Source organism: Apus apus, chromosome Z (genome assembly GCF_020740795.1).
Source record: "Apus apus isolate bApuApu2 chromosome Z, bApuApu2.pri.cur, whole genome shotgun sequence".
NCBI lineage: Eukaryota > Metazoa > Chordata > Aves > Apodiformes > Apodidae > Apus > Apus apus.
The window spans coordinates 577,366-862,878 of record NC_067312.1 but is presented as its reverse complement, the minus strand read 5'-3'; the positions used below and the strand labels follow the sequence as shown (position 1 = coordinate 862,878).

At 48.2% G+C, this 285,513-nt stretch overlaps 2 protein-coding genes and 1 long non-coding RNA gene across 8 annotated transcripts; 2 read left to right on the top strand and 1 right to left on the bottom strand.

Annotated features, from left to right (window-relative positions):
* Positions 1–161,340: 161,340 nt before the first annotated feature.
* Positions 161,341–175,468, bottom strand: TXNL1 (thioredoxin like 1). 3 transcript variants are annotated; one of them, XR_007891804.1, is made up of 9 exons: positions 175,265–175,467; positions 173,563–173,659; positions 172,296–172,469; positions 170,664–170,786; positions 170,223–170,292; positions 169,439–169,611; positions 167,604–167,708; positions 165,792–165,845; positions 161,341–161,517 (listed from the first exon to the last, which is right to left on the bottom strand). XR_007891804.1 is itself a non-coding variant. In XM_051642528.1 (9 exons), the coding sequence occupies exons 1-9, from the start codon at positions 175,360–175,362 to the stop codon at positions 161,514–161,516; spliced, it is 885 nt and encodes a 294-aa protein (XP_051498488.1). In that variant the 5' UTR covers positions 175,363–175,468; the 3' UTR covers positions 161,341–161,513. The 3 variants fall into 3 exon arrangements, 2 of the variants coding, with proteins under 2 accessions (XP_051498488.1, XP_051498489.1); XM_051642528.1 differs by lacking the exon at positions 165,792–165,845 and adding an exon at positions 163,180–163,220 and having other exon boundaries at positions 175,265–175,468; XM_051642529.1 differs by lacking the exon at positions 165,792–165,845 and having other exon boundaries at positions 175,265–175,466.
* Positions 175,469–175,636: 168 nt separating this feature from the next.
* Positions 175,637–177,234, top strand: LOC127395473 (uncharacterized). Its single transcript, XR_007891807.1, has 2 exons — positions 175,637–175,970; positions 176,435–177,234. It is a non-coding gene; the product is annotated as an uncharacterized LOC127395473 (long non-coding RNA).
* A 428-nt stretch (positions 177,235–177,662) lies between these two features.
* Positions 177,663–284,858, top strand: WDR7 (WD repeat domain 7). Of its 4 annotated transcripts, none has more exons than XM_051642443.1 (29): positions 177,663–177,745; positions 187,628–187,799; positions 188,950–189,056; positions 190,543–190,621; positions 191,152–191,326; positions 192,794–192,870; positions 194,192–194,311; positions 194,491–194,636; positions 195,675–195,777; positions 196,803–196,944; positions 197,415–197,663; positions 199,188–199,408; positions 200,249–200,444; positions 201,813–202,027; positions 206,188–206,957; positions 207,437–207,525; positions 211,121–211,210; positions 212,979–213,097; positions 215,301–215,424; positions 219,805–219,918; positions 236,473–236,694; positions 249,169–249,355; positions 256,623–256,740; positions 257,442–257,591; positions 258,198–258,280; positions 261,655–261,754; positions 279,319–279,423; positions 281,828–282,032; positions 282,711–284,858. In XM_051642443.1, the coding sequence occupies exons 2-28, from the start codon at positions 187,641–187,643 to the stop codon at positions 282,029–282,031; spliced, it is 4,464 nt and encodes a 1,487-aa protein (XP_051498403.1). In that variant the 5' UTR covers positions 177,663–177,745; positions 187,628–187,640; the 3' UTR covers position 282,032; positions 282,711–284,858. The 4 variants fall into 4 exon arrangements, with proteins under 4 accessions (XP_051498403.1, XP_051498402.1, XP_051498405.1 ...); XM_051642442.1 differs by having other exon boundaries at positions 197,412–197,663; XM_051642445.1 differs by lacking the exon at positions 211,121–211,210.
* The last annotated feature ends 655 nt before the right edge of the window (positions 284,859–285,513 follow it).

The window sequence follows — 285,513 nt, the reverse complement described above, 5'->3', positions numbered from 1 at the left end:
GGGCACAGCATGGGACAACTGGCTTCGGCAGTCAAATGACTCTGCGCACCTCCTGCTTGTCCTGGTAATAGTACAGGCAGACAATATACATTGATGACTTATAAAATCAATAGGCTGTGCAGTGCGGTGGAGGCACCGTGTCTTTCATCTTAGCAGCCCTCCAGTGGAGGGCCGAGGGCTTGGGGAGAGTTAAATTCCAGGGATCAAGAGGCCAGGCAACCCCAGTGCCTGGCTGCTCTCAGGCTTCGTCCTGTTCGTTGTGGTGCTCCAGAGCTGTTCTGCGCCTTCCAGTGCTGTTCTTCTACTCGTTTCAAAACATAACATTGTTCATTCTGTTCACAGTTATTCGTGTTTTCCTTTCTGTAATAAATCCCTGCTTACAGGATTAAACTGCTAATGGTAAAATCCAGTACCTAGCTGGGGAACGCCAGGCCAGATTCCCAGCTGCTAGAAATGGCAGTAGATCCACTGAAGCCAGTGGGGTTACTCTGATTTACAACAGCTGTTGGACTTGCCTGAGAGGTCCAGAAAGTGATATTTTGTTTTTATTCCATTCAGAAAGAATGTGATGTGCCTCATTCAGCAGAGCACTGCCCTACTTTTGTCCCGGAGTCATTCTGCTGCTGCCTGTGCCATTGCAGCAGTGCAAAGCTGTGGGAGCAGGGAGGTGAGGCAGGGCTGTTCCTTAGAATTATTAACTGGGTTTTACAAGTGGCCTGCAATTACTAGCTGCTAAATTGCATTTCTGGAGGCGTATTTGTATGTCTGCATTTAACTCTAGGAGCAAAACTCTGCTTCGGCACGGGCGGGAAGTCAGGTTGGGCTTAGAGAGGCACAGAGAAAAGCCAGGAGGTGACACCCACAGCAGAGGACTCCTTAGGCACCCCTACTCTGGACCCCTTTTTTGATGTTCTGACCACTAGAAAGAGGAACTGGATCTTCAGAGAGAAGAGGACCAACCAAAGCAATGTTCCTAACACGGGGAAGTGCCGGAGCAGCGTATCCCAAACAGCAGCCCTGGTGTGGGCTGGTGCAGGGTCAGGGTGCTGAGCTCAGTTACCTCCGTGGATATAACAGCAACTGGGTGGGAGGGCTGTGGGTTATGATGTGGGATTTAGGCATCTCTCCTGTTCAAAATCCTGTTTTGGCTCTATCATCTCCAGTTGGATCTGGGACCTTGCTTTCTAAAAATGGAAATTAATATTAGAAGTCATTCCTTAACACATGTTTATTTTCCAATTTATAGAATGTACCTATTACACTCTCCAGACACATGTGCTTGATTATAATGATTATCATATGTATTTCTAAGGCACTCATCACCATAATATCAAATGTCATCAAAGAAATTATGAAAGAGCAGCAGCATTTCTTCCAAGGAAGGAGCCAGTTTCCTCTTTTCCCACCACATTAGTGAAATCACAGAAATTAAGCTGACTTCATGCCACTTTTGTTTCAGCTCAAGACAAAACAACCGGTTCCCCAGTGAAATGTGCAATGTGCACCTGAAGACAAGCCCTCTGCAAAACCCTGTGTAGAAAGGGCTGTAGCTGTGCAGAGGAGCAGGCTCCAAAATCCAGGCTTTCTCCCCGGGTCACTTCAGGCAGGCTGAGCACCCACAGCTGATCCCAGTTGTTGGCAGCAGGGTGCCAGAGCTGGAGGGTCAGGAAAGCACAAGGAGAAAGAAATCCTGGGCTCAGCTCGGGTTACAAACCCTGACTTGAATCCTGGTTGCTGCTCCCAGGGGCATTTCTTTTTCTAGTGCCAATATTCCTCCATGAAAATCATACAGAATTTTAGAAACAAAACTCAAGTTAAAGACTTAGGGTAGGTCAGGAAGAAAGTAGGGTGCTGGTGTATTTTCTTACCTTTGCTCTAGGCATCTTCCTGGAGGTGGAGGATACAAATCTGGATTGTTTTAGAAGAGCCGAGATTTTTTCTATCATTGCTTATTTATTTTGTTCAAGCTCCAGCAAAGAGGGAAGCAGCTGTAAACGGCAGGGACATCTCCCTGTTCCAGGAGACCTGGCTGGTTGGTCTGGAAGACATGTGCAGCATTCCAAGCCTCTGTGTGTCCAGGAGCAGGGAGAAGGGGCTGCTCGGGGGGTGGGGGGAGGCTGAGGAGGAGCCGTGGGAGAACCCAGCACAATGTGCCCTCACCGGCAGGACACAGCCCCAGCTCCAGGTGGGACAGTGGTGGGGACAGGGTGACCCATGGGGGAAGGAGCACGGGCAGGTGCAGTGAGGCCCATGGGTGCCCTGGCAGGCTGCTGCCACCTGTATCCCCCAGCAGTGCCTGGTTTTGTCCTTCATGAAGCAGAAACCGCCTTGCGGATTTGGTTCTTTCTGAGCGGCATCACCTGCCTGCATCTCAAGGTTTGCATCCCAACTTCCCACATGTTGTAAGGATTGAAGGTGTTGGCTTTGGCCACCATGAAGCAGAAGAGCCCCTTGGAATCCAGACTTAGGTGTCATGTCCCTGTGAAGTGGGGGGGACTCAGCAGGGAGCCTGTGTCTGAATTGCTGACTTGGACTAAAACCCTTTTCTTTTCTCTTTGCACCATTTATGTGATTATTATTGTGCTTCATGTGCTCCAAAATCCCTGGGGAAAAAAAAAAAAAAAATACAGGTTTTTTTTTCATTTTTGCTTTGCAAGTCACTTTGTAAAGAGCCACTTTGGTGTCTTTAGAGAGCTTTAAACCCACCTGTTTCCTCTGTAAAGCCCAGCTGAGGAAACAGGCACGAGCGGCCAGCTCGGCACAGGCCTTCGGGTTCAGGAACTTGAAGCAAAACTGAATATATTGGCCCCACATCTGGGAAGGGTTTGTTTTGTTTTGAAGCAGGGCTTTCTCTCTCAAAGCAAAAGATGTCTTTTGCTGCTAGCAGGGCCCCAGAGAAGGCAGCGTGGCTCTGGCTGCGGCGCCCGGGGCCAGGCATCCAGGCCCTGCCTGCAGCACTCGGGAAGGACTTCCCTGGGAAAAGAAGGGACATAAAACCAGGAGGCAAATGAACCAACAGGGCTCCACGTCTGCACCCTCCTATCTCGACGTGCTAACGTGGACACTTGAAAGCTTCTAAGGTCACCCGGATAATCTGCTCCTCCTCAGGATGGTATCTAGCTCAGGCAGGAACTCTTACAAGGGTTTCGACAGCATCTGTCTTCATTATTTTACGCCCTCGTGTCGCGATGATTGATGCCCGCTGGGTTTTGTTTAATTGCTCGGAAGGTCTGAGGGACTGACACTCGGAGGGAGCCAAACGGGATGTCTGAGCTCCCCCTGCTGCTCCCGGCACGGCTGGGCTCGCCGCGCCGGCACCCGCAGCGCTGCCGCCCGCTCCCCCGGGGCCCGAGCACCGGGATGCCGAGGACCAGCTGTCTGCCAAGGAGAGGAGAACCGGGCTGGGGTTATTTGCTTTCCAGGAGGGCCTCACGGCGGCTGGCGAGCCACGGCTCGGGGAAGGGAGAGATGCAGGTGCAAGCTTTCAGCTCAGGTGCGCGCCAGGCTGCTCGGAAAGATGCTGCTCGGAAAGATGCTGCTCCAGCACGGAGGGACTGGCTCCCCAGTGGGCACCTCAGTCCCCTCGGGGGCACAGAGCTCCCGTGGGTGCAGCCCGAGCAGGGTGAGGCCTCGCAGCACCCCACGAAGAGCTCCTGCAAGACGGGCTTCGGCCGGGGCGCTGGTTGCGTCCTGGGAGCAGGGAGAGATGCTGAGCTTGCGTGGAGGTGCTTCAAGGCAAGACAGCAGGGAGCAGAACTTTGTCTTTCCTGCTCCAACCCCAAAAAAATGGTGGCAAACTTCTCATTCTGGGTTTAAGAGGCCCAAATCCCCCCTGCCAGGGGTCTCTAAAACCCAAAGCCAGGAGTCCTCCAGCTCTTCCTTGTCCTGCACATGTGCAGCGGGGCAGCTGGGGCTTCCCTGGCTGGCCAAGGTCAGCCAAGGTTGGTTTTGTGATCTGGGGTGCAGGCAGCACCCTGGCAAAGCTCCTGGCTGGCTGCTCACCCACCCAGTGCACCCAGGATGCTGGGCATTGCCAGTTTTATTGTATATATGCTTATGTTTCCCCAGTTGAAAGGGGGTCAAGGGCTATTATATTTCCCGGGCAGAATCTCAGCTTTCCAGTTCTTCACCCTCTGCACAAAACCATGTTTGTTTTTATTTTAATCCTGTGCATGCTGGAAAATGAGAGTTGCTGTTATTATTTTGAACTAGTACTGTGTTTCTTCCGAACAGATGTGCTCGAGCTATCTGGCAAGTGTTTCATGGATTTTTATTTTTGTTCTGTTTCATAGTTTAACTTTACTTGAAACATCTGGATGTTTTAACTGTGGATGGGCCCTGCTTATAATGCAAGAAATGCTAGTAAGAAAAATATTCAAATCATTTAAGCTTTTCTTCAAAACTTAAGTACATTCTAGGAGGTTTCATTTGAAATTTGAGTCCTATTAACCTATTACTAAAGGTAGCCTTGAGAAATTCACACGTGTTTGATTTGACAGGTAGTTTATTTTTCTTTTTATTGTTTACTCAGGCCCTGGTCCAGGAAAAGGTATAGGAGCACTTGACTTACTGCGAGCAGTGAAAGGTTTCATTAATTCTTAGGGAATGAATTTCACATTTAGAATAAGCACATCCTTGAGCAGGTCTGAGAAATGAGGGCTCTTTGTGCTGAGCAGCACCCAGAGCACAGCGTGCTGGAGCATGCCAGGCTGCACCCCTCCTTGCCACCTCCCCCCGTGCCTTTCCCTTGGAATTCACCTCTCCTGCAGGGAAAATGTGCCCTGATCAGGGCTGCCTCAGATCAGCAGGCCCTGCTAGGGCTGTCGTGGTGTCACACAGCACAGGACAGTGCAGATCAGTGGTGAGACTCCAGCTCCCAGGGCGCAGGGACGCTGGCCTTGGAGTTGTCACCAGGAACGTGCTTTTGAGGTGAGCCTCTGACTGTAGTGCAGGTGTGGTGCACTGTGGTTAGCACTGCTCAGTGGCCTGGGAGCCTGGAAACACCATGGGCTTGAAATAAAAGATGGGATCCAGGAGCAGTGCTACTGCAGGGCTGTCACTCCTGAGCATTTGGTCCGTGCTCCTGTGTCAGAGCTAACAGGGATAGCTGGAGTGTATCCACAAAGACAAACATGGACATAGATGTAGGGTGCACAGATCTAGGATCCCCAGCACCATTTTTTCTGGCTGTGGATCTGCCCCTGCATTACATTCCTGTCCCACACACTGTGTAGCTCTTGTCTTTAAATGCTAAAGCAGAATCACAGCTACCTTATCCTGCCATGAACCTTGGCAGCCCTTCCACAGGTCCCTTGCTGGAAGGGCCAGCCTGGCATGTCAGAGCAGCACAGCCCCAAGGAGGGCTGCAGAATCATCAGCATCAGCACCAACCAGGTGGCAAGTTCTGCTGTTGCTTCTTTTTTCTGCTTGGTGCCAATGGGCAAAGCTCTGGCCCAGCCTTGGTCCCACCTCTGTGGCTCCCCCTCATTGGGAATGTGACCAAGGATCCCTGGTGATATGCAGCAAATCAGGGCAGTCTCCTAGGGTGTGAGGTACCATGAAACACCCAGGCAAGGCCAACCAGCCCCTCCATCATTTGGAAGTGGATTGTAGCTCAAATCTGTGCAATTCTCAACCTGTTTCTTTGCTGCAGGGAGAGGCTGATGAGTCTCTCAGCTCTGGCAGCGCCCTGTGTGCACAGGGGCAGTGCCAGCCCTACTTTCCCTGGGTGTAAGTAGGGCAGCCCAGTGGGGCAGGGCCTGGCACTCCCGACAGCCCCAGAGGACACAGAAATGATTAGAAAACATTGGGCTACAGCAGGAAGGCAAAAGAGAGAGGAGTCTGGGAGGAGGACAGGAGGTTGCAAAGGCAGGGAAAAAGGATTGTTTTTTTTCTTTTGCTTCAGGGTCTGGAACAGCACTCAGCTGCTCTGGATGGAGGTGAGGAGAGAGGGAAGCAAAAGGTGGAAATAAGGACATCTTTGTGCCAAGGGATGAATAGACAGAGACACAGCAGAGAGCAGGATTGCAAGGCAAACCTGCTGCAGGCTCTCGACATTAACTAGTCGTTATTTACACGCTCAAATATCTGTGATCCAGTGCATGGACACAAAAGCCGTGGAAAATATCTCCATTTTCAAACAGAGTTTTAATTATTTGTAAAGACTTCAATTGTTCAACAGATAATGTCATGGATTGGTCCTCACAGTGTGAAGTGCAACCGTCCAGAACCCCCACAGTATTATAAATAGGCTTTGGAGCTGGGATTGATTGATGTTTGGCATAAAATCTATTCCTCTGAGCATGTATATTCCTTCTGTTCACCAGTTTCATACAAATATACTTGGGCTGATTTTTTATTCAAATCTCCAATTTATGTAGGGTTTAAACTGTTAAATATTTAAAGCCTTTTTCATCTTCTCTCCCCCCCCCCCCCCCCCTTTTCTGTTAGAGGTAACTAAATCTTTTGCCTAACACAAACAAGACTCGGAGATTTAGCACATTCCTGTGGGGGAGAGAAAGGGTTTATTAATTATATTGAGACTCAAATAATATGCTTCCTTGACACTAATGTTCCATCAGTTCCAACCGCAAGTATCCTATGGGATAGCTTTAAAGCCTTTATCAGGATCTAGATTACTGCATTTATGGCTCCATAGAAGAAAGAACTTAATGAACGGCACTCTGGGTTTGAAAAGAGAATCTGAGATGGAGCCATAGCAAGGTATAAAAACTCCAACAATGAGGAGTTATTTCAGGGGAGTCTCTGGGACTCCGTAAGGAAAGATCAAATACAAGCAAGTATAATGTGCCTTCTCAAGAACCTACATAAACATCCAAGACTCCTCGGATGGAGGATTTGTCCTTGTTGCACCTTGTCTGCCTCTGACAGCAGAGACCTCGGGGGAGTCGTGGCTCCCGGAACATTTCGCTTCCAAAGTCTTAATTTAAGTTTTCACTTATCAAATCAATACACTCAAATAATTTTCTTTTGGAATTTTTATGACATCAGTACCTTTGTTTCATCCGCCCTTTCCTTCCTCTCCTCAGCTAGTATCTTCCCATCCCATCACCCTGGTGGCTGTTATTAATTCATTTATGCAAGCCTTTGTATTGCAGCAGCACCTAAGAGTCGTAGGCATGAGGCAAGACCCCATTATGTCTTATTCCTGATGATTTGTGTTGCAGTAAAACCTGGAGATGCAGCTGAAGGAATGGCCATATCGTACAGATGATCTACACCTATGGCAACCTGACCCCCCCGAACACATCGGCATCAGAGGAGAAAATAACTTGAGAAATAAAAGAACTGCAACTTCTGGGAGTTTCAGAGGTGCTGGAGAAGTTCTCCCCTGTCCAGAGGAGCCCTCTGAACCAGGATGCTCTCCTTCCTCTGCCCCTCCCTTGCCTCCCAGCAGGAGTTTGGTGTGGAAATAAATCCCCCTGGGACTGAAACCAGAGCTGAAGAATGATGCAATGGGGAGGTCACATCAAGTTTTCCATACAGAAAAGGGCCAGGTCCCCCCCCCACCTCTCTTTGCAAAGCAGAAGAACATCAGAAATTTAAAACCAAGCAGTATTAGGGTTTCCAAAAATTAAAAATTTAAAGATTGTGTTGCTTAAAGCCAATTAGGCAAAGCAAAACTTCTCTCTGAATCAGTGAATAGAAGCTGTTTACAGCAAACAGAATTTCACTGGAAATCATAATTTCTGAACTTTTCACAGATAAAAAGCGTGCACAGCTTCTCAGTTACCCAAGCACCAGCATTACCCTTCGCTGAATCTGGGGTGCCTGTCCAGGCAGCTTTGTGACAGAAGAGAAACTCAAGAGATCAGACCTAGATGGTGGAGGAATGTTAGGGAGGAAATCAGTCTGAAGGTTTGGGAATCCTTGCCTAAAAAGCAGCTTCCAGGCTCCTACTTTGGCATTGAGTTAACGAGCCTGAATTTTAGAAGTGGTGAGAATTCAAGGGAACTGGAAAACCCTCCCCTTTGATGGATACCAGACCATCATCAGGTGCCTGGCTCTGGCTCCAAGCTTCTTACTTGCCATCAGTAAATTGTTGCATTATTTAGTGCCCAAAACACATGTAATTTTAATTGTACAAGTACAGATTTCTCCAGCCCAGTTTTTTCTCCATGTGCAGAATCTGTGCAAGGTCAGCAAACCGCTCAGTAACCAGCAACAGGGGGAAATGGATGTTCCAATGCTCAGTGGAAGCTTAAACTAGGAATTAATTTATATATTGTAGCATTTGACAAACCTCAGCTCCTGATGTCTCACGCTCAGCCTTACTTTATAGTCACATCTGTTAGTTTAAAGCATTTTTAGTTTATTGAAGAAGCCTTTACAAAGAACAAACAGATGATGAAAATCTCATCTGTCAAAACTGTTATTAAAACCGGTAACAGTGTGAGGTTTTGTTTAAATTGAAAGCATCATTTATTTTTTATCAAACATTTTATAAACAATAACATTTGAGAAGGATTTGGGGGACCTGGAGAGCCCTCAACAAAATGCAGCTCATTATGTTGCTTTGTTTAATGTGCTGCTCAGAGATAAGCAGTGGATGCTTCTCACACCTCAATGGGAGGTAGAGTAGCTGGTGTGACTAGGGAGGTGGAAAAATCACCTGTGCACCAATGCACGTTTATCAATCACAAACTGAGTGGGAATATCAGATGGCTGGGAAGCCTTCACACCAAGAGGAAAGGAAAATGGGTGGAGGCACATTCTCAGGCTGTCGAAGCTATTTTGGCCCAGTTGGGAGCCAAATCTGCAGTTTAATTATCCCAGTGAAAAGTGAGGATGAAGAAGGGAAGGTCTGACATCCCTCTCCAGAGCAGGGGTTGTGGTTATGGCTGGGGAATGCAGGGGGAGATGCATCCCAAGGTGTCAGGGTGCAGCTGTCCATCCAGACACTGCTGTGAACCTGACAGCTGGATCCTGCAGCTCGTCCCTCCAGTGGGAAGAAGGAGAAGGAGGAAGAGCAACCCCCTGCTCCATAGCTCCCAGCCCCGAGCTGCTTTGCATGACCAGAAACACCTTCAGCCAGTGTGGCCGGAGCCAGGGGCTGCTGGTGACAGCCATGGCAGGGAGGGGGTGACAAGTGTTGTCCAGAAAAGTCACCCCTGGCATGAAGATGTGGCAGTTTCCAACGAGCCCGAGCTGATCACTTCAATTGCACAGCCAAACCAAGAACAATCTCACCTGGACAGAGCTCTGCAGGTCGTCACAGCTTCTGAATAGCAGGTAAAATTAGTCTTGTTTTCATTGCAGTTAATTCTGGCATTTCCACCTGCTCATTATTTCTCCATGAGCCTCAGGGAATGAAAATATATGAGAGGTTTCTAGACTAAGTCAACTCTGAAATTCAAAAGCAGGCTGCTGTACCTTTCCAAAAAAACACCATGCCAGGCATTTCTAAAAGCTTCGGTGTCTTCATCTTCAGAAAACTCTGGAAAAAGAACAAAATTCTGGCATCGTTTTTTTTAACCTCTTTATTGAAAGACGAGCACTTCCCACTCCTGCAAAGCAGAAGTGTCTTTACCAGCCCAGCCTGGGAGGAGCTGCTCCAAGTTCCTAAGGGCAGAGGATGTTTTTGAGGCGGAAGATATCACACTAACATCCCAAATACTGTCTTTCCTGCAGGATTACTAAATGGGGTTTAAATGAGTCAAAACAAGGTTCATAGAACAACTTTTACATTGCAGAAAACTAAGCAAAAGAACATTTACAGACAAAGCAATTGACTTTGTTGATCATTTTAATCCCTTGGCTGCTGTTCCAAACATTTATGGTTGAATTAAACTAATGATGGGAAGATCTCAGAGGATTCAGGCTGGCAAGTGGGAATGGTGTTTTCCAAAACATTCAGCATTAACCTAACTCTGCTCCATTGAAGTAAAACTCCCATTGGCTCCAATGGGAGCCCAGTTGCACCATTGCAAAGCGCCCCGGCAGGAAGAGCCCAGATTCCCTTTGAAGCTCCTGTGAGCCCTCCCGTGGTGCTCGCTCTGCTCCGTGCTTGAAAAGCCACCAGCAGCCCCCCGAGCAGCACTCTGTGCATATCTTGGTGCCTATTTTCTGAAAACAGGGATGTTTGGGATCCAGCTGTTCCTGCGTGGTTTCCTTGGATTGTTTTGCTGTGAAAAGAATGAAAGAAAAGAAAAAAAAAAAAAAGAGTAAGAAAAAAACCCACCAAAAAAAACCTGCCCTAAAGGTTTAGATATTTATTGCAAACTATCTGGTCTTTTTCAACCCCTCCTTGATTTGAGATCAGCCCACCCCTGCCTCTGTGGGACATGGACTTTCCGTGCTTTATCTCCATTTATGGTTCCTGCATTGTAAACATGCAGCAAGCAGAAGTTATCATTTGCATATCTCTGAGAATTAGCCAGAAAGCTTCTCTCTCCATAAATGATTTATACTGCAACCATAACAATTGAGTGTCTGCTCTAGTCTGAAATACCCTTTTAAAATATATGCCCTGATCTTTGACCTGGAAGGCAGAGCTGATTAAGATATGCACAGAAAACATTCAGTTATGAAGTAGAGATTAGCTGGGGATCAAGTAGTGATAAAGAAAGAGCAGCAGAAAGATAAATACTGCAGGAGAGCTCTATCCATTAACTAGACATGGGCTTACATTAGAATATTTTATCTAATCCTACTCCAAACTTTGGAATTTATATTCAAAATACTTCTGGTTTTGGCAACAGCTTTACAAAACCAAAATCTGATTCGTGGGCTTTTGTGAGATCTGAGATACTTAGTTTGCCTCTTACTGCAACTGGAAATTTGATTTTTGCAGAATGAAAACCAAGGTCTTCAGACTCTTTGTTCCTGCCTGTTCCAATCCCTCTGAGCTGTTAGGAGGGCACTTCAGACCTGCAGAGGCGTGGGGGAGTCAGGATAGCTGGCTTTTCCTGATCCTGCCTGCACCCACCCACCCACCCATCTGGGGATTCACAGACCAAATCACAGGATAGTCACAGCTGGAAAGGACCTCTGAGATCACCAAGCTTAACCACCATTAAAAAATAAATAAATGCAGAACTAGCTACAGCGATGCAAGTTAGAGATACCCCTGGTGGCACACAAGGAGAGTTTTCTTTTGCCACAGGCTCTGCCCCGTGCAGGTACCTTGCTCAGAGCTCAGAGCTGCACCGTGGAGGAAAGTGCTGCCCCGGGACACTGTCCCCTTTGCTGCAAGGCTGAAAAGTAATGACAGGAGCAGGGAGTAGGAAGGTGGTGATTCACTTAAGCTGAGGTTTCCAAAGCTGGTCATTAAGGTCTTTCAGAGCTGGTCTTCAATCTCTTTCTGTCTGTTGTTTGAAAAAGCATGTGTGATACTAACTGATGCGAGAGGCCACGTCTGAGGGGCTGAGAGCTCACCTGGGACTCCCCTCACTGGGGTCTTGGCTGGGGACATGCAAAGTGCTCCAGGAAACAAAACATGGCCTTGGTCCTCCACTGGGGCGTCCTCACGAGGGCTGACACTTGTGATGGCTTTGGAGCAGGGCAGAGGCATCCAGATGGTGTGCTGAAGGCCTCTGTGCAGCCCCGGCCACGTGCTGCAGGAGGTGGCAGGTGCAGCACGTAGCCCAGGACGGGGCTCGGCTGCTCCGCTGTGCTCAGGCTTGCCAAGGGTAATGCTCCTCATCAGCAAGTGCTCCTTCCACAGAGTTTCTGCCTCATTAACTCATGAATCAGCTCAGCAGCTAAGTAGAGGTATCCTATTTGGTTATTCTGGAAAACACCCAAATGCCATTTGGGGGGTGAGCTGTTGCAGGAACGAGCCAGTTTTCCAGTTTAAGGAACTGCTCAGCTTTGGTCTTTGCCAGGTATTTCACAATCACCCTTATCACCAGCTAGAAAAAGTGAATGAAGATTACGTCTCTTCAAAGCCCAAACAGCACAGTAACTCTTGTTGTCAAAGCACCTGAGGAGCAACAGAACAGACCACAGGTCTGTCTCCAGTGATCTCACACAGTTGTGTGGTTGGGATCCCACCTCTCATCTCCTCCAGCTGCCCTCAGACAAAAAGGACTTGGGCTGAGGTCACTGTGTGCTTGTGCACCCAGGTTCTTTGCTGGGGCTCCCTCCAGCTCCACTAAGGTACATGTTTTCTTCACATGTCCTTTACCTTAGGGTACTTTCTTTCCCCATCTCAGTAGAAAGAAGACTAAAAGCTCTTCCCATTGCACCCCTGACCACTGTGGGGCTTAGCTGCTTCCAGACTGCTCATTTATTATAAACTTTGGGAGACCTATGCTCAAGTTCTGGGTGAAGCTTCTTTATACACAGAACCTTCTCTTTCTATAGAGTACATAACTTGGCAGCCGTGTGTCATGCACTGACAGAAATGATGCTGTTGCCAGAGGATCATTAGTGGCTCTGCTGGGAGCCAGCTGGGATGGCAGTCGCTTTGCCATGATAATGGTTTGGGATGATTGACTCCCAGACTACTCTTTGGGACACCATGGGGTATGTTCTGCCTAAGGAAGGTGGTATCAAAGTCTGGCTGATGTCCTCTTCTGGAGGGAAAAGCACAGGGCTGTCAAAATATGCAATGAATCTTCTGCTCTGTGCTCCTTGAGTGTGTGTTGAAGCCCCAGAGACCTTGTAGGGTGTCCTGCTCACCCCCATGAAGCCAGCTGAGAAAGAGTTTTCAGGGCTAATATTTCACTTGCCTGTCCAGGCAATGATGTGACTCACTTGAATGCATTTGTTCACACCAAGTTCAGATTTTTCATTTTCAAAAAGCAAAGGCAGTTTTCCCTTGCTTTCTCCCACCTGCCAAAGCACACTTCCTAATCCAGTGTCTGGTGCCTCAGTCAACAATTTAAACATCTTGTTAAAATTTCATCTAGCAAGGACAGAACTTGCCAACAAGGTTTCTCTTCCCAGCTCTAGACTGATTCACAAGCCTTTAACAAAATGACTTGGTGCGTTTACACCTTTGATGGAGCCCAATAAAAGGAGGAGCAACACACTGGAATTTTCTCTACAACTCACATAATAATTTGTGGATCTTTTCATAGCCAAGCTTGTCTTGTGAGCTGTGAAAAGACCTCTGGGCAGGAAAGGGTCTTCATCTTTAAAGATCTGCAGGGTGTTTTCCTCTTCCTTTTCCTACTACCGCACACTCGTCCACTCTCACGGCTCCTGTAATTAATCCCGGTTGCTCTGGCTTTACATTTTTGCACTTTAATGGTTAAAATTGCCACTTCTAGCCTTTACGATGCAAATCCACATGTTTCTTGGCTACTTTTCAGCTGCTACTGATCATGGCCATCCACAGCTTGGATGAAGTTGTGCAATCTTGCCAACACTTAATTGACCATGATCTGAAAAGCTGCTGCATTGTTCCGTTTCAGGAGTGTGGCCTCACCAGGAGCTGCTCTGAGTGCAGGTTGCTGCTGTGGAGACCCTTCCAGCAGGGGTGTGCCAGTTCCCCATGGAGACAGCCAGGGCAAGGAGGTATTTGGCCTCCTTAAGGTATCCAGGAGGCAGGGGCTGAGCACTGTTGTGGCAAGGAGCCTTCTCTCATCCCTCAGAGCTTCTTCCCACCTGTCTGTCTCAATGGGGGTAACCACTGGAGGTTTCTAGGTGTGCCAGCTCCAACCTGCCTCTCCTCTCCTTGCTGATCTGCTCTTCCAGCTCATCACTGACCTGCTGTACTTGACTGACACTTAGACCTTCAGCAGGCAGCAGAGAATCCCCCACCTCTCCCTCTTGTTGTTTTTTTTCAGTAAGAATTAATTTTTGAGCCCTTACTTCTATCCTGCTTCCTGTGGCTGAAATTTGTGGTGGGTTTTAAATAGCTACAAACTGTTCAGTAGTCTGAGAAATTATTTCCTCAGATTTGGTGAGATCCAGGAGACCTGGATTTTCATCCCAGATGATCTGTCGTTTCCCAGGCAAAGGTGCTTGTGTTTCATGTGATTAGGAAGGCGTTTGGATTCATTTTCCAATGGTGTGATGCACTGGGCTCCAGATGCTCTGGGGATGTACCTTGTGGCAGGTTGGAGGACTTGTGCAGGCTAGTGACACCTTTCAAGCAGGTTTAGAGGATGAGGCCAACTCCTGGAGTTCACTCCATGCTCCAGGAGAGGGGACAGCAATAGAGGTGCTACCTCACCTTTGCATCAGTCCTCAGCTGAGCCTGTTTCTAGTCTGGAGGCAGAGCTGTGCAGTGCAGATCTCCTGGCTGTGGAAGCCCAGCAGCAAGGAAGAGCATCTCTGAAGGCACAGGAACCTGGCTGCCTGCCCGAGCTGTCTGGAGCACCCTGGGGAGGCAGGACTTTCCCTGCGAGCTCTGGGCAAGGGAAAGGTCTTTGCTGCTTCTCTGCTCCTTTACGTGAGTGGCTCGTCCTACCAAAAGATGGGCTATAATCCCTATTTTGGGAAGCAGGCTATCAGATCCCAGCAGCGTGGCTTTGCAGAACATCCCTGGCTGCTAGGCACCACCTTGTCTCCAGAGCAGTAAGAGGCTGTGTTCTCTCCCTGTAAATCTCATCCAACTTTAGTGCTCAACTTCTGATTTCTCAGTATCGACTTTGGCTGCCTCCTACTTCTAACTTTCTATCCTTAGCAGAATTCACAGGCTTTCAGCTCCCTCACTCTTCTCGCTCTCTAATCTTAGTGCTGCTTCTAACTATAGAGTGGCTTCAAGCTTCAGGGTCTCTCACTTTTGTTCAGGCTCTTCCTGGTACGTGGCCATGTAGGTGAAAGACTCCAGAAGGGGGAAGGGGAGAGCTAGCCCTGCCCTCAGATGTTGCAGCTGAACCCATCCCAGTAGCCATCAGCATTTGTTACTCAAGCTTCCCTGAGATGTGCAAAGGGCTTTGGTCAGGAGGAGGTGTCTATTCCTGCCTTGCTGGTACCTGAACCAGCTGACATTGTGTCCCTGCAGGGAGCGTTCCCCATTCTCTGGGAATTTTCCCAAGATTGTGAAGTTATCATTTTCATAAAGATCCTCTTAAGCAGATTTCATCTGTGTTCTGGATCTGGCTCATCTTAGCCAGCTTGGCTGCTTTCATAAGCCACAAGCTGCTCCTCTGTCAAGTGTCTTCCTGGTTTATCTCTATTTGTACCAAAGGGTGTCTATAGAGGTTGTGTCAGCTTTCCTGAGGGAAACAGTTCTTCATCAAATAAAGGCTTCATCTGTGGCTTTTCTTCCATGTGATTCGTATGCAGACTTAGACTGAGCTTACTGAGGGGGAAAAAAAGGATAGATTGTCTTGGTTTTTCTGATATTCTCCAGTGTCCAGTTTTCAGATGGAAATAAAACAAAGAACCCTTTCCCCTAGTTCCTTCTCACCAATCACAAGCCTAAACCTCAGCTTCGTCTTTAAAACACTTCCACTTCAGGATGTGCTGTCAAGGACAAGCCATTACCCAAATTATCTTGCAAATCTGTGTAAATCCTGCTGGGTAGCTCATTCTATGGGATGTCCTGCTCTGGGCAGCACTGGCTTGCCTCTAAGGAGAGAGCTGAGATTCAAGGTGAGACTCTTTGGTATGAAGAACCTGAGCTGGAGGAAGCTGAAGGCACAACAATGGAAGAAGGATTTCCTTGCTGAACCTCCTGCTCTGAAACAGGGTAGATGAGTTGTGTGCTCTCTTTTCCTGGGCAAGAAAAGTCAGCTGAGGTCAAAATCCATGGGATCAGCCAAAATCACATCTTTCATCTCCAGTCTTGAGCCAGTGAAAGTGGGAAAGTCCCAGCAAGAGCCCCTGATGGGCTCAGGGACAGAACAGCCCCAGCTGGCAATGAGGCAAACCCAGCCTGGGGTGGCCAGGCAAGAGATGATGACACTGGTGATGGGGCCTGCCTGGTCAAAGGGACTGAGGAAGAGCTCTGGGATGACAAAAAGTACAGAACAAGGAGTACCTGTGTCTCCTAAGCATGAGGAACCTCAATCAAGGTTGCTTCACTTCCTAACATGGTTCTGCAAACTCAGTGGGGTTTTTGTTTGGTGGGGTTTTTTTGTTTGTTTGTTTTTGTTTGTTTGTTTTTTTCAGGTTATAAAAATATATATGAAGACATAATGCCTGGGGGAACCTCAGTTTTTAATTCTTCTGACTCTCTTGAGCACTTCAAGGAGCACAGAAGTAAGTCAAGTAGCTTAACTTAATGAATAAAATAAAGCAGTTGAGAAATACTGTCTCTCAAATAACCAGAAGGACCTCAAGACATCTTGGAGTCATTAAAAATGAAATAAACATCTTCCTGGTTTGCTTTTACTTACCTGGATTGTGATCCAAGAGGGGAGATGCATTTGGCACGTCATCATGAAGAGAAATGTGGACACAAGATGGATAATTCAACTGTATTTATGGGAATATTTGGTGAGGTGCTTCTCTCTCTCATAACGTGTCCATAAAATAAAGATTCATCAGCTCAGTTATATTTCTGGCCACCCAGTATTGATCAGAGTTTGAAAAGAATGACAGATATTTTGAGCTAACTGAAATGGGGGTAAAAGTGAAGATCTTTGTACAATCCCACGGGATCACATTTATCCCAGCTGTGAAAATGAGCTGGCTTAGTCTAAGAAAATCAGGGTTGCCTCTTGTAATTAACGGGGAGAGACTGGACTCCTGAGAGGTGATTTGTCCTGACCTAAGACCACTCCTGAAAATAGATGTGCTGAATCCCCCTCTTCCCGAGGCTCTCACCTCTCCCACTTCCAGCAAGAGGAGCTGGGCAGGGTGTCCCAGCCCAGGTGCCACCTCCCGTGTCACTGCAGGTAGGAGCAAGGGCTCCCATCTGCAGGCAGGTGCAGTGAGCAGGGGACACTGTCAGCTGGAGTGAGTGGCAATGAGCTCCTGGCATGACTGAAGGCCAAGGAAAGCTTTCTGGGGGTTGGCAGAGCCAGGATTCCTTTCCTTACTTCTGTAATGCAGTTATTTGCTACATTTATAATTTCCACAGGCATAAATCCATGTTCCAATCTCTGTGGTGACGTTTGCACCAGCATGATTCATGCTGTCAATTCCTGTCTCCAGTTTGATTCAAGTTTATTTTGGCAGCAGTGGGTGCATACCTACCAGGAGTATGGAGGTGCAGGAGAAAAGAGGATTCTGCCAACTGCAAAGACAGTAAAAGTTTGGGGTTTCACATCACTGGAGAGCCAAAGTGGTGGTCAGCCATAAACCAGAGGGATTCCTGCTCCGTGTGGAACAGCCTGCATCTGTGTTCTCTGCACACAGAGGTGGTGACGTGAGCCAAACCCACCCTGCAAGAGCTCTGCCCCTCCAGCTAGCTCAGGCTGCCTTGGTGGATAGTTGTAATTCCTCTCTTGAAAAGCCATGTCCCAAGGAACCTCAGTGGTGATTGCAGACTCTGACTGGAAGAGCTGTTCCCCTCTGCACGGGACAGATACTCAGGTATTCCCGGGAAGATACGGGAGGAATCAGTGCTGGGGAGGAAGAAAAAGCAAGAGGCTGCAGGATGGTCTGAGCTGCTGGTCAGAAACCGACCCAGGAGAAGATGATCCAGGTCCTGCTGCAGCAGCATCTCGTATTTTTATTCTGAACCGACACTTGTGTGAAATGAAGAAGAAATAAAGTGCCAGGTACCTACGGGAAACACGTGGATGGTCTTTGGGCCAGGAGCTGGGACACCCTCTGTGGTGGGGCTGAGCAGGAGCCCACAGCACAGGCTCACTCCAGCTCTTTTCCTCTAGTCCAGGGAGGTTTGTGTGTTCCTGGTAGAGCAAAAGAGCTTCAACAAGAGCGTGAGGACATTCCTCCCCCAGCCCAAGGTGCAACAGCTCCCAGCCTGCAGCAGGGCACCTGCTGGGCTGCAAGGGGGGGCTGAGTCTCCCTCAGGTGTGCTGGAAGGGACATTTGGCTCATGGGACACTCCAGGGTTGGTGCTTTGGTGCCCCAGCCTGTTGGAGCCACCTTAGTTTCGCACTTAGGGAACAAAATATTTTGGAAGGAACAAAATCGTTCTGCAGGTAAAAGGTTGCACAAAGCCCTCTGGGTGCTTGAGTTCTTCCTGTAAAGGGGCCCAGAGAAATGAGTTGAGCTTCCAAAATGTTAATCTGGGTTGGGGATTTTTTGGTTTATTTACCTATTTATTGTTTCTTTTAAATCTGATTCTGTGTGTCACTTTCAGGTTGTTACAATTGAGAGGGCTGCAAAACCAGCTGAGGAAGCAATAGGTAGTGGTGGGAATGTGGAGCTGGAAGCCACTAGTGGAATCTGTTACATCTTCTCTTTCCTTTTTCTCCTTGCCACTGTCCTCATTCTTTCTTTTTACCCTGTCTCTCCAGAACACAACTTGTCAAGGCAGGGATGTTCTCATCTCACCTAGCTGTAAAGCATGGAGCTTAGGCAGCGATTAATCACATCACTTCTTTACTTCTTCACAGTGCCATTCAAATGTCAACAACCCTCAGGAGGTTCCTATGGTGCAGGCAATCAGCTGTTATCCTGTTTTTTTTCCAGACAAGGAAGCTAAGACAGTGGTCACAGTTTTCCAAATGGAGTTCCTAAATCCGTGTCCTGTCATCCAAGTCGTTACTTGAAATTCCTAGAGGTGGGATGGCCCGTGGTGGAGGAAGTTTTCCTGCTGCACGAGGCATGAACTGCTCCCTGCTGAACATCAGGTGGGCACCTTCAGCCAGTTGCCTCATCTGAGGGACTGAACAGTCACACCGAGGAGTATAGAGCATTTTATCATCACGTTGCAAGGAGTAAATCTGAGCAAACACAGCTCACCATTATGAAATGTTTCCTTGTTCGTTTTCCCATTTCAATATGTGGTGGGAAATAGCAATAATAATAGTAATAGTAATAGTAATAGTAATAGTAATAATAATAATAATAATAATAATAATAATAATAATAATAATAATAATAGCAGCTCTTCTATATTCATTCAGTAGCTGAAGTGCTGTTAGACTACATGGCCTGAGAGGAAATGCCTTGTTCAGACTCATGTTCAGTAGAGCAGCTGGAGGACTCATGAAAACTACATCTAGTAGGTTTTTTTTTTATAATATAATATCCTCGTAATATTTATTAACGTGAAATGTGCAATTAAGTGTTTGATGAAAGAGCTATTGTATGCTTGGGTTTACAGTAAACAGTTAAAGCTCTTAAAGTGAAGTTGAAGCAAGTGGAATATTTGCTTAGATTTGGCAAGAAGAAATATTGTAAATAATTCAAAGAGTGTAATTTGATTCTAGATTTTTCTGGGCTATGTGGCATATGGCCCTCCTGGTTTTGTTTTATTTAGGTTTGCTGCCTCCCTTATGTAACTGTTCTTTTTAGCCTGTAATTAAACTTCAAGGTCAACCAGGAATTAAGCAGAGAGGAAGTTGGCGTAATGGAAAGGAGGGAGGCTGGACCCTGCTGCGTGGTAGCACTGCCCTTCTCCAGACTGACTCCTCTGCTGGTGAAGACAGGAGAGGGAAGGACCCGTGTCCTCCTGCAGGGCCAGGGCAGGAGCTGCTGTGCCAGCCCCGGAGCAGCCCTGCTCTGCTGGCACCTGGGTGGCCAGGGCTGGACCTGCTGGAAGCTGCTGCACCAAAGCCTTGAGGCAGAGGGTGCTGGGGGACTTGGTCTGGGTGTTTCAAAAAGTTGCTTGGTTTAATTATTTTTTTGCAGAGTTGTTTTCTTTACGCTTGGCTGATGGTGTGTCCCAGGGTAGCTGGGCTGGTGATGGGCACATGGGGCATGGGCAGCAGCTCCTCGTGCTGCCTAAAAACTGCTTTGGAGCTGCACCCTCCATTTCCCTGCTGAAGCAGAGGGAGGGAGTGTGGCCACCTGCTTGACAGAATCAATCCTTCTGCTTGGGAAAGACCTCTAAGATCACTGAGTCCAACCACAACCTCCGAGGAGGTGGCTGAGCCACCATCCCTGGAGACATCTAAGCAGACAGATGTGGTGCCAGGGGGCAGGGTTCAGTGGTGGACGTGGCAGAGTTAGGGGAGTGGTTGGGCTGGATGATCCTGAAGATCTTTTCCAACCAGAGTGATGCTGTGATACTGTGATAACCCAACCCTACCAACCATTAGCCCAACTGCACCAAGTCCAGTGCTCAACCTTCTCTGGAGACTTTCAAGACCTACCTGGGAGCCTTTAGGAGTAATCTGCCCTAGTTTTCATTTTGGTCCTGCTCTGGCAGGGGAGTTGGACTCGATGATCTTCAGAGGTCCCTTCCAACCCTTGATATTCTGTGATTCTGTGAAACCCTCAGCACCACATCTACACGTCTCTTAAACACCTCCAGGGATGGAGGTTCAACCAGCCCCTTGGGCAGCCTGTGCCAGTGTTAGGTGCACCTTGTGGCACTGACCTAACACCAGGACACACGTGGTGCCTGGGCTGCCCAGGAACTGCTCCAGCATCTCTCCTGAGGGGTCGCTGGAAACCTGGTTTGCACTTCAATTGCTCCTATTATTTTTGGAATTTTTTCATTCCGAGCTCCTCAGGTGAATAGTGCTGCCTAAGTGCTGAGTGTTATTATTTATTAGGCACATATATTCTGTAATTACTTTGCAAATATGATCATTATATTTGAAGTTACAGAGTACTTCAAACATTAATTGCCACATAACTTGCAGATTTCAGATCTGATACACAAACCTAATCATCAGTCATTAAGTATTAAAGAAAAGAGCACTGGAAATATATTAAATTACTTCAGATCTCTGATTAAACCTAATCCTTGGAAATTCCTAAAAGCCTGTTGAGGCACTGAGATTCACTTCCAAGTGACCATTGGGAATTGAAGCCTGAACCACAGCTGAACGCTCTGATTCTTAGGGATAGCATGATTCTCTGACCCTGCAAAATGCACCTTTCCTGGAGTCCTGCCCCAGCCATGGAGATGTCTCAGGTAGTTTCCTCTGTGGCTGATTTGATGGCTCTGCCTTCATACAGCTGTGCAACCCCAGACTGGTTGGGACAGTTGTGGCTGCCCCATCCCTGGCAGTGTTGAAGGGCAGGTTGGATGGGGCTTGGAGCAGCCTGGGCTGCTGGGAGGTGTCCCTGCCCATGGCCAGGGACTGGATGGTCTCTAAAAGCTTCCAAAGAGTTTTCCTTCCATCCTCTCCATGGCTCTTCCGGCTGCATTTCGGTGACAACTTTCTGATGCTGCAGGCTCCAGAGTGACACGGAGCAGGCTTCCTTGCCAGAGGAGATGCCAAGCAGGGAGACAAGCTGACACCCACAGGCCCCTGCCGAAGAGAAGTTGGCATCTGGGCCCTGCAGCTGCCAAACCCCCTCCCCGAGTGGCCCCGGCAATCAGCTCCAGCCACCCAGAGAAGCGAGGAGGAGGAGGAGGCGGCGAAGGGCATGTGGTGCACAATCAGTGCTGCAATCAGAGGCCGTGCCAGCTGGTCACTGTGCCACCCTCCCCCTGCCAACCGCAGAAAAACACCATTTGAAAGCAAAGCTCCCCAGCAGCTTGCGCGGGGGGCGAGGGGCTGCAGCAAGGGGGGCCCCGGGGCGCCCTTCCACCCCGTGGCAGCTCTGCCCAGGCTGGGGGGCTGCTCAGGGAGCTGCTGTTCCTTTGGCAAGTCCAGGTGGTGCCAGGGAAAAAGGGGAGAGCTGCCCGGGAGGGTGGCTGGGGGCAGGGGGTGCTGCAGCCATGGCCGGGGTGGTGGGGACGGCGGGTGGCAGAAGGCTGGTGATATAGTGCAGATGTCAGGAGACACTGGCTGCTTTGATGGGCAGGGCCATGCAGAAGGAACGTTGGAATGTGTCAAAATGGGGAGAGAAAAAAAGAAAATCAATCCCTATCATCCACCACATGGGTTGTTTTACTGCGCTGGCCGTTCCCTGTAGCTGTCTGGAAAATGCGGCTTTGGATGGGGAAAGGCAGCGTTGGAAGGGGTAGAAGAAAGCAACGTGTGCTCTGCAGTGATCACAGTGCAGGGAGCAGGCACCGACCACCACGCTCTGCAGCTCCCTCCAGCCCCTCCCCTTGCCAAACTCGGTGTCTGCTCTGCCCAAGTCAGAGAGAGCAGCCCGAAAGGAGCTGGGGAGGTCACCAAACGCACCCTCATCCCCAGCACAGCGTTGGTTCTTGCCTAAGTTGTGCTGTCAAGCAGCTGGGGACAGTGCAGGTGTTTCGTGGGTTATGGAAGAGGATGTGGAGCGCTTGTAAACATGGTAAAAATAGTAAATTGCCAGCCTTTTTGAAGAGATGTGCTCTCAGATGGCAGCTTTTAGAAGGGCTGCTTCACAAGGTGCTGTGAAAAGGACAGTGCCAAGATCCGCTTGGGAGGTCATCCTGGAATAAGAGCAGTTGACTTGTGGTTCTGCTGTGTGTAAGGAAGTAGCATGTGAAGTTGTAGTGTCTTAATTGGAAGTTCCACTCACGTCAGCCTGTGCTGTAGAGCCAGCATGGCCCATAAGTCTAACATTGGTACCTGGATTGGTATTTAATGAAAGATATTGTGTTGATGGACACATGGCAAACATGGGGAGCAACCCCATCAAAGAGGATTTAGGGGTGTATGTTTGATTTGTGTAGCTACACCCAGTAGCACCCACTGTGGGACCACTGACCCATGATGAGGTGAAACCAATGACCTCTGGAAGGGACGCAGATCCCTTCAGAGCCCAGCCCAGGCTCTACGCTCTTTTCTGGGACTTCTCCAAAAGGCACCTGCTGTGGGTGTCTTCTCTGACAGGAGCTACGGAAAAATCTTTGTGTGACAACACTTTCCACCTTCACTAATCTCAAAGAGTTTTCTGCTGGTGGACAGAAGGTGAAAACCTCTGTAGGCATCTCTCTGGGAAGGAATGCTGCCATCCACAGATCAGTTAACTCCCTGACAGCCCTTTAGTCCTGGGGAACCATCAGGACCACGTTATTAGCTCTCTTCTGCATCTCCTTTTTTGACATTCCCTGTATGCTTCTTGCCTGTTTTTCAGCAGTGCATGAGTACAATTTTTGGAAGCCTGATTTTAGGCAGCACAACCCGTAGCTGTCTGCCACTGTCAGCTGCCTGGTGCTTCCCCAGAAACCTTACACCAGCAGGGTGACTATGAAAAGGGAGTGTAAAAATAAAGGCAGTCTCCAATATCTTAGAAATGAGTAAGTACCATTCGATGAACCAACTAAAAAATTATCCTTATCAGATGAAAATGGACAAAATAAGTCTTCTTAGAACATGATTTTTAGCAGTGCTTGGGATTTGGACCAAAACTGAACCCTGTGGCTTGTGCTTATCTTGTACATCACTGGAACTGTCCTCCATGTTGTAAATAATAAGAATGAAGATAAGATGTTTTGCATACACATTTTGGGTTTGACTCTGGGTTTGCAGTTGCTAATTACCATTTGAGTTTCAGAAAATGTTTTTATATATATATATGTGTATATATATATATATACATATACATACTGTTATCAGATTATTTCCTCCCAATAAGCAACTCCAGCTGCTTCAGCTGATGCTTTGGAAGTTGTTGCCTCACTGCTGCTCTGTGAAGATGTTTCCAGCTTTGACAAACTGCCCAAACAAGCTGTGGGTTTTATGTGCTCCCCCTTCGGTGTTTCCAGTGTCACTTTTAACAGGCAAGCAGCCCATGACAAACAACTGCAAACGCTGTGCCAGCTGTAATGCAGATACTCTATATGCATATGCCTCTTATCCTTTATAGCATAAACTATATCTGCACCATTGCCTGAGATGGGAACACAAAGCCTGAGCTAAAAAGGAACCAACCCACCTGTCCAAGTGTTTCTGTTGCTTTTCCAGGGAGTTTACAGCAGCCTGCCAGCCTGGGAGCCCTGCTGCAGCCAGCTCTGCTCCCTGCAGACCTCTTCCCTTCCTACGTGCCTAGTAGGAAGCACAGGACATTTCCCCATTCTCAGAAGTACATATTGTGGGTGAGAGACCATCCCTCTTCCCCAAGAAACTAGCTTTGAGCAAATAGTTTGCTATTAGTTATTTTTTTTGCAGACTAATGAACTGCTTTGTTGTATCCTGGGTAGAGTCCCTCTGCAGAGAGCAGGGTAATAATCTGGCTGTGCACGTCTGGGTTGTCCTGCCATGCTGGGACTTCTCACTCTTCTTACAGGAAACATATCCTGCAGATTTTAATGCTACACATTTCGTTAAGAGAATTTTAGTATATCTTGTGGAAGGAAATGCATGGTTTCAAGAAAGGTTGAGATGTGCAATATTGTTAACATGACAATGCAACCGTAGATCTCAGGAGACTCATTCGTTTTTTGGTACCCACTCACTGATTATTTTCCTGCTAAAATAGTTTAGTCTCCCTTCTACACTCAGAAACTCAAGTGTCCCAGATCCTCAACACCAGGTGAACAACACCAGAAGCCCTGCTAGGCTGTGCCTCTCCCCTTGTGGGTCCTTTTTGTGTGCACCAGCCTCCCCTCCTGCCTTTTTGGGCTGTTTTGCCTTGAAGGCTGAAGGCAGGAGCAGGCTGGTGGGGAGCCCATGGCCCTTTCCCTCTGGGTGGAGGGAAGAGGAGCCAACCATCTGCTACTGAAGAATGGACAGGCACGGCCTGAAGTCCATTGTATCACATGGGAGAAACTGGCTTGAGGAAAGCAGTGGTCGGAAGCTCTGGCTGAATGAATACCTTTTAATTTCTAGATTCTTCCTTTTTCATCAGGTAAAAAAGCTGATTATTCACACCAAGTACCTCTTTGGTCCAGTCCCAGTCCTCTATAAGCAATGGGAAGTTCTGTTTCCTGGAGTACTGTTGAGGGGTGTCCCTCCTCTGGTCTGTGTTCAGTGATGGATTGTGCAGCCTGCTCTGAGGTCCTTTCCCCTGGCTCTTGGGCAGGCAGGGCTTTGGGCAGTGCAGGCAGAGCTTTGGGCAGTGCAGGCAGGTCAGTGCAGGCAGAGCTTTGCTGCTCCTGCCTTTCTGAGGTACATCAGGCATCTTGTCAGTGTCCAAAGTCCAAGATAGGGAGAAACAACCAATGTCTCCTCTTTGCCCAAGGGCACAGCCCAGTGAGACAAGCTGGGAGAGATGGCTTAAAGGATCTCAAGCAGGGTCATTCTCCTGCAGCCACTGCTGCCAGTGGCCTGCTGCCACCCCAGAGACCCCCAACATTTCTTTGGCCACCCAAGGACCATCACTACCTCTTCTTCCTACCTACAGCCCTTCTACAGCAATGACCCGGACCATCCTCCACCACCCTGCAGACGATGCCTTACAAAGCTGCACTGAAATCCAGGGCCAGGAGTGATGGCTGTGAGCCCACGGGGTGCTTTTGCTGGGAGAGGACTGATGTCCTCTGCTGCAGAACCTCTGCCAGCCCAGCCCTCCCCGCGGGCAGGGAGCCGGCTCCCGCAGGCAGCCACCTGTTAGTCCTGCCATCAAGAGCACGGGAGAAGTTGGGGAGCTGAGGAGCCTCTCATCACCACAAACAACACTGCAAAGCACTGATCAGCAGGGCGGGGAGTGAGCTGGAGGCTGCACCATAAAGCAGGGGATGCGAGAGCGGGCGCCCCAAGCAGCCCATCTCGGCTCCTGAATATTTCATGGCTCGCACCAGCCGGCTGGAGCAGAGTGATCTGCAGTGCTCCATTTTCCACAGCTCCTTCCCGAAGCCTGCTCTCCTCTCCTCTCCCACCAATGCTGCTTCTCATTTGTCAGGAATGATTACCCTTCCTTTCTGTTATTAACAGAGCTGCAATGCCCAGACCAGTGCTTGGGTTTATAAGCATCCTCGGCAACATCGTCAGTGATGTCAGCTCAGAGCATGCTAATTAATCTGTGGTCCCTCTTCTGGCTGTTTCTGCAGTAACAGAGCAAAAATAATTTCAAGTTATGTATCAAGACTGCCTGTTGTTTATTTTTTTATGGCTTTCTCTCTGTATGGCACCATTAAGGAAAAAAAAAAAAGATTTTGCTTTCAGAGTAGGGGCAGGACTCTGGTGTGGTGTAAGGCGGCCAGAGGTGTCTGCAGACCCAGCCTGGGATGGCTCCTTCTCTCCCTGGAGAGTCATGGGTGGCCCTGGGATCAGGCTGGGATGCGGGGGGGGTGGGATTTCAGGGTGCTCAGAGCCCCAGCTGCCCGGGAGCCCCCAGTGTCAGCAGGGACCTGGGGCTGTCCCACCAGCTGCTGCCCCGGGGCCAGCACGGGCTGTGTTTGCATCCCAAGCTCCACTCCAGCACCTGCAGTTTCCCACTTTGTTTTCCCTTCTGGCTGCTAAGTTTTTCCAGGCTTGGTGAGCTTTTCAAAGTCTTTCCTGCCCCCATTCCCATCTCCTGTTGGAGCACCATTCCCAGGTACTCTGTATCCACAGGGAAGCCTCGCCCATGCTGGGATTACCCAGATCCGTTTTGAATGGCTGGGATCTGCAACCTGGATAATGCCTGAGGTTCCTGCTGAGCTACCTACCAGTCTGTGACTTAGTACTGGTAATCTTTACTAGTATTTGCAATAGAAACTGCATTTTGCTGAGATTAGCAAACTTCACAGTGGCTTATTTGCAGGTTTTGAATTTGTAAATGAAAGAAAGGGTTGGGGAAAGAGGACTGGGGATGATATTCAGAGAGATGTAGTTATGAGAACTTATCCTCTTCATTAAAAGCTACAAGATCTTCGTCTCTGGCATTTAATGTACCAAATTCAATATTCTGGACATAGTTTGCATATAAAACCAGCAATTTCATATCTTTAAAAATGGAGAAGGGGAGGGAAAGTTTTAAACAAGCCACACACTTTAATAGCCTTTTTTTCCCCATAAATCCCAGCTCTGGGAAATATTTGCCAGGCAAGAATAAACTCTTTGCAATAACGAAAGGTTTTTCTCCCCATGAAAGTTGTGTTTTCCTTCTACACAAAGCAGAATGCCCTGAGAAGCAAAAATTACCAATCTTTAGGAAAAGATCTTTTGCCCTTGGTAGAGGGAGAGACTCAGCCTTGAAAGCCCTGGGTTTATAAATGAAGAAAATGCATGAATAATAAAAAACACACCACCCAAAATCTAATTAATTTGAGTGAGTCGATAAGTTTCTGTTTCTGGAGGCTGGTAACAGAGGAGGAGGGGGGGGAAAAAAAGCGGGATGTGAGACTTTCCATTTATCTTCTTCTCATTCAACTACTTTTAAAAAAATCTGGAAAAATTGTCTGTACAACTCATGATAAATAGAAATATGTTCTTCATTTATTTTGAGGTTCCTCTAACCTACTTCAGCTCCTAATCTCATTATGTGCGTCCATATATTTGCCCACCAGCAAATTTCAGGAATTGCTCTGCTTGGGGGAGGCAGCCGAGGGCCCTAATGGCCTCTGGCAGCCCCAGCTCTGGCTTCCCAGGGGGAAACCTTCTGCCATGGGTACAGGCTTGGGGACACAGAGAAATGCCAGCGTAGGTGGCAGCAGGGTGGGGGGTGTGGGGTGGGAGCAAGCACTGGGAGCAAACATGCTGTGGCACTGAGCTGCTCTGACCATCCTCTGCCCAGCGTAAATCCCAGGGGAGCGTGCTGGGGTCACAGTTTCCCCCAGCTTCGTGGGGCTGGGGCAAGCAGAGCACGGCCTGGCAAGTTTACAGATGCTCATTTGTCATTTATTTGTTTGCATGGAGCTCTGGAACAGGTTGTCCTGGGAGGTTGTGGCTGCCCCATCCCTGGCAGTGTTGAAGGGCAGGTTGGATGGGGCTTGGAGCAGCCTGGGCTGGTGGGAGGTGTCCCTGCCCATGGCAGGGGGTGGGACTGGATCATCTTGAAAGCCCCTTCCAGCCTAAATCATCCTATGATTCTTGAGCACTGCAGAATGACACCAATCCCACGTGAGACCTCAGCTGTCACCTGGACACGAGATTTTTAAAAACATTCCAAGGAAATTCCTTTTCATATCATCAAATTACAGGAAATGCCTCCCGGACCTCCTCTGCTAAGCGAGGGGCAGCCGCCCGCAGGAGCAGGGGCTGGGCTGTGCCTGAGGAGCTGTGGGGGTGGCAGGGGGCACGGGGGGGATGGGGACAGGGCCTGCCACCGGCCCCACCAGCCTCTGCCACCGTCCCCAGCAGCACCTGCCACCGGCCCCAGCAGCAGCACCCCTGCCTGGGCACCCCAGCAGCCGGGCGGGCGCGCAGGGCTGCGGCGAGGAGCGGGATGCTAAACAAGATATATACACCATGTCAAATATTGGCTGCACACATCTAAGCCAATCACTTCTAAATAAATTAACCATGGCATTGCCTAATACGATCCACCTGCTTTCTTCCTCATGTTGTTCCAGACCCTACCTGAACCCCCCTTTGATTAAATGTCAAAAGCTTGCCTTGTGCCTGCAGATTTCACTGAAGGCGGATAACAGAAAGGTTCCTCCTGTGACTCCATAAAACTGAAATAAATTCCACTGGCATCTTGTAAATTTTTATTTTCTACAATGACTGCAGGCCCCATCTGCGACCCAGCTGTTATTAGAAGGGAAAGCGTTGGCCCTTCTGCATTACAAAACAGCATAGAACAGTAATTGCCAGTGGAAGAGATTAAGTGTAGACACTAAAAATGTTTACTCGCAATGAATATGCATAACGATGGGTAGGAAACAGCACTGGAAGATTAAAAAGAGAGAAGGGTTTGTTTACAAGGCTGGGAAAAAAAAAAGAGGGGAATGTCAGTTGGCCCCAAGCCTGAAATAGGAACGAAAAACCTTTGGGCAAGGCATTAGGGAGAAAAACAGATGGTTTGTGAACCTTTTATTAGATAGAAAAATCATTAATCAAGCCCAGGCTGGAAATGGCAGGGTTTTTGGTAGTTCATATTTTAGTTTATTTTTTCTTAAAGTGACAGTGTGCTGTTTTGTTGACAGTCAGCGGCACGGAGCCCCTCTCCAGCCGAGAGGCAGCCGCCTTTGCATGCAGCGCTGGGAGCACGGCTGACTCGAGGTCCGGGCTCGCACCAAGCTGCTCTGCAGAGGAAATCCCTCAGTAGGGTTTCACATTTCAGCACCTGTTTTGCCCGTGCAGAAAAGCAATTAAAAAAAGGGGGGGGGGGAAAAAAATAAATTAAAAAAAAAAAAAAGGGGGTGGGAGGGAAGGGAAGAAGGAAAAAAGCAAAGAAGGAGGGAGACAAAATAATAATAATAAAAATATATATATATCGCAGCCTGGTTTATGTCTTCATGGTTGTTTCATTCCCGCTTCTGGGGGTGTGGGGAGGAGGGGGACGGGGGAGAAATGTAGGGCAGGAAAACTTCTGCAGCCAGGCTTGAGAATAAAGAGCCATTTAGCAGCCCCTGTCAGCGCGTGCACCCTCCATCATGGCTCCTGTTTCCCTTTCTTCTGCTGCTCGGAGCCTCCAAATAACCCAGTTTGCTGCCTTCAGATAAAGGTGGAGCCGAACGGCAAAGGGGTCTGGCAACCCGGGCACCCACGGTCCCGGCGGGGGGGTGTCCTGTGCCTGCCGAACGGTGCCAGCTCACGGTGCCTGCGTGTGGGGCTTTGTTCATCTCTGCCTCCCCTTCTCCCTCCCCGGCAGCCGCAGCCTCCGAGCCGGGCACGGCTCCTGCTGCAGCAGCTCCAGGCGCACCAGGGCCCCGCTGCCCCAGCCTCTCACCCCCCTCCCGTGCTGCCTTCTGCGGTCCCTGCCACTGGGGAAGCAGGCAGGTCATCTCCTGCTCACAGCCCCGCGGATCTGCCCCGCTCCTGCCCCCCGGCACCCCTCATCCGTGTGTCTGCACGCGCACGCGTGTGAGTACACGGGCACGAGCCCCTGCACACGCGTGTGCGTGTGCGAGCAGGCAGGAGATGCTCCCCAAGCAGCTGGCACAGGGCTCTGAGCCTGCTGCAGCGTAGAGGGAGCCACTGAGGGGTGGGTTTCGCCTCCGGGAACCCTCTGTGCCCGGGGTCCCCTGTGTGCCCGGGGTCCCCGGTGTGCCCGGGGTCCCCTGTGTGCCCGGGGCCTGGATCTCCTGTTCCCCGGGAGGCTGGGAACGCAGGGGGACAGGAGCAGCGTTTCTCTCTGCTGCCCCAACGTGGGGCTGAGGGCAGGGGGATGTGGGCTGAGGGGACACAGCCGCAGAACAGCTAAAGTCCACCCAGGACCTGCCCCTGAGCTGCCCCTCCTGTGCCCTCCTCCCCCTGAGTGTTTTGGGTGCCCCCAAACAAGCAGGTGCAGCAGGACAGCAGCACCCAACCCTGCACCAGGATCACCCCACACCTTCTGCCTCCTAGGGATGGACCCACCTCCAGCATGGCTTTCTGGGGTGAGCAATTGCTGTTCCCTGTATTTTTATACAGAAATTATTAGGAACAAGAGGAGGTAAATTTTTAAAAAATTAAAAATATTAAAAAATAAATAAAACAAAAGAATTGTCCAATCTCTTCATGATCATAGGATCACAGAATGGTTTAGGGTTGGAAGGGACCTTAGACAGTATGATGTGTATCCTCCTAAATGATGTAGATCCCTCTCTATGTTTACCCATGTTTGATGGCCACAAAAGCCAGTTTAAAAATGCACAAACCATCCAACATTTCTGATTTCCAACTGTGCTCTTGTCAGTAGACCTGGCCAGTTGGTGCAGACACACACACACGTGCACACACTGACAAAAGCCACCCACGAATGTCCCCCCAGCAAACTCACTTGCAAATGGCAGAGTGTGAACACAGCATGTCTGTTGGGAAGACCCCATGGAAGGGACATTCCGAGCATTCCTGAGTGAGCACCACAACACCCACTTCATGGGCTTGCTCCTGAGCAGTGGGATGGACACAGCATGGACCATTAGAGCTTCTAAACACGTTTTTAAGGCCAAATGATGTCTTTCCTTTGCCTTGAGCAGGTGCAAATAAGCTGCTTTTAGTTGAACTGGTTTTGAACACTTTGGAGCAGGAGCAACGTCAGATCCCTGGGTTTCAATTTCTGATTGCACTTGTCATCTTATAAATCTGGGGCAAATCCACAGACTCCTGTGGAGATACCTGGCATTTGCAGACACATAACTGAGATCATAATTTGGTCTGGTAGCATTTAAGAAATTAAAAAAACCAATAAGCTAGAAACCTCAGCTTTATCAAAACATAGACACAAATCAGGGTTACAAAGATGACATTAAGAATGAGCCATGAAATATTTAACAGTAAACTCAAGACCAAAAATAAAGCCAATATCCTTCTTTTGGGAATAAAGGGGAATGGTTTCTTTTTCCAATTTCTTTTATACCACAGAGGAGCTGCCCACACATTTCCTAATTCTTAGACTAATAACTCTGAGATGAACTTCCTAGAACATATGAGCTTCATCAGAGTGGGGGGAGGAAGGGGGGAGAGAACGAGGGGGAAGTACAAAATGATCTTTGTAAGAAATAGTAGCTGGGATTGCTAGCGTTGCATATGTTACAGCACATCATTAATAACAGTGATCAAAAGAAAAAGAACATCTTAGCAGCTGCATCAAATTATTATAGAAATTGGAATTTTCAAATGAGCTCAGAGTTGAAGAAAAAAGAGGGAGAAAAAAAAAAAAAGAAAGAAGAAAAAAAAAAGGGGGCACCATGCACTGAAGGTCAGGTCACTTTGCTGAGCCACAGGATAATCCCAAAGGGTATTGAATGGGCTGGGATGTAAAATAAATTCTTCTTTCTGTTATGGTCTTTGCAATATTACTAGTCAAAATGGAGGGGGGGAACCCGAATCTGCTTAAAGCAGCATGTAGGGCCATTTACTGGAGCTGCCCATGGGCACTGTGAGTGTGCCCAGGATGGCCTGGGAAAACTTCCCCCGGCCCTGCTGCGTCCCTGCAGTGCATCACGATGGCCTTTCCACTCCAACATGAAGCTCCAAAACCCTCATTCCAGAGGGCATGCTGTGGCAGCCTGGGGCTGGGACAAAGCCGGGAAGAAAAGCCACGTGCAGGCTCTGTCCCCAGAGGGCAACCCAGACCCTTGCCTTGCTCCGGGTCCCACAGCTCCAAGCAGGCAGCCGAGGGCCTCCAGGAGGCTGGAGAGAAAGGGCTGCTCATCTCCCCAAGGACACACCGCTCTTCCTCTGATAAAAATTGCTGTGCATCCATGGATTTTATATCCCCCCTGTGAGAAGGCAGTGGGAGGGATGCAGTAGTTCGCTCTAGGAACACATCCCAACCCCGTCCCTCACCACAAGGAGAGTTTTATAGCGACGTTGCGCAAAGGCGCCGAGCCCGGCCAAGCTCAGCCCTCCTGCCTCTGCAGCCTGCCTGAAAAAGTCACTTCATGAAGAGATAAAGATTTTCTGGGAAGCTGCAAATCCCAGGAGGGGCTCGACACTGCTGCGAGGCTGAGAACAGCCGTGCCTGCATCCTCTGTCTGCAGCATCCCCCAGGCATGGATCTGGCCACCACTGCTCCACCATCTCCTGCCTTTCCTTCCCTATGTCCAGCCATTCCTGGAAGCTGGAGATTGGGGCACAGTTGCCCAGCCCACAGCACCTGCCACGCCGTGTCCCAAGAACCTTCTGACGGTCCCCAGGACAGGGGGGTGGTACTGCAGTTTGCACAGAGGGGTTCCTTGGACAGCAGGTGGTTTTACCCAAACCACTCATGGAAAAGGGAGCCTTGGATCCATCCAGACGGGGAATGTTTTTGGGATCCCTGCCCCACACTGGCCAATGGGCAGGACCACAGAGGGGTTTGGGCTCAGCACTGCCCCATCAGTGGGTGCTTTAGAAGAAGTAAGTGTAGCCTGACCCACCGATGGCTACGTGACCCTGGGGGCTTCCACCAGCTTTCAGAAATTAATTGGGAGGTCTGCCAGTATCAGTGGGGCTCGCTGTAGAGAGAGCCAGTGCTCAGCAGGAGCAAAAGGTGATACGAAGAAACTCTTTAAAGATTCAGGTTTGATCTCGAAATAAAAGCCTTGCTTAAAAATGCATTCCCAAGGCCCCCCCCCCCCCCCTTTTCTTTTCGAGCAGTGTTTTTATAATTCGAACCAGTTATGAAGGCTCCGGTTACACATCTGCCTCCTGCCTGTGATGTTTGCAGTTCATCTTAGCCAGCAGTAAAAGTACAGGTGTTTCGGTTTTAAAGTAACCATTTTAAAAATAAACCCTGGAAGGGGCCTCAGATGATTATTTTTTATAGCTGGCCCCGTTCCCGCCGCAGCGCGGCCGCGCAAGGGTTAAGCGGCAGGCAGGGCCCGCCCGTGACTCCAGTGCTCTTCCATCTGGTGGGAACCCTGAAAACCATTTGTAAATTAATTTTTTACTTTGAATGCACGCTGCCTCATCCAGTCATGGCTGGATCCTGCACAGACAGCTTGCACTGCTGCTTCAACATGTCTCCAGCGACAAGCTCGGCTCCTTCTGGTAGCGGATGCGGGAGAGGAACATCATTAAGTATGTATGTCCATTCTGCCTGCCCGCTCTCTCCCCACACTTGATGCCGCCGTTATCATCACATTAGTTTGGTAAATAATGTTGACACATGATTCCAGAACAGCTGTAGAGTGTCCATCTGACACCCGCACCATCAGAAGTTCGGTTCCTCAAGAAAGAAGCAAAAAAAAAAAACAACAACAAAAAAGGAGGACAGACCGAGCCTCCAGTTTCTTCCTCTTCGCATCCTCCTTCCGCCTCGGAAGGCTCGGGCAAGAGATGCAGGATCCCAGCTCACCCTGGCACAGACGAGGAAATCTATTATTTCCTATTAAATCCCTTCAAATAATCCATTCATCTGATCGCGGAGGAATGCAAAGTGCTCATTAATCATACAACTGGTGAGCGCTGATTTGCAGATTAATCTAATTAGACCTCATTTGTTTCAGGTGAAAGCAGCGATATTAACAACCGCTGCCCGGCGCACAAAGCCCCGCGCACGTGGCTCCGTGTTGGAGTCACGATCAATTACAAGATTGGCCTTGCTGAGCTTGTGCTGCTCTAGTCGAGGGTCTGTCAACATTTTCATTACAAATTCAAACACTGCTTTTAAGGGATTTATTACTCAGCCATAACATCGGGTTGACTCTTGGCATCCAAGATCTAAGCCGGGGATCGCCGGGCATTTAGCAAAACCACTCAACCCATTTCCAGGCCTGGGAGGGGGCGGGGGAAGGGTGACTCAGTGGGGCTGTTTCATCTGGTTTTCAGCTTTGAAGACAGGCTTTGTTTTCTGAATGTAGATTTCGTTGAATTAATTTCTGAAGTGAAGACTTTGAGGTGGATGGAAAAAGCAGAATGACTAATTCCCACCATGGCCACTCCTCCTCTGCCACCCCTGATGCCCAGAGCTGTTGCCTCCAACCACCTTGGCAGGACTGCAGGGAATGGCTCTATGCTCCCCCTGCACCCCAAAATGGCCATTTGCACCCCAAAGCCCAGCTCCCCCCTGGACACCCTGCCTTCCCTGATGGCAGTGCTGGGGGCTGAGGACATCCCAGGGCACCCACTCGCTCTGCGGGCTGGCTTGCTGGGACACCCCAGCTGCCCCGCTTTCAGCCCCGAGCTCCCAGCACTCCCACGTGGCTCCCAGTGTTTAATTATGTCAGAGCTGGTAAATGCAAAGAGCCCCTTTAATCTCCCCTGTCAGCTTACCCCGCCGATGTGCTGGGCTCTCCTGGGGTGGGATATCGGGAATAACGGGGGAGCTGGCTCTGCTCCCTGCGGAATACCGCGGTCCGCAGGCGAGCGGAGCAGGGGCCTGAGCAAACTCAGGGATGAGCCTTTGATTATTTGTTCTGGGGAGGAAAAAGAAAAAAAAAAAAAAAAAGAGTGGTGGTATGAATGATGCTTCCAAATGAGCAATTTATATTTTGAGCCAGAAATTGCCCTTTCAGTTAAACAGATGCATGCCTTGGACGAACCACGGGATTAGAGTGGAAACCTGTGCATTTAACTGACAAGGCAAAAACTGTTAAGCCTGCTTGTGGGATGCAGAGAGAAAACCTGCTAGGAAAAACCCAACAGAAATGCTTCCTATTTATTTTCATCAGCATCTAGGTAAATACAATGTAATGGGAATATTTTAAGACCTATAATCTTATTTACATTCAAAGCATGAATGCAGTTCCCAGTACATTGCAGACATCTGTCAGACAAACAGACAAGACTCTGCAAAGATATTTAAAATGCTCTTCTCTTAAACAGCAAGGAAGCTGTTTGGGGATTTTGGCAGGATAACTGGGATATGACATGTCTTTTTTTCTTCTTCTTCTTCTTTTTTTTCATTTTCCCTTTTTTTTTTTTCCCCCGTAGCAAATTATTTCTTCAGCTTCTTACAAGCAAGCTTAAGAAATTCTGTTTGATAGGGTATTTACTATGAAAATTGAAATGGTAACTCACAGACTGATCAGATTTGTCAGGCATTTTCACCCCTCTGCCCGTGCCTACTTCAGGTGTATTTTAAGGATTCCTCTTCCCCCTCTCACTGCCGTTCAGAAATAGCACAGAGCGGGTCAGTCACGTCAAACAACGCACCAACAGATGAAAAGTGTTTCTGTTTTATGGAAGGCATCCTGAGGGGCAAATTGAGGGATAATCAAGTGTAGGGTGGAATCGCCTTTCCACGGCCTCTTTCACACCCCAGCTGTCCCTGACCCTTCGCAGGGCAGCGCCTCGGGTGCTGAGGGAGGTGTGAGGGCTGTTGGGGGACACAGCCCCGTGTGCTGGGCCTTGCTGGAGCAGCCACTGCCTCACGTGTGGGTGGGACCAAGACTAAATGCAGCCCTTTGCCCTTCTCCAACTGCACTTTCCTCCATCAGCACTGGTCCTTTGCTTCCTTTCTTTCAAAGCAGGCTTCCAAACCCTTCCCCAGCAGCTGCTGGCAGGGAACGCGGTGCCGCCTGGTCCCCAGCCCGGCAGCCAGGGACCCAGCTCCGTCTCCAGCCCTTCCCCAGCAGCTCCAGCTCCTCCTGGAACGCTGAGCCAAGCTGGAGATGGCTGCTGCTGGTCTTTTGCTTCCCAGAGAGGCCTCAGAAGCTGAGGGCCATCCCTTCAGCAGGGGCTGGTTTGGAGCTGCAGCGGCTGCGCAGGAGCTGGGGGAGCTGGGAGGGATCAGTCGCTGCCGGGGGACTTTAGTTCCCTCTGCATTCCCCTCCTGCAGGGCACACAAAAGCAGCCCTGTCCCCGGGAGGAGGGCGAGCCCCAGCTTGGACCCCATCCCTTCTCCCTGCCCTGTGTCCTTTCACTAGGACAGCCCGAGGGAACAACTCCTGTTTTGCCACCGCTGCTACGGTGGCCACGGGGCCGACCATGCTTCGGGTGAGCTGCAATTAAAGCAATTAAGTCCCAGCCAGGGAAGTGGGAACAAACCTCTTGTGGACGCGGGGTCCCCCCAGGGCGGGAAGCTCAGTCCTGGTGGGGCAGGCAGCACGGCCAGGCCAGGACCAGGGGACAGGACCTTTCCCTGTGACACAGACCCGCTGGCGTGGCTGCAGGCGCTCCCCAGTGGCTGGGGTGGCAGTGAGGGACAGCAGCCCTGCTGCCTGGTGCACACATGGCCTTTAAAGACGTCCTGCTGTTGGTCCCCCTGCCCTTTTGCTAAAGATAAGAATGATTTCCCTGCGTTCCTGAGAAGTTCTCCCAGCCTGTTTTCAGCTGCTCGGCACAATATTGCTGCATAATTTGGAGTGTCTCCTCATCCTTTTTTTTTTTTTTTTTTTTTTTTTTTTTGGATGCGAGACTTAGCAACAGAGAAAGGTGCTAAAGAGAGACAAAACTTGTGTGGGTGGCTGGAGATTAGCCATTTGGAAATCTCTCCCTTTCTTTGTGCCACAAGCTGTTTGCCTGTTTCCACTCCAAAGCGCCGCCCTCGGGTGCGGGCGCCGAGCGGTGCCGGTGCCTCTTGCCCAGCCAAGCCTGCCTGCTGCAGGTGGGACGGCTCCAAGGGGAGCTGGGCTCCCTGCAGGATGCCCAGGGGTTGGCCTGGCGTGGCCCTACCATCGCTACAGCAATGAGGGAACTCACGGCCACCCCAGCTCCTTAGGTGGCATCGTCCCCAGCGTGACATCCAGGATGGTGCTTCTTCCCCCCTTCCCCAGACCCCAGCTCAGGCTGGGACATGCAGGGTGGAAATTCCCATCTTCCACTCGCTGGACTCATTGGTATGAAACCCAGAACTCCTCTTACTAAACACCGTTAAATATTCCCTTCATTTCCAAAGACAAATATGAACAGAAACACAACCAAACATGTACTGTATGAAAATCATTGATTCACAATATTTAAATTTCCAGCTAGCCTCCAATTAGCAGGCTTTCCAATATTTGAACAGAAGACCATTTTAATGCAATTACAAACACATTTTAGGCATCTAAATTTTTTGCATAATTAGTTCCCTATTAAACTATTTATGTAGCCCTTTTTCCATCAGAAACAGAGAAAGCAGAACAATTTTATTCCTTACTGTTACAATAATTAACTATGCAAGTAGAACAGCATATTAATAGAGTATAATTTGTTTACATTTAAAAGAAAATTGTGTTAGATTAGCATAGCAAAAGACTATTTCCATATCCAGGCAGTAATATGCAGGCCTAATAGCAATTTACAGTGTAGTTAAAGAATATTATTAATAAAGTAATACAGTGTAATTCTGTTTGCCCCCACCATATTTCACAATGTCCTTAATTACAGCTAATTCCATCGAGACTAATTTGGGTGTTATTAAGCGGTAGACACTGGAATCTTAAATACAACCTTTGTTCATGATGAAGTTACAAAGTTACTGGAGAGCCCCTTCCCAGGGTGGGAAGTGCCAGGAAAAGGCTCTTCCCGGCTGGAAGGGCTGATACTGATGGCTGAGCACTGGGAGAGCCTTGGGAATCTGAGGCAGGAGCAGGAGCTGGAGCCAGGGGCTGGGTCCTGGCCTCTGTGACAAGCCCCAACACTGGGTTGTTTGACCCAAAGCTTCATGTTTTCCCAAGGGCATGGCACGACGACACGGATCCCTTAGTGGAGAGGCCAGGCAGGGATGGTGCCATGCAGGGATCACCTCACGTTCCATGGATTGCTGGGGCTTGTGGGGCCAGTTCTGAGCCTTTTTCTTTCTTTTATGCAAAGCAGTTCACTTCCTGAGGGGCTCCCCTGGGTGCTCCATCAGGTGAGCTGAGCTTGGGCACGGCAAGAGGCACCCACGCTGTTGGCAGTGAGCTGCCTCCTCCTCCCATCTAGGTCCCTCCAAGAGCTGGGGGAGGACAAAAGTCCCCTGATAGGCTACCCTGGTGTGATTGCAAGGTCTTTGGTTACTATTTTTGTGCTGTTTCTCTTTGTATGTTACCCCAGCCAGTGCTGTCCCATGCGCCTCTCCCAGGATGGCCCTGCCGGGGGTCTCTGCCCCTCTGCCAGGCCAGGATGAGCCATCCTTTCCCCTCCCTGTGGTCTCCATGTCACCAGTTCACCTATCCCAGCTTTCTCAAGAGTTCTCCCAAATTCCTTGTCCTAACATTTGTGATCATCTCAGTAGGGGAGGCAGTGACCAGTGACCAGTTTTTCTCCTCTCCCTCTACGTCCCCATGAAGTCAACACAGGGAGAACCATTTCCTTTGAGCATGATTTTTGCCCAGAGAAGGTTGTTCCTTCCATGGGCAATCAAGATGTTTTCTATTCCCACATTTAGATGCACATCAATGCACTGGATTAAATTTCTCCACATGCCAGCATGCACCAGCATATGTTTTCAAGGCACAGAATACACATCCCATCATGCTAAAATGATTTGTGGCAAAATCACACAAAGCCCAAGTAAGTGATTTTTTAATTGTGCTCTTGAAAGCAATTACATTCCTTCTCTTCTGTCACTGGCAAGCCTGCTGGGGATGTCCCCGCCTTTGGGCTGGGGACACCTGAGCCAGCAGCTCCTGCTGATGGTGGCCAGGGAAGGGTTAAGCCATGGGATGCCCTGATGGTCAAAGTAAAAGGGATTTTCCCCCTTTGGTAGGGCCTTTTCGACTGCCAGTTATCATTTCAAGGGGCTGATGCGATGCTGCTGGTTGGTCACAGTTTGGGGAGGCAGCTCCCAGCCATCTGATGCCCCCTCTGTGGCGATGGGCCACGGGCAAAACAAGCAGCTGGGAAACTCAAGCACTGGATGAAAAGCGCCTTCAAAATCTTGGGTGTAGCTGTGTCTTAAGGGACACAGCTTCTGGCTCAGTTCTGAGAGGTAAAAACATCCCCCTTCTGGTCACTGCTCCCCTGGGAAGGGCCCTGACGTGCTCCTCCAGGGACAACTGCACCAGGAGAGTCCTTCAGCTCGGGCTCTGGAGAGCAGCTGCAGGTACTGGGAGCTTGATCTGCACAAAAATGATTCATGTTACTAACCTAAAACGACAAGACTTATGCCCTGCGAGTCAGGCTGATTCTGCAGGTACGTTGAGTTCTCCAGACTGCCCAGATAAATTACTCTGTTTCAACACAAGTCTCGAACTCCCGTCCAAATGCCAAAGTCCAGATAAACTCTTCCTGTCAGAACTGCAGTTATCTACAGCCCATTTATCTCAACATAGCTTTTTCTTTTTTAAAAAAAAATTATTTTATTTGTTTATTTTGAAAGTATGATCATACTCTCAGCAGACTTTGCCAAACAGTGCTCAGAAGTGTCCATTCCAGGCCAGGACTGAAGGGACCGCTGGTAAACACGGTTCTGCAATTATTTGCTCCGTCAAAAATTAAAAAAAAGAGGGAAAAAAAACCAAAACAAACCAAAAAAACAAAAAAGAGGAGATAGAGAACGAGAGAACTGATGGCTGTGTCTTCATATCCTGCAGATGGCTAATATTCATATGTAACTGTCAGGCACATCACAATGCCAAGCTCCAAAGCAGAGTGCATCAGCTTGTTCCTGCATCTGAGCCATTAAAGCCGACGGGTCCCCGGCAGAAGGATCCCAGGCTGTACCCGGAGCTGGCAGCTCCAGCCGCTCCGAGCCGCCGGGAAACGGGAGCAGGCTGCTCCACCGGGAGCCGCAGCCAGCGGCTCCTGCGCCGGGCGCGGAGCTGCCGGGAGGATGTGCAAGGGGAAAACGAGGAGACTGGAAGAGCTTCACCCTCCCCTGCCTCCACCTTCAGGACCTCTGAAATGCTGCTGCGTTTTCCAGCCTCCTATCCCTGCAGCACACGACCCAGGGGATTCTGATGTGCCTCCGTGCTGCTTTCCTTCTGACCTCTGCTTCAGTCCCTGTTACAGTCAGTGACCTCCCTGCATTCCTGAGGAAAGGGCTGGGAAGTGGAGAGTGGGGCCTGAGAGCAGGAAGACAAAAGTAGGGGGCAAAAAATCAGGCAAAACTTCATTTATCCAGGGCAGGTGTGATCCCTCTTTATAAAGAGTGCTGGATCTGTGCATGCAGCTCAAATCCTGAGTAACTCTCCTTGTTGCACCCACCCCAGGCTGCAAAGCCACGTCTGATGCTGAGTTGCTTCCCACCCTCACCCCCTCCCCAGGGCTGAGCCTCCCCTGTCTGTCTCATGCTCATGGAGCAGCAAACAGAGCCAGGCCCGTGCTCAGGTGCTGATCTGCCTCCTCCAGCCCAGCAAGTGACACTCCTGAGTGTCCCTTGGCCACTCCTCCAGCCCTTCTAGACCTGCCCAAATAATCTTCATTCACTGTGCAAACCCTGCACTGAAGCACAAGGAGGTGTGAGGAGATGGGTCCTCACCTTCTGGGCAGAGGAGGCTTCTTCCCAGCCCTCGTTTCCTACCTATGTTTTTAAAAAGTCTTAATATGGGCTTTAGAGTCTGTTTCTAGACTCGTGCTTCACCAGACTCCACTGTAAGGAGAAAAAGCCCACGGTACCCCCAGTGCTGTCCCCCTCTGGGGACCCAGCACGGCCAATCCAGCCAGGGCAGCATCAGCACCTGGGGGTTCTGGTGCCACTGGGCATCGGGCAGCTTCTGGGTCAGGGCACCCCAGCACTACCAGAATGTGGCTCCTTTGCAGAGCCAGCATTTCTGGGGTTTGCAGTGCCTGGTTGCAGACCCAGCTCTCCCCCTCGCCGGGAGCTGCCAGCTTTGCAGGAGCCCAGCACCATCCCTCTCCAATCAATCCACCTCACAATGGAATCATAATAGCACTCCAAACAAGAGGCTCCATTGTCTTTTTTTTTTGCTTTTTTTGCTTTTAATAGCACCCTGTGTTGCAGGCACCCAGCACAAAAGCCCCCTTTGTGTGAGCTCTGGCAGGATCACCCTGCAGCCGGGAGCTGGGAGGGTGCCTGTGCCCACTGCCCAACCCACCTTTGCTCACCCAGACCACCCAGCACCCACAGGGGACCAGCACTGCCTGCTCCCCACGCCAGGAGCAGCAGCTCCTTGCCCAAATCCAAGGCAGGGTGCTGCCCTCACCCCTGCCCTGCCTGCACTCCCCAGGGTGCTCAGCTGGGGAGACCCAGCAAAAGGAAGAGCTGATGTCCAAGCCTTGGCTTTAGCAGAACTGCAATGATGTTCCTTGTGTGGATTAGAGAACAACTTCTTTGGATTAAAAAATGGAAACCAACCCCCCCAGTATGCCCACCTCTGCCCATTCTTTCTCTTAGCAGTACCAGATTCTTAGGCTATTTTATGGGGGGTTTTTTCTAGCTATATAGATATTTAGAATCTATCTCGAAAAAGCTGATTTTCCTTTTGTTTACTCTCACAGTTGACCCAGTATCCTCCAGCACATCCTGCTCTCACAACTCAACAACTATTTCTCCACCAGAATTTCTTGCTCAGTGTTTTTTTTTTTAACTTCCCATCTCTTTTGCAATGTGCCTGGTTTCTCTGACTGAGCAGGGTGTTCCTCACATGGAATTTTTCTGGAAGAGCTTGGCGAATCTGTCTGTCTGGCATGAGGCAGCACAGGCTGTTGGGAGCTTCTGGGGATGAGCCTGGGTGTGGGCTACACGAGGGTCTGCAGACCCAACCCCCTGCCCACCTAGAATAACACTCTTTTTTTTCTTAGTCAAAATGACTTCCATGTCTTGGGATTTCCTTTCATAGGGAGAGGAATGTTGGAAGGGCTGGGTAGATGCTGCCTTTTTACGTTCAGATGACATCCCTAAGGCATTCCTAAGCACTGTGTGCAGTGGGTGCAGCACTTCAGCAGGTGTTTTGCCACTGTCTTCTGGGCTAAAAAAAAATTGAATTACCTTTGAGTAATCTGATCCATCTTTAATTAGCATCCCTGTTTCATACAGCAGCACACTAATGTGGCAACGCCTCTTCTCTGGCGAGAGGAGATCTGAAGATGTATTTAGTCCACATCTTTCTCATTTATTTTTCTTGATGAATCACGCCATTTCTTGTCTGCACAAACACAGAGGTGGGACAAACCTTGCCTCAAAAGGCAGGACTGCAAATAGCCCCTGCTCCACTGGGTCCTAAAGCATATTATGAAAGCCACGGAATATGTCATGAAAGAGTAATTTGACATGAGCTTAGGACTCCTAAAGACCTTTCTGATGGCCACAGATAAAAAATCCAACACAAGTAATATTGGCGAGGGCTTAAAGACCCAATCCTGCAAAAAGCAGGTGCCCACAGATAAGGACACTGCCTGGAGGGCTGTGCTGAAGCAAAGCTCTGGCACCTCTATCAAAGCCAGGCAGGTTACAAATCCTTCCTGCTCCTCCTCTTGCCCACCCGACGTGATGCTGCTGCTACACCAAGTTGCTCTTTCCTTCCATGCTGCTCCAGAAATAGGAATAGAGCTGGACTGAGGCTGGACTCTGTGGAATTCAGAGAGGTGTCAGGCAGAGAAGAGCATCAAGGCACTTAGAGACAATCAGCTGTTGATACAAAGCATTTTATCTTGCTCTGCTTTTTGTGAGATGTGGACTATAGGTCCCACCTTACTCAAAATCACCTTTGGGAATATTATTTTGGCATTGTCTGCAGCAGAGGAATGAGGAGGGGTGGGGTGGCACTGTGAGCACTCAGAGGGAAGTTTGTTTCCCACTGCACAGTAACCAGAACAGCAGGTGATTCCCCAGGCACCGGATTGCTAAGAAGAATATTAATAATTAATGCTGCAGAATAATTAATGCTGCAGCAGCTAAAAGCACTTGTGCTGTGTACAGCACTGCAGCTATTGGGGGGTGTGCAGCTCCACACCAGGTCTGTGGCTTGGGATTCCCATGCAGAGCTGCAGCCCAGCTGACCTGTACCCTCAAAGCCACCTGCTTTCCCCCAAGGAAAATGGGGATCTGAGCGGGATCCACAAGGTCCCACTGCTTGGATCAGCATCCTGGTGGCCACAGGTGGGTATCTGCTGTGGAAGCCCAGTGCCCAGCACACAGGTCCCTCCCTGCTGCTGGCTGCCAGAAAGCCTCCCAGAAAGGTGAAAAAGAAGAAACTACCAGGGAAATTGATGCCATGCCAGTGGCACCCCAACGCCACCCCTGCCACCCCAGTCCCTCCACTGCATGCCCAGCAGCTTGATCAGCATCCCCCAGCATCTGCCCAGCATTCCATACAGCATCCCACCCACCATCCCTCCCAACATCCCACCCAGCATCCCAGACTCCCACTGTCCCAATCAGCCCCCGTACCCTGGCCCCAAGGCAGGGAGGGCCTGGGAAGGGCCCATCCTGCTGCTCCCAGGAAGGTGCTGTGCCCATGCCCCCTGGGCAGGCTGTGCCCGCAGAGCACAAAGCCTGTGTGCAGTGTTGCCTTCCCAGCACTTTCAAATCATTTCTCTGCCTCCTCCACCGCCTGTTGGAGACTTTTGTGGGTGCCGGCATTACGGGTCTCTTTTTTTTTCCCCTTAATGTTGTATTTTATTTCTCCAAGAGATGCTCTGAGATCGGCTGATTCCTCCCAGTGCCAGTTGAAATGTGCCTCTGGCAGCAGCACTTCCCCAGTGACATTTTCAAATGCCTCAGGAGGAGCAACTTGCTGACTGTCAGATGGCAGCGAGTGGACGGCATCAGGAGCACAGCAGAGCAGCTTTTATTCCCAAAAAAGATGTGCAAAATTATCAAGCCCAAGCTAATGTGCAGCTTGGAAATCCTTGTCCCAAATAACAGGATAGTTTACAACCCATCTTTACTTTTGACATGCTGATATCCTCAAATAGCAACAATAAAGCTTCTGTCTTCTTTCAAGATATTTGTCATCTTTTGATCTTAAGCCAGAAAAAAATTGAATTCTGGGAGATCAAGACTCCAAAACTGATAGCTTATATCCTCAGCAAGTGCTTATCAAGTGTAATCCAGAAAGATGGCACACTTCAAAAGTGACAGTGAATAAAGTTCAGCTCGCTGAAAAAAAAGTAAACAAACTTCAAACAAGTAGCATTCCCAGCCCGTGCATTCCATTCTAATACTGAGCTAAGCCACGGTCCTCGTCTCTTAGTCTGACTTGCAGGGATTTGAAATGAAATTCAGACCATAAAAGCTGACAAACATATCATTTCAAAGAGAAAACGCCCCAAGTTAAATATTTAATCAATATTTTCTAACCCCCATCCTGTTGTGCAGCCTCGGAAGAGGGTGCCCCCTGCCCCTGCTGCCCTGCCCCGCAATGCCAGTGGCCAAGTTCCCTGCTCCATGGCTGGGTTGGAAAAATCATTGTTTTTAAACCCACCCCTGTGGCTAAATCCGTGACTTCATGCTCCAAGGAAAGCTGTGTTCCCCCCAGCATGCCACCCCACCCGTCCTTGGAGGGGCAACCTGAGCAGCACCCAGCACGTGGAGAGTTGCTGCAGCTCTCGAGGTCTGGCAGCACAGACCGAATCCTGCCCCACTGGCTCCTGCCTCTGGCAGCTTCACCCCCTCTCCCCGGGGTCTGGTGCTTACCTGAGACCCAGCTCATTACAGAGCTTAAAGCTGAGCCAGAAATGGCCGAGTGCGTGGATGCCCCAGGTGGGGCAGGAATCACACCAGGGGGCAGGAATAACCTCCGCTCCTGCCTCAGCCGGTGTTGGAGCTGCCTGGGCTGCTGCTGGAAATCAGCCTGTCGGGTGCCCCTCGCCCTGGCACGGGGCTGGGACCCTGCTGGGGTCAGTGAGGACATCACCCCCATCCCTGGCAACACCTTCTGGCACCACCAGCAGGAGATAAAACTGCTGGTGATCATCAGCGTGTGTGTGTCCTACTGCTCCGTGCTGCTGGGAGCATCACGTCCCCAGGGCCTGGCCTGGACATTGCTGAGCCCCCCCGGAGCTCCCTGAGCTCCCCTGCTCCCCCCACTGCTGCCCTGGCCAGCCCCAGCCTCCTGGGATTTCCCTTGTGCTGCCCCGGGGGATTGGAACACAGCTCATCCCAGCCCAGCGTGGAAAATATAACCTGGGAAAACAAGATTTTAAAAATATCTAAGGATTCTTGTGAAGCCTTTCATCAGCACTAAGGCTACAAGGCAGGCAGAGGAAAACAAAGTCAGCAGTGGTTGTAAATTGTCTGGAAACCATAAATTAAAATTAAAGAGCTCAAATATGATATAAAATCATTTAATCTGGATGATTTATGCTGGTTCTCAGATGCAATTATTTACTAACGCTTGTGTTTATTGCTCTTTTGACTTTTTTAATTACTGTATTCCAAAAATTCAATTACCCAGTGTAGTATATATTTCAAGCAATAGTATTGTAAATAAAAAGAGAACCAATTAATAATGTGCTTAGTCTAGCAAAGCTAAACCAAGTGTAATACAAAACGCTGGGAAACTTGATTGAGGGTTGCAAACTCCTCCAGAAGATGGGATCTGGCACAGGGGGGCTGAGGTGATACTCTGGGGTCCCTGGGGTGAGTTCCAAAGGGATGCTCCATGTTCCTTGGGTGGTGCCCAAGGGGATGCTCTGGAGTGACATCCAAGGGGATGCTCCAAGGTCTCTGGGGTGATGCCCAAGAGGATGCTCTGGGGTCCCTGGGGTGATGCCCAAGGGGATGCTCTGGGGGTGAGTACCCCCAGCTCCGGGACCAAGGTCCATTCCTGGGGTGTCTGGTCTGGGTTTCCCCCCGGGCATTACATGTTGGTGTTCTCTGGTCAGGTCCCCTCCTTCTCTCTTTGCTCTTACCAACTGTCACAGGAGAGAGGGGCTGGGGAGAGGCAGCAGGTCTCTGCTTAAGTTCAGGCCTGTTTTTGTAATAAATATCTTGTACTTTTGTCTCCTTCTGTGGACAGACTTTGACATCACTAGAAAAATCAATTTCTAGTCACCTTCAGAAGATTGTTCAGCAAATATCTCAGCTGAGCCCTTTGCTTGTGAATGGTATTTACTTTCTCTCCCTATAAATATCTACAGGCCCTAGTGCAGCAGAGCTGCTGTGTGAGGGGCTGTAGAGGAGCACAAGCCGTGGGACATGAATGAATCTCACCCAAAAGCCTGACATAATATTTTCAAACAGGAAGAACGTATTTTTCCATAGTCACATTCTCAGGAAGAGGTGAATTTACTTTTGCAGGAAAAAAAAACCTAAACAAGCCAAACACAAAAGTCACCTGGAGATTGCCAGACAGTAAGAGATGGGGCAAACTCAGAAACAGCTGGAAAACGAGATTTTGGGGTTGGCAGTGCCAGGCAGGGCAGGGAGGGCTCTGCCCAGCCCCAGCTTTGCCATTTCCCTCAGCCACAGATGTTTTTCCCAGTGCTGTGCATGGAGCTAATTTCTCCTCCTGCATCTTGTGCCCAGTAAATCTCTCAGCTCCCAGGCTGGCAGCTCCAGTGTCCCACGTGTTGGGCAGTCCAGGAGGGAGTGATTTGTGAAACAGGATCACGGCTGTGCCTGTGGAGGCTGCAGCTCACATAAAACAGGGGAGTTTCAAAAGCAATAACTAAAACTTCAAGCGGAACAGAAGAAAGTGCTTTCTAAATCCTCTCCTGTCCTCAGGAAAAGAGGGAAAAAAGAAAAGGGGGGGGGGGGGGGGGGAAAGCAAGCCTTATAAACTGGAATTGGTTCTTGTACAACCTTTGTAAAAAATAAATCCAAGCAGTTAGAAACATCTGTTGTGAAGCACAAGCTCCTCCACTGAGCCCAGCCCCAAGCTCTGCACCTCGAGGGGCTGCAGCCCCTCATGGAGAGGTGCAAGGGGAGGGGTTTGCTGCCCACCTGCTTGTGCTGGAGGTGGGCAGAGCAGGTGGCTGCTCTCCTCCTCACTCAGCTCTTCACACCGGTTGGTATGTTATAAGGACCTGCCTGGACACCTTGGCAGCATGTGGAGCCTCCAAGGGTGATGTGGGACCTTCCCAGCTGGGGGATGCTGCAGCACCACGGGAGAAGGGACCAGATGCTGGGGGTAAAACCACCACATCCCTCTCACCTTCTTAAAAAACAAAAACAGCCCCCAAACCCAGAAAGAAAATCACTGAAAGCCTTCACTTTGCAGTCTCTTGGTCGGGTGCAGCCAGAGGCAGTGGGTGTTTCTGTTCCTGGTGAGCCTGGGCTGTGGGCAACCCAACACCCTCCTGCCCGGGCTGCATCCTGCAGTCACAGCCTTCCTGCTGGATCCCGGGCTCCAGCTCCTTTGGAATATTAATTAGGACTAGTTAGTACATTATAAATAATTGGAGTAATTTAACAGAGTAGCTGATCCACAAGGAACCTGTTGGTAGGTACCCAGGCGGATAAACCCAACTTTGAGCCTATTTTTGCTGCCAAATGACCAGAAGAAGGTTGGACAAATGTGCCAGGAGGGAGGGAAGGTCCCTGCTGTCCCTGGTGGGGTTCTGGTCCAGTGTAGCACTGGAAACCCCTTGGGATTTACCTGCAAAGCCAGAGAGCTCTGTGGGAACCCTGTGCTGGAAACAGCAAAGTTGGGGCTGGTGCAGGAGCCCCCAGCCCCCCTCATGTTGCTCCGGCAGCTTCTCCCCTCTGTCTCCACCCCAGGATGGGGTGCAGGGTGGCTCCCCAGGGCCCCAGCAGCTTCTGATGGCCTTGGCTCTGACACTCAGCCCTCTCAGGTGCCCAAATCCCTCCAGCCTCAGTCTGCAGGGTGGCAGAGCAGGGAGCAGGGCTGCGTTTCCCTACCTCCTGTTTACTAACCGGAGTCACGCGGCTAAATCCCGGTGTGCCGAGCTGCACGGTTCCCACCACATCCCCCTATGGTCCCGAGGACTCCAACACGCTCTGAAGATACCAAACAGCTTAATTAGAATACTAAAGTGATTTACAGTTCCTAAATAATAGGTATCATTAAGCTAACTCTGCTCAAAAAGGGGTTTGACACATGGACACTGCTAGAGGTAACATATGGAGCAAAATCCTCCGCCGTCAGCAAAGAGGCACAGCAGCAGCTTCCAGTTGGACATCAAAGCACTTGAAGATGTATGGATGGGGGAGAGCAGAGAGACCCAAGGTGAAGGGCACCCTGCAGAGCACAGAACCTCAGGTGCTTGCTGCTTGTGCAGTTTGTAAGGACGTGGGAAGGGCAACGGCCACTTTTGAGCGGTTGGGTTCTCCTGAGGATCAGCTGCCATGGTCTGCACGGAGCAGAAGACTTAGTCCTCATGGGCAGGTTTGGCACAGGACAGTGATGGGCACCAGGAGCAAAGCTGGGGCTGCCAGGGAGCCCTAACAAGAGTCCTTGCTGATTTTCCCTTTCCCTGCAGGTTCTCCCCCAATGTGCTCACTTCTGCTTGGAGCCCCACCACGCCTCAGATGTATTTTAAAATTGTTGACATCACGTTTTACATCAGAAGATGGGGAGGGTGGTTTTCTTTTAGCATTCCAGCATGAAATCCAGACCAAACTGTAAAGGTTTAGCTCCTCCTGCAGTAGAAGTCCCTGAGAGGTGGCTGCACCAAGGAGAAACTGCTGCGGGAAACCACGTTTCTCTCCTTCTGCACTTGGGGAAGTGAACCAGGCAGGGGGAAGAGGGGAGACGTGGTGCTATCCTGAGAAAAAGACTTTGATCCCCATCTTTGACTGGAACATTTAAAACCAGGGCACTTTATTTGCCTGCTGTGCCCTGTAAAACAAAGTGCTACTGAGGAGGAAAACAGAAAAAGCCCATTTTTTCACAAGAGTTTGAGGATGTCTGAGGGCAGGGAGGGGAGGGAGGTTCTGGTAGAATTTTCTTTGTGTTTATATGAAAACTGTTCCAGATGGTGGTTTAGAGGAATTTACACCCAGGCCAGATCCAGGCTGGTTAGTCTGGACTTGTTTCTGGTGTGGAATAGGCACGAAACCTTGTATGAAAACAGCCTCTGAATTAAGGATTTCATTACAAAAAGTTATTATCAGCTAAATAGTAAACGTGCTACCTGGCTAGAAAAAGGTATTAAAACATATTTACACTGGAAAAGAAGCAATTAGTAGTAGTTCAATCACTTTGGAATGTGCCAGGCCAAGATGGAGGAAGGAGTGTAAATAGATAGAGACAAGAGAGATTTATTATTAAATTAAAGTCACTTAATTACTGCAAATGTTAAATATGCAGTTTTCTGGCATTTAAATGATATTTTTCACCAAGAGTAAAATGAATTGTCCACTCTGAATTCCCACTTCTTAAGCAGCATGTAAATGTCAGTCCTAAATTAAAGCTAACTAGGATTGGTGTCTGCTATACCTTTTTGAGAAAGAAAAAAAAATACAAGATTTAATTAGAATCAATAAACCACTTTTTATTGAAGTTTCCAACGTGTTCTGTTATTCTAAACATACGGAGAGCTGCTAACCTGAAACCTTCAGAGATTTTAACAGGTTTGGGTCAAAGGGGAGCTGTGAGCAGCAGCACCTGGACCAGGAGCCCCTGGCAGCCCCCAGCACCCCAGCACCCCTGGAACCCCAATATCCCCCTGGCACCAGCATCCCCCCAGCCCCCTGGCATCACCCCAGTTTACCCCTGACACCCCAGCATCCCCACAGCACCCTGGTTTATCGCCAGCACCCTGCCATCCCCCCAGCATCCCAAGTATCCCCCTGGCACCCCAGCATCCACCAGCACCCTGCCAGGCTCACTCACCCTGCTGCTGCCACAGCCCCAGGCTGGTCTCCTGGGTTTGGGGGGAGGCTGCAAGTGGGGCCAGAGCCTGGGAGGGATGAAGCCCATAAAGCTGAGCTGATTTCCACCAGATGAGCATCCCATCCCTCTCCTTTTTTCTCACTGTGAGTTTTTGGATGGGCTCCATTCAAGCTGTGAGGTAAGCATGCTGCCTTTTTTTACTTTCAATTAAACCCACTATTTTTATCTTAAATGCATCCTCCCAACTCCTCAGAGTGTTTGCATAAAAAGAAATCAAAACATATCTACCAGGGCTTTCAGTTAATAATGATGAGAAGCCCCCTAATCTGCAAATGGATGTTTATTTATATATATATATATATGTTTGGATTAATCAACTCCCGGACAGTTTTGCTGATCCAAGGTGTGTTGTGTCCAGGGCAGCAGAGCTGCCACCCTCCTCCCTACCTCCCATTTAAGCATCAACCCACCTACTCACCCTGACATTTCAACTTAGCAGCTTTTCCATGTTGCCAGTTTAATTTTATTTATTTATTTTTAATCCTTTCTGCCAGCCACACAACTACCGGGCTCATAATCAGCGCCGCGTGGAAGTGATTATATTAGAGGCCTTTTTACAGTGCATGCACTCAGATCAAGATGTAATATGCATTTCATATCCCCTGACTCCCTGTCCTAAAATAGAGACAAAACATTCTGTAATGTCAGATTGCTTTGAATTAGTTTTAATTTGATTAGAAATATCCCACAAGGCTACCCGAGTACATAGAGATTATGTATAATTAATGCCGTGATCAATTAGATCTGAATTGTTAGTCCATCAAGAAGCAATAACACGGGCTCTGATTTTCAAAGAGTTTTCCCTTAATCCTCTTGTTCTAGGGCTCTTTATGATAAGATACAAAACCTCCTAAATTAGGACAACATGATATTGCACACACTTGGAAACAAAAACCCCTCTGCACGTAACTGATCAGCCCTTCAGGGAGATGTGGGTCCTAGTCCAGCCCCAGGGGAGCAGGGGAAGCCCCTGCACAGGGTGTTGCACCCCCTTCCCACCCCCTGAAAGGGCTCCTCCACATCACTGGTTGTCCCACTCCATCCCCTGGTGCCATTCCAGGCTGGTGGCACACTGGTCCAGACTGGTGACCCAGGTGGGTAACGTGGCCATGGGGATGCTGCTCATGCACAGCTTCACGTGTGTGCAAACAGTGGCATGACCAAGTGTCCTGCTGCCCCTATTGTGCCTGCAGCTCTCCAGAGCCCCCCTGGCCCCCACACAGCTGCTCACAGGTGACATTTGGTGCCTTGTTCCCTGCCAGGGACAGAGAAAAGCCCAGCACTAAGGTACCAAGGCACCCAGTTGAGCAAGGCAAGCCAAAGGTACCTGCACTGGATCAAATAACTTGGGAGACATGATTTATAAAGGGGAAAAGATTATTTATTTGAATCATACTTTGCATTACTCCCCAGAAGGGCTGTCAGGCTGCCCAGGGCAGGGCTGGAGTCCCCATCCCTGGAGGGGTTTCCAAGCCCTGGAGATGTGGTGCTGAGGAACATGGGGCAGGGATGGCCTGGGCAGGGCTGGGGGAATGGCTGGACCTGATGGTCTGAAAGATCTTCTCCAACCAAAATGATTTGATTTCCTGTGATTAATTCCATCAGCTGCTTTTGCAGCCCTTGCAGGAAACGCCCTGTGCTCTGTTGCACAGAGGTGCCATTCCTGGGCCCCTGCCCAGGAGCAGGACCAGGAGCAGGATTCCCCACCACCTTCCCTGCCTCCCGGAGCATCCCCAGCTGGGCAGGGCGCAGCCAGGCAGCCGGCACGAGGTGCCTGTGCTTTTCCAGCTCGGCAGGGATATTTCATCCCGGATTCACAGATGGTGAAGGAAACCCACACCTGGTCTCCAGCGGGATTTCAACCCCTGACCCCGGCGAGGTGCGAGGAGAAGCCGCCAGCGCTCGGCGGCTGCCGCGCGAGGGGCCGGGTCGCTTCCTGAGCCGTGGGGAAGTTGTGTGCTTAGAAATGCACCTCAAGGTGGGAATTGTCTTCCAGTGTATTACACGGAAAATCCATAAATAATTCATAGCAGCTCATTATTCAAGGAGTAATTCCCACAAAAGCTAAAATCCGCCGGCTGAAGCCCCGAGGAGCGTTCTCCTGCGAACCGCTACACGTGTCAGGCTGCAAGCCCAGGGATGAATATTTTAAGCACAACGACTTTCCTTTGCCTTTTTCACAGACTCTGTGTGTCACCCAAGGTCGGGACCAGAACTAGCCCCAGCTCTTGACTTACACTTTGTGGGAAAGGAAAACACCTCCACACTTGCTCCCCAGCTGGAAAAAAACCCATCCGGACGCACTCAGAAGGTCTCCAGGAGTGGGATTTCCCAGCCTCTGCCGATTTCTGGGCTTGCTGGTGTGGTTTTCAAGAGCTCACCTCCAGTTTTTTAAACCCTCTGTGCAGATACATGTGTGGCTGGCACTGGGTTATTGATCTGGGGGGTGTGTCACCCCTTCCTCTCCACCCATGAACCTGCAAAACAAGGATTTGGGGGGGGTTGGCGTTTTTGTGAAGAGCAAAGAAGGCTCCACAAGCTGGGGGGATCAACTGTGGAGTCGCAAATAAAGTCCTAAATCAGGCTTTTGAGTCATTTTGCAAGAATGCAGAGTGTTTCGTTCTTGAGAGGATAAAATGTTTCAATCAGTGCTTAATTGCAGGTTTCCTTAATGATTAGTAAACACTAACAAAGTATTTCAGCACTATGGTCTGAGACAGTAAGTGCCAACATGTCCGACTTGAGGGAACAGGAACAGAAAAGAGAAAAATTCTTTAAAAACCTTAACTTTAAAACAGCTACTGAAAACTCTGGATGCCCTTTTTCATTTCAAAACTTTTTTTTTTTTTTCTGTGTAATTTCTTTTGTGATGTGGTCTCTCCACGAAACTGGGGGTTTCAAGTTGTTTTTCCCAGTGAGGAACTGGTTCCCTAAACATTTTCCTGAGCAGCCCCAGCCCTGACTTGTCTTGCACTCAGAGCTCGCTTAAAATAGGAAATAAAATAATTCACTTGCAGTTTTTGAAGCTGGCAGCTGGTTTAAAACTCCATTTCTGTGGTGCAATGTTAGTCCCCATCAGCTGCACCTCCTGGAAGCCCCTTTTTCTTCACTTCTGGGGTACTGAGTGGTCAGGGAGGGCTCAAGCCCCTCTGCACAGCCCCAGTGCCCCTGGCTGCCCCTCCCCGAACCAGAACTGTCCCCCCAGACCCCAAACACCTTTTGCCTCCCTGGGGGGAGTGACCTGGGCTAGTGGAAGGTGTCCCTGCCCATCCAGGGGTGTTGGAGCTACAGAATCATGGAATCATAGAATGGTTTGGGTTGGAATGGACCTTAAAGATCATCTACTTCCAACCCCCTGCATGGGCAGGGACACCTCCCACCAGAGCAGGTCACTCCATCATGCCTTTGGATGTCTTCCCCAGCCACTTTTGTCTACTCCTTCCACCTTTTTTGGCTCCTGAGCATGTGCCCAAGTCCTGCAAATGCTGCAGGATGCACAAACCCAGCATGATTAATCTTCCTCCAAGGTTGGCTGCTCCCACCAGCCCCAGGTTGCCACCCCAGGGAGATGCCCACTCCTCAGCCTTCCTGCTCAAGCCCTTTGCCCTCATCCAGATGGGATGGAAAAGGGAATCACCTGGAGAAAGAACTGGCAATTAGTCCAAACAGAGCAATTAGTGGACAAGCCAGCTCCTGCTCCTACAAAGAGATGGCATCTCTGGCCAAAACGTTCCTTCAATTGCTAATGGCAAGACACCTTGGAATGAGTTTTGGGCAAACTCTACATGTGGGCACTGGCTGCGCAGGGACAGGAGCCTGAACCCCGTGTCAGTGCTCTGGGTAATTCCCTTCTAGGGGGGGGAAAAATCCCAGTCCCCTTCCAGGCACACACACAGAGCCACCCTTCATTATTTTGTGTCACTCATTTCTCATTTGTTGCTATGCATATTGTGCCATTATAACAGGAAATTACATTTGCATCTTGTGTGGCACAAGCATGTTGGGAATATCATAAAAACACATATGGTCATAAATGGTTTGGAAAAAAAGGCGATAAAACTGACATTTAGAAAACAGCTTTTGAAAAGAGAAAACATGTTCCTGGAGCTTTTGTATGTGAAAAATTCTGTGCTCTCATTTTAGAAGCTTTTTCGGCAAACGTCTTAATTTTTTTCCCACTTATTAGCTTCAATGTTTTAGGATTTCTGCTTGGTGTTTTGAGCTGGGACACCCTAAGATTTCACAGGAGAAGTGTGAGTGAGTCCACCTAGTCTTTCCGGATTGTGTGGTGGTCTGTCTTCTGTGTGCTTGCCTGGCCTGTGACTGGTTCTGCTCAGAGGGGCATAGTTTTCAGGGAAACTAATTTTTCATAATTTTGAGGTCCAGTTGGATGAAGCTTTAATATTCTTGTGTGCTTAGAAATGGGGTGTCAGCCATTTAGGCATTGGCAGGTGGAAGTTTGGTTTGGTCTGAATTTCCCTGAATTCAGCTTGGTACCTGGCTGTGGAGCCAGGGCAGGATGGGTTCACATCAGCCTCGCTTTATCCCAGGCTTGTGGCACAGCAGAAGCCTGTGGATTTCGTAAGATCTTAACTTTAATTAAAAAGAATAACTAACTAGGAAATTATTGTCATTACGGGTCCTGAATTAAAAAATTAGTCTTTTCAGCAAAGAAGAGTGTACAGAAAACCTGTCCCCTCCAAGTACATGCTCTTCTTTTTCAGCTCTCTCATGGGGCTCCCTGGCTCTGGTCAGGGTGAAGCCCGGGGCAGCAAAGCTGTGCCCCAGGGCTTGAGTTTCACAGTGTCCGGGTACAGAATCAATTTCTTGGAGTTGTTTTTGCCATCATTCAGCAGAGGCTCTTGGTCCAACTCAGTGTCTCAGGCAAGATTTCTGCTAGTCATTGCTCCGTGCTCACAGCAGGGAATTCATTCTCATTTTCCAGGGCTGTAAACTGCAACCCTTTTATCTGTAGCCTCTAACAGGATCGGTGACAAGCAGATCCGATGTTCACATGCTATGCTATAAATCCTCCTGAAATGTTCCTTTACACAGAAATTATGGGACTGATTCATGATCCAAATAGGGATTTGCAGAGGGGGCCTTTGCCAAGTCGCCATCGCTACCTTCTGCTTGGAAGGATCAGAACAGTCTACTAAGCAACCGAGCTCTGCCTGGGAGGAGGAGGAGGAGGAGGAGGAAGTCTTACAGGCAGCACCAAATCTCCTGGTTTTCTAACCAGTCATGCAAGAGGGTTTTGCTGCTGTGCAGCTGTGTCCCTTGCTGGCAAACCCTCCACGTGAAGATATCCCGGGACACTTGGACTTGCCTCCTGCTCAGGGCAGAGGGGTTAACTTGCTGGTTTTCTAGAGGGTTTGTGCAAGTTGGAAGCGGGCAGCTGTCCTTCCAGCCCTGTCTCCCTGCAGGACCCCTGTGCTCTGGTGGGCTTGGGTGCTGCCCAGCATTGTCCCCACCATGTCCCCACACTGACCCTGCTCAGGGATTCCCGTTCTGCTCCCAGGTTTCCCAGGGGTGGGCTGGGTAACGCTGGGCTTTGGCAGCAGAAGTGCAGTGGTGGGCCAGAGGAGATGGGAAGGGTTTCCATGATCTTCCCAGACTGAAAAAACAGAGCTGTGGAGCTGTGAACTCCCCAGCAGCCCACCTTAGCCCACCCCTGTCTTGGTTTTTATGACACCAGCAAACACTGGTTAACCTCCCCTCCATGGCTGGGCTGTGCCTGCCGGGCTCTTTCCCAAGGGCTGTGTGGTCCCATTGGATCACACCCCCATGGTTCTGACCTTGCTCCAGCCTCATGCCCTGTATCTCCACAAGCTCCTTGGCTGAAGCCAGGACTTCCTGCTCTTTCACTGTGGTTTGAACCTCAGCCAGTTCTAGTTCACAGTCAATGCCCCCCTTTTTGCCTGAAGGATTTCCAGGGAAAGGTGAATCCCTCTGCTGTTCCCTTTCCTGGTTTCCCCATCCATCACCAGAGGCAGCCAGGAAGAAGGACGCAATTCCCCCTTGGGAGGGGACTTGGAAGTCCCTCCCTGTTGAGCAGCTGTCCTGGTGGTGTGTGGCTGGCTAGGGTGGAAGCAGACAGGGAAGGAGAGGGAGGCTGTGGTTGGGTTTCTACCCCCACAGCCAGGCACTGCCTGGGAAAGTGCTGACCTGCAGGAGCAGAAGGTGATGGAAGGAAGAAATTCCCCTCCTTGTGCCAGCTGCCTGGCTATCCATGCTCCCATTCTTCCCTGCAGTTTTCAGTAGTGGAACAGTTGACACTACAGCAAGTCCCTTCTGTGGCTGCAGAGCCTCAGAGAAACCCCCTCGTGTTTGAGCTGATCAGGGGAGAAGGAGCTGGCGGGGGAGCTGGAGGGGAGGAGGAAGGCTGGAGGCTGGGGAGGGCCAACCAGCAGGGAGGCCAGGACATGGCACAGATGTCCTCCACAGCTCCGTGCAAACCATCGACTGCTCTGTGACTCATGTCTTCATCTGCTGAATGTTCTTCATCTGCTGCAATTGTTGCACTGCCACGAAGCAGAGAGAAGCAGCCGACACCCACTGATTGGCCTCTTCCCCATCACCCACACCGAGCATCCCCAGCCTCCCCTCCCTGTGCAGTACCGCTTCCATCCCTGTGACACTCCCAAAAACACAGTTCCAGGCTGCCAGACCCTTGGGCCGGGCTGCAGGGAGCAGGAAGAACAGGAAGAAGAGGAGGAGGAGGAAGAACTCAGAACTTGGGCAGGAGCTTCAGGGAGTAACGTGGGCTCACCACCGCTCAGGAAACAAAACCATGTTGCAGTGTGTGAGTTGGATGTAAGGCACGATTGTACCACTTTTATCTGTCCACGGGGTAAAAATAAAATAATCTATATAAATATTCTATACAATATTAGATATATTCTATATATATGTTCTAACAATTACAAGAGGTGCTGCCCAAAGCCTGCCAGGTCAGCCGGGCCTCCCTCTCTTCTGGCACAGCCTTTGCCACTGCATCATCTCCACTCTTCAGTCTGGTTTCTGATTCCACACTCTCTTTTAATACGACTATGAACATTTTGTACTTCCTGAATTTAGATAGGTGTCATATTTGTTGCTGAGCACCCGTAATTTTTGGAAGAGTGTTTGTACTGAAAATGGAAACCTGTCATTTCCCTGCAACTCCTTTCTACATTTAATTACATCAGCTATTGTATCTGAATGTTTCACATCTCCTCTGTTAAATTATGATAATGCTGCTCAGATTAAAACTAACATGCATATCACAAAGTCTATAACTGTACACAATTTTCCCCATTCTTGTTAAAATTTCAGCAGGCACTGATCTCTCAATGGAGTTGTACCTTCGATCATAATAAACCATCAAACATAGGTGAATGATACAGAAAGTTGAATATTAAGTCCCCATTTTAGCAAATCACCTTTATTCACCCTCTCCTGAGAACTGCAGGAACTAGAAGCAGAGATACTTTTAAGCCAAATGTGTAATAGTTGAAAATCAGCATAAATTAATGGGAGGCAGAAAGAGAGAGCAGTGGAAAGGACAGAAGTGTCCCACCAGCCCGAGGCAGGCACTGCCTTTGCCCTTCAGCCCTGATGCCACCAGGTTTGCCAGAGACACAAACAGGCTAAAAGCAAATAAACAGGCAAATTAAAACATTTTGGAGCCTCTCATGGAGGAGTTTATATCATGTAATTTATAGCACACCATTTATATCAATTTACCAAAGGTGAGATGCAGCCCTTGATATTTTTTCCTGAAGCACCTTTTATGAAGACCCAAACGTTGCTCACTCTGATGTGTGTGCTTTGAAAAGGAGGTCTTAAAAAAGTATCAGTCTTAATCATATGTTATCTCCAGTGAACACATCATCTCTATTTCCAGGGATCCAAAGTTTAACACAAATCATTTCAAGGCTCACAGAGAGCCTGTCCTTGCTGTTATTGCTCATTTGTCTTCCAATCATCCCCAAAAGGCTCTTCCTATACAAAGTGGTGTGTCTTCACCCAGCAGAAAGTGTCTGCAGTAAAAAAAGCTAATTATTCATCATGAAAATAAGAGGTTGGCTATTTGCCTGGGACCAGCAGCAGGGTAGGGGCCAGTCCCCCAGGCCTGGGGACTTGAGGTGGAGACAACCTGCTGGTAGCTGCAGCCGTGGTGCGGCTTTGGGCTCAGGCACCCAGCAGAGGGACTTGACTCCAGTTTCTCTGTTAGAATAAAAGCCTCCTTCAGAAGCACAATGGGGTCTGCAGGGAGCTGAGGGGAGGACCCTTCTGCTCTGCCTGTGCCCAGCAGGGACAGGGGCAGGGCTGCAGTGAGCACTCTGCGCCTTCTTCCATGGAAAAAAAAACCCACCAAGTGAAATACAGCCCTGCTTTCCCCATCCATCTTGTTGTCTCTCGTGATACTTCCTGACCACGTGAAGCTCTAGGAGAGGTGCCCGTGGGCTGGGGTGGTTGCAGTTTGCAAGGACTCTGCCCAAAAGCAACTGGCAGAAACCCAGAAAGAGCTTTGCTGAGCAAGCGGGTGCCAGCGCTTCACCTGCCGCCCTCCCCTCCAGCTGACCTGTCTCCCCCACACCAAGAGAGCAGAAACCTCCAGCCACTCTCCCCACTTCACCCTATGTATTTTTAAGAATTTAAAATTAACACTCTGCAACTAAACCCAGCCCTGGGCCTTAAGCCAAACCTGCAGCAAGACACTGGAGCATGGAGCCCTGAGAGGAAAGATGTGCCTGAAATCCCAGGGCAGCATCTTCCCGGAGAGCCTGGAGAATGCAGAGGTTACTGGAGAGGCAGCAGCACTGGCCAGAGGTGCATGGGGCACCAGCTAACCCAACAGCCCGGGCTGTGCTGAAGTGAGCTATGGGTCCATCTCCCCAGGAGGAGCTGGGGGGAATTCATTGCACTTGCCAGATGTCAGCAGGAGCCCTGCAGCCACGGGGAGATGCCTGAGGTGAAGCTGGGGAGATGCCCAGGGCAGGTGGTGGGTCAGGGAGACGCTCAGGGTGATGTGGTGGGTTGGGGAGATGCTCTGCTGGGAGACAAAGCCGTGGTCAGGGAGGAGCAAAGCAAGTGAAGGGAGAGGAGCAGGGGCTTGGGTTGAGCAGGAGAGCACAGCTGTGTTCCTTGGAAGGAGCAGAGGTGTTTGTCTGTCCTGTGTTACTAGAAGGTTTCTGCTTGAATAACAAACACAGTAATCAACTTCAATAACCAAACTGATTCTGTTTTGTTTTTCCAGTGCCCTGGCAATTGGATTTAAAACAAAGACCCAACAAGGAGGATGAATCATCTGATCACCAAAAGAGGCTGTAACCCACCCTTCAGCCTGCCTGAGGCTTGTGTCCCCCCAAAGCCTGCCACGGGGAGCCCACCCCCGTGCCCACAAACCCCATCCTGCTGCAGAGCTGCTCTTGGCTCCTGTATCTCAACCCCCTGAGGTAGAAAAAGATATCATCAAGGCTGGACTTTGGCAAAGAAACCCTCAGGAGGGACATCAAACCTGGGGCTTCTTCAGTTTTCCAAGCTTGGAACAAGGAGGAATTTAAATGATTTTTTTTTTACTATTATATTTTTTTGCCAGGAACTTCTAATATTAGCATAGCACAGCAGCTCGGTAGGTAATAAAAGCAGCATAAATGTTTATTAAAATACAAAATGATGAAAGAACTGTGTGCTTTTAAAAAAACCCCAGGGTGGCTCATAGCAGTGCTGGGTGCTACCGACACGGGGAGGAGAAGCAGAGCCCTGTCCCTGGAGCACAGACACATCCAGTTTCAAAAACAGGCCTTCTGTGCTCTTCTTTTTTTTTTTTTTTCTTTCTCCTTTTTCAGCTGTGTCTCTCCAAACGAAGCTAAAGATGTTCTCAGCTCAGTGGGATTAAAAACCAAAGCACAGCAGAAGGACCCTGGCAGTGGAGGCGGCGCTGGGCTGCCATTGCGGCCGCCGGCACCGCTGCGCCCAAGTGCCGGCTGGGGTGGCAAGCAAAACCAGAAGAAAAAAACAACCCACCCCGAACCCCATCGTTCTCCTGGTGCTGCAAAGGGATGGAGTGAGAAGCAGGTCCCCACGGCCACACGGGGGATGTGGCCACAGCATTCCCGTGTGTCCCCAGCAGAGCAGGACCTGGGACCCGCTGCTCCCAGGCTGCTGCTGAGCTCTTGGCACAGCAGCCCTGCCTCTGAAGGGACTTACCAGGAGCTTGTGCTGCTGCTCGTAAGCAAAAGTCTCTCAATTGCTGTTCCAGAATTGGAACTTGGAACCAGAGAAACAGGAATGGGATGAAAATGAGATGAGGGGGGGAAAAAAGAGAGAGAGCAAGAGAAATGGAGCTTTGGAAGCCTGTTCCAGCCTATAATCTCCTGTGATGTTTGTACTGAGAGAATAAATCCCTGCTGCATTCCAGGCTTGGGGAGATATCCCTGCCCTGCTCTGGTGGCACATGGTGCCTGCAGCCACCGTGTCCTGTGCCGGGGTGCTGGCAGTGCCCAGCCAGGCAGGAAGAGCACGCAGATGAGACCCTCAGGGAACAGCAGAGGTGCTGCTTCCTGGGGTGGCTGGTGGGTAGGAGCAGGACCTTTCCTTCCCAGAGAAGTCAGCAGCAACTGCTTAGTGTAAACCCATCTATAACTGCCCAGAAAGCTTGATCACATTCTGGAAACTGGCTGTCAATAACTGTCAGAGGGGAAAAAAATAAAAATAAAAATAAGAAGAGTAGACCATGGTTTAGTATTCATTCTCAAACCAAAGCTCGTTTTGCTGATTAACATGAGACAAATGTTGTGCATTGCTGGAAAACTGAAATCCTTTGCAGCTCAAGCCATGTGATGACAGAGGAGTGCAGGGACACGGGGAAGGAGGGACAGCAGGGATCTGCCCTCCCACCCCCACTTCCCAAGCTGCCAGAAGCTGTTGTCAGGGCCTGGCCCAGGCTGCCCAGGGCAGGGCTGGAGTCCCCATCCCTGGAGGGGTTTCCAAGCCATGTAGATGTGGTGCTGAGGGACATGGGGCAGGGGTGGCCTTGGCAGGGCTGGGGGAATGGTGGGACTCAAAGATCTTCCAGGTCTTTTCCAACCTAAATTAGTTCTATGATTCATAAACTATGCTTGGGAAAAAGCAGGAGATAAAAACCAAATTACCCAGAAAGTGCTTCCTCTGTAGATGGAGAAGTGATGCTGCTAGAGGCACCTGTAGACCTGGAACAAGAGTTCACACAGTTCATGTGACACTTGTGGTAGATTATCATGTTTTCACTGAGGGACCATGAATCCCTGCTGTGCTGGGTGTTTTGTTTTGCTCTTATCCAGAGGAATATTGTTTTTATGGTGGCGCCTCAGGAGCTGCTTTGGGACATCTGCACCACTGCACTTGCCCAGTTATCCTCCAAAACCCTTTGTATGTTTGGAAGCCCAGCGAGGAAACGCTCCATCAGGCACGTGCTGACAGCCCGACTCGCTCTATCTTCCTGAGGAAAACCCAGTGGAAGCAGCATTCCCGGGATGGCCGGGGCTGGGGGGACGGAAGCGGAGGGAGCGGAGGCTGGATCCCGGGCTGATGCCAGCAAGGCTCCTTCAGGGGCTCATAACGAACCCAGCGAGAACACGGAGTCATTTGGAAAACTCCCAAACTGTGAGAAACACGCGCACGTTGCCGTTGAGTCACCCGTTGGCACGAGTGACACCAGCAGGCTTCTGTGGGCTTTTTCAGCGTGCTCTTCTGCCACAGATCCAGAGACAAGGGACCATTGTCATCCTTTAATTCAATCGGAGCCCCAGAATAGCTGCATCCAGCCCAGTCCTGCTGCTGAGCTACAGCCACTCGTTCAGAAGCTTATCTGTCTTGATTTAGAGACTTGAGGGGACAGGCTTTCTATTATAGTTCTTGCTAGATGCTTCCAATGGCTACATTTTCATCCCTCTTGAAAATTTGTACCAAAACCTGCTTATCTCTAGCCTGACATGATTTGGCTGTAATTCCCACCACGGATCCCAGTACCTTCCTGCCTGCAGGACTGAGACCCATCCCAATCTATTCTCTGGCAGTGTGTTCAAGCCTCTGCTTTCTCCTTTTTTTTTTTTTTCCTCTCCTCTTTGTTAGATTAACAGGTTTTTCCTTATGAAATTTAGCTGTGGATGTGCAGGGTCTGAAGAAGAGCTTGTGTGCCTCAGAGCTGGTCTGGTTTTTGTCTGCTGACAGAGACACTACCTATCCCTTCAGCCTTTCCTTGGTTATATGATGTCAAATTGCATTTTTACTAGAGAAAGTGGTTTATTTCCAAAGGATGTGAAACCACACCAGTTTCTTTTAACATTAGTCATAAAAAGAAACAAAGGAGTGTGCTCGTGGGGGTTTTTTTCTCAATGCCTGTATCATTATTATTATTAATTTTTTTTAATGTTCAGCCCTGTGCCCAAATACATCCTTGAAATAATTACCCCAGTGCCTTGCCCTGCTCAGGCCAGCACAGGATCAGACCCATCTCCTCCATGACACTCATGGTCCCCTCATGCTGACACTGGTGCCTTGCCTTGGAAGTGCTGATCGGATCAGGCACAGATGGGCCACACAGAGCTGTCATCATCAGCCTGGATCTGAAAACGTTAGAATTGGGATGGTAAACAAGTTCACAAGGACCCTGGTGAGGCAAGGGATTGCCATGGTAACCAACCAGAAAAGCCTGGGAAGGAGGAAGGTACAGAGCAGCGGGGGCAGCAGGGGGAAGGTGTGGTGGGTGCTCTGGGGATGCTCTGGTGGTGCAGATCCCTCCAGAGCTGAGCTGGAGGGGCCACAGGCTCTGTCCCAGAGAGCCACCCTGCTCCCCCGAGTGATGCCGTTGGTCCGAGTGTTTGGCTTTATGCCCCCTCCCTGGCAGTGTTGAAGGGCAGGTTGGATGGGGCTTGGAGCAGCCTGGGCTGCTGGGAGGTGTCTCTGCCAATGGCAGAGGGGTTGGATCTGGATGGTCTTTGAGGTCCCTTCCAACCCAAACCAGTCTGGGATTCTGGGATTCTTAGCCTAAGCACACAGGAGTGACATCCCTGGCTCTCAGCCTGCAGATGAAGCTTGGGAGCTGCCTGCAGAGCTTGTTGGGTGTCTTCTGCTCTCTGATCACCTCAGAAAAATGGCATTTCTGCAGCAGGCTCCTTTGGCCTGAGCCAGCAGGCTCTGCCCCCCTGCTCTGAGCAGGGCTTGAGCTCTCTGCCACACCCCTGGAAATATTCCACATCAGGTTGGATGGGGATCTGAGCAACCTGATCCAGTTGCAGAAGTCCCTGTCCTGCCTTGATGGCCTTGAAAGGTCCCTTCAAGCCCAAACTATTCAGTGAGTCTGTGACCTTCCCAGACCAGGACCCTGCCAGCTGCTGGATTCTGCAGCTCACACATCCCTGCTGAGCCTTTTCCCAGAGATTTAAGGTGAGAAGCTGGACATGAAGAAGCAGGGAGGAAAATTAAAAGCTCCCTAAGCTCATCAGCTTCTTATTTACTCCAAACTTTTTGAAAAACCTTAACCAGCTATTTATCTTTAATAGGCTAATACTTTTCCTTCCAGGAGAGATGCAGCAATTTTCCTCACTATAGTAAAACAATAAAATTAGTTTATAGGCAAAAAAGAAATGTTAAGGGCCCAGTGGCACTGAAGCCCTATTAACAAATCTTTTTTAAGTGGCAGACTTGCAGCCTGAGTGAAGGGACAGAAGAAGGAGTTGCATGTCTTCAGATAAGCAGGACTTGAATTCTGTAATCCCTCTACTGAGTTGGGGTAGAATCATAGAATCCTATGACATCTAAGAAGACTTGTTCTTTCTTGCTTTTGTGCCCAGAATGAAAAACATTCTATGTTTTGTTCTCTGGGGTTACTTTAGACAGCAAAGATACAGCTGGGAAGCAAAACCCTATTTTGAAAACCACATGTAATAAAATAATGAGAAAGAGAAAAAGGTGCTTTTGGGGTGAGAGACTCCAAAGAGGTGGTTCCAAGAAGAATTCAAGCTGCTTGTCCACCTGAATATTGGATCTTTGTTTGCAGGCATGTGAGCAACAGCCAGGAACTCACGGCCCAGGAGGAAGGAGTCTCCTTCTTGTTCCCATCCAGGGAAATAAATAAGCAAGGCAGGCATCACCTGCCAGTAACACTCTCTGCTGTAGAGGGTGGCAGTGACAAATACTTGTATAATTTTTCAGAACTGCAATATAATAGATGGCTACTTAATGCACTAAGGGCTGTGGAAGTCATTGAAACGGAGCTGGAGAAAAACCAGTGTTGTACTGGTTCTTTTTCCAGCCATGTATTGAAGTCAATCCTTAGTGGCACTTCTGCTACTCCTGGTGTTTATTGTTCCATGATCTGATGTTCCCATCTGAACTTGTTTTTAGAGCAAATCTAATTATTACATTAAAAGTTTAATTATAGTAATAATGAGAAAACACCAACAACAAAGAAGGAAAAGGATGCAAATCCGAGTGCATTCCCAACTGGAAAATAGCTTTTTTGAACTGCTAGAAATCTTATAGAAATGTCTAAATGCTGCATTTAGTTGGGTGGCACCGAGTTAAAGGAAACTCCCAGGCTTATTTGCTCACTTGCTGGGACAACATTAGAGCTCATGAACACTCCAAGATCCCTTATCTTCTGGGATAAGATGTCCCCCAGGAGTTACATAGCTTATTTGGGAAGAAGCCCTTGAAATACATCTGCATTCATCCTGGAAATAATTTGAACTGGGAGGGGTGAGACTTTTCCAGAAGTGGAGAGCAAGCACACGTGGGCACGTTGCTATTTAGCACAGGACTGCAAGCCCAGATTTTTCCATCACTCTCAGAACAGCACAGCAGCTCTATTTATCATTTTTCCAGTGGCTGCTTTCTGTTCCAATCACAATGAACTGCTAGGGAAGATCTTTGATAACAACTAGCCACTAAGACCTAGGAGACTTCATTTATTATGGCATAATACACACATTACCTAACTTGTGTTGGACCATATGGAGAGCTCTCTGTTGAATTTGGCGTAGTTACTGGGGTGAAACAAGGATGAATTTTGTTCCTCGTCCTCTCCAATTATGCCATAGATTGGATCAGGCAGCAAACTCCAACAGATCATCTGGACATGGCAATCAGCCCCCAGGAGCACATCACTAAACTACTCTGTGCCAGCAAACCCAGCGCTGGGTGCGAAACCACCGAGAGGAGCAAGCAGGGCTGAGCAGCGCCGGTCCCTGGTGCCAACCAGGAGGGCTGAGCACCCCCCTAAAGCTGGGGGCACCTCTGCAGATGGGAACTGCCTTTTCAGGCTGTCACTCAAAGGCAGAAAAAGGCTTTGAGAAGATCACGCCTGCCTCAGAGCTCATAGGGAAGGCAGGGGATAAGATCAGAACATATGTAAACCGAGGCCACGGCGGCTCAAAGCGCAGGGAACTGAGCTGCACAGGGAGGCTCTGCAGGGATAAACCCTCTGGTGGCACAAGGTGGGGGGGCAAGAAGGGTTATCTGACCCCTGCCTTCACGCATCCACCTGCTCTCATGGACATGATTTCACTGCCCTGTAACTACACACATGCATGCACACGCCCCCACACACGTACACACGTGATAGCAGATAGGGAAACATTTCACATAAGACCAATTTCCTTTGCATTTGTCATCACTCACCCAGGAAGTTCAGCAACCCAGTCCTGCCTGGTGCCCATAATTCCCATGGAGATGATGGAAAGAGACCCAGCACCACCCAGAAGTACTCAGCAGTCTCCAGGATTGAACCATAACGGTCCCAGTGCCTGGGTACCACGTGCCACACGTACATCCCCATTGCTCTGCCTGCATTTACCTCCACCCCAAAAACATCCCTGGTAAATTGACTCTCTTTAATAAAACCCTCTTTTTTGTGTATAAGGACTAATAGAACATGACGTTTGTTATTCAAAAGAGGTGGCAAAGGAATCAAGACGTTGATTCAATGTGAATAGGCAGAATATGATCCCCTGCTCCCGCCTGGGTGCCGCGCTCCCTCTCAGACATAAATAATAGAAGGGTTCCCATTCCCGTTCCATTATCGCTAATAATGAGTTATGGGTAAAGCCTCCCATGTCCCTTGAAAAAGGAAAGATATAGCTATGCTTATGGTTGATTATTAGAGGATAAAATAAAAGATTGATGCCCCAAAAAAAAGCATAATTAGTGTTAGTCTATTGGAGAGGAAGCTGAGCATGCTGCTCTAGCACTGCCAAATGAAATTAAGGCCCAATTATTGATAAATGAAGAGTGGTTTGTGCTGGAGCCTGGCCTGGAGTCGAGGAAATACATCTGTCATTTGGCCTGCACAGAAGTCATTCATGTGTGACAGAGCATCCTGTGCATTTATCATGCATCTGTAGATTTTTGTTTTAATTCAGTTAGCTGTCTAACTAGATTGGGTGCTGGATGCCTCGCATGCAGGCAGAATTTGGGCTGACAGATGCAATCCCAGGCTGAAGCGGTGTGTGACACGGCTGGCTATCCTGCCTATTCATTATTCTGGAAACCATTGTGGCCAAAGCCTGGATGCTAATTGTCTGCTTCGTTATCTGCTTCTGGGGCTTTTGCATTTAACAGTTGCCTGGTGGCTGCAGGGCAGGTGAGGGACCAGCCAGATCAACGGGCCGTTGTTGTTCTGTGCCTTCAGCATCACCAGGAAAACTGGACGCGGAGGCGTTTGAAGCGACACAACGAAGAGTCCCTCATTGACTGCTCTGTAAAGGTAACAAATTCTACAAATTAGATCAAGTGGGGTCAGGAGCCAAACTCTGGGATCCGCTTTTCATAAAACTTCAACTGGCAAAATAGTTTATGAGTTCCCTTGTCAAACTGCAAATGGAAAACAAGCGTTTGCCAAGATGATAAAGCTGCAGCGCGGCTGTGAGGCTCCTTTATCCTGTCACACCAAACTTTGCTTGGAAGTTCATGTAATTTCATCATCACATTGTGGGGAGAATTGAAAACAGATTGTCACCTTCAAGTGGGGAGAGCTAATGGAGTTTTTCAGAAGTTCTGAGGAGGCCTGGTGCCAGGAGGAGCCCCTTGCCCAGACCACCCTGGCTCTCTAGCCTTTCCCACACGCTTTTTCCTTCACCTTTTTGTTCCCAAGTTTTTCCCTCACTCCTGGTCCCATGAACTAAGCCAGCACGACTTCAGTGTGCTCAGCCTTGCTCCAGGGGAAGTTTTGCTGCACGTTGCAGGTTCAGTACATCCAACAGATCCCCTTTTTCCCCAGCGTGGACACAGCACACGAGGTCCCCACTGGACCCCCATAGACAGTTGCCCAGCATCTCACCAAGGGAGAAGTGGTTTTCCAGGAGGATTTCTCCAATGTAGCCTCCCCAGGAGGCCTGGGAATAAGACCCATGGGACATGGTCTCCTTGCCAGCACCCAGAAGCACTGCAGGGCTGGTTCTTGGCCACTGAGCCTCTACACAAGGTGGGTGCTTCAGGTTCTCCTCCCCAGGCACTCGCTCCAGGCATGTTCAGGCTGTGCAAACACCCCTGGCCAAAACTATCAGCTTCAGAGGTGCCCAAATCCCTTCTGAGGACCTGGGGCTGCTCTGCTCAACACTGTGACACCTGGGGATCACTCCTTCAAAAGCACATTTTCAAGCCAGGCACCTGGTGCACGGCTGGAACCAGGCTGCTCACAGCCACAGGTGTCAATGCTTGGCTGCTTCTGAAGGACCTGTTGAGAGCTTCAGCCTGTCTTTTAATACCCAAACATTTCTGGAAATCTGCCCCAATCCTAAGTAGGGTGGAAAATGGCTTATAATTGGAAAGAGCTGTAAATCATTTCTCTAGATCAGGACTAAAGTTTCCAAAGGCCCCGTAGGATTCATACTCCTCAGTCCTATTTAAACAAGGCTGGGGCTTGGATCCCAGCATCACACCTGAGCTTTCCCCGTGGGGTTGTCCGTGCTCACCACTGACCACTGGGCTCTGCTCTGGCACCAGCCATGAATCCCACAGAGACACCCTGGGCAAGGGGCAGCAGTGCCAGGGCCTGCACACCCAAACCACCCTGCAAACACCAGAGGAGTCTGCTCTGGGAATGACTCTGCCAGCAGAAATCTGCCCAAAGATGATGAAGCACTTAAATCACCTCTTAATAATTTAAGGGGGAAATTTAAGAAATTTAAGAGGGGGTCAGACTTTTTAGCAGGAACTGTAGCCATAGGACAAGTTGAAGATGTGTCCTGCTTTAGTCTAGAGGGCTTGGACTAGATGGCCTTGAAAGGTCCCTTCCAGCCCAAACCATTCTGTGATTCCATGAGGAATCCTGCTCAATGCAGAATGAGGTGGTCAGTGCTGGGGCTGTGCAGGTGCCTCTCTTGGGACTCTTGGGTCTCCCTCCAAGTTGGTTCTACAGCACAGAAACCTTTCACTTCCCTTCAAAATAATCCAACATTTTCTTCACAGTTAAGACATTTGCAAATGAGATACTGATGGAATTTTCTACCTTGGAGTTAAAATATTTCAACCAGTATTAGAGTCACCAAAAACAAAACAACAAACCAACCTGGAATGTGCTTCTCCTGTGACACTTCTCCAGGTTGCTCTGAAATGGAGATCCTGTCACTCGCTGCTATTTAATGCAAACTGCACAAAGGGAGCAATGCTGGGCCTGCAGCACAGGCTGCATTTCAAATGTTAACAACAACAATGACATGTCCTTCCACTTACTCATCCTGGCTGGATCTGGGGCCGCCAACACAAGCCGCCTGCCATATGGAGACCTGATGGCCACTTCTGCTCCAAGCCACAGCATTGCAGCTGGGCAAGAGGCAGTGGCTGACAGGCAGCCACTCCTTGGTCATCTCCTCAGCCATCTCCTCTGGCCACCCCACCCCAGGGGCCAGCCCTGGGTCTTGCCTTTCGCCATCGCTTGCTGCAGCCCCACGCACCTGCTCTGCTGCCTGCAGCACTCCAGGGCAACTTTGGTTGATCTTTACCCATTTTTAGCATTTTCTTTACTTTTGCTTTGGCACAGCACCAGCCACCGTTTTGGACAACGTGTTGGACACCTGGGTGATGTAAGGACCAAGCAGAATCTGGCCTGACATAGCAGAGGAGCCCAGCTGACCTTGTTTGTCCCTTCCAAGCAGCTCCACCTGCACCATGACCTTGTAACTTTCACTGAAAAAGCCATTTTTGCTGCCAACAACAGTTCTGTGTTTACAAAAGAATATGCAAAGCAGCACTAATTAGAGAATGACATTTTCTCCCTCACAAAGAGGCAGATTTCCTCACTCTGGCTCTGTGCACAGCTCCCGGCACCGAGCGGCGGGGCGGGCTCAGCACGGCCCAGAGGGTGATGGCTCCTGGGGGTCCTGCTCCTCCCAGCCCCCAAGATGGTCACAGAATCACAGCACCATAGCATTGTTTTGGTTGGAAAAGACCTTGAAGATCATCAATCCAACCGTTCCCCCAGCCCTGCCCAGGCCACCCCTGCCCCATGTCCCTCAGCACCACATCTCCAGGGCTTGGAAACCCCTCCAGGGATGGGGACTCCAGCCCTGCCCTGGGCAGCCTGGGCCAGGCCCTGACAACCCTTGCCAGCAAGAAATGCTGCCCAAGATCCCATCTCAGCCTCCCCTGGCACCACTGGAGCCCATCTCCTCTTACCCTACTTCTTGTTAGCAGCCATGAGGGGTAACTTCATCCCCAGGTAGGTAAGGAGTTTTTCCAGAAGAAAGTTCCAAACTCTGGGAAGTCCTGTCGCTTCCATTTCCTTCCCACTTCTGCCTACAGAAACTGGTCACCTTGACTGGCACAAATAAAACCCACATGGGTTACCAATACTCTGTCCTCACTTAGTTTTCATCCCAGAGTTTTGAGGCACCTTAGTTCTCTGCAACAGGGAACTAAATTTCTTTGGGGCTTTCCCTGGCTGGTGCAGACCCAGGATTCAGGGACAGAAGCAGTGTGCTCCCATAGATGGAGCTGGGAGGACTCCTTTGCTGCACCTGCAGAAATGCAAAGTTCACCTCCTAGGAGACATTTTTTTTCTTCTTTTTTTAGCCCAGCTTTGAAGGCAGCTACGTGCCCTCAGTGACAGCACCCACCTGCAGGGAAGGAAAGAACAGGTCAAGGAGGGGTCCCACTGCTGGGTCACCCCAGGAGCTCCTGGACATTGCCTGAACACCCACCACCCTGACCCAGCTGGGCTGGCAGAGCCTCTCCTGGAGCCTCTGCAGGGTGGTTTGCAAAGGTGCCAATGGGATGGATGGTTCCCAAAGGCAGCTTTCAAAGAGACCTACTACTCAGCATGAAACACAAAGAGGGAAATGGGGCTTTTTTGCTTTCAAAATGCACATAAAGAAAATTCTTACTTTAAAAAAAAACCAAACACGCCAACCCACTCATGGAAAATAAACCCAGAGAAAGCTGAACTGTAGAGATGCAACAATAGCTGCAGGGCTGAGACCTTGTAAAGAAAGCTTGTGCCCAGAGTAGGGTTTTACAGCAAGTTTTAAACCACTTGAAAATGTCAAGTTTGGTTTTTGACGTGGTTACGTTTACCCCATAAAAATAAAGTGATTTGAAGACCCTTTGGGGCCCTGGAACAGCTCCCACTCTTGCTATATAGGCTGTGCTTCACATGTTGGTTTAAGCTGCTTATTGCCTTTTATGACACTCTGGTTATTAGGTTAGATCAGCAGCACTTCCATTAAAAACCTCTATTGATCATATGCAATACCTGCATGGTCGGTAGCTTTTATGTGAGCAGAATAAATGATATACTTGTTTCTAACTGTTAAACTGGAGGGTTATCAAGGGACCGAATAACTGCCCTTAATATAGCAATTATTTCTGCAGGTACAGCACTTGGTAATGTTTAAGCATAATTACCCAGTAATCTGGTATTTACTATGTAACTGCAAAGGGTAATATTTGCACCTTGTAAAATAAAACAGCCATTTAAAAATATTTAATACTTTCTGCCTTCCCTTTGTGTCTCTGCTTGTGTTTTCCCCACAATGCAACATTCTCTCCAGCCCCCGGGACCAGGCTGAGTGGTGGGGAGAGCTGGTCACCCCAGGGCTGGCTTCTCACCTTGCTGCTGGTCTTGCCAGGCTGCTGCTAAGAGGTGCTACCACCTGGCTGCTGACACTGATCCTCAGCATCCCCTGGCTCTACAGCAGCAGGAAACCCCCTCCTGGAGCTCTGTGGACATGGAGCTATTGGAGTGAGTCCAGAAGAGGGCATGAAGATGATCCAAGGGCTGGAGCAGCTCTGCTCTGGAGCCAGGCTGGGAGGGTTGGGGTGCTCAGCCTGGAGAAGAGAAGGCTCCAGGGAGACCTTAGAGCACCTTCCAGTGCTTGAAGGAGCTCCAGGAAAGCTGGGGAGGGGCTTGGGACAAGGGCAGGGAGGGAGAGGACAAGGGGGAAGGGTTTCCAGCTGAAAGAGGGGAGATTGAGATGAGATATTAGGAAGAAGTAATTCACTATGAGGGTGGTGAGAGGTTAAGGTGCTTTCCATCCCAAACCATTATTCTGTGGTTTTAATGTTGTGTTTTTTAAAAAATGCAGCTCACTGGGAAACATCATCTCTCTGAGATATCACAAATTAATAATCTAATACTAAAAAAATCAGCCAGAAATGCAAACCACTTTGTATTGGATTGGTTTTGAACTGGTTTCAAACTGGAAGACGAGGGATTTAAATTAGACATTCAGAATAAAGTATTTCTTCTGAGAGAAGTGAGACCCTGGCCCAGGTTGCCCAGAGAAGCTGTGGCTGCCCCATCCCTGGCAGTGTTGAAGGGCAGGTTGGATGGGGCTTGGAGCAGCCTGGGCTGGTGGGAGGTGTCCCTGCCCATGCAGAGGATTGGAACTAGATGGTCTTTAAAAGTCCCTTCCAACTCCAACCAGTCTGGGATTCCATGATTTGATGGTTTTCAGCCATTCCCTTCCCCTGGGCAGGGGCTGAGCTCCTTCCTGCTGCAGGATGCTCTGCACCAGGGCTGCTAAACTGCCACACACTGTAACATGTTATGACATAGATCAGCTGCTGTTTTCCAGGGATTTGATCTTTGGGAGTCAGATTATCCAAATGCAGTTTCATTCCTCCACACAGGGAGAAAACACCTCAGATGGAACAATCCAGAGGGCAAACATCTCCAGTAACTCTGTGTTACAGCAAAGCAGAAGGGGCAAATTAAAGGAATAAATTGAGGGTGGGACATGGAAGCAGAGGCAAGTGCTCTTGGTGTAGCTCCTCAACCCAAGTGTTCAAGGAGTGAAGTGAGGAGAAAGCTGCAAGGGTCAGATCTGAACAACTGCCACATTCCAAGTCTCAGCATCCGTTTGGGGACAGATTTGGCTCTTAATCAGGGCTGACAATTAGGCTGTACAGTTAATATTTTTACAGCTGTTTTATTAATAACACATACAGAGCATCCAGCCAGGATTTGTTGGAGACACCTCAGGAAAATGAATGATGTAAATAACAGATGGATGCAGAATATTCTTACAAACAGGCATAAAGATATTCCCATCTTGTTTAGAAGGAATTTAAATAGACAGATTGTAGATAAACAAGCAAACCAAAAAGCAGAGAGAGTGGGAATGGGAACTGATAAACCACAAAGGCACCTGGGAAGCCCATCCAGCCTGTAGGATCCACAGGGATGTGCCCATCTGCAGCAGCCTGGCCAGGGGCAGCACAAGGGGTGGGTCCCAAGGACATACCCCCCCCAGACCCTGCTGGTCCCTCAAACCTCACCCACTCCCATGGGTGCTGCCTGCACATGGGTCACATCCCTGTGGGATCATCCCTGGACCTGCCCTCCTCACCATCCTGGGGGCAATCCTGATGGATGGGGCTCATCCCTGACCCTCAGCATTTTGCCCTGAGAGAGAACTGGAGCAGTCTTCAGTGCAAGAATTTTTGAGAAGGTAAATAAATGAAACCTGGGAGGTGCTCCCACAGCCTTTAAGTCCTGGCCCCAGAAATTAAGTCAACGTATGTCCTCATCAAAAGCTTATCAAGAGGCATCTTAAAGTCTACAGACTTCTTTCCCTGTTGCTCTTTTCCACAGACACTTGCAAAGACCCAACCAGTGGAATGCTTAGGAAATTCATTCTAGTTTTCATGCTAAGTTTATGTGGTGTCATGGGGCTTGGAACAACCTGGTCTAGTTGGAGGTGTCCCTGCCCATGCAGGGGGGTTGGAACTAGATGAGCTTTCAGGTCCCTTCCATCCCAAACCATTTATGGTTCTATGCCTGCAAATGCAGCAAGGGTAAAGGCTGTGGAAGGAAAAGTGTGGTTAAATGAAAGGAGCACGTTGGCACAACAAGAAGTCATGGCTTTCTCACAGGTCTTTGCAAGGCAGAGCATTTTCTCAGCAGCACAGCTTCTGGGGCCCTGGGATTAAATGAGAATTTCCGCCCTTATCTCTGGATAAAGGAAGTTTCCAGCTCTTGGCTTGCAGGGAGAGGCTGGAAAGGGTGCCTCGCTGTCCTCAGCAACAGGTAAACAACCACTGTGTGAGCTCAGCCCTGGAAATCACTGCTCTGAGCCTGGGGAAAAGGATCCCATGGAAACAAGTGCCAAAAGAACTGCAGAAGGGGGGGGGGTGCTCATCTCTCCAGGATGCAGCCCAGCAGAGCAGCACGTGCACAGGGAACTGGGCTCCCAGCACTCCTGGGTAAGCACATTAGTCCTAGACACAAACACACGGGTGCAAAGACAGTGGAAGAAGTTAAATATCAGACAACATTTGGTTTACTGAGCACATCTTTTCTAATCAGAGCTGGAAGGGGTGACAGAGAAAGGATAACAATAATTTTGTTCTATGAATTTAACCCAGCATCTGACACAGGACTGCATACCCCTCATTCCTTTGCTCCAAAGGTGTGTGCCAGGAGCTGGTCCTGGCTGGGCTGCCTGGCTCAGCTGGGAGCAGTCCCAGGAGAAGGAGGGAGCACAAGTTGGGTGTCTCCCAGCTTCCCATCCAGGCTGCCAAGCTCAGAGGGAATCAGAGGTTGCACACACAGGTCCACAGCTGCTGTGAGACCTGGAGGCTGCCTGGGAGACAGAATTAATAATAAATGACCAGATTCTCCTGACTCCCAGCTAGCTGGCAGTCATTTGAGTTCAAACCTGTAGCAGTGCTGTCCTCTCAGGCACAGGGCTGTGTCCTCCACCCAAAGCTGTGCCCTCGGCCAGGGAGCCAGGTTACACTCAGATCCTTCATCCTGACGATTCCCACCAGAAGTGGGAACACACTTCCCCCTGCTTTGTGTTCCCACTGGTGTCACAGCACCAGGAAAACCCCAGTAACAGCCACATGGCCCAAAGGAAACCAGAGAGCAGGTATGGAAGGGCATCCTTGCGTGGGAATAGGCCACGCACTGTGTTAGGGTCCTGGTAGCACCGTGTTCCCAAATGGATTGGTTGGGATCCTAAACAATCTTATGGGCATTAGGTGGGGCCCTTAACAGCACTGCCTGGTCCCTCGTGCACCCTGGGCACCCAGGCTGCTGCCTCAGAACAGCTTCAGCAACACTGGCATGCTCAGAGGTAACTTCATCTAACCCACAGAAATGTTTCATACACGTTTGCACCAGCACAGAGACACATACATGTGTGTAGGTGTTTGTGTGTAGGTGTATCTAAAACACAGATGGATATGCCTGTAGATACAAAAGCCCAATGAAACATCCCAATGAGACCTCTCATCAAGACCCAAGGAGGCCACAAGGAATCCATCCTACAGCAAAGCTGGCTTTAGGAAGGAGCAATCTTGGCACCAGACAGCTCAGCTCAGCCCTCCTCTTGCCTCTGCACCCTCTGCCAGCCCAGACCACATCTCAGCAGCTGCCCCATTCCTTCCCAGCTGCAACCCAGGAGCTGGGGCAGCTCCCCAGCATCCCACAGGGATCACTGTCATGGTTTACCAATAACAAGGGGACCAAGGCTCTCTGTTATTCCCCCACTACCCTCCCGAGATAAAAAAGGGAATAAGGGAGAAAGAGCTTAAGGTTGGAAAAAAAAATTAGGAAAGGCTTAACAAAGTCAGAAAAATGATGGTTAATTACAAATATATAAATAAATATGTAAAAATGGAACTCACAGTCCTCAGTTGGTAATTACTTCCTGAGCAGAAAATTCCCAAACTTGACTCTGCAGCAGATGAGGTGGCCACATCCAGGGTCCCAGTGACACTCTGCAGCAGCCTTGGAGCAGCCAAGCCAGTCCTACTTGGGAAGGCAGGAGAAGTCAACCAGCAATGACAGACAATCTTCTTCAGCAAAGGACTGAAGACAGACAGACAAACAGGCCATACCTCAACCTGCAGGACCAAGGGTTGATGATCTGAGGAGCCATTTTATACCAAACCCCATGGGCAGGAGCACTGTGATTTCTCCATTGGGATCACCTGAACCATCCTCTCCTCCCCATAAGCACAGCTACCCCCAATAATTGCTACAGCTCCAGGCTAGTGGTGGCTGGTGATGTCCTGGGCATTTTGAGGTTGGCATAACCACAGGCAATTTTTATCCTGGTCCTTTCAAAGCAGGACAATGAGCAGCCCCACTGCCCTGCTTCTCAAAATGCCTAGGGGTGTGGGTGGCATTTCTGGCCCCATCTTGCATTTGGCAGACAAACATGGCTCTGTGTAGTCCTGGAGTCAGAGAGTCATAGAGTTGTCAAGGTTGGAAAAGACCTTCAAGATCATCAAGTCCAACCACCCACCCTGATCACTAAACCATCTCCTGAAACACCAAGTTTACCCATTTTTTTTAACATCTCCAGGGATGGTGTCTCCACCGTCTCCCTGGGCAGCCACTCTTCCTGGGATGGAATTTTTCCAAATATCCAGCCTAAACATCCCCTGACAGCCAGGACTGCCAGGGCAGGATGGAAAAATCCCAACAGCAGGTGTATCCAGGAGTTCTGAAGCTCCAGCTGTGGGAAGTACCAGCAGGAGAAGCCTCTCTTGGGAGCACACCCTTCTGTCGGTGCCTTTGGAGGGAGGCTTCCTCCAGGGCTCTGCACTGGGACAAGAAACCCCAGAGCCTTATCCCAGCCCCCTCATCTGCAGGCATCTAAACTAAGAGATGGTGTTAGCAGTGATAAAAGTTCGTGGAGGGTTTGTTGCCGTTGGTTTGAAGGCTTTTAAGCAGAAGAATAAACAAGTAGCAGTTAGCAACACCTCTAGCATCCCTGACATTTTGTGTGGTCTGTTTCTCTCCCTGGCAGAGGAGGATCTGCCCCAGTGACTCTCTGCACTGCAGTGCAGTGTTGTGCATCTGCCTGGAGGAACTTGCTGAGCTGACACCTCCTGCAGCACCAGGCTGTGTCACCTGTGGGCCGTGATGGGACAGCACGGGCTCAGCACCCCTACTGGGTTTGGAGCAGCTTGAGCCAGAGTTAATGGATCTCCATAGTTCCTTTCACAGAATCACAGAATGTCCCTGGCTGGAAGAGACCTCCAAGATCATCCAGTCCAGCCTTTGTCTTTGAGGACAAAACCCAGACTTTTGGTGCTGCAGCTGGAAGGAGCTGGCCCAGCCCACCCTGGAGGTCCCACCATCAGACCTAGTGGCTGCTCCTGCTCTGGTGGTCTGACAGATCAAAGCAAGGACTCACAGGGGAAAGGAGAGGGGTGATGGGTGCAAATTGCTGCTGGGGGGATTCTGGTTGGACACAAGAGGAGTGTGTTTCCCCATGGAAAAAATCAGCCTCTGGAATAATCTCCCCAAGGAAGTGGTGGGTTCTGGGATTCAGCTGGACAGGGTGTGGGGCCATCTTGTCTGGACCATGCCTTTACCAAGAGAGGCTGGACCAGATGATCCTTGAGGTCCCTTCCAACCGGGAATACTGCTCTATTCTCTATGCTGGCAATAGAATTGAATGCTGCTCCTTCAAAAGAGCAGATACACACACCAGGCTCCTGGAGCTCCTGGCAGCCCCTGGCCAGGTACCCGGGGCAGAGCTGGAGCCACCAGAGGCAGCTCCCAGCAGCAGCCCCTGCCTTGGGCAGGGAATGGGATGAGCAGGCACTTCAGCCAAGACAGTGCAAGGATAAAAAGTAGAGGCAGAGGCTCCTGTGCTCAGCCTCCTGACGCGCAGAGCTCTACCGTGCAGACGCCTTCACACATAAATTTAACAATTATTATTGTGTTGCCCTTTTCCAAGAAAGGGTAAAGGAGATTTGTAGGAGCACTTAACACATGTAAATCCCTACCTCCTTAAACCAAAGCAGTGTGTTAAATGGGTCCATAAATATCATAAGTATTCTGTCCTTTTAGAAATCATACCTTTTTTTTTCTCTCTCTCTCCTTTCAATGCAATTAAACCCGTGCCTTGTTGTAACACAGCTCTTGGGAACCAGGCATTTTAAAAACTCTAAACAGGTGTTTATTGAGGAAGAGAATGATCTTCATTGGGTTAAACCCAAGTTGAAGGCAAAGGCAAGAGGCAGCCTGCACAACCCTGGGGCCTGAGTCCCAGTTTGGCTGTTGCTCTGCCAAATTCAGATCAAATCTCATTCAGCCACGTCCCTTGCCCACATCTGAGAGCTGAAAGGGCTCCCTGGGGATTCTCTGTCTCCTCTCCAAGCCCTTTGAGAGCAAGGATGGGAGGTGCCCAGTTGGTGGGTTTCCACCCCTCCCAGCCCTCTGCTGTCCTTGGAGACCCTTCCCTTCAGCCCAGGGCAGGTGCTGAAGGGAGACCACCCAAGCCCCACCCCAAAGGACTGGATTCACTCCCCTGGCTGCACAAGCCATGGAGAGACCACAGCAGATTCAGGTGCAGAACTCACCCAGTCTTCAGTGAAACTGATCCCACCACGGTGGTGTGCACTTCAAATCAGGCTTCTCAAGTCTTTTTGTTGCAGTTAAGGTATATATTTTCCTGTCTTCAGGGCTTTCTGACATACCAATGGGCACCACCAAGCCTGACTAGTAGGAAAGAGAATAAAGTTTTCAACATGTTGATGAACAGTTAAATATCCAGGGCAGCAGACACCACACAGCCCCCCTGCCCAGGAGAGAGTCCTTGTCTCGCCATCCCAGACCAGCCACGGTGGTGGCTGCTTCCTGAAGTCACTGACCCTTCCAGCAGCTGAGGAGCTCCTGGTGAGCCCCCAGCCACCCCCTGGCAACCTCCCAGCCAGCCCCAGTGAGGCCCTCAGGAGCCTCCAGACCACACACTGCAGGAGAAGCCCTCACGGGCCATTTCCACACCGAGCACCAGTTTGTTCCTCTAGCTGCTCCTCGCGGAGCGCCTTCAGCACGTCTCTTATGGCTGAAAGGTGCCTAATGTATAATTTACATGTTATGATTATTGCACAAAGCCCCAGCTGTAAATTAATGAGGTTGGACAGTACAGAAATCCTGTATTCTGGACTTAAAATTCACTTGCTGGCCTGTTCCTTTTACAATTCCTGCCCCAAGCCCTCGGCGTGGCGGCACTGCCGGTTTAACGGCGCTTCTACCGGCACCATGAAGAAGGAGAAATGAAAATCACACTTGGCACTTCTAATCAGATAATTATTTTTAAGAAACTAGCAGGAATGTTAAATGCATTTTCCATTTTTTTTCCATCTGTTCCTGCCGACGTGCAAGACTGGGGCTCTAATCACAAGGCAGATCTCAGGAGCACGCCTCGTAATGAATATTTCAGGATGATTTGGGTGCCCAGTTATGGATGTGGTGTCTGCTTGCAGGACATCTGGCTGCAACCTGTGCCTGGAAATCTGAGGGCCACGACCAAGCCTGGAAGGGTACAAGGAAAGAGTTCATGGAGTTATTCAAGATGCCGGGTGCTGGGTCTGCTCCAGTCTGGGCACTGGAAATGGCACTGGGAATGGCCATGGCTGCAGGAACACCAGGGTAAGGTATCAGGAAGCAGGACCAGCATTGGTGGCTGCTGAAGCTGGTATCTACCAAACACGTTTTCTCTGCAGCCTGAAAAATCCTTTCTCCAACTGCACTTGGGTAAAAGACTGAACTGCATGTAACTCTAAAATATTTAACTTTCTTCACCTGAGCAAAGGGAGCTGTGCGTTGTACAAACCAGCTTGAATGTTTGGTTAAGGTTCAAAGCCAGCCCAAATACTTGTTATTCTGGATGTAAAATTCCCTTGCTTTTTTTTTTTTTCTCCCCCCTTGGCACGTTCTGCTCTTGGCCATCCCCCAGTGTGATGTGTGTCACCAGTCCTGGTGTGGAACGAGAACTTCTGTTCTGCTGGGAAAGTGCTCCAGCCTGGCTGGGTTTGGTGAAGACAGTGGATTTCCCACATGCTGTACCACAGGACCCCCCCCCTCCAGACCTTTCCATGCTTTTCTTTAGAAAACTTGGAACACCAACATTTTGCACCAAGTTGAGAAGTCAAAGAATAAAATAAAATAGGGAGAAGCATAACAAAAACATGTGGGTTATTACAGAGTTCTGCACTGCAGAGGTGCCTGCATGGCATTGGTCTATTCATTGTCACATCTAATCCCAGAAAAGCTTCTGTTCCTTAGTATTGGAAGTTGCCAAGGAATTCAAGGCCTGCTTCCAGAAATTAGGTCAATACAGAGTCTTGATAATGAGTTGTTGGTGACTCAACTCTGACTTGGCAAGGGCAGGAGGAAGTTTTCTGACCTGGCTCTGATCCTTCCTGTGTGATCCCAAAGGGTCTTCAAGACCAGCTGCGTGGAGCCCAGACCTGCGGGTTATCTGCGAGTCCCTGTCCTCTCCCAGAGATTATTGAACACATACAGAAACCACAGGAGGAGGTCAGGAGCCCTCATGGAGCCGAGTGCCATCAGGAAACAGATGACATTCATGTCTCCGTCTTCCTGACACACACAAACAGCTCCACCTCAAAGCAGTCTCTGTGGCCATCCGAGACAGCCCAGATGAAAAATGGAGCTATTCTGTCATAAAACTTTAAAGATAGGGATGTTTTCAGGGCAAACAGAATGTTTTGATGGATGAAGCAGTTCTATGTCTTGATAGCAGGTCACGCTTCCCAGCAGCACCAGCTCAATGCATGGTCCATCCTGAAGCCCAATTACATTTCCCTGGGAAATGTCTCCTGCAGGCTGCACAATCATAGAATTGTTTTGGTGGGAAAAGACCTTGAAGATCATCCAGTCCATCCACTCCCCCAGCCCTGCCCAGGCCACCCTGCCCCATGTCCCTCAGCACCACATCTACACGGCTTGGAAACCCCTCCAGGGATGGGGACTCCAGCCCTGCCCTGGGCAGCCTGGGCCAGGGCCTGACAACCCTTGCCAGCAAGAAATGCTGCCCAAGATCCCATCTACAGGTGCCGAAGGGGACGGGCTCTGTGTGCTCACCCACCTCTGAGAGCATTTTAGCCCTGTGTGAGGAGCCCAGGCTGCCCCTGATGGGGACCACCCAGCTGAAGGTTTGCTGGGGTGCCAGCTGGGTTCTTTGCATATATGCAGAACAGGCAAGGGGCAAAACCAAGCAGAAAGTCCTGCACACAGATACCAGCCTTCCCCCTCCACAGCTGAAAAACTTCCCAGCAGAGAGAAGCCCAGACAGGAAAGGACCCCTGGGGTCTGGTCCCACCTTCTGCTGCCCGCAGAGCCCTGCACCCAGGCCTCCCTGCCCTGCCAAGCCCAGCCTTCAGCATCAGTGCCTAATAACTTACTTTAAGCGTGAGCTACTTTTAAACTACTAATTGATTTCAAGTCATTTTGGATGCTTTTTTCTCTATAAATAAACGGCGCTTCCTTTTAAACCCCCATTCCCAAGCCTGTCTATAAATAGATCACTCAGCCCCAGGCTTTTACCTCCAGCACTCCTTTCAAAACCAGTGGATTGGGGGTTTGGCACTGGACTGCCCTCTTGCTAGGAAAAAAAAGGGCAAAGGTGGCTCAAAACATGTGAGTGGTAATGGCTTACAGCACTAAGTGCTAAAGTTGTTTTCCTATGAATATAGATTACATTTTTTTTACATAGCAAGTAAACAGATGCATAAAGATGCATTATTTCATAAGCATAAAAAAAAAACAACACCCAAACAAACCTGCTGCAAGTATAGTGCTTTTAATTTGTTTTTATGATTACTTGTAATTAATTAGCATCAAAAGTGAATTATCAGCATAGCTCAAAACTGAAATTGTACCAGCAAATGCAGGAATGATTATGCTAGTTTATCTTTATACTAAGGTGGAGAAAGAAATTATCCTTTTCTTTTTTTTTTTAACTATGCTTAAATTAAAATGTCACAAGCTAGTGGCAGCAGAGCCTAAAAACATACCAAAAAGAGAAATAATATTCTCTAATTACAAGCTGTGCAGGGAGCATGCCACACACATCAATACTGAAGGCAGTTCCTGCAAGTTTGGCTTATTATTAAAGTTGGATTTCAACAAGAATTTTTAGAAATCATGTTTACACTTCCTAGAGCAATTTATGAGGTCACTGCTCATGCACCTCATCAAAAACTTCACCCTTTGACGGAAAGCCATAAAACGGAGGCATTTTGACAGGATCTGGAGCCTTTTAACAAGATCTTGCTGCTGGGCTCGGCTGCCCTCCCCTCCCCAAGATAAACAGCAGGGCTGCTGGTGCTTGGGTCAACACAAACCAAAGCAACAGGTTCCCAAGAAGTCGTCCTCCTGACCCCCATCCCTTTCCCTGGACATTTACTGCCCCGCCTGGCTTTGCTGTCAAAAGGTTTACACAGTCCTTTGGAGAAAGGACATGGAGACAACCAAGGAGGCAGCTTCAGGAGGCTCAGTTGGTGTCCATTGCCCTGCAGGAACAGCCAGCCAAGCCTGAGGAGCAAAACTGGGAGGAAAGAGATGAGGACAAGTGAACAGATGAATCCCAGGGGTGTTCTGCTCACCCAGCAGCTCTGGGAAGCTGGCCCTGGTTGCCCACAGGAATTGAGTCAAATAAAGGAGGAAAACGGGTAGATCTTGTGCACTGTTGAAGAAATCAAGAATCCCATGATCTCCAGGGAAAGTACTGCGGGTGTTTCCACCCTGCAGCATTCCCAAGGAGCTGCAGCTTTGTGCCCTTGGGAGATCCCACAGCTCAGGGATGGGCTCCAATCAGCACAGGCAAAGATGAGTTGCTCAGGATGGGACCAACACCTTCAGACCCTGGCAATAGTCTTAATACCATCATTTGGATGCAGCATCTTAAGGGCTGGTTGTTTTTCCCCTTGTAGATGATCAGTTTCTCTTCTGGGCTGTCAGAAGGTGCCAACTGAAGAAGGTGCCTCCAGCACTCACCCTCAGTGAGTGGCAGAGTAAATGTGGAGCCTGCTGAGCCCTTCATGCATGGGTGTCAGTCACAGCTGCCACAGATGGTGACTTTGCAAGAGTCATCAAGACCAGCAGCTCATGTTCTGGCCGTGGGAGCTGCCACAGCCTCAGGCAGAGAGCAGCTCTTCTGGTGGTCCTGTAGGATTTGGTTCTGTCCTGCAAGATCCCCTGTGGCCGTGTGGGGCAGGCTGGCCAAAGCAGCATGTGTGAGGTCCTCAAGGAAAGGCTTCCAGTGTGGGGAACCAGCCCCACCACAGCACAGGAAGATGAAGTCCTCTGCCAGAGGTTTGCTGGCATCTCACCTGGGAGTCTTCACACACCACCCAGGCTACGAGCCACGTTTCACAAAGACAGGCAGACCTTCAGGGCCTTGCTGTACAGTTTGGCAGTTCTCTTGGTCTTCCAAACCCAGCAAAGACTTGGGAAGGCACAGTTGCTCTTGGAAGTGCATCCATAACTCTTGCTGTGAGTGCATCTCCAACGTTTCCCATCCTGGAACCTTCCTGTAAGCCACAGAGGCTGCTAACTAACCCGCTTCAAATGAGAGTAGTGCCTGATAAGCTCTTTTTAAACACCACTTTTACTATTAAATGCCAAATCTAAAGCTCCGTGCGTTGCCTCATTAGTTATTAATGAAGCAACATATTTGTTCAAAATTTATGATTGTTGATTTGCTCCCATCATTGTATGAAATATTAACACAGCATTTGTACTTGCAACCATTTTGCAGACATTAGATGGCGGATTTGCATATTCATGAGCCCTCATAAATGTTTAAGGAGACAGCCCAGAAAGCATGTGAGCTGTCAGCCAGCCAGTAAAAAGGCATATTTACAGTGTTAATAAGGATTGGAGTTTATAGGACAAAACGGCAAGGAACAAATTAAATGAATTTCAGGTTGCAACGAACCACGGGAGCTTTTCCTCCTCTCCCTGTCGCTGTGGGTGAGGGTGGGAACCTCTGCCTGTGCTGGGAAGAGGGGCCGTGCTGCCTGGGCAGGAGCAGAGGATTCCCGTGGGCAGGAATGTTGCTGCACAACCTGCCTGGCCCCAGAAATCAGGCTCCTCTCTGTACATTTGGGAAACCGAGGCAGCCGCTTTGCTGACTTGGTTGAAGTCCTGAAGGTGCTGTTGCTGGCCGGGGAAAACAGGCATTATTTCCAACAGTTGTATTTATGATAAAATGCTAAATTAGTTTTATTCAATAATATTTTCACGTCTGTTAACTTTTTTTTTTTTTTTTAAAGCAGGACAGAGATTCATTGGCAAGACAATTCAACTTCCTTTTTTGCTTACTGGATTCTTTTTCCCCTCTGCAGAGCATAAATCCTGTTTTGTGGGCAGTGTGCATCCCTGCTTTCAGAGGCCCACGTTTTCCTAGCACAGCCAAGGTGGTTATTTTAATCTCTGGTACTTTATAATAAATGCTTTTTATTGATTTTTTATTGTGCACCGCCATGAATTGAATAAACTGCACACACGAGCAGCTGAGAGGAAAAGGCTGAAGGAGAAAATGTGATCAGCATGTTTCAAAGCTGAAGGTGAAAACATGATGGTTAGCACTTTCTTTGGTCAGCTGCTCCCCGGGGCACCATGAAAAGGAGCAAACATTCTTGGACCTGTCATTCTTCCCTCTTAAAGTCCCAGAACTGGAATGAGTCTTCAGGAAAGCCCAATGTGATACTTTGCAGGAGCATTTCTTTGAAATCCTATTTTATTATTGTATATATATATTTTTTTTTAAAAAAGGACATATTTTCCTTGAAGCCAAAGGGTCAGCTTGTGCTTTGCCTACCCACAATGACATTTACTGCTGGGAAGGAACAAAGGATTCTCTCTCCTGGTTCCATCTTCCATCTTAAGGAGCACTTGGAAGCCAACAAGAAGTGGGTTGTGTGGAGCCTCCCACACGGGGGTGTAGCTTGGAGCACCTTGTTGCAGACACTTTACCAGCTCCTGGGAGATGAAGAGCAGGTGGATTGTCCCCACCGCCAGCACGTGCAGCTTTGTGGAGCCCACCAGGGCCAAGGCCCCATGTCCTCCCACCCTCCCTGGTCCTTCAGCCACACCAACCTGCTCTGCAAACTCCTCTTCCCTCTGTCTGGAGGAGGAGGGACCACCAGCCCTGGGGCTGAGGCTTGGCCAAGGCCCATGTAACACATCCCTGACTGGTTCCTCAGCTGCCTTGCTGTTCCCAGCCCAGGGGAGCAGCCTGAAGTGCCAGCAGCAGAACGATGCTGGTTTATGGTTTCCCCCAGCCCCCTCTCTGCAGATGACCCATCAGAGTGACTGAATGCCCAGCTGCTGGAGTTCCAACACTTTCTCTCTGCTCCTCAGGCTGAGACGGGCTGATTTCTTTGGGGTGTTATAACTATGACCTGCTCCATTAAGTAGCAAACAAAGTACAGCTGGATATAGCAAGCTCAGCTTGACTCTTTGCTTTCACATAACCTGCTTGATTAGGAAAAATGCTGTGTCCTTGTCACACAGCTCCTGCTGGAGTCTGGAAGGATGGGTATCCATTGATTTCTGCACGATATGGATTCACACTGCCTTTCCACAACAGCAGGTTTCACACCCTAAAATAACCTGGCAAAAACCATTATTTTTCCCGCTGGTTTAGCTGTAAAACGTGTTACTACTCTAGGTAATGTGCTGCTTATTACACAATTACCTGAAGTGCTTTACAATGCATTAATTGCTGCTTGATTTAAACATGTCCCATTTAGTAGCCGAGCTATATCATTGTGACAAATTACAAGTCAATAATGGGGTTAGGAAGGAGAGGAAATGAAGAAGCTGGGGACTGCTTCATGAAGGGAACCAGACCATGGCTGAGGCAAACAGGGACCTGATGTGACTCCTGTGTGGAGATGCAGCCACACAGCCTCTCGTGGCAGAAGCAGGTGGGACACAGCAGGTAGGACCCACCCTCCTGCAGGGCTGCCTTTGGCACCCAAAACAGTCATCAGGAAGGGCAGTGTGCTGCTCTGTTAGTGGTTGGGCTTGATCATAGAATCATGGAGCTATTCAGGTTGGAAAAGACCCTTGGGATCACCGAGTCCAACCATCATCCCTACTCTACAAAGTTCTCCCATTAAAGGACTTTTCCAAGCAAAACCATTCTATGATTAACCCAGGGAAAGGATTCCTTCCTCACCAGGGCTTGTTCTGCCCTCAGTGATAGCCTGGAATGGCATTCTGGAATAGGTAGGGATTCCAGGATGCCAGCTGCCACAACTACTGAAAATCCCTGGGGTAAACCTCCAGGTTCCTCCCTGCTCCAAACGTACATTATTATTTTCCATGAGAAGTCTCAAAAAAGGGAAGTGACAAGTTAGGTACCTCCTAGATAAAGAGTTTGTCTCTTCTTTCACAGCTGGACTTCAAGGTCTTTTCCAACCAAAATTCTTCTTTTTTATTCTTTGGGATGCTGTGGTTTTGCTGGAGGAGGTACAGGGGAAAAGGGCCAGTCTCTGTTTAGGAAAAAAAATAATCCCTGTTTGGCTCTTTCCAGCTGATCCTGCACTCAAAAAGCAGGTGGGAACACGCACCCCCTGGGTGGCCAAGGGTTTTGGCTGGGACTTTGGTGTTGCCAAACATCTGAGTCTGTTATCCACACTCTTGCAGGATTCCAGGTTATGCTTTTTGAAATCTTTTCTTTCTTTCTTTCTTGCTTGCTTGCTTCCTTCTTTCCTTCCTTCCTTCCTTCCTTCCTTCCTTCCTTCCTTCCTTCCTTCCTTCCTTCCTTCCTTCCTTCCTTCCTTCCTTCCTTCCTTCCTTCCTTCCTTCCTTCCTTTCCTCCTTTCTTTCTTCCCTTCCTCCTTTCCTCCTTTCTTCCTTTCTTTCCATTCTTTCCATTCTTTCTTTCTTTCCATTCTTTCTTTCCATTCTTTCTTTCTTTCCATTCTTTCTTAAAATCCTTGATGCTTCTATCATCAGTTGCCTTCAGCAGCTGGGACTGCTGACCAGGCACTAAGCAAACCTCGTGGTATTACTGTGACAGGCAGAGGCACTTTTTTCCCCAGGAATTGCTCAGCATCAGCCTAGCCCAGCCTCATTGATTTCAGAAGGAGCAGAATCAAATCAATGCTGAGAAAATCCTACCATTAATTCTTTAGCATCAGCTGGGTATTACTTTATTTTCACAAGGGCATGCCCAGAGATGTCTTATTTTAAGAGCACTAGTGTGGAAAAAATAACAGGAGTGATTTTTAATAGAGGACTAAGAAATAAAAGAAAGCCCAAGTGTGGAAATAAATAGAGCTATCACAGGAAAAACAATCCGGAGTAGAAAGGACAAGAAAGGAGACAGAAAACTGGAGAATACAGATGAACTCAGAGATCTGGTGTGGTAGAGGATGCCACATGAGAAGCACACAGTTGACAAGCAGAATGCCAGACTGACAGCAGATCAAGCAAAGGGAAAAGAGATAAACCAGTGGGAGTGAAGATAGAGAACTGGCATTGATTGTCCCAATACCCACTTGAGGAGCTTGTGGCAAGCCCTCCTTTACCGCAGCACCCATGTGCACGTGGGTGCCAGGGGGCCTTGCACAACACTGGAGCTGGGAGCTGAGACCCCCTCGGTGGGGACAGTCCTGTCCCCTGCCCTCAGCAGCATCCTCTGCTCCACTGACCCTCCAGAGACCTCCCCCAGTCCTGCCCCATCACCTGCTTTGTGGCAGGAGCTCCACTCACTGCCATCACCTGGGGACAAATGGGTAGGGACACACCTGAGCAGAGGTGACTGCAGGAGGGCTGTGTCCAAGCTGGGGCTGCTGGAGGGCTGAGGGAAGTGTCTGTGCCTGCACACATCTGACGAGTCGTAGCTGCAGGCTCTTGAAGAGAGAAGGGCAGGAATAAATCACCAGGGACGGCCTCAGAAAGCCAACCAGTGAGCTGACTTAAATGATGATTGATGAAGCCGTTGACTAGAAGAAGAGAGTCTTGCAGTCAGTCCAGGGGACCAGGACTCAGGAGACCCAGGCTGTGCTCTTCCCTGGCAGATGGACTTCATGAGTGTCTTCAGGCAAGTCATTTAGGGGTAATTTGTCAGCAGGAAGGGATAAATCATCAGATATATTGTTACAGTATAAGTTACACAATAAATATCTGTATGATTAAAGTTATTCATTCTGTACTTAGAGACATGATTAAGATTTATACATTTAACCACTTTCTCTGGTTTCCAAACCTGCAGTTCAGCTGCAGAAATATCCAGCATCCTCTGGCTTAGGCTTTAGCATTCCCTTGTTGTGGTTTTCTCTGCATGGAGGGGAGGGGATCTACTTCTTCACAGGGCTACTTGAAGACCAAATTTATTACTTAGAAAGCAGTTCAAGATCCAGACAAAGAGATGAAGAAGCACAGCATCGCTGTGTCACCCACAGAGTGAGATAAGCCCAAGATCTCAAGGACTTGCTCTCAGGCCACCACCTCAGCTGCCTACCAACTCTGCAAAGAGAGAGGAGCCAGGGCTAGACAGGGGTGAAAATCATGCCCAGGCATGGACGTGTCCCGTACATTTGACCTTGGGGAGCCACACCTGGGTTGCTGGGCTGGTAGCCTCCATAGCAGGATGACACCATGTTGGGGGCAACCAGCACATGTGGCCCATCCCAGCTCAGCACGGACTGCCCCTCAGTAATCCAGCTCCCTCAGACAGACCTCAGGTAAACAGCCACCTCTGCTGATCTTCTAACACAGATTAAGACTGACTGAGGACCTGGGGCACAACCATGAAAGCGTTCACTTGTCAAACCCAACTGGATTAAAAATACAGCTTTCCCTGGAGAAGAAAATCAGAGCAGGGAAAACGGCAGAACTCTGGCCCTTCTCCCCACTGTTCCTGCTCCCTCCTCCCTCCTGCTTACACCTCCGAGCCCTGCCCAGCCTTTGTGAGCTTCCCGGGGTGGAGAGGCCCCAGCAAGGTGCCCATGGTGGGACAAAGCCTGGTCCTGTTGCAGCGTGCACACCCTGGGGCACAGTGCACAGCCCGGGACACTGTGCTTCCCAGCACTGGGACAGAACTCCGGACATTTCGAGGTCAGCAGCAACTTTTCCGTGTAATTCAGCAGGGACAAGATTTTGCCCGAGGTGACTGCAGATGTTCAGAGACATGCCCCAAGGCCCTGCAGATCACCATGGCTTCGCTTACTACCTTTTGCATCTCCTTCTGCCTCGCTGCCCTCTGCTGCAGCCCCTGTGTCTCCCAGCCTCAACTGCCTTGAAGAAACAGTTCATGGGTGGCCAACCTCTGGCTCTTGAGCTGTGGCCAGGCTGCAAGAAATCTGAGGGCAGCTTTCATATCAAAGCTATAATGAGGTTGTTCGTGTACAAAAGATGCTGCTGAATCCCAGTTTCCAGCCATTAAGAATCCACAGGAGCCATCAGTGGGCATTGGTGGAAGTGGTTGCACATCAGCCTGATGCCATAATGCATGAAGACATGAGTCAGCGTGGAGCTGTGACAAGCAGGAACATAAAGTAGGTGAGCAGGTCTGTATTGGCCAAGTTAATAGTTCAGCCAGAGGGACACCTGGTGTCACATTTTGTCCATCTACCACAGCATTTCCAGTACCCGTAAGACTAAAGATACATGGAATTAAAGAGCTCAAATCCCGTTTTCAAAAGCACCCTGGGAATCAAAATAATTCTGAATTAAACCCAAGTCTGTTTCTTTATTCTCTGTCTCTTCTGGAAGACTGCAGAGGTGAGGATTTAGGATTCTCTAGAAAGACCAGAATTTGTGGAGAGTAAAGAATTTGCTAACCAAAGTTTGTTGGCTTTTTTTATACTTTCTGGCTATCGGAGAGAATTCTGAGGTGGGTTTATGACCTGCAAAACTAGGCCATAAAGGTTTTCTCCTTGTAGTGGAGTCCAACAGCTCATGCAGAAGAACATTTCTTCTCCTAGGAAGCTCTGCAACCTTTCTGTGAAGACTTCCACTCATGGAGACAAGCCTGTCCCTCCTCTCCTATGTCACCTCCCTTCCTCAACACATCCTTGATGTTAGTTACTGCTGTGCCCAAAGCAGGGCTGCTTGTAGCAACATGCTGGTGAGATGGGGGCCAGGACCATGGCGTGGATGGCTGGCAGAGTCCCCCTGGAGGGCTCAGCTGGAGTCCTGCTGTTCCAGCAGCTCTCCTGGCAGCCACAGCCTGGTCAGCACCACTTCAGTAACCACGTGAGTCAGCACAGGGATCCGCGTCCCTCCCTTCGGGGAGAAGGATTTTGGTAGTAAATACTGTTTTCAGGGAAATGCAAACCAAAGGGTTTGAAAATCATGCCTGGCACACTGATAAAATGGCTGTTTCAGAAACCGCTACGAGGTGATGGAGCCTTAAATTACCAGAGTCATTTCTGATGAGACTATTACACATGTAAATAAATTGCCACAGGAACCGTCTCCCAAGAAACCCTTCACATCCAGACAGTAACTTGAGAAAGCCAAAAGAACCAGTAGGTATTAATCAGTAGTTGAGGTCTGCAAATATTTGCTTGTTTCCATAGCGATCAGAGAGCCCACATACAAAAAAATACCTTTTCCTACATATGTTATCATTACTTCCTAATAATATAATCACAAAGTCATTTCTCCGGCAGGGCTGAGAGGAGAACAAACACCATTAATTAACAGATTTATAAACTAGCGGAGGAGGAGGTGGCAAATGAGGAATGGAGTGTAAAATGCTTATATGAGCAGAAGATGATGGTTTGGGCCTTTTTAATTTCTCAGGGAAACTTCACAAACTCTTAATTATCTCACAAAATACTATCTGTCTTCTTCCAAAAATAAAACTTCTGACATCTGTTCAAACCACGCCGCGCTCTCCCCCACAAAACACACATTCAAGTAAAAAATGTGGAGCCGTGGCTGCGAAGTGTCAGAGTAATTTGTCTGAAGTAGGAAAGTGAGGCTTTTGGCATCACTCTGGAAATCAGGCGGGAAGGTCTGTCTCCCAAAGAGGGATGATGCTGGGCTGCTTCTCTGGAGCCACAGGGAATGCAGCACATTGGAGAAGGGTGACATTTGGCCAGCTAGTAAATTAGTAATGGATTTTGCACAGCACAGACAGGACTGCACGCAGGAACAACAGTTGTCTTAAACAATCAGGCCTGAGAACAGCAGGCTCCTGGTTAGAAGTCAGCGTCTGCTTCCCACATAAATGCCTCTCACTTCCCTGCTCAACAGACTCCCAGATTTTGGATTTTAGAGTAGGTTTTCCAATTCCCAGCAGCGTTGTTCCAGAGGTGTGCAGGTGTCCCCTGGGAGCAGAACGCCCGTGGCAGCTGGATCGCCAGCAACAGCTCCTCTTGATTAATAACATCTTGCCATTAATAACATATTGCTATTAATAACATATTGCCATTAATAACATATTGCCATCTGCAAGAGGAGCCCAACGTATCCATGGGCTGCAACGTTTAGCAATCGCAAATGACATCTGAGTAATGTTGATTTTGTTTAGATGACAACCTCATTATGGTGCATAATTGCAAAGCAATCTCCTAGTAAACACTGGGTTAAAAACTACTGGAAGATGCTTGTTCCTCTCATTATTAATTAGCATGTGTCCACTCCGCCAGATCCAGAGCCCAAACTTCATTTGTTATGTTCAGCCAAATGCATGAATAGCTTTTGAGTAATTATTTTCCAACATCATCTAATACCTCTCTGCACATCAATTAAAAATCCTCTTAACAAGGAACTGCATTTTGTTTGAGATCAAATGCCTAGTCCAAAGCTGTATCAATCATGTAGAGCTAATTAGTGGGTCTGCTTTATATCATTTGTTTTACTTTATTATTCTATTATACACTTCCTAATGAAACCAATTGAACAATTTTTAAATCTTTGTTCAATTAATTGAAGGCTTAAAGGCCAGCTACCTAGGCAGGCTTTTTCTGCTTTAGAAAGCATGCATATGAAGGGAAAAAAAATCCCTGCATGGTTTATATCTAGTTGGTTTACGTGGTAAATGCTCTACAGCTGCTTCTAAAGGTTGATCACTACTTTTATACAGCTTGCAAAGAGCTCATGGCTCACCAGACCCTTGAAGCCCTTTGTTCACAGTCAGGCACTGCTGAAGAAAAGGGCTGATAGGATGGGAGAAGAACGTGTGGGATCTGATCTCCAGACCCAAGCTGCCAGGTCCCCAGAGTTATTGCCAATGGTTGCTGATACTCTCTCAGCCAGTTGCACAGGGCTCTCCCTCACTGCCAAGGCCAAATATTTGCTGCAGGACAATTGCTTTTAAATTCCTTAATGTTCGGAAAAGAGTGGATCAAATGTTTAGTGGGGCTCCAAACTCTTATTTCTCTCAGTAAGAGCATTTTGGCAGAAGCCAGCCTGGTTGCACCTCTACGTTTCAAAGCATGAACAGAAAGATGCACTGGATCCTCTGCAGGCAGGAAAGAGGGGGGTCATAACAAATATGAACACACCTGGAGTGACTGTGAAAGCTCTTTGCACAGGCTGTAGCTGCAGATGGTGGTTCCCTTTCCTCCATGCCTGTCCACAGTTCATTACAACAAGCAGGTCCCCATGTGGATACAGCTGCAGGGGCAGGTTCCACCTGCATTGGAAAAACATGTTGGTGCAGTGCTCTTCGTCCACCAAGAGCTCAGCTCACCCCACACTGGTGGCTGGAGCTCCCTCTGCCCCACCAGCAGCTCCTGCTAGCTGGACAAGGTGCAGCTGTAGATACTTCTGCCAAGGTGAAGAGGCTGGAGGGACTTCAAGCAACACTTTGCCCATGTCAGAGTGCACAAGCAGCCCACATTCCTCTGGCTACATCTTCAAGAGGAAAACAATGTCAATCCAGCCCAGCCAAGCCTTCAGGAGCTGAGTTTGTGTCCCCATCTCCACCCAGCAGCTGATCAGCAGGACCTGGACAGTACTGATCATTAGAAACCTTCAGACCATGCTGCCCTCAGTGCAGCTGTACTTCCCAGACACCATGAGGAAGGGGGAAATCACATCCAAGACTGTGGGTATTTTGATGGACGGGTGTTTGCTGAGCAAACATGCCTCATGGCTCACAGCTGGGGCAAAGGAGGGCTGGGCAGCTGAAGAGGGGGGGACCTGGGGAAGATGGTACAGCTTGTATCAATAAATTGTCTATCCCTGTGCCTTCATGGGATAGGGACTGGGTTTTCCCAAGCATCCACCTCCCCATCCAGCCTGTCTCACCTGGGTCTCCTCTAGAAGGCCGGGATCAGATCGGCTGGTCCCTGCTCCCGCGGAGCAGCTCTGCCCGGTGGGAGCCTTTCTCCAAGGCACTTTCACAGGAAATATGCCCAGGTTGGAGAGCCAGCAAATCAGGAGCAGCTCTGCCTGTTTGGGAAAGACCTGGGAAAGCAAGACGGGTTCTGAAGTTGTGTTCTGCCCCTCTCAGAGACCTTAGGGTTGCTTCACACAGGAGCTTCTATCGGGCCGACTATTTAATTATGGAGCTATAAGCAGTGCAGTGACATTAAACATCTACTTGCACACAAACTACCCCCAGCACCCACACTCTCAAAGGTGCAGAAATGTTTTTGCCACCAAATGCTGTTTTTACCCCTTCCATCCTAATTAGAAATCACCAAAACTGGCAACTCCCAAAATATTTATACTAGGACATATCATATGTCACAAGGCATATCTTAATTAATGTACAATCAGGGTAGTTAATGCTGGTAAAGTAGAACTAATTTTCTCCAGATAGCTTGTCTAAGTGGTCCCCTATGCAGCAAAAGTGAGTGCATTTTAACTAAATAAAACTGACAAATCAGCAGATGCTGAGGGGCTTGCAGCAAATGGACTGTGTTTCCTTTTTCATATGGGTAAGGAGGGTAAAAATAAGAATAACTTTCACATGCCGTCAGATTGCTGGGGAGAACTCGAGGAATATTCTAGAAGCATTTGAGCAGAGGGAATTCAGATTTAGACCTCTAGAAATCTGGGCTTCAGAGCTGAATTTTTACTTCTTTTTAATACCAAAAGATTCCTTGCATTCATCACAAGCTGAATTTAAAGACACATGCTCCCAGAAAAGCGCTGGGCTCCGATCTGCTTTTATTTCCAGGCAACTTCCATTTCTTCAGCAGGAGCCACCTGCACAGCCCATCTTGAAGCCCATGTTGGATGGGCCCTGTGCTCCTCACGGTGCCCACAGTGGCTGTTAAACCACCTGGGAGGTGTAAAAAGCCCAACGGGAGGGAGAGAGAACACAACAGCCCTGGGTGGTTGGAGAAAACGGGAGAAGCTGAACATAAAGAAATCTCAAAAGGATGGGTAGAAAATTGCTATGAATATTTATGGCTTCCCTGTGAATAGTAAGCGAATGGAGGCTCAATATTTTATTGTACAAACAGGTTTGTACTTAGTTAAATCTGCAACAGATGTTCTGAAACTGCACGGAAGAGCATCCCAGCCCGGCGGGCACTGCAGCTCTCCTGGAGGAGGCCCCTGGGGTGTGGGTGCCCCCCAGCCTGACAGGACCTTGGGTTTCCACTCCCCAGGTGGGGAGGTGTTCTGGTTTGGTTTGGTGGGGGTCTTGGTAGCGGGGGAAGAGCCACAGGAGTGGCTCTGGTGAGAAGCTGAGAAGCTTCCCCAGCTCCAAAATCCTTCTCCCTGAGGAGGATGGCACAGCAGGAACCACCAGCCTGTGAACTGACTCTAAACCCCATCCCCTGTGGCCCTGGGGGGAAGGAGGGAGAGAAACCAGGAACAAAGTGATCTGGGCCCGGGAGGGGTGGGGTAACACATGCAAGCCCTGCTCTGTGTGTGTCTGTGTCCTGTGTGTGTTTGATTAGTGTGAAAATAAATTATTATTTTTTCCCCAAGTGGAGTCTGTTTTGCCCAGGACCTTAACTGATGAAGAACCCTCTTTGTCCTTGGTCTCAACCCGTGAGCTTTGTGCTCCTCACCCCAGATCTGTGTGGGGGGAGCTGAGTGAGCAGCCACGGGGCTGCTCCTTTGTTGTCCTGCTGTCCCAAACCACGGCAGAAGGGCTTTGGGTGTCAAGACATTTGGGAGCTGTTAAGATTCCTCACCCATACACAGCCTGTTTTCTGTTTCCCCTCCTTCGTGAGGAGGAGCATCCTTTTTGGATTATCCCAGCATCCTGTTTGGGGAGTTTTTGCCAGAAAGGGCAGCTACATTTCGCATCCAGCTACGAAACAAAACCAGACACACAAAAAACCTTGAGACCTCTTGGTGTCAAAAAGGAAGTGTGCTCCCTGCTCTAAGGGGCCTCGGTCATTTCTAACCTTGAGAAGAGCAAGACATTGACTATAATTAGCTGGGGGCTGGACTGATGTGAGCCTGGGGGAAAGCAGCAAAAAGCAGTTGAGACTGTTTTGAAATTCTGCCCCATTTAATTATCTTCTTTGGGCTTCATAAGCAGCCCTTCTGCTGGTGTAAATCACTTTCACACATCCACTTTGGCCAGAGGCACAGGGGTTCACAGGTCTGATTGCCTGCAGATAGAAAATAAGGTGCAGGGCCTAAAGCTCCTGAAGGTTTTGGGTGGTCACCTCTAGAGGAAATCCAGCAGCCCCATTAGCCAGCTTGCTGGCTCACGTGTCTGAGGTGTATGACAGGGATTTGGTCAGCTCTGCACTCGCAAAATAATTGGTGCTACAAGCTGGTTCACACCAGTGACTTAGGCATGACTTGGAGCTGGAATTGCCCGGCTCCATCATCCAGACTGACACAGTCCTGTCCAGCTGCCTCCTGGCCTTGGCAGCACTGGAGCCTTCCCAGGGCTAAGTTCCCCCTGGAGGTGGTGTGGCAATTCAACTGCATCTGCTGGAGGGCTACCAAAGCCTTGGTGGGCTTGGGTAGTGCCTCCACCTTGATGGGATCCCCAAAGCCATTGTTGAACCGGTGTGTGCTGAACAGGCAAAGAACCACAGACTGGTTTGGGCTGGAAGGGACCTGCATCTTTACATTTTATTCCCAAGGACCTGGAGCTGTTTTCCTATCTCTTAACACAGGGATGGGGTTTGAACCCAAGGCTCCATTTTCCCAGGGGATGCCCTGTTAAGACAGACAGGCTGTGCACTGAAAGAAGCAACCCCCCTGTTTAATTAACACCAGGACCAGCTCTGGGCTGTGAGCACTGACCATGCTCATTTTTTTCCTCCCTGACTGTCTGCACCAGAGCAGGGATGACTTCCCACCCTCAACTCCCTTGCTCCAGCCAGACACGGCCTGCCAGGACAGCAGCTTTTCCCTGGCTGCCCCTCAATCGGGTATGACTTGTGAAGATGGATCCAAACCACCCGGCCCTGCCATAACGGAGCTCGGGTGGAAACTCCGTAAGGAGATTAGTTTCAGCAACCTTCTCACACACTTGGAGCTACACATGCCCTGATACTCTCACACATGGCTCAAGTTCACTGGCAACCAATCTGCGAATGTGTCTTTGCTTACACAAACATCCCTCAGATTAAAATCCTAAATCAAGGTTACTGCACATGTGTGCGTGTTTGTTGGCTGAAAGATTTTACAAGCTCCGATGGCCAAGTTACAACCCAAGCATGCAAGATCTGCACGATGGATTTGCAAATAGCTGTGGGAAAAAAAAAAAAAAAGGGACTTGCAAGCTTAGCTGGCAAAGGCAATGGTGCTTGTTAGGTGCACCAGGTGAGCAAGGAGGGAGCTGCAACCTCTGTGGACACAGAAGTGATGGAAACAGCTCCAAGGGGAGGAGAGCCAGCTCTGTAAAGAGAACAAATGCAGAACCAGTGCATGCAGAGACTGAAAAAAAGAGTCTGAAAAAATAGATATGACATGCCTAAAGACCTGGGTTGAAGCTTACCTTTGCTGTGAGGATTGTTATTCAGCCTGCAGAACACTGAAGTCACATTTACGGTCTCAAAATAGGACTTAAGTAGGACATAAGTGTTCATAACCTTGTGCTGGCCAGAGCACAAGGATGTTTTCAGCTCAAGTGAACATTGAATTCTTGCTCCAACTAGATGAAATCCTCTTGGCATTGAGCCTGGACCAAGGTTTGGCCAGTGCACACTGGCTGCAGCCAGCAGTGAGGAGCCTGAGCCCGCCCTGGCTGCAGCCAAACGGAGAGCACCAGCGCTCTCTGCCAGGCCAAGGTGTCCTTCAGAGACTTCAGGACATGAACAAAAACTGGCACTGCAAATTTAGTGTATTTGAAAGGCAATGCTCCTGTCACAGCTCCTGTCCTGCCGTGTTTCCTACGGACATCAGCTTGCCATGTCTGTACCTTTCCTACACACGAAGCTGAAGGGACAGCTCCCCCCTCCACCCTCAGCCCTCGTTCACACAGGCCAAGATCTTCTCCTTCTCCTCAGCCACAACAGAAGAGAATGGCCATCTGGAAATTAATTTTGAACAAAGTGTAAAGAGAGAATACTTTCGTGATCTAATTCTTTAGGTAACGTTATTTAATTTATTTATACAAAGAAACGAATGTGGAGACAGATGCAAAACAGAACTTGAGAGGCAGAGAGCACATTGTTCTCTTCTTCTCCTGTAAAGAGCCAATTATTCTCCTCTAAGTCCTTTAGTTTCAGGGGCTGACTGAGTAGTTTAAGGGATAAAAGTATTAGCCTTTCATCTGGGGGATTCAAGTGCCAGTCCTCAAGGCAGACCAAAGCAAAATGGAGTGGGTTGTCTTATTTTGCTCATTAATGTATTATTATACAATGACATTATTAAACACTAGTGAACAGAGAATTAAAATTTCCATCTCTGACAGCTGATTTATTTATTTATTTATTTATTTATTTATTTATTTATTTATTTTTAGTGTCAACTTTCACTCATCATCAAAAATGAAAATTAAATCTTTTAAGGCAACTCTCAAGGAAAGCACAATGGCTGCTATTTTCTGTAACTATAATGTGCCCTGCTGTAATTTTGCACTCACAGTCCTTTCCCTTTTAGCTGCAGAATAAAACACAGATTTCAGCCTTTGAAATGCTGCAGAGAGGGCAAGGAGAAGCAGGAGAAAGGTTTGCTCCCTTGTCACTGCAGATGAAGGACTCACAAGCATTTACAGCCCATGCCTCGTTTTCTCAGGTGGCTTTCAGGTCAACCAGCTCCTTCCAGAAGCTTTTTGTGTCAGCAGGTTGGGACTGGATGATCTTCAAGGTCTCTTCCAACCCAAACCATTCCACGATAATTGGAGGAACTGCTCCCCTTAAGGACCATGAGCAGCCCTAGCCTGGCTGGGCTGGTCTCCTGCTCCACAGATCCATCATGCCAGGCTCTGAGAAGCTCCTGCACATCTGGCAACACCCACCCCCCCCAGTACTGACCCCCTGCACCCCACCAGCCCCTGGCATGTCCCTACTTCCATATGGGCTGGTGGGCAGAGCCAGCAGTGATAAAGAAGAATGGCCACACGAACCCAAAGAGGAGAACCCCAGAAACTTTCCATCATGTCAGCAGTTTTCTGTCATGTCCTAATAGGTTCGCTTGAGTAATTTTGTTTTCACTAATAGGATACAATGAATAATATAATCATATCAGGAAGTTTTAAAATTGTATTAGGAAAAACGAATATTGGAATGACAGGATAGAAATATGAGGCCCAAAAAAATGCAGGTAAAAAAAGAGATATTTGGGAACTGATTCTATTAGGTATTCCTGGGGCATTAGTCATGGGAATGGCATTACTGTCCAGGCCTGGGCTTTTGGTGCACAGCCTGTAGTTCCTGGGGGATGGCAGACATCTCCATCACCCCAGCATCTTCAGGTGCTGGGAGAGGAGCTTGCCTACCTGCCTTATCTATGTTCTCCCCAACTGTGCCCTTATTTAGCCCTCCCTCTGCTCACACTGCCTCACGACTGCAGCAAGGTTTTCATTAAGGACCAAAGGCAGAAGACAGAGCAGACACCCTGCCCAAAGCGTGCCAGGGACACAGCACCTTGCCCAGCCCTGCCCCTTGGCTTCCGTGGTGCTCCCCAGCTTTGCTCCCCAGGAAATGGTACTTTAGTGATGACAAGCTCACAGGGCAGCTAAGGCAGGAGGAGATGCTGTCCAGAATCTCACCCCAGGGTGATGGAGCTGCTCCCAGGGTCTCCCCTGCACCACTGCCCAAACTGGACTATCATCTGGATGAAGCACAGGGGATGTCTCATCCCTCTCATGGCTGCCTCATCCTTGGAGACAGGTTGGATGGGGCTTGGAGCAACCTGGTCTGGTGGGAGGTGTCCCTACCCATGCAGGGGGGGTTGGAACTGGATGATCTTTAAGGTCCCTCGCAACCCAAACCAATCTGGGATTCCATGACATTCTGAAAGTCCAGAGCTGTCCCTGCAGGAGGATGTGTGGAGAACACTGACACAGCCAACTATCAGGTCCTCCTGCCTGTTCACTTATCTGTCCTCTTGGTGCTTCTAAACTTCACTGAAAAAAATTCTTCTGGCTTGGTCTGAAAGTTTATTTGACATCTATTTGTAGCATCAGTGGCTACTTAGGGATAACTCACTATTTGCAAGTCAATACAGAACAGTAATTGCTATTGATAGTTAATAGTTGGGAGTATTACTACATATTTGATCATTTTGTACTTAATATTCAAGTGCAGGGGAGAAAAGCAGCCAGACACAGCCATAGATGCAGAACTGAACAGTATGACACACACGTGTATGTGTGCATACATGCAACTGGTTTTCAGAACAAGCTGATAAAGTCCCCAACACCCTCCTGGAAGCAGCAGCATCAGTGCAGATCTCAGTGCCCCAAGCAATTGTTGCACAAAATCCTGCTGAGGATTCAAATGGCCTTAAATCAGTTCAACCCACCTCACGTTGCAGAAAATCAACCTGCATCAGAGTAAGGTCACTTTAATTCCAAACACACACGTTTCTACAATGGTTTAATTGAACTAACTCATTATAAATCCACACCTTTTACAAATTCCTATTAAATTTTCCACATGCCCAGGTATAGAAACTCTTAAAAATCATCATCATCATCAAAACCTGTCACCACCCCCTCCTCAAATCTCTAAGTAACAGCCTTGTAAAGCAGTAGCTTTGATTTTCCACCAAGTTTCTGGTCTGTATTCCCCCAGGAGAAAACACCAGCCAGATGATGTGGCACCAGTGTCAGACTGCTGACTACACAAACTGATAATGATTTCCATCCATCTCAGGAAGCCTTGCACAAGCCACAGAACCATCCTGGCCCAACACACCTGTCCCTGGGACAAGGACAGCAAAATAATTGCTCAGTCCTTCCCGTTCTGCTTCCAGCTGCTGCCCAGGGGCTGCTAATAAAGATGCATGGCTTTGGTGTCATCCCTCTGGCTTCCCAGAGGAGGGATGTGCTGTGCCTGCCACCCAGCCTGCTCGCTGCTGGGAGGGTGCAGGTCCTCCAAAGCCAACCAGACCTTCACCCACAGCCTCAGCTGCCTTGAGCCCCTGCTGCATTGTCACACAGGGCTAGGAGCTTCCCAGTTAATACCCGGACTATTCAGCTATTAGCACTTTCTGCTTCATTTTCCAGGCCAGGTTGGATGGGGTTTGGAGCTACCTGGTCTGGTGGAAGGTGTCCCTGTCCATGGCAGAGGGTGGGACTGGCTGATCTTCAGGGCCCCTTCTCACCCAAACCACACTGTGATTTCCCCGCCGACAATACTGGCAAAATCTCCCTTGTCATCAGACCTCAGCAGCCAGAAAACAGAGTTGTTTTTGTAAATCATTGTAAATAACTGTATTATTTACAGTTATTCTTGCACTATCATTGCATTGAGTCCTGCAATACGTCAGCCCCTCTGTCAGAGCTAAAAGGCAGAGGGGGGGTTACCTGCTTTGTCATCTCTTATCATCCTGAAGTCTGTTAATACATTTTTTCCTCCGTTTTACAGAATTTCCTCATCAGCCAAAAATACATTTGTCTGGGAAAAAAAAAAAAAAAAAGGAGAGTCTTGCAGCATCTTCCAGCTCTTCCTATGGCCCTGGGTCTCTGAGAGATTAGGGCTGGCTTAGCCAGATGCCCAGGGCAGACTGCCACCAGCAGCACTTCAAACTCCTAATTTCACAAAATCTCTGTATTACCCATTCAAGATCTTTGAGCAACCAACAGATTTTCCTAGATCCTTGCCCAGAGCTGTTAATCCCACAGTTCATCCTTTCCTGGGTTTGTTTGTGGGGTTTTTTTGCTTTGTTGGGTATTTTTGGTTGGGTTTTTTTGGGTTGTTTTTTTCATGGGTTTTTTTTTTTAAGAGGTTGAGAAAAGTAATCCTAATTTAACCCTGCCTCTGGAAGCTGAGGAGAGCCCTGGAGGGACAGGTCAGAAATGGGAAGCTCTCCACCTCTCGGCAGCACTGCCCCTGCTTTTATTACAAAAGGCTCTTCCCAGAAATTATTCCCCTCTGTGTCTGCTGGAGTCAGTGGCCCCACAGCCCCAGGATGTGTGCCAGGGGGAAGAGCCAGGCCAGGGCAGCTCTGAGGGGCTGGCACTGCTGGGTTTGGGCCCCCAGAAGCTGTGGGGGGATGAGGGGCAAGGTCCTGCTGCAGCTCAGTGCCCGTGTTCACGCCTCTAACGTAACAAGAGAGGGAAAAAAAGCAGGGAAAATCCAGAGTGACAGCCCAGCCTCAGCTGCCACCATTGCACCCTGTTGTTGGTGCAAGTGGGAGTGCAGGACAGGGTGTCATCCCCGCTCGGAGTGTCCCTGCTCTGTTGGATCGATGGGGAACGTGAGACACTTCAGGTCACTGGGACAGACCCAGTCGGAGGCATCTAAGTCTGGGGGATTCTTATCTTTTCTTTGGTAAATTCTGCATGAGGGAATGAGAGAGGGAATTAGCAAGAGTTCATGAAGAAAAGTGTCATGTCTTACATGTCTCTTGACCACCTGTGACAGGGCTTTGAGTCCCTGTGCTGTCCTGCAGATATTTCCGAAATCTCTTCACACCCTCTGCCTGTAGGTTTTGAATTCTCTTGTGCTGTGTCCTCAAGAACCTGGTCCAAGCCCACAAACAGACCAGGTCCCTTTCTCACCAGCACAAAGGTGCCTGCCACCAGAAGCTTTTCCTCCTCTTTCTCTGTCTCTGTGTGCTGACACAAGAGCAGCCACAGCTGGAAGTTCTGGCTGTAGCCACAGTCCTTGCCTGTTGGCCAGCACAGAGGTAGGTCCTGGTCAGAGCTGGCAAGGAGAGGACAGCTTTGCTGGGAAGCTGAAAGGTGAGGGGACAACTTGGGGATCATTAAAACATATAGTCTTTCATACAACACTTAATCTAATCACTGACCTGCAGTGATGCCATAGGAAATAATACCAGGTCCCCCTGGGCTTGACAGACTCTGAAAATTCCAAGAACTTTCATTCTGCCTTTTGCACTGAAGAGCTCACCTTTTCTGAAGAAAGTCCTACAAATGGATGAAGACTGGGAGTGGGTGCCTATGGAAAACAGAAAATACTTTTCTTCATTAATTCAGATTAAAAATGTCTCCATCTTTGCCAGTAGCTGTGTCCATGAGTTCCCTGCTCACAGGGCAGTGTCTGACTCCCCCCCTGCACCTGCACTTCACCTACACCTGCATTTCTTCTCCTCCCTCTGCCAGCTCAGCCTTGCACTTGGCTCCCTCAGGTTCTGCTTGAAAGCAGAGGAATCAAAATACAACCTCCTGTCATTTGCTCTCCAGCTGCAGCCTGCCCAGATAACACACTGCTGGCTCTGTTTCTAGGACAAAACATTTCTCAGGTTTATTTTTATATTTATTTAATTTTTTTAAAAGAGCTTTCAAACTTTTCAATGCTTATTTAGACTGCAACTTATTAATGTTTGTCTATTACTGTTATTCATTTATGGGTTGATAGAAGACTCAGTTTCTGGGTTGTTTTCTTTTTATCCAGAGAAAAAACAGTGTCTATTGGAAATGGCAAGTCTGAGGTCCCAAAGCAAGGAGAGCCAAGCTCAGGGCAGAGGAACCCAGAGGTCTTAGCCTTCAACCCACTTATTAGAACCAGGATTTACTGTGACTTTGTGCAGCAGAGGATTAATGGAATGAATCACCTTACTTCCCCTTAAGATTTGCCTAGGCATGTGATTTGTGGCTGCTAAGCTGGTATAATGATGAACAATCCTTTTTATTAACGTGGTTAAAAATAGAAACTGCAGTAAGACCTTACATAAACTAGAAGTAACACGTGCCAACTCGTGGCCAAATCCCCCAGCGAGCTGTTTGGGTCTATGAGATGTTGGCAGCAAACAAACAAGTTGACTATTTTGAGAAAATGGGAGCAGGGAGTATAAAGCCACTCTGGAGCTTTGCTCTGAGCCCTGTGAGCACAAGGTCACCACTTGCCTTTACGTGTTTGTCCCACAAGATAGTGCAGGACTTTGGGCACGTGGGGGGGTGTGGGGGCATTGTGTGCACGTGGGCACCAACACACCCGTGCACAAATACATGCACATTTACGTACACACACACACACACACACACACACACATGCTGTGTTCCAGTGTCCTCTTGTTGGTGACAACCAGCCAACTGCAAGAGCCAAAAGCACCCAGGTCCTGTGCCTACGGTGCAATGGATCTGCGGCAACTTTTTTCCTCCTTTAAGCCTCCTTCATTTGCCAAAAAGGAGACCCAGCCCAGGCCACCCCTGACCTGAGCATGGACTGAACCTTAGCCAGCCAGGAGAGGTGGGCACCAGCCCTCGGAGCCCACCACCGTAACTCCAGGTCCTCTGCTGCTCTGCTACTGTTATTTCATCCCAGTTTTACCCTCTCTCTGTACTTCCTCAGCCACCCTCTGATACTGAACCAGGTCTCTCCAGGCACACCACCATGGGTCTGGCCACCTGCCTATGGGCTTATATGGTCCAGGACACCATGGCTTGTAAGTACATATACTCCTGTGAAAGCCAGTGGTATTTTGAGACCCCTAATTGTGCTTTGGGTCCAGTGAAGCAAGTGGGAATATCTGAGTACCTCTGAAACACCAAGGCATGCTTGTGTGCCCTTTCCACAAGGGCTTGGGCACCTCAACAGCCCCTTCAGGCACAATCTCTCCCCACCCTCGCCTAAAACTAAACAGGTGGGTGAAACACAAGAGGGGTTTGTGTCATGCCTAAAAGCAGACATGCATTAGCCCATGCAGATGGACACACTGCAGAGCACCCATCACTAGGGAAACACCTTTCCAACCCTTCCTTACCCAGCTACATCCCCCGCTCCCGAGCCAGGACTGACTGCACCAGCCCAGCAAATCTTCCCCTGAACCACACAAAAAAACCCACAACTACATTCCAAAACCTGACAGCTTTTCTTTCAGTCTTGCCTGCTCTTAGCGAGTTGAAAGACCAAATTAGCAATGCAATCATGAGAAAAAGAACTGGAGACTTCTCCAAGCTGTCAAGTGCATTTTCCCGGGTGATTAATTGGCAGCGCTGCGGCCAAGCCCGGGGTCCTGCTAAAGGCCATGCCCCTTGACGTGCACCTGCCACCCTGCTGCTGATTGCAGAAAATGGATGGCTGCTCTGCTCAGCCTTCCTGTGCTTCCTTTTTTTCTTTTTTTCTCTTCTTTTTTTTTTTTCAGTTGCAGCTGTTAAGCTGCTTTAAGGAAATCTTATTTATCTAGAATAGAAACTTGAACTTCTTCTCGAATCTCAGGAGGATGAAGTGAACGCGCTTCCCCGTCTCAGGCTGACTTATGGAAGCAATACTTCAGGAGCTCTAGGAACCCTGTGATAATTGGACGTGATTTTGTGCTCCTTGTGTGTGAGCTTGAACGTTCCCTTGCTTTCCTGCCTCCCCATTCTCCATGAGAGGGGTGGGATGGCAATGGTGGGTGCCTGGGTGCCACCCAGCCCTGAAGAGCAGCTCCGGGTGGGAAAAGCAAAATGAACAATTCCCTATTGCGTGCAAGGGGGGGAGCAAAGGAAAAGGAACTTGGCTGCTGCTGTTTGGTTTTGAGATCAAGAAGAAGGCTAAAGGGGCAAACCCAGTGCCAGGGAATGCCAGGATATTGGGTGTTAATGTGGAAGGATTCTCTAACGGGGAAAAATGTAGAGAAACATGTTCTCAGTGTTCCCCGAGGAAAGGCAAGCACTTCCCAAGGCTTCATTTGGCCAATAAATATTTACAGAAATTTTTTGGGTGTGTGAGTGAAGCGTTCAGTCTCGATGTCTTTAATAACAAGTAGAAACTCCCTTTTCCTGTACTGTTGCTGAACATGGGCCACGTGGCAAGTCACCTCTGAAATGCCACGTTACCTCCTTGTTTTCTTGAACTTCAGGTCTGTCCCCAGGCCCTGCCACCAGGCACATAAAGAATGACAAAAAAAACAAACTCAAAAAGAGCACATGCCAACAAAAGAGCCCAAGTAAGCCTGATATTTTAGATGAAATAGCACCAGCAGTTTCTACACCCCTCACAGTTCCCCAGTATGGATTTCAAGCTATCAGGCTTTTTTTTTAATTTTCCCTAGGAGGAAAGTTCATTCACCCTATTTGAGGCACAGTCACTTGCTGAGCCACATTTTAACATCTGAAAATACTATTTGAAGAACTTGTTGTCAGAATCAAAGCAGATTTTAGAGAGATGGATGTGAGAAAAATATGCATGGTAAGCAGAAAGATACGAGTCACTCTGTTGACTTCAACTCTGAGCCCTCACACAAAGTAATCCCTACATACCCTGCAGCCCCTGGAACTTATAGGAATTTAAAAGCACATCCACAGCTCACAGCTGACATAAAAACCAAGGGTGACTTCTTTAGCCAGTGGCTCTGTCTGGTCTGTGAGGAGGGGAAGGAGGGAAGAGCTGTCTGCAGGTTTTTACTTCTAAGAAACATTTTGTAGCATTTCTCCCATCCCATGAGGCTCAGGCTCTTCTCATTTACCCACTGAAACTCCTCTGAAACACCTGGAATACAGAAGCTGGGACTTTGAACAGTGCCTAATATTGTAAAACTTGCAATCAACTTGGAAGAGTTGGAAACACTTCCACTCAATAAACAAATGCTCTGTGAAGCCCCCGTGCAGCTCCTGTGTTGGAGACCTCAGGAGAGCCAGGGAAAGCAGTCCTGGGAAGCGAGGAGGGGAAGGATGAATTCTGTGTCCCCTCCCTGCTGAGCCACCTCCCCTCACCCTGACCCAGCCTCTCCTCTCCCACCCTCTGCTCCTCACCAGCCCCCAGAGTGACATGGGTGACAGCAGAGAGTGGTGGCAGATGAAAAGCCAGGGAGAAATGCAACACCTTTGCCATGATGTCTGTCATTAATGGGAAGGGAACACTCCAAAATGCTTTGCAAAGCCAAGGGAGAAAGGTAGGATCCTTTGATCATCCCAGACATAAATTGTCCCCTAACCTTGTGTGCCCTTAATGGGAATTTTCTTAACAACTGGGTTTTTTTTTTCCTCAGGAAACAGCCAGTGAGTTGCACAACATGGACGTCAGCATGTGACTGACTAACACTGCAAGTTGGCTCCCTCAGGGTCACAGCACACATAACTGTCATGGAGCTGCAGCAGAGATATCAGCTGGATTCAGCTCTCCCCTTGTGGGCAAGGAAAGAGGAGAAAACCTGATACAAAGGCTGCAGGATGCTTTTCTTCTGGTTAACACGTGGGTAACATCCTTCTTGCACTTATCTTAAAACTCTTCTTCAGTTGGGAAGTTGCTTTGAGATCCTTTGGGGGAGATGCCTCTGGAGAGACGTGGCAGCACAGATAACCCTGTGTTCCATCAGCTGCTCTGAGATGACCTGGAAATTGCTATTAGTGAGTAGCACATGTTTTGCCTTCCTCACACGTGGGGTTACATTTCACTCTGGCTCGTCCTACTGTGCAACAAATAGAGAAACAAATAATGGAGAAGTTAATGTTGGTCCTTTAAAAGTCAATTTCTGTGTGCATTTAACCATAAAAGCAACATCTGCTCCACTAAATACAGGTGTTTTATATCCTTGCCATTAATTGGAGGGGACATTATGTCATCATACATCAACAGTTAAAGTTGGTTAAAGTGCCACTTATCTCAGGTGCCATCATTAATCAGATCCCTTTCATCTGGGTGCCCACACTGCCTCCATTAGCAGCCACCTCATCCCCTTTGGATGTTTGCTTTGCTATTTTTTAATATATTTTTTTTCTTTTACCTGGTTTTGAATGAACGGCTCAGAAATCAGCCACACACAACCTTCACCCAGGGCTGGCTCCATATCCAGCCAAAAAAAAAACCAGCCCCCAGGAGCTGCAGCCCTGGGGTGTCCCAGCCCTGGTCCGCCTGGCAGGGCAGGATCCCATCCCACCCCTCCATCAGTGGCATCATCTTTGATGGGCAGGAGAAGCCAAGAGCCCATTAGTGAGCCTTAACTGCCCGGGAATTGGAAGTAAAACAAATGGAGTGTGACATAAGAAAGTAAAGCTTTGAATGGGCTTTCCTTCCCAGAATCACACAAAGTCAAGTATCTTATTAAGTTCAAGAGAATTACATTTTACATGCTTCAGCAAGAGACATGTACCCTTTGGAAAATAATAATGAACTGCCTTTTTTTTTTTTCCCCCATTCATTTACATACCTTTGATAAATTACTGTAACCAGATTAGGGAGATAAAATAGCTAGTCTATTAATTACAATGATTATTATTTAATAGAAAATGGGATTCTGGGCAACGTGTATGGTAAGAGGAAAGCTTAGCAATGCATTATATGGATGTGGTGTTTTATCTTAAAGAGTAAGATAAGTGTCCAGCTCCTTCTGCAATCTAAAGAATATGTTCATTACCTGTGCAAGATTTATAAGTATAATTGAGTGTAATATTTTAAAACTATTTGCCTTATTTCTTTGTACATGGAGGACAAGGCAGAGCTGCTGCTTTAATTAAACTGTGTAAATTCCTTCATGAAGTTATCTAACAAGGCTTCCATTTGTAAGGAAATTACTTTTTTATTTAAAGTTTGCAAGCTGATATAATTACAGTCATGCTTGAACTTAACTGGGGGGGGGTGTGTGTAGTTATTGATGTGTCTTTGCATTTTATATTTGTCTTCTGTAAATCTTGTTACATCTGATGCCTGTGTGTACGTATGCACTCATATTAAACCCACCTACACATGTTTACATGCATATATATACATATGTACTTGCAAACATCTACCCTAGCAGGTAATAAATCACGAGGAGTGTCAGACATGGGCTGGGTCACAAAAAAAGCTCTACTTCAGTTCAGGAGAGTCTCCCATCAGGAAGGTCTGAGAAAAAGATGTAGGCAAAGCAGTTTTCACAATAGACACTGATCAGCAACATTAACACACTACTTGTCATCAGATCATTTAAGCCAATATCTTTTTTAAAGCCATCCCTGCTAACCTTTCCAACCTCGTCACCAGGCAGGCACAGCAAAGAGCAGGACAAGGAGCTGCTCCCTGGAGCTGGAGCTGATCCCGGCCCCCAAAAGGAGAAGCGTTTCCACCAAACCCCTCCTGTCCCACCTAAGCCCTCGCCTGGGACCATGAGCTCCCAGCTGGGATGGAAACCCCGGCTCCGCTGGCCGTGCACCGCACAGCCGTGCGGGATGGCTGCCTCGGGAGCCGGGGCAGGCGTGGCGGGAGGGCAGGGCCCGGGAGGCTGGCAGCACCGGCAGCACCGGCAGCACCGGCAGCACCGGCAGCACCGGCAGCACCGGCAGGGCCCGGGAGGCTGGCAGCACCGGCAGGGACCGGCAGCACCGGCAGCACCGGCAGCACCGGCAGGGCCAGGGAGGCTGGCAGCACCGGCAGCACCGGCAGCACCGGCAGGGCCCGGGAGGCTGGCAGCACCGGCAGGGACCGGCAGCACCGGCAGCACCGGCAGCACCGGCAGGGACACCGTTCAGCAGGTCCTGAGCTGGACCGTGTTCTTGCCCTCTTGACCCGCTCATCCCTCCTTCCTCCCCTTCCAAGCCCAGAGCTGCACCCAGGAAACGGGGACAAAAAAGAAATTTTAAAAAAAAATACATAAAAGAAACGGGAGTGACTTGTTCCCGGAAGGCGGTCACCCGTTCCCGAGGCGTTTGGCGGGTGCCTGCGGGACCCCCGCAGGGGTGCGGGGGCTCAGGGGGCTTTCCTGCCGGCGGAGGAAGGGAAAGCTACACGCGAGCTCTGCCGGCAGGGGAGGCTCAGGGCTGAGCAGGGCCGGAGGGCTGCCCCGCAGCCCTGCCCGTGCGGGGCTGGGGCTCCCGCACCCCGCGGGACCTGCAGGCGCGGCCGGGGGGGGCAGAGGCTCCCGGCCCGGGGGCTTCGTGCGCTGCCAGCCAGCCTCGGGCTTGCACGTTTTCCCCGCCTTTCCGCCGGTTTCCCCCTGTCTCATCTGACGCCGGAGCTGTTGCCACCTTTCCCGGAGACGCTCTCGTGTCTCGCATCTTCTGTTCACACTCGCAGCATCCATCATCTGCAGCCCTGCTGCCGGAGCTGCTCCTGGCATATGTCAGCTCACCCATTATTGCTACGTTTTCTTTTCTTTTCTTTTTTTTTTTCCTTTTTAGCTGAACATCCCACGCGCTGCGGCCGGTGCTGCTGAGGGATTCACCCCCGGCAGCCGCTCCGAGCTGCTGTTCCGAGCAGGGCAGGAGGGGATGCTGAGCGGGGCAGGAGGGATGCTGAGCGGGGCAGGAGGGGATGCTGAGCGGGGCAGGAGGGGATGCTGAGCGGGGCAGGAGGGGATGCTGAGCGGGGCAGGAGGGGATGCTGAGCGGGGCAGGAGGGATGCTGAGCGGGGCAGGACGGGGTGCTGAGCGGGGCAGGAGGGGATGCTGAGCGGGTAAGATTGGGTGCTGGACCTAGCCCTGCCTCCCCCAGCCGAGCAGGGGCTGCTTCCCCCAGCCCTCGGGTGAGCTGACATGCAGTTGTTCTTAGCTTATCGGTCACATCTGGTTCTGTTCACACATCTGGCGAAAGACAGCCATTACATGCATTTTCCAGCTCTCTGAAATGTTCCTGCCTTGCATCCAGACGGAGGAAGGGTGAGGTCACACAGGAACGTTGCTCCCTGACAGCTCCTTGATGGCTCTATGCACGGAGGTGCTGGTCTCAGGCATCCTCCTCTTCACCGTGCACCTATAATTAAGAAAATAAATCATAATTGCTACTAATTAACTCTCTGGCATCTTCATCCTCCAGCCTAAGCTCGCACCACTCAGCCAGGCACAGCAACCAGAGCACCAGGATGCTGTGAGCCCCAACACCACCTTCCAGCTCTGGGTGGCAGGGTCTGGACCCCCCGCTGCCCCCAGATGGGGCGGGGGCTCCCCAGTGATGCTTCAGGGTGGGCTGGTGGCTCCGAGGACACCCAGGACCAGGCCCTATCCCACCCCCCTCCCCTGGCAGCCCCAGCTCTCCCTTCACCAGGTTTGCAGAGTAATAACAACCACCTGTCAGGTCTTATTAACCAGATATTTCACACCAGAGATTTGTTATATTAAAGGGCACTGGAATTACTTATGTCAGGTAACTGAATCATAATTAAATGCTATGTAGATTATGAAAGTACTCTTAGGGCAATGGGGAAACATAAATGATACCACAAGACAGCCCCATTACAGAATTAGCTTACTGCCAGGCTTTGGCTTTGATTTGTCATTAGCTGCAGCAACTGCCCTCTCCCCAGCACTCCCCTCCTCTCCCTCCAGCCACCAACAGCCCAGCACTGAGCATCTTCCAGCAGCAAACATGGAATTCAGCACTTCCCCTGGGTGTCTAAAATCCATGTGTACCCCACCAGGTGAGCCTTGTCTGCAGGGACAGGGAGAAACCCCCAGCCAGAGCCCCAGATCCTGAGATGCAGCCATCTGCCTTCCCTGACGGGGAGGATGCTGCAGAACGGGAAGGGAGGTGGCAGGACAGGGGTTCCCTTGTTTTCTTTTTAGCCTGAGAAAAACCCACAACTTGTTCTATGTTCTTATCTAAGGAAACCCAGCAACGATGCCTATGGACCAAAGAAGGTATGAGTTTGCAAAATTATTTTCCCTTTCTTATTCATTCCCACATATGTGGAGGAGACAGTCGTGATAAACTGTAAAACTGGCTGATAAACAGCAGAACAGCCTCTGAGCCCTCCTGGATGTAATGAGGATGAATTTAAGGCATTGAACAGAGTTCTGCAGTGACTGCCTGAACCCCTGGAATGCCACATCCTTGGGTAGTGGATCCAAGCTGGAGCCCTGGTCCCCAGGTGTGTGACCATGTCCCTGCTCCTTCCTCCCACTCCATTTCTGCTCAGTAGCTGAACTTCTGCAGGAGGGGACGAGCCCAAAGAGCCCCATGATACCACAGGTCACCTACCACTGGGCCAGTTGTCACCTGTTCTAGCTGGCCAAGTCACCAAGGGGTCCTTCTCCTGCTCAGGGTCTGCTGTACAACTGCTAAGCAGAACCAGGTGCCTGGGAGAGCCACGGGCTTTTCACAGGGAGATCAGGCTCCTCAGCAGGGCTTGGATGACTTCAAGTGATGCTCACATGGCTCCCAAGTCTTGAACTTGGCCCAGTTTTCTTTCCATCTAACAAATCTGTATTTTACAAACCCAGGAATTTCTTCAAGGAATTGCTAATCTACAAGATGAGACAAGAAACAAAAGTAGTGGTGGTTAATAATAGAGCAAGCAGCATGGAAAGAACAGATTGCACTCACTATTCCTGCCTTCCCCTCGATCTGGGGGCTTGGGATAGGCTTTCTTGGGTTTGTTGATGGTGTTTTTAGCTGATAGTTCCCAGCTGGGCCCATAAATTCATCTGCACGTGGAGATATTCCCCTTCTTGTCTGCACACCCATGGGATGCTCCGTCAGGAAGCAGAAAAGCTTCCACTGTGAAGGGCAGGCACATGTGAGGTGCTGGGAAGAAACTTTGTTGATATCCTGCCTACATGTTAAGGAGAGTTTCTCCATGAGGGAAGTGACACATGAAGCAGGATTCTTCTCTTACCGCTGGTTATCCAGCACTTAAAGCTTGGGTCTACTTAGCTCCCAGTGGAGCTGATGGACAGGTGTCCCTGGAGGGACACCCTGCCATGTGTCTCAGGTGGGTCATGTTCCAGAGATGTCCATGGATGCCTCCTATCCAAAGTGCACGGAGGTAGCACCTCATGATGGATTTCACCACCAACCACTCCCTCCTTCCAGCTGCAGCAAAGGTGACAGGCTCCTGCAGAGCTCCAGCAGTCCGTGCACAGGGCTGGAGACACAGGTTTGAGCAACCCCAAAAAATGGAGCACACAAACTCAGGGGAGCCAGGATCTCCTTGTAGTTATCCTGTGAGTTATATAAGACATAATTAATCGTATCAATTATTGCTCCAGATGATTCCCTCAGCCCTGGTAATGAGCCTGACCTGCTCCCAGCAGAGTGGTGCAGGCACCCTGGGCAGAACAGAGGAGGTCTGGGCAGGACCAGGAGGCTGAGGAGCCAGGGTTGGTGCTGATTCCTGCCCAGTGGCTTGTCTCCTCCAGCCCCAGTGTGCCACCCAGCCTCAGGGACCCTCTGGGATCACCATCCCACAGGGAATGACAGGCTGCCAGCTCCAGCACCCCCTTGCAGGTGGCAGTGGGGTTCCTCTCAGGGGTTGTGATGGCAGGGACCAGCCACCAGCCTCTGCCTTGAGAAATAGCAGGACAGGACATTCTTTACTGTTCTCTCCTTGGTGAAGAGGGTGGGAATCCGGAGGGCAACTCCTGGGAGAGGAGGATGCATATGTGTGTGTCTGTGTGTTAGTTTATATAACACTTTAACTAACAAGCTATGATCTTCTCCAGAACAGTAGATAAAATGGCAAATGAAATATAGGGCAATAATTCTGACACTAAGGCGAAGTTGCTGGTTTTAATATATGCCTCTTTGCAAGCAGATAGGCCATAACATGACAATAATGAAATATAAATGACCTACATAAAAAAAAAAGATAAAATCAGGTAATTACTGGGGCGTCAGTTCTTTACAAAATAATTGGTAATGACCTTTGATAAAGAAATCACTTTTGTGATATTGCTGACAGCACAATTTTCAACTCTGAGAAAACAGAGCAGCTGGCTCTAAATCGGGGCCAGCACTGCTGGGACTGGCCCTGGCAGCAGGAGGAAAGTGCTCCTGGTGGCAGACCCAGGGGCAGCTGGGCACTGGGGGGCTGTGGCATGAACTGGCTTTGCAGGCAAGGTCCTGGTGAGTCGGTTCCACTCCAACCCCCTGGGTCCTGCAGCTGGAGGGCAGAGCTAGAGATGATGTTCAGCGTCCTGCACTGCTGCAACCTCATGCTGAGAGGTGGTGGGACATCAGAAGCTCTGCATGGTGGTGTCCCACCAAGCACCTGTTAAAGCCAACCTGTACAAGCTGAGGAACCTGCTATGGTGAGGATGTGAGAGCAGGAGCTGGAGCAGGGGACCTCCAGCTGTCTCTTGTGACATACGTAGCATCATTTCTTCCAGGACAAAGACCCTAAGCCTTCCATCCCCATTGCCAGGGGATGCCTGAAGTCAGCCCTGCCTTCTGAAGGAGCAGGTGGAGTTGTGAGATGGCATCTGCTTCTTCTCCTCTGCCCTCCTGGGCTGGCTGGCAGAGACTGCAGCAGGAGCTCCTGACCCCGCTGGCTCCCGCCAGCCAGGGACTAGCTCAGATGGAAATGGCTTTTGATTGCATCCAGTCTGGCTGAGACTGCAAACAAAAGGCTGCAAATGTCACATCCCACCATCTCCCCCAGCTCACGCTCCCCTCGGAAAACCTGGCCAGAAGTCCGAGCTTTGGGAAGGAGAAGGTGGAAGGAGGATCTCCCAGGAGCTGCCTGACATGAAGGAGCGACAGCGACCTGCTGCCTGCAGCCCTCACAGCACACCATTCCTGTTGCACAGCTATTCCCCAGGCTTGGAATTCTTCTGCTGATCAGGTCAGCTGAAAAACCAGAGCATGACAGATGATTTCACAAGTATTCAATCCACCTCCATCTCACAGAGAAGGAGGAGTAGACCAGAACCCCTTTTCACCACTGGTTCCAAAGCACGAGGCACCCTTGGTTGAACCTGGGGGTGCAAGGGCAGCAGTGGGAGCTGGTGGAATGAAGGGGAGAAGGGGCCAGGCTGGCTGGTGTGGTCCTGCTCCCCACTGGGGTCACCTGAAGAGAGGGTTTGCAAAATGCATATGGGCCCCAAGGCTTAAGAAAAGCTGCTGAGCAGGCAGGTGCCACCAGATCTGCAGGTTTCCTGAAACATGGCCGAGAAAAATGGTTGTCATTATTAGCAGTAGTAGTAGTAGTAGTGATACATAATAATTTTAAATAATAATATATAATACTAATAATGATAATAATAGTGATAATTATGATAATAATGCTAGTAATAGTGATAATAACAATAATAATGATAATAATAATGAAAATAATATAGCCTGAACCCTACTAAAACCACATTCACAACCACCAAATCTCTCGACTGTACGTGACAAACCTTGCAACACACCCACTCCCCTTCCCTTCCCCCAGCCAAGGAAGAGGGAAAAAAAGATCTTCACACTTTTCCTAATACCAGCTGGTTCATTTGTACTGCAGAAGCTTCATGAGACAGTTGCTGACAGCGATACACCAAACACAGGTTAAACCTGCCGCTGTGTGCCCGGGGAAGGGGTGACATTTGCATAGAGTGACAAGAGTGGCACCAGCTCCCTCATGCCACCCTGGAAACCCCATTTGTGGGCCCCCTGGCCAGGGGCCACCAAGTCACTGTGGAACCACCAGGGATTCCTGCTCAGAGGCCCAGACACAACTTTCCAGCCATTCTGCTCAAGCGTGCAGGATGCAGCTGGGTTCTGAAGCCGTAGGGGCATTTCCAGGGGCATGGAGCAGCAGTCCCTGGGCTCCAGAGGTCCTGCAGGTCTGTGCCAGCTCACATGCCTGGCCAGGACCTGCAGCTGCCTGCAAGCACCGTGCTGGTGACACTGTGATGGCACCATGGGGCTCTCGCTCCCTCTGTCCCTCCTTTGCCAGTTCCATTCCTGGATTTCCAGCCTCTAACACCCAGCCTGGATTGATCTCCCAGCCCAGACCCATCTCCCAGCCTGGACCTATTTCCCAGCCTAGATTCTTCTCCCAGCTCCACTTCTCCCTTCTTCACTGCCTTTTTCCCCAGGGAAAAGGAAACAGCTGAACCCTGCATCATCAGAAATAAAAATAGGCAAATTAGAGATGCACAAAAGTTCTGACTGGGAAAATAACCCCTTTTTTAGCACAACCTCAGGATTTGTTGGGGTTTCTAGGTGATTTAGGAACACTCCAGGCCAGCACTCCTGAAAGCACACAGACAGAAACAATCCACCCCTGGGGCAGTAAATGGGTTGGACCTGATGATCTTATAGGTCTTTTCAACCCAAAATGATTCTAAGATTCTATGAAATGCCCCAAATATGTTACTGCCCATTTTTCCTTTCTAAAGAATTAACTTCTAATACTTTTCCAATTCGAGATATATTTTTTAAGTCTGAAATGTGTTCATGCTAATTCCTACCCCTGCTCTCTCTGGAAGCTGGGAAGCTCAGGAACTTGGTGATCCTCCACCTTGAGCACAGCAGCCTCATTCCTTCCCTAAGCCAGGGATGGGGAGGAAGGATTGTTCTTGTTGCCTTCTCAAAAGGGGGGGGAAAAGGGAAAAGAAAAACAGGTGCTTTAAATTTTTCAAGGTGCAAACTAAATTACAAGATGCCCAGGAGTGTGCAGTAGCATTTCATTGTTTGAGTTTGGAATAGAAGACAGATAATTAGGAAATTGGGAGTCTATTAATTTTCCAAATTTACTCATGCAAGAAGCACTGAGCTAAGGTGATATTTGCTTACCTCGTCATTATGCAAAAATATATTAGCTAATTATTTTGACTAATGCAATTAAGATATGCATATTTAGCATAAACTATACAATAGAAATGTTACAGTCAGCAATTGCCGGGTTGCACTCATGGGCAGCAGAGAGGCAAAAGTCTCAGCACAGGCTCTGATGGTAAACCAGAATATTGCTCCTATTCTGCCCGAGCTGTTATTATTAGTTCTGTTGCAGTAATTAATTTACAGCATGGCTAGGAGGCACAGTTAGCAGCAGTGCTCATTTTTGCTCTGAGCCACCTGAAGATGTCAGCTTTGGAGCAGCAGAGATTGTGCCTCAGTCAGTGGCAGTGCAGCAGCTCTTGCTGGGATCCAGTTAGGACACTTGGTGGCCTCTTTCCTGGAATTATGGCTGAGAAATGAAAAGGCCCCCCTGGCACAAATGGTGGGATGAGTAAGTTGCTTTTGGAGGGTGGGAGGCAGCAGAGCCCAGGGGAGGAATCTCTTTGTGGCTGCTCTTTCCTTTCCATCTTCCAGTTCTGCCAACCTTGGTAGAGACCGGAGCAGAAGTCCAGGGGAGTTTTGGCACCTGGTGGGTTTGCATGGTCCAGGTGCGATCGGTGCAACTGGAGTGCTTTGAGTTCAAGGCATCCCAAGCACCCAGGGATCTCTGCAGAAGAGAGATGCCAGGTAGGGAAGAGGACCAGGGATGGGAGGAGAGCACAAGGCTTGTACAGAGACACCTGGTCTGGTGGGAGCTGTCCCTGCCTATGCAGGGGGGTGGGACTAGGTGGTCTTTATGGTCCCTTCCAACCCAAAGCATTCCATGAATCTCCCAAGGTTTGGATCCTGCACCTCCAGCTTTGCCCGGCACCAGCTGCCCCTCCAGTGGAGTCACTTTTTTGGCTAATTTTGCACTAACCATGTGGACTGTCAAGTGGCTCCTGCTGTATTTTGTTGCCCTTTCAAATATTTCTCGAGGAGTGGGCTGTACCATCTGCTGGACAAGCTGCCTGCCTGCGCAGCAGCGACGCACCTACGCGCGGCGCCTGGGGCTGCTCCTGCGCCCGGCAGGAGGGAGAAGCCGCCGAGGGATGGAGGCACCAACCAGCCCTGTGCCAGGTGAGGGACTGTCCTGTGCTCTGCTCCCACCACAGCAGGTCCTGGCCAGCGCAGGGCTTGGGGAAGGAAGCTGCTCAACCACAAGCCTCTCCGCAACCACCAGCCTCCCCATCAAACCCTCCTGGGCACCACCCGAGGGCACAGACGTTGCCTCCATCCCCAGCCTGTGTGGGCCAGGTGGAGGGGGGGTTTTCCTGGTTGAGGGCTGTTCTCCTGGAGGCACAGCATCAAGTTTTAAACCTCTTTTCTTTCCCTATTATTGATTTATTTTTACATATCGCACGTTGGCCATTCCTGCTGACTCCACACACTTCCCCCAGTTGGCAGCACGTGCTGACAGGAGCTGCCAGCCAGGTTAGGGAAGGAGGATTATACATTGCTGACGGTGTGCATAAATCCTCATTTATACCTTGCCACGGAAAGAACAGGATGGTCTGAGGAAAATCACTCCAATCATTCCCTGCGGCTCAGTCCTGCGTTCGGTTACCAAAAGCAAATGGCTCAAAGATCATAAGAGGAAGCCAATAATATCGACAGTCATCTTTAAATATAAGTATCAACGAGGTGTGCAGGATGACAACATTCAAATAATCACCTTAACCGTGGCAGATCCTCTCCCTCTGTGCATACACAGAGCCCACAACACACAGGCTGTACCTGGCAGGTGTGTGACAGCCACACCACACGCGCAGCGCTTGGTTCGGAAGCGCCAAGAAGCAACAAAGCCAGCAGGCTGAGATGTAGCCCCTTGGCTGGGCTGCCCTCTCCTCTGAAGGCTCTCTGCCCTTTGGTGCTGTTCCATGTCTCCAAGGCACTCCAAGGTGCTGGTGACACAAGGGGCTTAGTCTGTGTTGCACTGCCTGGGTGGGAGCTGGCAAGAAGTGATGGTTCCATAAAACCACACTCTGTGTGTCTAATAATTTCTCTTGCCCGCTCCAGGGGTTTGCAAAACCCCAGTATGGAGAATTTTTTGTCTTGGGAATATGCAGTGCTGGGACAATCTGTCTTAGCCACAGTTGAAGGAATTGAGAAAGAGACTTGCAGGAGGAGTTTCCTCCACGGCTCTGAAACTGGAGGGCACAAGTCCTAGTTCTAGTAGCCCTGGGGAGGGAAGGTCCTGTCAGGGCCTCTTGTCTGGTGATGCTGGGGGGTGCACAGCCTGCCTGGGGCACTGGCCTTGTGGGCAGTTAGATTTTCATCTCATCTGGATTTACAGAAATTCTGTGCCCTGGAAATATCATGGAATCCCAGAACAGTTTGGGTTGGAAGCCTTAAAGCTCATCTAGATCCAGCCCCCTGCCATGGGCAGGGACACCTCCCGCTAGACCAGGTTGCTCCAAGCCCCATCCAACCTGCCCTTGAATTTGAATATAAAAATTCTCAGAACAACAAGAGTTTTTTAGTAAGATCAGGGTGTTCCAGGAAGCATGTGGGAAGGTCTGCTGGGTGCCAGTGATCCCAGAGACACTGATGCAGGGAAGGGAGCTGCCTGGGCACAGACCTTTGAGGGCCACTGCTCTTTTCTGTGAAACTAGGTCTTGTTCCACTTAAAGTATGTTTTAGGACAGTACTTCCAGTATAAGTGGAAAGTCACCTGCTGCCTATAACCTTCCTGTCTTCATTCCTTATTATTTTTCTGTACTTAATAGGGATGATCCTGACAGTCTTGGGGGCCAGAGGACTCCAGCAAAGGCTGGTGTGCAAATCCCATGAGGGTGAAGAAAGAATTCTGCCACACACCATCCAACAAGGGTATCTGGCAGGAAATCTCACTCCTGCCTGCACTTCTCTAAGAGATCTCTTCTCCCCTGGAAGCCTGGGAGAAACTGAACAGGGAATTACACAATCTGAGCACACACTAGGGAGAGACCGGACTTTTAAAATCATGCTGGCATCCAAGAGCTGTTAATCTTCTTAGGTAATGATGAAAAAATGCAGCAGAGATGATGATGTAACTCGCCAAGGGGGAACAAGGAGCTCCAGCAAATGGACACTGGAGGAAAACGGCTGCTGCTCTTCTGTTTATCCCATTCTCCACTTAATTACTGTTCCCAAACATACAGCCCTGTAAACAGCCTTTTCAGCACTGAAAAGAGGAAAAGCAGCTCACACCAGCCACAGGGAATGCCTCTTCCTGCTCTTTTTGTCATTCCAGTAGTTCCACAAGGAGAGGGGAAGAGAAGGAATCCTTGGGACTACCGGGCAGGGCAGCAGGTGGGTCGTGTAAGTCCCATTTGGGATCCCTCCTGGCTCTGGGTGCAGAGTGCTCACTGTTCCTGGGAGCTGGTCTTGTGCACAAACCAGTCCCAGGGGAGTAGAGCCAAGCTGCATGGGTGGGCAACCAGTGGGCATGGGCCACCAGCCTGTCCCTGCTCCTTGGGCCCCTCAGGTTGATCTGGATATTCCTTTCCACCAGTTTGCCCACAGAACCTCCTGAGAAGCCTCAGGTTCCCCTCGGGACAAAACCCATACCTTTCCATTTCCTTTTTTGTTTGTTTGGGGTTTTTTTTTTGCCGATTCCCACACACGGGAAAGGGATGTGAGGTCCCCAGCGAGGGGAGGAGCACACAGCATTCCTCCTGGGAATGACACTGGATTTCACAGACACCCAAAACCTCGGCCACCAGCTGCAGCCTCCTACCTCCTTTCTAAGCAGAACAGTTTCAGAACAAGCACGCATAGCTTCTCATTCCACAGCAGCTGCCGACACCACCACCTCCCAGTCTCCATGGCTGGTTTGTTGACTTGCTGGATGCATTAGAGGGCAGTTCCACGCTCTGGAGCCCCGAGGCTGTGGCTGGGGCTGGAGGCTTTGATGCTGCTCCACCTGATGGGGAGATGGGGCAGCTCCCGATGGAACTCACCAGCTCACCCTCGGACTTCTGGTGCTTGCACACTGCAAGCTACCCCGAGAAGCCTTTATTGTGGAGAGAAGGCACTCCATCAGGAAAGCTTCCTGCTATCGGGGAGTTTATGATCTGACCATGCTCCAGGAAGCAGAGTTTATGGTCACTGAATCTGTGCTTGATTCTGAGAGTGCAATTAACAAATCACAGCACCGGTGGCTCCAAGAGCGTCGTTAGAGGCAGAGCTGCCCTCCTCTAATGAACTGCTAGCTTTAGTCATATAATTATTAAGATCACCATTTCACTATTATAGTAATAACTGTGGGTAATTGCACGATATTATCTTTCACAGAATCATCTTCTCTGCATAAATTAAAAGGTTCAAAATATAATTCACAGGGCAAAACCCTCCCAGGAAATCCATGGGGAAGATCAGAAATAAACAGCAGAAGTGATGACTTGCCTTGATTGCAGCAAAGACATGTGGCTTCATTATGTGCTCCTTTCATCAGGTGGTCTCACTGCCTAATTGGCCTACAGGGACAGAGCAGGACTACAGGAGAATAAATTGCTTGGCTGTGTGACCAGAGGTACAGAGAGTCCATCAGAGTCCAATCCTGGTTACAAACAGAAGGAATGGTTACGTGGCATCTTTGGATCTATTTTCACTGACTCACCAATAAAGATGTGCAGCACTTACCTGTTGCCCTCAGTCCCTACCATGCATGATACATGGTAACTGGTGATAGCTGGTGTTACCATTACTGTTACTGTTGATGACCTTCTTATTCCATCTTCTGGTGAGGACTTCAAGGAGAACCCAGATGCTTGTTGGGATCTCATGTCCAACAAGGCTTTGCTGAGTTGGAGTTGTGACAGCTTCCCTCAGCTTCTGCATGACAAAACCAGCAAAAACCAAAAATCACACAATCATGGAACCCCAGGCTGGTTGGAGTTGGAAGGGGCTTTTAAAGGCCTTCTAGTTCCACCCCCCTGCCATGGGCAGGGACACCTCCCACCAGCCCAGGTTGCTCCAAGCCCCATCCAACCTGCCCTTCAACACTGCCAGGGATGGGGCAGCCACAGCTTCTCTGGGCAGATTATTTCCTCACAGGAAAGAATTCTTCATAATTTAACTCAAATCCAAATCTCCCCTCTTTCAGCTTAAAACTGTTCCCCTTGTCCTATCACTCCTTGCCCTTGCAAAAAGTCCCTCTCCAGGTGCTATGTCTTTGCACACACACAATTAAATCACACTTCTATGAACTTTGAGAACTTTTCTGCCAAAAGCCAAGCTGCCAGCAGAATTCAGGGATGGGATTTAGGAGCCAACAGCACCCCAACTCACCTTATCCTGAAGTAGGAACCAAACCACAGCAGATAAAATGTGCCTCAGAAGTACTTATTTCTTCTCCACTGATTAGAAATCAACCTCAGGTGCCCACCGTGTTTGCAGGTATCAAGAGTGAGAGGAAATCCTTCCTATCCTGGTTACCTGAGGAATTAAGCAGCTAATGAAGAAGACGGTGTTCTAATGTGCTCCAACAGTGTCCAGGACCAACCTTGGCCCAAGTGCAACTGTCTCAGGTTGGGCCCAAAGCCCTGTCTTCCCACTGAGTATTATTTATTGGGTGCATAAAGAAGTATTGCAAAGGTCTATTGACACTGTAATTGCATCCCTGCCTGGAACAAGGACTTCTCCTGATACACAGACATTTCCTTCTGCCTAAAACTTGGAAATTCAGAAAACCTTTCAAAATGCATTAGCATTATCCAAATAAAGAGTAAATTGAGATGCTAATGAATGTGGCTGACTGAAAAGAATGGGAAAACATAAGCAACATACAAGGCTGGATCTCTAGCAAACATAAAGAGGGGGTGTCCTTTACACTCCTGTGATTTATTTCCTGTAAAAAGCAACTTTTGGCCTTCAACCTGCAAAAACATGAGCCTGTGCATCAAGGAACAGTGTGTGAAAATGCCGCAGGAGCCGTGGGTGCTGCAGCCCCTGCAGCAGCCATTTGTGCTAATAATTGTGCTCCAGACAGATTCAGCTGCACCCATTTTCCAAACAGGAAAACTGCAGAGCAGCTACATCTGCTTGGCAGCTGTGTCAGCCCCAGCTAGGCACAGAAATCCCAGTTTCCACATTTATTTTTAGCCAGATGAGATGGGATCGATACGAAAAGCCCAGGGAAATGAATAGGAAGAAGAAGCCATCACTCTGGTGGGGAGGGATCTGAAGTGCACTGCACTGAACATGGTCTCTGGGCAATATTATTGGCTATGAATGATGGGGGGAAATGTTAAGCTCTGGGGAGAAAAAAAAAAAAATAGGAAAAAAAAACCTCTTCAGATGTGCCTCACTGGGAAAGTAGAAAGGACACAGCTTCAAGTGATGATTATTTTTATTTGGGAAAACATTATACAAGGGAGGCTTTCCAAGGAAAGCAATCTGGGTTGTGTCTGGGCTGAGTACACAATGTCATCCTGTTGCAAAAAAAAGCAGCCCCCGTCCCAGGCTGTGCAAACAGGAACATCATGTGTGGGCACATGAAGGAGCCCTGAGCTGCAAGAGGCCCCAGGAGGTCCCACCAGCAGCAGGCTCTGGCCTTGCACCACACCTGGGGACTGGGGACCTGCTGGGGGCACCCCTGGGGGGCAGCCAGAACCAGCTGTGGGCAGAGAAAAAGGAACTCAGGGGGAAGATGGGAAGAGTTGGGCTTGTTTAGTCCAGGGGGGAGATGGCTGAAGGAAGGTGAGCAAAAACTCTGCTGACCTGCTGGAGGGGAAGGTGAGGGGCTCCTCTCAGTGCCCACCAAATGCAGGGCAAGACGTGAGCAGGTCAATCTACACTGGCCAAGCCACCATTGCCAGGGAACTCCTCTGGTTCTCACCACGTATCCATCTCTGCTCCCTTCTCCACATGGTCTGAGTGCTGGCAGGACCACTGGGCAAGGCAGCTCTCCTGGGGAGCTGCAGCCCTGGTGTGTGGCACCAGGGCATCTGCTCGGGGTCTCACCACCCAGCTCTGTGATGGGAAAAGGGGGTGATTGTGTGGACGTGGTCCTCTTCATTTACCTGAGAAGAGGAAGAGAAGCTGCTGCCCATACAAGAACTTCTCTGCTCTGTGCTCTGCTCTGTGCTGCAGTCAGCTCTGGGGCACTGGTGAGAAGCCTCGAAATCCTTTGAGGTGAATGGTCAACTGACAAGCTAAAACTAGAGATATTGCAAATTAATTACCCCCAAAAAAGAAGCAACATAGTTTCCTGGTGGTTTGTTGTTTTTTTTTTCTCCTTTCACTTATCCCCACAGCAGAGCCAGAGAGCCAGCAGGGCATGTTGAGCTGAAGCTCAGCACGGAGGGGGCTAATCTCTCCTCCATGCTTCCCTCCTTCTGAAAAACTGCAAGTGAGCAGAAATTCCCTGCGTTTCAGCTATCCTGTGAAAGGTTGTATCCCAGGACAGCTGCCCCTTGGGGAGGAAGAAACTTGTGACCCTGTTTAGCTGAGCAAGCAGAGCAGGGCTGCTGCAAGCACTCCCGGTTCGGCTGGGAAGGAGGAGGTCAAGTTGCAGGGGGGCTGCCTGCCATGTGGGGGGCTCACCCAGGCCGGGGGGGCCAGGAGGAGCCTGAAGGAATCCAAACACACAGGAGAGCTCCCCAAGAGGAGAGGAGAGCCCTGCACGGCTGCTGCAAAGCTGGCAAACTCCTCCTGCTCTTCGTTTCTCCAAAGGCAAATTGGAGCCACCGAAGGGTCGGTGGGTGGGTGGGCAGTGCCAGCCCCCCAGCCCGCGGGCAAGGCTGGGAGGGACAAAGGAATGGCCAGGTGAGATCTGCTCTTTGCTGCCAGCACGAGGTTCTCCTCGCTGCAAGGATGGCGAGACCAGTTTTCATTAGGGTTTACATTGCAATTTTGCCTAATTAGTCTCCAATAATTAATGCTGTGAGTGTAACAGAGATGTAATCAGACAAAATGCTGGTAAGTAAACCCCATGGAAGCCATACATCTTTTGATAGTAATGATTATGTTCTTTTTTATTATTAAAGATCCCATTAGAAAGAATTTATTATTTTTTCCCCTTTGTGAGAGAAATAATAAACATTACATTGGATGTTCTTATTTTTGGTATTGAGCAATCGAGTATATGTAATTAGCCACAGTTAAAAAGAAATTTTGCCTGAATGGCTTTCGGGGAACATTACATCTAAATTACAACCCTGTAGGTTTTTTTTCATGTGAAAATACACGATCAATAAATAACTCAAATACAATTTGTCTGAAAAAAAACATGTAGATCCTGAGGAAAACACTCAGGGAAGGCAAACGCCAGCGCTGAGGGCCTGAAAACCCACCGGAGAGAGGACCGTGCCAGCACTAGGTGCCAGTGCCAGGGCAGCCTGATCACTTCTCCACTTCTCTTTGCTTCCTGGGAATTCTGCTGAAGCCCCAGCCCCCCATGGAGATACACCTTGCTGTGGGGACCCCCACCCAGGCCCCTTTGTGCCCCCCTGGGTTTTCCCACTGAGCCTTCCCCTCAGCTCCAGCTGATGCCTCTCCTGGGGGTGTTGGGCTGAATGCTTAAACACCCCCTGAAATGTCTCCACCCCCATTAAACCCCAGTCCAGAAAAGCCCTGTCGGGACTGAAGGAATGAGCTGTGCAGCTTTGCTCCACTCAGGGGCAGGTTGGTGCCACCAGACTCCCGAGGACCTGCCTGCTTGCAGTGCTTGTCCCTGTGGGTTTCACAGGTAAGAAACAGGCAAATATCGGGTTGGTCACTGGTTCTCTTGAAGGCCTGAGCCCGGCCCGTGCTGCCTGTGTCCCCTGCAGGTGTGAGCAGGGGGAGCGGTGCTACCCCCGGGCTTCCCACGGCCTCTGTGCCCGTGGGGAGAGGGACATCCCTTCGGTTGCAGGGTGGCCTCACACGACAGCCAGGAACCAAACACACTCCAGGCAGCTCCTGCAGAGCCTTCCGGGCTGGAACTCCCTGTCCTCCACGGCGGGATGCTTCACAAGCACCATCCGTGGCAGCAGCCGAGGCTGGTGGCAGCAGCAGCAGCCCCAGCAACGCGGGTCCCTGCAGGCAGGGCCAGGGAGGTGAGGGAAAAGCTGGGGAAGCTTGTTTCAGGAGACAGTGAACACACATCCCACCGGGTTTCCACGCTGAAGTCTTTGAGAGTTGATGCCTAGAGTGAGAAGATCTGAGTTTCAGACCATGGAATTCCCGGTGGATCTTAGAAGCAATGCCAGCCCCTCCGGCACGGCGCAGGGGTCCAGGGGCTCATTGCTGAAGCGCAACCACCTTGAGGAGTGACGTGCAGCCCTGGACCGGGCAGGCTGCTCCCCTCCAGCCACAGCAGGGACGCAGCAGGGAGCCTTTCCCACCCCCGGCCTAATGGAATTTGTGATTTGCATGCACCTTTGGAGTCAAAATCAAACATTTGCCCTGGATTGGCCCGAGTTTAATTAAAATGATGAGAAGGTGAGATATGCTTTTGGTCTAAGGCAAAAAGGATGCACAGCACTGAAATTTGGAACAAACATTTAAAAAAATTAAAAATGAGAAATGCATGGTTGGAAGTGATAAGGAATGCCAGGACTATGTATTACATGGGATCACGGATGAAAATAGAAAATATCCTAAAAAAATTCTGGCGTACTGTGCAACTGTTGTTGGGAGGTTTGGGTAGGATTACATGCTTTATGGATAATGTCCCTGTCATCAGCACTGCCCGGGTTTGTCACCTCCTCTGCCATCTCCCTGCAGAGCTGCTGGGGATGCTCCTCAGGGTGAGCAGGTTTTCCCTCTCCGGTTGGTCTGAGGGCCAGGATTTTATCTGGGACTTGGTGGGTATCTTTAACACCTGCATAGATACATTTGTGTCTACTCAGCCCTTTCTTTTTGTGGCAGGAGACAAGTCTCATTCATGCAAGTTCTAGAAAGTTCATTTCTAAGGTCACCCATTGAAGTAACCAGGGTTCTCTCTCTGTGATTCCAGCCACTGCACTTTGTGCAGGATTCAGGAGTTTTGGCATATCTGTATTTCAAGATATTGGCAAAAAGGCTTTTGAAACCTTTTACCCATGAACTTCCCTTGGGCCTTGCAAACCATGATGCCCAGAAATGAGGAATACGGGCATGTCCTCCCACCTCAGCCTGCAGCAGCTCCTGGCAGGAGGAACATGTGCAGCTTGCTCTTTTTCAGGGCAAGAATTAATGGATGGAGGATTTAATCCCACTTCCTGATCACCACTTTCATATAACTGTGTCCAGCCTACTCAGATCTGTTTTCCTGTGCCCCATCATCCTCTCAAGTCACTACTTTGCTCAGGTTGCAGGTAACCAAAAGCAGGGAGGGGGGTCATGTTTTAAGAACACATTTTCACACACACACAAAAGAATAATTAAAAAAAAGATATTTCAAAAAGCTGTTAAAAAGAGATAATTATATAAATAGATCTTGTTTTCATGAGAAAAAATTACCAGTTGAACATCTGAGATATTTATAGCCTAAAAGCTTTTCACTTTTAAGTTGCTTGTTTGATACCAATAAAGAGAAGGACAAAGGAAGTTTTCATCTGACCTAATTTTCTCCATCCTGGTCTCTGGTTCAGCCTGGTGACTTGGGCTGCTCTTGCAGTCCTCAGAAAGACATGGCTGCTCCAAGGATGCTTCACCTTGGCTGCTCCAAGGGTGCTGCACCCCTCCTGCCCTGGATATGCACCCCGAGCAGTGGTGGAGATGCCACAGGGAGGCACGAGCTGCCCCACAGGACAGAGGCTGCTGCTGTAGCTCTTCAGCTGCTCATGTCCACAGGCAAACAAGCAAAGTGAAGGTGCTTCCATGCTGATATTTGTTTAAAGGGTCATTTTTATAACCACCATTGAAACTTAGTGCTGGCTGCACACAACGACTTCATGTGATAAAATTCCTTCCCATGTTAATTTTCCCCTTTTAGAAGAAACCCACGTTGGGTCTCCACCAGCCCCTCCCACTTCCTACAGCCCCATGAGAGCTGACTATTTTAATTTGTAAATACTTTGATGTCTGTGGACTTGGCTTTTGTACAGTCCTAAGCTACCAGCAGGAGGTAATAGTTTCCAGGACTTAACTCAAACTTGATTTCCCACTATTCTTCAGGCTCCCTGATTTGCATTCATCTCGAGGGGGAACTATTCATTTTCAAGCTGAATTTGGTTCTGCTGATGGGACACTGCTCTTCCAGGAGTCACGCAAGGCTCCCTTCTTGCAAACAGACCCATACATGTGGTTTGAGAAGAATGGCTGGAAATGGGAATTGGAGGGATCGAGCTGCAAAACTCCAGATGATTTGGGAAGGGGAGAGAAGGAAGGAGAGAGATGCTAAGTGTAAGAGCTGGGCTGAGAACAGCTTGGAGAAACTTTGTCCCACTATCACTTACCCTGCCCTTTGTGCAGCACCTGAAAGGAGATGAAAGTGTAAGGAAACTTCCATAATTTCCCTCACATTTCCAGCAATGTTTCCAGGGGATGGGTTTTCTCACCTCCCCCTGTAACAGCCCAGGGTCTCTCTTTGCAAACACGGCAGGTCCCCCAGGACAGTTGCTCTCCTCTGGGTTTCAGCCTCCAGGAGCCACCAGGCTACACTCCCCAAAAGCCACATAGTGTGCTGAGGTTTAATCTCAGCAACCAGCTAATGAGGTTAAATCCTGCGGGAGGTCAAAGCCCAGCTCAGCCCAGGTTCTTGTCACATACAGCAAAGTGCCCAGGAATTACAGGTGCAAGAGGACTTGGTAACTGAGAGGAGATGTTTCTGTCCCCAAGGGCATCTTCAACAAGGGCAGGAGGGCAACTAGGCAGAACAGCTCCGTGTGATGGCCTGGGACCCCAGAAGGTGAGTTCGGTGTCCTCCACCAGTATCAGGCACTCTCATGACACTCTTAGTGAATGGACCCATGGTCAGCCAGCTGCCAACCTGCCCTGCACAGCTCCCAGGGCTTCCCAGGCAGCCCAGAGTGACCCTGTCCCCTGAGCAGAGGTCGATGCCCAGTGCAAAAGCAGATTCACTGCAGGTGCAGCCTATTGCCAGGGGTCAGGTGGAGAGGGAGATCCACAGACACCCCCTCCTTGCAAAAGCTGCCTTCTGCAGCCCCCAGGCTGCTCAGCGTGCCCTGAAGGGCTGAGCTCCTTGCACAGAGGAAAGGCAAGCTCAGAACTTGATGTGATTTCAGAGGAGACATCGAGCTCCCCCTCCCTCAAACTGCTTTGGTTTGATGCCCAGAACATCTGGCCACCCCATAGCTTGCTTTTTTTTTTCAAAGAAAAAAAAAAAAGCCAGTAGATCCATTTTCTCAGCAGGTTTCTGGCTGCCAACAGAGGAGCTGCAACTGCTGGCACTGGGGAGCCAGGGAGCCTTGCCCGAGCAGGGGGCTGGGCAGGGACCCCCTCCCAGGCCAGCTCAGAGGGGCTCTGCCACAGGCCACCAGGTCCTGGCCCTGCACCACCCCAACCCAACACACCCGCCTGCACAGGGCAGGTTTGTTTCCCCTTCAAACATCAGATTTAGCCCCAGAAGGAAAGAGGCTGCTCCACAAGTGTGGTGTAGAGCTGGAGGATTGTCTGGGGGGCTACATGCCCACAGCAGTGTCCCTGTGCCCTGGCAGAGCCCAGGTGGGACTGGGCTGGCTGCTGGCACTGGCACCCATGGGCAGAGACTGGGAGCCCTGGAGCAGGTGTGCTGTTTCTGCTAGAGCAGGAACTGTCATCATTACATTTCTTACACAAACAGAAATGTTTACAAACCATTACTTGTTTGTAGAATCACCGAATCCTCATACAAACATCGAATTGTTTGGGTTGGTAAAAACCTTTCAGACCATCCAGTCCAGCCATTCCCCCAGCCCTGCCAAGGCCACCCCTGCCCCATGTCCCTCAGCACCACATCTCCAGGGATGGGGACTCCAGCCCTGCCCTGGGCAGCCTGGGCCAGGGCCTGACAACCCTTAGGATCATCAGATTTCACAGGTCTAACTTAAAATAATAAAAAGCCCAAGCACCTCAGCATACCTAGCCAAGCAAAATGTGTTAGAGCTGAGAATAAGGACAGGTCACCTCCCTTGCACAGCTCCAGCTCCACCAGCTGCTCCAGGCTATGAATATCCAGCAAGGAGCATCCCGGTGCTGCCAGGGTGGGGAGGACGGGAATATCCCCCCAGCCACCCCCAGGGAGCATCATCCCGGGGTTTGCAGCGGTGGAGCTGTGTCCTGCCAGAAGTCTCTGCCCCCACCACCTGCCCAGCCCTGCTGCAGGGCTCCCGGGTCCCGGCTCTCCCATGGGAAGAAGAGGTGCCTGCTCCCCGAGCAGCCCGGGGCAGAGCCCAGCCGGGCACAGCACTGTTTGGGTGAGCAACGTGCTCATATTAGTATCAACCAGAACACTTAAAAAAAGTGTAACAAAACAAGCAAATGTGTTGAGGTTTGTTTCTGGTGTGGGGGTTTTTTTTTCAAGCCTTACCTCAGTCATGACATAAGTATTTCAAGATGTTCACCAAAGTATTACAAATCACAGCGTGGGCTGGGTCAATGAATGGCACAAGCTTTGGTATTTTCGAGTGATATTTGAAATCCTAACCCCATAAGAAAATTAAGTCAGGCAATAACATCCTGTTTTCCGCAGGGAGCGCTCAGCTTCCCCAGCAGTGGGAAAAGGCTGCTGGAGCTGCTCTCCTCATTCCTCAGCAAAGCATGTCATGCAAAGCTCCGAGCACTAAGCCCTTCTGGTTTGCCCTGCACACTGATTTGGAAGCAAATGTTTTTCCAACAACATCACCAAATTGAAAAGCGATTTTGCGAATCTGAAACCTTCTCACAACATTGTTTTGGAGGGGGGGAAAAAAAAAAACAAAACAAAAAAAAACCCCAAACCAAGAACCCGCCTGAGCGAGCGCTGATGGGTCAGTGCCAGGAGCCACCGCTGAGAATTCCGCTGGGAAGTGCTGAACCCCCGCGGCGCACCGCGCTGCCTTCCCGCACAGCCCGGCGGGGCCAGCATCCCCCGGGAGCTGGGCTGGGATTAGGGAGACACCGCCCCGGCCCCGTGCCAGGAAAGGCCAGATCCAGACACCCCGGGAGGAGCCTCCAGCAGCCCCGTCCCATCCCACCCAGTCCCGGCCTGACCTGGCCTGGCCCGGCCCGTCCAATCTCAACCAATCTCTACTGTCCCATCCCATCCCGTCCTGTGCCATCTAATCCATCCCATCCCATCCCGTCCTGTGCCATCTAACCCATTCCATCCCGTCCTGTGCCATCTAACCCATCCCGTCCCGTCCCGCCCGGTCCCGTCCCACCGCGGGGACCCGGCAGGACAGAGCCGGGCACTCGCTGCGGCTGCCGCACCCCCCGGGGCCGCCTCCCCCCGCACCCCCCGTGCCTCCCGCTCGGCTTGTTTTGGCTGAAACCCGGCACAGGCATCCCCCACGAGGTGGCACTCTGCCGGAGGCTTTTCCCTCCGCCGGGGCTGGAAGCGGCTGCTGCTGGCCGGGCGCAGCAAAGCGCCTTCCTCCTCCTCCTCCTCCTCCTCCTCCTCCTCCTCCTGCTGCTGCTGCTGCCCCGCGGCAGCGCTGCCCGGGCACGGCGCTGGGGCCGCACTCCCTGCCGCCCAGGCTGGGTTAGATCGGTTTACTGAGTGGGTGCAGAGCGTTAAAAATGCAAAGGTGAACTCACAGAACCCCAGACTGGTTTGGGTCGGAAGGGACCTTAAAGACCATCCAGTCCCACCCCCTGCACGGGCAGGGACACCTCCCACCAGCCCAGGCTGCTCCAAGCCCCATCCAACCTGCCCTTCAACACTGCCAGGGATGAGGCAGACACAGCTTCCCTGGGCAGCCTGGGCCAGGCTCTCCCCACCCTCACAGCAAAGAATTTCCTCCTAATATCTCAGTCTCCTCTCTCTCAGTTTGAAACCATTCCTCTGTCATCCCATCACTCTTTGCCTTTGTAAAAAGCCCCTCCCCAGCTTTCCTGGAGCCCCTTCAGGCACTGGAAGGTGCTCTAAGTTCTCCCTGGAGCCTTCTCTTCTCCAGGCTGAAGCTTGTCTCCAGAGCAAAGCTGCTCCAGCCCTCTGAGCATCTTCATGATGCTCTGAACTTGCTCCAACGGCTCCATGTCCTTCCTGTCTTGGGGACTGGACACAGTACTCCAAGGCTGAAGACAACACTAAAAACCAGGGGCAAAGCCACTGCTGAAAATAGACCGTAGAAATGCAAAGGTTGGCGGCACAACTCTGGTGTGACCACAGCAAGGACACAACCTCTGCCCTGGTGGAGCCCCCCAGACACCCCACCTGAGGGCTGGCATCCTTCGGGCCACCGCCACACCTCCCAACGTGGGTCCCACCTGGCCCCCAGCTGCTCTGGAGAAACATCTTCACCCCCTTGCTGTTCAGTGGGGCTGACACAGTCCCTGAGGCCGAGTCCCTGCCACGGGGAGAGGTTTTCTTTCAGCAGACAAAGGGAAGAAGTAAAAAGCAAGGCAAAAAGCAGCGAGTTCTGCCTTGCCAAACCTGCCAGGCAGACTGGCTCTTTGCTTTGTTTTGGTTTTTAATCTGTTTTTTTTTGACTGAAGGAACTTCCAAGCGAAGAAGGAATTAGAAAAAAATCCCACGATTTTGACTGAAGTTACCACTAAGTGAAAATAGTTTAAGGGCCAAGGAGGCAGCCTCAAAGGATTGAGAAGTGTTGGGGGGCAGGTTTGAATCTAAACTGAAGTAATTCATTATCATTAATAATAATTGTTAGGGGGGGAAAAAAAAGAAAAAAGGGTGAATGAAAGGTTTAAAATTGCAGAAATGCAGAGCAAGGTACTCAAAGCAGTAGGACCCGTGCCCGCTGAGCCTGTGTCCCCAGCTCCTGCCACCTGGTAACAAGAATTTGGCAGGGGGAGGCTGGGACAAGGGCTGGGACCCCCAGCCTTACCTGGGGGGGCTGCACTCAGGGGAGGGGAGCATTGGCCCTCAGAGACTGGAATGGAATATATGACAGATGGTTCATAAAAAAAAAAGACAAAAAAAAAAAAGGCAATTATCAAAGGGGAAGATTTTTGGAACATACCCTTTGAAATAAAAATTTGTTTAGCATTTTTAGCAGCTGAAATAATTTTCAGAACATCTGATGGGAGATTTAAGTGCTTCATTTCCTCCTCTCCCTCGCCAAGCCATCCGTTTGAAGACTGTCTGTGGCACATCCAGTTCTCTGCTTTATTGCTGTTGGTATTTTTCATTGGATAATGGCAGAATTAGAGATCAATGGTGGGGAGGTACGGACCACAACATTCCCATCCGTTGGAATGTGCGGGTGATTTTGAAATGCTCTGCAGCTTTGCAGAAGGTGGAAGAAAATGATTCTGGGATTCTTTAAATGCACCTGGATGAAAGTATGTCTTACCACATCTTGCCTTTCCTCCCCACTGTTCTCTTCTTCTCTGTTCTTCCCTCAAAAAATATGAATAAAATAAAATAAAATAAAATATAAAATAAGGAAGGAAGGAAGGAAGGAAGGAAGGAATAAGGAAGGAAGGAAGGAAGGAAGGAAGGAAGGAAGGAAGGAAGGAAGGAAGGAAGGAAGGAAGGAAGGAAGGAAGGAAGGAAGGAAGGAAGGAAGGAAGGAAGGAAGGAAGGAAGGAAGGAAGGAAGGAAGGAAGGAAGGAAGGAAGGAAAGGGAATTCACTGTCTACCTGCTCCATTATCCACAGGGAGTGTGAGATCACTGGAAAAATGACTAAGGTCACGTACCTGAGGGTGAGAAAGTGCCCTCCTGCCACAGGCTGCCCAGCAACGCAGTGTCCCTTCTGCCTGGACCCTGAGGGGTGATCTTCACGTACAGGCTGGAGGAGACAAACTGCAACTTCACCACCTAAATGTTAAGGACAGACCAAAGTTGAAAATGTGGTTAATCTTCAGTTTTAAGATCTGCAGAGCACTGCCCGGGCCGGGGATCCTGCAGCCCACCCCCCCGGGGCTCCGGCTGCCCACCCTCCTGTCCTCACAGCAGCGCTGCCGGCCTCTCCTGCCTGGAGACACACACACGAGGGCAGGAAATCACCTGGAAAGAGGGGGAAAGGGAAGGGAAAAGTGCACCGGGCCACTTCCCTGGGGAAGCAGGGGTCTGACGTGACCAGCGGTGAGCGAGGACTTTGGTTTCTATGGGAAACACGGAATCACGGCGTGCCGCGTTGGAAGGGACCTCGAGGGTCATCTGGTCCAGCCTCTCTAGGCAGGAACACGGTTTACCCGAGACCCAGCATCTTTTCAAGATGAGTCTTCGAAGTGCCCAGGGCTGGGGAACCCGCTGCTTCCCTGGGGAGATCATTCCCATGCCCAACTGGCCTCGAGGTGAAGCAGGACAGCAAACCTCTCAGCTAACACAGCCAGGGCAGACCAAGAACGGGCGTTTTGTGTTTTCAGTCCAGGCTTGGAGGAGGTTATTTTTTTTAACTCTTCTTTTTGCAGCGTGGAGCTGAGCAGAACAAAACGTCCCCGGTGTCAAGGGGTGGGTCTGAGCAGGGCGGGAAGCGAAGCCGAATCCAGGCGGCTCAGACACGCGGGCTCTGGGGCTTTGAGCAACCCTGTGTGGGAGCCAGAGAGGCTTGGTGAGAAAGCGGGGGGGGCTCTGGGGGGTCGGGGGGGTCTGGGGGCTGCGGCCGCCCTCGGGGCACCAGCCCCCAGGAACACACGGACCCTCCGAAGGGAATCAGCCCCTGGAGCTCCTGGAAGTCAGCCCCTGGAGCTCCTGGAAATCAGCCCCTGGAGCTCCTGGAAGTCAGCCCCTGGAGCTCCTGGCTCCCGGCTACAGCACGTGCGAGAGGAATTCATTCCCCCGCCATGAGAAAAACCAGCTTTCCTGCCGCCGTCTCCCCGGGGCGCCCCGCGGGCGGGTCAGGATGCGGGGGATCCCGCAGGAAGCGCGTCCCTCCCTCCCCGGGCTGGCCAAGGGGGGAGCAGGAGGGGAGCCCGGGGTTGCCGGGGGAAAGGGGGGGAGGGCGGCTGGAGAGCGGGGAGGGGGGTTCAGCAACCGCTGAAATGCAGCCGCGGGAGCCGGGGGGAGGTTCTGCATGCTCCGAAAGGCAGGTGCTCGCTTTCAGGATCCTGGCAAACAGGCGCATCAAGCCATCAAAAAGAAAACCCCACTTTTTTTCCCCCCCCCCCCCCTCTGATTTAGCCGAAGGTTGGTGGAAGGGGAGCAAGGAGCTGCACAGCACAGAGCCCGGTGCACTTGCTGGGGGGAAAGGACTTTGAAAGGGGCCTACAGGAAAGCTGGGGAGGGGCTTTTCATCGGAGAAGATAGTCAGATTTAGGTTGGATATTAGGAAGAAATTCTTCACTCTGAGGGTGGTGAGGAACTGGGATGGGTTGCCCAGGGAGGTTGTTGATGCCCCATCCCTGGAGGTTTTTAAGGCCAGGTTGGATGAGGTTTTGTGCAGCCTGGTCCAGTGGTTCCCTGCTCATGGCAGAGGGGTTAGAACTGGATGATCTTTAAAGGTCCCTTCCCACCTTCATGATTCTATGATTCTATGACTCATTGGATCTTCTCACGGGCTCCTCAGGGCAGAACCCACAGAGATGGGCCAGTCCTGGCCCCCAAGCATCTCTCCCAGCTGAGTGAACCATTCCAGTACTTGGGCTCCAGCATCTTCCCTGGGAAAAACTTCATAGTCTTGGGGCAACTTCCCAGGTCTGGGACTTAATTTTTTTTACTGTTTTGTTAGGACTCTGATGTAGGCAAATCTGCAGTTTCTTAAGACTGAGATAAACTAAAATAAACAGGAATGAATCAAGGAGTCTCAGTCATGAAAGATGAGTGCAAAGGGGGGTCGTGTTTGGGAGTACACTAAATCTTTCTGGATTTTGCTGGGCAGCTACAGGGGAACCAAAACAGGCAGGGATGTGAATCTCTCCAGGGGCATGAGGTTCTCATTTCAAGTTTTCATGCCTGTCATCTTTCCCCTATAATTTTTTTAAATTTTCTTTCTTTCTTCTTTTTTTTTTTTTTTTTCCTCTGCAATAAAGACTGGAGTGAGTGTCTTCATCTATTTCAATCATAGACTTTTCTGAGTAGACCCCCAAGGAAAATAAAAAATGCATTGGGCACCTCAGTGCACAGCTGCACATCAGCTGGCTGGTAGGAGAGGGGAGAACCCATAAGATTCCCTTCATTCCTGCACGGTGCAGGGCAGTGGTTTTCCTCTCCCTTGGGTTCCAAAGCATTTCCCGTGCCATTCAGACGAGGGGACAGGAGCACAGTGCCCTACCAGGCACCTGATGTGTGTTGTACCCTGTTCCTGGACATTCTCAGAGCCTGTGCTGGGTGACAGCAACCCCTTTGAGGTGAGACAGGGCAGACTCACCCTCTTAGGAGGGCTGAGCCCCTTGAGATGTGTCCAGCCACATCCCCCACAATATCCTTGCAATGAGACACTCTGAGATTTGCTGATGGTGGATCCCCAGGCTTCCCTGCCCTGCTTTTCCAAGAGCTTCCCACTTGGACACAGTTCCCTCATGGCTGCCCTCCAGTACCACAAGAGGACCACTCTGGTCCAGCCTCAGGCTGCTGCTCCTGCAGCCTCCCCAGGGACAGCTGAAGAGGCCACCATCCCCACTGGGGACAATACTGGCCAGAGCAAGCCAGGACACAGACACACGAAAACCAAGTGGGTTTGCCCACAGAAGAGGAACCACTAGGCTGAAAACTGGGGCAGCTGGTGGGAAAGCTGAAAGGTGCTGCCTGGTGTGGGGCTCCCTTTCTGCCAATGGTAGGAGACAGGGAAAGATTTTCAAAAGAGCCCGTGAAGAAAATTCATCGCGTTGAGCCAGTATCAGCGGCTCGGGATAAGTGAGTCCAAGGAGATGAAGCATGTTTAATGTAATTACACATCCACTTCTTGTGATGTACGAGCATGTGAAGCATTACTAATCCCCAAACAGATACCTGCAGGGAGGACGATCACGAACAGCTGTTTGGACAACAAGAAATGAGACAGACCAACTCCCGGTTCTGCCGGCTCTCCGCAGAGGCGCTCGGGAGCCAGAGCTTGTCCGGGAAGCACAAGATTTACAAGGAATTAAACAGTGATCTGTAAGAAAGTACATTAGTTCCTTATATAAATTGCTCTGCCAACTCATTTATTAATGTAATAACCTTCAGCATTCCCATTATTGGAGAGGACTTCTCCTGCAATGAAAAACGACCTGCCTAACTCGGCGGTGGAGCTGCCCATCACACCCAGTCTGGCTTCCTAGCTCGGATGGCACAGGAGAAGACCTAAAGCCTCATGCCCAAAGAGTGCCACTGATTGCAAACTAACGCCTTGTGACAGCTTGTTGTGCATTTGGGAGTTAATAGGTAAGAGAGAGAGAATAGTACAGTGACCCTCCCCCTGGCTCACCCAAGGAGTCTCCTCCTTGGCGGATGCTGAGGACAGTTAAGCACCACTGGTTACATGTGTCCCACTTAATTATAACAACTAGAAGCTCTTTACCATCATATTATAGGACTTTAATATTCTCTATTTTATTTATACTGGTCTCCAAGCTTATTACACTTTTTATCAAGCATTCACTTGAATGAATAGAATAGAATAGAATGACTGGTGAATTTGGAGGGCTTGCAGAAAGCTAAGGGGAAAAGGAGCAGGAGGGATTGATGGGGTGGCTGGAAACCTCCTGTAGTGGCTTCTCAGAGCACCAAGGAAACCTCTCAGTCATTACGGGCTGGCCACAAATGAGGAGGGATTGTCCAAGCAAAGTATCTGTGCACTCTGAATTCATGGGTCAAGGTACCGTCCCATGCCCCAGGACCTGACTTTTGAGGTGTCTGCTGTTTCTTCTCATGGGGGAATCAGGGCAAAATATTTGTACAGCTCTACCAACAAGGATGTCAGGGCCCCCATGGCCAGAGCCCAGTGGTACTGTGGTCAGACCATCACATACAGTTCTCATGAGAGGAACAAGTTCCCCCCCAGCAGCAAGCTGGCCTTGACCAGCCCTGCCACGGGCCAAAGCCTGGTGAAGTGCCCAAGCCCTGAAGCCCCCCTGCCACCTCAGTGGTGGCCATCACCTCCACCCAACGCCATATTTCATCACTCCCCACAAAAGCACATGGGTGTCTGAGCTGCATTCTGCCCTGAGCAGGTGCAGGCAGGCAATAGCCTTTTTTCCACGGTTACGGTAAGCAGGAGATATAGGTCAGGGAACCATTAGCCCAGATAGAAATCAGAATGGAGATTGGTTTTCAAGACAGAGCTGATCAGTTCAGATAAAACCAAAATCTCGCCACGTTTGTATAAACGACTCAGACATAATTATTTTTAAACTATTGGCTAACATACATGATGCCATGTGTGTCCTGCTTTCAGGAATTAATGTCTTTTACTCATAAGCCACCTACTGCTGTTTACTTTATTAATGACATTCTGGTCATCTCTCCTGAGGGCAGTAAATGAAAGCTAAATTTGGCTCACTGTCTTCATTTCAATGATTTAGTCTATCAGGCACTGCCTTTATATAAAGCTACACTAAACGTGGACAAATATAAAGAGAATTATTGTTTGCTGTTAATGAGCAATCGTGGGGCCAGGGCTCTGTTTTGCTGCAGAAACGAGGAGAATTTTCCATTGTTGTCTCCCAAAGGCAGGGCTGGAGCTGTACATGTCTGATGGTTCTTAGTCACCACCTCAGCAGCCACCAGGGAGCTGCTGTCACCCCACACACGCTGCACAACACCCAGAGCCACCCACCGAGACGTCTCAGGGAAGCTGGAGAGTTTCACCAGGAGCAAAATGAAGGAGTCCTCCTCAAAGAAAACATCCTGACATCCACTGAGCAGGTCACTGCCCTGCTGGGTGGGGTAATACAGCTCCTAAGCTGGACGTTTTCTCCAGTCCTGTAGATGTTCGATAAGGCTGGACCACCCAAGTTAATTTAATGCAAATGTAATTGAACAGATTCCTTGTGTATGTCTTCCAAATGTCTCCAGCTTCTTGCCACGCATCCATCTGAAAAGAAACAGCATTTTCTGCTAGCTCGATGCTTTAAAGACAGAGTTGGAAGGTACAGTAAAAATGTATTACTTACCCCCCCGTGCTCACACACTTCTCAAGGATGGGATGGATCCTTGCAGCCTCCTTCCCACCACTACTGCATGGGCATCCTTGCCCTTGCAAGGCAATTCCCAGCTCCAGGGATGGGAGTGATGACATGGACCCACACAGGTCCCCCACCGAGGGATGGGCATTTGGGGTGCCAAAAAAGGGCAGCACAGCTACCAGCTTTAGCATCACTCAACAGCTGCTGAGGCAGGCAAGAAACCGTGTGTTCATCAGCCTCGTGGCACACGCCTCATGGACAAGGACATTTTCCAGCAGCAATGAACTTGGGTTCATGTCAGAGAACGTGGGAGCACACGGGCAGGATCCCCTGGGGATGGCAGTGGGATGCAGCTGCTCCCACCGCTTCCAGGCGGTGCTGCTGCCAGGAGGGATCCCAGGGATGCAGGGCTGGGCACCCTGTGGATGCTGGAGCATCCAGAGGCCACAGCAGTGAGCAGCAGCAGGGAAACAGCAGCTACTTTTGGACTCCGTGCAATGGAAACCAACCTGACTCACCAGACCCACCGTTTCAGCTCAAATAATGATTCCCATTAAAGAAATGACAACCCTGCCTTGTAATGTGCACTGTAGAAAGAAAGGCATTTGTAGTATGGAAAACTAATTGGTTTAGGAATCAAATTTGAAAAATGTAACATCTTCATCCAGCAGTGGGAGTGCAAACACTCCTATTTTAATGAGCTTCCTCTAAAGGAGGCTAATGTGTAATATTTCTCTGTATGAGTTTGCATTAGAAATCTGCTGAGCTGGGAATACTCATTACCTGCTCCGAGCTGAGCTTTGTGCACAAACATCAGCTTCTCCTGAGTACCCTGGCATGATTATCAGTGGCTGGGGAAGGCATCGTGTGATCGAGGCCTCACACAACCATCGTGATATGCAGGTGTGTGGCAAAATGTTTGTGAAGATGCAATGACTTCTCTGAGAAGACACACGATGAATATTAAGCGAATCTGGGAACCTCTTAGTCCTGATGCCTCAGATCAGCCCCATCTTCTCCACTTGCTTTCTAATGACTCTCATTTATACTGTTGCAAACATATTTTCCTCATTATTTCTCTGTGATTCTGGAGTATGTGCAGCAGCTTCAGTGGGGCTGAGAAACTCCCAGGCATGCACCAGGTGGGGTCGTGGGATGGGCAGCTGGGAAGGGAGTCAGGAAGGAAGTCAGGAAGGGAGTCAGGAAGGGAGCCTGGAGCTTCAGCCACGTGTGAGGGGTGGCCAGGCTGAGTCTGGCATGTGCAAAGAAAGGGGAAAACATTCATCTTTCATGTGAGAATAGATTTCATTAGGGATGGTGCTGGCAGGTTAGTCGCCCTTATCTTTCCTTGTGTAAAACTCAGCGAAGACAATTTAGAGAGTGAGCTTTGAAAAGCACAACTGGAACGTTCAGTGGATGGTACCTTCACAGCTGGAGCCTGCTGTCACCTGCACCTCTCCTGCAAAGGCGATGGGATCCATGGCTTTCCCTCGTGCTGGTCCTGTGCCTGTGTTCCTCTGCCACTGGCATCTCCTCCTCCACCTCGGGGTGACCCTGGAGAAGATGTTCCCTCTCCCCTGGTTATCATGGGGCTGCTGGGCCCTTGGAGGAGTTGAGACTGGCAGTGTCAGAGGCCCCGCTGAGAAGTGATGGAGTGATTTCTATGCCCAGCAGCTCTTTTCAAGTTGATGAATTCCTGAATTTCATTTCTGAAAGCAGCTCCTCCACAGGAAAATCTATCCACCCAGTGCATGCAAATGGAACAGTTTAGGACCAAGGATCTGAGCACAGAGTCCTGCTGTAACTGAGACTCTCGTTGCACACAGAAAACACTGTGGAAAAGGAGCTGTGTTTCTGCTGGTCGCTTCAGTGGGAATTCCTTGGTGGAAACAGTAAACACAAGCTCCTGCAAGTCTGAATCCATAAACCAAAACGGTCTGAAATGAGGAAAACCTAAGCTAGGTGCCATGTGGGTTTGTCCAGGTGCCACGGGCTCGTCACTGGAAACTCTGGGAAATCCCTGCCTGAGCATCACACTGGGTGAGGACTGGGACAGGGCAGTGCCACACGGCAGGGACCCAGCCAGCCCTTCCCCCAGGACTTTCCAGCAGAAAGCCACACCAAGGGAACCCTTTGGAGCAGTTCAACAGCTTCACATCCACCACAGATCCATCAAGAAGCAAAAAACACGGGCATTTTGCTGGCAGGAGAGTAGCCAAGGCTGGAAAAAGTTTGGTTGTTCCTGGGGGAGAGTTTTCCTTCCATTCCTGGACTTCACACCGGGAGGATCCCATCCTGATGTCCAAGCAGAGCCAAAGGGCCATGCAGACCAAGTGCCTGCTCCACGGGGCTGGGGCTCTTCCCACAGCTCCACCTGCACGAGGAGAAGCAGAAAGTCTGTGCCCACGGGGCTTTGTATTTATTCCTACTCCTCATTATTGAAGACTGGAAGCCCTTTCATGGTGAATGTGTGTACATTTCCACAAGTAAAATTAGAGAACTTTTTCCTCACCTTCTCTCCAAAAGCTGTAGCCAGAGCTGCTAAGGAACGTGCCACTGTGCTGATGAGAGCTGTTGTTTGTTTGCATCTCGCTGCAATGCATTTGAGGAAAGGCTTGCCAGATGCTTTTTTAAAAACAGTGGCAGGAAACACCCCACTCAAGCATGGGTGTTTTGGACGGAGTTTTGTTTGCCTTCCTTTCTTTCCATCTCCAGCTTGCTTTTACACATGCTGGAAGCCACGGAGCAGTCTGACGTTGCCGGGGCTCCCTCTCCAGCCAGCAGGGCTGTGCTGAGCACTGCTTCAGGCCTCACGTGTCACCTCCAGAGCTACTGATAAATCACCATCCACTGCATTTGTAGGGAGTGCTTGGGCTTTTCCAAAGCAGGCACTGCTTCACCTGGGTACAGCGTTTGGAAGTGCTTCCTCACAACGGTGTTGCAAACCCAGAAGAGCTGCTGGGACATCCCAGGAAAGGCCCCTGTGAGATAATGGTGGGCAGGGTGTGATGATCCTTGTCTTGCTGGCCACCCAGCCAGCAGGAAAGCAGGGTCTCGTGGCCCTGGCAGCCTCCCCCCACAGCAGGATCTTCATTAGCCAATCCCTGTGGAACAGTGGCCTGGCAATTTTCAGTCATATCTGGAGTAAGGAACCAAGGGACACCTGCCCACCAGCTCCCAGTGGGTCCCCAGCTTCAGCTCCTTGGACCACTGGTTGTCCATGAACAGCAGCATGGCAACTTCCCTTGAAGACAAGAACCTTCCAGACTGGACATGGAGAAGCATTTCTTTATGGAGAGGGTCTTCAGCATTGGAACATGCTTCCTGGAGAGCTGGTGGGTGCCCCAGGCCTGGCAGCTTTTAGGAGGTACCAGACACTGTCCTTAACAACATGCAGTAACTTTTGGTCAGCCTTCAAGTGGTTGGTGGGACTGGATGATTATTGTAGGGCTCTTCCAGCTGAAATGATGTTATTCTATTCTACTCCACTCTACCCCTGCTGGTGGCTGTGTCCACAAAGGCAAGGGCACATCTCCCAGAAGTTTCAGAAGGAGGTGACAGTGGCCGTGCAGCACACACCACTGCTTGTTTCAGAGGCTGCTGCTTCCTCTTCTCCTTCTCCAGCCGAGAAGCTGTGGGAGGTGGGGGCTTCACTCCCAAAACAGGGCACAGTGAGGCCAGGAGTCCCTCTTGGGCGAGCAGGCAGCTGCAGAGCTTGGAAGAGCGATGGGAAAGGTCAGGAGCATACATTAAACCTGCCTCCTGGCCACCTCAGCAGATGCTGGTGGGTCTGCTGTGCCTGGTAACCTCGGGCAAAAACTGACCTGGCAGCAGGGACCTGCTGTGGCCCCTCTGCTCATCCCCCACCTGCATGTGGAGTGATGCCAAGGGGGGAAACCAGGCATTTCCCTGAGGGGGTGTTTGGAAAAGAGATGGGAAACAGCAGCAGCAGGAGTCGGTCCTGACTGACAGTGATGGTTGATTATTTGATAATCATGCCCAGACAGGATGGTGCCCTGGGAGCTGTCAAGCTGCTAGGTCAGCAAGGAAACACTCCAGGGAAAGACTAACTCCAGTACCTGTTTACAGAGGGGGTTGCTGTGGCTGGAGGGTAAGAAGCACCAGGCTGCAGCTCAGCCCCACGGGTCAGCAGCTTGGGGCAGGACCTGCCAACACGGGGAGCCACCACAGCCTGGGCATGGCTGCCCTGGGTGGGAGGCTGGGAGCTGGGAAGCAGGGCCGACCCACTCCAGGGTGACTACAGGGCTGTGAACAGCCCTGGGGAGGGGATCCAGTTTTGACTGTTTCATCCTGGTGCTGGAGCCTCTGTAGTTCAGTCCTTAGCAATGCTGCTGCCCCCCAGCACCTGTCCCCCCACACCTGGATCACACTGTGCCCTGTCCCTGTCCATGCTGGACCCCCCCAAAAAGCACCAGCAGCCTGAGGAGGGGGCAAAGATCCTCCTGGGACACCCCAGGTCTGCCCTGCAGTGGAGCCAGTGGTGGCACTTGCTGTTGGAGAAAGCCCCTGGCACACGAGTGCCATCACTGCAAAGGGAGAAGCAAAACAACAAGGCTCAGCAAGAGCAGCAGCCTGCGAGGGGGGCACGGGGAGGCAGCTTTGAAGATGAAAAACGTTCATTTAACATGAAGTAAGAGCTGCAGCCCCTGCTGCCGTGGCTGTGCAGCCTGGCTGAATTCCCTGAGGTTGCAAGGGTTAAGGGAGAGCTGAATTTGGCCAGTGGCTGAGACAGATAAGCCATATGTCTGCACACTCCTGAATGTGGAGCAGAAATAATTACGTGATAGCCCGGCTGATGGGAAACCTAGTACATTATCACCAGAAATCACCACTTCTGACAGTATTTACATTTTGAATAAAACACGCTGCAAGAGAATTGATATTATGTTGAAGTTTTTGTTTCGTAAGAACAATGGAAACGAATTGCCATGCTCCTCAGCTCTAAGGACAGTGGAACTAGACAGTGATGTTCTGGTGCCAAGGGGGAGCCAGACAGAGGGACTGTCCTCCTAAGTGTGGCCATGGCCATGACCACCCCTGCTGGATCCCCCAGGCCCAGCTGCCCACCCAGGGTTAGGGGTGGGAGGGGAGGGTTGGGTGCAGGAGTGCCTGGGTGCAGAGGTCCATGGGTTCCTGCAGGAACTGTGGTGTGTCCACCTGTCCCCCACACCCATCCCCTGCACCCATCAGCACGAGCACCCCCAGCCCACGGCAGAGGGGTGGCCCTTTGTGCAGGGTGCCAGCTCCCACCAGCCCTGCATGTTTACATTCCTTCTGCTTAATAGTGCTGTAATCTTCCCTGGCATCATACACGAGTAATTTTTCTCCTCCTACTTCACACTTTTGATAAGCCTTCTGGTCCCGCAGCAGATGCATTGTGAATCTTCTCCTTCTAACTATCTTGCATATGTTTCATTAAAAGTGTTTGTTTCTTTGATCAGCTCGAAGTTCTGATGGGGGGAAAAAAAAAAAAAAAAAAAAAGAAAAAGAAGAAAAAAGAAAACGAAAAGAAAAGAGAAGAACTTGGGGGACTTTGCTTGGCAGCCCCTGGCCCTGGGCTGAGCAGCAGCCTCTGGGTGCAGGCAGGAGCTGAGGGCCCTGGCAGCCACTTGCTCCCTGCCAGCTGATGTCCCTGCCCTCCCGAGGGTGGCTGCAACGTGCCCTGGCACCCAAAGATAGAACACGGGCTTCTCTACCCGCCGCACTCGGCAACTGCAGAGGAGAGAACATGGTGGGAGGTGCCAAACGGGAGCAGCAGCCACCGGGATCGGTTTCCCAGGCGTTGCTTAGCGATGGGAAGCTCGGGCAGGCTGGCGGTGCCCACAGCGGGGCTCCGGGCCGGTGCCAGGCAGGGGGGACAGGGCTGGGGGGGGAGAGGGCAGGCGTGGGGCACCCCAGAGCCTGGAGGGCTTGTGGTGGGGCTGCACGGCCCTCCCTGGTAAACTGAGGCACGGCCAGCCCTGCCCACGCACTGCTGGAAGCGCTGCCAGCGCCGGCAGCCCACGCGAGGGTGGGACACGGGTCCCACTGCTCCTCACGGGCACCTGGTGCCCTCGGGGCAGGCTCCAAGGACTGGGACTGCGGAGCTGCACCCGGCGTGGGAGGAGAGGCAGGTACAGCTCTGCCAGCACGCACTCACTAGGCTTGGGAAGGAGCAGCTTCCAGAGGACCAACCCTGGCACCACATCACCCCCACCGGGGTCACTGCCACCCCCACCGGGGTCACTGCCACCCCCACCACCACGCAGGAAAACAGCCCAGACAAGGAGGGTCTCACCAGCCTCTCTCTCTGTTCCTGGGAGCTGGTGCAGTTCCCAGGCAGACCCCAGAACCAGCCCATCCCTGCTGGATTTTGGAGAGTGCTGGCACCTGCCCTGCAGGAGGCCAGGAGAGGCTTTTTCCCTCCTCCCCTGAGCTGCACTGTCATCCCCCCCACACCCTGGAGCAGCCACACCTCATCACCCACCTCACCCAAGGCTGGCAGGGCCCCGCCGGGTGGGAAGCACAGCCGTGCAGTGGGAAATGGGAATCATGATGGCAATAACAGCAGCAAACACAATAACAATAATAATAGTACTTCCTTTGATGCTGGTGCCTAACTAGCCTAACGAGAGCTGCAGGTGCAGCAGCCAGGCTGCCATCAGCCTTGCTGTCACTGCCTGCTTCTTGCCCCACTTGACTTCTTCACTGCCACTTGTGTTCCTATCCCTTTCATGTGGCGCAGGCATAAGTCATATATCCAAGATAAACTAACTGTAAAACCCATTTCTTCCAATTATTCCTAAAAAAAAAACTTTAAAAAATGAGAAATGTGCAATTTAAGGGGAGAAAAGGGTGAGCACCTCTTTTCTGCCTCGCAGGCAGAGGCCAATGTCTGCCCACACTTTCAGCCAGGAGGAGTGAAAACGCTTCCTTCCTCAACCCTCCCTGCAGCAGTGGGAGGCTGGATGATCCCAGAGGCTTCTGCAAGGACACCATCCAGCTAATGCCCTGGGAAAACATCCCCCCAGATCCCTGGCATGTGCTGTGGGGATGCCAGGCCCAGCTGCACTCGCTCTGGTCTCCAGGACTCTGGGACACAGGCTGGGGCAGCAGCAGCACCGAGGACTCTGCTCCAGACACCCTGCACAGCGCCAGCAAAATTCCTGGGTTAATACCACCCTGCACATATTTGTACTGAGGCACTCTTAACACAGCTGCCATTCATAAAATACCTAAGCCTGTACTTTTATTCCTGTTGGAAAACATATTTAGTTACAATTCCTACAAACGCGCGGATGTTAAAAATAACAGAGCGTCCTGCACGCCCGGAGACAGATGGTATTTTAACTTCCACTAAATCAAGTAGGAGTGTCCCAGACTATCTGATTGTGCACCCCCTGATAAAAGCAGCATTGCCCCTTACTCTGGGATGCCTCAGCCCCGGGTGAGGAGCTGGAGGCCGTGGCTCAGCAGGACCCTGCACCCTGAGCCCTGCTGCACCCTCCTCCCCGCGGAGAGCACTGCGTGTGGGAACTCCTGGTTCCTTACTGCTCTGATTAACTTAGCAGGTTTCACATCGACTCCGTCTCACCTTGGCTTCCAGACAGGGAGAAGTGAGGAGGAGGGAGCTCCGTCCTTGGCAGTCCATCATGGAGGCTCTGGCAGGGAGGAACAGATGCTGCTGGCTGCTCACGCTGTCCTGGAGGCTGCTGAGCAATTTGGGCGTGATGGATGTGGCGCTCCGAGCTGGTCTCCAGCCGTGCCGCGGGCAGCCCTGGGAAGGGGCTCAGCACCCGCCCGGCCACTGCAGGCCCTGCCAGCCAAAGCCTCCCAGGCACCTCTCCAGAGTGGACCCTTCCATGGGACAGTCCCAGCAGCAGCTCCTGTGTCTGCTCCTCAGTGAGGAGAGCATGGTCCGCTTCAAGCCACCTTCCCTCACCGAGCCCATCCAGCCACAGCTCCTGTGGGGTCAGCCCCAACCCTGCCCAGCTCCACCAGCTGTTGGAAGTGACCATTTTCTGATAAGCTGGGCTCAATACAAAAAAAAATAAAACAAAACCCAACCCATATGTACTTACCTCACAACGTGAAGACTCAATACAACACTCAAGCTCACCTCTAACTAACCGCCATTATTCACACCGAAGTCAGCTCATCTGCTCCCACCCCCAGAGAGGTGACACACCCCTTTAGAGATGGAGGCCTCGGTTTGTGCAGCACTTTGCTGCTGCCCCTGGAGTTCAGCTGCCCCTTTGCCCCTCTGCCTGGCACGGCCACGGGTGCTTTGTCCAGGGAACCCTCTCCCACCTGCAGCTACCCCAGAGCTGGCGCCCAGGGCTGGGTGTTGAAACCCAAAGGGCCAAGGCAGAGGCAGGACAGCTTTGTCACACCCCGACTGGCTCAGAGAGTCCTCCCTGTCATTGAAAGCCATCGTGCCCCCAACTGTTTGCAAGTTTCACATCCAATTTTTCTGATGCCTCTCATGAAAAAACCTGCTATTTCCTTAGCCCTCGCAGAAGATCTCTTCCCCGGCAGGTAGGCTGTCGAAACATGTTGCATTCACAACATGACACAAAGCCTAAAAATCACAGAGAGACTAATTACAGGAGGAAAATTACACCAAAAGACCAATTTCCTGGTGACGGAGATGACAGCCCGGCCCCCCGGCCGCCTCGGGCAGCTCGCCCACGAGATGCTGTCACCCCCCACGGCAGGGGAGGGCAGGGGGCTCAGCACCCCCCAGCCCCATTGCCCAGTGCCTTTGGAGCAGGGAGGTCACACCCCAGGGGCTCAGTGGTCTCCAGGGGTCTGCAAACTGGGGATCCCCACCAGCATCAGAGTTAGCAGCACCTAAAAATAAATAAATAAATCACAAATACTTAAAATTATATCCTGCCACACCTCCTTCCTCTCTGCTTTCCACACCCCTTATCAGAAAGTCACATTAGCCTTATGCAGAAGCACAATTAAATGAATGCTGCAATAGTTACCTACATAGTCAAATAATCCTTCCTCTCTAAACTTCATATAAAAGCAAAAAATCCCACAGAGATAATTTATACCAAAGCTGAGGTATGGCTGATGAATTAGTTCATATTTACCCAGATTATGTACAATAAATGTAATGCATATCATTTATATCTACCTAGTTCTAATTTAGTTGGAATAGGAAAATAATGCAACATGAATCCACATAAAAAGCATTTTGTACAGGAAAATTGAAGTGGTAGAGCACATTGTTTCCCATGAAATATGGAGCTGTGCAATCATATTTGTTATATGCTTTAAGCAGTAGGAAAAACATATTTGTTCCCTTTGGAGCTTCTTTATAAGTGTATAAAAGCTTCAATTTCACATGGTCATAAACGGGTGGAATTTCACAAAAGTGTCATCAACATTTCTCTCCTTCTTTCCATCAACATTAAAATGGGATGAAGAGAGACTGGGAGAGGCACACCACCTCCAACTTTGTTTCTTCTGTGCTCAGTTGTTCAGGGAACTATTCTCGCTTGTTATTAAAAGGTGATCATCAAGAAATACTGGCAATGGGCAAGAATCACTTCTGTGGGGAGAAAATCCACCCCAGTTTGCCTGCCCTGCTGCTGCACCCGAGGCTTTGAACCCACACTAGCCCACAGGCTCTGCTTCAGTGGGGCTGCAGCCAGGGAGCAGGCAGGAGCAGGTGCTGGGACAAGGGGAAATGGCCTCAGGTTGTGCCAGGGGAGGTTCAGACTGGATATCAGGAATGATTTATTGCCTGGAAGAGCAGCCAGGCCCCGGCACAGGCTGCCCAGGGAGGTGTCACCATCCCTGGAGGTGCCCAAAAAGCTTGTGGGCAGCTCTTCAATGAGAGGGGTCCCAGCAGGACCATCACCTTCCTCAACCAGATCACACCGTTACTTCTCGAGGCGTTTTTAGCTGGCTAAAGTTAAGCAAGCACATCCTCCTGGCCTGCAAACATGCACTGGATTGTCAGAAGGAGGATTATCCCTATAATCACCATTTTGAAACCCCATCTTTTGCCCTGCTGCTTTAAGAGGACTTTGCTTTAGAAGCAAGCTAGGTGGCTGTAGCTGAGATGAGGGGTGGCTCCCAGCGGGACATCTAGTAAAAAATACTAGAAAGAAGGAGCAGAAACAAACTGCAGGCCAACAGAACACAGGCAAGACTCCAACAGGACCAACCAGGGGGCTTGGCAGGTACACGCACACCCAGCCAGGTGGCCTTGGGGCTGTCTCTGGCCAAGGAACATTGCTCAGGTCCCAGAGGTAAATGCTCCTCTGTCTGCCCATAAGGGGGACAGGAGCAGCCCAGGGTGCCCAGGCTCCTGGGATGACAGTGGGGTGGGAGAGCTGGCCCTGGGCAGCCAGCAGCCCCCACACTCAGAGGGACACCAGGAGGAGACCGTTGCCTTCTGACAGGCTTTCATGTATTCTGGGCAACGTGGTGGTGAAGGGGAGGGAAAGGGAGCTGGTGTCATTGTCACAGCTCCCGCTGCGTGCCAAGCTGCCAGGATGCTGCCAAAGATAACCGAGTCTAAGATGTCTATTAAAACCTCCTGGTATGATGAGATGCAGAGGAACCAGCCTGGTGCAGAGGTAGACAGTAATTATGCAATCCTGGTGTCAAACGCACAGGAGTTTTTTCAGGGAATGATGCATGGCCTGAAAATGACGTCTCGATTTCTTCCCATTCTGGAGCGCCCGGGAGATGTCTCACTCTTCCAGCTCTCCAGGGCCTGAGCTGGCTTTTTCCACCACTGAAAACCAGAGCCAGGAGGACTTGTCAGAGGGAAAAAATACAGACTTTTGAGATCAAACACATTTTTAAGCAAGCTGCTTACCTGTGTGCAGCACATACCACTGGCCCCAAACACGTGCACATAACGCAGGGGAGAAAGGTGAGCTTGAAAAATAATAGTTTCATATTAAAACAAAAACAAAACCCACAAAAAAACCAAGAATTAACACAGACGAAGTGTTGGATGCTGAACCAGGACCAAGTTCAGAAGTGCCAGGACCGAGGTCCCAGCCTGCTGCAGGGCAGAAGCCCAAGGGAGGTTCTGCATGAAATGGCTGGTGCCTCCACTGTGGAGGGACCTGCACGTCCCTTGCCTTTGTAGGTGACCTGGCTGACTCCTCCTGCCCAGGCCATGGCAGGTTCCCAGCCACCAGATCTAACTCCCACATACCACAACCTGGGTTTGTTCCGCTGAGCCCACACTTGGGCCACAGGTGGAGCCACCCTTCTGCTGCAGTTGTGGCTTTGGCCAGGACAAACACTGTCCCATCCACACACCCCCTCCATCCTTTGGCCCCTCTCCTCATCCCCAACACAGGCAGTACCTCTCAATGCAGTCCCAGTGCTTGTTTTCTCCTCTTTACCCTCTGGGCTCTTGCTGGAAACACGTGGTGCCAGCTGTCCCAAGGCAGGTGGACACAGGACATTGCCATGGACACATCTTCAAGCCCTTCAGGAACAGCATCAAGTCAAAAGCTCCTTACTGCTGTGTGGCAAGACTGGGGAAAGAAGCAGAGTGATGTAAGGTACAACTCCCCAAGAACAGGGAAGAGAGGAGGGGTGGTGGAAGGTACAACTCACCATGGAAATGTGTGGAACCTGCCCTGGGAGCGTTCAGAGAAGGGGCATCCCCAAGCTGTGGTTCATTGTTTTAGACTATAAGTCATGTCTCACCTGCTTGTGAAGCACTTAGCTTAGCACAAGGCTCTAGCTGGAGTTACACAGGGAAATAAAGTGATGTATGGAATGTGTTTCACTGGGAGGTGTCGTGCAGATGACTTACAGTTGCCAGCAAGGTCTAACTCTTCAGGAAAATGGGCTGATCAAATTCATGCTGTGTTTTGGTGATCTGATCGATGATCAGATGCTCATCCCACCTCTGTGCTTACCTGGATACCCACATCCCCACACAGGACCTGAGAAAAATTAGAGAGCAAAGGACTAAAAGTGCTAGAATGAATGCATTCATATTCCCTTAAAGTTTGCTTCAGAAAAAAGGGCATTTTCCCAGTAAATGACATACTTATAATCTCTGTTTCACTGCCTGAGACCATGGAGAGGAGGGGCCATGGTCTTGGGGAGTAAAATACATGTTGCAAAGGTTAGAAAAAATCACCGAGCAATTTTTGTTGTCTCATTTTTTTGTCAAGATGCTGAAAGTTGAAAGTTTCCCCCCAGTGTTAATAACACAGTGTTAGTTACTCATGAGTGCTTTGCTGGAGTTAAACCAACAGGACTCGGGCTCCCTCAGCCCTGGAGCTCTCCAGCTCTGGAGCTCTCCAGCTTTTGGAGAAAACCAAAGCCCCAAGAATTTGCAGTGTTGGTCAGACTTGGCATGACCAGAGCCTTTACACAGACCAAGGGCTGGTTTGACCTCTGAGGATTTGCAGAACAGAGCCCAGGAACAGCTGCTCCGAGGGGGAAATTTGGGAAACTGTGGCACTGGGCATTTCAGAGATAAGACTCCTGGAGAAGTTCCACTTGAAAACAAACCACATCCCAGTAGCAGATTGAGACCCTAATGCCCAGACACTCATCTGCAACCCAGCACAGCCCAGGTGGGTCCAGATAATTTCTTGGGAGAACCTGGGGGTTCACAAGCGAAAATCCTCTGTGAAGACTTTGCCTTGCTGGCAAAAACAGGGCCAGGAGTTTGACTTGGAACAACCTGCTTTGCCTACCTGGGATTTGGCAGCATTCATGGACAAGAGGTGGGAGCTTTGAGGCTCAGAAGCCATCTGGTTCCATCCCTCTCCCCACACCCCAGCGCTCACATCCCGCACAACTTTAAAAGCACATTCACTCATCATTAGCCCTGCTATTCCGCATGGAATCCCATAAATTACAGCTGCTGCTGGAAAATTAAGATGTAGATAGGGAAATCATTTGCAAACCCTCTATCTGTTGCATCTGGAAGTTCTGGAGTGATGATTAGTTAAATACGTAATTATGAGGCGGCCTTAAAGGCAAAACTTGTAAGCAGTGACTTCTGCTAAGGAGTCTCCTGTCGGTCTTACTGTGCCCAACGTAACATGCTGCAAAGTCAAAGGAAGAAATCTATCTTCAAGAAAAAAGTTGAAAGGCTTTGTGCTGCAGATACGACTTCTTCAGAGCATTCCTTCACAAGACAGTAATTCAACACCAGTTAGTGACCCCCACAAAGCGTGTTGCTGCTGCAAAAGGCAGCGTCAACTTCTTGTGCTGCAGCCACAGCGCCTGGAGCCCACGGGCCTGCTCCACTGCTCTGCTGCTGCTTCCAGACCCTGCACCTTTGTGCCTGTGCCAAGGGAAGCCATGCAGTCCTGCCTGTAACACCTCAGGAATGCAAACAGCACGTTGGCACAAGCCAGGCCAAGAGGCACCAAAAACCAGGCCAAGAGGGACCAAATGCCAGGCCAAGAAGGACCAAAAGCCTGCAATCCAGTAGGAGCAGTGAGGAGTAATGGATAGTCAGGAGCACAACCAGAATGGATCTGCTGGCCTCGGAGTCAAAATAATCCAAACACTAAAACTCCTTGTGTGGTGGAAATTCCCAAGTATTTCCATTTGAAAATATCAGGGTGACCTAATGCAAATGAAGCATTTTAACCATTATTCATTATTTTAGATAGCACAAAATGCAATAAAAAAATGAATTTGAAGGGTAATTTTCCATTTTGTTTGTGAATCTTTTCACTTAAGATTTTATGCAAAGTGCAATGTTCCCATAAACGGTTTCAGTTTCATCAAAAGTGTATTTTCCAGTGAGAAATTGTTCAAATGATTTCTTTTCTGCCAGCCTTAACTGCTCTGACTTGTTGAAAAAAGCTCTGGGAATTTCTTGGGGATAATTGTTTTAACCATTCAGCCTCACAGCTCATTATCATCAATTCTTTATCTGGAGGAAAATCTCTGCTAGCATGAGGAGTCACCGGGAACTCTCAGGTGCTTTGTGCCTTTGAAAAACTCAAGCTGTTTGATTGAATTCCTGAATATAGCTTTTTGTTTCCCCCCTTCTGCCTCCTGCACGGGCAGCAGAACGATATTAAATTCCATAATGCGATAATTGATTGTTTGTGCACGACACTGGAAGTGCTGGTTGAACACCCAAAGGGTGACAGTTGAGATCAGGCCTCTGTTTCATTCCGGGGCACTAAGGGGCTGTTGTGCCCTGTTATGGACAGCCTGGGTGGAGGAGGCATCTTGTGCCAGGTCAGTGGCCATTGGCTCAACCCGCGGGCTCTGGGACTTGCAAGGCACAAACGATGGATCCGCACGAGGTGCAGCTGATATCACAACCTGCAAACTATCGTGACAGCTGGACCAGGGGGCACCGTGGCTGCTCCAGCACCAGCCCTTGCTGTGCCCAACCCCTCTCTTCCCTCTCCCCACCAGCAGCTGCTGCCCAGAGCCCACCCAACACCTCCAGACTGCAGCACAGACCTTTCACATGCACAGCACCTCTCCCGAGCCACAAAAGCTGCACGAGGTGGACAGAAGCTTGCAAAAAGAGTGTCACTGCAAAAAGCTCATTCATTTAAATGACAGATTGACCAAAGAGAAGGCATTTCCTGTCTGTATTTTTTTTCCCCCTCTCAGGGACAACTGATGCTTTCACCTTTTTCAAGCCAGCAGCTTTTAAAGACATACTCAGTTATAAACATTTTTTCCCCCTAAAAGAAAAAGCCAAAACACCAACTAAGTGCTAGAGGGCTAATAAAGGAACATTTTGAGGGGTCTCAGTGGTTTTTTTCCCCTCAGTTGGTTAATTCATAGAAAAGCTGGGGAGTTTTTGCCCTGGCTGAGGAGGGGCCAGGCTGGTGTTCCGTGGGCAAAGACCCGTCCCGGGCCAGAGGGTGTTCCAGGGTCTGATCGAGTGCTGGGTTAGGGCTTTTAAAACAATAGTGATGAATGGCAGCAGCTGCACGCACCGATTTCCCTCAAGATGTGTTAGATTAATGTTAGGACATTAACGTCCAGAATAGCAAACGTTGGCCATTGGCATGACCAAGGCTTGGAACCCATCTGAGCTCTTCCAGTTTCCCACGTGCTGTCAAAGCACGGTGAATCCAGGGAACAGCTCAGATTCCGGGAGGAGCAGGTAGAGGGAGCCCGAAGCTTGTCTTCTGACCAAGTTATGTGGGTAAATGGATGACTTGGGCATTTCAGTGCCTGGTGGAGCTGAGCCCAGCACCTGGGTTGAGAGCTCGGCACCGGCGTTCCCCAGCACCCTGGCTCTGCACGGCACGCTGCTCACACCCAGGGTGAGGGACCTGCAGGCACGTTTGCTGAGTCCTGTGAGCGATTCACAGCTGAGGACAGGCACGTCTCAGAGCTCCATGGGACCCGACCTGGGCTTTTCAGCACCCTGAACAGTACTTATTCCCACATAAAACACCTTCTGTTGGAGCGGAGGGGATGGTATGCTGTCAGTTCCCTTACCTCTTGACAGACTGCAGGGAACAGAAGGTGATTTTTGCTGTCCAGAGATGTGTGAAGCTCTGCAGTCCCCTGCTCCTCCTCCTTCTCAAGAGCTGGGACTAAATCTCCAGTGCCACCAAGTTGACATAGGTGTTTGGATACACACCGACTTCTCATCTGGTTCCAGGAGCTTCATCACAAGGAACGAGATGTCTGTGAGATACAAGCAGCTGGAGAAAGAAAGCTGAGCTGAAACTCAGCCCAGAGGAAATGGAAGTTGGAAGAAATATGGTAACACTTAGCAGAACAAGCCAAGACCACGACTCTCTCCTCTGCTGAGGGAATCCACACTCCTGCTGCCAAAGCCTGGTTACTGCAGCAGCCTGGTCTGCTGGTTGGGCTGGGCTGTCAAGGACCAAACAGATGACCCATGCATTGGCCCCACTGCTTCCAGACCTACCGACCCACAGCTCAAGCAACACCTCAGGATGAGCTCCAGCCAGTCCTTCTACCTGAGCATCAAACCCACCAGACGTCTGCTGAACAGCAAGCGTGAGGGGAGCAGAGCAGGTTGTGGTAACTGAGCAGACCAAAGCTGCTTCTGCTGTCCTGCTTCTGATGCCCAGCAGGTCCTCTCAGATCCCTCTGAGTATAGAGGAATTTCAAAGCAGACCCCAGGACTCGGGCAAGGATGGGCTGCAGAGCTGCCACAGTCAGGGCTTCCCCTGAGACCCATGGGGAACTAGAAAGCCTTGAGCAAGAGAGAAGAAAAGGGGGTTCTGTGAAGGCTGACAAATCGATCCAGTTATTCTTTGGAATGCCCCAGTACCCGTGTCTATTGGCACTTAGTTAAAACTGGAGCTACCAGCAGCTCACCTGCATGGTCTGAACCTCCCGTGGCTCTGCAGGTAGGTGAGCAGCACACCATGTCCTACAGCAAAGCTCTGGGCCACCACCCATGCCTGAAGCTCCTAGAACCAAGGACAGAGACAACTCAGAGGGAAGGGAAAGAGGAAAAAATACAAAAGACACATTGACACAGCAAGATAAAGCACATACAACGGCCTTAACTAGATATGGCAGATGCACCCACACCTGGAAAGGGGTCCACATCCCACCCATCAACAGGCCTTGAAGATGCCATGGCCAAGGCCACCTTCTGAGTGGCTGAAGGCTTTGCAGCTGGACAGGTGGTTCTGAGGAAGAAAACACACAAGGTACCAGGATTCCTCCATCCACACCCAAATTCACACCTCCAAGCCAGACCCCAAGGACCCTCCTCAGCTTCAGGGCTGGGTGAAGGATGCAGGCAGCTCATGGGGAGCAGGGAAGAGGGAAAGCTGCAGCCTATGGAATTACTCTTCACCTTTTGGGATACTATTCTAGGGAAATCTGTACTTTGCTGAGACACCTATGACTGTGGTTAAAACTGGATGAGGACAGGAGCTGCAGATGGGATCTGGAGCACCCTGGCCTGACAGAAGCCAGGCTGCAGGAGGCACAGGGAGCACTCAGCCACTTGCAGCTGCAGAGCCTTTTATTTGGTGGCCTTTTACAGCCCCAGCTCCCCGCACTGAGTCGCCTTCAGCATCTGCTCACAGTCCATGGAGAAAACATTTAGAAAGAGAAGCTTGTCCTACCTTAAGAGACAGGGCTAAATACAACAGAACATGAGTTTTAAACAGTTATCTCTTATTTATCAACCCACTGCATCCAAGGAGTCCCTCTAACTCAAGCTTGGAATACTGGGAGCAGCAACACTGCAACAGAGAGCTCTCCTGCTTGGCCCAGGCAAGGAGCAACCTTCCCTTCTGCCATGCAATTACTCCAGCCCCAGCAGCATCCATCCCTCCCCGCAGCCTGGGATGCGCCGGCATCCAGCTCTGGCGCAGGCCGGGATGAAGCTGTCGGTGCTGGGGAGGGGTTGTTCCAACGGGAGCTGCAGCCTGGGGAACCAAGGACAGCAGCCAGGCCGGAGAGGATCAGCAGAGAGAGCTGCTCCCCGTGGCTACGTGTGCAGATCCGGGCACGAAAAGGAAGTTATTTCTCCTCCCAGCTCCCACCCGAGGTCCTGCAGCCACCGCCAGGCTTGGGATAATCCACCCCCACGGGGACTCCCTCGGGCAGGTACAGACCCGAGGCAGAGAAAGCAAAGGGACGATCTGCCAGCGCTCCTGCTAGAGCTGCCTCTGAAACGTGGGCGGGCTCCTTGCAAACAGCTCGGACACCCCAGTTCACCTCTGAGCTGGACGCACATAACGTTCCCTCCTTTCTACATCTCCAAAAGGAGAGGAAATTTCTGGGATCAAACGCAGCTGCTACAGCACAGCTGAGAGGAAACACGACGGTAGCAGAGCCAGGACTCTTCCCCCTGCCTTCACCGACAGCAGTCCCGGCGCTCCCAGCGCTGTGGTTGTGAGGATTAGATTCCTTAGATTTCCCTGCATCCCCCAGGGTTTGCGCCCTGCACAGAAGATGGGCCCTGCAGGAAGCATCCCTGCCACGTCCCCCTCCTGAACCGGGCCCCTTTTCTGCTGGAGCAGCAGCCTCAGCCCCCCTGTACCTGGGGTCCTGCTCACATCCAGACTGAGAAGCTCCACGCCACAGGTGTGGCAGGAGGCTGGTGATGCCACAGCTCAGGGGACCCGTGTGCCATCCATCCTGCTCCCAGCAGCAGCCAGAACCCAGCACACACTTCCCAGCAATTGGATTTCGTCTTGGCTTTGTTTTCAATTAGAGGCTTCTTTCTTTCTTTCTTTCTTTTTCTTCTTTTTTCTTTTTTTTTTTTTTGTGTTGCACCCAGGGAAAAACACCACTCAGAGTTAGAAGTGAGGTGCTCCTGGAGACAAAGATGATTAATGGGATAATCTTGCCGATTACAATAGTTAGAGGCAGTTCCTGCCATTTCCCTCTCTCCAAGGACTAGCTCTGCTCACATCCAACACAGCTGCAGATTCCTCAGCACCATTAGTATCCCATGTAGGACTAGGCTCGACATTTCAGAACCCTAATTGTGCATTGTCTAGACTGAGTTTTATGAATTTAGTCTTTAACAGTGTGATTTCTTGACGGAGGATTTTTTGTACAGCTAGTTCTGTACACCTTCCCCTTTCCATAAAGATACTCTCACCTTGCCCACACCCGTGGCAAGTCATATCCTTAAGACAATCAAACCCAGACCAAACACGGGTCAAACCTTGCTGACGATCCCGTTGTCTCCAAGAAGAAGTGCAGCTGATGGGGAAGGGCAGCCGTGGCTCCCGGCTCCCACCTGCATTTCCACCCCGCAGAGCTGCACACACAGCAGGAGGCACCTGCTGAACGCCGGGGTGAGCTGCTTAAGCTGCACAGGTAGACACGACAGGGAGAACTGACTGTGACTGCTTCTGCTGGATTAAAACTCAGGTTTTTACCAAATCAAACATGTCCCAAACCCTCTGCTACTGACTTCAGGTCATTTTTGTCTGGCTCTTTACATTCTGCAGCACTCTGAAAACTGCTGAGGAAAGACAGGATACGTTTTATCAGGGGAAAGAAGAATTTGGGCAAATATCTGGCAGACCACCCATCACAGATTCAGGCATAAGAATATAAGAACAATATCTCCAGTAGGACGATCAGCAAGAAAAACCTCTCTCTGTGCACACGGGCACACCAGTTACCAGCACTGGGCACCAGTCAGCAGCACAGAGCAGGGGGCAAAGCACAGAACTTGTCTCAGAGATTTGTTTCTGACTGATTCCTAATTCCAGCAGCTTCCCTCAATTCCAGACACTTTATGGGATGGGTTTGGGGCTTTTTTCTTTTTTTTTAAAGGGTTCACAGCCAGCCACAGGAGGTGGCAGGGAAAGGAACCAACAAACTGCTGAAAAAAGCAACACAAGGGAGAAACTCTGCAGCAAAGACCTCATTTGCAAAGTTTCAGAACACAAAAGATTCAGATTATGTATTTTAAGATACTATAATTAACTGAAGTTTAATTAATCACCTAAACCTTTGCAGCACCCTGCTGTTCCAACCAAGGCAGGAGGAACGTGGTCTAAGAACAAGCCTGGCAGGATGCTGAGCCCTTCCTGACCCATCCCAGCCCCTGACTGAGGTGGAAGCACCACTCAGCATGTACTTTTCCATCTGAGGTGCTAATTTGGAGTAGATTTATAATTTTTTTTTGTCAGCTTATATAAATGACTCATGACTTTTTACCAGAATGCATATAAAGTTTGAATTTTTAATTATACATGCAAAGAGAAGGACAAGAGCTGGACAAGTCAGCTCCTGTCCTGTGGTACCCCCACCTCTCACCACGTCGGTAACAGCCCCTCTGGAATCTGAACGTTTTTAGCAACAAACACAGCACTAAGGAACCTGGAAGCAAGAGGTGACAGCTTTGGGGGTCCCCCTGACCCCGTGCAGCTGACCTGCATCTGCTGCCGAGCCCGGGGGGTGCTATGTAAACACCCTGTGAAGTTGCCCGCCTGCACAGAGACAGGTCCTGCGGGCTGTCCCTGGACTGCTAACGGGTGTCGGTTTGGTTTTCCTTGTTCTCGGACGGTTTGATAATGACCGACTCCCAAGCGGCGCGGGGATGGATGCTCAGCCTCCGGCTCTCCGGTGTGCCAGCAGCCCGGGCGGGCAGCTCCAGCCCCCTCCATCCCCGGCCCCCTCCATCCTGGCCTCATCTCCTCCATCCTCCCCGGTCCCCTCCATCCCCTGTCTCCCCCATTCCCGGCCCCCCCATCCCCAGTCTGTCTCCCCCCTCCATCCCCAGTCTCCTCCATCCCCACTCTGCCCCCTCCATCTCCAGTCTCCCCCACCCCTAGTCTGTCTCCCCCCTCTATCCCCAGTCTCCCCCATTCCTGGTCCCCCCATCCCCAGTCTCCCCCTCCATCCCCAGTCTCCCCCTCCCCTAGTCTGTCTCCCCCCTCCATCCCCAGTCTCCCTCATTCCCGGCCCCCCCATCCCCAGTCTCCCCCTCCATCCCCAGTCTCCCCCTCCATCCCCAGTCTCCCTCATTCCCGGCCCCCCCATCCCCAGTCTCCCCCTCCATCCCCAGTCTCCCCCTCCATCCCCAGTCTCCCCCATTCCCGGCCCCCCCATCCCCAGTCTCCCTCATTCCCGGCCCCCCCCATTCCCGGCCCCCCCATCCCCAGTCTCCCTCATTCCCGGCCCCCCCCATTCCCGGTCCCCCCCTCCCCGCCCCACGCCTGGCCGGGCCGGCAGCGCCCTCTGGTGGCTCCGGGCGGCAGCGCCCCAGGGCCCCGCTCAGCCCCGCACGGCGCTGCGGGACGCGGGGGCAGCTGCGGGTCCCGGGCCTCCCTCTGAGCCCCCCGGGCGTGAGCAGAGCGGCCCGGACCAGCACCGGGGGGGCAGGCAGGACTGGACGAGAGCCTCCAGCACAGCCCCCAGGCCACGGCCACGGGCAGCGCTGCCCCGCAGCTCCCGGCTGTGCGGGATAGGAAGTTCCACCAAGAGATGTCCAACAGGAAAACAACGACAACAACAAAATAATTTGTCTTTTCGTGCTTATAGAAGGCCAGATTCTATGAGAAAAGCGTAGCCACCCCCACTCGGCAGAGCGGCACCCACCCCGAGCTAGCCAGGAGCAGAGAGGATCCCGGGCCAGGCACCCGCACCAGGTGCCCGCGTTCCGAGCTCCCCTCCCTCAGCACACAAGTCACCCCGGGCTGCCGAGCGTTCTCTGCTCTCTGCCCTCCCTCCCCAGGTTTGTTTCAAGAACAACCCGCATTCCAGTGTAATCAGGATGTGAAAAACTTCCCAAATCCTGCCGATACTCGAGGCAAATTAAGTAGGAATTGCTTTGACATCAGTCCTGATGCAAAAACAACAACAACAACACAAATCCAAACCAGAAGACAAAAACTAACAAACCAAACCAAAGGTTTGAGTGTTACCAAAAGATAACCAAAAGGCAGGAGTACAGTTAATGGCAGCCAATGCAGCTTTATAAAAAATGTCCTATCACACACAATTTGGGCAGGATTCCACACAATTTGGGTATTTATTTCTTCTATCCTGCTCAGCTTTCTGATAAAAACTGGCCTTCTGGCAGGGGTCAGAGGTGTTAAATACCTTTCAGAGGCAGAGCAGGAGTCCTGGGGACAGTCTCTCAGCCTCCTGCACGGGCTCAGGGGGCAGCTCCCTGGAAAGAAGGGATGCAGCTGACCCTGCATGGGGCTCCCAGGGGCAATTCAGTGCTCAGCCTGAGGATATCCCTGAGAAAGGAAAAAAAAAAAAAGTTACAGGAAAGCAGAGAAGGTTTCTCCTCCCAGTTCCACTACCCAAGCCCTCCCCACCTCCCAATGCAGCAAAGCCGACCTGAGGAAAAGGAGAAGTCCATGTATTTCTGTTTCTTGATCACCTCTGCCCATACTCCTGATTTCCTCCTCACCAGGTTTTAGGAGGATGTGTCCCATTAGGTGTCCTGTTGCCTAGGAGCAGGCATCTTTGGCTGAGAAGTAGGAAACTTAGGATTTTGAAGGAACAGGGCAGATTAAAGATGCACTTCCTTGACCACGAGCACTTCCTCAGGCTTTAGCATCTCACCGTTACTTCTTAGACTTTCTCCAGTAATTTAGAAGCCAATTGATACTTAGAGGTTAGTCTGCTAGTATCTCAAACTCTTAAGAGAAATTAAAACATTGAGGATCGTGAATGTAAAAATAAACCAGGTCCCTGGTGCTGTTTGCTCTCTCTAGCAGCCTTTGGATGGAGCCCAGCAGCTCTCTGCTAATCCATGCTTATTAACCACCAAACACAAGTACCAAAGGATGCAGATGAGACAAGCCTCCCCAAGGCCCCCCAGCACAGGCCCTGCTGGCACGTGGTCCCCCAAGGCTCCCCAGCACAGGAATCCCACAACTGAAGAGCCATTTGGCACTTAAAGCCACCAAGAAACCTCCCTCCCAGCTGGCCAGCCCTAAAGGAAAGCTCCAGGCACATGTTTCATGTCAGCGTGACCACTGAAGGTTCAGCACATCAACCTGGGCTAGCACCAAAGCAAGGGCTGGGTTGGCTGAAGGGGACAGGGCTTCTGTCACAGCTCAGTCAGACCCTCCTCAGGCATCAAAGCACAGGAATAACTCATCACACACACACACCACCAAGCCCAGTAAGAGCTCTGGGCACTGCAACACTTCATTGCACCCACCTGCCCCAAACCAGCACCAGCCTGAGGTTGCAGAGAATGGAACTGAGGAGCCCATGAAACCTCAGGACAAGTAGGTGGGACTAGCAACAAGTTTCAACCACCCCAGCCCCTGTGCTGTCTGAACACAGCAGTGTCACAGCTCCCCTTCAGTCCCCCTCCTCAGCTGTGGAGCAAACTTCTCAGTGTCACTTTTCCCAAGAACAAACCTCAGGAGCCTCAGGCCAGGCAGCTGCACAGCAACACCCACCCTGCCAGACCCACCAGACACTGCTGCACCACAACTTCACTGCTGTGGTTTTTAGCTCCCCGCGCACAGTTCTAGCCCAGGAAGTGAAACACGTGCCAGGTACCTGTGAACATTTATTCAGACCCACATACACAGCATCATGAGGAAGGTATGCACCATGCAACCAAGGACATCACAGAAGAGTCTCATAAACAATAGAAATCTGACTAATCTCTTACAAAGATGAGAATCACTAAGTTATCAAATCTCTCAGGTATAAATCTATGAGGTAAGCAATACTGAAGATGAGGCACTTCAACAATAACCCAAAAGGTAATCAGTGTACAAAGTTAGAAACAGGAACAGTTATTCATATTGCCCTCAGTTATACTTAAAAATGATTTATATCCTCTATACAGTGTTACATGCCTTACACCCCCACGCAAGGAGAACACTAAGTATGGAAGGAACCACGTTGTCATCACACACCATCCACAACACCACAGGCAGAGGAGGATCCTGGAGGACACAGTGAGAAAAAAAGTGCCTCTCAAAGAATGTTCTCCCAGACAATGCCCAGAAAATATCTGTGCTAACAGCAAGTGAACTCGGTATTAACACACAAATCTGCCAAGCCAGAAGAGAACCACCCCACTGTGTTGAAGGAAGGAATGCCAATTAGGACAGGATTTAAGCCTTAGTGGGATTTATGGTAATTAGAAATGTAACAAATTTAACTTTACAAAGAAATTAATTATGCCAATTAAAACACTTAGCAAGTTTTACTGGGAATTTACACAGTGTTACACATATATGGTGCTGATCAATGCCCAATTTATTAAAGCAACTCGGGGCACACTTCCAAGAAAATTTACCAAAGTGGCACAGGAATTCCAATTAAGATGCAAAATTACTCTTCACAATAAACATTTCCTTATCAAGATCCAGAGAGAGGAAAACCACCCAACACAAGAAATAAAGGACTAATGCTCAAGTGGGGCAAACCAACAACTCAGCCCCCGTAGCTGCACAGCTTCCTGGAGCCTGTGTGGGAAAACAGGTCAGGATTTTCTAATGATGTTTAAAAAAAAACACTTCCAAAAGAGCCAGGAGCTCTCAGTGCCAAGCAGCTTGCATCAGCACACCCTTTGTGACAGATCTGAGAGCTAATGGAATGGCAACACAAAACATCCCTCCTCCTCCTCTGCTTTTGGAGGTGGGGAAGGAAATGGGAATTTCCAAACCAGGTGAAGTTACTCCTATCTGAGAAGTACCTGTATTTGGCAGGAACAATGACCTGAAGTTCTTCTGGTCTTATAAAAAAGGAGCTTGGATTTCCATTCCAGATGGCCTCTGAAGGCCTTCTGTGCTTTACTCACATCTGACATTTGCAACTCTCTGAACAAATGCAAGCTGCATTACGTCTTCTGCTTCTGAAGATAAGCCAGTCCAGTTTTGAAGTGTGAAGGGAACAAAGGAAGAGCCACAGTTACTAGAATAACAAAATTAAATTTGGCAAAAGTAATGGATTTTATTTACAAATACATGTACGAGGATTACAACAGAAACACACGAGGGAAACTCCGTCTCAACAAAAGCAATGATTTATTGGTAATGGCATGAAATGAAACAGATTGACAGTCTCTGGTTATGGTCAAGCAATTATCCAGGAGTTGTAGATAAAAGTGAAGATCTCTTTGATTGCAGTAAGGCCTTCCAGTGGCTCTTGTGTCCTAGTGGCTCTCTCCTTTTTTGCCAACTACCTGATAAGAGAAGAAAAACAGAAACAGTGTTTAACCAAAAAAGTCCTGCCAAGTATTTTTAAATCAAGTCTCAAAATAAAAAAGTGCAATTGAATTTTCAACTGAGTTAATGCATTTAAGCATGCACTGCTGTAGCACTTCCAGAAGCTGTGATTCCCTCTAAAAGGCTCAGAGAGATGCAAGACACTCCAGAAACCTTTTCTTTAGTACTCACACAGACAGCAAAGCCTCAGTCTCACTTTGAGTTAGAGCACAGTAACTGCAACACAACAGACCACACCTAAAAATAGATATATACCAGCCATTCACCTTTAATATCTAAAATATTATAGAGAGAGAACCATTGGGTGCCCAAATATGAGTTTGTTCCTTTCCCTTGGCACCCTTGCTATGCACCTCACCATGCAGTTCAAACCTGTGCAGAAACCTGGAAGGCACCTGCTTTTCAGGTACATCCTTGTCAAATCACTATTCCTTCCAGCCTCCTTCCACTCTCCAGCTCTGCAAACTCCACCTGGAATCAGCCAGCCTGGTGCTTCCCTTTCCTGTGCCAGCAGACTCTGGTGGGAGGGTCTTGCAGCCAGCATGACCCCAGCACTCTGCACTGGTCAGCACAGGTCACTGCCACAGGTTGCCCAGTCCCCTCTGCTCAGGTAACTGAACACAACATCTCAGGAGCAGAAAACCATGCCTTTTGGTCACCCCTCTGGGAAGATTCCAACACCATTCTAGTGCTCTTGCAGACCCTTGGAAAAAATAGCCATTTATAAGCCAAACCAAAAGGAAAAGAAAATAGGTCTTCAAGTTTAAGACTTGAAGTTACAGGAGGGACCTGGGGCAAGGCATGGATTATTCCCAATCCATTTCCATCCAACTGGAGAGAAGCACTTTTGACGTGACCAGATGAAGTCAGAATTCACATCAACAGAGGTTTGAAGGTGACACGAGTGGAGCACAGACATTCCCACTGCTGCTTGTCATAGTGCTGAAAAGAAAGGAGTGCAACCCTCTCACACTCCAGCTGACTCCTGCAGCAAGTGTGTGAAGGATCAGCTACCCCTGCAGCTGACACCACACCAGAGCCACAAAGCCAACAGGGGGATGGAGAACTAGGGAGGAAAACAAAACAAGGAAAACCAAACACCCACAGCCCTGAACTAGGGAAGTCTCATGGAGGCACTGGAAGAATTCTTCCTGATCCTTCCCCTTTTTTCATTTCTTGTTAGACTTCAAGGAGAATTTTTCTCTCTCCAGCTGCTTCTGGTCAGCTAAGTTATCACTGTCACCAAGTGAGATCTACTGATGAAAAGTACTTTTATAGACCATTTTCACCTGCAAGGAACTCCTGACCAGGAACATTCAGCAAGCTGCAAATTCATGCTTGGTAATGCTTAAGGTCAGGAAAATTCCAATTTGACAACATGAGGAAAGAAAAAAAAAAAAAGAAGCCAAATTATTTGCATCAATCTCCAATTAATCAAGTTAAAAAAAAATAGTTAAATTTGTCAAGAAGCAATGTTTATTTTTTGTGTTTCCAAAGCACCAAACTGTGTTCACACACAGATTAAGAAAAAAGGAAAAAGAAAAAAGAAAAACCACAATTAACAGATTAAATATTAGATGTTAGCAAGTGTGGAACATCAGTGACAAATATTGCTATACCAGTCTGAGGCAGAAATGGACAACTCGCCCATGTGTATTATCTGTGGAAATCAATCACACTGATATGGATATTTTATCATCACAAGTCAAAGAAACCCATTTTCTCACCATCCTACTCCACCTTCCCAAAAGCAAGCAGGTTATCACAACTTCAACCCAACAGCTGGCATTATTCTTTCCTCAGAAGTAGATCCATTGTGCACCCTTTGACAAAAGCAGCTGACACTTAGTGCTTTCTAAGGTAGTGGTTCCAGCCTGCAGTTCCCACACAAAAGATGACTATTTCCAAGCTGCCTTTCCTTCAACCCCTTGGCTTTTTCCCAAGCATCAGTCCAGAGCCTGGCAGTGACAAAACCACAGCCAACTCCATGGTTCAGTACCAAGACCAGGACTGGAAACCTGTATTACTGAACCTTCATTACTGAACCTTCTGGAGCAGAGTTGGTTTTGTTTGTTTTAAATATATATTAAAAGGTTGCTGGAGAACCCCCATCAGGCCACACATGGACAATCACCCACGCCTGACTGTGCCTTCCATGAGCAGTGCCCAGTGCCACTAGAGGGACCATAAAGGGCAGTACTTTGCAGCTCATTCTGGCTTGCCTGCTCTTACTGGCAGGTCACCACAAAGAAGGGCACCAAGCTCCACCAAGATTTAAAAAGTCACGTCTTTGTAGAGCACTTCACAGGCTGCACCTCAAACAGCTCTACTAAATTCAACACAGGATGAAAAGTGAGTTCTAGAAAACAACTCAGGAGGACTGCATGGTGTGACCTTACAATGCTGAGTTCAGGGTAACAGTGGGGCAGAAATTTGGTAAGATTGACAGGTGAGCAGAAGTGTTGGAGGGGAAAGAGGAGCTGATGAGTCAGAAGGTAGAGAAGGCTGCTCCTGGCAGCAGGAGGTGCAGAGAAGGCAACTCCTGCATCAGTGCTGAGATTGTGGAAAGGGTGAGAGAGGTGCTGGGTGAGCAGGGGGAGCAAGGGAGGAGTAGTGCAAGACCACTGCAGTTACTGGTACTGTTTAATTTCTTCTGCCTTTTTAGTTCTTTAGAAACGGGAAGTTAAGCTGAAAAACAAACAAACGAAATGTTACAAGAAAAAACAGCAGCTGCATGTAGTGCAAAGCAGCAGTTCTGAGTAGAAGGAAAGCCTTTATTCAAGAGGGGACCAAAAACCACCACAACCTGCCAATGCTCAGCTCTGCTCCAACCTCAGATCTGGGCAGTAATGTTTTATTCATTAATACCAGAAATAAACAAGAGCTACACTGGACATGGGCAGCTGCATGCTCTTCCAAACACAAAAGCACATACCCAAGTTCACCAAAAGGTTCACAGGAACCTACCCTACTAAGCTCAGGGACACTAAAAATCCACAGAGCTTGTCCCTTCAGTCTGCACTTGAAGCTGCCTGCCCCAAGGACCCAGCTGAGCATCTTCCAGGAGCAGAAGCAAATCTCAAGTGTGAGCCCCTACAACCCAAAGGCAGCCTGCCACGGCAGCTTGCACGGTCAGTCACACCTTCAGCCAGACCTTGTGTGGCCAAGAAACACTTCTGTCCCCCTTTTCTGTCACTCTGAAGACTTCTCCCCTCCCAAGGAGATAAAAATCAAGTTGTGCAAGAAGCAGGACACACAACATACTATAAGTTTGAAAGCAGCTTTTGTAACTTTCAGCTTTCCTCACTCAATCCAACAAGACTAACTACGTGCAGCAAAATGTACAAAATTGTTGCCAGTGAGAGCACTGAACAACCTGGCAGGGACGTGGCAGAGTCTCCACTGCTGGGGCTTTCCAAGCTGCAACTGGGCAGGGACCTGGCTCCCTTTCCCATGAAAGGTTGGACCAGGTGAGCTTCTGAGGTCCCTTCCAAGTTGTGCTGTTCCACGATTCTGTGTATGCCCAAACTAACTTGAGGCCAAAGTCACTAAAGAAGGACTGACTCTACCACAGCCACTTGGTGCTGTCTTCCAGAGCAGATGAATTTTAGCTTTACATTTGATAGCATAATCAATGGAATGATGCCTCATTTTTATTAACTGCATGAACTGACTGCTAGCTGAAGGTGATTCTTCCCACAGCCTGGTTGGTGTCAGCAGGGCACTCCACAAGCAAACAGGAGCTCTTCCTGACTGTCTGAAGGACATATGGGAGCTGCAATTATGCACCTCAATAATCAGGTGCTGTAAGCAAAGCGTGCACTCAAGATCCCAGCCCACTTAGGAAGCAAAACACATCAGCCTGATCTGTAGCAAAAGTCATTCAAACCAATGTGGACTTTGAACCTGAGCATGCAAACCATCAACTGGGCAGCCAAGAGATCCACCAGAGACAGGACTGGGATCACACTCATCTCCACATCTTAACTCAAGCCCTTCAAGATACTTAACAGACTTTTTACACACGCTTCTCAAAAACTCAGGGAAAAAAGCATTCCCCCATTTGTTAATCATGTTGCAATGCTATTTCTAGCATAATTAGCAGGGAAATATGAACAGTAAAGACAGAGTGAGATGAAGGAGTGAGACAGATGAAAGCAGTGAAGGGTAGTGTGGGTAACTACTCAGGGAGATAAAAAGAAAAATAAGGTTTCCCAGTTAATCTACAAACCTAAATATAATTAATGCCCAACGCTATATTAAGGTTTCATAGCTGACAGGATCACTGGAAGAGAGGAAACGAAAGTTAAAATTCCTAAGAGCTTTGCCAGGCTACACATCCCATTTGTTATGAAGAAACATTTTAACAGCCTAATATTAACACTACAAGTTCAGGAAGCAGAACAGGAACGTTACACATAGTGTCAACATGCCCCTGAGTTGAGACAGGAGGAGCCACTTCCTAACCCAGCAAGGCCTGCTCCTTTCCTGAAGACACTGCTGGCCTCAGGGCAGGTGTGGAGAACAATCCTGCCCACACAGCTCAGTGTCACAGCCCTCAGCCTCCAGCACTTCAGGACTGTGTCCCCCAAACTGACATTGTGCCCGTGCAACCTAAAATGCTGCAGGAAGCTCCCTCTGTGCAGGCTCCACACCGCTCTCAAACCCACATCACATCCTACACCAAAAAAAACCCAACCCTGAATTGCTTTACCAAGTGCACCCCAATCAGGACTATCAATTAAATAAAAAAATAAAAATTAATCCCTACTTCCCCAATGAAAAGGTCAGGTTTAAAGAGGGCACTTGTGGAAAAGAGGCTTTCAGCACTTCTGAAAGCAAAACTAATTTACAGACTTCACAGGGAACTGAAAGTGGGAGAGAGATCAGACAGGTCAGGTGCTGAGTCAGGCCCAGCCCCTCAGAACAGCACCAGACAGCACTGCAGCTTGCAGGGGATGCTCTGACATCATAAGTACCCCCAAAAGCCATATAAAACAGCAATGTAAGTAGATTGTAAATCAACTAATGCCTCTCTAGCTTTGGGATAATTTGGAAGGGTTATATCAGGAGGGTCTAAAACTAGTATCAAGTTAATTTTAGTACATTAGAACATTTTCTCAATTACTGCAAGTTTCACTGAAAGGCAGCCAAGCCTGTTAAACTGCTGTTTATTAACACCTGCAAAGATGCTAGGTTTTACATGTAGAAGTTAAGATCAAGTTCTAATGTTAAAACTTCCAAGTATGTGCCATGTGGGTGCGTGTTAAGTGTTTTTAACCTTCTGAAGTTGTAGGTTATTTGCACAATGAATTCTGTGGTGCTTTCAATGTTATTGGTCACCTACACAGCAGTTTGTAGGCAGGTATTTGCCCTTTTCCAAAGGCTACTAAGTTTTAAAGCAGCTTATTTTAAAAAGACTTATTACATTTTGAGGCAGTTGTAAGCAGCTTTAAAGTTTCAATCCTTTCAAACCCATTTCACATTCTCAAAAAATGGAAGATTTCAGAGTGCCTTTACTGTTCAGCCCAGTCATACTGTAACAACTTATTTGCCTTTTCATTTCCTCTTTCAAAAGCAGGCATGTTCAGTGTAACAGACACCTTGTAACCAAATATTTTTCAGATCTCAAGCTTAATGTTGCCCCATAAATAAAATCCATCAAAGTACAAGTCAGGTCAATCACAAGGAGTCTGTTTAATGTGCAACTGCTTCTCTACTTCCTGAGGACCATCAGAAAGCAAGTTTCAGATCAAGACCTCAATCTCACAGCTGTTAAAAAAACATTGTCTAGAGTGTATCTAAGTTGAGAGTCCCTCAAGTTCCCATATATACATTCTTATCAGTTATCTTTATAAAACTGATGAACAAAACCTTGTAAGCAAGACCAAAGATGTGTAAGATAAAGCTACACATTTCCTTTTGGATGCCAAAACTATCTTAAGTTGTGGAACTGCAGCAACAACCAAATGTATTTGTTCCCTCAAACCATTTCTGAGTAGGTTAGAAACATTCAAGAGTGCTTTTAAGAAAGAGGACTCACTCGCTTGAAGTCATTCATGTTAGTTGCTTGGACTGGAGTTCCAATAAACGTGAAGTATGTAATTCTTGTTGTCTCTTCATCACCATGATTGGACTGGACAAACAACTAAAGAAAAGAACACAAACACAAGGAGTTCAGGTAAACTGTCCATCCCTGAAGCAGCACGTAAGAACATTAGGTGCCCAAGGTTTTTGAACTCACCAAATTAACACTCTTTCCAAATATAAAAGCCTCTGGAACCTTCAGAGACACTGTCCTCTTATTTTAGTAATTATTATATAGAATGCTATTAATTTCCTGGTAGTTTGATAAAAATCCACACAGCCTAGAATTATGAACTATTGAACTTCTATTACATTAGCTTCAAATATCAAGCTTCTTCTGAAATAGGAACTAAGGAATTACTGCTGGAACCATCAGACTTTTCTAAGTGGACAAATGAAAGAAGAGGTTTTTTGTAGGTAGCAGTATTGGTAAGGAACTTAGAAGAGTAATGAGGTGCTTGTGGATCTTTCCACACTCAGCTGTGAGAGAAAGAAAGCAAGTAGTGGCACCAGAATCAGAGGAAGTCTTATATCCAGGACCCAGGTTTAGTCAGGAAAGCAGGGGAATGCTACTGCAGCATCCACATGCAAAGAGTGCAAACAAGTAGAACATCTATTTAATCACCTTATCACTTGTCTGGTGTTTGCACATCATCCTGTCTGGAGCTGACACAGGATTTTAGTAAAGAACAAATAGATAATTTGGGCTTGTCAGCACAGCTTAGTAGAATATAAGCAAATGTGAACAATCTCCATTTCATTTCAGGGAGGATAAAGTTGGTGGCAAAAGTAACTCCACAGCAATAAGAGGTGAAAAGGAGTTACTTAGGTTTGCCTCCCATTACATTTAAAAGACTTGCTAGTAAAACATGCATGGCTCAACTTGAGACTAGTCAACTGATCTAAAATGCAGCCCAACAACAGGAATTCAGACATTTACCAGAAACATTTTTATGGAAGAGAAAGCATGCTGAAAAGATTGAGGGTGGATCCAGTGGTTTGGATTTACCTGTAACTCATAATAACTTGGTGATTTCTGTGGCCAATAAAATACAGTGTAATTGGATCAACTCTAAATCCACACATTTGCAAAAGCATCATTCAGGCCATGAAAAGCATTTGCATAGGTAAGAATTCAAGGGTCCTACTGGAAAAACAGTTGGACAGAGCAGTGCAGGAAGCAGGGCTGTGCAGCACCAGGATAATGCCAAGCACAAAGCAACCCCAGCACAGACCTAGTCATTGCTCTGCTGCACTAGAACCAGTCTTGTCAAGATGGAAAGGCAGGAACCACACCTGCACCTGGGAGTCACAAACTGTGGAATCTGTGGGAAGTCTCTTACAGCAAGGGAGCTGGAGAGCTCATTAACAAACAAAGGTGCTTTGATTACAGCACATAAGAAGCCTCACAGAGAGCAGGTACTGAGTTTCAAAACACTGTAATTTCTGCAACCAAACTACTCAAACTGAATTTCTTGTCCCCTAAATTCCTCAAATGAAGCCAAGATCCTTTCAAGGAGGTGTGTTAGTAGAAAGGCAAGTCCTGTGAGCAGCACCCTAGCTCATGGGGAGGTGCAAGCCAGCAAGTCTCTCACCAGGTCAAGAGAGTCACTGCATGCACATGGCCTTGTCTCTCCCTAAATCCTGACATACTTTTAGCACAGACAGACAGTGTGCAATGGGCAGAGAAAAACCAACAACACTTGCAATGAAACCAACAAACATGCACAGTGCTCTGAAGCCTGTGAAGTTTTCAGCCTGCACAGACCTCAGGACAGAATCTTTACTTACAGTTACACTGTTAACATTCTGAAATTTTACATAGCGAAGCTGGACAATACCATCTTCTTTAATATCATCTGGTGTCAGCTCCAGGGCTTGAGTTGGTTCACTTCTTTCTGCTTCTTCAAAATCCATCGATCGAGGGAGATTGATGAAGATTTTTATGTACTTTGGACCTTGCCCTGTGTTGAAAAGAGGAGTGATATCCTGTTGTTTCAACAGATTTTCAAAGCGCTGCCTGAGAAGGCCTTGCTTATCACAGGGTCTAGATACCACTGGAGAAAAACAGGAGCTTCTGGAGCTCTAGTATCTTATCTGCCAATCCTACATCACCATCCTGGATACTGAAGGACAACCAAAGTTGCACTACTTGCCTACAGGTTAGAGCCAAACTCCAGAGGGAAAAAAATCCAACAAAAAGTCTAACAAGAATAGCTTTGCTATGTCATATAAAATGACAAAGCATTCAGGTGTTATCATAGAAACTGAGTTACCATAAAAGCTCAGCTAAGCCTTAAGAAGCCCCCACATTCATTTCAGTTTCTCTTTGCAGCAGATCAAATTATCACAAATAGTTCGATTTGTGTCACATCAAACACCCATTCCCGAGGTCAGTGAAAAATGAATGAGGTCATTTGTTACCTAATTCATTTACAACAAATTTACTGGAGCTGCTGAGGGATTCTCAGAAGGTAACAGGTTCCAGGGACAACAGTGTCATCTTTGGAAAACTCAGCTAAATGTGTGCAAAGCATTGGCTTCCAAGATAGGATCAAACAGATACTTCACTCACCGTTATCTGGCCCCTGAAGTTTCATTGAATAAAGCTTGACAGGTTGACTAAAAGCTACAGTAATAAGCAGCTGTGGAGAAAAAAAAGTTGCTTTTAAACACTGTTTTCTTCATTCTTAAAACAAACACGGCACAATAATAAACTAGAAACAAGCCTGAGCTTTGAAATACAGTGAAGCACTTACCTTCTCTGTGTTCCACACATGCACCAGCCTGTCACTCTAAAAGCACCAGCAAATGCTACACCACTTGGAATTTTTTTCCATACATAAAAAGGATGTGAAACTGGAAATGCTACAACCACCTTTGCATACTAATTTTACTTGCACCCCCCCCCTCTTACTTACACTATCATAACAATATAAAGCTGATAAACTCTCAAAAAATGCTTGCAGACCAGACCCCTCATTGAAAATAACCCACCGAAAAATCTCTACTGTACCTGCTCATCACAGTCTGATTCCAAGTAGGTTGAGTCTTTTCGTAAACAATTATCAAATCCGTGCTCATCACTCTCATTAAGACATTCACAGCCAGCTTTATTGATAAATGGCATTAAATCCATCTAAAAGTAAAAGCAGGAGCATTCCTGAGCGCGTGAGAAGCACACCATGAACTCATCTGGGATTAGCAGCATTGGAATGAATTGAATTCTTCATTCAACAGATTAAAACACCAAGAAACACAGAAAACCTCAGGGATTTATATCAAAAGACATGACAAACAAAACAATACTAGAGTACTCAGATGTATCCTGTTCATAACTGGACAGGATTCTTCCCCTCCATTCCAAGTCTCGCAGCCCTGGAACACGCTGCCATTCTGAGAACAAGGAATTGGACAGAGGGAGAATTTTCAGATACACTTTTTATAAGCAAGACTCCAGCACTGTAAGTCACACCAGAACAGACAAACTGACAGCAGGCTGGAGCTGTCATCAGCATAATAGAAAAGCCACTCAGAAATGGGCCTCCCCAAAACCAAGTTATGCTTTAGTCAGAGAGATTTTGATGCAAGGCTTGAGAAGGTATATTGAGAAATAGAATAGCTTTCTTTTTCACAAATTCCTAGAAAGTTACAAACCATTTACATAGTTTACATGATCTGTGGCTGCCTGAGCAGTGATCACTGGAGGGATGTGCAGTACCCCATCAGAAGCAGAATGATAGACATTAAGCATTAAATTGAAAGCAAATTCCAAGCCAGCAAGAAGTCACTCTTGTACGCTGCTCAGACAAGGCATGGAATCTTTTCCAAATATTACTGTGGCATGTTTTCTACTTGATGTATTTTTAGATGCCTGTCATCCTTCTACAGGCAAGAAGGGATCTACAGAGAACACACTGTAGGACCATCCACTTTGGCAAACATCAGCAATGAGGCAAAAGAAAATCTATCACGAGATCTAATTTGTCCAACAATGCCCTCCCTGAGGCATCCTATTTTCAGGACAAGCTGCTCCAGAGAAAGAGGGAGCTGAACTGGTCTGAAGGTTAATTCCTTTGGCAACAGAATCTCTCCCCAGCTCCCCTCTATTTTTATTTTTTTTTAAAGAGATGAAATAAAGAGGATTAAAGAAAGGGTTGGGAACAAGAAGTGAAAAGGAAAAACCCAAATGAATCTACCACCACGTAAACAACAAAGGGGATTTTTTTAAGGTACAAGCAGAGCAACTTTTTTGACAGCCATGTCTAACAATGTCTTTTCCCATGGGTATTTTTACATTTAAAAAAAAAACAAACCTTTTGGAAAGAGGAAAGAAATAGAATAAGCAGCTGCAAAAAGTTAATAATAAAAATTCTTTTAACAACTAAGGGCTATGCATGGAGATTTAAAAAAAAAACCCACACATCTACACTATCAAAATCATACTTTGTAAATATGTACATGCTAATTTTTCAAGTTTGCCTGAAAAAGGAAACCCAGATAAGTTTCATTTTCTCAAAGCCATGGGGCACTTGCAGCTTTGCTTCAAGTGGCATTGCTTGACTTAGAGTATGTTTGGAAAGCAACAGATAGTTTTTAAACATTCAGGTTATGCAAACATAAAAAAATTATCTTAAGAGATGCATACATATCCTTTGGGAATATCTGTATCTTCACTGTTTCCAGGATCATTCTCCAGGTGCTGTTTAATTTTTTCTTCTAACCCCACAGCATCTGCTCCCTGGTATTGGTCGATTCGCACTTTGTTTCGGAAAAACAGAAATGTGGGTGTTGCTGATATATTATTGGTAGCAGCTGTTCCCTGGAACACAAATTATTTACAAGTGTCACCTAACATTATTACCAACAGTAGACACAGACATTACTTTGTTTCACCTCGGTAAGAATGCACACACTAGAGATTAACCAAGCTGCACCACCTCAGACATTGCAAACAATACTGGCTATTTTATAAACATCTTTAACTCAAGACAACAATTTTAAAGCCATTTAAATTCTTCAGGTCCTCCTAAACCTTTACAGATTTGGGCATTCTTTGAATGGACTTCACACTGCCAGCGGATTTGTGGCTACACCACAGGCATCATCCTGCTGACTTGCTCTCAGAAGGGAAGGAGGGCTCAATTTAACCCTGCATTTTACCAGCTGTCCTTAGACCTGCAATTCCTCACCCCTCCCAAGCCACATTCCTGCCCACCCAGGAACTGCAGCCTGCTGCTGCAGAGGGTGAATCCCAGTGAATTTCTCCCTGTATTCAGACCTGTTTTGCAACCGTAGCAGTCTTCCCAAAACTTTCCCTAATTTAGCATAATTTGCAAACACTGTTACCACATTTATGTTCACCTCTCATTATAATTTGTAGTAATTCAAGACACTTCCTTTCAATATACTATTGTTAATTTTTGTTAACGACCCTCAAGTCAATCAGCAGCTCATCTGCAACACTGTTGTCTGTTAAAAACAGTGGAGTAGTACTTGAGAGGAATCTAGTCCCACTAATTATAACAGTCTATTCACTTTTCATTTTGCTCAATAATTATGCCAATATTTGTGTGGAAAGACTCATTTCAGCTCACACTGGTGCTACCTGCTACACCTAAATCTGAAAGCACAAGCAGCAGGAACTCTTAAAACTGCTTAAACTCTGCTTAAGTGGAGGATGTGACAGAGGTAACTGCAAGAATACTTTTTGAAATACAAGTGCTGCTTGTTCACACCTTTGTGCATCTCCTAATTTCAGAGAATTTCACAATATGGCTACTTGTGACTCACCAAACCTCTCAACAACCACAGGACACTTCTCAGTATATTGTTAGAAGAGCTTTTCCTTCAAATTTACCATTTGCTGCATTATCTGCTCTCTTACAACTGAAAAGACCACGCTGAACACCAACCTGGCACTGATGCACATCTACTTCCAAGAAGGTTGCCTGGGGGTATTTGTTACTCAGAGCATTGAAAGCTGGAGCTATCCTTAAACAAGGGCCACATCTGCAAAAACAAAACGCAGTTCAGGTTAACTCAAGCTTTCTCTGAAAAAAAAAACAACTCTGCCCCAAACACAAGCAGCACGTTCATGTTCTTACTGGTATCCTTGGTACATGTAAAAATAACCTTCCTACCTGGCTGACAGATGGTGAGCAATCCTGGTGATACAATTAAGACTGACATTTAGAAACACATCATGAAGTGTTAATTCCCACTTCCTCAGACAGTTTCAATGCCTTGTGATTAGCTTCACCTATTAACTTACACTAACTTCATATTTCCCACCCCGTGTGTTCAGGCCCAGCATCTTTAGCCACAAGGCAAAGTACTGCTAACTAAAGTGACAAAAGGGAGGGCAAAGAGTTGCCTGCTTTTCCTGAAACAGCAAAAAATACTCTTCATAACTGGTACTAGCACATCATGTTACTGCCTGTGAAAAATAGTATCCACAGTAAAGTTTGCAAGCATGACTTGAAATGCTTAACAATAATAATGTATCAAACCTTTAGCAGGAATTCTTACTACGTTAAATCTCACAACTGTAACCAGTTACTACCATTACTTACTCGGCCCTGATACAAAAGACCTGACCTGTGTTGACTTACTGGTAACACCTTGCTTGAAAAAAGTGTATTTGTTAATTGTTGTACCTCTGCTAGCCTACATTCAGTGCACAGACACAACCCCCCCTGCTGCGGAATATTCCCACAACTCTGTTTGCTGTGACAGAGGCAACTAGAAAACAAAACAGAAAGAAAAACCCCAGTGGAAACTCCCCCCAACAAGTCGCCTCCAAACCAGAGCAGTGTCCCTGTGACGCTGCCAGCAGGCAGGGCTGTCAGGCAGCACCGGCAGGACCTGCTGCACCTTCCCCAGCCTCTCCTGGCCGCGAGGGCTGGGAGCCACAGCCAGGAAAACTCACGGGTGCTTCCATGCCAGCAGGTCAAGGCGTTAATCTAACTGGAACCTAAGAAGCGGGGCTGTCTGAGCCCACCGACACCTCGGCAGCCCCGGGGGAGGCTGAGTCCCCCGGGAACGCCGCCCCAGCCCCACAGCCACGGGGGCACCGTGAGGTGTCGGTGCGCTGCTCCTGCCTGAAAAGAAAAAAAGAAGAAAAAAAAAAAGGAAACAAACCCAAAACATCTTACGCAGCATTAGACCCCGGTTCTTTCAAGCTCCGAGCAGCCCCTGGAAACCGAATGCGTGTTTAAGCAAGGGGTGGGAAGGTGAGGAGCCTCCGCGCCAACAGCTCCGCCCCGGCACGGGCTGAGGCGCAGAACCCCCCGCGCCGCCGCTGCTCGCTGACTGCACCGGGGAACCGGGCGGCCCACATCCCCTCCGCTCCCCGGCTCGCCCCAGAGCTGCGCAGGGAAAGGGCTTTCCCCGGCTCCGGGCAGGAAGGACGAGGAGGCGGGCAGGTCTCGGCAGGGCGGCCGCTCCAGCAGCAGGGACCGGCCGGGCGCGGCTGCCCGCGCCCCCTCCCGGGGCTCCCGCGGGCCCGGCTCCCGGGGCACCGGAGGGAAGGCAGGCCGCGCTCCCGAGCGGGCACCGACAGCCCCGCGAGGGCCCCGGGAAGCCTCTCCCGCCCCCCCGGGAACCCGCGCTCACCCCCGCATGGTGAACTTCACCACGGCCAGGCGGGAACCGGCGGCGCCGAGCTCGGGCTGGAACTCCGCGTCGTTCGCGATCACCTTCACGCCCACCATGCTGCGGGGCGGCGGCGGTGCCGGCAGCGCGATCTGCAGCGTCACGGCGGAGCGGAGCGGAGCGGGCCGGGCCGGGCCGGGAGGGGAGGCGGGGGCCGCCCGGCATGCACCGCTCGGCGCAGGCGCGGCCGCCGGGCCCGCCGGGCCGGCATCTTGAGGGCGGGGCGGGAACGCCCGCGCGCCGCCATTTTGGGAGCGGGCAGAGGGCGCGGCGGCCATTTTGGCGAGGGGCAGGCAGGGTAGCGGGCGGGGCGGGGCGCGGCGCCATCTTGGGCTGAGGAGGAGGAGGACGGTGGCCATGGCGACGGTGCCGGGAGCCCGGCGGCAGGTCCTGCCGGTGGGAGGAGGCTTGGGTGGGCTCGCCAAGGCGCTGGGCGCCGTCCCCTCCTCTGGAGACGCTCTGCCCAGCGCAGCTGCCGAGGCTGCCGCTGGGCCCAGGCGGACAAAGCCAGGGGAGCAGCTGGCTGGGCTGTCAGGAGGCCTCCCGGGCAGGCAGCCGGGAGCCGCGGCGGCGGGAGGGCCCCGGGGCCCCGGCCCGGTGCGAGAAGCTCTCCCGCTGCAAGGAAGGTCTCCCCGAGCCCTCTAACGAACGTGTGCGCCGGTGAGAGGTAAAACAGCAAAGTTAACGTCTAAAGTAACCCGGCGACAGCGTTTAACAGCTTTATTAGCACCTGGTTTTAAGGAAACATCGTGCTTTCCGTCAAAAAACGCCCTTGAGCCCTTCATAGCAGCTAGTTTAAAAAAAAAAAAAAGTTAATCTAAACATGAGATGAAGGGAAAAAAGGGCCTGCTCCTGTTAGAAAGCTCCATGACTTTTTAGCAAGCTGGGCTTCAGGAATTCATGGTGATGGGACAAGTGGAGAAAGCCCGCTCTCGCAGCTGAAGGTAACTGAGAGGCTGAGCAGGCTGCTGGTACCGACAGGGAATCCAGGAATCGCTTGCCAGGAGCCGCGGGGCTGGATGTAATTTGCCTGTCTCCATACGGAAATATTGCTTCATGTCAGCCTTGCTTTCATCGTCAAAAATATCCCAACGCAGTAACCATGTCTGTCCCTGCTTTTATATTCCGCAGCTGAACTGCGATTGCTTCCTCACCCAGCAGCAAGGAACAGCTGGAGTCCGTTTGTCGCTGGGGAGCTGGCGGTGTGGTCTGACACCAGAGCCCCCGTGTAGCTACCGTGTGACGTGCCCGCAGCCAGTAAACCAAGTCGGAAACCGACCTCGGCGTCTTAATTACTTCTGGCCAAGAGAAAACGTTCTCTCCGGTTTCAGCGGCAGAGGCGGCTGCTGCCCGGAGCGGCTGGGATGCACCGATGCACTGAGCTGCAGGGCTGCCAGGGCAGAGCAAGCCCCCGAACTGCCCCTTTGATCCTCCGCACGGAACCAAAACCAACCATTCACACCTACGAAAAGGTCACAGAGCGTGGCGTCAGTTGCAAAGAAAACAAACAAATCGCTGCCCCACACACACACCTCGTTAGCGGGCTCCGCGGGCACGGTCCGCAGAACGCGCTCGGCTCTTGGCAGTTTCCATCTCCCGGAGCTCTGCTTTATTTCCCCTCAAAGCTGGAGAACGTGCAGGGTGGGAATGCCCGCAAAAATGTGCCAACTTTAACGTGGCTCTGGCTTTGTCACTGTTTTGGTGTCGTTGTGGGGGTGACGCTTCTCTTTGGCAGACAGAAATGACACGCTGATTGACTTCTTTTTATATAGAAAGCAAGGTGAGCGTGATGACAACTGAAAAATCGGGAGGCAATAAATGCTCAGGAGCAACAAGGGGGGGAAAGAGAGAGGGACGAGTGAGGCGTTTGTATTGACCACGACCCAGGAAAAACGAAGTAGAAACAGAATTAAACCCAGAACGTTCTCTAACCCGTTTTGCAGTGTCATTCCTGACAACTTCCCCGTACGGAATTTCACACACACACCCGCCCCCAGCAGGGAAAGGGCTTTTCACGCTCAAAACCAGCGCTGTTCCCGCCCTGTGCAAACCCCCTCAGCAACCCCCCGACACGAGCCGCTCCTCGCCCCTCTGCCCCGGGGCTGCTCCCGCGGCGGGGCGGGCACCGGGCCGGGCCCTCGGGCTCCGGGGCCGGGCCGGGCCGCACACACACCCCCGGGTTCCCACCACCGGGACCCCCGCCCAGGTTCCCACCACCGGGAAGCCCCCCCCGCCCCCCCGTTCCTTCCCGCGGCCCGACCGAGCCGCCGCGCCGCCCGGTTTCCATGGCGACGCGGGCCGCCTCCGCCTGCCGTCAAGAGTCGCGGCGGCCGCGGGCTTTGCGACAGCGGCGGGAGGAGCGAGGGCGGCCGGGCTGCGGGGCGCAGCGGGACCGGCAGCGAGGGGGCTGCGCCGGCCCTGCCCGCCGCCCCGCCGGGACAGGTGAGTGCCGGCACCGCCGGGCTCGGGGCGGCTGCCCCGGGGGCCGCAGGCCGGCACCTGCTGCCGCCTCCCGGCTCCGCGGGCCCCGCAATGCCTGGGGCTTGTGCTTTCCCGAGCCCCAAGGCGGGGGGCAGCGCCCTGCCCTGCGCGTGACCCCGGGAGCGAGGGACCGGGAGCCCCTTCTCCCCGAACCCAAAGCGGCGTCGGGGAACTCTTCTCCGTCCTCCGCAGCACCTCGGGTTTGCTGCCAGGCCGCGGGGTTTGCTGCCCCGCACCCTGTCTCGCTGCCCTGTTTCCTCCTTTGGTGGCAGCCGCCAGGTTCCTGGTGAGCAGGGAGATGACTTGGGGTGTCCTTGGCCGCTGCTTGGGCAACTGCCCTTCAGGGGATCGTGGCAGCTTTGAGCAGGGAAAATACATCCGAGTTTCGTGTGTCATCGAGTTAACTGCCAGAAAGCCTGCAGACAGCTCCCAGAGCTGTCTGTGCAGTGAAGGATTTGCAGGCCCCGGCTATTATTTCATCTTCTGCCTTGTTTTATCCTCTGCTTTTTCTGTGCGGTTTTTTTTTGGGGGGGTGGTGAACGATCTTACCTTCAGATTGTTACATACCATTACCTCAGGCTTCTGTGGCGGTTCTGGGGCAGGGGACGCAGCGTCACCTTGCACGGGGTTGCTGCTGGTGTTACTGCCAGCTAAGGAAGAGCTTGTGTCTCGTCCAGTGGCTTGTCAGCTTCTGGTTTGGAGCAGAAGTTTGCGTTTGTCGAAGTCTCCTTTTCATTCCTGAGTGTATTGGGAAGGTTTAACAGTAACCTGATATTTCTGTGTGGGTTACTGTAGGAGCTCATCACCAGCTCAAGACAGAGCCCTGCAAGAAGGGCTGTCTGGGAGTGCTGGAAGTACAGGGATGTCCTGTGACGTGCTGCAGTTTGGAGAGAGCTGCCATAGACACACTGACTGGTTCAGGGAGGCGTCAAGGTGCTAGCTCTTCAGTGTTATGGAGAAGCTCCTGATTTAGGGAAGAAGCAAAGATGACTTGTGCCGATGAACTTGGAATCCATGAAGTACGTGGGGAAGGAAGAAGGCCAGCTGTCAGTAATCTTTTAATCCTTGGCCAGCATAATGAGAGGGTGGGGTGTGAGGTGTTATTACCTGGATTGACATCACCTGTTCACCTCACATTAACTTCAGTGTAGCCCACCAGTTCTGACCACGTTGGGACTAGTAGTTGAGTTCTCTCCTGCAGGTTTATCTATTTCTGTGTTTGTGGGTAGATTTAGGAAGGTCAGTGTGAATATTCATAGTAGTAACAGCAAGCGTGCTGTGTTTGTGGGCCTGGGGCCTTTGAAAAGTCCTAGCACCTCTTGGTTATGAAGGGATGCATCTGTTCTCTTTGAAAGCTGTTGGGGGCTTTTTGGTGAGTATGAAGATGAATTTAATTGCCAGTTTAACTCCCCAGCTGCTCTCCCATTTGTGTGTGTGTGCACGCCCATGTGTGGCACTAAAGCTCCTCGTGTGACTCTCTTTTTGCTATGCCAGGTTCCTGGCTGCTGCCACCATGAGCGTGTTGTTCCTGGGCTCTAAAGCGAATGAAATCAATTGCATTTTCACCTGTTTGTTTGTACTACTCTCTTAGTGGAAAATCACATTTTTTAAAAGTACTTATTTTAGTAGGTGGTTCTTCACATAGTGTTGCAATCATCTTTTTGTAGTTGCCAATCAGAAACGTGTGCTGTTAATTGGATAAAGTATGAAAGTACAGATATCCTTCTCCAAGTGTTTTGCTTGGTGTATATCAGGTGCAGGCTGAAATAATTTGCTGCCAGTGTTGAAGACCTGACCTGGTAGGTTGTTTCCTTGTATTTTGAGTCCTGCGGATATGGCTCAAAGTATCTTTTGGCTAAAAAAACAAATACTAGGGATTTGTTTGTTGGAAAAATGTTACCTTTTTCAAAGCTCTCTCAGACTTTTCAGTTGGCATGGGCTTGCATTTGGTCCCTCTGTAGTGAGTCCAAACTGATTCTAAAAGACTGAAATTTACTAGCAGGCCTTCAGAAACAAGTGGAATGTCACTGGCATAGTAAATTTTATCTACTGTTTGTATTTAGTAACAGAATTGTTTGTTTATTCACCATCTATTTAAAGAAAGACACGATTGTCTAAAAATGTGTGTTTTGCTAGTGAAAGATTTCTGGAACTCTAGAAAAAGTACTTAATTTTACTCTCCCTACCTCATTAACCCTTTTTCTCCATCCCCAAGGCTCCAATGGAATTCAATTTAAAATAATCAGATTGCTATGAAATTCATTGGATTATTCAAAGGGCAGCCATGATATAACAGAAATGAGCCTTTACCATTAATGTATGACTGTCTTTATGTAAATGGTTTTAGGAGGGGTGTTGCAGTGCTTGACTTGTGTCTTTTTGAAGGAAAGACTCTGTATTCATGAAAAATATGAAGCATAAAAATTGCTGTTCGCTTGAAAATATGCAATCCACTTAGGAGGTTTGTCCTGATGTCATGGATGGCAGCCATCTCTCTACTTATTGCTGGCAAATCTGAATAATAATGTAATTAAATTCTGCTGAAAAGACAGAAAAATGACATTACCATGTGGAGAGCATTGATAGGAAAAGGGATGATTACTAATATTCTGTGATTTATTCTTAACCTTTCTGGGTTGCTTTGTTTGAACATAGTCACAGTTGCCTTTATTTAAAAGCAGCTGTTTGTTTGGCAGCCTTTACTGGCTCCTTTTGGAGCTGTTAGATGCTGGGAGCATGTAGGGTAAAGACAGAGCCAGTTCAGAGCTGCAGTTCTGGGCAGATGGCTCTAGAGGCCACACATATCCTAAGAATACTTCTCTATATGCCTGTGCTTTAGCTGAAATAGATGCTTTTGGGAAGAGCTCTCTTTGGCTTTCGCTGTGCTCTTGTTAAGGCAAAGGTAGATGTACTCATCTTTAAGCTTCTTTCCTCAAAGCAGCCTGCCTTCCTCCTGGCCTGCCTCGTATCCTTTGCGTGTGCCTGGTCTGCCTGGATCTGTCTCCTCCAGGAAACGGGCTGGAGCTCAGCACTGGGCTTGGGGTGGGCAGTGCTGTACTGGGACATGAAGGCAAGAAATCTGCCTGGTCTGTGCTTTGGAAGTCACCGGCAGACCTGAGGAGTTGGGCAGTGCCTTGGGTTGTGCTGTAGGGTGATGGGGATTGCACCTTCTGGTGGTGTCCCCGGGAGGTGCCTCCAAGCTTGTGCTCTGTTCTCCCTTCCTTGCCTTTAGCAGTGTGTCCTTCCTGGGCAGTCTGCAACATCATGAGCCCTGCTTCTCCTGAAGCCTTTCCTCGTGGCTCTGCCCGCTGGGATATTTGAGGGCAAGGAAGTCCACTTATGCACCATCTGCTGGAGTGGCCACAAGTGTTTCTCTTTCCCTGCAGCCAGGGCACGGAGGTGCCACCAGCAGGAGGGTCCTGGCCCCTTGGTTAGTGCCAGGAGGCAAAGGAATCTGGTGACACTGTCTCAGGGCCGTGCAGAGGGGAAAACTTGCTCTCACTAACTGCTGGGCTTCCTCCATAAAATAATCTTGTTTGGGTGCTTTTTCTCATTGTAAAAATCCTTGTTATGAATGCTGTTTTGGGGTAAATAACTTAGTACTTGAGTCTTACAAAGCTCTATGATGTCTCAAGGTTTCTCATTATGACTGGAGGTTGTGGGAAAACTTGAGAAAGTTGTGAATAAAGTGAAGTTTCAGGAACAGTTTATATACAACTGGAGGAAGGTTTGTGGACTTCTCTGCCTGTTTGTGCCAGTTGCAAAAACTCAAGTATATGCCAAAACCAGACCATCAGGAATGCTAATATATATATATTAATACTGGAGTTAGTTTCTAAGCAGGAGTTATGGCAAAAGATGATATTCCATGTGATAAAGACCTTGACTCCTGCTGTGGGTTTGCATAAAGAATGTTTTTGTTTAGATGATATTCTGATTTGCTGCATGTGCGGTTTATTGTCTGTGACAGATGAGGCAGGGGATCAGAAAACCTCTGTGCCTGTGCCTTTAATCGGCTAGAGAAGCAATTGTTCTGAAGCTCTCTGACCGTGCATCTGACCTTTGTCTCTGCACCCACGGCCATCCTTCCTGGTCAGTCCCCTGGCTGTATTGAACAATAACCTACTGTTCCCCTCAGCATTTGTGATGCATCCGCCTTGTACCTTCACCATCAGGCTTTCATTTGAAATGGCTGTTCTGGTTTCTGCTTGTGCTTTAGGAAGTTAGCTGTTAGTTTATGTGAGCTTGCTCATGCTGAAAGTGCTAGTTAGTGTTTAGAGAACCAGGGCTTGATAAAGATGTTTATGTGAGTCTTTGGTTCAGTATTTAATATGTTGTACTTAAGAAATCAGTTTAATACCTTTACTCAAATAAGAATTTATCCCAGATTATGAAATGTGTCTAAATACTGGCCTTAAGCAGTGCAGCTGAAAGAGTCACTTGGCTATTCGATCAGATTAGCATGTTGTGGTGAATTTTTTGGATCATCTGCTAATCTTAAAAATCGCTTTCTCTTCAAAAACAGAGGACATGCCTGAGATGCACGGGTACAGTGCTCCGGCTGGATTATATTTTGATGGTATAGTGGGCCTAGTAACAAAAGCCTGAAGGGACTGAGGGATCCCATGCCATTTTTGCCTTGGTTTTTACAAGAAAAATAGAAGTCCATGGGACCAGAGAGTGACTGATGTGGGTGGGAGGCTGCTCTGTGTGGCAGGCAGCACCCAGCAGGCTTGTGCCAAGGGATCTGAGACTCCAAAGATGTGAGTGGAAATAACTTCCACTCTCATTTGCAAACGAGAGTGATGCTGTTGTTTTACGTTGCAACTCGGACCTTAGGAAAAAGCAAATGTGAGGGAGAGGAGCAATCCTTTGTTGTGGGGCAGAGAACAAAAAAGAGAGCCTCTGCTTTTGCCAGGCCAGTTGAGGAAGGTCCCACATCCCTGCATATATTGTCTCTTTGAAAGAGGTAGTTTGAAAGTGAAGCACAATAAATACAAGTTTACTTATATATATACACACCCCTGCATATGTGCAATAACAAACTCATTCTTTACTTGCATATTTGGAGGAAAGAGACTGGGATTCTGGTACTTGTGGAAGTGATAGAGACAAACTTAACAATCCCAGTGAAAATAAGTGGGAGATGTTTGATGTCTCCAATTTCCAGCTCAAAGTTCCAGCTCCCTTTTCTGCAAAAGCAGTTTATGGTAGAGAGGTATAACCAGCTAAATGATGGAATTTCATTGGTAATGATTCACTGTGTGCTTTTTGGACTGTTTGTCAATGGTCCAGTGTTCATTTGCTCCTGTACTTTGTCATCACTGATGTAAAAAAAGAAAAATATTGATTGTTTACAGACAAAAAGCGAGTTTTGGTTTTTGCAGGGGATGTGTTTGGTGTTTGCCAGTGGTAGAGGAGGGTTGTTCTCTGTAGACTGATTTCTTCAGCTGTCAAAATGAGCTTGTGGTACTTACTGAAAATGAAGTTTTTAATGAAGGCTCTTCGGCTCCATGGTAAAAAACTAGAAGGAAAGAGGTAGCTTTTGTTTTTGCTCTCTCCCCCAATGGTTGATAACAATGTATTCTAAGAATTCTGTTCCTGTTGGATGAAAGGTTTGAAATATGAGGATCTGTAGACATTGAAAAAGTATTTTGCTGTTAATATTTTCAGGGCTTTCTCTCGTGTTTTCCTGCATGGAAATATAAAATACACTGGGTTACGGGTATGTGCTGGGGCTTTTGCATGTTGTGATGCACTTTGCATTGGTTGGGAAAAATTCAGTTTGTTAAGTGTGTATTTGTAGTCCTGTTGATTTTAAAGTACTTATGATTAGTTTGGAAGAGTATTAAACCGACTGCAAAACTTCAAGGCACAATTTTGTGCCCTGGTAGGGGAGCTCCTGTATTTATTAAAAATTGCAGCCATTTGCATCACTGAAACAATCAGATGGATACTTGGACTTGGCCCCCGAGCTGTGAGCGACAGGAAATGAAAGGAACGGGAAGAGGTTTTTACGTTGCATTTTCACTGCTAAGTTTTTCAGCTCCGAAATGATTGTGGGTTGCTGGGTGGTTGCTACAGACCTGGGGTGGAAGATGTGTGGTGCTTTGAGGTCGCTGCCAAACCTGAGTGTCTCCTGGTGGGGAGAAGAGGAGCACCCACTGTGCGTTCCTGCAGGGCTGGAGCTGTGGAATCCTTCCCAGGGATCCTGGCACTTGGGAACTTCTGCTCCTCGGAAGGGAGCTTTTTTCTTGATGGGTTTTCAGGGGCTGTAATATATATAAAGGGAAGAAATTTCCCTCTCTCCCCACCTTTTCATCATCTTTCATTTAATTTCACTGCACAAAGTGAATGATGGAAGAGTTAAATGGGTATTTTTGTTTTGATTTTTTTATTTGCATTTTTTATATTGCATCTAGGCATTTTATTTCTGTTTTTCATTATATTTTTCTGATTGTTTCACCATAAATCAAGTATTTTTAGGCTGGTGGCTCTGTAATAAGGTCTCTGTTCATTAAATTTTTTTAAATTATTTTACAGTTCTGTATTGTGGTGATACAGACAGAACAATTGATCTGCCATTGCATAACAGTTAACACTACATCTACAAGCATGTTTTACAACTACTAATTCCAGGCTATCCTTTAGTATGTTGCAGTAGATTAAGTGTTTGATTGTCAGTCTTTATTTATAATTGTTCATTAACTAATAACGCTTAATAAATAGTTGTTAATGAAGGTTGTCCAACTGGATGCAAGAAGTGAGATGGCATGAAGTGGCACTTCATCTAAACAGGAATATCACTTACTGTGATATGGATTTTGTGACAAACCATAGTGCATCTCTCACTTTGCAGAAGTTTGAGGCTTGGCACGTCCAGCCAGCCCCGTGACCCGGGTGACAGTTTGGAACACTGGGCTGGGCATTATTCTCCTCTTGTTCTCTTCCCTTCCCCCATTTTTCCATGTACATCATCGTATTTGATTCCTCTGGCTGCAGAGGTGTTTGGAACTAGGAGTGCAGGCAGCATTTGTCAAAAGTAACATTTTCTTCAAGAATTTAGCTTTTTATTTTCTCATTTCTGTACAGATGAGAAAAGACAGTAATTTACATTTAACTCCATAGAACCACTTAGGTTGGAAGTATAGTAAAACCCAGTGTTTTAAAATAGAATGCAATTTTGATGCAGAAAGCACGTGTTTAAGTATGGGAGTCACTGGGGGGATGAGCAGGGTGATACAAGATCAGAAGGTCGAGTTGGTGGTTGGTGCAGGGGAGATTTCTGCAGTTAGTATCAAATCCAAGTTTGTCTCGCAGGGGAGATGTTGTCTTGTGTGAGAGTTTTCAGGGGAACTGAGGAGAAATGAAACTCATTCCCACAGCATCCAGGGCAATCTGAACCTTGTCTTTGAGCTTCCTTTGGAAAAAAGGGCAGGGGGAGTTGTTTGGTGGGGTGTTGTGGGCAGTGGGTCAGCACTGCTCTGCTCCCTCCATGCTTGGTTCCCTCCCACCGTGGCTTGTGCCTGATGGGACAATCCTGGTGACACAGAGGGGAGCTGTGGGTGTCACAGCTGGGGAGTTGTCATGAGCCTGCCTCACATTCAGGATGACATTTATTTTTTAATTCTGACGTAATTCAGTGTTTTTCCCCTTTTTTCAAATGCTGAGCAGTAGGTTTACAGATACTATTGTATCTGAGAACTAATGTGAAAATTGCTGGGTGAGTCAAGCTAGAAGTCTGTGTATGTACCTATAGAAAGAGAGGAAAATATGCTATTAAAACAGTATTACTTGAGTGGGTCCTGTCTGCGTTTGGTGTGTTTATACGCCTCTTAATCAGAAATTCTGCTCTGGTTTGAGCTGTGGTTAAGTTCAGGACATAAAACTTTACAACATGGAACATGAGGAGCATTTCTTTTCATTATTTAGCACAACCTTTTTGCCCCTCGTGTACCACAAAATGGTCCAAGCAGTTACTTCCCATAACTAAAACTTTACCACAGCATAGTAGGATAACTCGTACACGTCTGTTTTAATCCAGAATAAGAAATGGATGGAAAATGTCAGTCATGCTGGACATAGTTTCTCTGCGTGATGGTTGCATGTACCATTTTCCAGTTGTTTCTGAGAGTAGTAATAACATGAATGGATCTTATATTTGTCTTATATAAGCTCACTGTTGGGATGATCAAAGTAAAACTTAAATTCCAACATTTGTATTTGTGAACTGCAGAATATATTCCAAACAGTCGTGAGCTCAGTGGGCTACCTGGAAAGCAGAAGGAAGTCTTGTCTTCCCCGTTTCCTTTTCCTGCACGTGGATGTGCCTGTGCCCTGGCCCAGCAGGAGCTGGCAGTGCACTGCTGAGCTCAGGAGGAGCAAACTCCCAGTCAAGGATCCTACATTATAAAACCATTTAAGTGGCTGGCAAACTCAGAATGTTGCTAGCAAAAACAGTGGGTTGTTTGGTGTTTAAATCTTGTGCTAATCGTCCAAACTGGTTTTTATTGCTGCAGCTTCAGCTCCTGATGTTTATTTTCTCTCTGAAGTTGTGGTTCACGCACCTCTGCTGGTCTCTATTTCCCACTTTGGCTTTGAGACAGATCCACGTTTCCTCAGGTTGTGTCAATACACTTAAAAGAGATACAAAGTTGCCCTGAAGAGTGTGCTGTGTCTGCCTGGCTGGATAGTGGCCAGATCTCCTTGTGCAGCAAACCCTGGTGGTGGTAGGGTCTGAGCAGGCTGTCACCGGTGCACAACTAGTGATAATGGAGTCAAAGTTGACCAGAATGGGTCCTCATTAAATCCACCACTCAGGCTCAGAAACTGGAGCTCCCAAGATAAGAAGGACATGGAGCTCCCAGAGCAAGTCCAGAGGAGGCCACAAAGGTCTGAGAGCTGGAGCAGCTCTGCTCTGGAGACAGGCTGGGAGAGTTGGGGATGTTCAGCCCCAGCTAGATGAGAAGGCTCCAGGGAGACCTTAGAGCACCTTCCAGTGCCTGAAGGGGCTCCAGGAAAGCTGGGGAGGGGGACTTCAGACAAGGGGGAACAGTTTCAAGCTGAAAGAGGGGACATTTAAGTCAGACATCAGGAAAAATTCTTCACCATGAGGGCAATAAAGCACTGGAATAGGCTGCCCAGGGAAGCTGTGGCTGCCCCCTCCCTGGAAGAGTTCAAAGCCAGGTTGGATGAGGCTTGTGCAGTCTGGGCTGGTGGGAGGTGTCCCTGCCCATAGCAGGGAGGTTGGAACCTGATGATCTTTAAGGTCCCTTTCAGCCTTCACCATTCCATGAGTCTAAGATCTGTAGAAAGCTCCAGAGCCCATTTTTTACTAAAGGTTGTTGCAATTGCAAATGAGGATGGTCTCTGCTATCAGGCATATAATAGCTGCCAAGGCCCTGGGACTTACAGCATTTATTACTTCAAAATCATTCCTTTTATACTAATTCTGGCAAAAGTACCTCTGTACACAGGGAAAGGCTCTTTGGTAGATGTTTCTGTACCTGTCGGGAAACACCTCTTTGAAAAGTTACTTTTGTAAAACGTGCAAGAAACCAAAATAGTGAAGTTACACTGCTACCCCAGGTCACTGTGGTTTTGAAGTGGCTATTAAAGAGTGGGTTTTAACCCATGTTTGAAAATGACATATTCCCTGATGAGGGGTGTTTGTACACTGCACTTGGTTTGAAGAATGGCACCGAGTGTGACTCCGGTTCTGCAGCATAAAATGTTTATGAAGTCACTTCAGTATTTGAAGTTTCTCTGAGAGTAAGAACACGCAAATGCAGGGATGGCATACCTGCTGAGACCTAATATTTGTTATCCTGGTGAACCTGACAGGTGTGAGAGCAAGATGGCAGGAAACAGCCTGGTGCTGCCCATCGTGCTGTGGGGCCGCCGGGCGCCCACGCACTGCATCTCCAGCCTGCTGCTCATGGAGGAATCCTCCGTCATCGTCACCGGCTGCCACGATGGGCAGATCTGTCTCTGGGACCTGTCTGCAGATCTAGAGGTAAGGATGAGGTCTGCATGATCTGGTTTTTTTGTGTGTGAAGTGTGGATTGTTGTCAGTGTGATATGACTCTTCAATAGTACAGTGTCCACTCCAGTCTTCAGCTCCTTCTCTGCCGTGTTCCCTTGTCCTTTCTTCCCATGGCCAGTGTTTCAGATTAGACAGACACCTTTTTGCTCTTCAACTCTGTTGTTGCTCCTGCAGTCATTTTTTAAGTACTTCCTCTTTTCTTAACTGCTCTAAACTAGTTGTTACTTTCAAGTTTGGCTCCTTAGTCTTGTTTTGTGAAAACAGATTCCAGCGATCAGAGGACTCTACTTAGAGAACTTTTTAAGGTTATTATTTTATTCAACCACTTGGTTTGTTGTTGTTTTTTTTTTTCCATGAAAACTGAAAGAGAAAAGGCTAGTAGCAAAGATGAAGGTTGAGGATTAATAGTTTGATGCCAGTTTGAGCATTCGAGTTGCCCTAGAGTTGAAATGGTCAAGTGTCTATTTTCAATATAATCTTGTTGTTTGCCTTGGTACAAAGAGGTTTAAACTCTGGAATAAGATAGCAAACCAATCCTTTCTGGTTACAAAGCAGCATGCTTCAGGAGACGGTTACACTGAATCCCTAAGTATCTCAATGTCTTTGAGTTACCCCCATAAATTATGTTTGTCTGGTATATTTAGAAAGAAAGGCTGAAAGCAACTGGTTCTTTCTAGAAAGGACAAATAAGGGGCAGTTTTGTTTTTTATCTTTTATCTATGCATGAGCTTTATATAAACTTACTTATCAGTATATGTGGTTGTGAACCATACTTGATTGGGGGTAACTATTGTTGCAATCAACACACTTTTTTTCATTCAAGTTGGGCCAAATTCAGCCTATGATGTAAAGTTATTGCTCACAGGAGTTTGCAAAATGCATTTTTTCCCAATTTTGCATTCAGTATTAGGGAGAAACCTTTTTTTTCATGTACTATAGCAGCATTCTGTGCAAGCTGTTTGAAGATAATGTATTTGCTGCTATACTAATTGTGTGTGCATATATATATTAACATATATATTTATGTAATGCATAAAATGGAGAGCTGGAATATGTATATTCTGGTTAAGCAATAGTGCTTATGTTATTTTTACTTCACATTTTGTTTCCCTAATTCTAGATTAATCCCAGAGCTCTGTTGTTTGGTCATACAGCCTCAATTACTTGTTTATCAAAGGCCTCTGCTTCCAGTGAAAAGCAGTATATAGTGAGTGCATCAGAGAGCGGGTGAGTCTCCTGGGCTTCATGAACACACAGGTCTGTGCAGTGGTGGAGCTGGAGGGCAGGTTGTTGATGTGCACAGTATTTTATCCAGATATTCCAAATGATGGGGCTTCTCCCCTCTGTAGGCCTAGCATGTTTAAAACTTGGGAACCTGTCATACAGTTTATCTATGTTCCTGTTGCAGTGTTTGATTTGTTTGTTTGTTTTTAATCCTTAAGATAGATACAGCAAATGCATTGTATTTTTTAAGAGGTTTTATTTACTAACCAGGGTGACTGTTTGGGAGGTGGAAGTGGGAGGGGTTTCTCCTGCAATTGACATTCATGGGGATTGCAGTCAGGTAATTTAAGGGAGGAAAAAAAGTCATACTCTAAGTTTTAAATAAAATATATGTTGTGCACTCACATCTTAGCCTAGATTTGGGGCTAATTTTTTGAAAGGATACAGAGGGATAAATTGCTGGTCAAAGCTGTGGGGGCAACTAGTTTCTCTTTCATAACTCACACGTTATTCCCCCCACAGCTCTTCTCCCCATCCCCTGCCCCAGGCTGGGAGCAGGATCTTTAGTAATCAACTGTCCTCTGCTGGGAGAGCACTTCCAGCTGCCTCGGGCCCCCGCTCTGCTGTGGTTTCATCCTGTAGCTCTTGATGTCTGCATTCAGGTCCCTTCCTGCTATGGGGACCAGCTCCCCAGGTGGCCCTGGATATTGGTGGGTGTGGGTTGGTGTGGCCAGGCTGGCAGCCCAGCTCAGGCAGGACAGGGCAGTGAGCTCAGCTTCCAGAGCCTCACAGAGCCAGGCAGCTCCCAGCACCTTCTCCAGAGCTCCTCAGGGCCAGGCTGACTGGGCGAAATATTTGACCTGAAAGCATTGGCAAAGATGTTCCTTCCCAGAGCATCACTCTGTTCTGGAGGCCTGCTTTGTCTTTTGTGTACAGAACTTACTGTTTGAATGACAGTTTTCTGCTGTGCAAAACAAACTTTTAAAAGGAAAAAGAAGTTAGTCTGGATTTTTGATTGGTTATTTGGTTTGTTTTTAGAAGAGCATTTAAAAGCTGGACCTCCAGACTGAGGCCAGTTGGATCAACTCTGGTTGAGGAAGACATTTCTTAACCTCTGTCTGTATAAGTGTAGCTGGCCAGGTACAGGTCTCTTAGGTATCCCAGTAAAATAAATAAGCTTTTTGTCTGGAAAAGGTGGGGAACAATATGACTAAATAACATTTGAACATGGAAACTGGGAGTAGAATGTGTCAAAACTTGGAATTTCCACCTTGTACTGATTTTGGTACTAAGCACTCTTTCCCTTTGGATTTAGAACCAGAAGGACTGGAAATTCTAGCTGATGTTGGATTTCCTTTATCTAAATACAGTTTGTATAGTCACTAACAATGGTCCAAACATTGAAGTTTCTCCCAGTGTAAATGGTTTTTAAAGTCTTGGGAGACTGAAATATTTTCCATGTCATTTTAATTTGCCTTTTATATTTTAGGGAGATGTGTCTGTGGGATGTGAATGATGGGAGATGCATAGAGTTTACTAAACTAGCCTGCACACACACTGGCATACAGGTTGGTACCTGGGCTGTGTTCCAGAGGGCTTGTTCTTTGTTACAGTGCATGGATGACTAGAGATCAGGTACCCAAGCAAAGCTGGTTTGGTTCTTTTTAGCTTAATAATGACATTATGTGCATACTGCAGTGTCTCCTGATTTATACTGTGTCATCAAACACCCTGGAGCTGGAAATATGTGCTGTGCTCCAGCACTTGAGAAAATGTATCCTAATTGATGTGAGAGGCTGGAAAGAAAGGTGGCAAAGGGGAACACTTTTGGAGGAGTGCTGCAGGGGAGGTGGGGGTGTGAGGATGAGCTTGGCAGGGAATGCTGAGGCAGGCTTCTGCCAGCTGGGTGTGCAGAGCAAGGATTGTGCTGGGAAGATAAGGGGCCTCCACAAATAAGCTCCCCTCAGCACTGCTCAGTAGTAATTTGTAAACATATAGATATAAAAACAGATTTATGCAATCACAGTTTTGATTAAGAATGAAGTCATCAATGTCTCACATGGAGTATAACTAATGTATTTTTTCTACATCCATTTAGTTCTATCAGTTTACAGTTGGGACTCAGCACGAAGGGAGACTATTATGCCATGGACATTATCCAGAAATTCTTGTTGTGGATGCTACCAGCCTTGAGGTTCTTTATTCTTTATTGTCAAAGATATCTCCTGACTGGATCAGCTCCATGGCTATCATCCGATCCAACAGAACCCAAGGTAATGATTTGTCTTGCTTTTGTTATGGCTTTGCCTCCTGATAAGAGAAACACTGCTTTCAACTTTTCCAAGAACCTGGGGAGGAACTAGAATGTTCCTGGTATTCTCTGGCAACACCCAGCAAGCTTTCTGAAAAGCAAGGTGTGCACAGTTGTATGTAGTCCCTGAAAAAAAAGCTTTGTTTAGTATCTATGCAGTATTTCTGTTGCTGTTTCATCAAATGGGGCTTCTGGCTCTGGCCACAATTTAGCTACTTTCCTGTGAACAGAAGCTCAGTCTCCCCAGATTACTGTGTGTGTGAGTGTTTGGCAGGTTCCAGGCTGACCTAGTAAATACATTCCCTCCCATCCTATTCAGTGTGGGCACGTGCTGAAACCTGAAGGACAAGGAGCCTTCCTACAGCAAGGGTGATTTTTATTTTGAATAGAAGCACATCCCACTAGGGTGATAACTTGTTTTCTGTTTGAGAAAGAGTTCTGGAGAGCACTCTGACAGCAGAGACAGGCACTGGGGGAAGGGTTGCAGGCACTCTAAATGCTAGGGCTGTCACCTGCCTTCCCAACGTGGTGTGTGGTGTGCATGGGGACCATCTGGCAAGCTCTATGTTGTCACTTGTGACAAAACACATATGTACCATGAGAGTTCCTTGTGATTAGCAGCAGCATAAAAAGCCCCATCACAACATTTTCAAAGCTATTATTGCAGGAAAAGTGTTTCAGGAATGCATTGTTTCAAGTACACAATGGGATTAAAAACCTGATGACTGCAGAGCAAAGAACTGGTGGGAGAACTGACAGTCTGTTGAGGGGAGAGGTCTGTGGGCAGGCTGGTGTTTGGTGGGGATTAGGGGCTGTGGCTGCAGCAATACCTGTCCACGTGTCTGTCTGTCCTCTGCTGGGTTGTTAGCTCAGCAGGCTTTCTGTTCTGGCAGCTGGGGGTACAGGGGTCTCTTTCAGGTTTTCTTGTTGTGGAGACTAAGTCCTCAGAAGCCTGGGGAACACTAAGGAAGAAGATCCTGACAAAAAGAGAAGCTTTTCTCTTGGGTGAAGGCTGATGGGAGTTGTAAACTGAGTCCTCCTGAAGTCCTGGAGTGGGGAAGCTCAGGTGCTGTCCCCACAACATCCAAGTTGCATCTCAGAGGGACAGGACAGCCCATAAGGTCCAGCAGCAACACTAGAAACAACTGTGGCTTCCCTTCCCCTGTTTAATTTGAGACCTAGTATTAATTAACAGAGAGGGGAATAAGTGTGTAAACACAACCCCCTGGAACTGGTGTTTGTGGATGTGTGCTTCTGGAACTCCACTTTCCAAAGAAACGCTTGATTTTGCAGCAAACACTCCAGGAATGTTTTGATAAACTTCAATGCTGAGGTACTCTCAGTATGTTTTTGTACTCAGATATGCACAAGTGTGCAACAAAATGAAGACGTCCTTGTCCTTATTAGTCTGCTGTTTGTTTCTCCCCAGAGGATACAGTTGTAGCAGTGTCGGTGACTGGCATCCTGAAGGTGTGGATAATAACCTCTGAAGTCAGTCGCATGCAGGTAAACAAAGGCTGCTCAATTAGTGATGTTTCCTGGTGTGATGAAGGGAGAGCTTCTGTTACTGCTGTTTCCTGTTCTTCCAGCTTCCTAATGATGCTAGGGATTTGTCATTTAAAAATCAGCTCCCTTAATTTTGTTGTACTGATTCTTACCACCAGAGCTCCTAACCTTTCTCATGTTTGATTCAGGGAGCTTCAAAATTAAGCACAGGATAATCTCCAATTTCTACTATTTCTTTTTAATTTTTTTTTTATTTTGTACCATTTGGTTGTCTTGGCATCTGGAACAGAGTAAGGAGTTGAGATCGAGGGCACCTGATGTCTGCTTCTGCCTTAATTCCCTGACTATCCTAATTTTCTCTGCCCTGTCTCAATAAATAAGGGTGCTTTTTATGAAAGGGAAGAGCTCTGCGAAATGGGTGAGAATCTGCATTGCAGACTGGTTTTTCAGTCAGTCTCCTGTTGGTCCCCACAGGAGGTACCTGCAGCCTCCTGCCTGAAACAACAGGTTTTATAACTGCAAACCAAACTTTTCAGCTGGTGGGTGGCATGGCTGTCCCTCCTTCCTTTAGGCTGTCCCACAGCAGAGTGAGGATGGACAGTCAGAGGGGGTTACCTTGGGAGCTATTTTGTGTGTCTTCTGGATCTGGACAGGTTAGCAGTGACCACCCTCAATACAACAGAAGAGAGAGTTTGGCTTTGCAGTGGGTCCAGATAAATCAGATGTGATACACCAGGCTGAGGCTCAGACTGAGGGGGTGTTCAGCCAAGTGGTTATGGTCCTGTGCTCTTTGACAGTGGTAGAGACCATGCTCAGCAAAGACGGAAGCTTCACCTCTGGCCAAGGGTCAGTCTGCAGCTGAAAACTTGGAGAGGTGGCCCTGGTTGTCAGCAAGAGGAGGGGAAGGGGCTGGGGTGGTCAGCAGCTCAGCTCTGTGGTGTGCTGGCTGTGCCTGTGCTCTCCAGGAGGGATAACCTCCTGGGCCTGGCGTTTGGCTGGCTCTGCAGGCCACTCACCCATCACTGCTCCAGTTCTGCTTTTCTGCACGTCTGGCACTTGTCTCAGAGTCTGCAGGCTGGACTCTGAGGGTTGGTGTTCAAGATATGATTTATCTGTAGGAGTTTCAAAATAAAGCAGAAGTGTTTCTGTCAGTTACAATTTACAGGAACATTGACAAGCTCATGACTTGGCTACGCTTACAACTGTCAAGGAATGCCTTCTATGAAGATGTTGCTCTTACAGAAGATAATGCCTCTCTTTAATTTCAGGTTTCTAGATTGAAATGAAGCACGGTAAATGGTTTTGTCTGTTTGCTTGCTAGGATACAGCTCCAGTGTTTGAGGAGGAGTCCAAGCCCATTTACTGTCAGAACTGCCAGAGCATCTCCTTCTGTGCCTTCACCCAGCAGTCGCTGCTGGTGGTGTGCTCCAAGTACTGGCGGGTAAGGAGAGCTGGGGAGCAGCTCCTGCTGCTTTTCTCCATGGAATTGCCTCTAACCCATTTGCCTCAAGATGCTCCCCACCCTTTTCATGTGGCTGTAGTGAAACTGAATTTATCTGCTGTCTGGGCATTTTAATCTGCAGTTGGTTAATTATGGCACACTTTTCTGTGGCTTTTCAGGTGTTTGATGCTGGAGATTATTCCCTGTTGTGTTCAGTCCCGAGTGAAAATGATCAGACCTGGACTGGTGGCAACTTTGTGTCAGCTGATAAAGTGATTGTGTGGACAGAAGATGGACAAAGTTTCATTTACAAATTACCAGCCAGGTAGTCAACAATTAAATACTCCATTTATTTATTTTATGAGATAAAACCGTGAGCGGCTTTGGAGAAATACTGAGTTATCTTTGGCCTTTATTTTGTTACAAAATCATATGTTTCGGAAACTAGTAGTTCATTAGTTTACTTTGAAGTGTGGATCCCCTAGAAGCATCATGTTGAAGCAATGCTCAGTCATTTAGATTGCCTCAGCCAAGGTTGGTTCACTATTTTCTGATATGACACGAACTCTTTCTCACTTCCTACTGGAGCTGTGAAATGGGAAGAGGTACATTTTGCTATTAAACTAGTGTAATAAATTAAAATAAAATACAATTTAAACATTTCATTTATCAGGTCCAAATTAAGGAAGAAATAGGATGTTGCTTTATGAAGCAGAACATAAATGATCATATCATTGTAGCAGAGTGCTCTTTCAACCCACTAAGGGACCAACACCAGCATCTGAGTTTGTGCACCTAAATGACATATAAAATTAAGTATCAAAGATGTTAAATAAATGTAGAATGACAGAAGAAAACCTTTTCTCCAGACATCTGCAAGATATGTAAACGTCTCTTTGTTCTGTATAGAGATACAGTTTTATCTTGCACATGCTTGAATATTCTCTCACGAGTCAGGTGAGAACTTCTGTCTCCTCATCTGGTGTGATCACAGCACAAGGATGCGAGCGGATCTGCCTGGAGATCTGTCAGAGGAGTTATTGGGTTTGGTGTGCTTTGGTCCTGACTCGGAGGCCAAATGTGCTGAAGTCCAAAGCAGACCTAAAACCAGGCTTCCCTCATTCTTTTTCCTTCAGCCCTGAGTGTGTGAGACCTGAGCTGGACACGTCTGGAGCAGTTGTTAATGGACAAAGCACACCCTGTCCATTAACGTTAATGACCTGCTGTACACTGTATTAACAACTGAAAATTGAAATGTTTCAGGGCTGGGGGGCTGGTTTTGCCTAGTATTATTTAGTTACCTAATGATGTAGTAATCACTCTCTAGTGAACTTCATTCTTCTCTCTTTGTCCTTATACCCAGCTGCCTGCCAGCTAGTGACTCATTTCGCAGGGACGTGGGGAAAGCAGTGGAAAACCTGATACCTCCTTTATTGTACAGTGTGTTGGACAGAGCAGATAAACAGGTAACACAGTTCTGTGGGGTTCTTTTATGGACTGTGTTTCTCTGCTAGAGGGCTGAAGCATGCATACATCATGACCAGTTCTTGTCGTTCAAAGCAGAGCTTTAGGATTTCTCCCTCCCCTAGAGAAAGCAGACAAGAGGATAACTGATGCAGTTTTCCTGCTCTTGGGTTGGGTTCTTGTTGCTTTTCAAACAAATGCTGAGGCTAGTCTCTGGTCAAGTGAATCTTCAGTTCCCATATACTAACAGTTTATCATTCATCAGTGTCTGGAGAATTAGAAGTCAAGTTGTGATGTGCATGATGATTAGGCACTCAATGAGCAAGAGCTTTTAGAATCTCAGCTTCAAATTTGAAAGCTTAAATCCTTGCAAAGCAAAGATAATTTGTAGGTCAGAGTCCTCTTGAGGCTACACTTTTTTCTCCTTTACTATAAACTGTATCTGCTACAAACTGATATATCTCAGCCTGCTGTGTGATGGATCTAGTGCTCATACCTGTACTACCATGTATAAGTAACTCTCTGATTTACAAATGCTGTTATTACAAGACTCTTGTGGCAATCCTATTTCTATATTAGCAATTTAATCTGTTGCCACATTTGGACATTGAAACTAGTGTATCAGATGTTTTTCTTTATGTTGTCAATCAACATTAAAGCTTTGTTGCTCCTGTTGTGAACTATGTTCCTTACCAAGGGCTGTATCTTCAGCTCACGGGTGCAGTTAGAATGTTAACAATTTTAGAATACGCATGTGTCAAATATATTTTAAATATGAATATATTTAGAACAAAACCAACTGCATGTAAAAAGCTTTTTTCCTTTCTCCTAAGCCTGGCTTGTTTTGTAGCTAAGCACAGTTCCTTCTGAATGTGCTGTATTTATTCTTTCTCCTGTAAGAAGGATAAAGCACAAAGTTCCTGCTTTTAAAAGGTACTGTGGATTATATGGAGAAGGTAAATCTTGAGGTTATTACAGGGTTTGCATAAGTTCTGAAGTTGTTAATTCTTCTGTTTTTTTTTAACAGCTGCTAATATGTCCTCCAGTCACTCGATTCTTCTATGGGCATAGGGGATTCTCCTATAAACTGTTAATCCAGGGAGACTCTTCAGGGAGGCTGTGTATTTGGAGTGTGCCTGATACCCTTGAACAAGATGGTAGTGCAAAAGGTACAACTAGTTAAGTCTTGTTGCCAAGTCTTTCAATGGACTTCTTGTTTTGTGTTGTTCTGCTGGATAAAGCCCCCCTGCTTTTTCTACAAATCCATGAAGTGATTTTTTTTTTAATTGTTAGCTTCTTGTAAGAGTTACAGTAATTTCATTTTTCCATATGTGATACAAATCTTAACTTGTCCTGTGTATTTTTCAGGCATTAAGTTTTCCCTGCTTTTTTCCAAAGGCTGACTGTGGTCATTGCTGCCTGCCTGTGGAACTTCTTGTAGCCTAGATCATATCATTATTTTCAGTTTTTTTGTTGTTCCCGCGTGTTGCTGTAGCTCCACTAGTCAGTAAATGAATCCCAGTATGTGCTTTTTGCTTTGTTCAGTGATGCAATGGGGGGTATTGGTACTTTTTTCAGTCCTCCTCCCACCTCACCCTTTCCTTTTTGTTTTGTGGTGTTTTTTTTTCTTTTTCAGCAGGACTGCAAACAACTACTTCAGTATCTCTCCAGGAAGCTTTTGATAAGCTCACCCCTCGCCCTGCTGGGATTATAGACCAGCTGAGCTTAATCCCAAACCTGAGGGATCCACTGAAGGTCACGGCCAGCGTGTACATCCCGGCCCACGGGCGCCTGGTGTGCGGCCGGGAGGACGGCAGCATCGTCATCGTGCCAGCCACACAGACTGCCATCGTCCAGCTGCTGCAGGGGGAGCACATGCTGAGGAGGGGTATGCAGCAGGCTGGGGGGCAGCAAGCTGAGGGGCCAGCAGGCTGGGGCTGCCGGGCTGTCTCGCACTCTCCAGGTGCACTGAAGTGTGATAAGTGGCTCCACTAGTGAGCATGAAGTCCTGTTGCAGTCAGCGATCGTGTCACCTTTTCCTTAGCCATGCTGACCTGCTGTTAGGTGATGAGAAACCCAAATAACAGGGTAGCTGTGGCAGCTTGGATCAGTTTGGTGTCCTTGGCCAGGGCAGCCTTGGCTCCTGGGGGTTTGGGCTGCAGTGGCACAGATCTGGCAGGGGACATCTCCGCTGGGCTCTCCAGGCACCTGTGGAGAGCCTTGGGAAAGGGACCCATCTTCCTCCTGGTGTATGGTCTGCTTAGCTGAGTTGAGTGGCCTTGCTAGTGTGTATTTTGGTTCCAGAGAATGTTACTTTGATTGTTTGGTGATCATAATTGCAGAACAAATATTTGGGGTTTGCTATTTACAAACACTGATGAATGACAAAGACGCATAAATATTTTCCTGTGAGTCTGGGCGTGAGCATGTCAGTTACATACGAGGCTGCTGGTTCTACTGTTGCCCTTGTATCAAACAGTGATTTACTTTATATAGCTTTATACAAACGTTATCAATGTGCACTTGGATTGCCCTGAAGCTGATACATTATTTCACAAACGTGTTGGTGACTCTGACCCTCAGGAAGTTACAGGAGTGCTCGTGTGTATTCTATGTAAGGTTTGCTGTGTTTCCTAGAAAACATAATCACCTAGGGGGAAAAAAGTTGCACTGAGTCCTGCAGGTGTTGCAGAAGGTACTTGATTCTGGCATTTCATTTCCTGGCTCCATTTGGTAAAATTTGCCACCTAAAGAATGTTTTTTCCTAAGCACCTTTTGCAATAGTGGAATCATTCTCATTCTATTGTTTTAACTGGTACATGTGATCTCAGGGAACACAAGACTCGCTGTTCTTGCTCTGTGTTCATGAAGATGATTTTCCTTTTTAAATTTAAACTGGATGTTAACAACCTGTTCAGCACAAGCAGCAGAAGCACAGCACTGCAGGCCAGTGCAGGGCAAGATGGTGCAGTTTTCCTGTTACTGGTCATTTTGGTTTTACCTGTGGATAAGGTAATCTTTGATGGGCAGGGAAATTTGTTTTTTCACATCTTTGTGGCTTTCAAAATTTTTTTCAGTTGGGTTTTTTTTTTGGGAGGGGATGGGGAACAGGCTGCTTGAAGAGGCTGAATTATGTTGAAGTGAGATTGTACAGCAAGACAAAAGGAATAAATCAGTCCATGTTCAGCATAAAAAGTGTGAAAATCTTAAAAAAATGCAAGGCTTATTCTTTGAGAACTTCTGTCCAAAATTTTGCAGTATGTCTATTTTTTGTGGGTTTGTTTTTTTGGTTTTTTTTGTTTGTTTGGGTTTTTTTAACCAGGAACAGTGTTCTGGATTGTTAACTGTTCTATTCAATTGCTTTCCCCCCCCCCCTTCTCTTTGTTTCTCTCTTCCCCTCCCCAATCCTCAGGCTGGCCACCTCACCGGACACTCCGAGGCCATCGGAACAAAATCACATGTTTACTGTATCCTCATCAGGTCTCTTCTCGTTATGATCAGAGGTATTTGATCTCAGGTGGTGTGGATTTCTCAGTCATCATATGGGATATATTTTCTGGAGAGATGAAACATATCTTCTGTGTTCATGGTGGAGAGATCACACAGCTTCTAGTTCCACCAGAAAACTGTAGTGTAAGTTTCAGATGATGCTTCTGATAACCTATCCCACACTTCCCAGAAATGGTGCAGCTCCTCTCAAATCCTTCTGGAGAACATGAACCTAATGTGCTATGGTGCAGATGTGGTGCTGAGCCAGTGTATAACTCGCACAGGCACTTAAAAAGAATTTCATTATTCTGTTAATCTTTTAGAAGTCATAATGGATTAAAAATAGTGGAAAAAACTGAATATTAAACCTAGCTAGCTGAGGAAATCCTTGGCATTTTGGGATGCACAACATTAAGAGTGGGAGATGGTTCCCATGATGTGGAAGCTGCCTTTCCACCGCTGGTGTTTGGGAATGCTGGGCAAGCATTCCTCACCAAGTAGCCCACGGGTTTTAAAGGCAATTGTGTCTTTTGGAGCTTGGATGAGTAGGTGGAATTTAAAAAACTAAATAACACTGATTTACTTGAAGATCATAGTTTCTCTTTTTTTTTTTTTTCCTCAATGTAACAGGTTCTAACGCTTCTTGGCTTTTATGATATAAAATCACAGACTGGTTTGGGTTGGAAGAGATGTTAAAGAACATCCAGTTTCAACCTCCCTGCATGGACAGGGACACCTCCCACTAGACCAGGTTGCTCAGAGCCCCATCCAACCTGGCCTTGAATACACAGCAGGTTAGATTCAAGAGGATTTCTGCAAGTGCAGTTCTGTTTCTAGGGACCTCAGTCCTTTGAGCCACAGACTTGAGTGCATGGGTTTGGTTTATAAATTAGGTAAATCCCCATGCTTGGTCCAGTGAAGAAGAGCTCATTACATGCAAACTGTCCGCATTTTGACTGAGATTTCTTTTTATTCTTTTATTAGGCAAGAGTCCAGCACTGTGTTTGCTCTGTGGCCAGTGACCACTCAGTAGGTCTTCTGAGTCTGAGGGAGAAAAAGTGCATCATGTTGGCATCCCGGCACCTCTTCCCTATTCAGGTGATAAAGTGGAGACCTTCTGATGACTACCTGGTGGTAGGATGTTCAGACGGGTCCGTGTACGTCTGGCAAATGGATACTGGTAAGGTGAAGTTCATACATGTTGATTAAACAATTATATATATGAATATTTGGTAATAGTTCTGTGTAAGGTTCACCTGAGAGAAGAGTTAAAATTGTTTTGCACGCTTATGTTTGGAAATTTAGCACTCCACATATTCCCACGATGTGTAGGTTATGTAAGCTTTTGTTAAATACATATTTTAGTATTTGGAATAACTCCTGTGGTTCTGGAGAAGTTTAGCCTGCTGTGGCTGTCACCCCCTGACATGTTTTCCTGGTTGGCTGAAGAGAGACCAGTTAAAATGTTGGCTGCATGGGTAGTGTCCTCTCAGTTTGTTAGTGACTGCTTCTTCAGCAGACTTCTTGGAAGCTTGGTGTAGGATGCAGCACCTTGTATCTGCAGGAGTTGCCTTATCTGCAGAGTGAAAGAAGTGTGGGTTTGTGGTTTTGTTTTTTTGCTTTGGTTGTTTGATGGTTGTTTGTTTTTTTTTAAAGGGACTAGTGCTTAGTTTAGAAGAAACTAAAACCGAGCCTTAACAGAATGGCCAACAAGGCACACAACAAAAACAGCTTTGTAGAAAATTTTGTGGCATTTGTAAGGGAGAAGGTGAGGAAAAAATGCACAAAAATGCACAGTATGTGGTTACGATCCAACTCCTTAACCTTCCTAAGGAAAAAAAACCACAAACACAATAATGCCTGAAGGCTGTTTTCAGCTTATTGTGCAATCTAGGATGAGAATGTTTTTATTGCAGCTCTTAGGAAAAAAGAGGGACCTTAAATCCATTGTGGAAAACTTAATCCACACAGGTGGTTGGGTGGGAAGGGAATCCAAAATGATTGGGAATAGCCTTCCACTGAAAATGGGGAGCAACTGCAGCCCTCGCTCTGGTAATTACAGGATCACATGGTGGGGATTTTAAACTTGTCTTGGTTTTTGTTGTTGTGGATTCTCCTTACTCACTTCACCTTCACAGAAATTGAGGAAAATTCCACCCCTTTAGGAATATTAGTTAAAAAAACCCAGCTGTTAACCCAATGGGAATCACAGAATCTTAGGGGTTGGAAGGGACCTGGAGAGATCATCCAGTCCAACCCCCCTGCCAGAGCAGGATCACCCAGAGCACATCACACAGGGACTTGAAAGTCTCCAGAGAAGGAGACTCCACAGCCTCTGGGCAGCCTGTCCTGGTGCTCTGTCACTCTCACAGGAAAGAAGTTATTTCTGGTGTTTACGTGGAACCTCCTGTGTTCCAGTTTGCACCCCACGGGAAGTTTACACACGGCATCCTGTGGCGTGGATTATTTCCCCCCCTGTTGTTCTTGTGCTGTTTGGGGCACCGGGGGTTGTTTCTGTGTACAGTCCTGCTTGTCACCCTCCCTGCAGGTGCCCTGGACAGGTGTGTGATGGGGATCACAGCAGTGGAGATCCTGAATGCCTGTGACGAGGCAGTGCCTGCTGCTGTGGACGCCCTGAGCCATCCCGCCGTCAACCTGAAGCAGGCCATGACGCGGCGCAGCCTGGCGGCGCTCAAGAACGTGGCCCATCAGAAGCTGCAGACTCTTGCCACCAACCTGCTGGCTTCTGAGGCCTCTGACAAGGTGAGCTGCTTCTAATGCCCTCCTCGGAATGCTTATTTCCTTCAGGAACTGAATCACATTGGGAAGTCTTTGAATTGTCACTAAAAGTTCTGATCCAAAGCTGTCAGGAACTTGGACAGAAAGACCTGACCCAGCTGTACCAGGCCTGGGATCATCCCAGGAGTTCACTTGCCTTGAACAAAAAGTGTCAGCCTTCTTCTCTCATGGTGCAGTCTGCAGTGCAGATGGTGCTATCAAGAGTTACCCTCTAAAAACACCATTAACTCATGTTTTTTCTCTTTGGCACTTCCAGCTGCACTGGTTTTCTTTGCTGGAGTCTGATGCCGTTCAACTTCCTCCTCACTGTCCCTAGCTCCGTGCTGTGCTCACTGCCTATTTTCTCCAGGTTCAGTAACAATTTTAAGGAACCTCAGTGTGGAGGATAGAATGGTACAAGAGTTAGTTCTGAATATCCTGTTAATTTGACTGTGCCTCCTGATGACTCAGCCTGCTGGGGTTGGACTGGCCGTTTCGGGCACGAGCGGGCAGCGAACCGCGTCCCCGTGCAGAGCTGGAAGGAAAAAGCAAGCAGGGAATTTTGGGTATCGGTTTTGTTTTGGCTGGTGGCTTAGCTGGTGGATTCAAAGGCATGTCAGGGCAGGCTGTCAGAGGAGAGTTGCAAGGAGAGCTTCCTTTGGGGCTTCCCGTCACACATTTGTGTTTTGGCCAGCTACAGGGACAAGGGAAGTCCTGACCTTGTGAGGGTTTTATGAACTTGGTCACTGAAAGAGTATGACCCCTGGCTTTTCAGTGTTTATCCTTCTGTTAACGATTTACAGGAGGAAGTGCAAAATAATCCTGAGGAAACTGGGGAAAAATATCCGTAGAGCCACATACTGGAGGAGCTTTCCTTGCGTGGAGCAGCTGCTCTCATGGATGCTGCTCTGAGCAGGGTTGGATTAGGAGCTCGCCACACACAGCCATGCCCTGGCCTGCTGACACCTGCTCACGTCACAGCTTTCCTCCTAATAAAAGCACATCTTTAGTCTAGGGATGCCATTCCAAACGTTCCCTGAGTTTGTCTTTTGGTTTTCCTTGCTCAGGCAGTCTGGGCTGTGGCCAGGAGGGAGCAGCAGAGCCCTGCTCCCAGCGCCCGATGCCCGGCCTTGCAGCTCGGGGGGGGGTTTGTTTTGCCTTCTGCTGCTGCTTTCTGGTTGGGAAAGAAGTGTCGCTGGCAGAGAGAGCATTCCTGCACACACCACCATCGCCTTCCCACAGATCCATGTGTCCTGAGATGGAATGCTGCTGCTCCCCTTCCCGGCTGGGAATGGTGCACCTGTGGGTGCTGTGCACGTGGATGTGTTCTCTGCTCAGGTTCCTCGCATGGAATGAAAGCATTCCTACCTAGAAAGGCGTGATGCACAGCACAGCAAAACGTGTCCTATTCCAGAGGTCAAGGATGATTCATAGCTAAAATATTTTGGTTTTATTGTTGCTTGGAAATTGACTGTTGTGCCCGTTACCAGAGACCATTTCATAGAAAGTTCCTTACGTTACATTCTGGGAAAATAACCAGATGTTTCTAATAAATCAGGAATATGTGAATAAATCAGTGCATTGCAAAACATAATTTGCAGCTGTTATTTATTGACAGTTATTTCTATTCTGGTTTCAGTTATCCATTATTTGCTCCTCATGGCCATTTTATTTCCTGAACACAGTTTATTCACTCTCAGAACTGACCAGTGGAAAAGGAGCAGGGCTGGGCTGTTTGTGGAGCCCTGGGTGTGCTATGCCCTGGCTGTTGGTCTGTCATGGTAAGCTAGTCCATGCTGCAGCTCCTCAGAGAGATGGAAGAACAGGGAGCCAGGAAGGTGCTCTCTGTTTATTTTCTTTCATTATCCCTGTCTCCAAGTGTGAATTTTCCTTCTGGTAGTGCTTTAACTTTGTTACATAAGTGAAATTAATTTTAATTTGAAGAATGACAGAAATTAAGAATTCTGTGATGCTGGTGGAATAGCAGATAGTATTGAAGATTTTGCCAGGTCTTTATTCTGTTGTTGGAATCTTTGGATAGGTTTTTAATATCACCCTCTGTGTGTGTGTGTGTGGTTTGGGTTCCTGGTTGGTTTGTTACAAAGTGGGTGCACTGGAATAATGTAAACTACTGATGTGTGTTTGAGAATCACTCTGAAAGTGAAGAAGGACTAGTGAGTGCAGGAAGCAAACCAATAGTTGTTCTTCACCTTCTTCATTTCAGCACTATCCAGTAAAATGTATGTGGGAGTTCATTCTAAGCAAGCAAAATGCTAGCAGCCTGAAGTTCAGAGTTTGCAAATTAAATAAAAATCAGGGTGGTAGAAAAATCAAAATGTGGTTGGTCCTATATCAAATAGGACTAACATGGAGGGTTGCTTTAGAGGGACACACTTTGTTTTACATAAATACATGTGGGTTTTTTTAGGTAGGATTAAAGGAGTGTTTTTTTCCTGTGTTGTTGCCTCTGGGCCTCTTGCTGTGGAATGGTCAAGGGGAGAGGCTACACTGTGAAATCTGTACCAAGCCTCAAGCAGTCAAGTATTGTGGGGCTAGAAATGCTCACTGTCCTGGAAAAAGTCCTTGAGAGAAAATAAGCGACACATACGCGTGTCCAGTTTTCCCATTAAAAATGTCAAAGAGAATCTAGATTTTTTTTTTTCCTGTGATTCATAGCGATAAACACATTTATTAGTGTTCAGAAGTAGAATGAGAAGGGTTGAAAAATTCAAGATAATGGGTGTTGCTAGAACTAATGCAGCTTTCAGCTCAGCAGGCTTTCAGTGGTGGCCACCCCACGACCCAGGGAACCGGAGGCTGCGCGAGATGTGCACGGAGCTCCAGGCACTGAGCAAAGGAAGTAGTATCTCAGGATGCACACAGAAAAGGGGCAAACTAATCCAACTTAGTGTACATCTACACCAGAATATAGACACTTCTGCATGATACATAGTCTGTTAGTTGTTGGTCTAGTCTGCCTGTATTGGTAGTGTCTGTGTGTATATATACATACCTAGTTGTCAAAATAAACATACAGTGCGTGCAGAAAAACTGCAAACCTGGTGAATTTCTAAATTCCTTTCCTGCTGTCAAATGGGCTTTAGTGGTTCCCAAAAGAACCCAAAGGATGGCAAGTGGAGAGCCCACCAAACTGAAAGTTTCTGTTGATGTTAAGACTGTTGGGTCACAGGTGAGAAAAGGTGTAGGAGCCTTGACTGTAGTGCTTTCATCAGGGACAGGCTGAGACCTTTAGGGTTAATTCTGCTTTCAGTAAAGGTTGATGTTTTCTGGTCAAACCATTCAGCCTTCTCTCAGTTGTGGAAAAAATACCAAGTCTTGTGCAGCCCTTCTTCAAGCCATGTAGGGCAATGGTTTTGCTGTGCATCCAACGTGCATATTCAGCCTTGTGTCTTAGGCTGTTAATTAAATTGTACAAGAGGATAAATTATATTTTATTTACATTCAGACAGACTTATTTCTGTTAAATTTTCTGTCTGTTTCTCTTTTTCACTGGTTTGAGGAAACTAAGGATTTGAGCATAGTTGTGTGTTGGTAAAATTATTACAATAATTAAAAACTTCAGTTATTTCTGACTTTAATCAGCTTTTATTATTTTTTTTTTTCCCTTGAGAGGAAGGGAAGGAGGAAGAAGATGGATTTAAGTTATGGAGTGAACAATAAGTGACACACTAAATGCATATCTGAGTGGATTTATTAGTAGCTTATTTTCCAATGGCATAAATTGATGCTACACTTTAAATATTTCACTTTTGGATACTAATGTGTATTAAATAAGAAAATACTGAAGTGTTCTTGTTCCTTGGAATAGAACCATTATCTTTTAGAATACATATGAAAAAAATGTGAATCTCTGTCTCATCTGGAGAGCTCTAGTTATCTGATAAAGTGACATTTCTGTCTTTTAGAGGTGTAGCACTTGATCCCAAGTCTGATGTTCCTGACATTGTGGAAAGTGCTGTAAAATTGGTCACTGATATTTTCAAAATGTTTGGCCTAATATGCTTTATATCCATACAAGTTTTCAAACTTTGATCACCCACAGCTTCCTTAAGTTGTGAATTAATTTTGTCAAGAGTGTTAAGAAAGTAATCCAATTAAAATGTCAAATTTTAATTTTTTTTCAGGGGAATCTACCAAAATATTCCCACAACTCCCTGATGGTTCAAGCTATAAAGACTAACTTAACAGACCCAGACATACACGTGCTCTTCTTTGACGTGGAAGCCCTGATTATCCAGCTGCTGACTGAGGAGGCCTCCAGACCCAACACTGCTCTCATTTCTCCTGAGAATTTGCAGAAAGCCTCTGGTGGGGCTGACAAGGGAGGCTCCTTCTTGACTGGGAAACGAGCAGCTGTGCTCTTCCAGCAGGTGAAGGAAACAATCAAAGAGAACATAAAAGAGCATCTTCTGGATGATGAAGACGAGGATGAAGAATCGATAAGGCAGAGAAGAGAAGATGGTGACCCAGAGTATCGCTCTAGCAAATCCAAACCATTAACTTTATTAGAATATAATCTAACCATGGACACAGCAAAGCTTTTCATGTCCTGTCTCCATGCCTGGGGCCTGAATTCTGTTCTAGATGAGCTTTGCCTTGATCGCCTGGGGATGCTCAAGCCACACTGCTCCGTGTCCTTTGGCCTCCTGTCCAGAGGAGGCCACATGTCTCTGATGCTTCCTGGCTATAATCAGCCTGTAGGCAAACCCTCGTATGGCAGTGAGGAGCTGGGAAGGAAAATGTCCCTGACAGAAGGCCTGGGAAAGGGGACATACGGTGTGTCACGGGCTGTCACCACCCAGCACCTCCTGTCAGTCATCTCACTGGCCAACACGCTGATGAGCATGACCAACGCGACCTTCATTGGAGACCACATGAAGAAAGGTCCCACCAGGTAGGGCACGTACCCACTGGAGCTTGTGTGACTTTCTTTCAGAGTCTCTATTTCATACAGCACTTCGTTTTGTTGAATTGTACCGTGGGGTTTGATGCATCAATAGCTTTTGGTGCCAGGTGGAACTCGGTGTGTTTCTGCTCTCTCGAATCCATGTTTTTATTAACATATGTGCTAGTAGGTCTGGGAGGCCATTTTTGTCCTTCTTTCTAGCACTTTTTGGTTTAAAATTGTTTTTTTATAATGAGTACATCAAATTCTAAATAAACGAAAACTTGCAGATGAACTTATCACCAACAAATAAGCTACCTGGGAGCTGTAAATGAGTTACAAAACACTCAGTTTGACAGAAAAAAAATTCATAAAGTTGCTTTTCAAAGTTTATGTAGTCACAGTATCTTTAGCAAATAATGTCTTTTTCTTTCTCTTTTTTCCCCTGTCCTCCTCCTCCTCCCCCTCCATGAATGGTTTGTGTTTAGGCCACCTAGGCCAGGCACTCCTGAGATGTCAAAAGCGAAGGCATCCCCTTCAGTTTCAAGTCATGCAGTCCAAGGACAAATTAAGCAAGGTAAAAACCACTTACTTTGGGACAATTTGATATGTCACTTCAGCTCTTGTCACTGAAGTTATCACCTTACTGTGAAGTGATAAAAATATTGCTGTCTTCTACTGGGGAGGAAATAGTGTAATATTCTAGGTGAAAATTGTAATGACTGAGACCTTATTGATAATCACTATAAGATGCTGAAACTGTCATGAAGTCATTCCCTGACAATGAGGTTTTACATATTTCAAGTGCTCCCAAACAGTCTGGTGTTGAGGTGATGGTAAGAGGTTTAAGGTCTTGTACCTCAGGGCTCTACAGACTAACATGAAAATGTTTGTGTAGGTTATAACCTACAGCATAGAGACATCGAGGTAGTATGGACACATTTCCTCTCCATTTTATGAAGGAGGGAGAAATATTACTGTAACACTGCCGCTGATTTCATTGCTTGTGGTTACAAAAGGTGGCAGGGACTGATCCTGAGGGGTTCTTGAGTTGTCTGCATTGTATCTGGCCTTTCACAGGTGTCACAGTTAAGTGCAAGGTGGAGAACAGGACTAGGCATGACTTGGCTACTGGAGGAGGGTGGAGCAGGAACCAGAGCTCCCTCTGGGCAGCAGGAGCACACAGAGCCCTGCCAGGCTGGGCAGGTGGAGGAGTGGGTGCCTGCCCACCTGCTCTCTACATTGGAGCTGCTGCTTGGTGGACAAGTGAGCTGCCCCTCTTGGTGCCAGGAAGCCAGTCAGTGCACCCAGCATGGGGAGGTAGTGCTGAGCTGAGCTCAGAAGGAAGGGGCAGGGAGCTGAGCGGGGGGCAGCTCTGGGGGTGGCAGCAGGTGTAGGAAGGCAGCACTGCCTGGAGCAGGGATAACGGGGAACCACAGCCCCCGGGACCACCTGAAGGGTGGAGAGAGCTTGGGGACAATGTGTGTGTGTGTAACCTTGGGCAGCCTGGTTCTGCTGCTTGAGAAACAAAGAGGAAAGGTGTTCACATCCCTGCTCTTCTCGCAGTTCCATGGGATTGGGGTATATGGGAGCCCAGCTGTAAACATCTCTCCTGTATATGCCCTAGGGCAGAAGAGGAAAGGTTTTCCTTCTTTTCCAGAACATGTTTTGATTTTAATTTTATTTAACTAATCTCTAAAGCAGACTTCCTTCAAGACTTATTTAAAATTTCCTCTGAAAACTGAAAGTACCTTTTGTTTTTAACTGTTAACTGAACTTGCCTTTTCAAGCTATATGAACATGGAGGAACTTGCATATGTCAAATGACTGATTGCATTTTGCAGAATACTAATACTTTGTCATTGCTGTATTTACCACAATGTGCAATCTTTAAAGATGCTCAGTGAAGGTATATATGTACATCTTTAAATATCTCTTTGAAGTGTGGAACTACTCTTGTATTACAGAGCCAATGAACACAACAGGTAACTTACACAAACTGTGTGATTTGTTTCACTTATGCAACAAAGGGAGATGTTTATATCTGAGGAGGAAACTTGCACATCAGCAACATCTGTGTGTTTTTATTCTCTTCCTAACTATAAATGTTAATGAACTGTGATCTTTGGTTGGAAAGGGCAAGTCAGTTTCAGGAGTGGGATGTGTCAGGCTTTATTTATCATCACGGGTGCTGCATAAATAGAGAAGTAGCAGTCAGAAACAACAAGCAGAAATTAAAAAAAATCAGGGCTCTTGTCTCAACGTGTGGGGGAATTTTGTTGGTTTTTGGTTTTTTTCAGCCATTTACTTTTTCTCTTTGAATGGTAATTGCTTGAAAGCTCAGGATTTCTGAGCATTGGTGTCTCTATAGCAAACTCAGTGTGAGGAAAAAAACTTAAATGTGTTTTGTCTTTAAAGATATTGTTCCACTATGGTTTTTCTTTCCCAAATGACAGTTATGTACTTTTTCTTTGAAACAGCTTTGCTGGTTTTGGTGATAGGCATCCTTTGGTTACCCAGGGGAAATAGTTTCAACTTCATGTGAAACAACAGATAAAAACGAAATTCTGTGTGCTGTCAAAAGTGTATATATAGATTAACACTCCTGTCCCTAAGTTGTCATCCTGCTCTGTGGCTGGTGCTGTGTCCTGCACGCTCTGGGGGCACAGGCTGGCTTCTCAGGGCACTTTTGGGGCACACTTTTCCTCAGCGTCTCACCTTTACGTCCCGTTGGACACCTCTTGCTCCTCAGATAATTCTAGTGCTGAAGTTTTAAGAACTGGTGCTCTAGCTCTTCAAAAGCAAGTAGAGGTACAATGAGTGCCTGCCACGAGGTGCTGGGTGTCCATGAGTTGGATGGTGTCTGCCCTGAGATGCCCACAGCTCTGTGCCCCCCAGGGCCAGCTGCCTCCACACGGTGACCTGCAGTGCCCGCCCTTGGGAGGCAGCCAACAGTGCAAAAAAGAAACTGCAGAGTAAGACTTAACTTTTAATATGGGCTGGGGTTGTGTTTTCACAAGCTATCTCTTTCATAAGATAAAGGGATTTTTATACCCCCTCTGAAACCAGGCTTGGCTGCCCCTGGGGCGGGTGCTGGTGGCGCTGCCCCTGCACACGTGCCGTCCTGCTGCGTCCGTGTGCGGAGTGTGCACAGAGTAGTGCAGATGCAGATGTCCCTCCGTGACAAAAGAAGTTCACTGCATGAAAAGCAAACAGACCATTCAGAAGACAATGCTTAATCAGTTAAGGAGCTTGAACCCATTGTTGTTCTGCAACGGAATAAAAGGGGGGGATTAATTTGAAGATGCTTGTGCATGACATATGGTAATTTCTCTATAGGAAGGAAGTGTCAGATAGTGACCCCTAAATCTCCACGTTGACCTTGGGTTGTGGCATGTGTATGCCAGAAGGTCTGCACAGCTTTTCATGTGATAATATGAAGTTGTGAAGCGTTAGTGGAAGGACAATGTTTAGAGCTGCTTTTAAATGCCCTTTGCAGCAAGAAATGGTGCCGTTTCCCGACTAAATGTCACGGACGCTGCTTTGAGGAACCTGCTTGAGCTGTGCTCCTCTGTGTCTGCTGGCCTGGAGTCCTGCCTGCCTGCTCTGTGTGCTTCTGCTTTGGAGTCTGGTCCTTTCCCAGGCATAGGCTCCAATATTCTTTGGGTGGGGACATGTCTAAAGTGACCCTGTATTAAAACCCATCATCAGCAACACATTCTGGGATGTTTCAGGGGGACAAATGGGGCCACCCGGGGTTTGAAGGGATCATTTCTAGAGGTTTAGATGAGAAGTGTCAATTCCAACTACAACTATGGGAAAAGCACAAGAAGCAGTGAAACTCCTGTGTTGAAAACTGATAGTCAACTGTGCTGTCAAACCAGACCCAGCTATTGAGAGACACATTTGTAATTGCTCTGTTCATGTGACTTCTGTCCTTCCAAAAGCTGCAGGTCCCTGTTGGTGTGTCTGTTTCTCTGTAGTTGCATGTCTTCCTCTCACTGGCATTGCACTTCTTGTAAAACCTAGACCTTTTTTTAAGTTTAATATTATCACAGTTTCCTCCAGTTTTGTTTTTCATTCTCTAGTGATACTAATCTGTTTTTCAGAAGCTGCTATCCTCACTTTCCTCTTTTTTTTTTTTCCTCTCTCTTTCTTCTTTCCTCTGCAAGTTGCTCCTGCTGTTTCTTCTAGCACTGAAGCTGGTCACTCTGGCTCTGACACTGCTCCCACTTTACATACCTGTTTCTTAGTCAATGAAGGTATTCTTTCCTCACTTTTCTATCTATTTGTCTTTTACTTTCACAGATGTCCCTTATCATTATGACATGAGTTTAATTTGATTTATGTAGGAATTTTCTTTGCAAAAAAGAAAGGCAAGGGGTGGGGTTGTCTGCTTTGCCATGAGTGTTGGGAGGGGGAGCAGATGCAGGTGGTGCATCTGGGACTGTCTGTACACTCAGATCTCAATCCATCAGAAATGGATTTGGGGACTTATTTTGCATTGCTGTTGTCTTTTGAAAGTACCTATGGGCAGTACCTGAAGGAGAGGAGCCCCAGGTGCTGTGTCCTGTCTCCTGGCTGTGGGGACGAGTGTCCAGGCAGCCCTGGCTGCTGCCTGGGGAAGAGCTGCTGGATGGGCATGGGATGGTCCTGCTGCTTCCCTGGTGGATGAGCACCAAAATACACGCTGAAAGACTAAAAACTTAATGCTCCTTTAAAAATGAAACAGACAAACTCCATTTCATGTTATTGAAATGTTTGTTTGGTGCTCAGGAAGTGTTTATTTAAGCTACTTGGGGTTTGTGTTGGGGATGATTTTTTTTCTAATAAACCTTTGTGCACCTTATGAATAAAAATTGGCACAAAAAACAACCAACCAAACACCTCTTATATGACACCTGTCAGCAAGTGGCTTCAAATCAGAATTTTGATGCCCTTATTAGTAAGCTATAAATTCCTGCCTTTGTGCATCTCAAGTAGTAGAAACAGGGCTCTCTTAAACTGGAAACTCCTCTTTTTTAATCCAGTTGTCTTCAAGGAAAATTGACGTAATGATTTCTTGTAGCATCATGAAGAGCTTCATTATGTTTAGATTGTTATGCTCAGTATTGCTGACAACTTAAAAATACAGCTCTGTGTGCCCACCTGAAGTATTTCTCCAGTTTCTCAATTCAATGTAGAGCATAAGGTTAGAAAAATTCTTTTCATAGGATGCTTGACAAGCATTTTACAATCTTTGTTGTTGGAGCTTGATATGCTCATCTGGACTGGTTTTAACTACACCCCGTTGCAGGCCTGTAGCATGAGATGAAGTAAGTGCCCTGGAATAAGGTGTAGATGACACACAAATCTGCTTAGACAGGTTGGTACCATTTAAATGGGACAGAAATTCTATGGAATTCTATCCTACTTGCGTGTAGGACATTAATGCTAATTAATGTTGGAGCAGGGCATCTAAATGTTGAAGTCAGAACCATGGCTGATGACTTTGCACAGAATCAGCCATAATACTTGTAGGGACTCTCTTTGTGTCTAGTGTGTCTGTTGAGTGCATTCTTAAGGCTGAAAGTTTAAAATCCAGGCAAGCAACTAGATACTGGAGTCTTCTTGAGAGGAGATGAGGAGGAAGAGGGATTTTTGTGTACAGTGGGAGCTGATTTGAGGCAGTCTTCTACTGATGTCTGCTTTGCATGTGTGTAAGAGCTGTGCCCAGCTGGGTCAGGAGGCAGGATTTCTGCCTGGACAAGGTGATTCCTGCCTGCTACAGAAAGCACAAGCACTGCCCAGAGGGCAGCTGGCATCAGTAAAGACAGAGGTTAGCCCCAGGTTCCCACAGCAGAAGAACCAATTCTGGTTTCCTGCTGCAAAATTGGTTCTATTTTATTCCTCTCCCTCTTTCTCCCACCTTCTCCTGAAGACCTGGTGTGCACCAGTCCAGTGGCCAATGTCAATGTACCTGATGTTGTTTTTAACTTGAAACTGCTGCAGGGTTGGTGTTTCTCATCCCCTTGTGCTGTGTTTTGCCAGGGTGGAGCCAGCTGGCTGCCATGCACTGTGTGATGCTCCCTGACCTGCTGGGGCTGGACAAGTTCAGACCTCCTCTGCTGGAGATGCTGGCGCGCAGGTGGCAGGACCGATGCTTGGAGGTGATTCCCGTGGGCATCCTGGGCTTCTGGGTTCTGGGGGGTTGATCTTCTCTTTTACTGATCAAGTTTCCCTTAATACACACAAAAAAATTATTATTCTTTTCTGACACAAGTTCCTGCAGTTTGTGTTTCAGATCCAGTAGGTTAATTTTCCAGTTAACCTGTCAAAATGTTGAAAAAGGGATCATGTCTAGATCATATATTTTATTTACCTTCTGGTTGCTGTATGTATTTTGAAAAGAAATTATTGGATTAAAAAGTCTCATAATTCTATTAAGAATCATGGAATTGTCTTGGTTGGAAAGGACCTCTGAGGCCGCAGAGTCCAACCGTCAACACAAACCCCAAACCACCACATGCACCCCACCAGAAAACACCCACAAAAAACCCCAACCTCAGCCAGTGGAGCATGCCCTGAAGTGCCACATCTACACATTTCTTGAATCCCTCCAGGGATGGTGACTCCACCACCTCTCTGGGCAGCCTGTCCCATCCTGGCTGCTCTTCCAGTACAGAAATTCTTCCTAATATCCAATCTGACCCTCCCCTGCTGCAGCTTCAGGCCATTTCCTCTGGTCCTGTTGCTATTCACTTGGGAGAAGAGCCCAACTCCCACCTCCCTACAACCTCCTTTCAGGCAGGTGTAGAGGACGATGAGGTCTCTCCTCCTTTCAGGCAGGTGTAGAGGACAGTTGTTCAAGAGACTGTTTAGTTGCTGTATCTTTTGGAGCATGTGTCCAGCAGCCAGTAAAGGGTTTGTCACCAACTGTTTGATAAATGACCAGGGGGCCTTCACACTGCACCTGTGCTTCTTCTGGCAAAAAAATGTGTTGACTGTGCAGCTTTCTCAGTGGGAAAGAGCTGAGTTGGTGACTGTGGGTCCTCAGCAGTCCTGGAACTGAACTGGGAATGTCTTGTCCTGCCTGATTGCCTGTTCTGTTGTGAGATGGGTTTTCCTGAGAGGGGCATTAGTTAGAAACTCATTCAAATTGATGAGCTACAGAAATGCTACATATTTATATTTCCTTTGTCCAAAATTTGTTTATTTTACCTTGATCAAATCCCTTAATTTCCACGTGCATTAAATATTTTAGATGGAAAATGGCCCGTGTTTATGAATGTGTATTTATTAATTCTTCAGGTGGAACAAGTGTTATTAATGGGGTACAAATAGTGCAAGGTGTATTTTGTATTTTTGGTCTAAAAACCCAGATTGTTTTTTAAAAAAATGGGGATAAACCATTTTAATGTATTTTCCTTTTCTTTCATTGCTCAGCCTTTGTAGCATGGAGGACATGAGCAAATCTCATGTTAAAAATATTTTGAAGTTACTTCTTTGTTTCACTTTCATCTCACCATGTTTGTCACAGAAAAATGTTATTCATTGAACATCTAGAATTTTCATAGACTCACAGGATGATTAAGACTTGGAAGGGACCTTAAAGATCACCAGGTTCCAACCCCCCCTGCCATAAGCAGGGACACCTCCCACCAGCCCAGGTTGCTCCAAGCCCCATCCAACCTGCCCTTCAACACTGCCAGGGATGGGGCAGCCACAGCTTCTCTGGGCAACCTGGGCCAGGGTCTCACCACCCTCACAGCACAGAATTTCTTCCTGATGTCCAACCTAAATCTCCCCTCTTTCCGTTTAAAATCATTATCCCTTGTCCTGTCACTGCTCTCTCTCATGAAAAGCCCCTCCTCAGCTTTTCTGGAGCCCCTTCAGGCACTGGACCCAACTTTGGAAATGCTGTAGGGAAGGGTGATCACAGATTGCTTCTAGACAACTGGAACTTTGGTGGCCCCTCAATGTGTTATTTCCTTGAGAGGGAAACACCTCTTGCTGTTCAGTTTGTAGGCTGGGAGGTGGCCTTGGTCATCCTTGGGGTCTGAGTGGAGAAGGAGGCCAGAGGAGGTGGGACAGCTGCTCCCCTGTGCTCATGCTGGGGACTGAGCTGGGACATTTCACCCCGTGTTTCTGTGGGGCAGTGTCCTCTTGAGAGTCATCATCGTTGAGGCATGTCCCACTTGTGGTTGTTTTGCTTCTGTGTTGAAGGTGGAGAGGGGGGAGAAAAATGAAGCTCTTCTGAAAGCTTAGCTTGGTTTTCTGTGCAAGATTTTTCTTTTGTTCTTCCTCAATCACACGGGAACCATGCTGGTCGGTGTTTGAGATCTGAGCTGGTGTTTTCTGTTGGCTTTCCAGGTCCGAGAAGCTGCCCAGGCCTTGTTGCTGGCAGAGCTGAGAAGAATTGAGCAGGCAGGTCGGAAAGAAACCATTGATGCCTGGGCTCCCTACCTGCCACAGTACATGGACAGTGTCATATCTCGTACGTAAGGCTGTGTTACACCTGGACAGAGCTGGGTTGCTAGAGAAAGGGGGGGGGAAAGACATTTTGCACAGAAAATTGGGCTACCAATCAAGGGGAGAAGTCTGGGGTTATAGAGAAAAACCTCTTGAAATGCTCAAGTGTCATGAAATCGCTGGGGATCGCTGGTGTTGGTCAGGTAATTCAGACCCTGCAGAGCATCTCCTGGGGACTGGGGTGTCTTGCCAAGCCTGTCCCTGCTGCTGAGGGCTGGGGGCTTCAGGGGAGAAACCAATTGTGAAGAGGCTGGTAAAATTACAGGGTAGGAGTTGTGAACACAGTCACCTTGTTATTCATCAGGTCCTGATATTCATCTTAAACCTCCTATGCTCCAACTTGTATCCATTACCCCTTGTCCTATCACTGGTCTTCACTGAAAAAAGCTTAACTCCATCGTCTTGACACTCACCCTTTACATATTTGTAAACATTGATGAGGTCCCCCCTCAGTCTCCTTTTCTCCAAACTAAAGAGACCCAGCTCCCTCAGCCTTTCCTCATAAGGGAGATGTTCCACTCCCTTAGTCACCTTTCTTTGGCAGAGGATATTTTAATATTGCTACAGATACACTTCTGCAACAATATTTCAGTTACGCAGTGTGCTTACAAGGGAAAGTGTTGGGTTTGTAGCAGCTGTTCTCTACCATCTCCCTGTTTCCCTGTCTCTTACCAGGAGGTGTGTGCTGGCTGAAAAACCTAATGCATTAAACTAGTGCAAATTTTAAAAGTCACGAAGCTATAAGGTGAAATTGCGGTTCTGTTTGGTTATGGGGCTAATCTTAAATATAAGCCAATCCCTTTTGATAAAATGCTGTCTATTAAAATGTTTTGCTTGCAGAATATTTTCTGATTTTGTTGGGTTTTGGTTTTTTATGTTCTGATCCTTGTTTGGAGCTATTGGCTCACGTGCAGACAAGGGGCTTCCCAGACTGTAGCCCTGCTGGGTTCTTTGTGTGACTGGAACTGACTCACCCAAACATCTTTACCAAAATATGTGTCTTCTGGCTGTACCTGTGTGCCTGCCTCTTGCAGCACTACTCAGTGATATGCAATATCTTGTTCCTTCTCCAAACCATTAATTAACTACTGACAACAATTTATCTGTTGTCTCTTTCTCAAAAACAAAGCTGTTTTTGCTTTATTCATTTTTATTGAAGCAGAGGTTGTACAGGCTCAAAGAATTATATATCTAGAAACTTGCCTTGCCTTGAGAGAATAACGTCCAGATGCATCTGCCTTGTCTAAAAAAAACTATATTATCATGAAGGAGAATGTTTGCTTTGAAGTTCTAAGAGTCATAGGTGTTCACCTCTCTTAAAAGGAGATTCTTTTTCCACTGAAGGATGCTGTTTCTGCTCAGAAAGGTCTCTATTAAATACCAATTGATTTTTGAGAGCTGTGTAATAATCTTATTAAATCTAAATTGAATGCATAAATTACATGGAACACAGTACTTTAAAGGGATGTTGGGAATGTTCTGGTGAGACTAAGCTGCTGTTAATTGCAGCCTCCAGCCATGCAGCAGTTGCCTTATCCCAGGGATGTCGGGGCACAGTTAGTGCAAGTGTTGTTTGTGCACATACCAAAGAGCCCTGATTCACGTGGTGGATATTTGTGCCATTTTGTGCAGTTAGGTGTATTTTTTTAATTGACCTTCAGAGGTCTGTTGCAGGCAGTTTGTAGAAAGCAGCTGTAGTTGCCCTTTCCATTCCAGAGTAGCTGCTATAGCAACTGTTGGTGGTGAGGAATTTCTTCTCTCTGGAGTGGTACTGCTTGACCTCCTTGGGTGGGAGGTTATGGACATAATTGTGTTGGTGAAGTGTATCTAAACCACCCTGGAGTGCCTGCTTTAGCCAGCTGGCTGCTTCCAAAAATGGAACTTCATCGTAATGTACTGAAAAACAACCAGTAATTTGTATTAGTTTTGATCATTTGCTGTTTCAGGTGCTCCTCATTACTTCATTACATTTAAAAGTTTTAGGGAAGAGTTTGCAGTTCTGTTTTACATGTGCATCATTTGGCAGCTTAACGTTTTATTCTGCCTCTTGTGCTTCTGTTTGTGCTCAGGTTTAGAAGTGTGGCTTCTGTTTTTATAGCAGCAGGACCGACTGGTGTAAGAAAAAACACGCATGTTTTGGATGCGTTCGGTTCAAGTAGTTGGATACAAGCTGTGTTTTGGCCTTTGTTTTAGTCATTAGCAAATCTAAGTGTTTTAACTCTACATTAGGATGTCCTTGTCTGTCTGAACAAGAAGGTTTTAAAACACAGGGAGAAAATACAAACCAGAGAAGTCAGCTGAGCTTGGCTGAGGGAATGACCTGAGTGTAAATGTTAGTGTGAGAGCACTGGCAGTGGGAACCTTTCAAACAGGGCAATGGAAATGAATTTATTTTATACTAAGACTGTTGAAAAATATGTGAATGAAGGTTATGGAGTTTGGGGTTCTCCTGAATGCCAGGGCTGAGGAGGCATTTAATAGTGTTACTGTCCGTGGGAATGTCCACAAAGGTGCTGATGCTCTGAAGAAGAGTAATTGCCCTGTAAGAGGGGAAACAAATTAAGGAGCTACAAATGTTGCTGTTGTGGGTAACAAGTGTCTGGTTTAGTTACACTGTAACACATGCTTTAAAAGATGGTGCGGGTTTTTTTAAAGGCCCAGGGAGGAACTGAAGGGGATAAGAGTTATTTAGGATGGCCAAAAATGAATGCAGTGGACTTCTGGAAAGTATAGTTTTATGCTAGAAAGTTAAGGATAAGAAATAAGGAAGATAAAGAAATGCTGCTTGGATTCCTTCATCCTCCACTTCTGCCAGTTTTGCCCCTTGATATAGGGGCATACATTTTTATCAGCAGATTTTTGTGTCCAGCATAGGTGTCCTGAATAAGGCTCAGGTGGGGTTTGGCAGCACGTGTGACCTCAGGGCAGCCCTGCCAGCCTGCCTGAGCAGGTGACATGCCACTGACTCTGCACTGTGTCCCTCTCTGCTTGTAGATTTGTCATCACCATTTTTTATATGTGCTGACACAAGGGGAAAGACATTGAGCAAGCTATTGAAAGGTACTGGTTTGTTTATAAAGGGGCTATGGCAGAAGAAAGCTAGAAATTGCTGCCAGACAATGACTCACGATTGCTGCCAGATAATCACTCCCAATTGCCACCAGACAATCACAAGTTGGTATTTTAAAACAGAACCAAAAATGAAAAAACACTCAAAGTAGTCTGGAATATTTGTGAGAATTTTAATGTTTCTGAACTGGTTTACAGGCAATGTGGAGCCAAATGGCTTTCAGGTGTGGACTCACAAGCCTTGTGGTACACAGCAGAGATTCTCCTCTTGTGACTTATGATACTGTTTTCTTTTTGTTTATCCATCACATCGAACTGTAGAATCACTTTGGTTAGAAAAGAACTTTAGAACCATCCAGTCCAACCATTTCCCCAGCCCTGCCAAGGCCACCACTGACCCATGGTCCTCAGCAGCATGTCTACATGGCTTTGAAATCCCCCCAGGGATGGGGGCTCCAGCCCTGCCCTGGAGGAGATTAGCAGGTTATTAACTGAAAGCTGCTGAGAACGGAAGTATCTCATGGTGATGATTCTACTAAGCTGCTTGAGCAGCAGCAGGCAGTGTTGCCATTGGGAGGGAAGAGGAAAGAGATCTTACCAGGGCATCCCATCAGCCTGCTTTTCAGCTTTCCTAAAACTCTTTGGGAAAGACTATTTGTGAGGCTGTTCTTTTCACCCTTAGCAAAACGCTTCTGATAATGCCTGGCTGGAATTGTGGGGGCGCTGCTCCAGGGAATAATGAAAGTATGGGACTGTGCAGAGTACAAACAGGAGATGTTAACTTCACTCACAGAGTGCTGTGTGGCACAGTTTGGGGTTCATTGTGCAGTTCCTAGTAGCAGCTGTCAGATGCATCCCAACCCAAATTTCATGGATTGAGTCAGATGAATGAATGTGCCTGGGAGGTGGCCTGGAAACCAGCACTTGCTGGTGAGAGAGGGGAAGTGTCAAGAGGTTCTGCTGAGCTCTCTGGTTTGGGGCTAAATAAATGGTTAGTGGGCAATGTGTGTAGCAGTATTTTTAATGGTGCTAGAAGATGGCAGAAAAAGATGATACAAAAGAGATTTACAGCGTGGAGAAACTTCTTCAAGGGTAGGTTTGTGAAAAGTCTGTTTACAAGACAGAGAGAAACCAGAGAACAGGCTTTGTCTGTTTCACAGATTCACACTGCATGGTTCAGAACATCAAAAGTTTATGACTTTTTTTTCCCCTGATCTAAGGATATTCTCTACCAAAATCCCTGACTTTCTTGTGGGTGTTGGGTTGTTTCTTTCAGCTGGAGTGACCACAGAAGCCATTCAGACTGGGAGTGCAAGTCCAGATTCTCTGGGGACAGAAGCAAAAGTTCAGGAAGAGGAACATGACCTGGCTGATGATGACATCCCACCTGGTGAGCATGAAGAGAAGTTATTTTTTTACATAGTAGGTACTGTTCTGCTAAACAGCATATTGTTCGTGAGAAAATGAAATCCTAAGGCTACTTACTGAGAAGTCTGTTCTGGTAGAAAGGAAGTTATTAAAAAGTTAGCAAAGAGCTGTAGGGTAAAACCAAATACCTACTTGTCTGTGACTATTCTAGTGTCCCTGTGTTACTTCTGAACATATTTTAATGTGTTTTCAGCTTCAAGCCTGCCTGCAACTGCCATGTGTAGCTTGTAGCTCTTGAAGAATAAAGGCTTGATATGATTTTTGGATAGTTACCCCTTAAGTGATTTACCTTGGTGAAAGATCTGATGTAAGGCTGCTGCCATCAGTCTGTTGGATTGAATGGACCTTCTGGCCAGAAGCTGTGCTGCTTGTTTGTCACACCAGAATTTCATTTCTACAGCACTTGTCTGGCTTTTCACTCTTGCTATAGTTTACTGAAGGCAGGTAAAGCCAAGTGTTCTGGTCCATCAAGGCCTAGTCTGACAGGTCAGACTCTGCAAAAAGAGGCATTTAATTATAAGCAGTTATATTTTGATTCTTTTTTCATGCCATCATGCTCTTTGTGTGCTCAGTATCAAGGTGCTGGAATGTGAGTGCAGGCTGGATTTCAGCACAGCGTGCTGGAGGTCGTAGGGTGTGAAGTTCTGCCTTTGGACTCAGCTTTGCGTAGGATTTTGGGAAAGTCTAAAGGGAATGGATTCTTTCCGTTGAGCTGAAGGTGGTTAGTGTGACAGACCTAGTTTTGGGTCGAGTCTCTGTTAGAAGGTGTCAGAGACAGGATTACTGCTGGTGGAAAAACAACCTGTCTGGCATAGGGAGCACTAGCAGGACTGAAGGTAACAGGCTAAGGAGGAGCGGCTGAGAGGGAGGGAGGATGCTGGGAATGCCTTTAGCAGCTGGGAGACAATGCAGGACTTGTCAGGAAACAACAACAAATAGAGGATGAACCCTCAGAAAAATTGAAAATACAATAATGAATGGGCTCAGCACCCCCTGAGAGGCACATAGATCAGTGTTTCCTCCAGGAGCATCTGCCATCTCACATCTGTTCCAGACCTTCTGGGGGGGGTTGGGAAGCTTTAGCATTGTTATAAGTGTGTGGTGCATCTGGAACAGCTTTCTGCCCCTTTGGTGCTGTCTGTTGTTTTCACGGGGAGGAGAATGAAGATGGGATGGGTGCTTCAGTGGAGTAAGTTCCAAATGCTGTGTGTGTTTGCTGTGTGCTGCACTGCTGAGCTCTGAGGCTTCCTGAAAGCTGTCTGCTGCCTTGCTGGAGGCTGGTGGTTGTAACCATGTCACCTGGGTTTCTGGTATTAGAAGCAGTTAAGCTTTAAAAAAAGTATCCTGAGTACAGATGAAATTTCGGTCTACAACTGAATACAGCTTTGTGTTGGTAGAATCCAAAAAACCCCAAAAGTTCTGAGAGCGATTCAACTTAACCTTATCTAATGCAGCTCCTTCCTGTACTGGTCCTGTTAAGGCTCATATTTATTGATTGGCTGCACAAAGTAATGCTAGTGTGCAGTGCTCAATAGGATTTTTTTTTTTTCAGTTCAAATCAAGATCCACCAAATGCTTTCATTTATCCAAATAATTGTTTAAAAGGATCACTTTCACAGCAGTCCTTTCAGAGATGAAAGCATTTTAGCTGAGCTGGCTGAAAGGCACTGCAGCCTGGTGTGGGAAGCACTGCAGCAATGCACTGCAGTGCCTCCTGAGCACTGAGGGACTGAGCAGGAGTTACTTGGCAAGTTGGGGCTGTCTTCAAATGCACCGAGAACACATGCAAATGTGGTCTTCCCACCCAGCAGGTAGTATGTGTTGCTATCTTGAAAGCTTGGAAGGCTTTTTCTGGATAACTAAGAGCAGAGCAAACATCGTGCTTAAATAACGCACACGTGGAGGCAGCATTTCCCCCTGGTTGGGCTTAAAATCTACTGGCTTCAGTGCTCAGCACTCTGCAGTTCATCATGATGGCAAATGGCTTGTTCCAAATTTGTTTTCGTTTTTAAGAAGTGTTGATAATTGATTGGTATTTTCAGTATAATTTTAGGCTCCAAAACATCATCTAACTTTTACTTTAGAAATGCAATATGCTTTTCCAGTAAATAAGGAAGAGTATGATCTTTAAGGTCTCTTTCAACCGAAACCATTCTATGAAGCAAAAGCCCAAACTAAGTAAGCAAACAGTTTATGGTTTTTCTACACTTGAACAGCTATCTGAAAATAAAATGCCTGTGGGTGGGAAATCCAAGGGGCTGGCTGCTGTGCCCCTCTGTGCCTGCTCCCAGGAGGGGACACTGCCCTGGGGACAGAAACAGCAGGGACACCTTGCTTAGCTGGCGTGGCTGTGAAATGGTCACACTCCCACAGGTGGCCTGAGGGGTGACAAGGTGAAATACACTCTTATTGGACCAATTACTCTGGTTTGGTATTTCCATAAATAAAAACTGTACCAGATACTTTTTCCGCTTGGTTCTACTTGAGCCAACCTAAACGTTTGGGATTGTAGGAGAGGCTGTGATACAGCACAGTCCATTGCTCTGGCAGCAGAGTGGGGAGTTGAATTGAAATGCAATTTATTCCTAAAGTTCTGTCATTCCAGAAGGTTGGAGATAGTGGAAACAGACTGCTTTAGCTGCCAAGATAAGGCTGGTTATTTGGCCCAGCCTGTTTCCTCCTGCCTGCTGCTGGCACACCTGAGTACCCAGAATGGGGAGACACAGTGGTCAGCCTGCTCCTTGGCCCTTGGTGATCCCCTGCACAGAGGGAGATCTGTCTGAGGGCATCTTGCAGCGGGTTCAGGCAATAAACAGATGATTTTGTAGTGCCTGGTGTTTAACTGTGTGACATGAGTCTCTCTTGAGCAGACTCCTGTGCATGATCTGTGAGTGGTGCAAACACTCATTTCTGATACAGCTTCCAGCAGTTACAGGGGGGCACACAAAAGTTTATACAGAAAATCAAATCTGGGAAAGCTACTGATCAATGTTTGTCAACTTGAAAATTTAGTGTTTTAAATTCTCTTCTTTCAATATCCACAAATCCGGTTTCGTGCATAATGAGTAGCAATTTTAAAGCAATAATTGTCCTTTAACTGGCAAAGTCAGAAGCAAGAAATATTGCTAAATTAACCCATAGCCTCAACTTCAAAATAACTCTTTCATCAGTGACAGTATTTATCCATATTAAAGATTCAACAGTGCAAGGGCAGGGACTGTATTTCTTGTGATTCATCTTGTACCTTATGGCCCCATCCCTGCTCAAGTGCAGCAGAAGGTGGTTTTGGTTTCCAGGCATCTTGAACTTCCAACATTTTCTCATGTTTTGAGTTCCTCTTACTTTCTCAACACTGTTGACATTTTTTGATTTGGGTAGAATTTAGCTATTTGAAGTAGTTTTAATGTAGCTCCTAGCTGATGAATAGTTTTTCTTTGTGGATTATTCCAGTTTTTAACTCACAGGTTTCCACTGTACCAGAGAGAACTGTTTCACCAAACTGTGAGCTGAAAGTTGTGGGCAGGCATCTCTTAGGGCACATACTGTGCTCTTACTTTATTCTTCTTCTTTTTTAATTTAGTATATGGAGCTCCTGGACTACTATAATGGTTTCCCTTCATTTTCTTTCTTGCTGCTGGAGCTGGGCTCATTTGAAGTGGGAGGAGCAGGTGCCCATTGGATCCCTCCCATTCCCAGCCAGGCATTCCCTGAAAACCTGGGCTGGAATGGAGGGGCACAGCAAGTGCAGCCATCTGCCAGCCCAGCCCAAGGGCCAGAGCCCCACTGCTCCTCACAATGAGGTGCCACCAGAGACAGGCTCCAACCAACATCCTGCTGGGTTCCTTTCAAGGAAGTTATCCTGAACCTCAGCACCTCCACAGACCCTGTCACAGGCAGCTTTATGGCTGCAAAGCTGCCATATTGAGAGATCAAAGCAGCTTTTAATTGGGATTTAATCACTTGCTGGAAAACCATCTACCATATCATGTGGTGACTATTGTGTAAAACACCAGAAAAGTGAGGGTTTATCATCTGAAGCAAACTTCATCCTTTTCAGATGCTAATGAAGAAAACAGAAAAGATACACACTGACTCATCCCTGTCACTTGGTCTTTTCTGTCACAATTTAAAATGGAATATGAGTTCACAGACGCGGGTTGAACGTGTAAAACTGAGCTTTAATGGAGTGTTCCTGTGTTTAGCAGGAATTGTGAAGCACCTAGAGAAATGTGTGATATGTAATTGTGTACCAAGCTGACTGAGGATCTAGGTTCCTGCAATTTGTAATTAGCTGCCTGCAGGGAAGCATGATGTCAGGGATAAAAATTCTGTTCCCTTTTTTTGAGGAGCCCTCCCTCCTTCAGAGCCCCGGGGTTGTTGCACCAGAGCTGCCCGCGTGTGCACGGAGCCAGGCAGCTGCTGGCCAAGCAGATGTCACCCAGCAAAGCCAGGAAGGGCCTGCTCTCCGGGAGGGGGTTCTGGGCTTGACATCTGTCTGAATGGCATCTGTCAGCTTTGGGAGAGCCTGTCATTAAGGGAGGACTAATTGAAGAAATCTGGCTTGTTTAGGGGCTGGGGGTGGTTTGCAATGAAGGGAGAGGTGCAGGGCAGCAGTGCCCACCAGCAGGGCCTGGCCTTGGCTGGACTGGTGGCTGCATGGGCAGAGCCAGGCAGCTGGGCTGGCTCCTTCTGCTTGTGGACTGGTCTAGAAAGAAGTACCACTCCTAGTAGGGCTGGAGATTTTTATTATTTTTTTTAAAGTACTTTGGCTGAAAAAGCTAGCAAGCTTGAATACAAAATTCAGAGTCATGACTTGCCAAAAAGCAGAGCACACAAGTACAAACCTGGCCAAGCTGCCCTGCCTCAAGTCTCTAAATACACCTGTGCATTTACACCAGGAGTTACTAATTCAGATCACAGGAGCAGGTAGCTGCTCAGATTTTACAGGATTTACTTCACCTACCACAGATGTCAGTGAAATCAGTGCATTAGATGAAAGCCATGATTGCAGGCAATGTGGTTTTGTATAGACTGTTAAATATTGATTTCTTTACTGTAGCATGAGAAGCATCTCTAACACACATTCATTTACAAATGCTTACTTTGTTGTTGAAAATGCAACTTTTCATTTAGCTTTATATACTTTCTGGTCTCTATTTGATGATATGCAGCTAAGCTTTGCCTAAGGTACCTAGGCAGTGTCAGTCCTTATTCTGTGTGCGAGTGGGAATTCAGCCTCGTGGTGTGCATTATACACCAGTAGTCTGAGCACCCATCTGGGACTCTGGTCTGAAGTTATTTTCTTGTCTAGGTGACAGATGTCTTCTTCCAGTGCTGCACGGTCTCTCTTTGTGCTACAGTTACTCTGAAAAATCATGTTAACTTGGGAAAAGTTAGTTCTTTTTGTCTTGGAAAAATATTTATGACTTAATTGTGTTCTCCTGGCTGCTCATCTGCGCTCAGTTAAGTGGGTAGGGGGGCTGTTATCACTTCAGGTTGTGAATCTTCCCCGAGGGAGACAGGAGCAATGAGAAGCAAGGGCCAGGCTGGTGTTCCCAACAAGCACTGGTACCAGTCTGCACCTTGGGCTCCTGACTTGCTGTTCCGAATTCCCTTCCCGACCTCTGTCCAGTATCTCAAGGAAATCAGGGTCCAGGGTTGTCCTGCAGGTGCCTGAAGCTCATGCTGGGAATTCCCCAGGGGCTGCTTGCCCCATCAGTGGGGTGGGATGTGAAGGGAGGGGCATCACCTGATCAAAATCCTGCATCATTGGGCAAGTGAAGAGTTGTAGCTGGTTTGGAAGCATCTTCTTGGGATTGGTTACAAAAAAGAGACGTTGTGTCCGTTCATTGTAACTGTGTAGACTTCAGTGTTTGTGTGTGGGTAGGTGTTGTTTTAAGAAACCTGCCCCTTCCCTTGGGCTGTGTATTTAAGCATAGGACCAGTCACAACAAAGTCTGGCAATGTTGTTCTTAAAATCGATTAGGCCTGTTGCTACTTTTTTAAAACAGTATTTCCTTAGTTTGTGTTGCAGTTTTTCTAGGTGGACTGATGATTGAGAACTTTGTAGAGTAGGGGTGATGGTTGGACATGGTGATCCCAAGGGTCTTTTCCAACCTGACTAGTTCTATGAAAAGAGCTTTGAGTTTCTGAAGATCTCTTGCTGCTGTCTGAGCTTGTTTTATTCTAAAGAAAAGTATTTTTCATGAAGACTGAGGTCTGGTGTGAACTTTATAGCAGTTTCTTGTGACATGTATTAATGGCAGCTGGGTTTATAGCATTTTATAACATTTTTATAACCTTCTTCTGGGTAGTCAGGTTTTCAAACTAACAGTTTCAAATCAGCAGTGATCTACACAGTGTATGAGAAACCTGATGGAAGGCTTTTCTTTTTAAAAAAAAAAAAAAGCAATACCTTGTTGTATTGGAAGTAGCTTTTTTCATGGTTCAGCTGTAGTTTGGACAGCTGGAAGTAGTCAAAAATAAAATATAGTGTAAACATATTGAACTGTGTTAAAAGATTAGCATTTCAATAGCACCTTTTTATGGAAAACCTTTAATTTCACCTAGTTACATGCAAGAGATGACGAAGCTCATAAACTTCATTCTTTTACTAGTCTTTGCACTTTGATAAATAAATGGATCATCTAAGATTCAATGGGCCAATTGCAGCGTATAATATCTATTCAGAGGCAATTAAACTGCCTTTTTTCATGCTGGCATGTGAGCGTGCCCTTTCACAACCTTCAACTTGATTTGTGGTGATTCAAAATTAACTTAAAAGTCTTGTTTGCTGACAGCTTAAAGCTTAATTGACTGAAAGCCAAATCGAGCGTGCTCTGTGTGCGGCGCCCACTGCAACTCGTGCTGCTGAAGGGCAGCACTGGGTCCTGCCCTGCCAGGCTGGGAACTGCTCCCCAGGGACACCCATCACCCTCCCTGCTGGGCTGGGAACTGCTCCCCAGGGACACACATCCCCCCAGCTCATCCCGAGCTCCTGGGCAAGGCACCTCAGCTCACACGGACCCCCGTCCTGGGGCTGCCGCCACCTCCTTCCTCACCTGCCTTTCCAGGAGGTGCTTGGGTTGGCAGATTTTACCTGTGTTGGGGGACAGAGAAGCAGAAAATGAGAACTAAGTGTTGTTGGTTTCACTGTGTGGTTAAAATGACCCCACTGGAAGGGAAAGTCTGCTATAGTTTGAATAAAATTTGTGTGGTTATTAAAGAATATTAGTCTGAAGGGTCCCTATATTGCTAAACAAGCAACAAATAAATATTAAGATGTGTTTGACAGTACCTGTGGAGTTGCCTTTCCATCTGTAGGCACAAGGGGGGATCTGAAGTGTGTTTGTGCACCTACACTGTCATACTAGGACATGCCCAGGGTGCGCAGGCTGGATGGGAAGGCTCTAGAATGTGTCTCCCAATGTGGTTCTTTGTGAGTTAATTTTGGGGGAAAAAATTCCTGATGCAATACAGCCCTCAGCTCAGTCTAAATCCTCTCTGTTATGCTGCTGAAGCTTCCCTTTCCCCCACAGTATTTCTGTATAGAAAAGCTTGTTCTGCTGTGGGGTGCTGCTCAAGGCTACCTGTTTTTGTCCCATGGCAGATCCCCCAGATTTGATACTTGGCAGCCTGAGGCTCCCCCACCCTTCCTGCCAGTGGCTGGTGTGGAGGAGCATCAAGTACTTATTTGGTGGTGGTTTTTTTGTGTTACAGATTGTTCTTCAGGATGCATTAAATAATTTCAAATTAAATTCTGTCTTTAAACAGTGGGAATGTACTTCAATCTGTCAAAACCAGAAAGGTCTTTAAAGTACCTTCAGTTGTCAGACATGATCTGATAGATATGACAGAAAAACATAATGGCACCTCACCTGTTTTCTCCTGTAAATTCTTAAAATTCTGTTCATGTCCAAGTCAAGCTTCAATATGTAAAAGTTAAAGAGCATGGGTTCTGATATTGCTCTGTTTCTTATTGATTTCTTGGCAAATCATAGCTATCTAATTTCTTCTGCCTTCTCATTGATTTCCAATAGGAACAAGATCTTTTCATAAGGCATCAAAAAAGTTGCCATTCGGTTTCAAAATTACTATAATGTAAAATAGTTTTACTCTTATGTTCCTTTCAATAAAGCAATAATCGTCGTTCAGAATGTGAAGTCCAGATTTGTACCATTTTTCTTGAAGCCTTCCCTATGTCTGGAGAGATCTGGAACTGGACAATAAATTTCTTTTAATTGTCTCTTACTAACAGCTTATTAAATGCTGTTGAAAAAAATCTTTTGCGTTAATCTGGCTTTGGTTATGTATAAATTAGTTACTTCTAATCTGAATGTTACTCCTGCAGTATTTGACTGTGCTGTGATATTTGGTTTCCTGATGGAATTACCAAGTATGTCTAATGCAGTGGTAGTTACTGGAATGCTCAGAGGTGTGGTTACATACGTTTAGAAAGCTGCAAGTCTGGCAGCACTGCAACTGTCACAGCTGCTGCGCTGGTGTGGAAAATGCACTTTTCTACCTAGATCTCCCCAGGTCCCCCTTGCAGCCGCCCTTCTAATCGGTTGTAGCTCACTGGAGTTTTCTCTTCTGTGCTGTTCCTTTTATGAGGGAATGTTTCACTGTGCTGCAGCTCTAGGAGCACAAAATGGGTGAGGATGCTGCTTCCTGGCAGAGCTGAGAGCAGGGAAGCAGTCACAGACAAAATGGATTCTCCGCTGTTCTGATGGGGGGTGTCGGGCACGGGTTGTCAGTGGGGCAGAACTTCTCTGATTACAAGTGACATTAAAGCAATTTAAAACACTTTTATTCACAACTTGTTTATGTAGACAGTAATGAAGAGAGAGACAGATTGCTGGGAATTGCAGGACACTACATCTGAAACAGTGAGTTCAGGGACAGTTGATGGGTAGCTGATGTCTGGTTTTCAGGGGTGGTAAGACAATCAAATGTCACTGGTAAAATTTATCCTAAAGTTATTTAATACTTTGGGCTATATGGCTTCCAACAGAATTTAATTAGGTGAGGGTGGTGATTGCTTAGTTGAGCTTGTTGGGGAAAGCACACGGAAGCTGAAGAGAGCAGCTCATCTCTTGCTGGCGGGTTGAGAATGAAGCGGCACTTTCAGCAGAGAGTTCACAAAGCATGGTGGAAAACTTATTGCTAAGAGAAAACAGGTTAGTCTCCATGTCTGGGTGTCAGAAAATGAAATTTGTTGTTGCTTTTCTTGCTTCAGGTATTCAGTAGCTGTTACATGTTGAGGTGTTTTTAGTGAGCACCTCACAGGCAGGGACTGCCGGCAGCAGCCTCAGCATCTGCAGGTAGGTAGATGAAATCAGTTTGCTGCTTGTTTCATGTGGCCTCATTATAAAGGAATAATTGGCACTCAAGTCGATGCTTCCTACTGCAAAAAAAAAAATTGCAGTGAGGCCAGATAAGAATCTATAACTGTATGAAAGTAATTAATATGCCTCATCTGTCACGAGCTTTAATCTGAATACATGAGCAGCCTGGGAGTTGGGCAGGGCGGCTGGGCTCTGCCAAGGTGCAGAGCAGTTTGGGTCAGTCCTGGGGGCATGGGGAGACACAAATGGAGCTGTGCTGCACGCCTGCCCTTTGTCTTGTTGCGGAGTAAAGCCAAGGAATGTAAAGGCTCATTTGTACCATTTTAGGGTGTGCTTAGTGGATGGGAACAGGCTGGTGGGTGTGGGAGCTGCTGTTCCCAGGGGTGCTGGACCACGGCGGCTCCTCAGGGAGGAGTGGTGGGACCATCCTGCTGGGGGGCTGCGCTGCTGGGGACTGGGCCTTGAGCTTTTTAGGAAGAATGAATGATGGCTAATGATGATTTAATGGCAGGTCTCTAGGCTGAAAGGCACTTAGCACTCAGTGTGCTCTGCAAGGCCTATTTCTCAGGGCTCCCGACAGGTTTATTCGGTCTCACCTTGAGTGGAGCAGTGCGGTATTGATTCCACTGGGGTGGATTTAAACACACTGTTGGCTTAAAATAGCACCACCTATGCAGGAAAAAAATCTAGTGCCTTAACCCTTCAGGCTGCTGGGAGCTCTTGTGTCAGGCTGTGCTTGCAGCCCAGCAGATTCCCTGAAAATTCCCCCGCTGAATAGCAGCTGCATTTCCATGTTTCAATGCCACGTGTTCATGGTGCACCATGTGGATAAACCAAAGGGATTCACCTGGGGAGGTCAGACCTTTGACTTGGGATAGGGTCTGACATCAAAGATTGAACAAAGGGGAACTTTTTTTGCCCCAGTTTTTGTAAATCTTTTTGGTGGAGGCAACAGTCTTTTCTAAAAATTATGTTCTATACTTACCTAACAGATATTATTATTCATCATGAGATGTTTTCTAGTTCTCCCCTCTTCTGAAGCTGCTGCCCTTGGCTACCTGTGTGAAACCATCATGGGCTTCTCAACACATTGTTAAAAAACAAACCAGAAAATGCCCTGCCTTTAATAATGCCAAGCGATGCGACTTACTGGTATTTAGTTATTAAATGTATTTGTTATGAGATGGCCTGTGGAATGCTGGAAGAAGAAGGCTTAAACGTTTCCAGTTTTTACAGTAGTGAGAAAGCTCCATTATTTCCAATACTTGGCTGCAGAGACAAAAAGAGCAAGACAGGCATTACCAGATCAATCAGCTCAGCTTGCCAATAGGGAGGAGAGCTTTGGGGGAGGAACAAGAAAACAAAGACTCCAAAAAACAGCTTTTGCTTTTATTCCGGAGCTGATCCTTACCTAAATTCATTTTCTGGTGGTTTTATCAAGTCCTCTTTCACTATCTAATCACATATGTGGGTTTTTTTTAAGACATATGTCCTTTATCAGTGAGAATGCAGGATTTTTTCATAAAATATATTGGTTTTTCTTATGTGTCTGCCCTGACTAATAGTTTTTTAGCAGATAACTTTTTAAAACACAGCAAGAGAATTAGTTTTAAAATACTTATTGTCATGCCAGTAACGTGCCTGTAAGTCTTTCTTTTCTTGAGTGAATTTTATTCAGTGTGCATTTCAACTATGCTGCAGTGTGGTTTGGTTTTAATCTTTTATAGTTCTTGTCTCAATTAGAGGAATAGTAAAAAGATTGGTTACAAAATGTGTTACATCTTAATGAGCAAGCTGCTGTAGGGAATCCAGCTTTGATTCTCCCTCTCGTATGTGCTTCCTAGAGCAGCCTGGTGTGAAGTACTATGAAAACAGCCAAGGTGAAAATGGTAAAAAAAATGCATAATAGGCACCAAAAGGAAATAGTAGGTTTGAGAGTCAGCAGTCCCAGCTGGGCTTTTGAACCACTGCACTGCCAGGTTGCCCTGTTGTGCTCAGCTGCTCCACACTGGCTTTCCTGGTGGCAGGTGAGTTGGAAAAGAAGGATTTTAATGGGGGGGGGAATTAGTTTCACAAAATCCATGAGCTTTTGGTCTGCACTTACGTAAAGATTATATCAAAGACACTGGAATTTCTCTGGTTTCTAAGAGGTAAGTGTCCCAACTTGAGGAATTTCCCCTATTTGCAGGTATTTTTTCACTATCAATGAACAAAAGGCTGAGTGTGGAGTGACAATATTTTTTAGTGCTATGCTGAGAGCAAGGTGCAAGGAGCACGATCAGGTGAGGTGGGTCGGGCCTCCAGTGTCCCATCCCCGAGCATCCTTCACCTTGGTCACTGGGGGCTCCCGGAGGAGCCTCCTCTGCTGTGCCAGCGGAGGGAGCTGTGTGTGTAGGAATGGCCGTGCTTCCCAGCAATCAGCACGCTTTTAATGACGGGAGCTTAGTAGTCAGTAACCATAGTTCTCATCAGGTTAGAGAAAATAGATCGTTTCCTGTCGTTCTGCCTTTTCCTCGTGGTCACTTTCTGTTACTGTTATTTCTTCATGGTGTTTTCCAGTTCTGCTTTATTGTGAGCTCTCAGGGTTTGGAAGCTTTCAGGAGGTGCTGAAATTACTCTCATTATTTGTCTGTAGATGATCTTAAAAACTAGAAATGTAGGCAAACCCATAGTGTGGCTTTGACTGCTTGAAGAATCCTGAGCAGTTAAAGGTGAGGATAAATACCTCTCATAGGCACACTGAGTGTAGGGTTGTCTTAAAGTCTCTTCCATTTCCTTTTTAGGACACAAGCAGAGCATTATGTAAATGTATTTACTGTTAGAAAAGAAGGCAATTGACATTGAGAAATATTTAAATTTTTTTGACATCCAAGGTGAATGTGAGCAAAATGGCATTTCCCCCCATAGCTCTTGTGAGATCTTTTATACTGTCCCGTGCAGAGAAGCTGTGACAGTTCCAAGTGTGAACAGTTTCACTGGCTGTTGCCCACAAGTTCTGTCTCTACCATGTTCTGATGTGTTTGCTTCCTCCCTGGTGTCTGATGGAAGGACTGTGAGGATTTCTGAATTTAACTAACAACATTTTTCAGGTCTGAAAGAGAGAGAGGGAAAGAAAGGAAGAATATAAATTTTTATCCCAACCTGCCCAGTAACAAACCTCCCCTTTGGAAATAAACAGAAAATTTGACAAAAGAAATGCAGAGAGAGGGATGTGGCGGATGTGGTAGGGGGGAAAAGTGATGCTGCTTTTTGTGGAGTTGGGTTGGCAAGTTTTCAGCTCTGGGTAGTGACTTCTGGCTGATTCAGCACTGGGAAACACAAGCTGTGACAAAGATCAAGAGGGCTTTGGGTGCTTTTTTTCCTGTGCCCTCAAAATACCAGATCGGGGTGCAAGGTTTGTTTTGAAGTACATTTGTGGTCTTGAGCAAATCATGTTATTAATTTCAAATATAGTCTATATTTTCAGAACATGATGTATTTTGAGGGGCTCACTGCCACTGAAAGCTGGCAGAGCATGGCTGTGATGTGCCTGGCACTGTGATCCATGCTGGGTTTGAGCTGGGGACAGGATTCCCTCTGGACTGTGGCAATGGAAATGGGGCTACTGCAGCCTCTTCCCTTCTTTCACTCTAAAGCGTTGAATGCAAGTTCAATGTTGTGACCAAATCTCTGCAATTACACTTATATGTGAATGACAGGACGTGATGACAACCCGCGGGGTGATGGGCTGTCTCTCTGTGAGGGTGGCTCTTTGGTGGCTGGGCAGGGCTTGGGTAGGCTGGGGTGCCAGGGCCACCCTTTGGTCCTCACACCACCACAGGGTCACTTGGTTTGTTTGAGAGGAATAAATGGCTCTGGCACCTGCTGCTGTGTGGCTCTGGCACCTGATACAACAGGGGCACCCTCGGTGGGCACCTGACAGCAGCTGTAAAGTGTCTGCTCCCGCTCCATCCCTCGTAAAACCTCCTTCAGCCTTAATTCAAATCCATTGATTCCTATTCCAGTTAAACCTGGAGAACTTAATTTGCCTTTTAATCCTTTTATTGTAAGCTAGGATAAAATTAATTTTGCTCAAGAACTGTGCAAAGCCAATTAACATGATCTTTAGAGTTATTTAGTAAAGTGCTTCAAACTGTTAAATTTCTCCTGACCTCATGGCTGCACTCTCTGACTGCTTTTTAAATGAAATAATCAATATCTCACTGCCTTTAAAAGAATTTAAACTTCTGAAATACTTTACCTGTATTTTAAACACTTCATAAATGTGCTTCATGCAATCTGTAAAGCTGTCTCCTCCGAGCAGCTGAGGATGTTAAGTTCTCAAAGACTGAGATAAGTTGGAATATTGAATATGGTCGTTTTGTCTGTAGAAAACCCAGCAGGGTAAATGCACAGAGAAGATGAGTTTCTCTGTTGGTGTGTGGATCCAGAAGCGTGTTATTACTATAACTAAAATGTAGAAGGTTTTTGTCCTTTCACCAGTGTAGCTCCTGTTTTCCACACAGAGCTATTTGGGGTTATTAATTTTCTGACTGTGATAGGGTGATCAACCGTCCTGTCAGGAAAATGGATCTCTGTGTCACCCTTTAGCATGATTAACTGGAGGCACGTCGCTGTGAGAAAATACCAAATTTTCATGAGACAAATGAAACTGTAGGAAGGACTGCTTTTATAGATGTTATTTCAGCTTAAAATCTCCCAAATGGCTGCCAGTTTGTTTGTAGGAAATCATGGCAACTCGTCGTGTGGTTCCGCTAGTGATTAACAGAACGTAAAGGCAAAAATGTGGAAGGGTTTTCCTTTTCCCTCTTGTCAAGGGATGTTGGGGAAGGGGGTTGCTGGGGGGAAGGTTTGGGATGGCATTGATCTGGGGCTTTTTGCTTTGGGTTTGGTGTTTTGTGGTTTTTTTGGTAGTTCCTTGGGTTAGTTTTTTTTCCAGGTAGAAAATCCTGCGCTGCAGCAGCGGGGTGAGGGCTGTCATGGGCTGGGCTGCTCATGAGACAGGAGCATTTCCCACCCTGTTCTGCTCGGAATTTAGTGTTTGGCTAACAAAGAGTTATCTCCTTGACATCTGGGTGCGGGGGTCGCGGGGTCAGCCAAGGAATGAGGTTCTCCTGCTGGATCCTGGATGGATTGTGGCTTCCCGGGACGGTCACGGGCTGTGCAGGGCCAGCCTGGGGAGCCGCGGTCTCTGGGGGGTCCTGTGACGCCCACCGGTTCAGGGTCTGCCGTTTGAAGTGGGGATCTGAAGTCCCGTAGAAGCCGGTTCCAAGGATGCTCGGAAACCCCTGGGGCCGGGATCTGCTGAAGGGTTAACTTCGCGTCGCTGTAATCGCATGAAAGGCGGGCGGGGGAGGCGCAGCGAGTGCCCCCGCGGTTTAATTTCCTCCTGGAAGCAGCACATGTGTTGGCTCTTCCTTTCTTGCTGGCCCGGGAGCCGCGGGCGGCGCGGCCGGGGTCAGCGCCGGCCCTATTGATTGCTCCGCATCGCGCCGCTGCTCCTGCAGCTGCTCCGCGCCCTCCCGCGCCTGCTGCCCCGCGCCGGGACACGAACCCACAGCCGGGGCTGCGCTCAGCCGAGCGGGGGAGGACACTCAATTAAATGCTATCAAACCATCCTGGATCGGGAGTCGGTGCCGACTCGTCTTGCCCCGCGGTGTCACTCGGGGCGCTGGCGGAGCCCCCGGGCCGGCAGCGGCCGCAGGGAGGAGCTGGCGCTGGCACCGAGCCCCTGGGGGGGCTGGGGGACCAGGGGCCCCCAGGAGCAGAGTGGGCAGGGGCTGCCGTGCCCCTGGCAGCAGCTCTGTGCCCCCCGGCGCCGGGGGGGCTGCGCAGGGACCCTGTGCAGATGCTGCCGAGGCGGGGGCAGGCGAGCGCTAAACCATTAAAACTGGGGCATTTTTTGCTTTGTCTCTCGGAGCCCGTTTTCGTCCTTCTTCCTCTGAAGGCGGTTACTATTGATTTTTTTTTTTCTTTCCTTGTTTTTTTCCTCCCCTACCATTGTTGAGCTTCCCCTTGTTCTCTCCCTTCTGGCTGGCACTTCGCTGCCGCAGCGCGGCTGCCCGAGCAAGGATGAGTCGCCAAGGTGGGATCAAAATCTTGGGTAGCTTTCCTGTAGGAAACGTTCCCTTTCCCATTCCCTTTCCTGCGGAGCTGCGGGAATGTCATTAGCAGGGGGAGACCTAACGTGCACATCACTCATGCCCCCTTCCTTAAGCCCTGAGCCCAAAAGTCTGACTCGGGGCCAGGTGGTGCCTCCCGACTTCCCAGCACAGAGAACACGCTGTGGCAAGAGCTAAGGCTTCCTTATTTTTTTGGAACACATGGTAGGATAATTCCCAGCACCCTGTGAATTAGGATTAGAGGTGAAAACAAACCCTACTGGTCAGGGTAACTGAATGCAGTGTTTTCATCCCAGTCAATTTCTTCTTAAAAAAAAAAAATAATAAATAAACTTCATCTGTGGAGTGAAATTCAAAACCCCTGGGCTGTGTTAGACTAACAATGTACATTTCTGTTTGGGTTAAAATTCATGATACAGGAAGGTTTTGTCACTGTTTTTAAGAATGTTTGTTAAAATGCCCTGTGTAACATCTCCGTGTACAAAGAGACTAGTTTGGTTTAATAGCATTTACTGGTAGCTCAAATCTAGTAAGACTCTGAATGTGGTGATGGATCCTAAATCAAAATGATACTTCTATGCAATACAAGTAAGTTATCCTAAAAATCTGTGGTTTTTTAATTACAATTTTTCATGCAAATTTAAGCTAACAAGAAGCAAACCACAAAGCCCCTTTCACAAAAAGCAGACAGGCAGAGAATCTCACAGATCTTTTATCAACCAAACAGATAAAACCCTGAAATCAGAGCATTTTCTGGTGGCTCTTTTTTTTTTTTCTCTGAGTTTTTGACAGTTTCTGGAGGGGGGGTGTTGTTGAGGACACACCTTGCAATATTTAGACTTTGACGGTGCATTGTAGGTTCTGAGAAGTAAAATGGGATCATCTCCAGCAGCCAGAGCTCCTGGAAAGGGCAGCAACAGCCCTTAAGACCTGGCTTAACTTACATGGAAACCTCTTGTACGTCCTCTGGGAAGCACGGTGTCATTTGGAGCAGAAAGAGCAATCCCTGCTTTTGGTTCTTCTCATGTTTCTTGCTTGTGGTTTTAGGCTGCCTGCCCGGCCTCCCTCAGATGAAGAAGACCTCCACGTCCTACGAGGAGAGGAGGAAGCAGGCCACGGCCATCGTCCTGCTGGGCGTCATCGGGGCCGAGTTCGGGGCGGAGATCGAGCCGCCGAAGCTGCTCACTCGGCCACGGAGCTCCAGCCAGATTCCCGAGGGCTTTGGCTTGACTAGTGGTGGATCAAATTATTCCTTGGCAAGGCACACGTGTGAGTAACCCGGGAGGCTCCTTTTCCCTCGCTCTGGTGGTTGGGGCAGGGAGGGGCGGTGTTTCCATCTCAGTACAAACCGCTTCATTTAAAATATCCGTTCACTGGGGAGGGTGAAGATCAGCGATGCTGAAGGTACAGTTGGGCCACAGCAGAAGAAGAGGTTGCCAAGAGCTGGCGACTGGACCAGGGCTTGGCAGTGGTGCCAAGAAGGCAGCCACCATGGGGGAGAGCCAGCGTGGTGTGTTCTGGCATCAGGCAGCTCTTCTGCTGAGGTCCTGATACCCTGTGTCCTCCTCCAGTTCGACCCAACTTTTGCAGAAAAATTTTATATTTCTACAGAAGCAGCAAGGCTGGAAAAGCCCTTTAAGATCATCAAGTCCATCCTATGACCAACACCACCAGATCTCCAGACCATGGCACTAAGTGCCACATCCAGCCTTTCCTTCAACACCTCCAGGGACGGTGCCTCCACCACTTCCTTGGGCAGGCCATCCCAATGTCTGATCACCCTCTCTGTGAGGAAGTGCTTCCTAATGTTGGTTGCTATTTCTGTTGCAGTAGGCTTAGCAGAGCTCTGAGCTCCAGCTTTGAACCCCTATTCATCATAATCTCAGAAACACTACACAGCTGATAGGCTGAAATTCAGTCTTGAATGTGGAGGAAGCTTGAGGTGTTAAATGCTGAAAATTTAGATCAAGGCCATAAAGTACTATTTGAAGTGGATTAAGAGCTAGAGGAAGATGAGAAATAAAAACTAGTTGGAGGGGGAAAAAATGCAGGAGGTACTGGGTTACAATTTTGGTTGGTGACGGTATTAGCAATAGGCTTGATGTTCTTCCTCATGTGTTACGTGTAGCCCTTGCTGTAAGAACTTGGTCAAAGTCAGTGTTGCTGACCTGGTGTCTCCTGCCCTGAACCCCCAGTACGATGCTGTGTTGCACAGAGGTGGGAGCTTGCTGCTTTCCCAGGGACTTTGCTCAAGCAGAGGAAGTGGAGTTGGAGAATCTGAGCATAGCAACAGTGCTAATTTCTTCAGACCTCGGTGTGTTCATTTGGAGCAGCTTGGGAAGCCTGAGACGAGTTCAGGGTTTCCTCAGTGGCAAGAGGAAAACTGAGGGAGGAGAGTGAGGGAGCAGAGAATGCTGAGCTTTGGGGAAAATGATGTATTTGAGGGGTTTAGAAGTTTTAGGATGTCTTCTGGATTTGTATTTGGTAGGTCTTGAAGTATTCTTAAGCTGTGTTTTTTGAGATGGGCAAAATTGGGGAAGTCTTTGGGAATGTCTACAAGATGAACTCTACTGAAATGCCTGCTGGGAGTTACCCAGAGTAAGGGGAGAAATTGCACCTAACCCAAAGCCACCCTATTTTCTATTTCAAAATAACTTATCAAAATTAATGACTTCTTCATGTATACCATTAATGCATGCGGAGTGTTTGCTGTATAAATTGGGCATATTGTGATTTACTGTAGTTAAGAAAATAATAACTGTGACCCTTTTTGAGAGGGTGGAATTCTCTAGAAACCCAGGCAGTGACCTTGCCTGACATCCTGCATTAATCTCTGTTGACCTTACAAATAGTTCATGAGATATTTAATTATAAAATGCCACCCAAAGAATTTCTCATTACAGATGCACCACATCACACCTAAACTGCAGCTTAACGCTGTGTTTATAAAGTTAATGGCCTGATAAATCTGAGTGACTGCTCTGTCCTGAATATGAAAATCCTTGTTCCTGTTGTTACTGCAGTGTATTTTTCAAAGCATCTGCCACCAATATAGTTATTAATGATAAGTGTTTTGCCCTTTAGCTCGGTGTCATATGCAACAGCATGTTCACAGCTCTGGGTTATTCAGATGGGTCCTGCAGGCTCCCTGTACAGACCTCCTTCCAAATCCCAGGGTCTCATGTTACATGGCCAGGGGCAGTCCCTCCAGTGCTGCTGGTTTCTGGATTCAGTCCACCAGGCAGTGGCTTGGTTCCTCATGCAGGCTCATGAAACCATTTTCCTTTTTTTGTATTACAAAGTCCCAAATTCCTAGCAGCTGACCTGCCTGCCTGTCGGGCAGCAGGGCAAGCAAGTGAAATTTCTGGACAGAAATAGAAATAAACATGTCTAGATGATTGTTTGGGGTCGTGCTGCCTGGTGTGAAGACACTTCCCCTGTCAGGTCTGTGAAACGTGACACCTCTGAGCAGTCACCTGGAGGCTGCCCAGCCCTGGCTGTGGAAACCCTCAGCCAAAGCAGTTAGGTGATCAGGTTAGGATGAGGCAAATGCAGTGCCAGTGACACTGGGAGTTCAGCACATGTGTGTTTGAAGCAGGGCACTGCTGTTGAGAAGCAGCCTTGGCGTTGGGGCTGTGCCCACCTGGGGTCTCTGCCCTCCCCAGGGCGCTGCCACCCCAAGGGTGGGACAGCACTGGCACAGCTTGGGGAGCAGAGCTGGAAGGACGGGGGGATAACTGGTGTGTGATGGGGCTCATGGGGCAGGTCTGTAGCACAGGGCCCTTGCCCTACCGAGTGGATGAGATAATGCACGTTTTATTTTCCTCAGTTTGGGATTTTTGCTTTTTTGTGTGATTTACTGCCCAATATTCAGGGTTCACTACTCAGTAGTATCTGCTGAAGGTCTCATCCCTGCAGCCTAGGGATGCCTTTTCCAAGCAGTATATTTATCTTCCCAATATTTCTCTTGCTGCTGGAGCTGTGTCTGTGTTAGAGATTTACCTCTCAAGGTGCACTGTGGCTTTGCAATCCATTTTTACCCTGCTGGAGGCACAGATGGAGTGAGCAAGCACAGGATGACTTGGGATGTGAAGTTTGTTAGGTTGGGGTTTCACAGAATCACAGACTGCTTTGGGTTGGAAAGGACTTTAAAGATAATCTAGTTCCAACCCCCCTGCACAGGCAGGGACACCTCCCACCAGCCCAGGTTGCTCCAAGCCTTTTCCAGCCTGCTCCTGAACACTTCCAGGGATGGGGCAGTCACAGCTTCTCTGGGCAACCTGGGCCAGGGTCTCACCACTCTCACAGCAAAGAATTTCTTCCTGATTTCTCACCTCAGTCTCCCCTCTTCCAGTTTTACTCCGTCTGCCCTTGTCCCAAACCCCTCCCCAGCTTTCCTGGAGCCCCTTCAGGCACTGGAAGGTGCTCTAAGGTCTCCCTGGAGCCTTCTCTTCTCCAGGCTGAACACCCCAGCTCTCCCAGCCTGTCTCCAGAGCAGAGCTACTCCAGCCCCCTCATCATTCTCCTGGCCTCCTCTGGACTCTCTCCAACAGCTCCATGTCCTTCTTATGTCAGAGGCTCCAGAACTGGACACAGTTCTTCAGGTGGGGTCTCACAAGAGCAGAGTAGGGGGGAGAATGGCGTCCCTGGCCCTGCTGGCCACACTGGTTTTGATGCAGCCCAGGACATGGCTTTCTGGTCTGCAATTCTTGTATTACTATAATGTATTTCTTTATAGTGATGTATTTCATATCTTTCATATATTCCCAAAAGGATTTCATCTGAAAACAGAATTTAGCATGAGATAAACGTGAAGCTCTGGCTGAACACGGGATTTTTTGCTCCATGAGGTGCCCTGTAACCTTTTTTAAGGTCTCTTGTCAGTACTGGGACCAGTGTTGTTCAACATCTTCATCAACGACCTGGATGAGGGTACAGAATGTACCCTCAGCAAGTTTGCTGATGACACCAAGCTGGGAGGAGTGGCTGACACACCAGAAGGCTGTGCTGCCATTCAGAGAGACCTAGACAGGCTGGAGACTTGGGCGGGGAAAAAACTGATGAAATTCAACAAGGGCAAGTGTAGAGTTTTGCATTTGGGGAAGAAAAACCCCATGTACCAGTACAGGTTGGGGGCTGACCTGCTGGAGAGCAGTGTAGGTGAAAGGGATCTGGGGGTCCTGGTAGACAGGAGGATGACCATGAGCCAGCAATGTGCCCTTGTGGCCAAGAAGGCCAATGGCATCCTGGGGTGCATTAGAAAGGGTGTGGTTAGTAGGTCAAGAGAGGTTCTCCTACCTCTTTATTCTGCATTGGTGAGGCCGCATCTGGAGTATTGTGTCCAGTTCTGGGGCCCTCAGTTCAAGAAGGACAGGGAACTGCTGGAAAGAGCCCAGGGCAGAGCCACAAAGAGAAGGGAGTGGAACATCTCCCTGATGAGGAAAGGCTGAGGGAGCTGGGTCTCTTTAGTTTGGAGAAAAGGAGACTGAGGAGTGACCTCATCCATGGTTACAAATACGTAAAGGGTGAGTGTCAAGAAGATGGAGTTAAGCTTTTTTCAGTGATGACCAGTGATAGGACAAGGAGTAATGGATACAAATTGGAGCACAGGAGGTTTAAGGTGAATATCAGAAAAATTTTTTTTACTGTGAGAGTGACAGAGCCCTGGGACAGGCTGCCCAGAGAGGCTGGGGAGTCTCCTTCACTGGAGACATTCAAAACCCACCTGGACACGTTCCTGTGTGATGTGCTCTGGGTGACCCTGCTCTGGCAGGGGGGTTGGACTGGGTGATCTTTCGAGGTCCCTTCTAACCCCTGGGATTCTATGATTCTATGCTATGATTCTCTTCATCCAGTAGTTCTGTTCTGTGAAAATATTTAAGTCACCACTCCAGCAAGAAGGGGACAGCCCTGGGAGAAGGAAGAGGAGGAGGTTGCTCCCCACTAATTATATGCACCTGGAGAGGAGCTGATTGGCTGGGCAGGCAGCAGCAATTAATCCAGCCAAGTGAGAGGGATCGGCCCTTCCCAAGCCATAAATCAGAGGAGCACCTGAGCAGCAGCCCTTCAGAGCACATTAGGCACACGGGCTCAGGAACTTAATTTACCCAAGAGCAGACCCACAGCAGTGTGGCAGAAGCAAGGGACAGGTTTATTTTCCCCACCAGCCCAGGGAAGTGCCATGTTTCTCTGTCAGGACTGCAGGAAGCCCCTCGGGTTTGGGTGGATCCCGTGGTTGGTGACATGGTGCCTTCACTGGGGTCTGCACGTTTCAGTCAGCTGTGAAATTCACTCTGCTAGTGAGTCTAAAGAGTGTTGTGGTTTTTTTCCTGAGCTGGTGTGATTAGGTCAGTGTCTCAGGCAGAATTTTGTCCCTGAAGGGAAAAAAAAAAAAAGGAAAAATAGTGTTTTATGAAAAATTCTATCTTAGCCTTAGAGATAATATTTAGAAAAAAGTCAATCTGTATGGTAGGAAACAGTCAATCTTTGTGGCAGATATTATGCCCTAATTTAAATCTCTTTGTGGCTTTAGCAACAACATCAAATCTTAGAAATGAAGTTCACCTTTTCTCCCCAAATCCTGTAGAAGGTGAGTTGACTGGAATTATGTGGTTTTAACCAGAAACTTCAGTCCTGCATATTTAACACCCTGCCTGTTGTAATGGGCTGTATGTCTGTGAACTAAAACCTCTCTTCTTTGTGTTTGGACTCTGGGGAAGGCTCAGCACCAAACAAGTCCCTGCCAGTCACGTTCTCCACTGGTCCATACACGTCCCTCAGTGAAGGCTCCACTCTGAGCTTTGACAGCCTGTTTGGGGTAATAAACATTCAAGATACTGTATTTTTCCTTCCAGTCTCAGCTGTCCAGAGCCCTGCTCAGACCAGCCCTGGTCATTGGCCAGGAGGGTGTCAGACCTGCAAGGGTTTGTGTGTTTGCACTCCTCTGAAACAGCACCCTGGAGAGATCCCTCAGCAGTGGCCTGTGGCTCTGGGCACTGGGCAACCTGCTGGGGTTGCTGAGGTGCCACCCCAAGGCAGTGGCAGCTGGCAACCACTTGTCACCTCCTCCCCAGCTCCCCAGGGGACTGCCCTTAGCGACTGGCCTTGCCTATGAGTGTTGGAATCTTTAAACACAGTCTCTGTAATAGGCCTTTCTGCATTTAGGTGGGAATTTTGGAAGAATATCTATTAGGTTTTTTGTCTCTACAGATATTTTGCTCTTTTTTCATTAAGCTGATTGTCAGAGAAGCAGAACTGATGCTGCCAGTGCTGTGCATATCCTAGTTTTCCTTTGCTGTGCTTGACATGGCTGATACCTGCTCTTGATGGCACCTTCAGAGATCGTGTTTGACACAGCAGGTAAACTGCATTTAAATGTTAACCAGTGTTTGGGGGTTCCATTCCATTATCTACATGTAAGGTTACCAACTAAAAATCCTGTATTCCTGGCATGCCAAATGGGAAAACCAAAGCTCCGTGTGCTTTTTGCTGTGCAATCTGTAGCCAAGAAAATAGTGCCCAAATGTTGTCAATCAATAGCTTGCATGTTTAAAAGGAACACTTCAGAATAACTTTTTATGAACTGCTGCTTCATGACAAGTCAATAAATCAGCCTGTGCTTGCCTTTGTAATGAGTGAGATGAAGAGAAACTCAGAAACTAATTAAATTCATCGTACCAATTAACATTATGCCTTCATTAGGGTTGCAGATGCCAAGCCAAGCATCCTTACCATAAAAGAATAGGAGAAGAATCAAAGATTTACTGTCTTAAAGGTAGTGTGATAGGAATAATCACCAACCCAGGAAACACCTGTGAGGTATTGGACCTGTTCATTTTAGGAAGGAGAAATGTGGAAGAAAATATACAAGAACAATTGGCATAATGTTGCTTTTGAGACAACCAGCAGGGATTTGGGTTTACAATGGATGGGTTGATGAATGCTTAGGGTTATAATTCTTGGAAATTATTTCTCTTAACTGTTCTAGAGCTTCTCTTGACCTTTTTCTATTTAATAGTCTTTGCTGGGAGCTCTTGGATTCGTTGGGAAGAAGGAAGGATGTGCTGAGTAGGAGATGTGTGGAACCCATCACTCTGTTGCCCTTTCCCTCTCACCCCCCTGCTCCCTGGGCTCACGTGGGACTGCTGGGGAGCCCAGTGCTAGGAGGTGGTGGCACCCTTCAGTGTTGGTAGGGAATCCAGGAATAGTGGGAACTCCAGCAAGTGTAGGGTTGAAAGGTATAGCCCTTAGTGCAGTCCAGACTGCTCACAGCTGGGGAGTTGGCAGCCAGGGTGCTGAGGGCAGGTCTCTTGTCTGCACCAGGAACTGTTCCAATAGCTACTCTATCAGTGGCTTATGGTGGTGAGACTGGATGAGGAGTTTTTATCTAATCCAGAATGGCCTGTCCTCTCTTCACATGTGTGTGAGTGTCTATGTGCAGCCATAGGTTTTGGAGTTTCATTTTTAATATACTGTATCAGTGTTATTTTCCAACTCTGCATCTTCTACGTGCAGGTTCCCTGCAGGCCACGGAGCTGCATCACTGAGCAGCTGGCTGGGCTGAGGACTTGCAGTGTAAAAACAAAACTAAGGTCTTGCTTCAATTTATACATCCCTTGTTAGCCTTGAATTCCTTCCTTTATTTTTGCTTTAGATATGTTTTGCTATATATATGCTTCAACATATCCGAAATGTTGAAGCCCAGGAGCACATAATCAATGCAAATGGGTAGGACTTGACTGTCATGTGGGGGTTGGTCTCTGAGATGATGGTCCATGGCCAGTTGGAATGTGGGGAGCAGCAGTAGGGATTAGAGAATCACAGAACAGCCCAGGTTGGAAGGGACCTTGAGAGATGGTCTGGTGCAGCCTTTTGTGGGAAAGGGAGAGGAGATGAGACTATCTAGCAACATGTCCAATTACATTGTGAAAACCTCCAGTGATGGGGACTCCACTGTGTCCCTGCAGAGGTTCTTCCAGGGAATGATTGTTCACATTGTGAAAAAACCTGTTTCTTCTGTCAATATGAAACCTCTCACAGTGCAACTTGTAGCTGCTGCCCCTCGTCTTCTCCATTGGCTCCTACTGAAGAGAGACACTCCATCCTCTTTGGAGCTGCTCCTTAAGCACTGGGGGCTTTGAGGAGGTTAAGTGGTGATCCCTGACTCCTACAAGTTGTGTTATTTCATTGCTGTTGGGCATCTTCCACTATTACACGGGTCGTGAGTTGTTCAGCCTGCTCAAGAAAATTCGTTAGAATTATGTGTAACAGGAGAGAACTTTGAAGATCAACATGGAGTTTGGTCAGCCCTGTGATGGAAAAAACAGCTGCTTCCTATGAAATTATGATCATTTTTATGAGATGGCTTTATTTAGAAAACATTATATAATTTAGATTAAAACAGATAGCAGGGTTTAATGGAATTATGCAATTAATAGGAATGAAAATACAAAGTTTAATGCACAGTTATGACCCAAGTCATATTGGCTTTCTTCTTCCTGCTAGATTATAAACAAATTTTGGATTAAAATAATGATAGTTTACTCTTTCTATAGCACTGTAATAAAATTTCATAGTTAGAGGAAGAATGCATCGAAGCCAGCATAGTTGGTTTCTCTCCATAAATTGAAGCAAGTCTGATCCAAAACTCATTTACTGTCTTGGAGCAGAATTGATCTGGCTTTCACATCTGATTCCCCCACTGCAGATTTTGAGAGGAAGAAAAATGGCATTGTTAGGGTGGTTTAACCAGGCCAGAGTTAGACTGAAAAGCCTGGGAAACCAGCTGTTACAAACATTTTCTTCTTTTTCCTTTGTCCCCTTTCTAACAGATTATGCAAAATCTCATAGAGTCTCAGAACAAGGCAGTGATGGTTTGGCCCCCTTAGGAATATTCTTGGCTGTCTGTTCACTTCATGTAAAAAGCAATTTATGTTGCACTGTTTCATAGAAGTGCTGGGGATTTACTGCATCTGGGGTGGGTTCTTTTGGCCTGTTAAACCTCTGTTAAATTTCCAGAATTTACATGGGTAATTAACATGGAGGAAATGTTCCCTTTCAGATTAAATAACATTTATGGTGTTGTAAAGTTTTAAGAGTGTCAAGGACACGTCGTCCTTTCTGATCAGGTATGAGGCAGAGCAAGCTAATTTTGGTCATGTATTGCTAAAAAATGAGAACTGTGCAACACAGCAAATCAAGTTGCAGATGTGCTGCAGAAGCATCCCCATTTTCAAATCCCTGAGAGGCTGTTAGACATTTGAGGACAGAATTGGCTTTGTGGCAGTGTCCCACTGGTGTGTGCTGCAAAACCACCTCTAACCTGGCTCCGACTGCCCATCCTCTCTTGTTTGTGCTTTACAAATATTCACCTTTTCAATATGAATAAGAAGGACCTAGAGCAAGTCAGGAATGTCATTTTAAATGTACAGTATTGCTAATTCCAACTTTATTTAAAACAATATTCAAATGGCTTGCAGGTATCATTAGCAAAAAGGAAGACTCTCCCAGTGTCAGTTCAGTTGAATTAAGTGTCAGAATGATATTAAGAGCCAACAAATAAATGCCAAAAAGTAATTTAATGAAAACCAGGAAAGTTGACATTGAGTGATATTGGGAAAAATCAAATCTTTTCATCTTTGATTCATTAGAAAAAAATTCTTCAAATAATACCAGTTATTTTTTAATTTAGGTCTAAAAATATCCTGTGGCTTTATAACTGTCTGAAAGATGAGAGGAGATATGTGATAAAAATTCACTGCACTAGAGGTAGGAAGGGATTTAAGGGCTATGGATTTTTAACCCAGCTATGCAAATTCATATTTCTGTCTTTCTCGTGGCATTTCACACAGGTGTTTGTCAAGTCAGAAAAAAAATCACCCAGAAAGGGTGGTAATTTGGCTTAATTTCTTGCACAAAAACACTGTGACCACAAAGACAGGGAGAGGGGGCAGGCTGAAAATACTACAGCTGGGATTCTTCTTCTTGTTTCCTTGTTTACATCAAATCAGAACAAGATGCAAAGCAGGTTAAATCATGTTCTTGGAGTCCATCGTTTTGATTTAGTTGCAACTTGATCTGGTAGCAAATGATGAGAATGGGAATCAGAGTTATCAGTGTCTAGTTCATGCCTGTGCTATTGATTTTCCTGAGCAAATTATTTAATTTTTTAAAATCAGTGGGCAGAAGGGGAGGTAGCAAAGCTGATGGATGGGATGTGGTTAAAGCTCTTGAGATGGAGCAAGGAAAGACATGGTAGGCATCCAAGGGGCTCTGTGCATCGGGAAGAACGGATAAGCTTTGGCACTCAGCTCACATTTTCATGGATAAAAAGGGCAAAGGGATCACAGACTCAAACCAGTGTTCAAGGAGAGAGATGGAGAAGGAGGCAGGTTAGGAGCAGCTTTTGAGGGTGTCTGTGTGCATCGTGGGGCATCTCCCATCAGGACACATAGAAATAGTTCCAGAGACCTGGCAGACTGGCTGTCTCTCTCCCAAGTGGAGACAGCACTTCAATGCTTGGGTCCAGGAGGAGTTGCATTTGGGTTTGGTAGGATCTTCTCTGTCATGTCAGTGTGCTGGCCCAAACCTCAACTAAAACCCCTTTCAGTAGCTGCTCGTGTGCCTGTGTGCTGGGAGCTGGGTGTGGGGAGCCATGGAGTGCTGGGAGCTCTGTGTGAGGAGCCATGGAGTGCTGCTCTCAGGGTGCCACCAGCTGCTTCTACTCCTGCTCCTACCCTGCCTGGTGGGCTCCCAGGTTAAGTGCAAAGCCCTGATCAGCAGAACTTTTGCAGGGCTAATTACCTCTTTACTGCGCTGACTCTAATGTGACATGTTTATTGCCTTAACTAACAACTCATTAGCTTAGTTGATGTTTTTGTCAATATTAATTCGTTCATTTAAGCCAAGTCAAAGCTTAAACAAAGATGTCCAGGCTGAGAAACGGGCAGCAGAATGACTTTTGTTTAGTTCATCTTTTTCCTTGGCTGAATATACACAAGGTAAGTGTCAGCAGGAGCAATGCTGGGAGAATTCCTATGGAAAAAAGCAGGACATCTTTCATTGTGGTAATGGTCAAGTAGTCACAATTTTTAATAAGGTTCTTGTATTTGGGACATCAAAGTCATGCAAGCTAGAGCTTCATGGCCAGCTATGTGCTTTGAGAAAAAACTTCCAGTTCTTGTGGTACACGTGTGCAAAGAGTTAGTGTGAATGGGCTGGAAAAAGCCTGCCTGTTGCTGGCTTTCCTGTGTGCTACAGGTGACAGGCTTGCTTGGTGCCCTTTCCCTTCAACCTCATACCAGGCACCAACAGGACAAGAAGGTGAATTATTAGAAGAATTATTAGAAATATTAGAAACTTCTTTGCTGAAAGGCTCATTAAACCCTGGGATAGGCTGCCCAGGGAGGTGGTTGAGTCTCCATCCCTGGAGGGGTTTAAGAGATGTGTAGATGTGGTGCTGAGGGACGTGGTGGAGGTGTTTAAAACCTGCGTAAATGCAGTGCTCAGGGATATGGTTTAAGCACTGGACTTGGTGGAGTTGGGTTCATGTTTGATAAGAGTTAGATTATGGTGGAACTTGATGATCTTAAAGGTCTTTTCCAACGGCTCAGGTGCTCTGTCAGCAGGGGCTCAGGGCAAGGTGACAGCATCACATGAGCCATCCTGGTTCCTGCAGCCTGTGTCCCCAGCCAGCTCAGGGCTCTGCAGCCTCACCCCTGCCTGCTGCTGAGGTGAGGTCAACATGCTGCAGCCCAGGGGTTTAACCAAGGCTTGTGCCCCCTGCTCTGAGCCCACCATGGGCAGGCACGTGGCAGGTGTGGCCAGGAGCAGCTGTTGGGTGGGGAGCTGTGCTGGCTTTGGTGGCTGATTTTGGTGGTTTCTCTCTTAGTTAAGCACATCTAGCACCAACTGCTGCTGGCTGTGGCCAAGGTACTGATTAAAAAATGAGTAATCTCAGGATGGTTTCCTTAAACTGATATTTTCCCAAGCTTAATCTTTGAAGCTTGGTTTTTCTTAGACATCCTTTCAAAATGATGTGCCTTTTTTGTCTGAAAGCTTATTACCTGTGTTAATATTGTATCAGATTGTCAGGGTTTTCTTAGCAAGTGTCATCTGAAGGGGGAATGTTTTAATTATTTTTTCCATTTTGATTGGTTTTGAGTTCTCTGTGTAACTTTCAGGCATGGGCCTGTCTGTGTCAGGTCCCTGTGCTTGGTGTGCTCCAGCAGCAGCAGTGCCAGGGAGGATGCTCTGAAATCCCAGCAGGCAGAGGCTGGGGGGCTGCAGCAGTGCTGGGGGGCGTGGGGGGCAGGCTGCACATCCATCCAGTGCTGGGGTGTGCTGGAGCAGCCTCCCTGCCTCCTGCTGCTCCTTGGGCTGATGGGGAGCATGGGTACCACTTGGCTGAGCCTACAGCTGTATGGGGAGTATCTCTAGAGGGACATTCCCTCTGTGTGTCCCCTGCCTCTGGGAGTGCCCTTAGTGTCCATGTTTGAGGACTGCGGTGGAATTGCCAGCCCAGGTCCCACAGGAAAGCCGTGGCAGAGGGAGTCTTGGGCACGATGAACCCAGCAGTTCCCCTCCACAGGACCGTGTCTGGCTTTCCCCGTCTTTGGGCAGTCCCCACACCTGCGACCTGGGGTGGGAGAACAAGCCTCCAGGAGCACCTGTGCTCCTCCAGGGAGGAGGCCAGCTGCTCCTGCAGCTGCCCCCTGACCCTGCCCTGCCCCGCTGTGCCCGCAGGCAAGGCGCTGACGTTCCTGCTGCTGCAGCCGCCCAGCCCGCGCCTGCCCGCGCACAGCACCATCCGCAGGACGGCCATCGACCTCATCGGCCGCGGCTTCACCGTCTGGGAGCCCTACATGGACGTCTCGGCCGTGCTGATGGGCCTCCTGGAGCTCTGCGCCGACGCCGAGAAGCAGCTGGCCAAGTAGGTGTCTCGTTCCTTCCCCCGCAAACCCTCCGTGTCCTGTCCCAGGGTCACCAAATCCCAGAGCGGCTTGGGCTGGGGGGCACCTTGAGGGAGGGACCTTCCTCACCCTTCCCTTGGTGAGGAACTGGAAGGGGTTGCCCAGGGAGGTTGCTGGTGCCCCATCCCTGGAGGTTTTTAAGGCCAGGTTGGATCAGGTTTTGTGCAACCCGGTCTAGTGGTTCCCTGCTCATGGCAGGGGGGTTGGAACTTGGTGATCTTTAAGGTCCCTTCCCACCTTCATGGTTCTATGAATCTACAATTCTGTGACCTTAAAGCTCATCCTGTTCCACCCCAGGGACACCTCCCACTAGACCAGGTTGCTCCAAGCCCCAGGACAACAAATCAACTTAGCCTGAAAACTAGACTGCATTTCCCAAGCATTCCACTGGTTGGGTCTTTGCCCCATCCCAACCTGGCCCTGAACACTTCCAGGGATGGAGCAGCCAAAACTTCCTTGAGCAAGCTGAGAAGGTTCCAGCCTGTGGGTGGAGGTTTGGCAGGACCTGGTTCCAGTCCTGGTGGCTGTGGCACTTGGCAGGAGGGTGTGACAAGGACTGATGTCTTGTCTCAAGGCTTTGAACCAGCACCAGCTGCCTGACTGTGTCAAGCCTGTTTAGCCTGGCTTGGCTGGCACGCCAGGCAGCTCCACTGGGTGGTCTTGGGAAGGAGGGGGTCACTTGGACGTGGGGGCACTGGCTTCTGGTGGCAGGGGCAGGCACCCCATGAGAGCTGGGAGACACCAAAGGCTTGGAAGGCACTGCCAGGGCTGCACAGACTTGATCTTCCTGTCATATTGAAAGGAATTTTGAGAAAAGAAGCAAGTGAAACATTTCCTATCCAAAACATCTGTCTTTACCACAATAGCTTTTTTACCCTTTCTTAGCTCTAAAAAATAGTATTTTCAGAAGGGATTGCCTACTGATGTGTAAATACACGGTTTGTTTTTTTTCCCCCTGGTTTTACCAACCCATCCCATCAGGATGTGAATTGGTTTGGAAAGCACATTTTGGAGAAGGTGGTTATTTTATCAACAGCATCACTAGTAATAGCATCGAGGTAACTTGTAGATTTAAGGGTTGCTAAGAAATCATAAACTCAATAGACCACAGCCTGTCTCTGGGGTCAGAGGACAACTTATTAAAGTGTCCTAAATCAAGATTTATATGGTTTGCTGTTGTGTACCTGCCTTCTAACCTCTTTGAAATAAAATCTTCTTTCAATTAGGTATTTGTAATTGGGGTTGGGGAGGGGGGCAGATTTCATAAGGAAGCCTGACACTTTGACATAAAATACACAGAAAAAATGTAATACTTGGGGGTTTTTCTGTGCTTTTTTTTTGTACGTGGAACTCTGAGTGAGTATTTGTTCCATTTCTTAAACAGGACTCTAACTGTACAACTTCTAGTTATGTCTACACACAGATGCATGCAAGTTGTTACACTCAGTAGTGCCATGTTCTGTCAGTGGTGCCATCAAGTAATTATGGCTAAATCAAGTAATTACTACTCAATGCAGAAGTAAAGTCACTGGGATGACTGCTGTAATAAAGGTACCATCTTTTTCTTAAGGCATTTTGTGTTAGGTAATGGTGACCTTGAATAGTAATATTTGGGGGGTTTTGATGTGTGCAGCTTTGCAGGACAGGAGTAGCACTTTCATTGAGGATCCATGAATTTTACCATCTCAGGCTTAAATATCACAAATTTCCACTGGGGCCACAATCCTCACGTGGCCAGTCTTTACTGACAACAGGACTATTTGCACAGGAAAGGGTTTTGCAATATTTTTATTATTGCTTGTTGTAAAGCTGATCCTCTCATCTGAAATTCCATCTGAACAGGTTTTTTTTCTGCCTTTAGTTTTTCTTCTTAAAAGCCAACCACTTAAGCGTGCAAAAGGAGAAGCTCTGATTTCTGTGTATGAATAAATAAAAAACAAGAAGTCCCTGCAGGAAGCATCCAGAGTAGGTTGTGGGTATGAAGCGAAGTGGTGAGGCTGTGCTTTGTGTGCCTGGCTTTGAAAGCTATTGGAAGCTTTCTGCTTTTCATGGAAAGCCTTGAGAAGTGTCAGTGGATCCCTAGTAGTGCTGAGTACCAGATACTGAGGCCACATCTTCATTCCTAGGTACACAACTCTTGCATGGCAGCAAATTAGTCCCCAGCTGGGACTCAGCAAGTACGTAGCTCCTGCTCTAGCACTTGGTACACCTGGCATCTTGAGCACCCTGAGGACATTCCCTGAGTTTCTACAACATGTTTCATGCCCAGTTTTTAATTGATGTGGTGCTTTCCACGTAGTGTTTCAATTAGTGGAGTTCCTTAAGTGTTAATCTGTAAGCCACTTGGTGCCTGAGGGACTGCTGGTGGCTGGGGAGCAGTTTGATTCCGGAAGGCAGAGGGGCTGACTGCTCTGGGCTGCCCCCTTGGCAAGGCTTTTTGGGAGGAAAAAAGAAATATCTCCTGCTTGAAATTGCTGCAGTCATCATCATTGATTGCTGAGGAATGAATGTTACTGTATTTCTTGTCACCAGATGCAGAGGTTGGCTTTCCACCAGGTAATATTTTGCTGGCTGGCACTGCTGGTGTCTGCAGGGTTTTGGGGAGTGTCCTGAGGCTGATGGGGAGCAGAGTTGTGCCCTAAAGGGGAAGGAACCAGCTCTGGGCAGCCAGGGAACACTGTGCACAGGAAGAGGAGGGGCTGCTGAGCTTACAGGTGGTGTTCCTCACAGCCCTACTAATGGTACTTTAGATAGTAAAAAAAGAAGGTAATAATCCTTTGACAAATAGCCAGTTTTCTATTTTATTCTAAGGCTGGTGTTTGCTACACCACGGTGAGCACTGCTTGGTTATGTTGCACCAGAGGAGACTGTAGAATGCCCTTATGATCACAAATATCTTAATTATAAGCATTGTTGCCAAGTGTTTAAGCTATGTATTCCAATTTTTTGCTTACTTTCTATTTTTAGTTAGCTCTTTTTGTCACAGACTCCCAGCAGTAGCACTGAATGCCACGAGCACTTTTACTCACAGGTTTCAAATCCCACAGTTCTGAAAACTGCTCTGTTATGGCTGAGTTTTACTTCACAAATGTGTTTGCAAATGTTTGTTTATAAACACGCGCATTTCAAATGCTGCATGCAGCAGGGCACTGACCAGGGCTGTCTTCAGACCTTGTATGCATTTTATCACCCATCTGCAGGAGTTAAGGGCTCTGACTGTCACTCTACACAGGCAGACACTGCCAGTTTTATAGAGCAGGTAGGATTTCCTCAGGATTTAAGGAGTGGGATGATTGCTTGGGAAAGGGGGATGTTAATGGAGAAATACGTAGAAATGGGATGAACATTGTTACTTGTCTGGACTTCAGTTCTTCCTTGAAGTGTGTCAAAAGCAGCCAGGATGTTTTCCCTTCCCAGAGCGTCTCCCCAGCCCTGCTGTTTGTGGATGGAGACTCGCAGAGCCCGGCGAGCGCCGTGCTGCACAAAGTCATTTTCATCTTGCCATTACATCCTTAGCTGTCATAAAGATTAGTATGGCTCTCTATCCACAGAGCACTGAATAAATGAATGTATCAGCATGTAGCCTTGAGGAGCCCGATGCAATTTTCATCATGATAAATTGCATAATAAGCGAGAAAGTGTTTGCTTATTAATCCATAACAAGATTTAGATTGAAAATGGCCTGTTACATTCATGACAGATACAGCACCGACTGCAGACGGACCAAGATGGAAAGAAACAGAGCAGCAACGTGTGCAGGGGGTTAAGTGTGCATCTCACCCTGCCAGTGCCCTGCTGTGCTGCCCCTTTTTGTGCCTGATTTACCGCGTGCACAATGACGGCGCAGCTGCCCGCGCCCGGCGCTTTGTGCAAGGGCTTTTATGTCAAGCTGCTGCTTCACCAAAAAAAAATATATATATCACTTCACATTTATTGACTGGGAAAAAAAAAAAAATAGCAGCGTTTTTCTTTTTTCCCTTCTGAATTAAAGGAGTGATCTGCACTGCTCTCCAGAGCTCTGGGGTTTATAACACGCTCGGCTCTCCCAGCTCATCCAGCCCCCAAAGGTTACGCCTACGGTGCCTCAGGAAACCTCTCCCTTGTGAGGATCAGGAGGATTTTTCCAGCATCTGTTAGGCTTTGATTTTTTTGGCATGGGTGACAGTGGGGATCCTTGCTGTCCGTTAGTTCTGCTCTCTGGCTTGCAAGCTGCAGCTTGATACAGGTTGTGATATCATACACCAACATGAGCAAATTGCATTCTAATTATATATATGTGTGTGTACTGAAATGATTAGGGGAAATTTCTTTGGGTTTGATTGTGTTTAGTGGAAAACCTTTGTGTTTTTATGGATTCTATCTGTGGAGCCATAGGATATAGAGTATGGACATCCCTAGGTTTTGAGTTCAGTGGAATGTTTTTAGAACATTAGTCTAAGCAGTTGCTGAAATTGAGGGGTTTAAAGGAGAGCTGGTACCTGTCCTGGAGGTGACACAGCAAGCTGCTGCTACAGCAGTGATTTAAACCTGGACCCCATGGGGCTGTGTGTCTGTGGCAGTTCTGCTGTAGCCCATGGGCTGTGGGAGGCTGGAGCTCAGCCGTACCATGGGAAGGGCAGCAGGGCCGCCAGCACCCCCAGCATCTCCTGCAGGCCAAGGAGGAGCTGGAGCTGGAGCAGAGGGAGTTGGGCAACTCCCAGTTGTTCAGCCATCTCTTCAAGGCTGTCCATGGAACCACCAGTGGTTTGGAGGTGATTGATGCAAAGGTTTCTGTTAAATGAGGTGGGATATACCCAGCTTCCCTTTTTCCCCTCCTGCTGACCTGGAAGCATCAAAGCCAAGTCTCCAGCCAGAGGAGAGGAAAGCAGCAGAATGTCCATGCTGCAGAGCTTCCTCCTTTCAGTCCAGTTAGTAAAGAGATATTAATCACAATCATTACCTTTTGTACTAAAAGCTTGCATTCTTAGTTAGGTGAAGTTTTCATCTGGTATTGTTTTATGCAAGTCAGGAAATTCAGAGATGTGATTGTTGTACTTTCTGGTCGTTGCCATCAAAACCTTTTCCATCTACCTTTTTCCTACAGCTCTTCCCAGGTAGCTTGTTGTTTTCCACTTGTTTTTGTGTTTTAAATGCATTGTTTTCTGTAGGTAGTGAAGTACATAAACATTACTGAGAAGTTGTGATAACTTGCACTAAACAGAGAAACAAGTTATCTATTCAAATAGTCTTCATTTCATTGAAAACACTGTTCAGGTAGCTTATTGGTTCCCCAAAAGCTCAAGATGTTCAGATTGCTGGCATGGGGGGAGTTGGTGATGGGTTTAGGAGAGGAGAGAGTGTCATTCCCTGATGATGCAAGATACCAGCCACTGAGAGCCAGCCTCCTGGAAAAAAGACTCAGATCCAAAGCACACATAAATGCAGTAATAAATCCAAGGGTTTTTACTGTCATTTGCAGGTAGAATATAGTCTCAAGGCATGTGTTACAGCCCAGGCTGCATCCATTTTGTCTGTGTTCTGTACAGAAACAGCTCCTCAAATGTCAGCTCGCAGGGCAGGATGGGGGCAAGAGGGACAGCACACACTGCCCACTCTTGCTGCACCTTCAGAAGTCCCAAAAACTCATCAGCAGGAGGACAGAAGGTTGGGTGTGAAGGCCACCCTTCCCTTCTGAACGTTAGGTCTGCATCTGCCTGGGTTTTGTTGGGGTGGGGAGCAGGGGGAGCAGCTGGCCCTGCTAACGAGGAGGTGCAAAGCCTGTTGCTTTGCAGGAAAGTGCACATTCCACCCAGCCCCCTGCAAGGAAGAGCACTGCTGGCAGAGATATGAAGCCTTTTTAGAGCAAGAAGGAGGGAGGGTGAGGGTCTGGGTTGCTGCTGGGAGCCAGCAAAGCCTGCTGCCTGCCGGGCTCTGGTCCTCCCTCCTCCTGGCACAGCACCTCCAGCCCTGCCAGCCCCACAGGGGTGCTCAGCTTGCATCCAGATGTGTTCACCAGTCAGAGGCCACTGGGGACATCTTCATTGGTTTTCAAATTCAGTGGGTTTAAAGATAAAACAATGGTGAGGAATGGGAAAGGAAATGATAGACTTTGGGTTGTGTCAATGTGAATTGAGGCCTGTAAATTGTGATCCATACCTTTCCTGCTCTGGAAAAACAGATTGGCAGAGATTGCTTGAACCACCTTGAAATTATTGTTTTGCAGAATGTTTAATTTGTAAGCTTCCACAGCACAAAATCAGACATTGCATAGAGAATTGTTTGTAAGGACAGTTAACAAAATAAAAGAACGTTTCATCCTCAACAGGCAGCTCTATCTCTCTAAATTCAAGAGAAGAGTAAAGTAGCTGTCCTGTACCTAAACCCCCTGCAAAGGCACAAACACTTTGCATGAAGCTGCTTAGGTTTGGAAACTTGTGGTACTCTTTACCAAAAAGATCAGTAGAAGAGCACAGGGAGGAGGAAGCTTCTGTCTCTTCTTTGTTGGGTGCATATTCTCTCAGTTCCCAAATGCTAGTTATTAGGTACTTGTTATTACCTTGTTTCTTGCACTTTACTTGCCAGTGCAAGTATAAGCATCGTGTATGGAAAATTTAGATGCCAGTTATTTCCTCTCTGCTATTCAAAGAATTGCAGTAAAAGCCTCAGTGCTAGAAATTCTACAGAGCATGGGAATAATTTCAGTAGTCAGGAGGCATGAGGTGTGGGGCTCTGTCATCCCCTTGTGCTGCTGCAGCTGAGTCACACAGTAAAGGAAATCAAACCAGATAGATTTGGTGGGTTTAGCTCTTCAAGAAGCCTCTTGTTTTACTCTGCTATAACCAGTGCTTAGCTGAATTAGGGAGAATTACCATGAACAGGCAGTTCTGGGTTTAAAATGTGGTAAAAGAATAAACCATAAATTCTTGGGAGGACGTTCTTCGTTTGCCTTGCCCACGGTTGGGTGATATGTATTCAGCACATACAGATAATTTGTTAACAAGGCCTTTTTAACACTTTGGACAGATGCACATACTGTTTTCAATCTTCATGGTTAATTATTCAATTTTGTATTTGATGATAGAACACCCTGACTCCTAATCACTGCTCATTGTTGGAAGTCCATTATATTCTAACTGTTTGAGTGCTCCCGTTGACCTTGGACTGACATTATAAGCTGTTTCTAATCTTTTCACTCTATATTTCTAATGCTCCTTTTCTCTCTCCCCTCTTTGTCTGCTGCCCCTTTAGCATCACAATGGGGCTGCCCCTCAGCCCGGCCGCCGACTCTGCGCGCTCGGCTCGGCACGCCCTGTCCCTCATCGCCACCGCCAGACCCCCCGCCTTCATCACCACCATCGCCAAGGAGGTGAGCAGGGCTGGGCTGCTGCCTCCTGCCCTGCCGAGGGGGCAGAGAGGCCAGCCCTCCCTTCTTCCCCAAAGCCTCGGGTTACAGTCGTATTCCTGCAGATTTCCAGATCGCCCCCAGTTTATGCTGGGACGTTTGACAGAGCCCGAGGGGTCGTGTCTGGCCCATCTGCTGTTAGGGGTGATAGAACCTTCCAAGAGGGAAGTGCAAACTCCTGCTGGCTTCTGGCAGGGCAGACGTGACCCCCTGAAGGATGAATTAAAACAGCTGAGGGGTTTGGAGGGGTGAGGAGGAAAGGAGGCTGCAGTGAGGCTGGTGTGGGCCCAGGGACAGCCTAGAGCTCCTGCAAGAGGACAACAGGCCATGACAGCCAAAACAAACCTGGTACATACAATACCTAAAGAAAGACCTTCAAGTATGTGGATGTGATGTAATCAAGACCCAGGCACTTCCTTATCTTGATCTTCAGTTTGATGAGCTGAAGAGCTACTTGAGGTGGGTCAGCCCTTGTTTAAAACCACATCAAAGGCAGTGGCTCTACTGGGGAGGGACAGGGGCAGGAGGAATAATCCACAGGGCTCAGAGGAAAGCAGAGCCTCCTGCTGAGTACCAGCTTGGGTGGGGTAACACGTGTGCATGACAGCAAGCAGGGGTGGAGCTGTGGTGGGTGGGAGTGCCCGGTGTGACCCCCTGTCTGGCAGGTGCACCGCCACACCGCCCTGGCCGCCAACACCCAGTCCCAGCAGAACATCCACACCACCACCCTGGCCCGGGCCAAGGGGGAGATCCTGAGGGTCATTGAGATCCTGATTGAGAAGATGCCTACTGACGTCGTGGACCTTCTCGTGGAGGTGAGGCTGCTCTGCCACAGCTGCTGGAGAGTCCTAGAATTTCTTTCTGCAGGGGCCATAAACCTTTCTGTGCATGAAGAGGATTTGTGTTGTACCACCCAGCTCATTTTGTTTTGACTTTAGAAGCTGAAATTGCATTTCAATTGCATTGTTGGGGGGAAAAAAAAGAAAATAGTTTGCTTGTGTGGCTGGACTTGAACACGCTGGGAGTCCTGTGGGTGTTTTTCTCTGCTGCATCCATTTGCGTTGACCAATATTGTTGAAGAAAAGCACGTGTGGAGGAACAGACTTTTAACTTTGATGCTGATGCCCAGGGGTCTTTTTCACACCAGAGCTACATGTAGAGCCCCAGCAGCTCATGTTGACCAGCAGCCTGCTGCTTTATAACTGCTTACAGGTACTTGAGTGGGCCTGGTTACCTGTGCCATTGCTGTTGTAAACTCATCATATGCAAGACAGTTCTTGTTACTTTTATCCAAAATATATTTGAAAGTTAGATATCAAAGGTGCATCCAGGCACAGAAATCCTCTGGTTTTGCTTGTTGGAATTTTTACTATGAAACATAAAATACAGTATGTCAAAAGATCTTCACTTTTGTTTCCAAGGTTATGGACATCATCATGTATTGCCTTGAAGGATCTTTGGTTAAGAAGAAGGGTCTTCAGGAATGCTTTCCAGCCATCTGCAGGTGAGCTCTTCCTCCAAGAACACTGGGAAGTAAATTGTAGGCTCCCCAGCAGGATGTATTTCTCACTCAAGAGGGAAGCAGTGTTTTACATGATGCTTGCCCCTTAAAGCAGCGAGTGGAAAAAACTGTTTTCTGCTCCCCTACAGCTTTGTGGGCTTTTAGTTTTCTGCCACATCTGGCAGAGTTGTGGATCAGAAAAGGAAAGCATTAACAGCTCCTTGAAGTTTGGATTTTTTAAAGTCCAAAAGGGGGAAAATCTTGTGTAGTCTCATTAAAAACTGTCCTGCTACCCCTGCACGTGTCCTCCTCCTACACTGGAACAGCCACCCCAGCTGAGCACCTCCCTCCGCAGCATTTACCAGTGTCTTGGTTGTTACCCAAATGAGGATAATGTACTTGAGTAACAACTTAGATTCCAATATGCCCAACTGCCTGAGTGGATTCCTTGTCACCATCCAAGCACCTGTGTCAGTGAGCTGTCCCCATGTGCTGGGGACCCAGGGCAGGGCAGGAGCTCTTTGCCTCTCCAGGTCCATTGTCAGCAGCACACTCCTCAGCAAGCTCTCTGACCAGGAGTGTAGCCAAGTAGCCAATAAGCTTTTCATCCATGGCAAGCATAAGCCTGACTCCATCTGGTTCTCCAAGACATCCTTTGGTGGTGAATGGTGAGAATAAAAGGTATTTCCTTTATGGCAGTAGCAAACTGCTGTAACCTGCTGAGCAGCTGGCAGGAGGGCACAGCTATGGGAGGAGATCATCTCCTGACCAGGCACTTCCGAGCCCTCCTGAGCTGTTCAGACAGGTGCCTGGCAGTGCCATCCCATGGGAAAGGGCAGTGAAATGGAGATAAGAACTAGAAAGTCCCAAATGGCTCCCTGGGACAGAGCCTTGCTTCCCCTGCCCTGGGGCTGTCTGCCAGGCTTCCCCCATGAGAGCAGGTTGTGCTTCAAAATGGTTGTTGGAGGTAGTGAGTGGGTGGGGGGAAACATCAAGCAGGAATCTGACATCAGAGAGGAAGAGGTGAGCAGTGGCTGTAGGTGAGAAGGCAGCTGGGAGGAAACCCAGGGGAGCAGCAAGTGGCAGTTCAGTTGCTGGCTCCTGCTGACCTTCATGGGCAGCTCAGCACCATCAGTCCTCTTTGTCTTGGGCTGGTTCTCCTTCCCTCATAATGTGGTGCCTTCAAATAGTAAAATGTGATTTATAAAATGGGAGCATTTTCAGTGTCCTTAGACTGTGATAAATATCCCAGTTATACTATTAAACTGGGACAACCAATAAATTATAATAATCATCCGTCAACCATTACATTTTAATTTAATAAGCTATTAAAATATTGAAGAGTTTCAAGAAAAGAACAATTATCCTATTGACAGGTAGGATACTGATCGAGGCAATCTTCCTTCCTCCTGATGCTTTAAAAGGCTTACCTTGAAATATAAATGCCAGGGTAAGTGGGAACTGGAGCAAAAATCTCCCTGTTCCCCTTGTGTTTTTATAGCAATGTGTTATCTTAAAATATTGTTAAATTGCTAGTAATATTTCCTGTTCTACATAGTTATAGCCCTTGTAAAGATGATACAGCACCCCATGCTGGCACCATTCAGCCCCACGGAAATGTTCACCCCTGGTTTTCCCCCGTTGCTCTATAGAGGATGCTGCTGCCTCTTGGCACCATCCCTGCAAACCCGCTGCCTACCAAGGGGAAATGAGTATGGAAGTCCAAGGCCAGGAACATGAAACACTCCTGAATTTCTTTGCAATGGTGAGGGAGAATATTGATGGCTGCAAAAGTCTGCCTGAGTGGAGCATTTTCCAGATTCAGCAGTTGCCTTGCAGCTGAGTGGTCCCTGATGGACTCTGCTGGGTCAGGTCATGTATTTAGCACAGTCTGCTGAGCTAAAGTGCTCCGTGGATGGGGAAGACAGATTAAATGTAAAATAACAAGTGTTGTAGATGGCTTTTTTACTAGGGAGTAGTCCTGCAGGAAGAGTGAGGATTTCAAGGGTTAGACAAAGCAAAGCTGTAAGGCAAGACTTTACACCTTGATTATTTCTAGGACTTCGGAGAGTATGGTTGAAGGACCCAACATCTATCAGCTGGAGGTGCTGCTGTGGTGGTGCTCAAGGGAGCCTGGGGCTTCCTTCTGTAGAGGGGAAAATAAAAAGGAAGAAATGTGAAATGGGACTGAAGAATATAGACATTATAATCCAGAACACCTCAGGCTACTGCCTTGAAATTAAGATGTAATGATGCTAATCAGCAAATTCTTTTAAATGAATATTCAGCATAACATTTTGATGTTGTTTTTAACTTGGGATGTTAATTAAAAAAAAACAGGAAAAAAAAGGTTTTATAACCCCTCAGACAGTTCTGCAGCCAGTCACTCAGATTTTAAAACATTGCTGGCCCTTCACTTCCTGGCTACCATCCTGCACTGTAGAAACGAGTGTACCATACGTGTGTGAGAGCAGTTGCTATGGCACTCTGAGAATCCTGAAGAACAGGGAGATAAGTGATTGTAAGATTTGTTGTTTGAAGCCATAAAGAGGGTCAGCAACATGTCTTTATAGACTGGTTCTGGAAGTCTCTGGCAGACGTTGTTAGAGTGAAATCTAACTGTAAAATTAGAATTTCATTGGGAATGCCCTAAGATTCTGTGAATGCAGTTGGCATTTTTCACAGATCTCCTCTTCCTTTTAGAGGAGAGGCACAATGATATTCCCAAATATTTGAATTTGAAATGAGGATTTTTACTCTCTTGTGTTTTAAGATGTAGAAGTTCATTGATTGGGTTTTTTTAAGTTGTTCAAATTCAAATTGATGCCTGAATGTGCAGGAGTATTGCATGCTTCCCTCTTCCTTTTCGCCTTAAGGATGTTACTAGATGAGAGTCTCTGATAATTTTTTCTTTTTTTTATGTTCCCCTCTAATGCCAAGCAACAATTTATGGGTTTGCATAATTTTCCCCTGTGCTTTCCCTCCTTTCTCCTTTGATTTTCAAGGAAAAGTGCAGTCGTTCAGGGTGTGAAGATTGACTTGATTAACCCTTTGACGTCCAGCATTGTTGTGGTGGTCCCCTGTAAACAGGATCTGCACTTGAGCATTCAGGGACCTGGTGATTATTCCACAGATTATTCCCAGCCTCCTTGGAAGTGCTCGACACTGTGTAACAGGAACATACTGACCTGGTTCTGCAGTCCTGCACCGAGCACTTTCCTTGCTGAGCACCCAGGATGAAAACCGATGGATTTTTTTTTTAAATCCCATCTCCTTGCTGGCACTAACGTTAATTACCCAGTGGCACTGCAGATTAATTGGAACACCATGCAGGCAGGTCAGCTCTCACCTCTTGCTTGTCCTGATGCCCAATGCAGGTTCTACATGGTGAGCTACTACGAGCGCAGCCACAGGATCGCGGTGGGTGCGCGCCACGGCACCGTCGCCCTCTACGACATCCGCACTGGCAAGTGTCAGGTAAATACATCACTCTGCCTCCCTCCCCATGCAGCGGGCAAGTTACTGAGAGGAAGGAGCAGCCAGCTCTGCCTCAGTTGACATGCTGAGCTGCTGGAACCTTGTGGGTAATGCTGAGGGGATCAATAGCGTACTGGAGGGCTCGACGTGAGCAGAGCCCTGCTGCCTCCGTTGGCTGGAGCTGGGCGTGCCACAGGTGGGTTCATAATGAGACCCTGAAGTCAGAGATCTCTGCTCTGAAGGAAAGAAGAAACCTCCTTTTTAAAAGTTAGTGTTCATAGCAGTGCACTTCTGCCATACAAGTCAGAGAGAAAATCCACTGAGGGTTGTTTGTTTTTTTTTGTTCCTAAAGCTCCTCCCTCCAGGAGGCCATCACACTTAGGTTTGAGGTGTTCACACTTGGCTCATGTTAATGTGTGTTTTCTTACCAATGACCTGGAGGAGAATATGCTTAAGGATAATGCTGCAATGAGTGCTTGGAACTACAAATGTTTAAATGACAAAGTACTTGCCTTATCTTTTCAGAAAGGTTCATTGCTAATGTTCTTTATTATTCCTTGTACTTTATGAGCAGCTAGTATTTCTCATTCAATTGCAGCAGCCTTTGTGTGAAGCTTGGCTAAAATATCTGGTTTGTGAAAATGCCTTTGTGTGTGTGTGTGTAAATACAATTGTTTTGTTGTTTCTAAAAGCTGTTATCTTTAGTCCTTGCAAAATGTGCATGATGGGGCAGGTAACAGATTTCTTCCAGCTAGATCTGCAGTGTCACTCGGTGCTTTGCTGGCAGAACCACAAGCTGAGGTGTACGTGGCTGCCTCACTGGCTGCTCTGCAGTTCTGGGGTTTGTTTGCCAAACCTACTAGCTGACAGCGTTGCATGTTCTGGTATTTTTGTTTAGACAGCCATCCTATGGACGCCAAGATGGGCAGATTTATTTATAAACAGCTGTATAATGCAGGCAAATGGGAAACGGGGGCTGCTCTGTCTTGTTTTAGCTTGAGTCATTTGGATCATGATTTATTAATTTCACTGTAAAGTGGGTCCCCAAGAGGGGCTGTGTTTCTGGATCTGCTGTCACTGAGCACCTTTGCTGCCCTGCAGTCCTGGCCATGCAGCAGAGCTCTGCCTACCCCTCTTCCCAGACACCTTTCCCTGCCTGTCCAGCACTGGCACAGGACATTTCCCCGTGGCTCAGCATCCAGCAAGATGCAGCAGCTGCCCATCTCTGACCTCCAGCCCTCCCAGTGCCCATCGGTGCACTGAAAACGGGAAGGGCAAAGTTCAGAGCAGTGGGGGAAGCCTGAGAGTCTTGGCATGGCAGGCTGACAGCTCCTTCCTGCTGCTGGGGAGGGGAGGAGCACAGCTGTGCACCTCTGTCCAGCTGTGCAGAGCACCAGGAGAGGGGACAGAACCCGTCCTTGTCTGAGCAGCCCCACTTGGGCCTTTGCAAAAGGCTGCCCCAGCTGCTGGGAGGGCACTGTCCGTGCTGGGGTGTGCCAGCCCTTTCCCTTGTCAGCTGGCAGGCTGTTCCCAGGGCTCCTGCAGCCAACTCCAGATTTCTCCCAGCACCTTGTCTGAATGGTTCACTCCTTTAATTTGATGTCTTGGTGAATATTCCCAACGCTTGTTTTCTTTCTTTCTTCATAAGCTTCCCCACAGGTCCTGGGAGGTGGAGATGGGGGTGACTGAAGGGGCTTTGAGCATAATTAGGGCAGGGCCCTTTGCAGATTTTATGATTATTCATGAGATGGGAAGTGTGGTGAGTGCCATATACGTGATTACTAGGGGGCAACGCCATCTATTGGATACAGATTCCTTATTCCAAACCTGATCTTTTAAGTTGTGTGTCACAGCTGCAGATTTCAGGCTGCCCAGAAGATGTGGAATAACATCAGGGTTGCGGGGATGGAGAAGTTTTGGAGCTGTAAAAAAAGCTCAAATTTTTAATTTACTTTTGTACAAAACTTAAAGCCTTTCAAAATGTTTATCAAAATATTTCAATTGCTATGGTATGTTTTCATGCAGCACGAATTAGGAGGTGTATCTGGGCAATACCTGTGAAGATCAGGGCTCTGCCAGAATGCCAGAGCTGGGGGGGCATTCCCTAGTGCTGGAGCCCTTGGCCAGCCTTCCTCTTGCTCTCCTCTTGGACCTTGTCACCTGCTCTTCTACCTGCTGCTTCATTTCTAACAAGAAAAATGTTTGACACGTGCCATCCTCTACCTTCAGCTCGTCCTGTTTCTTTCTCTTTATAAAATTTCTTGAACACTGTTAGCAGAAACACTATCCAAAAAATTGCTTTGTTGTTCTCTATTTAAAAAAAAAAAAAAGATTCTTTCCATCTCTTCCTGAAGCCATAACCATTGTTTTGCATTTAGTAAATATATTAGTGTTGTGAAAGGAGAAGTTTGAAATACCTGTGGAAGTTTCACTGGTGGGCCCATCACAACCCACATGAAGCTGTTTGTGATCAGGCATCAGAATGACTTGCAGGTTAAAAAGAGGGGGAACTGCTTTCCCCTTCCTCCCCTCCCCATTTGTACTCATCCTTAAGGATGTTTGTTAGTTGGGATGAATGCTGAGATAGGCAGAAGGGCAGAACAAGCTGGGGTGTTGCAGGTGGGACCCCCTTGGGCCAGGGGGCTGGTTCTGCAGCACCTTTCCTCTTGGGACAGCTGAGCAGGCACCATCTGACAAAGCCTGGCCTTCTCCTCACCCAGTTGAAGGTTGTTGCAGAATATCAATGGGTTAAAATATCAAGGATTAGAAATCTCTTCCTTTCAGCATTCCCACACCAATATAGTTAGGACAATGGAAGTCTTTGTACCAGCACTGACCTTTAACTTAAAGATCTCGTTCCTCTCCTTGGTTTTTACTCTTCTTCTGCCTTATTTACAGGCAGCCTTAGTGCTCACTTTCAACCTTTGCTTTGAAAGGTGGAAAGAACAGAGGACTCTAAAACCTCCTTCTCTGGGATGTACTCTCCATTTTTCTTAATTCTGCTAAAGCAAAACACTCCCCTATGTCCTGGGCTGCACCCAGCCTGGCTCCAGTGTTGATTCAAGTCTCACTGCTGAGCTTCTCCAGATCTTCTGCAAACCTGCATTGAGGGGCAAGGTTTTTCATTGCTCCTCATTTTTCATTGGTCCTGACTGTCCTCCTGATCTTGCTCTGAGGTGTTGGCTCCAAGCCCTGTGGGTGCTGCCTTGGGGGGTGCTGTGCAGGCAGGTGTTGGGGTGGTGGTTTCCATGTCTCTTCCTGGCCACACTGAAAAATGGTGCCTTTTTCAAGGCAGTTGAGGGCAAGATCTGAGCAGTGCAGGGCTTTGTGTTGCTGGAATGGTGTCACAGATCTAACACAGCTCACAGTCTGTTGCAAGTGTGGTAGTAATTAGCAGCGTGGCAGTAATTAGCAGTGAAGCAGACTGACTATGCACCCTGCAGGTGGTGGCTTTGGTTTTGCACCTTAGGTGCAGGAATTCTGTGATCTGCTTGAAGAAGAGAGGCAGGCATTTGAACTGTAACAATGGGAAACAAAACCATTTTGAATGGGGTGGGTTGTGTTTTTTTCCTGCCAGCACATTTTTATTTTGTTTTCAAGAGAGGTGTTTGTACTGAGAAATTCCCTCTGATCATTAGTGGGATGATGGGTGTCAAGGATCACCTTTTTTAGCAAACAATAAATCAACTAGTTGGGGTTAGGTTGTTTTTTTTTCCCAGTAAAATTTACAATATCAGTATCACTTACTTAACAAAGTGTCAGTTATTCATACTTCCAGTAAAATGTTGCCTCAAAGCCAAATTATCTGCATTTCAGTGTTTTCCTTGCCTGTTGCTGCTGCACAGATGTGTCCGTCAACACGGGAATCCTTCCTGCTGCTCTTTAAAGCCAGTTCATTCGTCATGATATGCAACATTTTAAAACTGTTCTACATCCAATCTTACTTTCAAGGAAATACCTCATTTCAGGGTTATGCCCTTCTGGGGAGAGGGGCTGGTGTGGGGGACAAGGTGATGGAGACAGGTGAGGGGTGGCTTTCCCACGCCCGGGGCTTGCTTGCTGGGTTGCTGCAAGTGGCAGAGCCTGGTGGTGTGAAGCTCCCTGGAATAAGCAGAAGAATTTGTGAGGGCTTCAAGGGGAGAAAAAAAAAAGGGGGTAAAAAAAAAAAACAAAACAACACAAACCCAACCAAAAAAAAACCCAAACCATTTTGAAAAGCACAATGGTGTAAAATGTGAAGATCACCTTTAAAATTTTAAATGCTTTGGTAGTAAGTTCCAAAATAGTGATGAGAAATAGAAATATCAAATAGTTTTGTTGGTTTGCTTTTAGCTAATGTTACCACGTGGTTTTTTTGTTTTCCTCCCAAATTCTGTACATGATCAATTACTATTAACTAGCCAGGTCTTGTTGGAGGGGATGGGGAGGAAAGCTGTGCAGTACTTTCAGCTTTTGCAGCAGCACACTGTGCTTCAGGGTATTGCTATCAACTGTGACTATGGGGGATTTCTTTGCTTTGTCCATAAACAGAGCTGTTTCACAACAAGCCATTTTCTAGGATGAAACTGCACTGGGAGCTCTGCTCAAAATGCCAGACAGTTTTCTTGGTCTGACCAGCAGTGAACTTCCATGCTTGTCTGGAATGCTGGGAAAGCTGCTCAGGGTGGAGGGGCTGGGCTGGGTGGTTTGGGGTTTTTAAGGTAGTGGATATGAACACAGCCTTAACTTGGTGCCTAGATGTGTTTGTCCTGTGCCCTCTCTGTTTCCATGCTCTGTCTAAACACAGTCCCAGCCCAGAAAATTAGAGATGTACCTTCTCCTTGAAATTCCCATTCACGTGACAAATTTCCTCAAATTTCTATTTCTAGAGGAACTGATGGATAGCTAGAAGGGAGAATGGATGGCTGGATCACCCCTCCCTTCTTCCCAGGAAGGTTATACTCAGGTTGCAGATTACTCATGGTAGGCTCAAAAATGAGAACCTGGTACAAAATGTTTACAGCCTTTTTCCTGTGCCTTAATTCCACTTGGAAAAGAAATTATCATAAGAAAAGGGCTGAATAAGAATAATAACTTGAACAGAAAGGCTGCTGTGTGGTTAGCTCAATGCAGCTATGTTTTTATGCTTTTTTTTTTCCCCCTTTATCTGTGTGATCTCATCCCACTTTTATTCTGCAGAACAGAGAGCTGCCTACATTTAAGTAGACAAATACTCACTGGCAGTTTTCCTCTTGCTCCCATTGGTTGCTGTGCACAGGTTGTCCTTCCTAGGCTTTTTCCTGGCACAGCTGTAGGACCTAGCATGGCTCTCCCTTCCTGGATAACAAGGGGTGTGCATAAAAACCCCAAAACAGGTTTGTGGTGGGTCTGTCCCACTGCCTTGCTCCCTCCCAGAGGGATGTTTGATGGCAGGATCCCCCTCAGCTCCCTCCCAGAGGGATGTTTGATGGCAGGATCCCCCTCAGCTCCCTCCCAGAGGGATGTTTGATGGCAGGATCCCCCTCAGCTCCCTCCCAGAGGGATGTTTGATGGCAGGATCCCCCTCAGCTCCCTCCCAGAGGGATGTTTGATGGCAGGATCCCCCTCAGCTCCCTCCCAGAGGGATGTTTGATGGCAGGAAGGTGCCATCACCCTCAGCCGAGCGATCCTGGCAGGGTTTGGAGCAGGCAAAGCTTTGAAGAGAATGCAGAGCTGCCTTTAACTGAGTCATAGTTATCAGGTATTGCAAAGGTTAAAGCTTTATCAGCTGCACAGAAGAGGTTGAGGTTTCATCAAAAACTTCCATCCTCGCAACCTGTCACCCACAATTTGATGATGATTATTGATTATTTCGCAGCCTTTCACTCACCCTGGCAGGGCAGCCAGCCCTGATATACAGAGAGGGCTGCAGTCCAGCTAAAATAAGACTCCATCTTGATAATGGACTGAGATGAGATACTGTTATTTGATAAAGATAATTGATGTTTCACAGTGAATTGGAAAACAGTGGCGAGTGCAGCAGGTCTGTGGCTGCTCCATCTTCAAATGTGGCCTTTGTTTACACAACAGAGCAGCAGCCCCAGTGACCCTCCCAGCCGCTGCCTGAGCAGGCCTGGCAGTTGGTGACCACAAATAACACAGCCCCAGAAGCACCATCTGGAATGCTGCAGTCACCATCAAGTTTCTCAAACGTGTGGGTAGCTTCAGGTGCTGTTGCTGAGACACCCTGGAGATCTTGCTCCTTCTGCTTGGGATGCACTGGAGCAGTTATTTCAGGTGAGCTGGCATCCTAAAACCCTTCTCTTTTCAGTACTTATACGTGGCATTTGAATTAGGCAAAATGCTGCTTGAAAAACTTGAAATTGGTCAAGGGAAGATCAGGCCTAGTGCATGTCCAGATTTCTGTGTTCTCCTGAAGTTTTAGCTCATTAATTTAAAACCTAAGGTTTGCCTGTGGTCTCCCATCCCCTCCTGAGCTGTGGACACAGCTCCTGGTTTTGCACTGATGAAGGAATCACTCATGGCAAGTTCTGCTCACCCGAGTTCTCTTAGTCCTATTATAACCTTTGTAACCCCTAATTAAGCAGGAGGAGATGGCAGGGAGGGGGGTTATCGTGAGCTAATGACACCCCAAGTGTGTTGTATGGTGCAGGGCTTGTCTGTGTGCTGTTAATCCTCTGGGGCCAGGAGATGTGCTGCTTCTTTTGTTTTTAAAGAACTATATTTATTAAGAATAAATGGGGGAGAAGTACAGTCATTTTTGCTAGGCTGGAAGCATCTCAGCAGGTTGGATGCAGTTAAAACTTTTTTAAATTCAAAACAAATGATGAATATTTTATGTAATATTCTAAATTATCAACATGCAATTGAAATTGCTGTACTTAAAGGCACAGTAGTACAGAAAGAGAATGATACTCTGCTGCTTTTTTTCCCAAAGTGAGCACTAAATCAGTGTTATCAGACTGCAAAGATATATTTCAGGTAACCAGGCTTTAGGATAAATGGTTGTTGTTGACTTTGGAATGATGGGAAAATAGTAATGTCTGAAAGTTGCTTAATATTTTGGTCATTGGAGTCTCTAGTGCTACTTTAGCACCAAAACAGATTCAGTGTCATTCTTCATTCATTCTAATCACGATAATCCATAAGAATTACCTTGCCTACATCAGTGTACCTCCAGTGCTGTGCTCATTTTTGAGGGGATTTCTGGCTGTTGGCCTCAGTCCAGGTATTTTACATGTCTGTCCAGGTGTTCCTGGTGGCTCTGGTCTTGGAAGCCTGGAGAATTCCCTCTGAGAACAGAAGCTCTTCACCAGCACTGAGCTCTGGGTGATGGAGGGCTGTATGTTTTGCTGTGTAATTTATGCAAACTCTGTCTCCTGGAAGGAGACCTGCTGAGGCCAGTGTCATTGCTGCTGCTGTCACAGCTGGGTGTGCATCCAGGGCTCCCCAGCTGGGACTTTCAGTCAGGTCTGTGGTCCTGCAGACAGAGGGTGGCTAGGTAAACTGCACCAGAGAGGAGCATACAGTGTAGCCAAGAAAGCCATAAAGCGTGGTATTTTCCTGGATTAAATCTTGGTTTTCATCATAGATATGCAGAGCTATTTCCTAGAGGTACTTGTCACTGATCTTGCAGTGAGCTCCGCTGCAGGTAAACCTGCTGGGCACCTGGAGTACTGGATGTGGAAGCAGAATGGGAATTCAGCATGGAAACAGATGGCTCAGTTAGCTGAGTGGTGGCCTGTTCTTTAGATGTTTTCCTCTGTGATCATTTCCTTCCCCTGGCCATGGCTCCTGCCCAGGCAGGTGGCTGTGGGGAGAGTGGCCAGGGAGGACACATGGCTGGGGCAGCCCCATCACTGCTCCTAGTGCCTCCAGAGGAGCCAAAACCAGCCTGGGTGCCTAAAAACTTGGCATCTTCACTGGCAGGTAAAAGAGAGTCTAAGCTTTGGTTTGGTTCATTTCAAAGCAGAAGATGCCTTTAAACATTGGCTGGTGCTTTGTTTGGCTCACTGCAGAGCTCAGCTCATGGCTTTGGCAGCCAAGCAGGGATGGAGTTGAGCACAGGAATGTTTTATTTCAGTACCTGGATGCCTTTGCAAATGTTTATTCTTATGTAAGGCAGAAAATGATTTCATGTTATATTTGGAATGAGTAGCTGCTGCTGGCGGGTGGCTTGTGTTAGGTTTGATCACTGAATACAAGACACTGCTCTCAAACGCAGTGTTTCAAAGGCAGGAGAAGAAAGATGGCTGTCCTGCAGTCTGACCCTGGAAGGGACTCACTGACCCACTGGTGAGTTCAGATGAGGCAGGAAAACTTGTCAGTAGAAACCCACTTCCTCAAATTGCAGGTAAAGATAATTACTGAGTATAACCTTGTCATTTCCAAGGCCAAAGGCCTTCCCTCACGGGAGGTGGGAAGGGAATGCCGTGGTGCTGTCCTGCAGGCACACAGCACGTGTGGGAGGCCTCTTGTCCTGCTGTGGTACAACACCCAGTGCTGGGGGGTGCTGGGAATGCCTTTGGTGGGGCTTCGTGTGGAACAGGGCTCACCCAAGGAGTAGTTCCCAAAGGAAAATCCATAGCCATACAAGGCAGGCACAAGCTCAGCACTGGCAGGTGGGGCAGGAACTGAAGGGGACAAGCTGCAGCTGCCCCAGGGCTTGACCACACTGCAAATGCAAGCCCTGCTCTTCAGCTTGCTTAGATTTTCTTTCCAGTGCAAGAAGCCTCAGAGCAGAAGGCCCCGTGCTGCCCTGCACAGACCCATCTTCCCTGCAGCCTGCAGCAGCTTCACCCCAATTTTCCAAACACGTCCCATGATACAGTCGAAGGATTTAATTATTTTTTTACTGTAACAAGAAATGGTCTTAGCCCATCAACATCAAATCCCAGCTACATTAGGGATGCAGTAACAAAGCAGCCACTTTTCTCCAAGTTTCTCTGATGTCTTTTAAAGCCAGTGTTTAATTATGCCCAGTTGGTTAGGCTGGTGCTAATTTAGCAACATATTTTATGAGAGTAAACTGTGCTGATGTGCTTCTACAGGGGAGGCTGGAGGGGGTTTAGCCAAGGTGTGAATTTACAGCCCACAAACTGCTCTGCATTAACTCTCCACTGTTGGTCTGCACCAAATCTACCTCTCTGCATTCCAGATAAATCAGCTTTGCTCATATAAATATAAGCATTAAGCTACAAGTGACAAATGCAGGGAGTCCAGTGCCCTGAAAATTCACACCATGACTCCCCTCCAACTTCCCAGCTGCAGCAAACTAAGGGATGAGGCTGCAGGAATCACTAAATGTGCTTTATAGGTCATGCTGATCAGCAATGCTAGTTTGCCAAAGGACAGGTTTTTTCTCCTGTAATTTTTTTTCCTTGTTGATTTAGAGACTGGTTTAAAGGAGTTTGTCTGTTCCATGTTTGCAGCTACAGGGACATCTTGTTGGAAGTGGGAAACGGGTGGATGCCAAGTGAGGACTGGGAGTCCAAGCATGGACATCAGAGATGCTCTTGAGTAGCCAAAGTTAGTAAAAATTAAATAAAGAATTGATTCAGCTGGGGCTTCCTACTTAACTTTTCTGTCTCAGCTGCTGGCTTCCACAGGGGAGACCTGACAGTGTAATCCATTCCAGTGGGGTTTTTCTTTTTGAAGTGGTACAGTTCAGTATCTGAAAGTCAAGTAGACTGGAAAGGGATAATAAATTTCCTGAGCAGCCTCAGAGGCCACCAGCCCCCAGCAGAGTCACAGTTACTGCAACCCTGAGCTGGTGGCATCCCGAGGAGCAGTGGCAGAAAAGCGGGGATACAGATTTTGTATTGAGGTCTGTAAGGAACGTTCAGTTGCCATGTATCTAAAATTATATCTAATTTAGCTGTTACTCCCTATTCAGACACTACTTCCTCCAGGAACAGGGGCCTCAACTTTTCTTCTCCCTTCTTTAAAGAGGTTTTTTCTTCAGGTGCTGCTGCAGCTGATCGCTGGGGCTGTGCAGGGTGCTGTCCAGCTGGGAAGGGGAATTAGGCTTTTATTTACATTGTTCTTAAAACTTGCACAGGAAACAATAATTTCTCATCAGCAAGAGAACCCCTCGATGACCCTGGGCAGGTTGGGCAGTGTTCAGCCAGACAAAGGCTGGTCAGGCACTTCTGTGCAGAAGAGCTGTCCTTCCTGAAGGACTAGTGCTTCCTTCAGAGGAAGGCTGGAGTTGGAGTGGATGCAAACACCTTTCTCCTGGAGACGTGGGGACACCAGGCTGGGATCCAGCCCCAGCGTGGCCCTGAGCAGTGAACGTGGCTTGTCAGCTGTGACAGTCTGCAGGGACACTAGAGCTTTTAACCCAGACGTTGAAGTGCCTTTTGGAGGGAATGGAAACTGTAATTAACACCAGGCGAGGAAAATCTGTCTCCCTAACACATTTAATAACTCATGATCAGAAGAATTTGTGAACATAATCTCTTTGTCACTTACTGAGTAATTATTGGTCGCTAATTTATTTTCCTCCCCACCCATCCCAACCGTTGTTCAGGAGAGTTTTAATTGCAAAGTGTTGTGGAATATGTTAATGCATACCACAAAAGCTGCAGAGAAGACCAGCAGTACCGGGGAGCTCTGCAGGAGGGGACGGTTTGCCCAGGGACTCTGAAGCTGTGGCTGCTGAGCATGAGAGCGAGGAGTTGGCCTCAAAACTGCCAGCAGAGCTGCTTTCCCGGAGTCCTCAGGGCAGAAGGCACTTCCAGAAGGATAATTAAGTCCCCAGGCCCCCCGTCCTGGTGGGAAGCACTGATCTCGTTAGCTCTTCCTGCAGCGCGAGGCGCTGAACGCTTCTCTTTGGAGTCTGGGCTCACTCGGGAGTCTGGGGTTGTGTGACTTGCAAGTGCAGTGCAGGCTCTGGGGCCAAAGGTTAAACACACTCTGGTGCTCCAGAGGTGACCGTGACATTCCTCTAACTACTTTTCTTTGAAACTTGGGTGAGTAAAGCTGGAGTTGAAAGGGAAGAGCTGCGTCTTTGCAGCACTGTTCGAGGACGAGTGCTTCTCTGCCAAAAATCCTGCAGCTCTCCTGGTTTCATCTGGCCTGACACAGCTTAGAATGAATTTTAGCCAAAGGGCACCTTAGCAAAGTGTGCTTGGATTGGAAAAACTGGGAAGCTTTGGGGAATGTCGTGTCTGGTTGCAGATCTGCTGGTGGCTGCCTGACCATGGAAGTGAAGATGCTTGCTGCTGCCACATTTGCCTCCCCACTGGAGATATTTTCCAGCTTGAAAATGCTTTGTGTTCCAGCCACTCCATGCTCTGGTTAGCAGCTGTTCAGTCACAGTATAGAAGCAGGTGAAAAGCAGGTTTTTAATCAGTTTAACTCTTATTATTAAGCAGTAAGTAATGACACAGGGAGAGAGGTTGCTCCATGTATTCCCATCTCCTGTTAACTCACTGTAGGGCAGCATTTCATTCCTGGTCTAGCTAGAATTTTAAATAGCTTTTTCTTTCAATAGGGACTGATTTTTAATGAAAACGGTGAAGTTTTGACCCACAGTATCTGTGAGAGAGCATGGTCTCTCTCTCATTGCTGTCTGGTGCTGTGACCCATACAGGGTTTTCCAGGTGGGTTTATTTCTTCAACTTATGTGCTCTGTGAACTTAGTTGTTTCTGGACAGCTCACTGATAAGAGTTATAGCAAACCGAGGTGTTTGCTAGGAAAAGAATGTTTCCTGTCCTGTCTGCTCAGCCTTGCACCCTGCTGCTCGGTTTGCTGGCATCTGTTGTGGTTCAGTTTTGTCTGACAACTCATCCAGCTTCCCTATCAGGTTGTCATTTGCATTTTGATAGTTGGTTAGCTGAAGTTCATGGGATGAATGGTGAATCTGGTCCATGTTGGGATTTCTTCTAGTGTTGGATGTCTCTGCTCCCAGGCAAGTGTTCTCTGGCACTGGCTGTCACCCCAAACCTCCTCCTGTCACTGGGTCACAGCCCTGAGGAGCTTGGGGTTCAGGATCCAAAGCTTTACAGGGTTTCCCAGCAGTGAGTGGGGGCAAATCCAGAGACCTGGTGTCTATCCAGTGTGGACTTTCTTCTTCCATGTCCTCGGTAAGAATACCCTAATCACACTCAGAATTTGTGTTAAACTGTTTCCCTAGAAGTTAAAGCATAAAGCCTATGAGCCATTGAAACCTTCTGTAAAAAGGCAACTGTCAAGGAGACAATGGTTTCAAAAACACCACTGAGTTGTCTAACACACTCATCAGATGTTCAGAGGTTACATGACAGTATTATCAGACTTTAAATAAAATATGGTGGCATTAGCTTCACAGAGGAAAAAATGACTGCTGATACTATGGAGGGGCTGGTTTATGTGTTTGGGGGACAACTAATTGACTTTGAAAAATCCATGGTGAAGGTCCTAGACTGACAAGTCCATTCCTGATCCAAGTAGCTCAGATGCTGTGAACACAGGGCGTTGGAAAGGCAGGCTGGGATGATTTTTGGAGATCCAAGCACATGCTTTTGTGACTGCTCTTCTGTGCAGCATCATGAAGGGGTTTGGGGCTGGAGCCCAACGGTTTGGGAGCGGCTTGAACCCGTCCCGTAACACTTGGGTGGCTGCAGCTGTCATCTCATTTCTTCTGGATTAAGTTCGGTTGAGAAAGAAGCTGCCTCATTTTCTGGTTGTCATTTGCCCAGGAAGTAAAAGCAAATTGTAATGAGGGGCTCACAGCAGGAGAGGCTCCTAACAAATGAGAGGCAGATAGTGAGTGACAGCCCCGGAGCCGCCGTGAGCGCGGCCGGGCGAGGGCACGCCGTGCCCCCGCAGAGGGCTGCCCCCAGATCACACACAGCCCATCTGAGCACTGGGTGATTGCAGGGACTGGTGCAAAACACCCTGGCTGGCAGGCTAAGAATTGAGTTACACCTTTTACTCTGTTAAAAAAAATGCAATATGGGGGCTTTGACTTCATCTTGATACTGAGAAGCTTGACGGACAGGAAGAAAATTAATTTAAAGATGCAAACATGCTGCTCTTCTCAGTACAGTCCTGAAATTTGTACTGCAGTGTTATTAGTATTCCTGGAACTAACATAGAAAATAAATTATTAAAGGTACTGAAACTGTTTGAAGTTAATGGTATATTAGATATTTCCACTAAATTGCTTGAAAATTAGGGATTTAGTTTTTAAAGTGTCCATCAAGATCTCTGAAGGGCCATCCTGAAAGACTTGACTTTGGTAAGAAAAATGAGATCATATTTTAGCTGTCTTTTCAGGTGAAGCCATTTAGTTTTGTTTCACTTTGTTTTTATAAAACACAGAAGCTGAGGATGCCTGGCATGGGCAGACTTCTCTTGGCCAGCTCCTGCAGGGAGGACAGCCGTGAAGAAGGGTGTTTCCTTCTTTTAAAACACAAAGATATTTTAACTTATTCAGGACTTTTAAGTGTAGGACTTTTATGTTTCATGTTCAGAATCCAGCATAACCTCTATGAAAACCGAATTAAAACACAGCAATCCATTCCCTACACCCTGGCTGTGTTGGGGAGATGTGAGTAGATGATGCCTGCCCTGTTCATGTACCCATCTGTGGGCAGGGTCCATGTGGTGCCGTGCTTGCTGCTGTGCCCCCTCTCTGGAAATCTGTGGGAGAACCAGGGTTGTGGAGCTTAGAAACCTTCTGGCTGCAGGTCAGTATGGAGGGGCACAGCTACAGCAACTGCTGCTGGAAAGGAGAGGGCAACAACTTCATGGCAAGTGGGGGCTTCTACCATCTGCTGAAGGCCCCTGGTACCACTCCATTGCAGGTCCTGATCCTGAGTACATGTATCCTGAAATAAGGAAATCTGTCAGGTCAAAGTATGATGTGAGGAGCCACAAAGCATGAGAAGACAGATGTGGAGGAGCCCAGGAAGGAGTGTTGCCGCAAAGAGAAAATGTTCACTATCTCTCAAGTAAAAAAGAAAAATGGGTCCTGGGCATGGTCCATGGCAGCTGGGGTCCCTCCTGGTGCCTGCAGGGAGGGCAGGCTCTGACTCATCTGTCAGACCCAGCTCTGTTTATGAAGATCTATTCTAAATGTGCATTGGTTTTTATTTAGCTGGGGGGGAAGTAGAGGCAGAGTTACTTTTGGTCAGTGGTGCCATCAACACCAACCGTTTCCAGCTTAACATTGCAGTTTTTAACAGTCTTTTATTGTGCTTTGCCTGTAGTGTGATGAGCTTTGGGGTGTGTTTCTGTCCTGCTATGAAGCTACATTTCTGCCTGCTCCCTGGAGACCACTCCTAGGTGCTTGCTGGGGCAGGTCCCCCCAGCTTGGCTGCTGAAAGTGCCCATGAAGTCCCTGCCACTGACTCCTTGCTGGTGCGTGGAGGAGCTGCAGAATCATCTCATCCTTTGTTTTCAAATAACCGCTCCTTGCCCAGAGACAGTTTGTATCCCGAGCAAAAGCAAGAGCTGGCATTTTCCTGCTGCTCCAGGCACAGGCACACCAGGTTAAGGGTATTGCTCAGCTGCTCAGCCCTCTGCTGCTGCACGTCCCCCACGGGTGGGCACTAAAGGACACGCCAGGCACGTGGCTTTCTCAGGATGTGGGGTTTTTGTTTCACTTTGGTTAAGGTACCCCTAGAGATCAGGGCTATAAATACCTCATGATAAAGGTGGTAAAATATTAGTGTGTCTCTATAGCAGTACATAAATTACTCTATCCATTCAAAGTATGCATTTTGGTATATTTATGAAAATAAAATTGCTGCAGTGATGCAGTGTTTATTTTTTTATGTCACCTTGGACAGAATATTGCAGTTCAATGTAGAGTTTACCAAATACTGGACTGAGAATTAGGTTGTCACAGCCTCAGTATATCATGTGCTACAGGATGATGACAGTGGCAGGTGCAGAAGTCAAATAGTCTCCCAGGAGCCTCCTGCCATTAAAAAACAATTGCTTGGGCAGAGGGAAGCTGCAAACAGCTGCCCCGTGTCCCACCGGCGCTGCTGCTCCCAGGCTGTTCCCTGCAGCAGAGCCACACGGATTTTTGCAGGGAGTTCTTTGTGTGCTGATGAAGCTGCCCGGGAGCTGGAGAGCTGCAGAGGGGGCCTTGGAAGCAGTTCCCAAGAAGGAGCATTTGGAGGCTACTAGAATGGAATCATTAAGGTGGGAAGGGACCTAAAAGATCATCAAGTTCCAACCCTCCTGCCATGAGCAGGGAACCACCAGACCAGGCTGCAGAAAACCTCATCCAACCTGGCCTGAAAAACCTCCAGGGATGGGGCACCAACAACCTCCCTGGGCAACCCATTCCAGTTCCTCACCACCCTTGGAGTGAAGAATTTTTCTGCCTAATATCTAACCTAGATCTCCTCTCAGTTTAAAACCATCACCCCTTGTCCTATCACTATCTTCTCTGATGAAAAGCCCCTCCCCAGCTTTTCCTGGAGCCCCTTCAGGCACTGGAAGGTGCTCTAAGGTCTCCCTGGAGCCTTCTCTTCTCTAGGCTGAACACCCCAGCTCTCCCAGCCTGTCTCCAGAGCAGAGCTGCTCCAGCCCTCTCATCATCCTGGTGGCCTCCTCTGGACCCTCTCCAACAGGTCTGTATCTTTCATGTGCTGAGGGCACCAGAGCTGGACACAGCACTCCAGGAGGGGTCTGACCAGAGCAGAGGGGCAGAGCGTTGGAATGTTGCTGCTGGGGCATGGCTGCTCTTCCCCCTCAGCCAGGGCAGCACCACGTGTGGGGCTGCCAGGGGAACATTCTGCTTGAGCAGCAGTCCCTTGGTTTTGTTGTTCTTGCCCGTGGCCTCCTCAGAAACACAAAACGCACATTGCAAAGCAGGCGCTCAGACTGGAGAATAAATCTTGGCTTGAAAGGATTAGCATCAATTAGAGAAGCACTTCCTTTAAATAACAAAGCAGATTAATTCCCTTAAGGATTGTACTTATTGGAACACATTTTCAGTAGTAAAAAGAGCAACAAGTGTGCTAGTACTATTGATTTTCTACCTTTGTATTACCAAAACATATTTTATTGACAAGTATTACTTGCTTGTTAAGTGCTAAGGAGTTTGATGGGTCTAAACAACGGATCATTTAATTAATTGCCCTTTCAAGCTCTCATCCTGAGCTGCAGTGATGATGTTACAGAGGGAGGTTTGGGGTTCTATTGGAATTCACAGAATCACAGAATCTTAGGGGTTGGAAGGGACCTGGAAAGATCATCCAGTCCAACCCCCCTGCCAGAGCAGGATCTGCCAGAGCAGGATGACCCAGAGCACATCACACAGGGACTTGAATGTCTCCAGCCAAGGAGACTCCACAATCTCTCTGGGCAGCCTGTCCCAGGGCTCTGTCACTCTCACAGGAAAGAAGTTTTTTCTGATGTTTATGTGAAACCTCCTGTGCTCCAATTTGCACCCACTGCCCCTTGTCCTATCACTGGACATCGCTGAGAAGAGCCTGGCTCTGTCCTCCTGACACTCGTCCTTAACGTATTTGCAAACATGGATGAGGTTGCCCCTTAGTCTCCTCCAAGCTCGAGAGACCCAGCTCCCTCAGCCTTTCCTCATCAGGGAGATGTTCCTCTCCCTTCATCATCTTTGTGGCTCTGCCCTGGGCTTTCCAGCAGTTCCCTGTCCTTCTGAAACTGAGGGGCCCAGAACTGGACACAATACTCCAGATGTGGCCTCACCAAGGCAGAACAGAGGGTGAGGAGAACCTCTCTTGACCTACTAACCACACCCTTTCTAATACACACTCACCTTTTGCATGATACACAAGAAAAGTGTATGTTAATGGATTCTTAATATACAAGGCTGAATTTAGATGCAAGATGCCATTCTGAGTTTGTGTCCATCTTTCACTGTCCTGGTGATAGGTTCAGGGGTGCTCCTTTTATTTTTGCAGCCTAATTTTATGTAATGAGTGTTGAATGGGTGCTTAATGAGTAAGCATGCCTAGATCCTTCACATTGGAACAGCAGGATGTCTGGTGCTCAATGGGCTGGAGAGGCCTCAGTGTAAGAGTTGTTGTGCACACAGAGGTGAGCTGTAAAGGGATATTTAATTCTGCAGTTTGTCTCAGCAGCTGCTTAAAAGCGGTTGTCGTGGTAGTTAATGCCAAGCAGCATGTCTTAAGTCCCACTTAATAAGACATTTCAATGGATGCTTTCACGTTTTGGGTTGTGTAGGGGTACTGAAGTGCCCTGAGGAAAGGGGGTTGTCTGTGCTAAGCACAGGACCCTGTGTGTGACATGGCAGGAATTACGTGTCATCCTGCTCCTTTGGGTGTGCAGGAGCAGCACTTGCCATCTCCTGCCCTCCCTGGCCAACAGGAGCCAACCTCTGCTGGAGAGCTTTGCTGCCTGACACACTGACAGCCAGAAAATCCAGACTGGAACACCAGAAAATGCAGGTGGGAATGAAGAGGTATTTCCACACGGTATCCATGTGGTTGTTACTGGCGGTAACGGTCTCCCTCAGTTTTCCAAAGAAGGTTTCTAGAAGTTGATGTCCATGTGGTTTGTGCCTACTGAACTGTCTGGCCAGCCTCCTGGTGGTGACAGCTGGTGAGTCTCCTCTGTGCTGTTCTCTCCCTCTTGCCAGACTATCCACGGCCACAAAGGAGCCATAACTGCGGTGGCCTTTGCGCCCGACGGCCGGTACCTCGCCACCTACTCCAACTCTGACAGCCACCTCTGCTTCTGGCAGGTAAGGCTGCTCACCTTCCCAGCCCACCCTGGGGGCTCCTGGCACCCTGCAGTGACAGTGTCATAGGGAAGGGGACATGGATGGGCAGGGAGTCCCAGGGTTGGGGCAGAAGCTGAAGCCTCAGTGCAGTTTTGTGGCTCTTCGCTGCTCTTCCCTCACCAGCCCATCCAGCTGGTGCAGGTAGTTTTGAGCAGCAGTGTCCCTGCAGCACTGGGGGTTTCCTGTCATGCTTTCTAGATAGCCATTTCTCACAGACATCTCTTGGTGACCTCATTTCTGGGCAATCAAACAACATTCTCAAACTCTAAACCTTCGTATTTGCTGTTCAGCTGTTCTAATAGTTCCATTTCACATACAATGTGTTCTGAATAAACACAGAGCTGGGTAGGAGACCCCAAGCCTGGCCTCTTCCTACCAGTGAGGAGTTTTCTTCTCTAACTCCTGCAACCCTATCAATTCCAACAGAGTGAGCTTCAGGAACATGTCTCCTTTTAGCTTTTTTGAAGCCTGGTACAAAACCCTTGGGCCAAACGCTGGTTCCCCGCACAGCCATTCCCATGTCCCTCTGGCCAGCTCTGCTCCAAGCCCACAGATCCTAGCTGGGGTCTGTGGAGCTGTGTCCTGCTTCCCTAACTGTGCTGAAGGCAGGCAAGCTGAGACAGAGGCAGTATAAAGAGGGTCTGAACCACCAGGAGAAACTGAGAGTCAGGCACTGTTTTGTGACGCATCTAGAAGTTTCTTTAGCATATGAGCAATCTTTTCCTTTGGAACCTCACAGTGGAGGGAATGTTTTTCAGTGATAGGTGGCTTGACTGCATTCCCCAAGCAGGGTTTTCTCCTTCCTTCAAACAGCTTTAGACTTAAAAATGTGTAATTTGGAAGCAACTGACCTGATCAAGCAATGTCTGTGATCAGAATTCCTGAGCTGTACAGTCATCAGAGTATGAACAGAGCTCGGGATGCCCCAAGTACCAGTTACACCCTGTAACACCCCCAGTTTTCTGTGTCATTCAGTAGTTCTAGAGGTGCCACAAGATATGACTAAATTGTTATCCATCCCTGTATCATGTGTTTTCTGAAACAGTAAATGAGAACAGCAAGATTCTCTATCCATCAGCTTTGTTTATTCAGCTTCAGTGCTCGGGGAAAATCTGGAAAGCAATCAGGCCAGATCCTTTAGAATTGGCAGGGAAAAAAAGTCAGGCATGAGTTTTAAATTGTGACCTGCCAGGCTGCTCCAGGTGTGTAAATGTTCACGGTGAAGTGGCTTCTGCATCAAGAGTTAAATATACCTACACATTTAGTTTTAAAATGTGACCTCGTGCACTGGTGATTTTTCCCTTCTGTGTTCTATCTGGCACTATTATTAATGCAGGAAAATCAGTAACATTAGTCATCTTAAAAGGGTTATTACTCAAGATGATTTAAATTGTGAAAATGTCAGTGGTGCTTGCATGCTCCCTGCTAGAGATGCCATGATTTACACTCTCTGACACTGCTCTGCTGCCGAGAAGAGCCAGGAAAAAGTAATGGCTTGTACTTCCTGCTGATCAGAATTCAGGACGTGGCATCAGCAATAAGGCGCCTTCGGTGTCCCGGGATTTGCCAAGGTTTCCTGGGGCACACCTGGGGGATGCAGCTGGCCACGGGCTGATGGACACCCTCAGGTTGTGATGCATGTGGCTGGGAAGGGTTTTGAGAGAAAAGCAGCGCTTGCAAAAGTGGGATTTTTTTGTACCTGGGTGGGTTAGATCAGAGAATCTCGCCTTTAAAAACGAGGTGCAGTAGTAATTGGCCTGCTCCCCAAGGTGTCACTCCACAGATCCCTGCTGAAGGCCTCTGCAGCTCCCTGGCAATGACCAACCTCTTGCTGTTGGGTCCTTTCCCTTCCTACTGCTAATGACACCTGCTCTTTATTCTGCGTGTCTTCAGCTCTAGGTTCTTCATGATCTTCACAGAATCACAGGATGGTTTGGGGTGGAAGGGACCTTAAAGATCACCTAATTCCAACCCCCATATTTTGATAAATAATATTCTAGCAAAATTATCATCTTGCTAATATTTCATTGTTTTTTCCCCTTAATTCTGACTGTGTGTGCTGGTGCCTCCCCTGCCTTTAGAAGTTTCACCCAAGAAGTGCCGCAAGATCTGCCCTCGGAGCTCACCAGCTCTTCCCCTGGGCACAGTCGTGTCATGTGCTCATCAACCACCATCCTGACCCCTCAACAACATCTTAATTAGGGTGTTATTTATAGGTGTTTCATGTAACTCTAATCATATCTTAGGTGCTTTGAGACAGCCCTGGTCCTGGGGGTCAGAGGGGAGCCTGGGGAGGAGGTTGGGGTGCGCGCTGTGGGTCCCGGTGTCGTCGGGCAGGGCGTGTGACCTGTGCGTGTCCCCGCAGATGAACACCTCTCTCCTGGGGAGCATTGGCATGCTGAACTCAGCCCCCCAGCTCCGCTGCATCAAGACCTACCAGGTGCCCCCCGTGCAGCCCGCCTCCCCGGGCTCGCTCAGCGCGCTGCGGCTGGCGCGGCTCATCTGGACCTCCAACCGCAACGTCATCCTCATGGCCCACGACGGCAAGGAGCACCGCTTCATGGTCTAGGGTGAGCCCCTGCCCCACGCAGCCCCCCCGCGATGGGAATGGGATGCCCAGGGAAGCAGTGCAGCCACCGTCCCTGGAGGTGCTCAAGGGCAGGCTGGAGGTGGCACTGAGTGCCATGGTCTGGAGATGTGGTGGTGGTGGTCATAGGCTGGACTTGATGGTCTTAAAGGTCTTTTCCAGCCTTGGGGATTCTGTGGTTCTGTGATTCTGAGCCTCACAGAATTGCTGGAGTTGGAAGGGACCTCTAGAGATCATCTAGTCCAATTCTCCCACTGAAGTAGGATTATCTAGAGCACATTCCACAGGGCTACATCCAGGTGGGTTTTGAATGTCTCCACAGATGGAGGCTCCACAGCCTCCCTGGGCAGCCTGTCCCAGGGCTCTGTCACCCTCACTGTAAAAAAGTATTTCCTCATATTTCAGTGGAACTTCCCATGCTCCAACTTGTACCTGTTGCCCTTCGTTCTGACACTGGGAACTACTAAGAAGAGCCTGTCTCCATCCTCCTTGCACCCACCCTTTAGATACTTGCATACACTGATAAGGTCTCCCCTCAGCCATCTCCTCTCCAGGCTGAAGAGTCCCAGCTCCTTCAGCCTTCCCTCATCAGAGAGATGCTCCAATCCCCTTAACCCTCCCTCCCTCTCCATGCCCAGCTGATGCTGGTTTTTCCTTGCAGGCAGGAGGAAGGCTGGGGAGCCTGGCGGGATGCAGCGTGGGATCGGGAGCTCCGTGCTGGATGCTGAGCTCTCGCAGCAGCCCTCGTTAAACACCTTGTTCCTTTGGAGCCTCCCACAGCACCTCAGTGTTTACCAAAAAGGCTGGTGTTTACATGTACTTTCTCCTCGTGACCACTGAATGCCAGCGGGCCGTCCATCCCGGAGCCGGGTGCTGTGTCCTGGATCCCAGAGCCAGGCACTTGGGTTCCTTAGGATGGGGGGCTCACTGCCGTGGGGAAGGGGGTTGAGTTTCAGGGCCTGTGTCCTGCCCCAAAGGGGATGTTTCCTCATACCAAGTCTTGGTTTTCAAGGGCATTGGCAGAGCTGCTGTGCCCACTTGCTGTTTGCTGTCGTCTGGAGGAAGGAATAATAGTCCACGTGTACAGAGAAAAGAAAAAAAGCCTCTTTAAGATGGAATAGCAAACTTGAAAAAAAGGAGTATTTATATATAAAGGTGTTTTTTTTTTGCTACCAATGCAGGTATTTATTTAAAAAAAAAGACCAAAAGCTTTTTCTCCCTAAAGCTGCTCCCATTTGTGCCAGGCTGTTTTCCCAGGCTGTGCCACCCTGCACCCGGGGCACAGGATGTGGCAGCACAAGTGGCATCAGTGGGGAAAGTCCTGGCTGGAAAAATGGTGAAAAGTGTGTAGAAGGTAAGTTATTGGATGGGTATGGTGAAACATTTTCTTCCGTAGGAGTATTCCTGTGTTACATTAGCTGTGACTGTGTTTCCTTCTTCTTACATATCTGATTTTGTGAAATACTTAATAGTGTGAAAGTATGCTGGTTTATGCTCACAGTAATGAAAAAGAAAATAATCTATAAAATGCTATTTTATTTAAACATATTGATGTATATGTTTGTATAGCTTTTTCTTTGCCATTTTTGCCTGAAAAGCTCACAGATCCAAGGCGGCTGAATTTACAAAATAAAGTAAAAATGGTACTTATAGAATCTTCCTTTCCCCAAAAGGAATAAATGAATTTTTTAAATGGCTTCTAAATATAAAAAGCATTGATTTATTATTTTTTTTAGGTGGTCTGTGTAGTGCACTGTACATGAAAGTGAGATTTACAGTCCAGAAGCTACATATCTGTTTGCTGTTTAAAAATAACCTTAAAACAAATTTAAAAGCAAGAAATTAAGACCATTAGGAATGTTTAACACAAACTGCCATGGAGTTTAACCTTTCCTCTGGCGGGAATGTAGTGTGGAGTGGAGAATTCTGTACTAGAATATCAGGGTCTTTTCTAAGTGAACTGATGCAACGTGCATGTACATGGTGTTTATACAGATGTCTGTGTAACCTTGGAGATTAAAAAGGAAAGAAATAAAGAGGAGGGCTCAGAGCCTTTTCATGGGCAGAACCAACTGCAGTTGTTTGCAGCATTGGCTGCTGAGGGCCCCTGGAAGTGTTCTTCCCCCAGGATCCCAGCGTTCTGTCCCTGAGGGAACAGTAGCTATCCCAGATATCTGTGTGTTTACTTTCCAAACAGAATGCAGCCCAGGAAGCATGTGGCCCACCCCCCTGTGTGGTACAGTGACCAGACAGCTGGAATTACCTCTGCGTCCCAATGTTTGGTTTAAGCTAGATGGGACATGGGCTCTCTGGGATGCAGCAGAGCTGGGACCTTTCCTCCCAGCCCAGGAAGTCAGTTCCAGGCAGCAGGAGGGTGAGATGGCTGCTGAGGAGCTGCTCAGCCCCACACCCTGTGATGGGCCCTGGGGTGGGCGTGCCCCGTGCACATCCCTGCCCTTACCCCTCTTAATCCCCCCTGTTCTGGGGGCTGTGAGCACCCCCTGCCCCATCTGAGGTGCTGGGCATGGCCCCAGGGTGAGCTCCCAGGGCTGCATTGATCTGTGAGTGCCCTGCTTGGGCTTGTCCTGGTAACTGCAGAGACCTGTGTGGCTTCCTGGGCAGCTCAGAGCAGAAGCTGACGTGGTGAGACCCCGGCATGGGAACGCTGTGGTGCTGGAGGTCACTGTGTGGTGCGTGGTCCTGGGCCCTGCCTCTCCAGCACTGTCTTGTCCAATCCCCTCCCCATCACTGTCTGTGTTAAACTTCCCGGTGTAAATGCACTTGTGAAATAAAACTGAGTTGTACTGGAGTGTTGGTTTCGTGGCATCAGCCTGACTGTGCAAATAATTCCCTGCTGCAGATTGACAGGCCTGGCATCTGAAGCCTTTTCCCCGTTTAGGAGATTTCTTCCTTTCCAGTTGAAAATGGGCAGGAGTGAGGCGGGGGGTGGGGGCATGGTGAGAGGGCTTCAGCCTTTGCTACAGATGACAGAGGTGGGAGGGGGCTGAGGATCAAGTTCTCTGTCTTTCCCAGATGGTGTGTCCAAGCAAAGAGGGAATCTTGCTCGTCCAGGAATTCACCCACACCCCTGTGTGCTCGACGATGCTCTTTGGTGTGCTTTGCTTTGCTTTGCTTTGCTTTGCATCCCCCCAAGGACAGGAGCTGGGGTAAATCAAACACTGAGCTTTTCCTGGGGCAGCGTGCAGAGTGGCCGAGCATGTTTGAGGTGGCCTCGTGTTTGGGTTGGGATGGGCCACATCCATCACTGTCAAGAAGCGAGGGCCATGTTTGCTGGCAGAGGAAGCCCCAGTGCCCGCCGCTCGTAGGGGCTGTGGGGTGAGCCTGTGCCCCGAGGGCAGGGGAGCCAGGGAGGGTCAGACATGACCTAAGCAGCCTTCAGGATGACAAACCCACAAAGGGGTGGTGTGACCCCTCGACTCTGGGGGTGTGCGAGCACGTGGCAG

Bases quoted from the DNA above. Each gene is read 5' to 3' on its own strand.
- TXNL1 (XM_051642528.1), bottom strand. From the start codon at position 175,362: ATGGTGGGCGTGAAGGTGATCGCGAACGACGCGGAGTTCCAGCCCGAG. The intron at 167,709-169,438 runs GTAAGTAAAGAT...TCTTTTCTTTAG, and splicing joins AGAATGTTAACAGTGTAACT to TTGTTTGTCCAGTCCAATCA. The intron at 163,221-167,603 runs GTGAGTCCTCTT...TGATTTCCACAG, and splicing joins ACATGAATGACTTCAAGCGA to ATAATACACATGGGCGAGTT.
- WDR7 (XM_051642442.1), top strand. From the start codon at position 187,641: ATGGCAGGAAACAGCCTGGTGCTGCCCATCGTGCTGTGGGGCCGCCGG. The intron at 187,800-188,949 runs GTAAGGATGAGG...CCCTAATTCTAG, and splicing joins ACCTGTCTGCAGATCTAGAG to ATTAATCCCAGAGCTCTGTT. The intron at 279,424-281,827 runs GTAAGGCTGCTC...GTGTCCCCGCAG, and splicing joins GCCACCTCTGCTTCTGGCAG to ATGAACACCTCTCTCCTGGG.